Source organism: Pelodiscus sinensis, chromosome 5, assembly GCF_049634645.1.
Source record: "Pelodiscus sinensis isolate JC-2024 chromosome 5, ASM4963464v1, whole genome shotgun sequence".
In the NCBI taxonomy this organism is placed as follows: Eukaryota; Metazoa; Chordata; order Testudines; family Trionychidae; genus Pelodiscus; species Pelodiscus sinensis.
Genome location: NC_134715.1, coordinates 57,128,251 through 57,416,608, shown reverse-complemented (window position 1 = coordinate 57,416,608; position 288,358 = coordinate 57,128,251). Strand labels below are relative to the sequence as shown.

The 288,358-nt window shown below is 43.4% G+C and overlaps 1 protein-coding gene and 1 long non-coding RNA gene across 3 annotated transcripts; both read right to left on the bottom strand.

Annotated features, from left to right (window-relative positions):
- Positions 1-88,930: 88,930 nt before the first annotated feature.
- NPY2R (neuropeptide Y receptor Y2) lies at positions 88,931-97,751 on the bottom strand. The gene is made up of 2 exons (XM_075930102.1): positions 97,170-97,751; positions 88,931-91,872 (listed from the first exon to the last, which is right to left on the bottom strand). The coding sequence occupies exon 2, from the start codon at positions 91,849-91,851 to the stop codon at positions 90,706-90,708; it is 1,146 nt and encodes a 381-aa protein (XP_075786217.1). The 5' UTR covers positions 91,852-91,872; positions 97,170-97,751; the 3' UTR covers positions 88,931-90,705.
- A 23,546-nt stretch (positions 97,752-121,297) lies between these two features.
- Positions 121,298-236,770, bottom strand: LOC112545227 (uncharacterized). 2 transcript variants are annotated; one of them, XR_012904177.1, is made up of 5 exons: positions 235,582-236,770; positions 227,410-227,519; positions 180,504-180,647; positions 168,498-168,667; positions 121,298-122,269 (listed from the first exon to the last, which is right to left on the bottom strand). It is a non-coding gene; the product is annotated as an uncharacterized LOC112545227 (long non-coding RNA). The 2 variants fall into 2 exon arrangements; XR_012904176.1 differs by lacking the exon at positions 168,498-168,667.
- Between the last annotated feature and the right edge of the window lie 51,588 nt (positions 236,771-288,358).

Sequence of the window (288,358 nt, the reverse complement as noted above, 5' to 3'; positions counted from 1 at the left end):
CTTTTCCAATCTCCAAAGGTCATGTTTCCTAGATCTTTAATCATTTTTGTTGCTCTTCCCTGGACCTTCTCCAATTTGACCACATCTTTCCTGAAATGTGGCACCCAGAACTGGACACAGCACTCTAATTGAGGTCTAATCAGTGCAGGGGACTGGACTTGATAACCTCTTGAAGTCCTTCCAGTTCTAGTATTCTATGATTCTATTATTTGTTCTTGACAAATCCATGCTGGTGATGCATGGGGGTGTGCTGCTCTGGGGAATGCTCGGAAGAAGCAGGTAGGGATGGATGGAACAAAGGTAGAGTGGGGGCAGAGCAAGGGATGGGGAGATGTGGGCCCAGTACCCCCCCTTCCCCTGCCACGCATCACCTATGCTGACTGTTACCTCTGACCTTATTATTTTCTAGATGTTTGCAAACTGATTGCTTAATTTTTTTGCTCCATTATCTTTCCAGGTACAGAAGTTAATTTGACTGGTCTGTAATTCCCCAGATAGTCCTTATTTCTGATTTTATAGATTGACACTGTATTTACCCTTTTTCAGTCTTCTGGAATCTCTCCCATGACTCTTCAAAGTTAATCGCTCATGGTACAGATAGCTCCAAAGTCAGCTCCTTGAGTATTCTAGGATGCATTTCATCAGGCCCTGGTGACTTGAAGACAATGAACTTGTCGGACAGAACTGGAACCGGCTCCGGAAGGGGGAAGGCAGGATAAGGGGCACCCTGAAGGTAGGGAGACGGGGTGGGTTGCTATTTTAGACTTTGATCCTACCTCATTTTCACTGGCATTCACTATGTTGGGTGTCCAAATGCCACCAAATTTCTTGGAGAAAAAACCAAAACAAAGAAATCATTAAGCACCTCCACAGTTCCTGTTATTGCTCTCCCGCACCACTTATTGAGTTACAGCCCTACTCTGCCTTTTCCCTTTCTCTTGCTTCTAAAGAATTTTGTAGAATGTTTTCTTGTTGTTCTTTATCTCCAGCTAGTTTGATCTTGTTTTGAGTCTTAGCCTTTCTAATTTTGTCCCTACATACTTGTGTTATTTGTTTATAGCCATCCTTAATCATACCTCTCAGGTTTGCTGGTGAAAAATAGTTTTTGGTAAGTAGCTTCCCATTTCAGAGAAAACCAGTTCTGATTAACCAGGAGCTCAAGCTTAAATTCCATATTCTGTGTGTAAAGTTAGTCAATGACAAAACTCCATCTGCTTCAGTTAGGGACAGAATTTCACCCGAGGGATTTTGCTCCACATAACAGTGAGTAAAATACTCAGGATTTGGCCCCAGAAAAATCTTGAACTGTTTCACCAGGCTGCAAAGCTGATGAAAAAGTAAATTAGAAGTTTAGTGCTTTATAGAAAAGATTTTTTTGAATAGCTTTAGAAGTAGTAAATGTTCATCAAAGGACATGAGAGCCATTTCATGAAGTCCTATGAGATGGGTCAAAATAAGAAATGCCTTTAAACAGTGTGTTTAAAAACCTCCCCTTTGTGTGCCTGATTAAAAATATGAAAGAAAGCATGGTGAATGGTAATAATTAACGTGTTTTTAATTTCATCAAATAAACCAGAGAGGTCTAGTGAGCTGTCAGCTGAAAGTATGACCCTATTATAGCACAGCTTCATATTTTGATTTATTCATTCAGCATAAAAAATTCAACAATTCGCAGACTCTTAAAGTGCACTGAGAGAGCTAGTATGTGCAAGCTGCCAGCTAGTACCCAAGTGGTTCAACTGAACCAAGCAAAGATTCATGTAGCCTTTCAAAATGCAGAACAACCAATCATGCTACTCAGGTGAAGCTGCTTTATTAGACTTAATGGTTTCTGTTATGAGAAGCAGAGGTTTGAATCTGGATACATCAATAATACTTAGCAAAGGTCTGTCAGTATCTTAGTCCATTGGTCCAGACCTGTTAAAAATGTTGCCTTCTCTAATTCTGCAATCAGGAGCTCATCAATAATATCTTTGAACATTCTTCTAGGTCAGGGGCAGGCAAAATATAGTCCACTACCCAGATCCAACCTGCCACAATACTCTGGGCTGCCAGTGTTCAGCAGCCCACTGGTATCCTCAGGCAGGGTCCCTCCATGCCATGGCCCCACATACTGCTCAAAGCAGCCAGCTGCTAGGGTCATGTGCATCTCTGTGCAGTGTGTGCCCCTTGGGAGGTGGGGCTCTATGCACTACCCCCACCCTCAGCACAATTGTCACAGCTCCAATGGGAGCTACCTGGGCAATGCTTGTGGTGAAGGCAATACACAAAGCTCTCCATGCAGAGGGCATGCAGCACAAAGACACATATGGCCCCAGCAACCCAGGGAGCCTGCCTGAGGGTCCCCCGCTGAACTGCTGGTGAGGAGCCACCTACTACGGTTAGCACCTCCCAGTCAGAGCCTGCGCTTAGCACCTCACACCTTCCTTCCCTCCACAACTCACTGGCCCATGTCATAATCCTCTCCTGCCCCAGGTCTCAACCTAAACTCTCTGTACCCTCTCCTGCAACCCTGAGCCTGGTCACAACTCCTTCCCGGATCCTGCATGCCCTCCAACATCTTTCCCCCAGGTCAGAATCCTCTCCTGCAACCATACACCCTCCTTCACCCAAACTCTCGCCCAGAGCCTACATCCACTTCTGCTCCCCAGTGCCCTATCCTGAGTTCCCTTCTTCACCCAACCTCCATCCCAGACCCTGCATCTCCTCCATTAATATCATGGACGAATGCAGCCCTTGATCACTTATCAAATTCTTGGAGTGCTCCCCATCAAAAATTATTGCCCCTCCTGTTTTAGGTCTATATTTATATTTAAATTTTTTTTCTTGCTAGGCAAGTGATGTGCATCTGATGACAAATGACTGTTTCATAGCAAGGCTAATGCGAATACCAGGAAATGTTTGATATTCCACCTAGCCTCATGTAAATCTTAGCATGTTTAGCCAAATATACTTTGTTTTATGCCATTGCAACACCTTCATGCTTTGCTACAACCTCCCTCCATACAGTGCTCTGGGAACATGAAGCTCAGGATGCATTCTGATTCACCAATACATAGAATCCAAACTCTTCCAGATCTGCTCTAATCTGTGGCTACATCTACACTGCAGGCTTCTTGTGCAAAAGATCTTGTGCAAGAGCGCGTCCACACTATGTGCTTTTGCGCAAGAGCATCCATGGCAGTGTGGCTGCTCTCTTGCGCAAGAAAGCTCTGATGGCCATTTTAGTCATAGGGGTTTCTTGTGCAAGAAACCCTTGTTGCCCGTCCTCACTGCCTTCTTGCACAAGAGGGCTTATTCCACATGGGGAGAAGAATAACTCTTGCACAAGAAGCCCTCTGTTCCAACGCTTTACTGTAAAATTACTTCTGCAAGAATGCATGTGCAGTGTAGACACTCTGCAAGTTTTTGCGCAAGTTTTGCACAGCCATTCTTGTGCAAAAAGCCTGCAGTGTAGACGCAGCCAAAGTGTAGAACTTTCTGCCCTATAAGGTCCTAGCAGAATCTACCATAGTTCTATCAATATAGGACTGAGGGAAATAAAACTGGAGAACGGAATGTCAGAGCATGCATTAGCTATTTATCCATGAAGGTTCTTCAACCATAGAGGCTTATTTTGACTGCAAAATCTGTAGTCTTAGGGCAACTTTCAAGTGCATCCTTGAAGTGTCAATATGAAGAAACAATGAGCTTATGCATGCAACAGTGAATGTTCTCTCAAATTCTGTGCCCTAACACAGGCAAGAAAGGGTCACATTGCTGACAGCATATCGGCAGTTACCTTGGGACTCTTTCACCTTCCTATGACACAAAGATCTTATTTGGTTTCCTGGTAGCTGCAGTTATCTTCCCCAAGAACTCGCATTGTCACTTTGGAGTAATCCAAACCCAGTGCATTCTGAGACAGAATTATGTCTCCTGTAGTGGTCGCTATGCTCACTTAATGCAGATACAAAGCTTTCAGTTATGTGCCATGCAAGCAACTCATTAATCTGACTTTTGGGAGTTCCTGCTATTGTGGATGTGAGGCTTGGTGGACAGTCTTCAGCTTCTAGTTTTGGTACTGAGGAACATACCTTTAGATCTGTCCAATTCACTGTATGCAAGGGCTTAAATCTGTCTTTATTTCTGGGTTAGTATACATGAGTGTTTTTAGGAAAAAGTACTACTTTTAGTTCACAGCAGAACTTTCTCTAATGCCAATGAGAGCTGCACAAAGATCACAGGTAGAATCTGGCGCCTATCTAGCCAATAAATATCTATCACTTGTTTTGAACCATTCAGCACCCTGGTGTGTAAAAAGGAGCTTATTTAATAATCCAGCTACTTCTCTCCTTTATTTCTTTCCATCTTCCACACCATTGTTCCATCTGTTTTTTCTTTCTATATTTCCTTCTCTACAATAACTCCCCTTACCTGTGGGCTTCACTTCCATGCCTTTCAGCATTCCAACCACTAAAATGGTTGGGGAATTAAACAGCAAATGTGTATATTAATGCCCTCTATTGGGCTTTAAAATTACTGTTGTAACAAGGGTAATCAACCTCTTAAGTCCTTTTGGGTTGTCTGCATCTGCAGGAAAACAGAACTGCATTAGTTCCCTTTGGATCACTATCTGTGCAGGTAGAAGATCTAGGAACCTTTCATAGCTGTAGAATCCAAACTTTCATATAAATATTGTGCACGCTCTACGTATGTCAGGTGGGCCAATTTTTTTGCCATGTGGCCCTAAAATAAACAAGCTCTGTATAACCTCCATGCAGAAAACTACAGCTCTAATGATAGCAATCCATTAGCTTAATGAAGCCTTTCAGTAAAACTTTACCATGTTACACCATTTTGTAGCAAAATTATTTCTTGCAAATGGAATTAGTATAATTTTGCACAGGTGGAAAAAGCAGACTATGACCCTGTATGAGGAGGGAATCTAAAACTGTCATCATGATCAACATGTGTTTGTATCTTCAAAACGGAATGAGTTTTAGTTTTCAGACTATGGGGAAATGAGGGAGATATACATATTTTCATCAGGTTATAATACATGGCAAAAATACATGCTTTATACATGGTAAAATACATGGGGAAGATGCTGAATGTTGGGATAAAATAAACAGTATTTCCTACTCACTCACAACCCTACGATAATTATAAAATGATGAGCAACACTAGACTAAAAAGTACAATAATTAGAGTTCATTTATAAATGAATAGCTTTTTCAATCAAAGTTCTTGATGGGAAGAATGACACCTTGAAAGAGAAATGTCTCTCATATTAATTTTGAAACTGACAAAGAGCTTTGGAGCCACTGCTGAGCCTCAGATGAATGATCCCCCAACCTTTGAATGCCTCATCTTTTTTTATAAACCAGCACTGAAATAAGGTCTTGGTATCCATAAATGACCACCTGCTGCAAGCACATTCATGGGGAAATTAAATGATCACTGCAGAATGACTTGCAACTAAGCTCTGACATGTGTGGGAGTGTGAGTAGGTGGCTTAGGGCACTGATAATTGAACAGTGAGGAGGTTCTGCGTGAATTCTTAAATCACAGTCATGGTCTATAATTTAATGTTCAAAACTCATTGCTCAGTGGCCTTCTACGAATTTAGTTTGATAGTCTCAGGTTAGCTGCTGGTGGGCAGGTGTCCACACACAAATTATCACAGGGAACATCCCAATGAGTGCTCCTAGTGAAGGGGTAAAGTCTGATTTAGCGTACAAATTGAATTATCTTCCTCCAGATGATTTGATCAGTCATGTTAGCCAGGCAGAGACAGGATACTACTCCTCACCAATGCTGTTTCTCTTCTGTGCGTAAGTTCAACTTTCTCTACTTTAAAACTGGCAAACTTCACCAGTACTAAAATAAAGCTAGAACTGACCTGCCCATTGGGAGATTGTTGGTTAATTGGGTATATATCTTGGAGACAAATTTTGGGTATGGAGGAGGGGTTACGTTCAGCCCTTACTATTAAAAAAAAAAAAACATACACATTAAAACAATCCACTAGCTCATTGGGTGTCTGACTAGCCTTACAAATGTTTTCTACTCACGGGGGCATCCTACTGAAAATGTTCAATTATGCATAGACAGCAATATGCCTAATTGCTGCCTCTTATCAAGAAGGAAGAAGTGGGTGGGGGATAGGGTAGGCAGGAGAAATGTAGGGAAACAAGGAAAAAGGCAATGGGTGGGGAGATGAAGAAAAACAAGAGATGAGGAGGAACAATATATTTGAAGTAACAGGCACTTGAAGCCTTCACAGGTGTCAGCTATTGTATTTCTATGTCTCAATGAAAATACAATAATGCCAATACAAGATCAGACCTAAGTCCTATTTTGAAAATAGGATATTGGACTACAGTGTTCCAAAGACAATGCTGCAGAGGGCAGTGTAAGAACCTCACAAAAAGCACATGTGAGATAATCTGCTCCTCAAATTAGGCCTACTTCTGATCTTTAATAGACTCTCTGAGGGTATGACCAGGGGCGACCTGTGCATATAGGCCAACTCAGAGGTCACCTAGGGTGCCGCCTTTAACGGGGCACCTGGGCCACCTGATGATTACATCATGCCATTGATGGCCGTGCAGGCGGAGGTGCCGATCACGTGTTCCGCCTGGGGTGCCAGCTGCCTCAGCCGGCCTTGGACTACTCCTGGGTACATCTACACTCCATACTTATTTCAAAATAAGCTATTCTGGAATAAAAGCTTTCAGGAGATAGCCGAATTAGTCTGTACAGGATAAACTTAAAAAAGCCAACTCTGCCCACATATCTATACAAGTGAATTCATTACTGGAGCCAACCACATAAGCCACCAAATCAGAGGTTCATTTAACTGCACATCCAAGAATATAATCTATGTCAGCAATGCCCCACTGCAATATATATTAGACAAACTGGACAGTCCCTACAGAAAAGAATTAATGAACACAAATCAGATATCTGTAAAGGGAACATACAAAAACCTGTTGGGGAACACTTCAATCTACCTGGGCATTCATTAACAGATCTTCAAGTGGCTGTTTTGTTACAGACTGATTCCACAAGCCAAATACCCAGGGAAGAATTGGAACTACAATTCATTCACATGCTAATGGACTAAATAAAGATACTAGATGGCTGGAACATTATCAACCTACCAAACAATGAAGGTTCCAATGATTTTTTTTGTCTGTGTAATATCTGGTGTTAGTATTCTTCTTCTCTATTGCCTACTAATGGTTCTTATCTGCCTCTTTTGACTATTTGTTTTTCCTATTACATTTCAGCTCAGCTTTCCCCTTGATATTTTTATGCCCACTACTATGTTCTTTCCCCCCGCCTGTCCCCTTCCCCCCCGTCCTTCTCCCCTATTTATTTTAGTTCTGGACATCCAACATTTTGGTCATCTGAAGAAGTGGGCTGTGCCCACAAAAGCTCATGATACCATCTACATGGTTTGTTAATCTTTAAAGTGCTACCAGACTATTCGTTGTTTTTAAAGTTTATTCTGGAATAGTTATTCTGAAATAGCTTATTTCAAAATACATTGCAGGGAAGCCTCAAAATTAGTCCAAGGCAGGCTTCCCTAATGTAGATGTGCTATCTCCATTCAGAGCCCCAGGAGGCACTGGGGAGGAATAATTTAGAATGGCCCTGCTGATGGGCTATTTTGCAATAGCAGCAGTGTAGTGTCTACACATGCCTTATTTCAAAATAGCTATTTCAGAATAGGCATTATTCCTCATGGAATGAGGTTTACAGATTTCAAAATAAGCCATCCGTTACTTCAAAATTACAGAATGGTAGTGTAGATGCTCATGTTATTTCAAAATAATGCTAGTTATCTCAATAACAGTGCAGTGTAGACACACCCTGAGAGATCAAATTTAAATTTGTTTGGGGGCTCGGGGAAGTGTAACTCTATACAGAACTTGCATTATTGTGAAATCAGATGGGGGGAGGAGAGAGAGGAATTAAGTAAAGAGTAAAAGTTGGAAATGGTATTTAGAGCATCATATTTTTTTTCTAAACTGTTTGCAGAAGAAACAGCATTTCCCCCTCCCCCATTTGTTTTTTCCAGACAATGTTCTGTCTACAACACTGAACTTCTCTTACATTGTAATACATACGGTATTGGCAGTTGACTAAATGTTAATGTTCTGGTGAGATCACACAGCTGTGTGATCACAAGAGGGGTAGGTAAAAGTGAATGCTGTCCTTGGAAAAAATTTCTTGTGAAGCTTTTAAAGACTGAGAGGGCAGATAATGTGTTCATCTGACACTCTCTCTCTCTCTCTCTCTCTCTCTTTTAAAATTTGTGAAAATCTAAGTTGACTGCTATGGAATCAGCAACACAGTGGGATTATTGTATAGAACTCCATAATAATTGTCAGACACTTTCAGCAGCTTCAAAACATGATATAGCAATTCTCAATTAGAGCTGAATGTAGCAAAGTGATTTGAAATGGTAATTCATGACTCTTATCATGACATGTTAGTACAGAATCTTGTTGTTCATTTTTTTAATCAGTTTCTAACCATAATAAGTAACACCAAATAAGACTCTTCTTTTCCATAGAGCAATTAGTTAAAGGAAGTAGTGAGCCATGCAACAAACCACTGGCTGAGTTTACTTTTTCAAAATAAAAGTTAAGCAGCTGAACATGAGATAATGTCTATTAATAAATTACATGACATTTTTAAAGTTCTCAAAGCCAATGACAGTAAAGTAGAAAAGGGGCTAAAATTATAAAGCATTGGACAGGATTATGTTCAGAAAAGAAAACTCAGGTAGGAATAGAAGTACCGGGGATTCAAGCTTTAAATTTAAGTTCTTTCCTTGCAGAGGTAAGGAAGGCTGGCTAGAGTTATTGTATACACACACCTAATGGTTTCCCTCTTAGGCTGACACACCAGGGAACCCCAGAACTAAAAGCATGGGTTGAAACTGCCTGAGCTAAAAAGCCAAGTATTTTGTTACCTGGTAGCTATAAAAACATTCTCCGTGGATTGCTACAGCAGGGGACCAGTAACACATTCACCATTGCTTTATACAGATTCATGAAAGAAATGGCTAGTGGAAATCCTATTTAGTTTTTGTAATTTCACGTGTCTATAGCTTAAAGAGACTTAAGACCTTGACAAACTACATTAGTGACATAAGCAATTCAGACAATAGGACTAATATAGCTGCATAAGCTCACAGTACAACTATACCACTTCTTTAAATTTCTGTCTGAACAAATTGAACTATTTAGCCAAATTTAACAAAAGGCAAAATTTTCAAATAACAAAAATTAGAACTAAAGCAGACATCAATAACAAGTACAGTTGAGTCCCGCTTATCCAACATTCCGCTTTATCCAACATAGCTGGATAAATCCTGGGGTTCAGCAAGAAATCCCCAGCCAGCCTAGAGCAGCGCAAGTATGCGGCCACCAAGGCCAGCCACCCTACGCTGCCATGCCTCATGCAGCCTCCCTGGCTGAAGAGGCTCCAGCAGCAGCCCCTGAAAGCAAAACTAAAACCCCATGCTGCTGCTGGCTGCCTGTCATATGACTCGCCATGTGACTGGGCCCATTACTCCTGCCCCAGCCACTGACGTCCCTTGAATTGCAGCGCATGGCGGATGATTGAGAGTCCAGCCCACGGGTCGGAGCCTCCTGCTAGTGCCGCTTGGTCACGGTGCAGCTGGGGTCATCCCCATCCCCCTGTGCGCCCACCTCCCAAGGTCCCCATTCCTGCCTGGCCCCTTCCCTCCCTCAGCCCCCGGGCACGGGCCAGGAGAATGGCCCTGCTTGCTGCCTAGTTGCTCTGGATGCTGCTGCTCCTCCTGCTGCTGCTGCCCTTCTTGGCAGCCTCCAAGCAGAACATCCCCAAAGTGCTGCTGCCCTTCGCCTGGAGCACCCGAATCAACTACAAGTAATGTTCTGTACTCCGTATTATCAGACATTTTTGTTAATCTGACCACCTATTTAGGTCGGATAATGGGGACACTACTGTACATTAAATCGTTACACCAAGTTCTCCCCGGGATAATTCTCACAGGCTATGTCTACACCACAAGGATTTTGTGCAGAAACCGGCAGAGCATCCACACCTCAAGTGTGTTTTTGCACACACACAAAAATCGACAGAACAGAGGGCTTTTGCTGGTAGTTATTTTTTTCCCGACAAGGAATAACTCCATTTTGCGCTACAGCTCTTGTGCAAAAAGGCAGGTGTGGATGCTCCGGAGGGGATTTTATGCAAGAAATCCCTATCAGAAAAAGCACAGGTGCTCTGATGGCCATTCTGTGAACAGCCATCAGAGCTTTCTTGCACAAGAATGTCCATGCAGTGTGGACACGCTCTTGCACAAAAGCACATCACTTTTGCGATGTGCTTTGAGGGCTGGACACGCTTTTGCGCATGAAGTTTTTGTGCAAGAACTCTTCCGCAAAAGGCTTCTTGCACAAAAACCCAGCAGTGTGGAGTAAGCCACAATGAGCCATATCTGCAATGTTCCTTCCACTTCTATTGGTGTGTTCAATTAGGGTTTAGAGAAGGAGTTATTCTTCCATGATCCAACAATTATGATGTCATCGTTTTGCTCCATTAAGGTGTTTGCATAGGATCTCAGTTCTAGGCACTGAATGATAAATAATTAGATGAAAGCTTTTTTAATGAAAGCTGTTAATTTGTGCTGACAAGGGTAACCAGTATACTAGCATCACTAGTGTGTTGCAAAAACTGAGTCTGTATTGATTTGCATTACTGTAAATGTAAATCAATGTTACAAACTTATTGGAAATGCCTGCTTCAGGGCTTGGAGGATTCTGGCAGCTGTGCGTAAATCATCAAATAGTCAAACTTGTTTCTAAAAAATGAACATTACCATTATCAATAGTCCTTCTAAGGTGATCTGTGCTGCTCATATTTAGTCTTCTAATTCTCTAACCTACTTAGAGTCATTCTGCAAAACTAGAAGCTCTCAGTTTGAGGAACACCTACTCATCCAACACTTACTCATTAAATGTAAGATCACTACAACATACTACACAGTCGATGACCATGACAGACCAATAATTCACTCTTTTATTAATGAAGAGGCAATTGGTCAAGCAATGTAAAATGACAGGTTATTTTTTTGTTAACTGGTTATAGGGTAACACTTCTGAGATCATCCTCATTATCACTGCAGACACTTAAGGCTACCTTGGACAAAGCATGATTCTGTAACTGGAAAACTGGATTCATTTGTGAAGAGGACAGATATAGGACAATACCCGCTGGAAAGACTCCCTTCGTGTTTCTTCAGTTGGTTTGAGGCCTTCCTGCTTCAAAAGACTGTTATATAGCTGAGTTGTCACACCATCTAGAATAATTTCAGCCCTACAGTAACTGATCAGAGGATTGCAGTGCAACAGGTTGGCAGTTTCTTAAAGTAGAATATGAGCCTAATCCCTCTAAACCTTATTGAGCGGTTTCTCAAAGTGAGGACCTTTTCCCTGGAAAAATGACATTTTTTTCTGACTTTTGATTGTAACATTTATCTGACTTTAAAACTGAAGGTAATCTGATTTATTTTTAATATTCAATATATAACTTTTCTATTCAACCATGTTGACACTCTTCTAAATGCAGTCAGATTTTAAATTAGTAGTTATCTTATAGCATCAAGCATCTTACAGCATGTCTACACCACAGCGTTATTTTGAAATAACTTGAGTTATTTCAAAATAACAGCGTGCGCGTCTACACAGCAAGCCCATTATTTTGAAATAATTTTGAAATAATGGGCTTCTTACTCCAACTCGTGTAACCCTCATTTCACAAGGAGTAAGGGAAGTCAAAGGAAGCGCATTCTTCCTTTGACTTCCTGCAGTGTAGACCGCGCCAAAAGCCGAATTAAGCTACTTGGACTTCAGCTATGCAATTGATGTAGCTGAAGTTGTGTATCTTATTAGACTTTGTCACATAGTGTAGCCACACCCTTAGTTACAAACATATACAATAAATGTATACAAAATGCAATACAATGATTTTTGCTCTTGTAGGAAAATACTGACCAATCTTCCAACAATATAACATATTGTTGCTCATGAGGCATCCAAAATGCTACCTAACAACTCTAGGTTTGAATCTAGTTTGGGTTTAAATCTAAGAGGGCATGCACATTAAAGTATATGTAGGTCCACTAAATGCTGTGACTGCCATTCCTTTTTTGTATTCCTATATTTCACTTTTAATGGGAGTAATAGTCACTGATCTTCTCTGATTCAGCTGTTTGTTGTTGTTTTTTGTTGCATAAAAGCCTCCACCTGAGCTACTGCTTGATTTTATACATGGTTTTTTTGGAAATACCCTAAACTGTAAGGTCCTGCAGACACATGACTTAGAGACTGACAAAAACCTCCTGCTGTCTGCATTGCTGTGGGGTGGGGGGGGAGAGGAAGTCTTCTAAATCACTTCATTACTGATTATTTGTAAATGATTCTCTGAAGCTTTGTAATTGTTTCAGCTGCATTGCCTTTTAAACTCTGCAACTCTTAATCTTTGTTAAACCTTGCAACTTTGGTTTATAAGTTCAGAATCTTAGAGTAAACTTGGTGACTGTTGAGCCTTGCTTCTTTGTAATCTCTGAAACTCTGTCACTTTACTTGCTCTAAACTGCATTCCCCCCTAAAATATGAATGTGTGTGTGTGTGGAGACTATTGTGTGTTTGGGATTAGAAACTGCAAGGCTGAGAATGTGGAGCTAGGTGATGAGTTATCAGACCAATCAAGGAGATACTGCTGCTCTGCTGGATCAAGGGGAGTCTGGGTATGCTCCACGGTGACTAATGTGGATGAATCAGAGGAGTTGTACAGAGGCAATAAAAGGAGAAAACATGTAGCAGCAACCCCTTTTTCTGAGAAGCTCCTCTTTCCTGACCAGCTCCCCAACTGTGATCAGCAGACAGACTCTCCAGGTGCAACATGTCTTGAATCCTTCTGCAAAACATATTCCTGTGTAAGTGTTTGTGTGTGAGAGAGATAGCTGGTTCCCTTTTAGATTAAACCTTTAGTGGCAGCTCTAGCCTCTTTAGTTTAACCATGTTGTGGAGTGTTAATTCCTCAATCAATAAATCCATGCTAGTGTAACCCTGGGTGGTCTCCAGTGGGAATTTTTGGGTTAACAGTTTTGGCTCCTATATATTGTTTGTATTGCAGACAAATTCAAGGCAAGTACAAATCTTTTCCTCTTAAACATAATTATTAATTTTTATATTTATCTTGAAATAGTTTTTGATCTTCATAAATACACCAGAAACTGAAAGCAAATTAAATAGATTTCTCATGGTTTTGGTATCACAAGGAAAACCTGTATGTTTGGTTTTACTTTTACATTATTTTTCTTATTCTAGATAGAGGAATTGCCATTTAAAAACCTATAGCAGCAAAAACTTTGTAGTGGAGAACAAATATTATTGTATGGCACAGTGTAATTGATAAATAACATTTCCAATACAGGAAACCAGAGGACTAACCTGGAATTGCTCCGGTGCTTAATTCAAAGTTTTGTTTTTCTTCATTTAGATCATTGCTCTTGGATGGGACTGGGAATAAGGGGTTCAGGCTTCCCTTGCAAAAGAGGACAACTGTAGCCCTCTCTCACTGTAGCAGCTTAGGCCCAGGTGAAAAGCACCTGGCCATGGGAGTGGGAACAGCTGGGGGAGGGGTGCATGTCCCCCAGCTGCAGGACAGACACACAGACGAACTCAAACCCTCTCCCTTTCTCCACCTCTGTCTACTGCTACCCCAGTGGAGTTATAGCTGTTCCAGTGCCCACTTCTGAGCCCTTACTACCCTTGTGGTCATTACACAGTTTAACTGTCACTGCTTACAGACCCCTCCCTTTGTTTGTTTGTCATAACATGCAATTGCATTTCAGGCACATCCCATTTTCCTGAGACAACCAAGCCCTGAGTTTGCTTTAAGTTATGAAGAACCTGCATAGCAAATTTGGTGGTCCTAGCTTTTACTGTTTAGGAGGAGTTCTTGAACAGACACACAAACTCTCAAATATATAGGTTACATCTAGACTGGCATGATTTTCCGCAAATGCTTTCAATGGAAAAGTTTTCCGTTAAAAGCATTTGCGGCAAAGAGCATCTAGATTGGCACAGACGCTTTTCCGCAAAAGCACTTTTTGCGGAAAAGCGTTCGTGCCAATCTAGACGCACTTTTGTGCAAAAAAGCCCCGATGGCCATTTTCATGATCGGGGCTTTTTTTGCGCAAAACAAATCTGTCTACACTGGCCCTTCTGTGCAAAAGCTTTGCGCAAAAGGGACTTTTGCCCGAATGGGAGCAACATAGTATTTCGGCAAGAAGCACTGATTTCAGACAGTAGGAAGTCAGTGTTCTTGCGGAAATTCAAGCGGCCAGTGTAGACAGCTGGCAAGTTTTTCCGCAAAAGCAGCTGCTTTTGTGGAAAAACTTGCCAGTCTAGACACAGCCCTAGGCTGTGTCCAGACTCAGGGGTTTTTTCGGGAAAAGTAGCCTTTTTCCGAAAAAACTTCCCCTGCGTCCAGACTCAAGCCGCGTTCTTTCGAAATTAAATTGAAAGAACGCGGCTTTTCTTTCGATGGCGGTAAACCTCATTTCATGAGGAAGAACGCCTTCTTTCGAAAGTTCCTCTTTCGAAAGAAGGCGTTCTTCAATGTAAATAGGGCTTCTTCGAAAGAGAGCATCCAGACTCACTGGATGCTTTCTTTCAAAAAAGCAAGCCGCTTTTTCGAAAGTTCAACGTGCAGTCTAGACGCTCTCTTTCGAAAGAGGCTCTTTCGAAAGTATCTTTCGAAAGAGGCTTGCAGTCTAGACATAGCCCTAGTGTGAGCGGGTTAAGCTGAAGGACTACAACTAAGAGAGAAAGGTAGCAAGAGCCCTGGTCAATTAAAAGCAAAGGAGATAGAGCTGCTGTTAATTAATCAGGGCCAGCTGATTTCACCTGAGGCTGCCATGGAGCCTTTTAAAAAGAAGCCCTTCTTGCAAGGAGGGGAGACAGAGGAAATGAAGTGAGAGGAAACCTGAACAGACTAAGAAAGGTAATAGCTCCAAACAGGGCTTTTAGGCCCACCTTTTCCAGGCAGCCTGAAAGCCCAGATGAGACCTGGAAAGGACTGTTTTGCCGGCCCAGGCTGACCCCAAGGCACTGGCCCCAATGTCCTTTTTGGCTGAGGGACCAGAGCCTAGACCCTGCCAAGGGCTAGTAATGCAGTACAGAGACTGCCTGATGAAGGACTGAGCAGGGTACTGGGACCCAGGAGTGGGGTTACCCTGCCACAATAGGGGATTCTTACCTTGACTTATGCCATGTAGCCTTATGATACATCTGACCTGGAGAGCACAGTTTTCAAACTTGGGCACCTCAGGAAGTGCCACACTGGGCTTGTAATTTGTTTAGGCAATTAAATGTTTTCAGCATCTAAAGGTAATTCAAACATCTCTTGGTGGCAAAGTCTGAAAATCAGAGCATAGTTATTTTCCAAGAAATTTGATTGGGCTTCAAAGGCCAATTAGTGTCCTGGAATTAGGAATAGAGTGCATACTAATCAAAGTGTTGGCAATGCCCCCCAGCTTTGTGTTAGCTGCACATTTAGAGGACAGAACTACAGGATGAATATCCCAAAGCTGGGACTCTCTGGTCCAATAACATCCATGTTTGGCAGGGCCACAGATGTTGCTGGACCAAGGAGCTCAGGAGCTTGGAAGAATGCAGGGCTGGGGAGTCCTAGCCAGATTAAGGAATCCCCTGAGGTCAGTGGGTCTTGTGGTGGGGGGACCGTGCTCTGACCAGGGAACCCATGGTATCAGAAGAGCCATCTGACAAATGGGAGACCCCTCCCCAGCGAGGAAACCCCAAATGTCGGCCAGGCCAGGCAGCCTCCAGGTGGTCCTGGACTGGGGAACCCCCGGCAGTGGGGCCAGGCAACCAAGGAGCCTGGCAGGGAACCTGGAAAATCCCCAGTGCCAGTGGGGTTGGGGTGGCTGGACAGCCCCGGCAAAGTAACCTCCAGTGGAAGCAGGGCCAGGCAGCAGCAGAGGAGCCTTGTCTGGGAAGCCCAAGGGAACCTCCAAGGGCAGCAGAGCTGGTAGCATCTGAGTGGGGCTGGTAGCAGCTGGGTAGTCCCAGCAGGGGAACCCCTAGTGTCAGTGGGGCCAGCAATGGCCAGGTGGTTCCAGCCAGAAGCCCATGGAATACTGATTGCAGCAAGTGGGCAGCAGGCTGGGAGCACCAGAGAGAGGAGCCCAGGATTGGGGCAGGCAGCAGGGGAGCATTGACCTTCCCTGGTGCATCAAAATCCCTCATTCAGGGCCCTGAGAGTGCTGGACCAGGGAGGTCTGACCTGTAATTAATATTTGGAGAGATCTTGATAAATGCAGTGGGTTCTGATGTTGCCAAAGGTTTACTATGTGAGGGTAGTCTCAGGAATCCCTAGATAACACAACATCTCTGTCAATAAGTGATTGTCACAAGTCTGTGAATATTCCATCACCTTTTATTAATACAATCCCTATTCCAATACACTAAGGCTACATCTACACTGGCAGCTTCTTGTGCAAGAATAGCTGTTCTTGTGCAAAAGCTTGCCGGGTCTACACTGCATGCGCAAGTAAACTTACAGTCTAGCGTTGGAAAACAGGGCTTCTTTCGGAAGAGTTATTACTCTCCCCATGAGGAATAAGCCCTCCTGCGCAAGAGCTCTTCCACAAGAAGGCAGTGTAGACGGCAGCGTAGACAGGCAACATGAATTTCTTCTGCAAGAAACCCCTATGGCTAAAATGTCTATCGGAGGTTTCTTGCGCAAGAGAGCATCCACGCTGCCATGGACGCTCTTGCGCAAAAGCACATCTCTTGTGTAAAAGCACATGTCAGTGTAGATGCACTCTTGTGGCAGACTTTTTGTGCAAGAACTCTTCCGCAAAACTGTTCTTGTGCAAGAAGCTGCCAGGGTGGACATAGCCTCAGAGTACCCTGGATCATGGGTACATAGGATTAGAAGTGAATCTGAGTTAGCAACATCCCATTTCTGATGTCTTCAATATGCCACTGAGGGGAGACTCATGACAACTGCTCTAACCATTTTCTTGCACTCAGTCCCCAAGCCACTTGCTGCATTTCTCCTCTGTAAAATCGCTTAATCTCTCTTCTTGTTCCCTTTCACACCACACCAAGCCCACAGGCTTTCTCTCAAACTAAAAACAACAATCTCCTTCTCTTCCCCCAATTGACTCTTGTTCTACTCAGAACTTTGTCACCCTTTGGATGCCAACATCTTGTTTAACCCTTGTTTTTCTCTGAGTTATGGTATGCTGATACTATTTGCTACTTTTTCACAGTATTTCTGGTGCTACGCAATTGTCTAGTCTCAAACAATGGAGTGACATTTGCTTATTCAAAATGGAAGGAAGGTTTTCAAAATGGATTTTCTCTCATTGGTGCCATGACTTTTCCTAGACAGGGATGTTTGGATTGTGGAGTTGATGTAATTCCACTTTCTGTTGGATGGCTATCATCAGATTTTTTTTATAGTTATTTTGCATGATCTCCAGGTAGTGTGGGGTGGGTGGGTGTGTGTGTGTGTGTGGTGGTTTTTTTTTTTTTTTTTTAATTCCCAACCCCTACTCACCTTCTGGGCTGTGGAAGTATGTGGTGCTTCTTTGTCTGAGATGGTTCTTTTTATACCAGCTGAACACTTGGCCAGTCATATCTGGAATGAGAATGAGCAGATGGAAATAATAGTTAAAGTAGTGCAGTGTCTTTCCAGTGTGCTTAGAGAAATATGGTCCACTTGATAGTGAACATACTAATGTTTTAAACAAATTAGAAATATAACTCCAACTGCACCTGCCCCAGAGTAAAACTATCTGTGCTTTAGTTTTACAATCCTAATTACTTGTCTTTTCTCACTGAAACAGTACTGTTAAATATACAAAGTAAACAACTTAATTCTTCCTTTTTTTTTAGTTTTTTTTCTCCCAAATCTTTCAGTTATGGTAATCTAGATGTCACTTTTATAACAACATAGGTAAAACATATTCAGAAAGATATATTTAAAGTGTGGCTTAAAAGTTGTAAGACACACTTGTATAAAGTCCATCATTAAACTCAGTAAATGGTAGACTAGACCACAAATATTTTGAGGTGACTGTAAACTGCAAGAATGCTTTCAACTGATAAGATTTTGATTGGGGTTTTTAAATATTGGTAATGAAAGTCCTTCCTGTTTTATCCTAAAAACTGCACACTGAAGTTGCATCTTTGATTTACACTCCTTATTTAGACACGAGGAGAGGATATATTTTTGTTCCGGATCTTGAAAGAGATGATAACGAATGATTAGTATCTTGAAAGGTCAGACTCTTAGCTTTGAATCTTTTACAATACTTTAAAGTGTTAGGACTGAAAGCACATATTATAGTGATTTCAGGAAACTCTTCACATTTTATATCCCAAGTACATGCAGCTATACTGCTATGTACCAAGTACACATAGTGGAATAGTTCCCAGGCTAACATTAGTGCTTTACCAGTACAACCCGCTCCATGCTTAACAGCTTGTGTACTGATGACTGTCCAGCTAGCCTATAAGTATTCCATCACAGCTGGTACAATATCCTTAAAGGGGCAGTGGCTGGATCATTCAGATTATTGTAGGTCAAATTTAATATTTGCTGGCTAGGGATCCCATTTATTGAGTTTTAACTCTATAAAGCACTATTACATGTTAACGGAGGAGGAACTGGTGTAATGTTTGGGACATTTGCTCATCTACCTGAAAGGCTCTGAGGTTGTGTTAGATGGGGAGAGGAGGGGTGTCACATTGCAGGTAGTGACCAAGGCTCCTGGATGTGAGTGTGTGGTGGTTCACTGACAAGCTACAAGAATCAGCTTTTTGATGGCGTCTGTGGCTATATACGCTCAGGGTATGTCCTAATGTTGTTTGAAGAGTGCGGGTTGGGAGCTCAAGCAGCAAAGCATTGTGGTGCACCCCTGGTTTCAGGAGAGGTGGTAATGCTATCTAGTCCTGTCAATGGCTGTATCCTGAATGGCATACTGTGGATCTTGCTACAGAGATCCATTCTTTTTTCTACTGTATTACTGCAATGTTCACGACAAGTGGCTACCCTCAAACACCTTGAAGATTTCAGACTGTGGCTGTTCCATTGATTAAGGAGCAATGCTAGAGTGCTCATCACACCTGGCCTCTATAATCTAGGGCAGAAATCTCAAGCTCCCAGCCTGTGAGCCAGTCCTGGCTGGAGTGATTGTGCAATCAGGCCCGGGACTCCTGATGGACAGTGTATTACTGTCCCCAAACCCCACCCCTTCCAGCCATTGCTTCTCCCGTTCTCCCCCTCCCCCATCGCACCTGTCTCCTGAGCACACAGCTCATCAGGAGGACCTGGCGCCATGCAGCGGCAGCAATCATGCCTTCTCATGGTGGCAGGAGCCATAAGGGAAGCAGAGTGCATTGGGTGGGCTTCACTTCCCCACAGCTCCAGCTGCCATGGAGAGTGTGGGCGTGGGGGTGTGTGAGACCAAGGTCACTGCCACATAGCGCCAGGCCCCCCCAGTCATCCCTGTTTGCTGAGGGTCATGGGGTGCCATGGGTGGAGGGAACAGGAAGAGTAAGGGCTTGAGGGCTGGAAACAGACAGGCTCCCCCGCCCAGCCCAGAGGGAGTCCAGGGCCAGATTGCACAATCGCTCTGGCTAGAACTGGCCCAAGGGCTGGGAGTTGGAGACCCCTGATCTAGGGCTTTGTCTTCACGGACAAAGGTTGGGGGAAGAAGTTCACAGATGAGGCTGGGGACATGGGTTCAGTGCTGGGACGGGATTGGTGTGCAAAGGGGAGGATGCAGGATCTTGGGCAGGGGATGTGGGCTTTGGGATGGAACTGAGGATAAGGGCTTTGGGGTGCAGTATGGTGCTCTGGGCTGGTGGGGCATTTTGGTCTTACCTGGGTAGCACACTGCAAGGGACAGCAAGGAGGGGCCTGTTTCCCCTGGCTACACATGCTGGGACTGGTGGGGAGGTACTCCTCCCTGCTGGTCCAGGCAGCTTCAGAGCTGGTGGAAGGACCTCTCTCTCCACTGCCACCCTTAGCCCCCTGTGCAAGGCTTAGAGAAAGCTGTGTGGCTGCATAGTCAGGCACCTTAGTGAGAACATAGCTCAGGGCCATGCTAATCATCAGATTCAGGGTTGTGAAGACTCTTTCCCCAGGTCACACTGGTAATGACAGTTCTTCACATTCCTGTGCAGCATAGGGCTTGGTTTGCTAAATGAGATTATCTGGGCATATTTTATAATCAATCCCTTGGCTTTGCAGGAGCCTTAGAGATTGGAAGCACACGCCTCTTTCCATGCAGTGCGATATGTAAGTCAGTCTCCTGAAGACTGAAATGCTTATTACAGGGCTATCTGGGTAAAAATAAATGACCTGTGAAATACAGGAGGTCAGGGTACATGATCTAAGGCCAGAAGAGACCATTAAACTGTAGTTACCTCATAATAACCACCAGTTTCATAAAGTCAGCCATTTCTGTCATTGCCCAGTTTACATTAAGGTAAAACTACAGTTCCTTTTTTCTGCTATCCTTTTCTAAGAGGATAGCTCATACATGTTAGTTGTCTTGTGGTGGTAAATCAACTTCTTGTTAGTGAAGACATAGCTTTTGGGTGAAATTCAAGATATCTGATTTTTACTTGAGAAGGCCTAATGACTTACACAAATCCACATGCGATACTGCTGAAGTTGAGATCACCTGAGGTATTCAAACTAACTTCTCTAATCTAGATGAAAAGAAATGTATTGCAAAAGCTTTTGAAGAAAGGCCCCTCCACTCTTAAACTTAACTACTAGGCTGTTTTCCCAAGATTTTTAAGGAAATAGGGAAAATCTGAGCTGAGGGTAACAAGTGATATGGGTTGGAATGGAGAACTTTGGTTAATATCCGGCAACTCTGCATTTGGGGGATATTTTATTGTATTTTATATGCTTAGAGCATTGGATAGGAATGTATTAAAAATGTGAACTTTCTTAAATATAATTTGTCTCATTTCTTTGGATTTTGTAGGAACAATAATATATACATGTAAACCTGTTGTTACTAAACAAAAGTATACTAAAGTTGAACAGCCGTCTGATACCTTATGTTGCTTAGAAGAATTAAATGCCACTGTCATTTATAGCAAAGACACGAGTATATTGGTTTGGTTTTCAGCAAGTTTGGGGGATGAACACACACAAGCAATGCAACTGATAGAGAAAAGTTGGAACAATCGAAATAGAGAATTTAAACAACTCTAAAGTAAAAATTTCTTTTAAGAGAAGTTCTCTACAAATAGCAGCCTGAATGGACCACTGAAATAATTCATTCTAGAATGTTTGCAGGCCTGTGACTGGGCAGCTGTCCCACATTGGCCCTAGCAAGGGTTAAACCCAGCCTTGGGAAAGAGCTGGGGCTGTGGAGCAGGGAGCTATGGCATGTAGTAGTCAATTAGGGCCTATCTGGGGCTGTATGAATTAGCGCTCCTGAGGAGGAAAGAACACACTTGCAAAGCCGCGGAAGACGCGGGCAGCGGGACAGCCCAGACGCGCCGTGGCTGTCCTGCTGCCGGCGTCCTCTGAGGCTTTGCTCCCCGTCTCCCTGGTCTGCTGGGGGGAGCAATGGAATAGCTCAATTTTAACACCGTTCATACAGTACTGTATCTTTTGGAAGTGGCTGCTTCTTTACTTTTCATTTTCATGTTGGTGGTGATAAGAGAAGAACATACATGGTATTTCTGAAAGCCTTTTGTTTCCAGTTTTTGTTTGCTTCCCTCTAACTACCACTGGATATTGTGATAAATAGTTCGAGTTACTTCCCAATGCCACAGACTTCAAACTGAAGCCTGTCTGCTTTCTAAATAGATGCATCTGCATGCTATGCTCTTAACAATAAAAATATTAGGCCATCCTTAATTTCAGTACCTGCAGTTTATGGACACACATAATGGAAAGATCTTTGTATACAGAGCTAGTAGTGAATGCAACACAGGGCATTTAGATGCCCAAGCACTTGATTGTACCCAGAAATTAAATGCATTTTCTAGAATTTTTGGTGTTGCTTGTTTGCATACACAGAGGTATTCTAAGAAATATAGGTGAGGCAGGAATGTAGTCTGGTGGACAGAACACTAGGCTGGGCCTCAGGAGAGCTGGGTTCTATTTCTGACTCAACCATTAACCTAGAACAAGTTGCTTCCCTTCCATGTGTCTGTCTTGGCTTGTTGAAGGAACTACTGGCTGTGAGACTATCATCATGCTCTACAGTAGATTAATCATGATAGTGCCTTCAAAATTAGCTTGTTTCTAGTAGGAATGCAGAATGGTGTGTTATGTGCATGTTTCTGATGCAAAATGTTTTCCACCAGCTCTTGAGTCAGTCTTTGGACAATGTCAGAGCCTGCAACAATGGCCATCAGCTCCATGTGCTCATGGAACAGTTTTGCTACGGCCCCCATTAATGGACTAAGACTGCATTGTGCTAGGTGCTGTAGAAATGCAATAAATGAGCTCCACCATAAGAGCTTAATTTAATAAAATGGCTTCAGTGGGAAATATGTAAAGAATTCAGAATCCTTTTCTATTGAATGACATTTAACTTTGCATTGTGGCAGGCTATTGACTGTCAGTGATATTGTTTTGGGTTTATTTCAATGAATACACTAGCAGATGTTTCTGCTAGCAACCAGCCGTTAAACCTTGAAATTTTGAAGGAAGTTTAGAAGCATAGCTTTCTTTAAAACAAGAGCATGCTGTCATGGCTCCTTCCCCACTCTGGCATGATAAATGCAGAAGTGGGGGCCAGCAAGTGTACCCCAAAGCCTTATCTACCAGGCTTTGGTATAAAACTTCCCCCCAAGATCTTAAAAACCTAGATCTTGGGAATAAAACTTCCGCTGCCACCACCCAAATGTTGCTAAAGAAACCAGGGGAAAGATCATTTGGGAAATCTTCCCCCTAAAACAAAAATCAGGGCACACCATTAACCACTGCCAGGTTAATAAAAGAAAAGAAAGAACTTTTATTATTACAACAATATTCTGGTTGCAAGTATAATGACTGGAGAGGAAGGTAACAAAATATACTCATGGAGAAACTCCATGGGCCTAGAACTTAGTTACAAAGAAAAGCCAAAACATCTTTTAAGCAGTGCCAGATCTCAGATCCCATACCCAATCCATAACACAATAAAACCTAACGAAACTACCTAAACTTTACCCTACTTACAGAAAATGAAGAATGGTGTCTTGGAGAGAGAGAGAGAGACATGCTTGTCCCTCTCTGTAGCTGCAGAGAACTCTCCCAGAGAGACAAAAGGGAGAAAAGAAAAAAACCCAAATTCCTTTGTCCCAGTTTGAAAAGTCCCACCTACATTCCTATTGGTCACTCCACCTGGCTAGGTGTAGTTAACCCCTTAATCCCCAGGCTGCTGGCTAATCCTCATAATCATGACACATGCTTTTGTGGCAAATGTCATTTTGTGGTCAGTTCTTCAGCCAAGTAAGGTTTCCTGTTGTTGTCATAAAATTATGTGGAGTTGAAGCTACAAATGTCACTCTTTACAACAGGAGATTCCCAGTAATGGCTTAGATTCCTAGAGTGACATGTAGGAAACAGATATATGGCTGTTTGTCAATATTATAACTCTTACCACAAATTGTCACTTGTCTTATGTGTATGAAGACTACTAAAGACAGGAGGTGAGCCATTTGCACTTCAGCAGCTTTGTCAAACTCTGGTGCAGAAATCCTACTTTATCCAGATTATTCAGACTTCTGGCAGATGCATGAAATGTACATCACGAAGAAAAATCAAGTGAAGTCTTCAGTGTCTGTTACGCTCAACCTAATGAAACTGTCTCAGGTCTGCTTTGCTATTGGCAGGTGCAGTGACTATTCTAATTCTCCACTCTGGCATCCACTGATAAGGTTAGACTGAATGTAATTCATTGTACTCTTTCATTATTGAAAACCTTTACCTATCCCCTTTCAAAGACTGCCGGGCATCTTCATTTGAAGTTAATTTATTTTTCCCACAGAGAATTTTCTTAAAGATAGGGTAATATGACTGAGACACTGATAGGAAAAATAAGAGCTCTATAAACAGTGTTTCTTCTTCGGTGGTGTCCCCGTGGGTGCTCCACTTGAGGTGTCGAGCTTGTCCCGGCGCTGCAGGTCAGAGCGTCATCAGCCATGATCCTGCCAAACCGCACATTTGTGGGGTGCGTGCTGTTCACACTGATTGCTAGCTTGCGCACAGTCGGGCTTCTCACCAGTTCCTCCGAACCATTCAACAGTCACAGACGGAGCAACTCCCTTCTCTTCATCTGTTAAAGAAAGTATTGTGTAAATAGTTAGTCAGTCAGCCAATAGTTAGTCAGTCAGTTAGTGCTTGTTCAATAGTTTTTCCGTTTTAAAAAAAAAAAAAAAACCAAAACTTTTTTCCCTCAGTTCATAATGCTGGGTTCCTCCGGCTTCAAAAAGTGCTCTTAGTGCCATGACGCGATGCCAGAATCTGATGGACACTCCTTATGTGGAAAGTGTTGGAGTGAAGGGCATGTACCCCATAAATGCCCACACTGTTTAATATTGACCGGCTGAGAGAGACAAGACCACGAGATGCAGCTGAACCTGCTGCTATACAGCAAGGCACTTCAGCCGCAAGTTACTCAATTGCTGGGGCAGTCCGTTCAAAAGACTCCGGCAGCAGCGAAAACCCCGACTGCCTCATCAAAAGGCAGGGGTCAAAAACCGACCAGGCTACTACAGCAGGGTGAATGGCAGGGAAAGAGCTGCAGTATTTCCAAGCCCAGCCCCACCTCTAGCAGAAGGGGAGATGGGGCAATGGCTGTGCCACCCAGGCTCCGTATTCTGTGGAACTTCTCTGTAGGAAGATAGTCCTTGGCTGCTGTAGAATCTAACTGTGCCCCAATGAACACAAGGGATCTTTGTGGTATGAGTGAGGAGTTCGAGACATTCATTCAACGCAAGTCCCAGATCTGTGAATAAGTCTCTTGTGACCTGAGTAGCCAACAGTGCACTTTCGAATGAATGAGCCTTGATCAGGCAATCGTCTACATATGAGAAGATCGTGATGCCTTGATGATGAAGATGCGCTGCTGCCACCGCGAGAGTCTTTGAGAAAATTCTGGGTGCGGCGGAGAGGCTGAATGGAAGGACGTTGTACTGGAAGTGCTGTGTGTCTATGACGAACCTCAGAAAACATCTGCGTACTGGGTGTATCATAAGAACGGCTGTACTGGGTCAGACCAAAGGTCCATCTAGCCCAGTATCCTGTCTACTGACAGTGGCCAGCACCAGGTGCCCCAGAGAGGGTGGACCGAAGACAATGATCAAGCAATTTGTCTCCTGCCATCCTTCTCCAGCCTCTGACAGACAGAGGCCAAGGACACCATTTTATCCCCTGGCTAATAGCCTTTTATGGACCTAACCTCCATGAAATTATCTAGCTTCTCTTTAAACTCTATTATAGTCCTAGCCTTCACAGCCTCCTCTGGCAGGGAGTTCCACAGGTTGACTACACGCTGACTGAAAAGTCCCAGTCGCTTTAACCTCTCCCTTTCGGGGGAGCAAAATATTTGTCTGTTCTCTTGAGTGGGCTGAGAGGATGTCAGCGTTTGCCATATATCATTGGTAATTTTTAGGATTGTGTCAAAGGGTAATGCTATTTTGGATTTTTGAAGGTTCTTCAACAGCTTATGTTGCTTTTGTTGAACCTCCGCTACACGCAGGTCCTGTGATTCTGCCACTCTTTTAAAGAGCTCCTGAAATTGACGAATGTCATCTACTGGAAAAGAATCACCAAGGAACACCACATCATCCGGAGAGGAAGAAGCAACAGAGTGGTCCACTGGGGATTGCTCCAGTGGTTGTGCCTGTTCTGGTGTCACTAGTTGTACTGGTTCTGAGTGTGCTTGAGGGAGAGGCACATTTACAGATGGTGTAGAGGGTCGAGTGGAAGCGCATGGTGGCATGGGAACCCTGGAGCTGTTGCGAGAGCGATACCGGTAGTCACATGGAGACTGGGAGGAAGAGTGTCCAGAAGAGTATTGTCGCTCATTATGATAGTCACTATGGCAGCGATGATGATCACAATAATAACGAGACGATGAATATGCAGGTGAGTACCGTCGTCTGTAATCATGACGATATTGAGATGAAGATGAGTGCGTAAACCATGTAGGTGAGCAAGATCTGTGTCTGGTGTATGATGGTGATCAAGAACATCTGCGGTAACGACGAGGCGACAGTGAGTATCCTTGAGAGTGTCTTCACAAGATAGTGGTAGCATGAACTTCATGTCTGTGCGGCTCAGAGAAGGCAGAAGAAAGTGATCGGGGCTGTGAAGAGAAAGCTAATTGTTCGGCGCTTGGTGAAGAGAGAAACCTTGTGCCCATTGAATGTCAGAGAAAAGAAACTGCCCCCCCCCCCCCAGTAAAAAAGTTTGGCCAGGCGGCTCTTGTTCTGCAGTACTCCTTGAGAGAAACCGTCCGCACCCTTCCTGCATACCATTGCCTTTAGAAAAAGGAAAGGTGTGAAAAGGGGAAAATAGCCTCAGACTCTCCCACCCGTCACCTTGGCGTGAGAACTGCGGGGCTTACCTGGTCGCATGAAACCTGCACAGTTTCGACCCAACCCCTGGGAGACAGACCCCCCACTTGGTGACCATTGGGCCATATATGGTAATATGCAAGCGCGGGAAAGCGATGTGCAGATTTGGGGATAAATACCCATGGCACAGTTTGCTCTAGGAGGTCTTCGCAACACACGTACCACCGTGCGTGTGCCTTCCTGTATACTTCAAAGCGCTGCCGGCCTGATCAACGGACCAGCCACCTCCCCCGACTCTCGGGCGTAACCAAGGCCTTCGCAACCGAACCGATATCTGTGAAATGTTCCGTGTGCTGTGTAAGTTGGTATGTATGACTTGATTTTTTCCTGTTGTATAAGCTTAGTGTTGTAGTTGTTTTTGGGTAGTACATAAGAGTTTGTAGTTATCACTGTTATTTAATTACTGTAGCTGGATATTTTAAGATTAGAGACTATTCCCCTTGCCATTCCCATCCCTATATCTCTGACACGTTTTACTAGAAGCCATAGAATAAATATAATAAATACTGTAAATTCATTATTAACACGGTCTATTAAAAATCTTAGAATAAATACTATAAATTCACCTCTGTCATAAATAAATATTTTTTATTTGATAAAACTGTCCACCTGGCTCTGTCCTTCCCCCACTTGGGTATTCATTATCGGACCTGTGATTCTCGTGACAGAATGGTCAACTCCTGCACGGAGCATTGACTGGTTTGACCTTGGGGGGAAGCCCTGATTTTGCGGTGCCAGTGAGTGGTCTGGAAGCTGGCACAGTGCAACCCTGGAGGCTGGTTCACTAGCGCTTCCATTACCTAAATTAGCATACCAGATGTTTCACTAAACTTGGTAAGTGATCTTCACACTGACCAGTGCAAGTGCATATTGGTTTGTGGGTTTTTGCCACATTGCTGTACAGCAGCAAGGATGTATTCTCATCCTGGTACTATACTACTGAGCAGTCAATTGGATATTAGGACTTACTGTTTGCACACTGGAATTAAGGTTAGTCAGAAATGCTCACCAACCAAGACTGCCAGCAATGCTACCTTGTTTGTGGAGAAGGCAAAGAATGTTTCCAACATGGTAAGAACACGGTGGGGTTGAACGTTTCATATTAGACCAAGGTCCAGAAACCTGGAGCTGAGCCAGCAGAAACCCTGGTGTAGGTTGAGTTGCATACAGTGCACAGAATGTTGATGAAAGAGTTGAAATATTCCTGTCTGCAAACCAAATGTCTGAGGTTTCGCTGAGGTTTGTTTGTTTTACCAAGACCAGACTAACATGGCTACCTCTGTTACTTTTTAGCAGTCTGAGGTGCTCTAGTTCACACTTCATTGTAACACCCCTTAAGGGAGACCTTCGTTTTATTCAGGTTTCTTCTTAAAAGCCACTTTTTTCCATAATGACTAGTTAGCCAACAGTTCTCCTTCGAGTGGTGTCCCCGTGGGTGCTCCACTCTGGGTGTTGGTGCTTCCTCGCACTGGCGACCGGAGACTTTTCCACCATGCCGCGCATGTGCCGTGGTGCCCCCCTTGTGTCGTTGGTGTCCATTGGGCATGGGCACTGAGCGGTCCCTCAGTTCCTTCTCTACGGTCCTCAGCAGCAGATGGAGCCTCTCTCTCTCCACTGTCCTATTAAAATAAATAAATTAAATAAACTTGTTACCTCACTTTTCCAAGTTTTAGGCCCCTACGTTACCCCAGTATAAAAAAAAAAATTCTACAGAGCCCGCCACTTTTTGCCATGCCTCATGCCAGGGTCCCCTGGCTTCAAAAGATGCGAGTCGTGCCCGGATGCTATGTCCATTTCTGACAGGCACTCCAAATGTATAAAGTGCCTCAGGGTATGTCTACACTACAGAGTTAATTCGAACTAAGCTAATTCGAACTAATGCATCTAGAACTAAAAACTAGTTCGAATTAGCGTTTTGCTAATTCGAACTAGCATGTCCACATTAAGTGGACCCTGAACAGGGCTTAAGGATGGCCGGAAGCAGTGCCGGCAGGGCATCAGAGGAGGACTTAGAGCGTGGAGATGCTGTCTCAGGCTAGCCGAGGGCTGCGCTTAAAGGGACCCGACCCCCACCCCGGACAGACAGTTCTCAGGGGTGCCCCGCTTGAAAACCAGTCCTGGCTTGGAGTGCCCGGAGTGCCCACACTGGGCACATCACAGCACTCGGCCATCAGACCGGCTGCACTTGCCGCAGGCTGCCATGTGGGGTGAGGGGGCAATCGGGGGGCTGCAGGAGAGCTTCCACCCCCAGAAGTCCACAGAGCCAGCCCAGTCCTCCCCATGGGGGACTCGTACCCCATTCCTCCCTCACCTCCTTCCACTTACCCTTCCCTAGCCCCCCTTCTTATTGATGTACAAAATAAAGATAACGTTTCTTCCAACATTGACTCTGTCTTTATTGAACAAAACTGGGGGAGACTGGGAAAAGGAGGTGGGAGAGGGGAAGAGAGAGGCTGGGAGAGAGGAGGGCAACTAACATGATCAGGGGTTGGGAACAGGTCTCAGATGAAGAGAGGCTACAGAGACTGGGACTGTTCAGCTTAGAAAAGAGGAGATGGAGCGGGGACAGGATAGAGGTCTCTAAAAGCAGGGGTTGGGTGGAGAGGGTGCATTCATAAAAGTTCTTCATGAGATCCCATAAAAAAGGACTAGAGGACACCAAAGGAAAGGAATGGGTAGCAGGTTTCAAACTAGTAAGAGAAAGTTGTTCTTGACAAAGCAAATAGTTAACCTGTGGAACTCCTTGCTGCAGGAGGCTGTGAAGGCTACAACTAGAACAGAGTTGAAAGGGACGTGAGATCAAGTCATGGAGGTTGGGTCCATGGAGTAGTCTTAGCCAGGGGGTAGGAGTGGTGTCCCTGCCCAAAGTTTGTGGAAGGCTGGAGAGGGATGGCATGAGACAAATGGCTTGGTCACTGTCTTCGGTCCATCCCCTCCAGGGTCCCTAGGGTTGGCCGCTGTCGGCAGACAGGCTACTGGGCTAGATGGACCTTTGGTCTGACCCAGGACGGCCATTGTAAGCTCAGGGCTCAGGGTCGGGGGTCTCAGTGGACCCCCTTGATTTTCATGCACACCTGCTCCTGGGTGGCCAGGCTGGCAGCTCTCCTGCCCTAGACGGCCACTTTCCTGTGCCTAGTGTGGAGATCGTGGACGAGGTCCACGATGTCTGCACTAGCCCAGGAAGGTGCCCGCCTCTTGCGGTCCAGGGCAAGCTCCCGAGAGCCGCCAGCCTGGTCCCGGGAAGAGGGGGTGGGCTGGGGGACATCGGGTGGGTGGCTCTGTGCCGTGCCAGGTGCAGGGTCTGCTGGCTGGGTGCTGGCAGGCTTGCACCTGGCACGGGCACCGTAGCCAGCCCGTGCCCCTTTAAGGGGTTTGGGGCCGGGAGGGGGGCATAGAGTTTCCCTGGTGTTGGCCAGAGTGGCCACCAGGGAAACCTGGGGAGGGCTAGCCTCCCACTAGTTCGAATTAAGGGGCTACACACCCCTTAATTCGAACTAGTAAGTTCGAACTAGGCTTAATCCTTGTAAAATGAGGTTTTCCTAGTTCGAACTAAGCGCTCCGCTAGTTCGATTCAAATTCGAACTAGCAGAGCGCTAGTGTAGCGGCTATGAATGTTAGTTCGAACTAACGTCCGTTAGTTCGAACTAACATTGTAGTGTAGACATACCCTCAGGGAGTCGCACCAGACACAAGTGCCCCCGCTGCTCAAAGTTGACGGCCAGAGCATGCTGCATCCAAGCCAATACACTGAAGTCCTTATTGAGAAGTCTATCCAACCGTTTTCAGAGGACATTTTAGCGGGCCCCAAAAATCTACCCCAGCTGAAAGGTATGGACAAAATTCATCCCTCTACCTCTTCTGACGTGGGTTTCTCAAACAGGTCTGTCTCCAGACCAATCTCTACCCTTGGCACCAAAAGCTACAAGGGTCAGCACCACAGATAGGCCTGGCACATTGGACGTGGCACCATCCAAGATGCCAGCACTGCATAAAAGCACACTCGGAGCCCAAGCAAAGGCAAGCGGCACCGACCACATCACAAGAACACCATAGGAACTGGTCGGCGCTGAGGCAACATCTTCAATTGGCATCATTGCCCCCAGATCAGACTGCACCACAGACACCGTTGGCACCAAGCAAACCTTACACCGCAGCACCATCTCGAGCGCTCATGACACGAATCTCCAACCAGGAGTCATACACCAATGTCACTGATATCACCAGGATCCTCCATACAGTCGGTGTGCTCACGTAGATCATCTAACCGCTCACGTTCCCCAAGCAAAGTGGGCACCAATGCTCAGAGTAGGTTCTCCTCCTAACATTCCAGCCCTACCCACAGATCTCCTTCATGGCAGCCTGGGCAGATGGCATATTCATACCCCCACCCACCACCACGGTATGCACAATATTACAACTACCCACCACCGCCATATGCTAGACAATTGCAACCATAAGACTTGCGTCCCCCTAGGAAGAGCCACCATACTGCTCCTTCCATACTATCCACCACCTGCTTCTCCTCAACTTACAACTTAATCTACAGAAACTAATTCCCCTGCCCATTCTGACATAGAGGACTCTGTCAGAAGGCAAGGACAGGTCTCCTGTGAACAACTTGTCTTTGCAGTTATCACCGATACCCCACCATCAGGGGATGACTCTAAAAAGTTCCAAGATCTTTTAGAAAGAGTAGCTCTGGTATAGGAGCGCAACCTACAAGAGAAACAGTACTGCCTTCTGCAAACACTAAAGCCTCCTACTGCTTCCAGGATAGCACTCCCTATGGACAAAGCTATTATGGACCCAGCAGATACCATCTGGCAGACCCCGGCTTCTATTACTCCAACAAAAGAACCAACCGCAAATATTTTATTGCACCAAAAGGAATGGACTTCCTTTTTACTCACCCTCCCTGCACCAGATTCACTGGTAGTTGATTTGGTCAGACGCAAAGCCAGACAGCCTAACATGAGGTCGACACCACAAAGACCATAAGAAAATGGACATTATGGGTTGTAAAGTGTACTCCTCCACTACCTTGCTCCTCAGAGCAGCGAATTACATTGCTATGCTCACAGACTACGACCATTCCAACAACTCAAAACTGCAAGAGCTTACACAGCACCTACCAGAGCACAAAAGACTGGTACTTCTCAGTATCATGAAAGAGGGCCATACAGTTTCTTGTACCACTCTACAATTTGCAATGGACGTAGCGGATCACAACGTCAGCTATTGTGATGTGAAGAATATCATGGCTCCAGGCATCCGGGGATCTGGACAAATTAGAGAAATGTCTGAGATAAACAGGATGAAGTTTAATAAGAACAAATGCAAAGTGCTCCACTTAGGAAGGAACAATCAGTTTCATACATACGGAATGGGAAGCGACTGTCTAGGAAGGAGTATGGCAGAAAGGGATCTAGGGGTTATAGTGGACCACAAGCTAAATGAGCCAGCAGTGTGATGCTGTTGCAAAAAAAAAGCAAACATGATTCTGGGATGCATTAACAGGTGTGTTGTGAGCAAGACAGGAGAAGTCATTCTTCCGCTCTACTCTGCGCTGGTTAGGTCTCAGTTGGAGTATTGTGTCCAGTTCTGGGCACCGCATTTCGAGAAGGATGTGGAGAAATTGGAGAGGGTCCAGAGAAGAGCAACAAGAATGATTAAAGGTCTAGAAAACATGACCTATGAAGGAAGGCTGAAATAACTGGGTTTGTTTAGTTTAGAAAAGAGAAGACTGAGGCGGACATGATAGCCGTTTTCAGGTATCTAAAAAGGAGTCATAAGGAGGAGGGAGAAAACTTGTTCATCTTGGCCTCCGAGGACAGAACAAGAAGCAATGGGCTTAAACTGCAGCAAGGGAGGTTTAGGTTGGACATTAGGAAAAAGTTCCTAACTGTCAGGGTAGTCAAACACCAGAATAAGTTGCCCAGGGAGGGTGTGGAATCTCCATCTCTGGAGATATTTAAGAGTAGGTTAGATAAATGTCTCTCAGGAATGGTCTAGACAGTATTTGGTCCTGCCATGGGGGCAGGAGACTGGACTCGATGACCTCTCGAGGTCCCTTCCAGTCCTAGTATTCTATGATTCTAAGATTCTATGACCCCATTGGCAAAATATATGATAGACAAGCATGCACAGAAGCATCCAAATTCTCACCACCCAGGAGGGCCCCAAACCACAGCTATAGTCAGGACCAGAAATCTATTTGTGATGGTCTACCAACATCCTTTTTTAGTCTGAGGCTACATGTGTGAAGCCCAGCCACTGCTCAACTCCCCTGTAAAATATCCCCCAAACAGGCCACACCTCTAAAACTACTTTATCAAAATCCCATGAACCACTATTGGTATTTAGGGGCAGGTACAACAAAAATTTAACAGTGTCTGTGTATTCCTTAGCCACCCCATTGGCAGTAATACGGGGGGGGGGGGGGCGCTTTACGATGGCCCAATTTATGACCCCTGCACTTACAACTTTTTCCATAAGTGCGGAAGGGGTCAAAATCCCCCGACTATGTCCTCAGCCCTGCATTTACGATGGTGTATGATGTCTGTTGTAAATGCGGACTCGAGTTACAACACCCCCCACTTGTGACACTATCTCTGGAACTGATCGCACCACAAGTTGCGGGCAGCCTGTAGTTGTGGAACTGCATAGACTAGTGGAAAGGAAGCAAGAGGATGGAATGGTCCTGATTAAGGATAAGATAATTGTAAAACAATCATGTTCAAAGACCGAACATCCCATCCCACCTTTACAAACAGGTGCTGTGCCACAGGCTTAGTGGCTTAAGTATTGGACTGCTTAGATCTTAGAAGGGAGGGAACCCTTTGTGTGAGGAACATAATAAAAGCCTTTTCTCTCAGTGAATTTAGAAATGCTTTCAAAAAACTGATCTGTCCCTGCTGTCTGCCCTTTTCCCCCCCTCAATCATATTGAAAAAGCTGGAAGACACAGGGATGCAGGAGGATTCATTCTGGCAGTTGCACTATACCAACTGTCTCTCAAAGGGCAGCCAGCAGGGCAGATTGCATGCAAATAGAACCAACTCAAACAGGCACTAAATTACCTCAGACAATAACATGTGTATGTTAGTTTGGGGGTCTGACTCTTTTCTTATTGTCATTTTTAAAGTCTGCATGCATCACTTGCAATAAATATTACTGTGACATTTGTGTGTAAATCACTCCTCCTGTTAGTCTTTAAAGTGCTACATTGTCCTGCATTTTGCTTCATCCTCCCTTCCTGACTATGATGAATGGGATACTACCAGGTTCAGGATCGGTGGCAAAGCCTCACAGCATATGAAGGTGATATCTGTAACACTGCAAAGCATTCCAACTTCTTTCCCTAAATATGTGTCTCAAACAGTAAGCAAGATATGGAAAACAACTGAACTCAGAACAAACTGCTTCCTGCAGCAGAATTAAAAACACAAGTTTACATAGCCTGCTCTTTTTCTTCTTCTTCTTCGCTTTGGTAATACGTGAACTCACTGAACAGAGAAAGGAAGAAAAACATGAAATCTTGGTATGGGTCTTCATTGTTTCACTCTCTCAGCCTTGGCTGTAGTCATGCTAAATAGACAATGTGTTGTAGCTTGCAACCACTAGTGGCAGAGAACAGTGCACTTAAAAAAACCCCAAAAAACCTGAAACCATCAGTTAGCCCCTCAGGGTACATCTACACTTTGAAATTATTTTGAAGTAATAACTCCTGAAATAACTATTTCAAAATAGCATATTCACACTACAGGGTTGCCTCGAAATTAATCCGAGGCAGGCTCCCTTAATGTGGCCTTAAACTGCCTCGACTTAGAGCACCAGGAAGCACTGGGGCGTAATTACTTTGCATGAGTCTCAGGAGGAGGAAGAGTTATTTAAAAATAGCAGCAGTGAAACATCCTTGATACCACTATTTTGAAATAACTATTTCAAAATAAGTGGTGTTTCTTGTGGAAAGCAGGAGTTATTTTGAAATAACCAATCTCATGTACACCAGCGCTTACTGAGCTGGTTTCAGATGCTTGACACTGCATTTTAACACTCAGGAAAGCATTCCACATAGTTGATGATAAAGACCTTGCGCAATGATGGAAACGATACTGAGTCAAAACCATCCACAACACAAATCCATAACTAATGTTGTTAACCTCAAGAGGAGCTCACACAATTGCCTGTGGTCAATAGCTGTAAATGTTAGCTGCGGGAGATTAAAACTCAAAGGTATGTGGGCACACAACTAAGTGCCAATATCCTCTTGTATCTTTTCCTCAGCACAGTCCTAGACCGTACACCTTCTGAGTCTCTGCTGTTCAAGGATATGTGATCATATAGCATTCTCTTGCCTGCTGGGAACCCTGACCGGAGTGATCTGTACAAACTTTGCAAACCTGTGCTGTGCTTATTCTAAGCAGAAGTATTCCCCTTTACACACATTATGGAAGGCACAATACACTGCAATTATGCCTGCACTGTTGACATCCAAACTGGTGCACAGGCTTTGCCAATGAGCTTTTAGCTGGCCACTCACTCAACAATCATTCTGCAGCTATTCAGTCTGTAGCTGAATTTCATTTTAGCTGAGTCACTGATGATTGGGTGTAGCTTCATGAGCCAAATTACAAGTGATTATGTGAGTCCCTCTCCCCCCAATAACTAGACACAGCAATGCTATATAGAACTACATTTCTAGTTTGTAAGTCCCCTCTCTCCCTGCCCTCCATGTATGATCCTGAGCACCCTGATGTTACAACTCCTTTCCTGTGAACCCCTAATTTCTGGTATGTCAGTTATGACTACATCCATGGCTAGATGGAAGATATTTATTTACCTGGCAACCTTATACAGCCACCTCTGCAAAACTGAATTTCCTAATCCTGAACAGCCAGACCTTTCAAAGGGTAATAGCCACAAACTTCCGCACCAGTATTCACGTCTGAAAATAAGTATCTGGCATTGGAAAGTTGGTGCAAGTGCCTCTCAGATCTGGGACGTTCCGCTTCCTCATTTGGAATTCTGAAACCAGCGGGTATCATCCCAGGCTTCCAAAGCAATGTGATCCCTGCACACCAGGCTGGGTCTTCTGAACCAGGGACAGCAATTCACCCATGGGTTGATCATTGCAATATCAGTATGATGATCTTTTCCATGGGACCACAGTGGATTGTAATTTAGCAGCTTAAGTGGCTACCTTCAGCATATCAAAGATCTGGCCCAATCCTATTTAAATATCTAGTGGATTAAGTAGTGTACCGCATGAATGCTGTTGTTGTCTTTCCGCAACAAATAGCAGAAAAGAACTACATCCTCCAGAAACTGGTCCATGAGTTCTGGCAGGATGAAGAGGCGAGTGTTACGAAGAGGAGCTGTTATGGTCAAATGTATGAAGGCAGAGCCTGTTCCAGCAACATACCACAATACAGTTTGTAGAGTGTCTCCTGTGATAACTCAAGAGTTCTGTGTACTACCCCTAACAAGGCAGCACTAAACGTACATACTAACAATAGACTGTGTGGTTGCAGGTATGGGCATGTACCCATGCCCGTCACTGTATATGTGGATATTCTGCCAGAGATGTTGAAACAATTCATAGTGTGGATGGTAAGTCATTGAACTAAACTGTTAACTCTGTATACAATGGAACCCTCTTTAAGGCAGCAGGTGTGGCAGCACTCCTCATTCTAGCACCTATATACACTGGCTATCTGCTATTTGTACACCCTTGCAAGTCTAGATGTAGCCTTTAGTCATAGGTCCTCAGAAGCAAAGTAAATTCTGTACTGCAAAACCTGCAACTCAGTATTTTGTGACCTAAAATATGTATTTAAAATGCCCATATAAAAACAAATAGGTCAGTAGCATGAAATTCCTTTCTGTAATGGTTTCTCTTATAGCTCTGTCAGGATTTGTTGATAGAGAGGGCTCTGAAGGGCTGAATTATTGACCAGGGCCATCTGAGGTCTTCTAATGCAAACAGATAGGATGAGCCCTTTAAAATATAAAGTTTTACCATGAAGCCTTACTTTCCAGGGCTTTTTCAATTAATGAACAGCTAGCAATAATAGCAAAGGGTGAATGGGGCCTACTAATAGCAACCCTGAATGAACTATTCTACACCTGCTGTTAAACATGGATCTGTGTGTTCCAACACCTGCAGAGGAAAGACTTGATTTATTGACCTGTTCTAAGCCTTACTGAAGGGAATTTTAAGGCCTTGGCAATTACTAATACAAGAGCAGTTTACTTGGACCTTGAGTTTGAAAAGATAATTAAGCAAGTATTTAGCCTTTGAAAGGAACAAGGCCTACAGTTCAAGTTATTAATGGAGGTAGATGACTCATCATGTGAAGCTACAGTAACTGCTTGGATTTAGCAAGTGCTGTGAATATATCTAACTAGACTGTTTACTCAGTGTTGCTCAAGTCCTTCAGGACAGGGGGTTGAGGGTGTGGGAGGTGCAGGAGTCAAAGCAGGGGCTTGGAGGTGTGTGTGGGGGGAGGGGAGTAAGAGGCAGGGCAGGGGGTGGAGGCTCAGGGAAGGAGGTGGGGATGGCGGGTGGCTGCTCTCCAAGGATGGCCCAGCATGACAGGAGCCATGCTGCCCAGCTGTTGGTGTTGTGACTCTCTGGGGCTGTCAGGGGCATGTTTGCTTCCTGCCCTCCCACCCCCTGTAGTCAGTCTGGAATATAGCTGTCTTTGTTACCAGACTCGCATCAAACAGAAATAGCAAGCAATACATCCCATTGTCCTTGCATAACCAGACCCTGATCTTACTTTATTTTCTGATAAAAGAAAGCTGTGTACCAAATTTGGTGGTCCTAGCTCTTATCATTTTAGGGTGTGTCAACAATGCACTCATAGCTCAAAATAAACCATGCAATTTGAGCTACCCAAATTGTGTAGCTTATTTCAAAATAGTTTATTTGGTGCTGTGTACACAGCACTTATTTTGAAATATTTCACTATTCTGAAATGTCTCTTCCTCCTCGTGGAATGAGGTTTACAGGGACATCAGAATAGTGAGCCCATTATATTTTGAAATAATAGGCACACTTAAAGGATGCACAATAGCTATTTCAGGATACCTCTGGAATCCCAAAATTGCACTATAGTGTAGACCTAGAGTTCTTGAACAAACGGACAGACAGATGCACGTACACTCAAATATATAGCAGATATGAAACACAAGATTTAGATTTAGTTTTCTAAAAATCTAGAATGGGTGTATTGTTTGTCACCCACTGATGATAGGCTGCAAGAAAAACAAGCAAAATAATTCTGGAAGAGGTTAGAGATCACTTACTAATTATATTGATAGCAATTTTTCGGTTCTTTACCAGTCATTAAAAAAACTTTTAACCTGTCATGAAGAGAAAGCAAAATTTGCATTTCCCCTGCAATAGCTTAAGTCATTAGTAATGCCTAGACAGGCCTTATTGATGTTACCCATTTATTTTGGTTACGTCCATTGAAGGAATTTGTACTGCACCATCACCCTAGGATTTAATTATCTGAGTCATACGGATGAAAAATGTTTTGGTCAAGTGGTGGCTGTATGCAAAGCATGGCATGTGGACAAGCCTACTGTGAAATACCTCCTGCAACCTTTTGGCTCTGTGTTTTTTTGTTTGTTTGTTTAAATGCCACAAACCCAGATCTAGTCAGTCATTGCTACTGCCTCCCTAAATGTGTGCTCTGAAGTGCGTAAAGTAAACAAATCGGAGGGTGGTGGGAGTGGAAAAAATTATATTTTTCTCCATCGTGCTGTTACATTTTACAAGTAAGATTACAATAAGTGAATATTTAAGCTGATGGTGACACTTTAAACTGGCACAGACTATTTCCTCTCAGCAGTTGCTGCCCTGTGACACTACTGGCCAATGTTAAATTGTGAGGAAGAGGGGATGGTCTATTTTCTATGACTGCCTCTAACTGTGCTCTGCTAGCAATCTTGCTCAAAGCCCTCATTAAAATAGCATGCTTCAAGTTAATACCAAAGCTCATCAAATGGCAACTAACATTTGTTGCTGATGATCACTTCCCTGAATTTTCAAAAAGGCTTCTGTGTTCTGAAAACGTCTGCTCTTGTTTAAAATATTTCAGTCGTTTTTTGTATTGATTCCTCTGCTAAACCTCTGTCAGTATACAATGCAAAATGTTCCAGAACGTAACTGATGCCATGTGTCATTACCCCCATACTTAATGTTCCCTGTATTCTGTGCATGAACAGTAACTGTCTGTCAGAGCACAAGCCTAATACTTATTAATGTAGTCTCCTTCTTCTACTCTACCACACAGTAATCACATATTCCCTCTCACATTTCCATAATTGTTCCTGGTTTTGTTCACTTCTCTTCCCTTCCATGGGAAATATTTATACCAATCACTTAAATGGACAGTACCAGAGTCACAATCTCCACATGCTTCCTTACCATTTCCATGGATAACTGTGTGAGTCCCAATATTTCAGACATCATCAGTACTGTGTGCCTAAATACAAATTAGGATTTTTAAAGTGGAAACTCCTTCTCAATGGCTTCTGCTGACCGCTAAAGGTTCGGAAAGGGAGTCTTTCTCAGAGAGCCTTTGGCGCTCAGCGCCATATTACACTGCACGAGAAGAGATGGAATTTGAAACCTACTATATTGTAAATAGGATTGGAAATTCTCCTCATTTGCCAGCAATAAGTATATTTAAGCAAGAATGATTCTGGCAGAGTAAGGAAAAAACCTCTGATTTAAAATAATTCAGGGTAGGATTTTAAGACCCGTAAGGGATTTAGATAGCCAATTTCCATGTTAAAATAATTGGAATTAGCCATCCAAATCCCTTAGGCAGCTTCATAAATATCATCCTCTGCTTGTGCTAGCTACATAGGGAACTATTCAAGAGCCCACCCATGGAGGTTATTGTGTCCAACAAAAGTCACAATCCGGTCACATACCTTAATCCAGGTGTGGGGAACCTCATGTAGGAGTGGGATTTTATGTTTATATTTCAGATTTAATAATGTTGTCATGCATGACTTAATTTCATCCGGTCAGCCACCCTTTTTTTGTGACCCTCTGGAGCATTTGAAATGCATCTGACAGACTGCCAGTGTCTATATTGATGTTAAGGCAGGGAGAGACCATTAGGCCCTTTAGTTAAATACACATTTCTTTGTTTTAAGGTTTAGTAAGTAAGAGACAGGCTCTTGTATGGTCTGTTAATAAGATTAAAGGAACGTTGAAGGCCCGAGCCACAATGTGAACTGTTTTGATTACAAGATTTAGTAAGGTTTAATTTACAATGCTTTTTTATTGCTTGATATAAAACGCTGTTTGTATACCTTTTGAAGGTCTCTGTAAAAGACTGTGTGAATGAGGAATGCATGCATCAGAAAAAGATAAGGGCTACATCTACACTGGCCCCAAATTCCGGAAAAGTCATGCAAAGCAGGTAAGTCAGAAAAGGGAAATCCGCGGGGGATTTAAATATCCCCCGCGGATTTAAATAAACATGTCTGCCGCTTTTTTTCCGGCTTGAAAAGTAGGAATAAGAGATCCTCCGGAAAAGGGCTTTATTCTGGAGGATCGCGCCAGTCTAGACGCTTTTTTCCGGCTTTTCCCCAAGCCGGAAAAAAAGCGGCGGACATGTTTATTTAAATCCGCGGGGGATATTTAAATCCCCCGCGGATTTCCCTTTTCTGACTTACCTGCTTTGCATGACTTTTCCGGAATTTGGGGCCAGTATAGACGTAGCCAAGGTGTGAAGGTCATTGCTAAAACCAGATGGTCAAGAGAGGAGAAATTTAATAAGACTTATCGATGCCAGAGAACCATCAACGTGCATCCAGGATTAAGGAAGGGCAGATTGATGACCCTAAATAGAGGCCGGCACCCTTAAAGACAATTGATTAACTCAATCCAGGACAGGATAAACCTCTTGGAGGTGTTTTGGAATGTTAACATCAAAAGATAACACCAGTTCAGGAGTAACCAGTCACAAACTGACACAGCAAAATCCATAGGCTTCATCAGAAGAAAAGGACTATAAGAACAGGGTGCTTTGCAATGGGACTTTTGGTTCATCTTGCCACCAACTCCAGGAGCATTGGATCACAACCGACAAAGCCCAGCTCCCCTCTGCAATCAATTTGGCTGGACACTAGATTGATCCAGACTCTGGACTGGTAATTATAACATCGATGGGTGGGACTGTGTGCATGGTGTGTGTATATGTGTGGGTGACTGAAAAGTATTCTAAGTATATACTAACTGTTGTATTCTCAATAAATGTGGTGTGCTGCCTTCTCCCCTATAAAAGATCTCGTGTGCTTTGTGTGGGCATAACACTGAGGCATGGGAGCCGGATGTGGGTCCCAGCTTGCCTGGATCCAGCCCCCAATGCTCAGCATTGGGGAGCCCATATCGGTGCTCTAGCCCTGGTGCCACCAACCTGCAGGGCTGGAGCACACAAAATCTACTAGTCTGGGCCCCCATAGGCTCTGGTGTACAAGGGGAATATGGGGAGTGACTTTCTCCTTCTCCGCCAGTGTTTCTAACTTTGCTTCTCACTTGTGTGCACTCTCCCTCCCCCAACCCCCCGAATGATTTTTCTGTGGGTCAGTGACCCCAACCCCAAAAAGGTTTCCCACCCCTGCCTTAACACAACAATACCATGGAGAAAAAGTCAACAAATTAACCATAACAGTTTTTTTAAAAATGTGTTGAAACATTTGCTAATTCTCCTTAGACACCCCATCCTCCCACAGTCAGTAGGGCACTTGAGTGCATGCTTATGTTCTATGCAAGTGAATGAGACTAAAACACAGGCAAAAATGCTCTGAATTAGGGCCTAAAAAGAACGTTGACTAGCTTGTTAACTTGTGGGGTTTCCCCCATACATAAATTAAAACTTCCCTCCACTAATGAGAGGAGTTCTTCTGAGGCTGTGGGGAAAATCAAATAACTCCAATTGTGTCTAAGGGGGGACACTGGAGGAAATCAAAACTCTCTAAAAGAAAACTGCTGTAAGGGTTAAAAGTTTTCCAGACCCCTCTCCCTGTATCAGAGTGGAATCATCTAAACTCTAATCAAAGACCCTTACAAATGCCTATCTCAAATTCATGGATACTCCTAGTCTGTCACAAATTATCATGTAAACTCTTATCTTTGTCACAGTTTGCCTTGTAAGACTACTCACTCTACATTCTCATGTGCCTTTGTTTTGTAAAACTTACTTCTAGCACTCCTGGTGTGAACAGAAGTCTCAGAGTACTTCTGCTGAGACTTTGATATGTTAAGGAAAACAATCAACAACTGAACTGTCTAAGCATTCTGTATAAATGATCCAAAAACCTGTAACTCAGGGCTGACTGCTATTGTTCTCTGGTAGCTGACAGACTGCATGCATGCATAATAAAGTTTTTCCTTCTAGATTTCTCTCCTGCCTCACTGATTTGACTTCCAGCCTCGGACCCTTCTGGGGGCTCTGTACCCCAGGGGAACGAGATTTCCCCCTCAAGGCTGACCTGTGAACAAATATTAAACACAGTATCTATGAAATAAGTCATGGTGGATGAGGGAGTCCTGAATAAGGATTTGCCAAATGGCTTTAAATAAGCAAATTTGTTTCTGTGGTATGAAACTTTCAACCTCCACAATGGATGTGACAATCCTGTGTTATAGAATCATAGGACTTATCACTCAGCTACTGTTGCTTCATGTAATTCTGTTCTGCTGAGTCCTTAACTGAGTTAATACATAGCCTTGCCGTGTTACTGAAGTAAACTTTAAAAAGAAGGAAATGTCACAAAAGAGCATTGTCCATATGTACCTAGTGAAAATGTGGTGTCTTGGGACCGCCCCAGCGGTATTGCAGCTACATTATTTATTTGAATTTCAATGTGCGTTCTCTGTTCCAGTTTTTCTGCCTCCAGGAATTTTTTATTTGATTTGACAAATGTGTAAAACTGTGAACTCAGCTGGTTGAAATGAAACTTAATTTGCATTTCTCATCTAAGTAGGCAAGTGATGTGACTCTTGTTTCACCCAACAACTGATGGATTTGCCAGGACCCTCGCTGTTACAGCTATTGCTCATAACAGTGGGGAACTTGACCCAGCAAATAATTCTCACTTCAAGCTGGTTTTGTTTCCACATTGTGTGTTCACTCACACTCCTTCTCCAGTGTTCATCCAGAGAAATGGTATTTCTCCATGCCAAATGAAAGAGCAATGAGAAAGCTAGACAGAAATTCTTTATTTTGGCCATTTAGTGATGGGATCTCATCCTGGCATTCTGAGTCCCATATAAGCTATCGGAATGGGAAGAATTCTGCAAAGAAATAATGTTCAAACAAATCACTCTAACTATAGTAGAGTGGTATCAAAGGGTTAACTGGGTTACTCTGTATTATTGTTGGAGCAATGCTCCACCCCTCCTTCACTTCCTGTGGGTTCTCCCCCACACCTCCTGCATGTATGTGAACACGTAGCACGTTCCCAGATTGTGGCTGGTAAGACAAATGTATGTGTGTGTTGTACACAGAAAGGTCTCTACCAGAATAATGTAGCCCTGTCTAAGCACAAGTTGAAAGTATAGTCCTGTTGAGGGCTTGTGTCACAAAGTGCTTAAGCACATGTTTGAGTCGTTTGCTGAATCTGAACCTAAATCCTTGCTACTTGAGCCTCTCATTTAACAGGGAAACTTCTGTTCTTGGCAAAAGTTGTTTAATAGACTCCAAACCTGGGGACCTGTTTCTGACGTGTACTTAGCCCTGGCCTACATAAAGCAGGCCCAACAAAGGGAACAGTTGCCCTGGAGCCCTGGCGATTCAAAAGGGCAAGGTGCTCCTAGGCACTGCTGCTGCTACTGTGGCGGTGGCAACTGCATCCCTAGCCCCAGGCTCTTTTTAAATTGCTGCCAGAGCACCTCACTGCATGCTGCCAGGTAGCTCCTAGGGCTATGGGGGGGGGGGGGGGACACATGGCATGGGACGCTCTGGGAAGCATTAAGGCCTGGCTGACCCTATCTCCCCTTCCTCCCAAGGCCCCCATCCCTTCCTGGAGCACAGAGCCTTCCTCCACCTTGCCCGGGGCCCAGCATATGTATTAGGGGCCCCCCTGACACTAAGACTCTGTCTACGCTGCACACTCTTGCCAATGCCAGTTGTGTAGAACATTCGTGCACGGCGTAGAGGGCTCCTTATGTCAGGCTTTACATAATCAACAAGAGTGCTTGTGTCTCTGCACAGGGCAGTATCTCACTGTGCAATCTGTCACAATCCCGCGCACTCCCTTCTGGGAAGCATGGAAATTCATGTGGAGCAGAAATGAGTCAGGCAGGGGTGAATGGGAACAAGGAATCAACTTCCCAGCTCTCATCTACCTTGATCCCTTACTGTTATCTGTATCCCCTAATTTATGCTCCTTTTCAAAAAAAAATCCCACAAACAGTCAGTGCTTAATTTTTAATGAGAGGCCAGGCCCTCAAGCAATACCTGTGAACTTTCATAAGTGATGCAGCAAGCTCTAAGGTCACTGGCAAGCCTAGGCACAAATTAAGAGCTGCATGTTGCACTCTTCACTGCTCTCCATCTCTGACACAAGCATGGAACTTAGTCTGAACTAGTCTCATAAGCATCACGAGCACAACACAAATCCCACAGTGTCTTCAAACCTGAAAAGAACCAAATCGGTGGGAAACTTCAAGATTTCTCGGAGGACAGATTCCTGGGGGGGACATTGCAAGAGCCGGTTCAAGATTAATGGTGACGTTCACAGAGCATCTGCAAATGCTGGAGTACTGCTGCTGTGCCTGAGAAACAAGCACTGACTGGGGATCTTGTAATGCAGGCTTGGGCTTTTGAGCAAGGCCATAGATACTGGAACTAGGTACAACTATGCAGTCATGTGACTCAGCAATGTGCAGTTTGTGGTGGGATTTGCAGCAATGGGATTCCCCAACGCGGTGGTATGCCCTGAAGCTGCTTCTTAAAGCCTTTTTACACTGACAAAGCAGTAAAGTCCCCGTTCATTACATTTAACAGCCAGTTTACATTGCCAAAGCAGAATCAGTCCCAGAATGTTTCTCTTCTAAGTTCTTTTCTGTAAATGAGAAGTAGTTATTTGGTGTGAGATGTAATATTACCTCTCAGTCAGAGCAGGGAAAGTCTGACTAGCCTGAGGCTTGACAGAGTTAATTTTTTTCCCATTTATCATTCTCTCTGAAATTATTTTTTAAAAATTGAAGTGTTCACAGCTGTGGGAAGTTACAAGGGAAGGTTGGTCAGACAGTTCTCTAGTGGCAGGCACTGAGATTCAAAAGTTAGTACTATATAACCATTAAAATGCAAATTGTAAACATAAGGCAATATGCAAAAGTCTAAACACTGAGTTCTCATCCAGCATTTTTTGTTTACTTTATCTGTAAATATTTTTCATCAGATTATGGGTTAAATTTCTGTTGACACCAATAATCTAATCCTTCCAAGACTACCTATGCTGGATTTTTTTTAAAGTGGCCCTCAGTGGGTTAACTGAGCTATAGAATATTATGAGATGGCCCCTATTCCTCCCCCTCAATTACATCTATGTAATTATTGGCACTATGAGTATAGAGATGCAATTAAATAAAGCAGCAAGTGCCCGGCATGTAATCCGACTTATTTTTTGTTGAATTGAGCAATTGCTCTTCCAAACTGGCCACTACCAACTTCTTCAAAAAATCACCATCTGTTTGGCTAAGGCCATTATTTCTTCTCATAATGTTTGACCACTAGGAGGCATACACAGACAGAGGACTGTTCTCATGGGATGGGCTCCACTTGAGTAGGAAAGGGAATAAACTTCTGGAATGGAGGTTGGCACAACCTATTTAAGAGCTTTTATACTAGGAGTTCGGGCCAGATGGGTGGGAGCTGCTCATGTAATCTCTGTGACGGATCCTGATAGAGCAGAAGGAAAATCAAGTAAGAGGAGAATGAGTGATGATCATAATAGGAAAGATAGTGCCGGTGCCATTGATGTAACAGTCCAGTAGGCAATGCTAGCAGTGAAATCAATGTACTTAATCAGGCAAGGTTAAGTGTTGTAGAAACAACTAAGATGCCTGTATACTAATGCCAGGAGCTTGGGTAACAAAATGGAAGCACTAGAATGTATCTAAGGCTGAAAAGGTTCTAGAACATGGGTTCCCAAACTGTGGAGTGTTCCCTCCCCCCCCCCCCCCCCCCAAGTTGTGCTGCTATTTTGTTTTTTTGGCCCAGTCAGTTCCTTTTTTTTGCTCAACAAGTTTTGCTGCTATTGGGGGGGGGGGGGGGGGCTGGCATGAGTGTTTCTCAAAAATCAAAAGGGGGGAGTGATGCTGAAAAGTTTGGGAACCCCTGTTCTAGAATATTCCCTCAGTTCCTGTCCCCTCAATTAATGCAATGCCCTATAAATATTTTCATCATTGCATTGTGACTGTTTCCAGAGTCTTCATTAATGTAAAGTTTTCTAAATGAGAAACTTGTGTTTATTACCACTTTAGAGAAACCTGGGTTTACTAGCACATAGAGCACTTTAAAAATTGATCTGCCTTGCTCGTTACACACAGTTGAGCATTAGCAATAGCTTTTAACATCAGTTCATCTGTTTTTTTGGAGTTCCTGCCTGGGAAAGAAGGACAAATATAGTGAATTTTTAATTTGATTGCATTTCCACATTGTAAAATAAAAATGGAAGTAGAACATTATTGCAGGAGACTAAGGATAAACTGATATCACTGAGTCACATCTTTTGAGGCCCGCGCTGCAAACAATAGGCCTGCAAGGTTCTGAATATTTCCTGTGAGGCTCTTGGTGTCTATTTCCCATTCTTCATCCCACACAAATACTAAGGTTTTGGTACTGAACTGAACAGCATTTCTTTGATTGTCTGTTTCAACCTAAAAGAGCAACAAAATGTGTGACCCTCCAGTTAGGGTTAATATATAGTTTTCCCAAAGGCTTTCAAGTAAGTAACACATTTACTCTAAACTAGGACAATCTTAATCAACCTCCATACCTGATGGGCTTGTCTACACTGGCCCCTTTTCCGAAAGGGGCATGTTAATTTCACAGGTCGTAATAGGGAAATCCGCGGGGGATTTAAATATCCCCCGCGGCATTTAAATAAAAATGTCCGCCGCTTTTTTCCGGCTTTTAGAAAAGCCGGAAAAGAGCGTCTACACTGGCCCCGATCCTCCGTAAAAAAGCCCTTTTCCGGAGGATCTCTTATTTCTACTTCGAAGTAGGAATAAGAGATCCTCCGGAAAAGGGCTTTTTTCCGGAGGATCGGGGCCAGTGTAGACGCTCTTTTCCGGCTTTTCTAAAAGCCGGAAAAAAGCGGCGGACATTTTTATTTAAATGCCGCGGGGGATATTTAAATCCCCCACGGATTTCCCTATTACGACCTGTGAAATTAACATGCCCCTTTCGGAAAAGGGGCCAGTGTAGACGTAGCCGATGTGTTTATACAGTGTGTAGTTTGTCAGACCTTTAAGGGTATATGTATGGTACATTGTTTCAACTGATGATTAGTTAATGCCTTACACTTAGGGTTGCCAGGTGTCCAGTTTTGAACCAGACAGTCCAGTATTTGAGCTTTCTGTTCTGGAAACAAATTTGAGGAAAATATAAATGTCCTATATTTTCTAAATAAAATGTAATGTAGATGTCAAGTGTGTCCAGTATTTTTGTTGAAACCATCTGGCAATCCTAATTACCCTATTCTACTTCAAATAACTTTCCAGCAGCCGTGTCTTACATTGGTGGCACAAAAATAATCAGGTAACTAAATCTGTGTGTTCTGTAATGAAAACTTACCACAAAGTGCTGGGAGTTAATTGAATCATATCCGCTAATATCATGAATATACTGTATTGAGGGAAAAAACCACATCTTGTTACCAGTTGCTACATGTTAAAGTACAGTACATCAAAAAAAGTCTCTAAAAATAAGTCTGGTTTGAAATTACATTGGCCAGTTTTGTTATGATTTATAGGATGTGTGTATGTGTTTTGGTAGGTTGTACACCGTGTACCATCTGCTCACTTCTATTCTTATAGTCAGTAGGGAATTGAAGTTTTTAAGAATCCTACAATCCCTAGTGCTCCAGCATGGAACTCTCATAAGTTTCAATTCATTTTCTGGGTCAAATGAACAGCATCTGTAGACTGAGCCAAATGGTCAGCAAGGCAGTTATACATATGTGCAAACTGATACGATCAAGTATAGAATCTCTTACCAGTTTAATACCTGACAATTCTGGGAACTCTGGGTCTGATCCAGTACCCCAATGTCAATGGCAAGACATCTCTCATTCAATTGGGCCTTGTATTCTGGATTGGCAAATTAATTGTGTTGCATCACTGACATCTTTAAAAATGTGAAATAAATCCATTTCTCTGAATTTATTGATGGTGGTCCTTCAACTGAGAAATCTTGTCATGGGTAATGGATGTTTTGATTTTTCCTCGGAATAGAAGCAATAGTTTAAAAAATCACATTACAGAGATACAAAGCAGAATAGTATCTTTACATCAAGGTTTGTATACTGCAGGTACTGTGAGATCTCTCCAGATAAAAGGAAATTTGCATTGTATTTTCATATTGTTTAAAATCAACAGCTTATACACATTTGAAGAATAGTATTAATACAGAGGCTCTAGACAGGAAGTTAACTGAGTGGGATCTGAACTGAGTGCCTTAATTAACAGGCAGAACAAGTTATGGCTGTCGCTGTCAGGGCAGTGCAGCCACAGCTTTAGGATTCATACTGGCCAGGGCAGGAGTTCACATAAATCTGGGAGAGATGTGTATGATGCCTCAATTTGAGGATACTCTGAAGAGATGCAGAGTTCACCCATGGCTATTGTGTGTTACTGATTTCACAGGATATGCATTAGCTAAATAGTCAGGAAGGTAAGTCTCTTGAACACAATTACTGTCAGCTAACTGAAATTATTATATTTAAAACTGTAGCACTTAACCAATTAGCTAATAAGCTGTCACACCAGCAATAGGAGGCTTTGCTAAAATGCTGCAGGTTTTGGCTGTGTTTTAAATATTTTTACTGTATAACTCAAATCCATTTTAAAACAGAAATTAACTTTATATAAAACTTAAAATTGAAGGCTAGTTTCTCCCCACATTAGTATTTTACTTGGCTTGTGTGAAATATGTGGCCTACATGCTTTTAGGTGTGTAGTAATGTCTGGATGCTGCAACAAATTTTGCACTGGCAGAGCTTTTCCTACTGCAGATACAGCTTATATCAGCAAAATGTGCTCCCCTCCCCCCGGTATATCTTCTACTGGGTTTAGCAAGTGAAACAAGCTATACAGGCAAAAGAATGTTTATGCTGATATTATTATGTCTGCACTACAACTCCTGCTGGTATTGAAATATCATCAAACCCTGACATACTCTCCATTCCTCTCACCAGCATTGCTAAACCAGCAAAAATGTCTAATGTAGATCTGGCCTGAATATCCATAAAAGGAAAATACTCTGACCAAAAAATGTGCATTGCTATCTTTCCAGTGGCTGCTGTCAAGTCTTGGGGTACGTCTACACTGCAACACTATTTCGAAATAACTAGTGCTATTCCGAAATAACTTAGTCCGCGTCCACACAGCAGGGGCTGTTATTTTGAAATAGTGTCAAAATACTGTCAAGCTGGAGGACTTCTTACTCCGACTCCTGTAACCCTCACTGTATGAGGAATAAGGGAAGTCAGAGGAAGAGTGCTCTATTTTGAAATAAGTGCTGTGTAGCCACTCCCTATGAGTGAGTCTATACTGCAGGGCTTATCTTGAAATAATCTATGCACATTGAGCTATGTAATTGCATAGTTTCTTTCAAAATAGCTTATTTCAAAATTGGGAGCATTTAGACAATAATAATAATAATAATAATTTACACAAGCCATTAATTCTTAAGCTTTTGCAGTGGCCATGATGGTTTTATACGGTTTTCCTTTGAAATTCACACCAGTCAGAAGATTTTATGATGTTGTCATGTGACAAGTGTGAATTGAAGCCCAAATATACCCTAGAAAGTGTGTAGGAATGTAAGAACTACCATGTTTGATCAGAATGTCTGTTTTGGAATCTTGTTTGTACAAGAAACCTCATAGCGGGGAGTTATTTGTACTACAGCAAGCTATCCCAAAGTTGGTCCAAGATTCATTATGCTATTAAGAACTAAGTTTCATCAAAATTAGTTGTTTGAACTCCCAAATTGCATACAATATTTTTAAATGGGGACAATGGCAAAACAACTGTTATTTCATTCCGAACACCATGAATCCCTTGTGTGCAAACAGCCCCAAACCGACAATAGTTATGGATCAGATGCATAGACCTACACAGTTGGGAACAGTTCACTGTTAGTCTGTAACACCTTGTCCTTTTTTCTGTTTGTTTGCCATTATGGGTAGGTCAGCCCTCAGGAGCAGGAAATATCAGTATTCTTTTCAGTTTGTTCAACAGACTTCTTGATGTGTGCTGCTGTCTTCTGTGGTTTTAAAATAATTATTCAGCTCTATTTGAGATGATAGGTGTCTATATTGCCCTCATCGCTGCAGTGTCTGAGTGCCTGCCAGGAGTGCATTAAGTGATGTGACTAATATCCATCAACTGATTTGTTCTTTCCCTCGTTCTCTCTCCAAGGGGGGGTGAGGGGAAATTGAATGTGCAATGTAGGGTTTTGTACTGGTATGGTTCTGTTGTGATTTGGGGATGAGGCCGGCTGCCTTCAAGGTTTTTGTTTCCAAAAGTACAACCTGCTATGCATTTATTTTAGACAGGGCAGATCAAAGACATGTGCCTAGCCATTTAAGCAGAAGGTACTGAGGTTTGTGATGGGGCTTGATTACTTTAGGAGCTTGTTTCATTCTCAAACCAGCCCCCCCTCCCCCCCCAAAGTCTCCTGCTCAGCTGAGTGGGTTTTTTTTTTACTCTTATGGTAGATAGTTCCATTGTGCCAGAGTGAAGTTATCTACCACAATCTTCATATCAGTGTTTTTAGTCACATGCAGCTAGGTGTGGCCTAGGCCCCTGACAAAGTTGGGACTAAGACTTAGAACTGGACTCCTATTTCATCATACTACAGTAGACTTCCAATAATCCAGAACCTTTGGGACCTAGGTGGTGCCAGATTATTGGATATGCCAGACTATCAGGAGGTACTATAAGATTGTTTTATATATATATATATATATATACACACACACACGCACACTGTATATAAAGTGTTTTAACCCTTTTTATTGTAGCACAAGCACTGTCCAGCATCACACAATGCCAGTGGCAGACTGACTTGGTCCCATCCAGTTTCGCTCAGTTCAGCTGCTGCCATTGCTGCCTTGTGACTCGTTTTTTGTCGAAGCTCACTCACTAGGCTCTTGCTATTTTGATGCCAGACTGTTGGGAGTGCTGTACAATTGGATGCCGAACTATTGGAGTTTTACTGTACTCAGAATCTCTTCTCCCCCCTCCCCACTCCGCCCTGCTCCAGGGCCGGCCCACAACATTTTGGGCACCTGAGGTGAAGTGCTCAAATGACGTCTCCATGCCCCCTCGCTTGGGCCAAAACTTTGAAAGGTCTCAATTTTGCCTTCTTCCTGTTCTACTCTTCTCATGGCTCTCCACCATCTCTGTGCATCTAGAGCAGAGAGAACACATATGCACTAGCAGCAGACACAATTTTCTACACTCTGGGTCCTCGTGGCGCCCCTCCTCCACCCCCACAGTCTGGCACCTGAGGCAGCCGCCTCAGTTCACTTCATGGTAAGGCCAGCCCTGCCTTCGCTGTACCCCCCCCCCCCCCACAGTACAGGAGCTTTGTGATATCCTAGTGTATCCCATGACAATTTTTCCTCCCTCCTTCCTTCCCTCCACCTCCCCTGTGTATTCTATATTGTTCATGGAAGCTTAGGGCCAAAGGAAAATACTTTCATCAGAACCAATAACTGTTTCAGGGTGTTTTTCTGTAGGGTTTTTTTTTCACTGACTGCAGAGTTTCTTCAAAATTCTCTGGATGCCAGAACCACCACCGCACTGGCGGTCCCATCGGTTGACTGTCAAAGTCTCCAGAGTTTTCGCAATCAATTAGGAAAAATTGATTCTTTTTTTTCCCCATTTGGTTCTCTTTTGAAACCTGGGGATTCTGAGGAGTTCATTATAGGTGGAAGTTTTCTGGGTCATTTCACAAAATCTATTCTTCCAGTTGATTACCCCTTTAAACAGAGAGTCTTGACTACAGCAGATGAAACACCAGAAATTCAAAGCCAGTTCTTATTTGGAAGAGCAGCAAGAAGAGTTAGTAGCTGGCAATAACAAATGCTGCAATAGAATTTCAAACTCTTATCCATATCTCATAAAATCCTTATTTAACATCTAAGGAGACTCTACTTTTTATTCAGTCCATTTGGATTTCAGAGTCAATGGGCCAGAACTTCAAATACTATAAGCCAACTCAGCTTCCAGACTGTGAGCTAAAATTTCTGGTTTTGTCCTTTTCTAAACTTGCATCTGTATATTCTAATTAACCAGAAAAACTAGTTTCCTTGTATGAATCAGAATTTTACATATTTCAGCAGGAACTTTACAAAGATATTCCAGAGCTGATTTTTCTCAACTGCATTAGAAAATGAAATCCTAGAACCAGGCCCGCCAATGGGGTAGGGCAAAGCTGTCCCAGGGCTTCGTTATTTCAAAGGGGCACAGGGTTCCTAGCCACTGCTACCGTGGCAGCAGCAGCTGGAGGCCCAAGCCCTTTAAATTGCTGCCGGAGCACCACACTGCATGTTCCGGGCATCTTTGAGAGGGGAGGGTGCCTCACTCTGGCTGGTATGGAGGGCTGGCTAATCCCGGCCCTGTCCCTTCAGCCTGAGGCCCCACCCCTTCCAGGAGCACAGACCCTCTCCCTGCCCTGCCCAGGACCTGCAGAGGTTGTCAGCTCCCCTGCCTAGAAGCTGCAAAGCTGAGTAATGTGACTGGTGTGTCATCAAAATGCAACTGTCTTCTAAATAACTTAAAAACTTCTTTAATGATGTATACTTGGGTCTTTAAATTTCCAATGGTTGAAAATGAGAATGGTTGAATATGGACCACTTATGCCTTCCATACTTACACCAAAAGATTGTAAGTGGAGTAGCCAATTCCTGTTGGGAAAAGCTTATCCTGGAAAGCAAAAAGTCAAACCGAGACTAAAAAGAAGGAAGCCAACATGTGTTTGACTTATAATTATGTCAAACACGTATCTAAGCTTTTGGATGCTTACCCAAATTGATGAAGCTTTTGAGATTCATGCATTGTGACTTGATTTTAAAAGATGCAAAAAAGAACAAATTCCATAGTTCATACATCATATCCCAAATAAACGCAGATGTCAAAATATCATATCACAATAATAAAGGGAAAAGAAATAATCAGAAACAAAAAAAATTAAGGGCTAAAGATTCATGCATTTGAATGCTTGAGGCCAGAGAATATGTTTCTAGTTCATAGAAAATTTATGGCTTCAGACATGCACGATCTGACATACTAGTTAAAGCCAGAAACATAAAATCCAATAAGGAGGTGAGCAATTAGGAGAAGCAAGGTAAACAGTCTATTTCAACACTTCCTATTGATTAATGGTGCAGCCTATTAGACTGATGAAAGAAAGGAAAAGAAAAACACAGATGCAACATGTTGTTCTTTTAAATGGCACAGTACATCCACATGCATTACCAAGATAATAAGGAGCAATTTTTGCAAAATCAGCAGCTCCAATCGTTGTTTTAATTCCATGCATTGGTATCTTTGTATGAACAAAATTGCACTTGCTCCCAGTGTGGTTATTAAACATCTTTCCTTTTATCTTTGTGTATCTCACTTTTCAATTTGGTGCTCATAGCAAAGACAGTGTGCTTCTTTATTGCATGCAAGGGACTGGAATGCTTTGCCTGAAATATTAGTACTGCCACCCACTAGCTGAGTGATAGCAGATGTTCCCATTGGAGGAGAAATTAGTGAGACAGTCCCTATACTCTGAGGATAATTCATTTTATTTACACACATACACCACTCCTGAAATAAAAAGTGGTCATGAACAGCATGCAGGCAGGGATCTTAGTCCAAATGCCAATGCTCAATTCCTACGAAGCATCAAAAACTGATTCTAGCAGGCAGCTAACCTTTTTTGCTTGCAAAAGTTTCTCCACAAACAAGGTACTCAGAAAATCAACGCCATGATTTTTTCCAGACAAAAAGCTTGCTTGCATGCTAAGGGAGAATTTGCAAGACTATAGAAAATGTAATAGCCCTATTTTATGACTCCTAGCATAAAAAATTATTTACCAAAATAATCTGGGGGCCCACTCCTTTAACATGATCATACAGGAGTTAACATCTGTTTTTTCTCCATTCGATTAAGTGGCTTTTACCCTAATAAATCTATTTGTCTCTAAGATGCCACAAGACTCCTATTTTTGCAGATAACAGACTAACACAACTACCCCGCTGAGACGTAGTTTTATGTATATTTGGACTGCAGAAGTGAATTTTTTTAAATTAAGAGTAAGGCTACGTCTACACTACACTGTTCTTCCAGAAAAAGCTATGCAAATTGCGAACTGCAATTTGTGTAGCTTTTTCCACTTCTTTTTTCAGAAGAGGCTTTACCAACATTTGGCCTACCTACACTGGGCCAAATTTTGGGGAAAAAACATCTTTTTCAGAACATCCCTTCTTCCTTGTAAAACGAGGTTTACAGGGATGCCAAAAAAGTGCGTCTGCTCTTCCTAAAAAAACAGATGCGTTCCCTGGACACTGCAGAGCTTTTCCGGGATTCCTCCGGTATCCCAGAAAAACTCTGTAGTGTAGACATAGCCGAAGTGAGGCTGATATGTGTGTCTTAGTCAGAAGTTAGCTTGTGAGGAGACAGACTACCAAGAATCCCAACAGTTCGTCAGCCAGTCAATCAAGAAATATTGAAAGGTAAGGGCAAAGAATCATTTGACTTGCTATTCATTAAGGGCTATATAGTCACAAGCCTTACTAAATCACCATTTTCAAGGGGCCACTGACAGAGCCGGTCTTAGGGGCGGGCCACGATCACATTTCGGCCTGATCTCCCAAATCCTCTCCCCAGGTTTCCCTGATTACTCCCTTTTTTTTTCCAGTATTTTTTTTAAACCATCTGGCAACCCTACAGGAGAGCTGGGTAGTCACCCAGGGCTGCCAATTGATTAGAACCAGCCCTTGGATTGTGATGGAATAAGCATCCTACCCCTTAATCTTCTTGGACTTGTTCAAGTTGACTCTAAACATGCACAGCAGGGGCTGCTCACCCTGACCATCCCCATGGGGTGGGAGGGAAGAAGAAAGAAGCAAGGACTGGAAGGAGTTCTGTCTTAGTTCCTGCTGTTTGCTGGCCAGATTAAGTGGTAGAGACTGAATAAGATGCGTGATAGAAATGTAGCCGTGTTAGTCTGGGGTAGTTGAAGCAAAATGCAGGACAATGTAGCACTTTAAAGACTAACAAGATGGTTTATTAGATGATGAGCTTTCGTGGGCCAGACCCACTTCCTCAGATCAAATAGTGGAAGAAAGTAGTCACAACCATATATACCAAAGGATACAATTAAAAAAAATGAACAAATATGAAAAGGACAAATCACATTGCAGAACAGAAGAGGGATGCGGGGGGGTGGGAAGGGGGAGGAAGGAAGGTAAGTGTCTGTGAATTGCTGATATTAAAGGTAGGGAGAGTGGGATGTTTGTGAGTTAATGGTATTACAGGTGATAATTGGGGAAACTGTCTTGGTAATGGGTGAGAAAGTTCAAAGACTTGTTAAGTCCTTGTTGGCAAGTGTCGAATTTTAACATGAATGACAGTTCAGAGGATTCCCTTTCAAGTGCAGATGTAAAAGGTCTTTGTAGCAGAATGCAGGTGGCTAAGTCATTTAGAGAGTGTCCTTTCTGGTTAAAGTGGCAAGAAACTGTTTTCTCTTTGTGATCTTGTCTGATATCTGTTTTGTGGGCATTAATCCTTTGGCGAAGTGTCTGAGATGTTTGTCCAATGTACATAGCAGACGGACACTTTCGGCACATGATAGCATAGATTATATTTCTGGATGCGCAGGAATATGTGTTCTTGATCTTATAACTCACTTGGTTAGGTCCAATAATGGTATCAGCAGAATGAATATGTGGACAAAGCTGGCAACGGGGTTTGTTGCAAGGGAAGGTACCAGGGTTGGTATTAGTGTGGTATGTCCTGTGGTGGTTGGTAAGAATCATCTTGAGGTTAGGTGGTTGTCTATAGGAGACTATGGGTCTGTCTCCCAGAGCCTCTTTGAGTATGGTATCCTGTTCCAATATAGGCTGTAGTTTATTGATAATGTGTTGGACAGGTTTAAGTTGGGGGTTGTAGGTGATGACAAGTGGTGTTCTATTGTTGGTTTTCTTGGGTCTGTCTTGAAGTAGATGGTTTCTAGGTATTCGTCTGGCTCTTTCAATTTGCTTTTTTATTTCTCTGGGTGGGTAGTTGAGATTTATAAATGCTTGGTAGAGATCCTGAAGCTTCTGGTCTCTGTCAGTGGGGTTAGAGCAGATGCGGTTGTATCGAAGGGCTTGGCTATAGACGATGGATCGTGTGGTGTGTTCTGGATGGGAGCTGGATGCATGTAGGTAACTGTATGAGTCGGTGGGTTTTCTGTAGAGAGTGGTGTCTAATTTTCCATTGTTGATTTGTACGGTGGTGTCCAGGAAGTGGATCTCTCGTGTAGAATGGTCCAGGCTGAGGTTGATGGTGGGGTGTAGGTTGTTGAAATCTCTGTGGAATATCTCCAGTGTTTCTTGGCCATGTGTCCAGATCATAAAGATGTCATCGATGTACCGTAGGTAGAGGAGGGGTGAAAGGGGACGGGAGTTGAGGAAACGTTGTTCTAGGTCAGCCATAAAGATGTTAGCATACTGTGGGGCCATGCGTGTACCCATGGCTGTGCCGCTGATCTGGAGGTATAAGTTGTTCTCAAACTGGAAATAATTGTGGGTGAGAACAAAGTTACATAGGTCTGCTATCAGGTTGGCAGTAGTGTCCTCTGGGATAGTGTTTCTAATTGCTTGTAATCCGTCTTCATGTGGGATGTTGGTATATAGAGCTTCTACATCCATGGTGGCAAGGATGGTATTATTGGGGAGGTTATCGATGTTTTGTAGTTTCCTTAGGAAGTCAGTAGTGTCTCGGAGATAGCTGGGGGTATTGGTTACGAAGGGTTTGAGAAGAGTGTCTACATAGCTGGATAGACCAGTAGTGAGCGTGCCAATACCAGAGATGATGGGACGTCCGGGGTGCCCAGGTTTATGGATCTTGGGAAGTAGATAGAACAATCCTGGTCGGGGGTCAGAAGGTGATTCTGTGAGGATTTGTTCCCGAGTAGCTGTGGGGAGGCTTTTAAGGAGACAGTGTAGTTTCTTTTGGTAGTCCAAGGTGGGGTCAGAGGGGAGAGGTTTGTAAAATGTGGTGTTCAAGAGTTGTCTGGTTGCCTCCTGGTTATAGTCGGCCTTATTCATAATGACCACAGCACCCCCTTTGTCAGCTGGTTTGATTACAATGTCCAGGTTGTTTTTGAGACTCTGGATGGCATGGTGTTCAGCGTGGCTAAGATTGTGTGTCGCTTGTTGTCGTTTGCGAATAATGTCAGTCTGTGCGTTGTTGCGGAAGCTGTGTATATAGAAATCCAGATTGTAATTCCGACCGTCAGGGGGAGTCCATATAGAATTATTTTTCCTTTGGTGTTGTTAGGGGGGATCTGGTAGGTCAGATTGATGTTCAGTGGTGGTTTGGAAATATTCTCGGAGACGGAGGCGGCGAAAAAAAGCCTCAAGGTCACCACAAAATTGTATCCAGTTTGTGGGGGACGTGGGGCAGAAAGAGAGACCCCGGGACAAGACAGACTCTTCTGCTGGATTGAGTTTGTAGCTGGAGAGGTTAACAATATTATCCGGTTCCGGTGGGTTGAGGCAGTTGCTGTTGTAGCCAGTGGTATGGAGCAGGTTAGAAAATTTATTGTCTTTTCTTTGTTGTAGGGAATAGAAGTGTGTATAGTAGATTTCTTGTCTGGTGGAACAAAAGTCTTGCAAGGTGTCAGTCGGTGTGGATGTTTGTCTTGAGATGAGACGATCTAAGTTAGAAATGTCATTCTTGATGGTTTTCTGTTTCTTGTATAAAATACTTATCAGGTGGTTTCTTAATTTCTTGGATAGTGTGAGGCAGAGTCTTTCACTGTAGTCAGTGAAGTATGTTGATCTTAGTGGATTGTTCACTTTCAGTCCTTTGGGTACGATGTCCATTTTCTTGCACTTGGATAGAAAGATGATGTCTGTCTGTATCTGTGCGAGTTTCTTCATATGGTTGATGGATTTCCATTCCAAACGGCTAATAAGATGCTGCACTAAAAAGAGTGAAGTAATTTACTCCTCACACCAGGACAAAGGTGGGAGCAGAGAAGGAACTGTTACTCTGTCAACAATTTATCCTCTGGGGCACTGCCCCTACAGAGAACAAAAATTGTACAGTGCTGGTCTAGTGGCCTTTATGGGTTCTAGTTATTTTTGGTCCTGATGTTAAATTAATATTACAAACTAGTGCTTTCTGAGTACAGAATTATTGTCTTAGATATTTCTATTATGAAGAGTTAGTGTGAGCCTAGCAGCTAGCTATTATGTTTTATTTTTGTCTCCAGCTTCCTTACTACCTTTCTTCTCAGACCTCAGTAATACTGTTCACTCCAGAGTGTGTCAAAGTAGCAGAGAAAATTGGCACTTTTTTCTTCTGTATATTTTTTGGGGGTTGACATGGCTTGCAGCCTGCATTGATCATCCTGGAAGAATATAAGGGCTACAGCCTCACTTTTTCTCTGTTAGTGCCTCTCAATGTAGATCTTTGACAACAAGAGGCATTTGAACTTTTGAGCCTCTCAGTGCCAACTGGCAGAGGCTCCACTGTTATGTAAATCCCTATCAGGCCCGACACTGCACATTACATTGTTGTCATAGTAATGATCTGTATTTGTGTCAAATGAATGCTAATGGCACATGGGTAATTAATGTCACTGTACAGTGGATGGATGGTGTTTAAAGATTTATGTATGTGTGCTGGAAATATATTCCTGAAATATTGTTTGGAGCAGATGTGGGTAAATAAGTTTATCCTGGACAAAAGAAGATTGCTTGGAAATCTGTGAACCAACTATTGTAAGACCAACTAAAAGGATGCTTACATTGCATTTTAAGTTAACAAAAGAACAAGTAATCAAGAGGTTGAGAAAACAGCATGGTGCCAACTCACGGGAGGTCAAGCAGCAGGAGAGAATTTTATTGGGAGATACACTTCAGAAGAATGCATGTCAAGGGTTTCTAGATGAAGGAAAGAGAACATTTTTGTTCATCTCAGCGGGATTGAAGAAGTCAGCACTCTGCATCTGTGAACGGTGGATCCCCAACAATGTGGGATGGTGAAACTGAGTAACTATAAGTTAGAGAACTACTTTAGACAAAGCTTGGAGCCTGCTAAAGTTATATGCAGACTCATGGAAGCACATCATTCTTTTGTTTTTATTTGCAACCATTTTTTTGCTTCTTTTTGGTATCACTTAAGTTCCTTTTTTTTTAGTAGTCATTCTTGTGTTATACTAAAATGAGGTGTGTGCCCTTACCTGAGCCAACAGGCTGGTGTATGTTCTGTCTCTTTGGAGACAGCAGACTTGATATTTCTGTGGACATCTAATGAGAGTGACTAGATGTTACAGAAGTTATAGGGGAACTTGCAGGCTTTTTTTTTTCTAGACTGCAGAGTTTTTCCAGAATACCAGAAGTATGTCCAAAGAACACGTCCACTTTTCTGAAAAAAAGTTGGAAAATTGGACGCGCTTTTTCAGCACCCATGTAAACCTCATTTTACAAGGAAGAAGGAATGTTCTAAAAGAGGGATTTTTCCAAAATTTGGCCCCGGGTAGACCAGCCAAATTTCAGAAAAGCCTCTTTCAGAAGTAAATCGGAAAAAGATATGTTTCTTTTTCTGATTTATCTTTGTAGTGTAGACATAGCCTTAGATAGGTTAACTCTTATTCACTAAAAGGCAAAGATTAGATTGTCGGAATCCTGAGGAGAGGTTTATTTTAAACTGGCTGACAGACGAGGGTGACAGTGGTAGGCATTATGCAGCCCATTGGAGTTCTATGTGTGGCCCTCAAGACATTTTTGTTTACCATTGCCCATGTATAGCGTTGCCAGATTCCTCTGGTTCTCTTCATGTAGTTTTTTCCTACCGGTATTACAAAAGTGACATGCATGTAAATCAAGGGCATGTGAGGTGCATGCTGATTGCACACAGCATTGGCTGAGAGCCGAGCACTCCCTCTGCAGCCCATCACAATGTTCCTGTGATTCAATTGGTACATCGCACAAATTCTAGGTACGCAGGTGCAGTTTGCAAAACTACCCTGTCCTGGGAGACAGTCTAGATCATGACAATCTTGCAGACCACTGAAATGAAGGAAGGCTACTCATGAGGCCTGCTCACTAGCCTAGATTGCCCATCAGTGGTCTAGCACCAGCCACCCTCTTTTGTTCTCCTGTTGGTGATTTACAATTCTAGATGCCCTGTGAAAGTGTATCAGTGGCATCAGAGCAAGTTGCCCTAAATAAACCCATTTTAAATACATGAGCAAAAGAATTGAGCATAATGGCAACTGACAGCTTGCATTTACTGCCATCTGAACAGTTCCTCCATTGTGACAGCAACCTGATTCAATACAAACTGCCCAGCCAAGCACTGCTCCATACTGTAGAAGACAACTAGCAGAAAAAGAGAGAGAAGTAATGGCTTGTTTCCTCATTGTTAGATTTACTATACAGTGGCAAATGCTCCAACACCTTAAACCAGTTAAAATGTCTGAAAAACCATCTCTCTTTTGTACAGTGTTGTGATTACTTAGTCTGAAGCAAAACATGGTTTGGGATAATATTTTTCCTTTTGGAGGGAAGAAATATGACAAATCATTTTACCTGCATCAAAATGTGTTGGAATTTTTTCTAGATTTTGGCTACAAAACCAAGAAAATTAGTTTTTTGAAGGAAAATGAAGGAAACAGTCAGTGAGAGGATGCTATTAGTTGTACTCTAACCGCTGGCATTTATGCAGCCTGGGGAAAGGTGCGCTCACTTGAGAGGAATTACATTCTTTGGGGAGGGAGAAAGAAGGAGGCGAGCACCTGAGTTAACAAGGCAATTGGGGAGAATATAAGAAGAGGAGACACGCTGCCCAAGCAGCTGAGGAAGGAAGCTCAGTGGCTGAGCCTGGGCTGGAAGGAAGTGTGTTCTTGCTGTAAGCCAGTACTGCATGTGATGGGGGATGTAAGAAGGAAATAAATAGCCTGACATGTTTATGGCTGTGAAACCCTCTGAACTGCCTAGAGAGTGAGGTTCACTGGTAGCAACAAAGGCACCCTGTGATATAGCTTTTTTCTGGTTGGAAAACAAGTTCTGTTAGCTCTAGCAATAAATGCCAAACGCTCAAAGGTTTGACATGATGACCCATGCTGATGGTGGATATACTTAATAGTTCGGCTACTCTGAATGGGTATACTATTTCCAGCAATATTCTTTATCTCAAAATGGGAAATTCACTGTAGAAATGGTGGAATCTTTCAATTAGGGACTCTAGAGCTCTCTCCTTTGGCAGTGCAGTATTCATCATGAAATATAAAGACACAATGTTGCCCACAATATATTTTACAGAACTGGGTGAATAATGCACATTCTGTGAATATCCATATAAATTGAAAAATGAATTGGCTAGCTTCTTTTGTGTTTCATTTCCATAAATGTTGGAGTGATCATATTTTAATGGTACAAATATTCATGGAAAATGAATTTCAAGGTCAGGTGTACCAGGAGTTGCAGAAACTACATTTTACAGTATCACAGATATGAATATCTTTGTCAGCAATGTTTGTATGCTCAACTTGCCTGAGAGTAAAAATCATTTGTGGGACTTGTCTGACCAAACATAACTTAACCAACATTGCTCAGGTAACAAGAACTTGCAGGGAACACTTTTAGATCTTTGGAGTGATTGATAGCAAACAAAATTTGAACCACCTTTCCCAAACAGTACAAAAAAGTTAATGAATAAATTAGAGGAAAATCTTTTAGAATCTGAGGGGGAAGTTATTTGTGAAATAATTTATTCATGATGAATTATTTCCTTAATTCTAGTATTTTTAATGTTTTTTGTGGTGCTAATAATAAATGTCTGAAGTCTTCTCCTCAGACTCAAAGTAGACTTTGGAAATCAGAAAGCAAATAACCTGCTGCTAAGGTGGCAGTCTGAGACTGTGCCCTCCTTCTGTAAGAGTTCATGTCTTGGACAGTAACAAACAAAAGCTTTATAAGAATAACATTTCCATAGCCACAATATTCTGCCACTTATCCCTTCCCCACATGTAGAGAGCTACAGGAAGTCTGCCAGAGCCAGATTTTGCAACCAGGGGAGAGATGAGTCATGGATAGTATCTCCCTATTGAGTGGGTACTCACCTCCACCATTACCACCTCTGCTGCCTACTTTTCACACTGCGGGGAGGCCACTCACCACCCTCAGCAATGCCCTCTGAAACCCTAATCCCAGCCCCATGCAGAGGGTAGGTCCTGGAGTGTGGGTGACAGGATTCTTCAAAATCACCCTGCCCTCACCTTGGCAACAGCAATGCCAGGCTCCCCCACTCCAGGTTTTGTAACCTGCTGCATGGGGCCAATGCCATTCAGTTTTGATCTGCGCCCCCTCCCCCCCCCCCGCATCATGACTGAGTATCCATGCCCAATTTGAGTGCTTGACCATGGCACATGGGATCACGATGCCACGAGTCTATGTGCCTTCTTGTAGTACCAAGACTAGGGAGGACAGAAGCTGTTGAGTGTGGGCTGGGGTTAGCGCTGTGTAAAAATGCATGTTGTACATCTCCTTTTGTCAGTGCCATATGTGCTTGAAAAGGTGACACATACACCTACAAGTCACTGGGGACAGACAGTTGTCCCCTGTTATCTCCACCACTGTGTCCGTGTATGAATCAAAGACTCACAGTGTAGTCTCCACTCAGTCCTCTATCTTCTCTTATCCTTACTTGTAACATCAGTGTGAATTTGACCGAGTGACTGCTAGGTTGGGACCAAAATTCAGAAACAGGAAAGAGATGATGGCAATCTGTTTATCAGTAAATCCCAGGCAGCATTTATGGGAATGGCTTTTCCTTCTTATATTGTAAACAAGCAATATATAGGCACTATTTAATGAGAAATATTGTCCAATCCTCACAACAGTGTGTGTGTAAATGTGATTTCTCTGTGTTCTGTTCTCTATGTCTCTATTTGCCACTTTCTTTGGGGAATGGGGAACAGAATCCAAGTCCTGACCTGCAACAATTCTACCATTGCAGTCTGGAACCATCCCTCATACTTTGTGCCAGATAATTTGGAGATTTTTATGATCCTCAGAGAACTACATTTGGTCAGATCAGTTTTCACTTGTCATGTGAGATGGCATTTAAACTCAAGTGAATTTACTTTGAGACTAGAAACAGAATATTTAATATAAACTCTCTCAAACCAAACTGTTGAAAATCATACAATTGAGATATAGTTGATCATTCAGCCTTTTGCAGCCCATAGCTGGAAGGGAGTGGGAAGGTTGGGTTGGTGTGTATCAGTGAGAGGCAATTTAGGATAGTGAAGTGGCCCTTCTTCATGTCAGAGAACCGCAAGACTGTCATAACTAAGATGGTCTCCCAGGATAGGGTAGTTTTGCTAACTGTGCTAGCGTTCCTAGCATTTGTGGAGTGTGTCAGTTTGAATTGTAGCAGTACTTTGATGGGGTACAGAGGGAGCACACGGCTCTCACAGTCAATGTTGTTGTGTGCAATTAGCACACACCTCATTTCACATGCGCTGGCTTTAAATGCATGTCACTTTTGTAATACTGGGGCGGAAGGGGGGGAAAAACCATGTGACTGAAAACCAATAGAATCTGACAATTCTGTGTGCCAGAAGTTTAAATTTACAATGCTCCTTAAGTAACCTCTGACTGCATCAATAATTCATTGCTCTGTCACTATCCCATGAACCCCCTTTCCTTCCAGATATGCTACATTTTGAGATTTTGCCTACCTCATCTAACATTAGTAATCTTCACCTGATTGTCCATTGGATTCTGTTCAGGGGCAAGTCGCACCTTATCTAGTAATTATTTTTACTGAACTCCAAAGTGCACTGTATGCCTTACAAAACAACAGAGACATGGCCCATGCCCTGAAAAGCCTGCAATCTAATTTGATGTGACACAAGGAATTAGGGTAACAGAGTAGAAGTGAAAGGGTTATAGAAGTATAGATGATCATGTAGTTACGCAGGCTTGTGCAGCAGCTCAGTGAAAGGGTTTCATTATTAACTCGTTTCTTGCAAGCTTTGCAAGTGAATTGAGCCTGAAGGATTTGAAAATGGCAGTTGCTTGGCAGTCTATACGTGGAGGTTGGCCCCTAGCTGGGAAGTGGCACAGAAAAAGGCAGAGCGGGATGTGGGAGAGCGAATGAATGGCCATTCTGTTCCTCTCGACATCACTTTAGTCCAAGACTTCTCTTCTCCCTCTACACCTCTCCCATATGGGAAAGATGGTAGGTGGCATCAGAGACCTTGACTATGGCAGACGAGAGCAGATATGTGACAGTTGTGATGGATATCCTTTCCCCTTTTGGATGCTATTTCTCCCCTGCAGCTGACTGCTGAGCTCAGCTAGACTCTAGTGTTATGTATACACTACCAAGTTGTTTTGAAATAGTTATTTTGGGAGTTATTTCGAAATAGCATGTTTACGCTACAGGGCAGCCTCAAAATTAGTCCAAGGCAGGCTCCCTTAATGTGGATGCGCTACCTCAACTTAGAGCCGCAGGAAGTACTGGGGAGCAATTACTTAGAATGATTCTGAGGAGTAGTTATTTTAAAATAGCAGTAGCTGAGCATCCACGCTAACCCTATTTTGAAATAGGCATTATTCCTCATAAATTCAGGGGGGGTTATTTTGAAATAACAAGCCTGTTATTTTAAAATAATTTCAAAGTAAGGGGCTTGCTGTGTGGATGCTCACCTTGCTCTTTTGAAATAAGGGGAGTTACTTCAAATATCTAAGGCATGTCTGCACTACAGGAGTTCTGCAGAGGAGTTGTGGATCAGGCTAATGTTCTGAAACCCCCCCGAAGATATTTTTTTTTCATTTGTTACTCTTAGTACCAACCTTTGCATCCTAAAATAGTTTTTTCTTCAGGAAACTGACTTTTGATAAAAAATCAAACTGATTTTCAAGCTTTTGGTTTTTCAATTAAAGTGGATTTTTTCCCCCTATGGATAGAAAGCACTTTCTTCAGAAGTTTTACTTTAATCTGAACTCCAATTTTCCAATGAAAATTAGTATTGATGGAAAATGTTCATCGAGCCCTATGGTGTATGCAATGGGGGTGGGGCTCATTTCTTTTAACATAATTGATCTATCACTTCAAAACCTTCTGCAGTACCTCACTCTTCTTTACATTTATATGCTTTATAATCAATGTTTGTTATGTTAATCTTTTGAATAGTTCTTAATGCTGATAATACTATAATATTCATATTCTAAGCTTGTAATATCCATATTGATTGGTTTCATATTTTATCCTCCTTCAGTCTTTCTACATCATGAATCCCTTTTCCACACTTCTTTTCTTTTGGGATTTTCCTGTGCTAAATCATAGAGTTTGAGGACACCTTGACCTAGTTCTGTACATCTCTAACAGGTGCATTTTTTTCCATGGTTGGCTGCCCTGCTTGCTCCATGGCGTCACATCCTTTTCCTTTTTGTTATCTATATTATTTTCTAGCTCACTGCATTCATAAGCCCCACTTTAAAATGTTTTATTTACTAAGTGTTTATGCTTGCAGTTCAAGGAAATTGTTTCCTCTGATAAAGGCTATTCTGCACAGAACATCTAGGCAACAATTTAGCAGCCCATTTAACTAAGGGTACGAAACTTGTGATGTGCCAATTCATTGATATTTCAAACTGAACTGCAAGTAACATTTTGTTGTTTTCTGGCCAAATGGGAAAATGAAAAATGGGGAGAAGACTAAAAAAACTAACCCACCTATAATTTCAGACTTGAACAATAGATAATGAAGGTAGGAACTGTTGTGGAATTTAGGTGGATAAGGCTCACCAATCTGATCAGAGATTCTAAATTCACCCTCCTTTACCCAGGTTACAAGCTGCTGGAACAATAAGATATTACAAATATATCAGGAAAAGCATAGAATAGGAAAAATACATCTTAGCAGGTTACAAAGGTCTAGAAGCACAAAAGGAATTTAGGCTCAGCATTCCCACAACTGTTTACATGCCCTGATTCTTAGGCTGTGTCTAAACTACATGCCTCTGTCGGCAGAGGCATGTAGATTAGACAGATCAGCAAAGGCAAATGAAGCCGCGATTTAAATGATCGTGGCTTCATTTACATTTACATGGCTGCTGCGCTGAGCCGACAAACAGCTGATCAGCTGTTTGTCGGCTCGCCGCTAGTCTGTATGTTCCCCCTGTCGACATCAAAGCCCTTTGTCGGCAGCCCCGTTATTCCTCGTGGGATGAGGTTTACCGGGGCTGCTGACAAAGGGCTTTGATGTCGACAGGGGGAACGTCCAGACTAGTGGCGAGCCGACAAACAGCTGATCAGCTGTTTGTCGGCTCATCGCGGCAGCCATGTAAATGTAAATGAAGCTGCAATCATTTAAATCGTGGCTTCATTTACCTTTGCTGAACAAACAAATCTACATGCCTCTGCCGACAGAGGCATGTAGTTTAGACGTACCCTTAGTGTGCTCCATAGTGCTGCGTTGGGAGTCCAAGCTTCCTATACCATTCATGGGGAGAGTAAAGTACCTAACAGGGAGATTCACAAAGGCCGGGATGCTGATGTGGAACCTGCCTGATGACATTATATGGTGGCCAGCGTGACTTAAGATTGTCTCCGGAAATTCAGCACCTCCTTTACTCATGATTCACAGCTGGGAACTCTCCCCTGGAGTTAGGTATCTATACCAAGTCAGTTCTTTCCCACAAAATCTTTTACAGAATTGCCCCGCAGTTATCAGGGATTTAGAACACCCAGGTCAAATCTCTCCTGTGCCTAATTAGGGACTTGAACCAGTTGTTCTACATCCCAGATGAGTTCCGTAAGTAACCACTGGACAAGAAGACAGTCTGTATGGGCCTCTCTCAACTAGCTCCGGTTAGAGCTGTTCCTTTTGAAACACTTTTAACTGGGACTCTGCCAGACTATGGATGTTCCAGGACCAGAATTCCCAGTGGAGGGCTAGCGCCAGGGCAGCTGGGCTTCCTGTCAGGGCTGTGGGAGCCCCAAGCGCAGCAGCAGGAACCCAGTGCAGAGGCTATGGGGCTGCTAGGAGCAGCAGCAGGAGCCAGGCTCTGCAGTGGGAACCCGGCGCACAGAAATAGCAGGGCTGCACAGCACAGCACTGAGAGCCTAATGCACAAAGGCAGCAGAGCAAAAATGCGCTGCAGCAGGAGCCCGGTATGCTTAGGTGGTGGGGCCGCCCATAGAGCAGTGGGGACTGACAGGGCAGCGGTGCCAGCAACAGGGGCGGTGGGAAGAGGAAGATAGCTGGGAGGGCAGTAGTCAGGCCAAGGGTGCAGGGATTTGGTGGCAAGGGGGTCAGAAATGACCACCCGAGTCTGGCAAAATCCCTTATCAGGGACTGGTCCGGTCAAGGGTGCCGGATAAGGGAGGTCCAACCTGTATAACTAATTGATTAAAATTTATTGGAGTACAGGTCACCCTCCTTCCCAGGTGGTTCCCTAGCTGTAAGTCCATAAAGACAACCTGTCTGTTTCTCTGACCCTATTGATATTTAATTATTTATGTAAAATAGAATAGCCTGATCCCATATCTCCTAAGTCCAAGTTTGTTCTAAGCTCAGCATCTTGCAATTTGTCATCTAAATTCCAACTGTCTGAGCTGCTTAAATATTTGGGCACTTTTAATGACAATAATAAAATTAGAAAGCTATTTTAAATAGCCCTAATCTGATTCCCAAGTTGCATCACCTATAGTTTATTCTGACAGACATGTCTCCTAACTGTAGCATATTGTCATTTACTATCTTTTATTTGGAAACCGTACAAGTATATGACAAGAAACATTTACCTCTATAAATCTTTTTCACCATATACTCTATAAATGTCTCTCCCTTTTGCCAGCAGACCTCATTATATTTGTCTTCTGTCAAGCTGTGCAGAAAATTAGCTAATTTTTTGTTCCTGCTGCATTGTACTGAATGGCGTTATGTATACAATATGCTGTGCTGCATGCCATCGTTGAATAGCCTTGTGTATTGGGCTTATAATGTCATCTAAGGGATTTTGGACCACTTAGGAAGTGTGAACAAAACGTGTGTCTCAGCTGAAGTTGTCATAAGAGTTACTCTAATGAGTTACAGAATGAAGTTACTCTAATGAGTTACAGAATGAAGTCATTCTGCCGCTCTACTCTGCACTAGTTAGGCCTCAGCTGGAGTACTGTGTCCAGTTCTGGGCGCCACATTTCAAGAAAGATGTGGAGAAATTGGAAAGGGTACAGAGAAGAGCGACAAGAATGATTAAAGGTTTAGAGAACATGACCTATGAAGCCAGGCTTCATGAACTGGGCTTGTTTAGTTTGGAAAAAAGAAGATTAAGGGGGGACATGATAGCGGTTTTCAAATATCTAAAAGGGTGTCACAAGGAGGAAGGAGAAAATTTGTTCCTCTTGGTTTCTGAGGACAGGACAAGGAGTAATGGGCTTAAAGTGCAGCAGGGGAGGTTTAGATTGGACATTAGGAAAAAATTCCTAACTGTCAGGGTGGTCAAATATTGGAATAAATTGCCAAGGGAGGTGGTGGAATCTCCCTCTCTGGAGATATTTAAGAACAGGTTAGATAGACATCTGTCAGGGATGGTGTAGACGGAGCGTGGTCCTGCCTTGAGGGCGGGGGGCTGGACTCGATGACCTCTTGAGGTCCCTTTCAGTCCTATTATTCTATGATTCTATGATTCTATGATTCTAATTCTTTCTCCTCACCAACCTAGTCCTAAAGTGTAAACACATATTCCTCTTTTTTTATCTAAATTCAGCTATTTAATTGTTTACATCAAAAAAAGTTCACACTTCATTTTAAAACAGGAGTGAGTACAAATGAATTGGATACTGATGTGACAATGAGAATATTTGAGAACAGAGCAGTAGAGTCTTCATGAATAATTATGAAAAGTACTTTTTCTCTTTGCCTTTAGCAAATGTAGTTGGCTAAGAACTTCAAGCGATGGAAGACATATGCTGAGAGTAGAAGGCCTATGGGCAGCACATGTGTCTGTTGATTTCATTCCACAGGCACGCTCATTGATTTTTTTTTTCTTGTGTTTGGAAATGGAAACTGTGGATTTTGACTTGTTTATATTGTATATGATATATTTCTACCAATGTATGTTAAGAATAATAATAACAAGGGAAAAACCTAATATAATCCGTGGTTACTAAGCATAGCTCTTCATTCCTTTTTAGATGCTGGAACACAGAGGTTTTAAGTCTGCTACAGTCTTTGATCTCATAGGCTAGCAAAGGTTCATGGTTTCAGATCACAACTGTTGACAATCCATCCAGGAGCATCCCATTACGCTAGAATTAAGTCTGATTCTTCTCCTATTGAGTAGGTCATCACAGTCTTTCCTCAGACGCTTAGGGGAATAAGACACATCACCCACAAATGTTCAGATTTGTTTGTGAATGTCATGGGGAGACATGAGCTACTTTTCCCAGTGCTCCACACTCCCTGGATGGGGAGGAGACAAGGAGCGACATAAGCCATATCTCTAGCCCCATCATGCCAGCCAAACTTCAGTGGGATTACTCATGTGCTAAAAGTTGAGCAGGTGCATAAGCATTTATGGGATCAGGATCTAATTTATGATATAAGCATATTCACTGATAGCATTTTCGCCAAGGTAGAATTTTTATAGCTTAGAATATTCTCCCAGCACTGGGAACAAGTTTTGTAGTCTGTTAATTTACCATAAATTATAGATCATTTCACTTTAGCAGATGCATTCTAGTTATTTTCTGTATCTTTTCTAAACACAGTGGGTGCATCTACACAGCAGCATTATTTTGGAATAACAGAGTGTGTCTACACAGCAAGCCACTATTTCAAAATCATGGAGAGCTGGAGGACTTACTCCAACTCCTGTAACCCTCATTCCATGAGGAGTAAGGAAGTCGAAGAGTGTTCTTCCTGCTGAGTAGTCCACCTAAAGTCGAATTAAGCTATTTTGACTTAAGCTACGCAATTGACGTATCTGATGTTGCATAGCTTAATTCGACTTTAGCCCTGCTGTGTAGATGTACCCAGTGAGGGCATCTTATCATTGAGCTAAGCAAGCGACCAATTAGCTTTTTTCCACAGCATTCTGAAAACAGCTCTAGCTGATGTGCTGAACAAAACTAAATTCTGCCATTTCCATACCCGAGGTAGGCCTTTGCATGGTGGGGCACTGAAGCCAACGCTTACTGAAGTCCGTGGGAATGTTTGACTTCAGTTGTGCATTGAATCAGGCCCTTTTAGTGGTGCATCTGCTTTTGCACTGTGTAGTTTGATTTGGAATCAGTCATCTTATGTGCAATGAAGCTAAATGATTGAACTCTTAACATTTGCAACACCTGACTTTTTCATCAATAATGAGCTGTCTTGTGGCACTTGAGAGACTAACAGAATTCACTCGATGAAGTGGTTTTACCCACAAAAGCTCAGGATTCAATATATTTCAGTTGGTCTCTAAGGTGCCACAGGACTTCTCATTACTTTTAAAGTTTCAGAGGGGTAGGTGTGTTAGTTTGTGACTTTTTCATGTACAGATTTGCTTCCTTAACTTTGCATTACCAGAAGTTTTTACAAGTCAACAATATAGTATATGTACATTATATGCTACATAAAATTAATTTTGTGGTCTAGAGGAATTGAGCTAATCCATCATTTTAATACACCCAGCAATATTCCTTTCAGCATATTATTCTATCCATTTGGTTGGTATTGATAATTTCAACCACTTGTTTCCCTCATTTCCCCTACTCATATTTAGCCTCAGGATCCCACAAATCACTGGTAGTGGTTAGAAAATGTATTGGAGTATTACACTGGAATAATGTGACTAGTTTGTCATTTGGGGAGGAAGGTTTATATCTATATGCACTGAACATGCAGTTCACAGAAACTGCAGCAAATCACCCAGTCATATCCATGAAAAAATTATTGCTACTAAATATTTGTTATTATTCTTGGACTTGAGCTGTTTTTCTCTCTTTATATTATACAGAAATATGTTTAGCTTTTTCCAATTTTATTTTTAGTCCACAAATTTCTTCAACAATAAGCATCAACTTAAGTTAGCTATCTTGTGAAACATCTTGTTCTGAGACGTGAGAGTTTAACATCAAAATCTCTGTTTGCAAATCTGTCCATCTTTGTTTTTTATTATTGTTGGTGTGAGTTTGCTACTCATGAAAGGTGTTGGATTGGTAACAGTGGAGAAGTAGTCTTCTTCCATCCACAGAACACGTTGTACAGCATTGGTAATGGCAGTATAGGCTTTCCACCCAATACCACATTCCTTGCATACCGCAAACTGCTATTTGCTTCAATGAAAATTCTGGGTACAGAAAGAATGCAGATGAAAGACAAACCTGCTTCAGTCCTGAGCTATCATTAGCAGGACAGCAAGGTTGAAGCAAATGACCACTCCAATTTGGGGTGTACTAATAGCCTTAATAGCAGGTTTTAACATAGAGGCTTCTTACCAAAGCAGAATTTTGACCTCTGCTAAGGCTTATCAAAGCTACTAATTAGCACATGTAGTTATAGTCATTTTTGATATCTAGACATCTGTCCACTAGGACCTGGACTGATTCATCAGTTCATTTCACATGGCCTTTCAAAGAACTGTGGAAGAGTGACAGTTCTTGTTTATCATCATCCTGACCCAAACTGAAATAAGTACTGAAAGATTTTGTATCACATTACAAATTTCCTTTCTCTAAGAGAGCAGTATAATAAAATACATACATATCCTCCATCCAGGAAGCAAATTCTCAACCTGTTCACTTTACACAGAAGGTGTGCTAGTTTGACATAATAAATATAGTGCTTGACTTCTAAGACGGGTTCTCACAATCTTCCAAGAGAAGATTTATTACTCCATTTCCTATTCCCGTAATTCCGTTTTAACAAGAAAGCAACAGAATTTTTACCTAGCGCTTTTTAGAGATAAACTTTCATTATCTCTGTGCTTTCAAATATTTAATAATACATTTTTAACACAGCACCAAAACATGAAAGCAAAATCAAGTTTAAATCCAGATTTATGCAAATACTTTGAGTATATTTAACTTTTATGACATTAGTTTGTGCTTGGGGGGAAACAGAGCAAAACAAATATCAACAGATTTCTAACATTTTGCTACAGAGCCAGTCATGATATGTATTATAGTTTTAAGCATTGGCTACAGCAGTGGTCCCCAACGCGGTGCCCACGGGCACCATGGCGCCCGCCGGGGAATTTGTGCGCGCCCGCCGACAACCTGGGCCAGCCCCGCCCCGGGCGCGCGGCGCACTGGAGGCGCCGTCCCAGGCGCGCGACATGCACTGGTGCCTGGTGCGCGGCGCTCAGGCGGCCCCATCCCCGGGGCACATGCGGGCGCGCGGCGCCGGTGCTGGCCCCAGGCGTGCGGCTCGGGCGGCAGCGGCGGCCCCGGGCCCATGGCACAAGGCGCTCGGGCGGCCCCGGCCCTGGGGCATGTGCTGGTGCCGGGTGCAAGGTCATCCCCTCCCCTGGCGTGCCCCAGGACGCGTGGCCCCACCCCCGGGAGCCCGGCGCATGCGTGGCCCCACCTCCCGGGCGCCCGGCGCGTGAGTGGCTCCGCCCCCGGGCGCCCGGCGCATGAGTGGCCCTGCCCCATGGCACCCGGGAGCCTCTATAGGTTGGGGACCACTGGGCTACAGTATATGTGCATTTCTCTCTCTCTCTTTGTATATATACTTTATTAAAAATATTTAATAAAGGTATAAGCAACATTATAAACCCTAAAATTATTGTTTTATTAATATTACCTTTTTAATGTTGAGTGTTTTCCCCCTATGATTTTATTTACCCCGAAGGAAGAAAAACTTTTGATTAGTGAAAAAGACTACTTTGTTCACAGTTGAATTATTTATTGAAGAAGGAAATATAAGTGGTCTACATGATGCCTTCTTGAGTTATGCAAAAATTTGAATTCGCATTACAAAATACATTATAAAAATAGTATTGGCTCACTGTTGTTTGTATTTTATTATATGATGTAATAGTTACATTATTAATTCCAGAGGTCATTTTTCTTCCTCCATGTCTTGCCCAAGTAATCTACCCCCAGATCTAGTTATGTTTTCTCACAAAATATTCAAGCACTCCTTTATTATTATTTTAGACTGTTGTTATTGCTAGTTCTTGGTCTTTGGTGTTTCACCATTTTAGTCTTTGTTGTATCCAGGCATTTTGCCTAGAAAGTGCTCCACTTCAGTATATTGTTAAAGATGGCCCTAAGCCCAGAAAAGCAGTTTGCTTTTATTCATTTTTGTAAATGGGGTACTTAATGTTTTTCAGCGAAGTAGCACTTATTACAAACTCCTTCCCCTATAGGCTGACCTGCTGCAAGTCTATCCAGATGCCATAACCCTCAAAGTACTACCTCTGTGCAATTACTATCCTGAACCTAAACGGACACGTTTTAACCCCATGCCAAACTGATTCGAATCATGCTCAGCTAATAACTCCTGGCTGGCTCGCCTGTTGTTTGACTACACTTACAGTTCATCCTTAAAAATGTTCAGGAGACCAAATAATTTTATTTAGCCAAATGTATTTTCTGAAGACAAAGCAGTATAATATGAAAAGGAGTCATACATATCCTTCTCCTGGGAAGCAAATTCTCACCGTGTGTTCACCCTTATACAGGGTACTTCAAAGATACGCATTTCAGCTAGTGGTATCTACAGTGTGATTTTACAAACTACAAAATCCTGATAGAAATGTAGCCGTGTTAGTCTGGGGTAGTTGAAGCAAAATGCAGGACAATGTAGCACTTTAAAGACTAACAAGATGGTTTATTAGAAGACCATCTTGTTAGTCTTTAAAGTGCTACATTGTCCTACAAAATCCTGTACATCTCTAAAAAACATCTCACCAGTTTGTAACCATTCCTTAACTTCTAGGTTTGTCCTGTACTTTGCTTTCTTTTTTGTTTTGGATGCTACAGTCCAAATCAGCTGGGCATAAAGGTACATTCCAACCTGTGCTGGGACAGAGTATTTACGTACCTTGGGTTTCACAAACTTTCTATTTTCAAATGCCAAGACTGACTCCAGCTTTGCAAAGTGTGATAGAATATCTGATGTGGGTGAACATAATTGCAGAGAGAGCATAATACTTTCAGTTAACATTATTTCCAAACATGTATATGTAGTATATATTACATTAATACCATGTACCTAATTCCCATTAATATAGTGTATACTATGCCTGATATCGATGTTGACCGAGTGACCTTGGTGTTTTTCTTTCCCCTTCTTTTGTGGCATGGGGTGAAGATCACTTGCCAAAGTTATGAATATATCTTAATTATTCCCTGCCACCATGGGGAGCCTCAGACACTGGTGGACCTCAGTCTCCCCTGTTCACTGACGGTGGCACATGGTATTTAGTCTGTGTGCTGGAGTACTTTCATCCAATTTGGGTTGTTGTCTTTAGCATTCAGGTGCTAGGTGGTGGTGTTAGTCTGGGATAAACAGGAGGTCAGACTAGGTTATCTGGTGGTTTCTTTTGGCCTCAAACTATGACTCTGTCTAGGTACTGGCTAATATGACTGTTAACATGAACAGGCCTTTTGATTTGAATGGGAAAAGTAACGTGAGGGAGGGCTGCAGGACTGGCCCTACTCCAGCAACATTACTAAATTCTAAAGCAGAAAAATTATTTCTGAAGTCTAAAAAAAATTCCACTCTGGCTAATTTCCCTGGGCATTTTAGAAATGCAGCTCTCTTGTGTAAGGCTTATATAGGGCAGACAAGATTTTATCAGTAACTGGCATTTAATGAGAAAACTAACACAATGACTGCTTCTGTCATCAGGTTTTTTTTCCCTAAAGCTGATTCCTATTTTCTCATAAAGCTACTTTAAAAACAAAACAAAACAAAGGAATCCAAGATTTAGTGGGGGTGACTATCCACCAGCCTAGAGTGTATGTCTGTCATGAAACTAGTTCCTCCAGTACATCAGATTATCATCCTGTTCATTAATTCTTTGGGGGCTGGATGGGCACTTGACAACCCACGCTGTGTAGAGAGCAGTGTGTAACTGAGCTGCTTCAGGAGCACAGCAAGAAGCAGTTAGTGACTTTTAGCAAGGGAGTAGAAGGGATAAAGTGTTTGTAGCTCTAACAATCACAATTGTTCTATGGGAGTGCTTCTACACAGCACAGTTATTTCAAAATAACTGACATTATTTTGAAATACCTATATGAGCTTCCACACAGCAATCTGTTATTTTGAAATAATTTCAAAATAACGGATGACTTATTTTGAAATATGTAAACCTCATTCCACAAGGAATAACGCCTATTCCGAAATAGCTATTTCACAATAGCTGTAGTATGGATGCTCCACTGCTACTATTTTGAAATAGCTCCTCCCCAGTGCCTCCTGGGGCTCTAAATCGAGGTAGATCATCCACATTAGGGAAGCCTGCCTTGGACTAATTTCCAGGCTTCCCTGTAGTGTAGACGTGCTATTTCGAAATAAGCTAATTTGGAGTATTTGTTCTGGAATAGCTTATTTCAAAATAAGTGTGCAGTGTAGATGTTCCCTGGAAGAAAGTTGTACCAGCCCTTTTCCTGGTACATCTTCTCCTTGGCTCATGGGGCTCAGCTGATTGGTTGACGTGCTCTGGGGATGGTTGAGCAATGTTTTCATCTGCTTCCTGTCCATGAGCATGGGAGAAGTACTAGTACCACAAGGAAGGTTACTTAAGCCCTGCATTTGGTATAGGATGGTTCTGTCTTCATGTATAAGTAACTAATTAAAAGTACCAATAAGTGACACTTGTGAGCATGTAGCATTGTTTTAAGTTTTGTAAAATCAACAAACAAATAAACTTTTTGTTGATGCTAACTGTAGTGCACCTCTTTGTGTCAGTTTATATCAGCTATTAACAGTGGGAGACCTCTGACGTGAGTAGCCCATACTGTATCCCATGCCACCTTATTTCCTAGCTTACAATTGAGCTTTAAATCTTTGGGGGAAGTCTCAGGAGAAATTGAATAAGCTGGCATATAGGACACACAAAAAAGTAAACAATTTTTACAGAGGCTGGTATTCTGGATTCTTCTGTCTTCTACAGAACTATCACTATTCATTTTTAAGCCTTTAAATTTAAAACATGCAGATTGGAATTGTGCCTACCAAAGATTTTAAACAGACAGAATTCAAGGTCCCTTGGCTTCTCATTAAGATAGCACTCGCATTGATGAAGAGAAGTTTATTTTATGTGATAATGAAGAGAAGGGCTTACATTAGCAGTTATCTCTAAAATGAAATCCTAAAATGTTTATCATTAATAAAAATCTCTACTGAAATCTGCCCCATGGATATTCACAGCATTTGTAGTTGGAGGGATGAGAGAGTGTTTCTCAAGGCATCAGACATGGAGCTTTTTGCTTTTCCTCAGATCTTTTTATTAGTGCTACCAGTTGCAATCTCAATAGCTAACTCACCCACTGTGCTAGAAACTGCTGAGGACTGAAGACAACACAGTTTTCAGGTTCACAGTATCTCCCGAGATCAGGTTCTAAGTCATCATTAGAGCTGATCAAACATATTTTGTGCAAAAATTTTGTGTATAACTTGAGCTACTTTTCAACAAGCTCTAGTTATGTTGAATTGTCTGGTCATAGTCTGTGCAACTTCATAATATTTTACAGTTTTGTTGGTTGATCTTTTCCAGTTCCAATGAAAATTGATATCAGATCACTGAGAATGTATTAAGGCACTGGTTTAATATTTTTTAAGCTCCTTATCCTGTGTTAGGCTTGCTGACCTCTGTTTCCATGGGAACAGGAACTGAAGTAAGTGGCAGCTGTCAAAATTCCAACAAGCAAGTTGACTACTGATGGAGAGCTGCAAGTGCTATGACACAAAATACCTGCAGCATGAGGATTGATCTGGCTCTTAATTTCTGTAAAGCTTTCGCTTCTAGGGAAAAAGCATATTTAAAAATATATTTAAATATTCAGATCTCTACTATATAAAAATATTTTTTAAATAAAATGTTTCCAAATATTTGTATTGACTAAAATCAACAATATACGTAAACAGCTGCCTTAGAGGCAGTACCTCATTTCTCTAGTGACTGAAGGCTCTCTGCCTTCAAGAGCGCACTCTGTAACTTTCATGAGCTGCACATGTGATGCACCCCAGTGGTTTATCAAGAAAAGTGAAATTACATATGTCTACAACCAAGGCCATACCTATGTGAAAAATTCACCCTGATTTCAGCCAGCAGTTTGTACACTGTTGCAGCTTGCACTAGTTGTTGGCCATGGATGGATTAAATCTGGCCAAATTTCCAGTATAAACAAAGCCTTGGATGTAAGTATCTATCTCTTGTACATGTTGTAAACTGCCATGATGTAGTTCCCTGTGCACCTCAACAGAATTGCCTGGAGCTTGGCTATCACAATTTGCCACGGTAGTTGAAGGTAAGCTGAGATGTTTGGGCTAACAGTACTAAGATTTAAATTTGAGAGAGCTAGTAGCAGAGTGTTTCCTAGAGAGGATCCTTTCTATGGTACATGTCCTATCTCTTCTCTAAAGCATTTGCCTTTGACAAATGATATGGAGAAATTCCTTGGACCAAACATGCCAGTTGATGTAAAGTGCCATGGTGCTACTGAAGCCAATGGAACTATACTAATCAATATCAGATGAAAATCTGGCCCTCTGTTGTAATTATTTTTGTCTGCCTCTGAAAAAAGGTGCTGGTGTTAATTTAATAAGCACAGCTAATTAAAGTACTTGTACTCTGACTCCAGCGAGAAGGGGCTTTAGATGCATCAAATCAGTAAATAAATGAGAAACACTTCCCCTCTTTTCCATATAATGTTTCTCCATTCCATTTTCTTCTCCACTATCATTTATTTTGTAACACACACGAATGTAGTAGGCACCACATGGTACAAATTGATAGCCAGGTTTTTGCCTCAAACAATTTGCAATTGTTTTATTTGACATGACATGATGAGTGGGAGTGACAAACAAGGAGAGGAAATAAAGCTCGGTGTACAGTCTGTCATTTCAAAAGACTATTTTAGTGGTGCCAGTTGACAGGCATGCAGCTTTGGGGAAGCTCAGGAGAGCCCCTCAGGAAAGATGCACAAGCCAACCATAACCTGAAGAATTTGTGTGTTGTCAATCAGAATTAAATACCTGCCAAAGCACATTAGGACTGTAGTGCTCCTGAGTTGCTGGGTACCACAATGTTCAGAGCTGATTGAATCTTCCATGTACTGAGTATCCTCCTGCTCAAAAGCTATGTAAGTACAACAATGCCTTTATAGAATAGATACGGGTGGTCAAATACTGGCCCGTTGGCTGGATCCAGTCCACCAGGGTTAGCTCCTGGAGGGCCCCCATCCCTATATTCACCTGCCCAGCCTCAAGTATAGACTATGGCAACTCCCACTAGCCGCAGATCAGTGTCCAGCCAATGGGAGCTGTGGGAAGTGGTGTCCCAGTCCACACTGCTCCCTGCTGCTCCCATTGGCTTGGAACAGTGATCTGTGGCTAACGGGAGCTGTGATTGCCAGGATTTGCAGCCATGCAGATATATATAGTGGCAGTGGTGATCAGTAAGATAGGGGACAATGACACTGCCTCATCAAACTGGACAAGGTTTAAAAACTGTCACATGAAAGCTATCTCTGAGCTTCTCATGCTTTTTCAAGGAGTTTTGGGGACTGATTATGTTATCAAGCACTACAGATGAATTCATAATCTAAAATAAGTGTGGGGTACCAGAAAATACCTACTTTCACTGCTAATTCTGTTAAAAGACCCTCATCGCTGATTGCCTGAATGTTTTCAGAATTTTTAAATACTGTCAGGGTAGAGCACGTGATCCACCACGGCCATACTGAACCCTCATAACTCTTCTCAGGCAGTTATATCAGTGACAGAGCTCCCACGCTTTTGGGTCTCAAACCACCAATCATCTGCATCTGAGCCCTCCCTGCAATGGTTAGTACTGTGTGGTTTTGATTCCTACAAATGTGAGTGGCTGATGTAATTAGTGTTTCCCTCCAGCCAAGGCTAGATTAAAAACCATATCTGAAATGCAGCTGTGACTGCAGAAGGTTTCACCTGACTATATTGAAGCACTTGGATTACTTTTTTCTTTTCCCTATCTCTTTCTCTCTCTCTCCTTACCAGCCTTAGGCTGACAGGAATCAAAAGAGAAGCAACAGGCGCGAAGGGGAGAGCTGGGCTATGTCTGACCTTTTCTAGAGACTACAGGGCAATTCACTGTAAAGCATAACTCTGGTGAAAAAGAGATTCTGAGTCTTTAAATAAAATACCTTATTATATGAATCATATTTTATTGGGGAATTAGGCTGAGGATTTTGAGTAGATGGAATTATCTGGAGGTATTTTTATTTGGCTTCCTTGCTCGGAACAAAGAATCATTTGCATTGAGTGGTAAGAAATAAAATGTCTTCTACTGAAAGAGATAATGCACGTGACCCACTGAAAGTCAGAGATGGTCTTCTAAATCCCCCAGGTACTTCTGAAGATCTTCTCCAAACTAGTGATAGAAGCTGGTACTTATCTTGTATATGGCACCAATTACCAGCGTATTTAGATGTGGTAAATATTTATGGAGGCAAATATACACATTCAATGTAGGGATTATTTGAACAATGGCTATCAGAAGTCAATGTATCCCAACCCAATGACTCATCAAGCTAACACAGATAGGGCACATCAGTTTCATAGCCAATGGTACACAAGGCAGTACCATTGACTGCCTGGACCCAATGGATCAAGTGACTATGCTATGGCCTCATCCCCTCATTTTAACAATCTCTATAGGTCAGCTTTGGAATTCTTTGAAGGGGAAGTCCTGCTGTGTTAGTTATAGACCTATTTGCATGGTTGCTCTTAGATTTGAAAGGCTATAGTACGGTAACAACAGTACTACAGTGAATACCGCAATTTATATATCTTAGGAGAGCAACTGACTATTGTTAAATGATGGGAGGGGAAGGGAATAGGAATCCATGTTTTTTCAGGTCCACTGTTTAAAACTACTATAATCATGAACACACGATGCCTCTGTACCTGGCTTGCTGACAATGAGCACTGAACAGGAGACCCTACAGGGAGAAACAGCTTTGAACGTCGAAGAGCAAAAACTGAAATCTACCAACTTAGGCATTATTACTAAATAAATAGCTTTCTTTAGTTAAACTTCAACACCTGTCAATGAGGAGTAGGAAGAGATGTAGCTGGAGGCGGTCCTGAATTGTCCTCCTGGAATGCTAGCATATGTGCTCTTGTAGGAGTATTTTGTCATGTTGTTTACTTGTTATTCTTTTGCACAGAGTGTTGTATTACATAATAGTTAGGGGCCTGGAGCCTGCAATCAAAATACATAGTCTGTAGCTATGCTAACAAAGGGCTGTAATGTTCTACATAATATTTTGGTAACAGGCACTACACCCCAATACAGAAAATCTTATAGAAAATCACTGAGTTGCCACTTATATTTCTCAGGAGTAATGAGCTAAGCAAATAAATCTGAAGGATGGCATATTTTTTATAGATTGAGTGCTACGCACTAGCAGACCAGAATACATTGAAAGAGAGGCCTGGAAGGAACTTAAATTGTCACATTCACTCATCCCACAGACTGTGATCAGGTGCTGCAGGAATAAAAATGGTATTCTCTATGTAACAGGGTCAGGGCAGGTTACCTTACTTATTCTTAGTCCTACAATCCAAGCCAGAAGAAAAGAATTATAAAGTACTTTAGACAGCAGTTTATGGCAGAATATATTAGCCAGAGATAAAGTTTCCAGCTAATTTGAAAAAAAGCAGACCTCTTTTAACATGGGGAGGGCAATAGTTTCATCACCTTTAGGATATTCTCAATTTGAGTAAGAAGGGAAATAGTTAAGAATGGGCGGGATAAACCCACAGAGCATTTCTGTATTAGGTGTTATGATAGTGTGCCTTTTGAAGGGCTCAAGTGTTTGTTTGTTTTGACCTTTTCCTTTCATATTGTATTATTTTGGTCATTTATAAGCAATGTTTGGATACTACTTCTAATGACATAAAAGGAATACTAAGAAAGCAGTAGAATTAGATTGTTGAATTTAATGAGTCCCTAGCCTCTTTTTTTCCCCCTCACACTTTGATTTACAAATAGATGCAGTTTCATAATTTACATAGCTATGAAACAATCAAACTATAGGCAAGAAGCTCACCGCTAGTATATTCTGACCTGTTTCCTCATCTATATTACTAAGCATTGTTGCTGCAATTATTTATTTGGCTTAAGAGGAGACACTCAAGATTGCAATATAGACCAAAAATATATGCTATCCAAAGCTACCCCAGTCAGCTAAGGAAATAGTCTTTAATTAGATCACTGGTGTGTTGTGACTATGGCTTATCATTTTACACAGTATGGGCACGCCTACACTGCAGGGCAAAAGTCGAATTAAACTACGCAACTTCAGCTATGCCAATTGCATAGTCAAAGTCGAAATAGCTTAATTCAGCTTTTGACACTGCCTACACAGCAGGAAGTCAAAGGAAGAACACTCTTCCATCAACTTCCCTTACTCCTTGTGAAATGAGAATTACAGGAGTTGGAGTAAGAAGTCCTCCAGCTCAACATTATTTTAAAGTAATGGCTTGCTGGGTAGACACACTTTTTTTTATTTCAAAATTACGTCAGTTATTCTGAAACAACACTGCTGTATAGACGTACCCTATGATCTCATTACTTCCTGGTGCCTCTAGTCCAGTGGGCACCAACCAGTAGATCAGGTTCTACTAGTAGATCTTGGAACCTCTGACAGGTGATCCTGACTGGCTTGGCCAAGAAGCTATCAAGTGCTGACACTTCAGCTGTCCCACCCCCTACTACTGCTCATCTCCTGCCCTTTGCCTTGGAGCTGCCCCTCCCTCTGGGGAGCTGCCTCCTTTCTGTGCAGGGCAGAGGAGGGAGAGGAGGGGTACTGATGTCAAGGTGCCTTCTCTCCCACTTTGTATCCTTACACCACAGAGCAGAGAGGGAGCACAATAGGACTTGTGATGGAGTTTGCTGGCTGCTTTAGGGAGCGGGCCAGAGCAGCGGTGAACCTGCCTTGGTCCCACTTCACCACCATCCAGGAGCCATGAGCAGTGCCCAGCAGCAGCCCACATCCTAAACTCCTACCCTAGTCATGAACCCCCTCCTGCACCCTAAGTCCCTGCTCCAGCCCCAAGCTCCCCTGCATCCAAACACTGTTCCAGAGCCTGCACCTAGAACCCCTCCTACATCCGAACTGCCTGGCCCAAGAGCAGCTGAGAGCCCCTCTCATACTCCAGATCCCTTAATCCAAGACTAGAGCCTGCACCCCAACCCTCTGCCCCAGTCTGATGAAAGTGAGTGAGGATGGGTACGAGAGGGAGGATGGAGTGAGCAAGGGAGGGGCCTTGGACAAGGGGTGGGAAGGAGGCGGGGCAAGGGTATTTATATTTGAGGTAGATCTTGAATTGCACTTAAATTCAAAAAGTGATCTCGTGCTTAAAAGGGTTGGAGACCCCTGCTCTAGTCTGTCCTTCAGCTTATCATGAACTTGTAAGACCTTGGGGTTCTTTGGTACATCCTTATGGTTCCCTGTACCATAATACAAATGAATAATAATAAACAGGCTGATTATATAGGCAGCAGAACCCAAGGATTTGGGGTTTCCAAAGTCCTGCTTGCTATTCCTGTGGTCTAGGGGTTGGAGCCAGGAAGACACAGGACTGGGAGTCACAAGATGTGGGCTCATTAATTCCAGGGTAGAACAGTGCCTTGTGATCATCTAGTCTGACCCTCTGTAAAACCAGCAGGACTGACAGCCTTGCTGGGCAAGGTGGGTGGGAGGGAGAGTGCTCCATGCCACAGAAGTAGGGGAGCCTTGGTCAAAAGGAGCAGGGCTAGGCAGTCCTCCGTGCTGCCCAGAGCATGCAGAGTGGTGCTCTGGCAGCAATTTAAAGGGCCCAAGACTCTGACTGCCACTGGTGCCATAGTGGTGGCCCTTTTGTGCTGCTAGGCCCTGAGGCAGATGCCCCTTCTCTCCCCTCCCTCCCTCCCTCCCCTCCCCCCACTTCCTCAGCAGGCTGTGTAAAATTCAGGCTATATAATTTCCTCAGAGTAATTTCCAGAGCTTGTTAGAAAAAAAAATCCACTTGTGCCTTAATTGCCAGTGATGGAGAAACCACCATAATACTTCCTGAATTAATCTGATGGTTAATTAACCATATTAATATGTACGCCTTAGTTCCAGTCTGAATTTTCTACCTTCACATTTCAGCCATTGGATCATGTCATACCTTTCTCTGATGGATGGAAGAACTCTTTCTCAAATATTTGTTTCCCTTGTAGGGGTACCCAGAGAACACCCCTTCACCTTCTCTCAGACTCAAAGAGCTTATCACTAGAAACTGTCATACTTTCTAATCTGTGCCTCATTTCAGTGGTTCTTCTCTGAATCCTCTCCACTTTATCAGCATCTTTCCTGAATTATAGACACCAAACTGGAGAGCATAATCTAGCAGTGGTTGCACATGTGCCAAATACAAAGGTAAAATACCCTCTCTGCTTCTATTCAAGACCAGTTCAACCACTGATTTCACTGGTAATGTTACTGTCTGTGCTTCAGTTTTCCCATCTGTAAAATGGAGCTGATAATGCTTATCCATCTTTGTAAAGATACTTGAGCTTTTCATCCAAAAAGCATTATTTAAGTGCAAAGCATTATTACTCCTGCTTCTCAGAATTGAAGAGGAGCACTAGACTGAAGGCTAGTATCCCAAAGAACAGTGGCCTAATTGGCTACAGGTTAGGTTTTCAGTTATATGTTACTGTCAAAATGTGATAAATATTACTTAACTCTGGGGTTCTCAAACTTATTATACTGCAACCCCCAGGGGGGAGAGGGTGGCCGGGACCCACAGTTTGAGAAACACTGCCTTAACTGCATCTATAGCAAGTACAAAGTGATGCTTAATTAGGTTTAAGCATAATCGTGTGAAATACAGCATAAACAATGACCAATATTGAATGCCTGGACCAAATCTGTCTAGCATTTAGCTACTTTTTTTTCCAGCAGGATCCTGATTATTTTCCACAACATTATTCTACAGTTTTAAAATGAAGTTTCTCAAATGATCTGTGTCTCCCTGAAAGTTCTGATTAATATTATATTTAATATGGCATTCATTTAGGAAGAGGTGACTAATTTTAATCCTTAATCCTGTGAGGTTGTGCTTGTGCTGTGCCTTATCAGAAAGCCTCCCAAATAAATGGAAAACAGATAAAATCTATTCATGTTATATTTCTTTAAAAAGCTTCAGAGTGATTGAAAAATAAATCTGCTTTCATTAAACCGCATTCCTCTAATCTTAGGTATGAAATCTGTTATTTCAGAGCCTCCCCCTAGCTGATGATATAATAGTCACAAAATGTGGTATCCAATTCATGCTGAAATTTATTTTTATAACCCAGTTATATGGACCAATTTCCAAATATGCAGCCAGCAGTTATGTTATCCTAACTTTTTTACTAAAATGTGTGAACACAAGAAGTGCTTTTATAGTATGGCACTAGCAGTAGCAGATCCTTGCATTCAATAAATGCTCCCTCACCAGTTCATGAACCTCCACAATTTGAAATGAACTCTCATTCAGTGCTGGGAAATAATTATCTCCTCTGCTTGACATGGCAGAACAAGATTGCAAACAGTGGGAAAAGTCTTAATTTGTCTGGCCAACAAAAGGATATTACTGGGATTTTAAAAATAAGCCCTCAGAGTTGAGCTTTTCGGGCATCATGGGGGTGGGGAGCCTAAGAGAGTGATGCAGGAATCGATTGTCCTTTTGTGGTCTAAATTTTTCAAATGATTCACTTCTCAAAACTAAAGTGAAACCTGGCTGAAGCAATAGATAGAAGGTGCACTCCCTTTCTTTCCTGCAAAAGAGCACTAATATCAGGTAGAAGCAAGGAAGATGAGATTTCTTTTCTTTCAAGAGTGACTCAGCCACCCCTTTTCCCATATGAGACTGAAATCATGAGTAACCAGGAAAGCTCCAATCTCTCTGGATATATCTCATCAACACGGTTTGACAAGATACAGCTGGGGGACACATGCATACTGAAACTAGTTCTCTTGGCTCACTGGCGCTCTCCTCTCTCCTGGGCTATGTCTACACTGGCGCGATCTTGCGCCAGAGCTATGCAAATGAGGCTAAGCATGGAATATCGCTGAGCCTCATTTGCATATCTAATGAGCCACCATTTTTGCGGAAGAGGCTCTTGCGCCAGAAGGAGCTGTCTACACTGCCCCTTCTTGCACAAGAAAAACCCTCTTGCGCAATGCCGTTATTCCTGAAAATAATCAGCGTAGCAGCATTGCGCAAGAGGGTTTTTCTTGTGCAAGGGGCAGTGTAGACAGCTCCTTCTTCCGCAAAATGGCGGCTCATTAGAGATGCAAATGAGGCTCAGTGATATTCCACACAGCCTCATTTGCATAGCTCTGGCGCAAGATCGCGCCAGTGTAGCCATAGCCCTGGAGTAGTAGCTGTGCCACTGCTGCTGATGGGGGAAGAGGAGTCCTAATGCCTCCCTGTTGCCCCAGCTGCTGCTGGCAGCCACTTTGGCACTGCTTGCTATGTAACTGCTCTGGTGCTGCTGTAACAGCTGCTGCTCCAGAGGGGATGCCACAGAGCGGGCTCCTGCTTCCTCTGCCCATTCCCACGGCCTCTTATCTGCCGTAGCCCCTCTCCTTTTCTTCCCCGTCTTATCCCACTCTCTCTGACCACACCATTATCCCTCCCTCCCCATCCCATTGCCATTGCCATGCCCCCTTCTCTGGGTACTCACCATCACACGGGAAACTGGCAGACACTGGGAACAAAGAGGCCATGTCCAGCTGCTGAAGCAGCAGCAGGGAGCAGAAGAGAACACCCGCCCTCTCCATTCCCTGTGAACAAAAGGGCTGTGTCTACGTTGGTGAGATCTTGCGCAAAAACAATCACTTTTACGCAAAAACTTGCTGCCTGTCTACACTGGCCGCGAGTTCTTGCGCAAGTACACTGACGTTCTGATGTATGAAAACAGGGCTTCTTGTGCGCAAGAGGCCAGTGTAGACAGGCAACATTAATCTCTTGCGCAAGAAAGCCCTATGGTTAAAATGACCATCAGAGCTTTCTTGCGCAAGAGAGTGCCTACACTGCCATGGATGCTCTTGCGCAAATGCACATGGCAGTGTAGACGCTCTCTTCTAGAAAAGCAGCGAGGAGTCCTGTGGCACCTTATAGACTAACTGAAGTGTTGGAGCATAAGCTTTCGTGGGCAAAGACCCACTTCGTCAGATGCATGATGAAGTGGGTCTTTGCTCACGAAAGCTTATGCATCTGACGAAATGGGTTTTTGCCCATGAAAGCTTATGCTCCAACACTTCAGTTAGTCTATAAGGTGCCACAGGACTCCTCGCCGCTTTTGCAGATTCAGACTAACCTGGCTACCCCTCTGATACTCTCTTCTGGAAGAGTTTTTGCACAAGAACTCTTCCAAAAAAGAGTTCTTGCGCAAGATCATGCCAGTGTAGACGTAGCCAAGGTGTGTCTTCTGGTGGAGAGGACATGCAGTAGGGGAAGGACAAAGCCCTCCTCCTTCTGGTAGGCCCTAGCAGAGCAAACCCTGCAAGGCAGCTTGGCCCCTGGGTCAACCTCATTTGTGTGTAGTCAGAAGGGGGGTTAGACTTGAATGCGAATCTGAGCCCAGGCTTATACTGAGTGACAATATACTTACCGTTCCTATATTCTTATCCACAGCTACTGTATGTATTTTTGGGCAGCTCTATAGCATAGCAGAAAATGAAACATCTGAAAAAGTAAAAACAGCTTCTTGTACATCGATGGACCCCCTCTTTTAACTGCATATGTCATAATATTTTTTTAAAAAATAATAAATTTTCTGTTCATTCATATTTTGACAACTATATGGAGACTGCAGTTCTAGATAAAAACTGCTTAATCTTCATTAATTTACATTTCTGGTACAGAATTGTCCAGTAGTGAGAGCACAATCCTTGTACTTAAGCAACCCAGGTTTAAGTACCTGCTCTACTAGACTTCCTGTAACTCACTCAGGGAATGTCTACACATGCAGTGGAATGGCTGCACCAATGCAGTTGCAACAGTTTGGTGAAAACACACTGTGCTAATGGGAGAGAGCTCTCCCGTGAGTGTAATAAAACCCAGCTCTGCAAATGCTCTGTTGGCAAGAGAAGCTCTTCCTCCAACATAGCAGTGTGCACATAAGTGCTTCTGTCCATGTAACTTATGTTGCTTGGGGGATGGAGTATGATAAGGAATGTCAACATAGGCTGTAATGTAGAAATGGCCAGAGTCATGGAGCCACTGAAATCAATGGGAGTTAGTTGAATCCTTTGATGATCTGGGTTTTAACTTCTCTCCCCCTCAGTTTCCCACCTATAAAATGGGAACAGCACCATTTCACTATTTTACAGAGGTACTGCAAAAATGTGTGCAATGAAAGATTTGATACTCATTACAGAAAAATACATCAGTAACTAAAAGATTATTATGTCCTTTTTTAATTTGGCATGAATGGGGCCTACTTAAGTGTCAAGGTAAAAAATTATCATATTGGAGATGAAGTGGGATCTGAGGAAATACCTGCCAGAATAAATGCTAATAGATAAGGGATTAAACTGAAATCCTCATGCTAATCAGTGGGAGCTTAGATGTTAAAGGAAAATGGAATTGAGCTGATAAAACCATGGAATGGCTTTCTTACAAGACCAGAGCATTGTGGGACAGATTCTTATTGACATTGCAAATGCTTTACACTTCTCTGGTAACATAAAGGGGCTTTGAAATTTGTCAATTTATTTACACCCCATTTGAGGCCCATTCATGCTGTCAGGTGATGTAAAGCAGCCATAATGTAACTGAAAACCAGCCCTTCAATTGTAGTTTTAGCATAACAGTCATAGTTGCTTTAACTGTCTATATATTACTCTATAACAAGCTCAAGAGATTTCAAACAAATCAAATCCAAAGAGTTCTGAGGTTGAAGGTTTTTTTTTGTTGTTTTGGTTTTTTTTAGGAGAAGCATTTTAATGTATTTCACACATTGTAAAATATTTATAGTGAATTACATAATATCTGTACATCAGATTTGAAACATCAGTAATCTCTCTCAGCAATTCCTTGCCTATAAATTTTTTAACAGCATGGGTAACTACAAACATTCTGGGTATTTGTGGACATGAAGGTCCATGCAGCGGGATTAATTTAGCTTTGTAAAAGTAACTGATACTTTTCCTTTCTGAGTAAACATCAGTTTATTCCCTCTTGCTCCCTTCTGATTATAAAGATATACATCTGAATGATTTCATAATGGCATAAGGAATAAGGGCAGGACACTGTATATATAAAAATGAGCTTTCCCACATGATAAAATCAGCAGTGTAATCACATCTCACATTAAAATACTAAATATATTGTGTAATACAAGAAAGTTTCACCAGTTTAGAGGACAATGAAAATAGCTACATTTTAACTCACTCCTTAATTTTTCTGTGGAGAATCTCGCTAAGTGGTGAAAAGTGTCACAGCTTGTTGGATTCCCTCCTCCCCCAAAGATAAACAGCAAATTAGTTTAGAAAAAAGTGGTTGAAATTAGCTCGAACTCTAACTTTAATGAGTTCAATGAGGCTAGACAAAGACACAAGTTGCTCATTGCCACATACAATACAGTTAACAGATTCAACTTTTTACCTGAGCAAAAAGAATTTCACTATTTACTAGAACATGCAGCATTAACCAGTTAATATATATATAAATTGAGCATACTGTTCCTCGGTTACACTGCATTCAGATATTTTTAATCTGGTGGCTGATGGGAAAAGATCCAATGTATGATGTGTGTGACATAAAACCACAAACACTGAAATGCACATTAATATTCAGCAGCGTTTCTAAAGGATCAAATTTTGTCCTACTCTATTATGTAGGAATAAAGCAGGAATAATTCAAAACCCATAGGCTACGTCTATACTACAGGCTTCTTGTGCAATCACTGTTTTGCGCAAGAGTTCTTATGCAAAAGTTCTTGTGCAAGAGTGCGTCCACACTGCCATGTGCTTTTGCGCAAGAGCGCCCATGGCAATGTGGACGCTCTCTTGCGCAAGAAAGCTCTGATGGCTATTTTAGCTATGGGGCTTTCTTGCGCAAGAAACCCCTGTTGCCTGTCCACACTGCCTTCTTGCAGAAGAGCTCTTTCACAAGAGGGCTTATTCCTCATGGGGAGAGGAATAACTCTTGTGCAAGAAGTCCTGTTTTCCGACACATTACTGTAAGTTTACTTGCGCAAGAACATGCGTGCAGTGTAGACGCTCTGCAAGTTTTTGCGCAAGAACAGCTATTCTTACGCAAGAAGCCTGCAATGTAGACGTAGCCATAGAGTTAATGGTACTTTAAATACAGAGCAGTGCCTAGAAATTCAAGCACTAGCATTTCCCTCCATTTAAGAAGTGCTTACAAAAGACCTGAGTCCGCATTCCTTATCTGCCCCAAATTCTCTTTTAAATGTGTTGGCCTATTTAGCTCGCTTGACTGCAGAATGAAAGGTCTAATATGTTGTGAATATAGAATCAAGCCCCAAATGTGTATTTTTCTCCCAAGCATAACTGTGGCTATGCCATAAGGAATTATGTATTACTCCATTTGTTTTAGCAGAAACCAAATTACAAATTAGGTAGAAACTTTAACTGTCCTGATCTAAATGCTCTATTATAGTAGTAGTATTTTGATTTTATGAATTATTCTGTGGCAACCCTATTCATATTAAATGAAGCTTCAGGGAGTAGCTGAGTTAGTTTGTACAGAATAAACAAAAAACAACAAATGGTCTGGTCTATAAAGTGCTACCAGAACATTTGTTGTTGTTTAAGTTTATCATATTAAATTAGGCAAAAAATAGTGAGGTATAGTCTCCTTAAGGAAACCCTTATTTAGTACTGCAGTTGCAGAAGGGAAGAGAAGTATGAGCTTCTATGCCGATCTCCAGCCTCACTCTTAGCATGCTTTGAGTGCTGAAGGACTCTCTATTTGCAGCATATAGTGTCCACACTGTCAACTCCCAGTTGGCTCTTGAAAAAGTATTCATCCCTTTTAGGGCAAGAACAGCAAACTCTTTTCTTGCCTTTGTCATTACTGCTGCCTTAGCAAAAGGTTGGGGTGCAGACTTCTTTCCAAACACAATACAGACAGTAATTATATATGGGCTATGGTAATCAACTCCCTATGGAATCATAGGGCCGATATTTTAACATGCTGGTTTTCTTTCATCTTTTACGATTAAAAACCTAGATATTAAAAGTACATCTGTCAAAATGGATCTTTCTCTGGCCAGAGTGTGTTCCTTCCTTCCTGTATAGCCGACTGACTTAGACGCTGGTAGGGGCTCCAGTGCAATGATTCTTTTTTGCTTCCAAGTTCTTCTTGGCTTTAAATGCTCCCGAAAGCTCAGGGTGAATGGAATCGAGCCGCTGCTCACATTGGAAGGCTGCGAGGAAAGCTGTCCTGTAGTTGCTGTTCATCCAGCCATAGAGAAGGGGGTTAGCAAAGGTTGAGCACATGGCAATGACATGAAACACTGTGTAGATTAGCTTGTACTCCTTCAGATCTAACACCTTACTGTCAATGTCACTGACAAGCTGGAAAGTGTGAAAAGGAAGCCAGCTTACAGCAAACACCACAACTACACATACCAGCATCTTGGTGGTCTTCCGCCGCCGCTGATGGTAATTGTCATTCCCAGCCCCGGGGCTGATATGGTTCTTTAGTTTGGTCCAGATACGGGTGTAGGCATACGAGATGATAGCTAGAGGGAAAACATATTGGATCAGGAGCATAGAGACACTGTAGATGGTGCCATAGTTGAGTTGCCCCTCGCCAGGCCACTTCTCAGAACAGACCACAATCTTGAAATCAGGAATGATCTCAATCAGAGAGTACTCCCGAAAGATGGCCAAGGGACTAGCCAGTAGTGCACTGATAGCCCAGGCCACTCCAATGATCAGGAAGCTTATTCGCTTGGAGATTTTGCTCTCCAAGTGGTAGACAATGCAGCGATGACGGTCCAAGGCGATCACAGTCAGGGTGACAGTGGACACATGCACTGCAAGGCCTTGGGCATAAGGCACCAGGTGGCACAGCACCGGGCCCAGTTTCCATTCTCCCAACAGTGTGTAAACTAAAGTGAAGGGTAGGCACAGCGCGTTCACTAATAGATCAGCTACAGCCAGGTTGGCAATGAAAAAGTTAGTCACGGTGCGCATGCTCTTAAACTTGACGACCACGTGGATCACAAGGGAGTTGCCCACCACACCCAACAGGATGATGAAACAGTAGGCAATGATGAGAATGATCTGCACCTCCACCAGGTTGGTACTGTCTTTCAGTTCTGGTTTGGGGTCAGATGCTAGTTCACTGAGTGGTGTGGTGAGGCCTGGCAAGTATAGCCTAGTGTACAGCTCCATTTTTACTTCACTTGTGTGGTTCTCTTCACTCAATACTCCCATTGGACCCATGTTGTCTCTTACGTGGACTGTCTGAAACACAACAAAAATACAGAAAATTGGAGTAAACCAAATACTGTGTATGCAGGCTTCACCCAAAACATACCAAAAAAAAGTTTAATTACAACAAACAGAATTAGCAATAGAATTTTGTTTTTATTAATAAAGTCTGGTTTCAAAAGGAAGTTAGACTTTCAGATGAATGACTCTATAATCTGAAGTTACAATAGCTACATTAAGACCACAAGAGAGATTTGGTTAGGCTCTGGGGCATAAATGCCACCAGATATGTTCAGCAAGAAATTTGCCTAAAGTTACAGTACTGCCTTCCTCTGAAGCTGGGGGCATTGGCCATAATCAGAAGTGAGATATTGGACTACTGAAGACGAGCCACTGGTCTGATCAAAGATAGCATGTGGTACATCCACACTTTCTCATTCATTCAAAGCCCATTCCTGCAAGCTTTACACAGGCATAATTCTTGTTAAAAAACTGAGATACAATTCAAATGCATTTGAAGACAGCAGAGTATACGTACTTGGACAAAGAAAGGATTTGAATCCTGATGAGCAATATGTTCTTTGTTAAGAATGAATAGGCCAAACCACTAATGACTTTTGCACAAAACTACTGTCGATACCAGTGGGAATTCTACAAATAGAGCATTGATTCCTTACAGCCCAATGTCAGCCTAACGATATTCCAAACTTTCACCAAGGGAAGAGTGACAAGTAGTTCCTCAAAGAATTGCCAATATTCAACATTTCATTCATCTATACTTAGCTAATAAATACAAACATACTGCTTTGCACTGTTAGGATAAATTCCTGGAATTTTCCTTCAAGAAAGTCAGCATCACAAGTGCAATAAAAAATCAGAATAGCTGAAAAACATTAGTAACATTCTAGGTTGTATACATAACCCATTAGAAGATTTATCTGGTATTCCTTGGATCCTTAACTCAAGGAAATTTTATTTTCCTTCCTTTACATCATTGTACTAGGGCGGGGCTAGGGATGAGGGTTTCAGTATGCAGGCTGCCTCTGGGTGAGAGCCCAGCCCTCTCTCAGTGCAGCAGATTGGGACCAGGTGAGAAGTACCTGTCCATAGCCGCTGCAGGTCCAGAGGTCACAGCCAGGAAAGGGGTGCATGTCCCACACCTGGGGGACAAACAGATACACAGACAAACTCTCTGAAATATATCGTAGACAGCTATCCCTTTCTCCACCCCTGCCCCCTGCTTGCCCAATGTGGTGATAGCTGTTCTGGTCCACATCTCTGGCCTCTTGCTGCCCTCTGTGGTCATTCTGCAGTATAACTGTCCCTCCTGTCACACCCCTCTCTTTCCATTTTATGAGATACAATCAAATTACAGGCATATCCCATTGTCCTGGCACAACCAAACCATGACCTTGCTTTAGGTTATAAGAAGAAGCTGCATACCAAATTTAGCGATCCTAGCTCTTATCATTTAGGAGGAGTTCTTGAACAAACTGATGCACATTTCTGAAATACATAGTAAAACTAAGTTTGAATTAAACAAAGAAATAAAAACTAGGTAATATTTCTTTTATAGTGGAAGGCTTGCAAAAACAATTTTCTCATCTGAAGTTGCCAACCAAGCTTTTTACTACAGTGAAAGCAAACAGTGGTCACATCCTCCTCCCTTGAGATTAATGGGATTTTTGGAACAGATAACAAAATCACATTGTTGCCTTTGCACATATTGAGCTAAATTCTGCTCAGCTACATGCATGCAACCTCAGATTTCAATAAGATTGCATGGATATAACTGAGCAAAATCTGTTTTAAGTATTTAAAGTATGGCAGGGTTAATTTGTAACTTGCACTATAATTAGGACACTACAAGATTCATGGTCATAGGATTTTAAAATCTGAAATTTGATTTCAGCTATTTAAATCTGAAATTTCAGTGTTGTGATTTTAGAGGTCTGTATTGCCAAGAGGCAATGGTTCTTCCCTTATTTGGAGGCAATAAGCACACAAATTGGGTGAAGGCTTAAAGATTTTACTAAGCAAATCTTAGAATAAAATACAATACTTATTAAGCCTAAGCAAACCTCAAAATAAAATACGCTTACTAAAGCAATACAATTCTTATTAAGCCCAAGCAAACCTTACAGTAAAATGCAATGCTTAATAAGTACAATACTTATCAAACCTAAGCAGATATCAGAATAAAATGTAATGCCTACATCCCTTCTGCTGCCGGGAACCCCCTGAAGAAGGACAGTGGATAGACCCCAGTGGTCAGTGCGTAGCACCTTCTGCGGCTTTGGTCTATGTCGAAGTTCCAATGTTAGGAATATCCCCCTTACTTATGTACTGTTGGATCTATAGTAATCATCCCTGTTGTTTTGAGAACCTAACAAGATCATTGATACATTGCATATTTTTCCACATCCAATAATTAGCTTGTTGATACATTGCATATTTTCCCGGGCCAAATAATTAGCATTATCAGGTGGGAAACATTCAGCAAAGATACCTATATGATCTTCCCAAGCCCTCCTGTACTCCCATACAAGGTGCATGGCTTTGGGACCTGTCCCAGAACTTGTTGAAAGTCAACAGTGCATTCTACACTGTACCATCTTGAGCAAACAGCTAACTCTTTGAGAATAACAAAAGAATAATAAAAAGCAAATAGCACAAATGGCTGCCTAGAGCATCCAGGCCTGTAAGCAAATAAGGAACGACTGTGGTACACCACCTAATTTCCATGACCTCACAATCATTTTCTGCATTTCCACTATAAGGTCCTGACCCAATAAGAAGTTTTGAGGAGAGGTCGCAATCAAGAGTATTGGGAGTGGCAAATGGAAAACTCTGGTTGTTGGCCAGGAGCCCAGCTTTGAAGGCAGAATCATCAGCAGTACAGAAACAATCATGGTACTGTCACCTTGACTTCTGGGCTGCTGCCTGAACAGTTGGGCCCTCTATCAGCAACCACCTTCCTGGCCACCCAGCTCTAAAGGCAACAGTGCAGAAGTAAGGGTGGTAATACAATGCCCCCAATAACCTTCTGACACTCCCCCCCCCCCCCCCCCCCCCCCGACAACATCCTTTTGGATCAGGGTTTCCCCCCATTGAAGTAGTACTGGTCTCACATGTGAAATCTGTAGAGTATACTGTAAAAGCACACAAAAGATATCATGGTCTGTGACATGTTTTTCATGCCTGTGAATTTGGTAGGGCCCTCACTATAATTCTGTGCAAAGTGAGTAAAGAAAAGTAAATAGCTAGTTCTAGGTGAGCTGCCCAGATGGATTAAAGAGAAAGAAGGCACTGTGCACCTACTTACTCCTCCTCCTGGAGTAGGTAGGTAGCCTTAGATGGAAAATAAGCAGATCCTTGGCTCTACTTTGTAATGCACTGGACAGGACAATTAAACCAGTGTGGGGATGTCAGAATTTGCTGCTGGTAGAGGCCAGTTGCGATTTATTATTTTTTCCTCCTCCTTATTCCCCGCCCCCCTCTGACCCTTCCAGAGTCAGAGGAAACAGGGAAGAAACTGCGCTTCAGAGACAGGAGTCTCTGAGAAACAATGACTCCTAGGGTTACTCTTTTACTCTGGTGTGGTGCAAATTATGCCCTATCCTTCAGTCGGGTCTCTGCCTGTAGACAAAATGTTGCTATTAATGTCTGCAATTCAGTATTGCTTTTCTTTACAGCAGGTCCATGGTAGATTTCTTTTTAATTTCCAGGGAAAACATGCTTTAACATAAATGTATTTCTTGGGTGGGATTTCCTGTGCTAGTTGGATTTTTTACATCTTGCTGCTGTTTCTGGTTATGGGGTCTGGACACCATCAGGCTTCTGCACCTAATGTGGTCCCCCAAGAGGTGACTAGATCTTCTGTGCTCTGAGTGCATCCCACACAGCATCACAGGCAAAATTTGAATGAAGGGTCTTGTAGGTTAAAAGCAACAGTTTGATTACATGAGCTGAAAAATAACTTCCCTCAAGCTAAGCCAGTAAGAATTGCGCCATCCTCTATGCACCTAGGAACAAAAGGTGAAGCACTGCCATTAGATGGGGTACCAGAGTTTTGACTCCTTTCATAAGGAGACATTGGCTAGATCTTGGAGGAAAACACACTATCATACCAATTTTCTTTCCCTTCCTTTTCTCAAAATATTTCTTCCTACTTTTTTTCTGTATTCCCCTGCCTTCTCCTGCCTCCTTTAAAGGGAAAAAAAGCAATTAGCTTCAATCCTGCCACTTTTTTTCTTTGTTCCAATACTGTATGGAGTTTGCTCCTTTTGAAGGTAGTATTTCTTGTTAACACAGCACAGTTGGGAAAGGTTTGAAACTCCAGCAGAGAAGAAATAATGTTCTGTTAACAAATTAGATAAACAGGATAAGTTCTACAATATTAACGTGCACAGTTGGTGAGGAATCAAGTTCTCCCACAGTACTATAGAAACCACACGTCTCTCTGATCTATACTATCTGCTGTGTCCTATCTGCACTGAACCTGTCTATTCTTTCCCAACAGAAGCTCTTCAATTGTCTCTCTTGCACAGCAGCAGATGTTGTCACAACTAACGTTTCGAATATCTAATCACTGCAGTTACTTTCCACAGCTCTAAATAAATTGTTCATAACTTTGTGGGAATGATGGAATGTAGAGCATTTACAGAGAAGTAATGAGAAAAGGAGAATCAAAAGGGAATAATGCAGCCCACTGATAAGGGATTAGCTTCTTTAATATGCTGCATTTGTAAAGCATCTGGGATTTGGCTAAGGTGAACTTGGATGTAAAAATGTTTAATAGGATGCCCCCCCACATTCTCCGAGCTTCATTAAAAAGCCTCTATGCACTTTTCCAAGGCCACTGCCCCCCCCCGACTACGGCGTGACCCCCTTGCTGCGCCTGATGACCAAGATCTACACAGCTGCACTGAAGCCAGAACCGTGCGCTCCGGATCGAAGATTGCGCGCGTCGAATATTAAACCCTGGGGTCCCCAGTGTGTGTCTGCATCGGGGGCGGTGCCCTTAACCCCCTCGCGCTGGCAGGGCGCCGCTGAGGCGAGCAGGGAAGGGGGGTTACGGTCCCTGCGCCTGGTTCCAGGAGCTGGGGAGTGGCCCAGCCCCGGCACAGAAAGAGCCTCTAGCGCTGGCTTGGGCAGCTGGGCCGGCTGACGGGTCCCTTGTTCCCCTCAGGGGCCGCCAGCCCCGCGCCCCACCGGGGGAGCCAGGGGACGCCGCCGCCCTTGCCGGTGCCCGAAAGCCGCTGCCCGGAGGCGGCGCGGGCAGGAGTCTCCGACCCCCAGTCGCCCCAGCCCGGCCCGGCCCCACTTACCGCGCCAGCTGCGAGCGGCGCCTCTCTCCGCGCCGGGGAGGCGAGCCCCGCGCCAGGCTCGCTCAAAGTTTGGCGCCGCCGCCGCCTCGCGCCGGGCTTGGCTGCTCCCGCAGCTCCCGGCTCCGCCCGCTTCGCCGCCGGCGGGCAGCGCTGCTCACCTGCCCCGCCCGGCTCCGGCAGCCTCCGCCGGCCGCGCGTGGGAAAGGGGGCGGCTCCGCCCAGCTCGCTCTGGGTCACGGGTTTGGGGGCTGCAGGCGCGGCAGCTGCCGGGGAGGGGGCTGGGGGACGCCTGGAGTCCGCGGGCTTCGCGCCGACGGGAGCCAGCGCTGGCAGCCTGCGCACCCCCCGTGCCGAAAAACCCCGGCCCCCGCCCGCCAGTGGGGGGGTCTCCTCGCCGGGCCCCGCTGGGGGGGGGGGGGGCTGCACGTAGAAACTAGGGTCGGGTGTGGACCCGGTGCTGCCAAACCCCCGCGAGAGCAGAGCGTGTCACTGCCCCGGGGCGCAGCCGGCTATTGGCCCCAACTCGAATGAAGCCCCCCGCCCCGGCAGCGCGGCCGCTCAGATAAACGTGGCTTCTGCTCGCCTGCCAGCAAAAGCCGCTCCCGGCTCCACCCGCGCGCTGTGGTGGCCCTTGGAGCAAGCCCTGGCGCACCGACGCACACACGCGATGAAGCAGCTACCTGCCTTGAAGGCGCGGAGCCCAAGTGCTGGCTGCAGGGTTTGCCCCGGGATTCATTGGCATCTGGACTAGGAAGCGCTGGGATGTTGGCAACTGGAGCCAAAAATCGAGGGGCGGAGGGGGTCCTACAAGGATCTAGGCAACCCAAGTATCCCCTGAGGGTCCATCTTTGGGGGTTAGACAGAAGAGGAGGGAGATTGAGCCTGAAGGGAGACAGGTAGCTGGTGTGACAGCCGCTCCTTGCAATAGCACTTTGTTCACTCAGGATTCAGGAAACAGTTATTTCAGGGAGGTTTTCTTAGCTAGGAATAAAAGATTCACTATAAGAACTTGTTAGCTATTGTGCTTACCAACCTATTCTGCCAGTCTAGTGTAGACAACACAGAGTATGCTGGCATGCACCACCTAACAACTTCAACTAACAGACCTTTAAATCCCAGTCAAAACGGACCCTTTAGGGTAAGGCGACCTTGGGCTCTGCCGCTGGGAATTGCACCCCCAGAGTCATTCTTAGGCTATGGGGATCTAATGACCACAGGAGCAAGCAACATGCTGCTACAACCATAGGAGAGCAATACTCCAACATAGAGAGTAATTTGTGAAAGTCCGGGACCTGGTCAGAAGATTCATGAGTTACCAGAAGTTGTGGAGGGATTGTGTAGTGACACTAACAAAGGATCATGTAAATCAAGAAAATAAAGAATTAGAGAAGAACAAATTCATACCCTGTCTGTGAAATGATAGAAAATTCATAAACAGAAGAGAAAGAGTTTAAAGGGAAAGGGGTGCCTTTCCACATAAATAAATCACTAATCCAACCCCCTCCTTTGCCCTGCCCCACCCCCACCTGCAGCCCAATGTAATGCTGAAGCTACTACTCAATGGAAATATTAAATTTATATGTTTGGCTTCATTTTGAGTGAATAACTTATCTGATGATGTGCTAATATTGTGGGCAGGAGAAATATTAGACTCCAGATTTAAATAACTTTTTTAAGCTAATCAAATATAAGAAACAGTTATGAAACACAGGCCATGTAACTTAAATTAGCTTTAATTCTAAAACAATCAGTAGCAAAAAAAGTAATATCTTTCTGTGTATAATAGGTATATAATCGGTATGCTGTTAACTGTTGCTCCCACTTTCGTTTGATGATTTTCCCATCAACCCACACAGATTTTCTCTTACACTGTGCTGCTTTGAGTAGGAAATGCATATGCTTTAAGGCACAACTAAAACATAGGGGCTATGTCTACACTGGCATGATTTTCCGGAAATACTTTTAACGGAAAAGGTTTTCCGTTAAAAGTATTTCTGGAAAAGCGTGTCTAGATTCGTCCTGGAGGGGGCATTGCAGGGGCGGCAGGAGGAAGGGGCATTGCAGGGGCGGCAGGAGCAGTGGGCATTGCAGAGGCAGGAGGGGGCATGGCCAGTGCTAGGGGATGGATGGCGGGGGCATGGGGTAAGGCCATGCCATAGTGGACAGCATGTGCTATGTGCACTGAGAGGGTGGCCATGGAGTCGGCCATGCGCGTGCACTGGGCCTGGCCCAGGCCTCCTGGTGCAATTGCAGGTCCCCCTGCACGCGCTCGCGAATGGAGCCCTCTATTCTCTCGACCACCTGCACGTGCCGGCGAAGGAGCTGGTCACGGTGGCGGAGCCTGTGCATGTGTGCTTGGGCATGGGGGTGCCGCTGCTGCCGGAATTGAGGGTCCCCAGCTTGTGCTCGGTCCCGCTGCAGGGAAGAGAAGAAAGGATGGGTCAGTTAGGCAGGCCGGCCACTGTCCCCACACCTCATGCCCTCCACCCCTGAGCCCAGGTGACCCCACAGTAGTGTGGCTTGGGCCCACTCGGTTTCCCCCCCTGCCCCCTGTGTTGTATGTTTGCAAGGAGGACTGCCCCTGGAGTAGGGTCCTCCTCCATGTATTGTAACCACCGGTCTGTGTCCTGGCCCCGTTGAGGGCGGGAGGGCTCTTGTGTTGCGTTCACCTGTGGAACTCCCTGCCGGTGGAGACTGTGAAGGCTTTGGGCTAATCACTGGTGTTTGACAGGGAGCGAGATGCATCCCCACACAGTGCCTGGGAGCACATCTGGCAGAGGTGGTCTGGGCTCTCAGATCCCATCGTGTGGCATATCTCCTGGACGGAACCAAAGAGTGACTGGGGGGGAGGTGTCCCATCCTTGCAGCAAAACTCAGGTGGCCCTAAGGGTGGCCCGAGCGCTTTCCTCCCTTCTTCCTCCCACTATCCCTCACACACGGTAGCTCAGGGACATGTGTGGCCACAGTGGGGACTTCCCTCAGGGAGCCAGCCAAGGCACCAGGAGCAGGTGAGGGGCTCGGTGGGGGCCACGGTCACAGGGCTGTGATGCTGCAGTTTACCCAAGAGCAGCTGGCTGTGCCTCACAGCCAGGCAAGGGACAGTGTTGCCATTCTCCGTACTGCACCCTTGGAGGAGGTGCGGGCTCTGGGCTGAGTCCCTGGGGCCCTGGCCGGTTCCAGCCAGCATCCACCCTTCCCCCTGGTCCCACCGAAATGTGTGTGAGCAGCACGGTCCCAGGAGTGCCCTGCAGCTGCCAGGTGCCGCTCGGTCACCAGGCTGCACGTGGTTGCACGTGCTGCTTGCTGCCTAATGCTACACAGCGTGCAGCTCATGTGGCCTGAGTGACATGCTCTGTCCCTCCCCCCTCTGGGCGCTTGGCTCCCCCCACCGCCCTCCGCCCTTGTGAGTGCAAAGTGCAAGACTCACCGGTGGATCCTTCCCTGGCCTTGGAGGGGCTGCTGGAGGGGGCCTGCTGGGTCATGATGCTGGCCTCCTCCTCCAAAGTGCTGCTTTCTCCTTCCCCCGCCTCGGTTTTCCGGGTGTCGGGGGGGCGTTCGCAGGTATCCACAGGTACGTCCGGGGCTTGCGGGGCTGGCTGGCCAAGGATGGCATGCAGCTGGTCGTAGTGGGGGCAGGTATCTGGTCCTGCCCTCGCTAGCCCTCACGTAGCCCAGGCGCAGCTCCTTGACCTTCGCCCGGACCTGGTCGATGTTGGCATTGCAGCGCTGGGACCTCGTGTCGTGGAGGCCCTCCTCCTCCTGCCAGAGTCCAGGAGGGTCTCCAGCTCCCTGGAGGACCACTAGGGTGCCCGTCTTTTCCAGCCCCGGGGGCCTCCTGCGCTAAGGGTACAGGTGGTTCAGCTCCCAGAGCTGCCATGGCTGGGTCAGATGGCTGCTGGGCAGGACAGGGGCGCTGTGGCAGACCTCAGGCCAAAGAGCTCTATGGCAAGGTCCTGCCATGAGCGCTCAGCAGCCTGCGTGTTCTTTAAGAGCTCGGGTTACCAGGAAGTCCGGGGCTCCTACGGGGTCTCCCGGCGTCCAAACTGCTTTTTTCCGTTTAGCCTGCTTTTGCGCAAAAGCGTTATCTAGCTGTCTACACTGGCCCTTTTGTGCAACAGTTTTTCGCAAAAAGGACTTTTGCCCAAATGGGAGCGGCAAAGCTTTTCCGGAAAAGCGGCTGATTTCGCACAGTAGATTGTCAGTGCTTTTGCGGAAAATCAAGCAGCCAGTGTAGACAGCTGGCAAGTTTTTCCGGAAAAGCGGCTGCTTTTCCGGAAAAAGTGGCCAGTCTACACTCAGCCATGTGGAAAAGTGTTCCTGTAAATAACAAGGAAATAGCATGGCCTGCTAGAGAGGTGTAGTAGTGCAGCAACCCTCAAAACCCATGCACTGATTAGTCAGTAGACCTGCACCTGTTGCAGAACATACACAGGCTGCTAAATCACTGCCTACAAAACAGTACTGAACACTTTGCTAGTGCCTGATTTTCAGCCTATAAAACACTAATGGGCCAGTCTCATGCTATAGGTGAGACAATGGTACATAGGTTCTCATATGTAAAGCAAATGAGTTACCCGAGAGACTCATATTTAAGACAAAGAATGAGATATGGCTATGTTGTCACATTGTGCTAATGCAAATTTACAAGGTTTGTTACTGAAGAAAAGAAAGCTACCATAGACACAGTCCAGCAAGCTTGTTACAGTGCAAACCATATTTACAGAAAAAGTGTTGATAGATGTAGTTTAGTATTTCTCAAATATCATTTGTAATAGATTGGAGACCTTGAGGACATGGAAACGTCAAAGACTCTTTTATCTATAAAATGATGTGTGTAGCGTTTGTGAATTTAGGATTATTCTGGTTCCTTTGGGGGAGGGTTACAATGTTTTCTGCAGGCACTAAAATTACTGAGGTGTGGGGAAAGAGGTCTCCCAAGATGACTTCCTCCTTTAAGGTGAAATGGGGCCAGCCTCACCTGTGGCATAATTAAATCCCAGCCTGAGGGGAGAGGTGTAAAGGGGCCAAGTTTAAGAGGATCTGCAAACAAAGTCCCCACACTACATAAAGGTTCAGCCTGATCTTACTTAAAGGCTGGATCCAACATTTGCCAGAAACTTTTAACAAAGAGGGTAAACTCTGCTGGAAGGGTCAGAAGAACTCTGAAACCGACCATTGTCTCTATGTAGAAGATGGTTGGCATCTGGTAAGCTTAGTGTGTATGTGCAAATTGTTTATTAGTTTATGCAATGTTTTCTCTGTAATGCTCCTATTCCAAGTAAATGTACTGTGCCTTGTGAAAGCTGGCTTTTTGTTGGTAAACCCTGTTATTGTCCATGAGAAATAAAAGGTCAGTGAAGTCTGGAGAAACCTCAGACTTGCTATTGTGATCACAATGAAGAATGGGAGGCAATGCAGCTTAAATTCCTGGTCTGGAGGGGCAGTGATATGAAATCCTACCCTAAAAAAAGTAATAGCGAGAGTCTGAGATGTATAATCTGAGATCTCAGTGCGGTGTCCTCATGGAGAAAAGGAATAGTTCAGAGATACAGTTGCCTCAGAACTATATGTGACAAAATATCTATGTATTCATACCATAACCTTATTATAATAAGGTTTGTACAAAATATGCCTTGTAATGGATCATTTGAAAACTCATAATTTGCTAGTCAGTATTGGTCTGATAAAATTTATGGCATAGCATTTGAAGAAATAATATTTTCCTTTATGATATTAAGAAAGCATGTTCAGAACTGGCCAATATGATCAAACAGGCCTGTCTTGAGCAAAGACTCCTCTTATGCTTTAATTTGCATTTAAGTAATACACAGAGTTAGCAAGAAAGAATCTTGGTGGAAGCATATGGTGAGAAATTTTGCTTGAATCTAATATAGTTTGTTAGGCACTAGTAAGTACTGTATCTTTGTCTTGAATTATGAGTCAGAAATTATTATATTACTTGGACTTGCTAAGTCACTCTATATTTAATACATTTCTTTTATTATTTTACTAGAAGATTTACTGTATGTTTCTTAGGTCCTTAACCCAATTAATTTTTATTTTTTGAAAAATAAATGGTGAGGCTGGGCTGAGGGTTTCAGCTGGGGTATCTCCAGGTTCATCTGCTCCCTGCGCTCCCGAGCCAGATTGAGTGAAGTAAACTGTGCTTTTTCCCCAAGGGGAACAGCCAGCAATGTACCCATATGAACTGGGGGGGGAGCATCCGTCAGCCCCCCTTCCCTCCCTAAAGGATGCCTGGTGGTGGGAGGCTCTAAGAAGTCCTGGATGGAAGGCACCCCCAGCCAGCCCCTTTCAGCTATCTGGTGACTTTGTAATCTGTATGGTTTTATGAGAAGCAATCCCATTCCAGCCACATCTCATTTTTCCGGCACAACGAAACTCTTGTCTTGCGTTATCATAAGAGGAAGCTGTATACTACATTTGGTGGTCCTAGCTCTTACTGTTTAGGAGGAGTTATTTATCACACACACACATATAATAGATTTAATTCAGTGTATTTCAACTGACATGTCTGGGTAACTCTATTTAAGGCAGTGGTTCTCAGTGTGGTCCCAGCCCACACTCTTCCCCCACCCTCGTGAGGGGGTGAGGGTTTGGGGCTTGCTTCCCCCTAGCCTGCAGCAGGAAGCTGGTGCTCCAGCCCACGCTCTTCCCCCACCCTCGTGAGGGCTGTGGGTTTGGGGCTTGCTTCCCCCTAGCCTGCAGCAGGAAGTTGGTGCTCCAGCCCACACTCTTCCCCCACCCTCGTGAGGTTGGGGTGCCAGTGACAGCTTCCCACTTCAGGAAGGGGAGGAGGCTTCCTGCTGCAGAGAGGAACTTTGCAGGCAGGATCTGGCTTGCAGGGGAAGGAAGCAGCTCTGCACATTGCAGCTCCCTCTCCCCTCAGCTGGGCGAATGGCTGTGCAGGAAACTGCTTACCTGGAGGCTTTCTCCCATACTTCCATTGGCCAGAATCATGGCCAATGGGACCAGTGCCTGGAAGCAGTGGGCAGTATGGAGCTATGTAAGTGCCCCCATCTCCCTCCCTCCCAGACCACATCCCACCCCACCCTGCACTCTCCATCCCTCATCCTGCTCTTGCACCCTCCCAGCCAGACCCCCACCCACCCTCAGCCTGCTTCTGTACCATCTCCCAGCCAAGCCCTGCACTCCCACCCCTTCCTGCACCCATTTTGTCATCATGGGTGGTTGACTAGTGGTCTGTGGAAAGATCTGTGTGGAGCAGGGTGGGCCACAGGCCAAAAAGTTTGAGAACCACTGACTGAAAAAGAACCCCGTCTAAACTGTGGGAGGAGGGTTTAAAAAACAATTGTTTTTCGAAAAAGCGCTCACATGATTATGCAAATGAAGCACAAGATTTGCAAATTTGCACTTCATTTGAATTTTTGATCTGCTTCATTTGCATTCCTCTTTTGAGAGAGGAATGCAGTCTAGACATAGCCTATCAGTTATGCCTGCTACATACCAGCTCGGTTTTCCCTTTGATATTTATACACCCACTGCTTCCTTTTCCTCCACACTTCCCATTTCCCCCCCCCCCCTATTTATTTTGGCTCTGGACATACAACGCTCTGGTCATCTGAAGAAGTGGGCTGTGCCCATGAAAGCTCATGATACCATCTACATGTTTTGTTAGTCTTTAAAGTGCTACCAGACCACTTGCTGTTTTTTAAGTTTATCCTGTCAAAGACTAACTCGGCTACCCTTCTGAAGCTTTTAATAGATCTGAACTGGCCAGGAGAGGCCTAGGCCATGCAGGTCAATTTCTGGGCAAAAATTTGGGATTGGGAGTATATTGGCATCAAGGCTGCCGATAGAATTGCAGGGATCATGGGCAAGCATGGTTGACACCTACCCCCCAGTTTGGACTGTGTCCCAGTATGCCACACTGTGCCATACCTGTTTAACAAGGCTTCGTTTTTTTTAAAAAAGCTTTTCCAAGAAACTCCATCCCGCCTCAGTTTTGCCTGAGAGAAGACCAGATGTTTCTATAAATATCTCAGAAGTTCACTATCCTACTGAAGCAAAGGAAAATCCCTTATGTGCTGACAGTATTATCCAGATTACAGTTGTGGCACAGCAATCACATTTTAAGGGATCATTTTATTATAAAGTCATAGTTTACAATATGGTATTTTTGCACCAAGTAAATGCTGACTCTGCTACAGAACCAAATTCTGGCCTCTTGTTCTTGTTCGGTATGTCTTAATATCTCTGACTTCAGTGGGACTAACCCTGACAACCCAAAAGCAATTGAAAGGGTACACAAGAGCTGATGTTTAAATAAAGTACAGGCAGTCCCTGACTTACATGGATCCGCACTTACGAACGGGGCTTTTCTCGCCCCGGAGCTCACGGGCGGCAGGTTGCTGCCCGTGTCCTCCAGGGCGAGAAAAGCTTCTCCTGGTCTCCCTGGTCTGCTGCGGGGGTCCAGCAAAGCCACTGGACCCCCCCCCCAGCAGACCAGGGGGACAGGAGCAAAGCCGCCCATGCGGCAGGGGTCCCACTGCCTGGGCGGCTTTCCTCCCGGGCAAACGAGCAAAGCCGCCCAGGCGGCAGCTTTGCTCGGGTGTCCCTGGTCTGCTGGGGGGGTCCAGCAGCTTTGCTGGACCCCCCCAGCAGACCAGGGAGACAGGAGCAAAGCCACACAGGCAGCATCCCACCACCTGTGCGGCTTTGCTCGGGGGCAAAGGAGCAAAGCCACACGGGCGGCGGGGTCCCTCCACCTGTGTGGCTTTGCTCGGGTCTCCCTGGTCTGCTGGGGGGGGAGGGAGGCTCAGCTAGTGCACCCCCCCAACCCCAGCAGACCAGGCTTTTGTTGCGGGACGCTTCGGGTAGAGCAGCTGGGGTGCTGCCGGGTTGGTCCTGTGGGAACCTACCGGGCAGCGCCCCAGCTGTTCTATCCCAGGCTCCAGATTCAGCAGCTGTTGAAACTGATCAGGCTGATTCCAGGAAGCTGGGGGCAGAGCAACTCTGCCTCCGGCTTCCTGTAGTCAGTCCCTGCTCAGTTTCAGTGGCAGCAGCTGAATCTGGAGCCAGTTCCGACTTACATACAAATTCAACTTAAGAACAAACCTATAGTCCCTATCTTGTACGTAACCCGGGGACTGCCTGTATGTAATCATTCTCGGTCAGATCACAACACCCTTTCTCGCACTGGCCAGTAGTTATTCACACAAATTGTCCCTCAGATACCATGGACAGCAACATTCACTCACATAGGAATAACTGCTGACCAGTGTGAGGAAAGGTGTCCTGATCTGGCCTCAGTTTGGGGTGACATATGAGAGTCTATATTTAGGACATGAGCCATTGTTTTTGACTACTGTGCCCCTTGTACATAGATTATGTTTGTAAATGGGGTGCAAGTGCTTCTCATATGTTTACCCATAATGCTTAAAATGGTTTCTCAAATTATAAAATTAGTTCATGGCACTTTATTTAAATATCACACACTTGCACCCTGCTCACCAGATAATGGGTCCCCTCCAGTCTTCAGGCAAAACTCACAAATGAAGTTAGTGGAAATCTTGCCCTATGGCTAAAATGGCCATCAGAGCTTTCTTGCCTGACTTAAAAAAAATGAGCAGATCAGGGCTACAAAATATTGTAAAATTTCCTCAAGCATTTGATTGTATGTTATCCCACTGGAAAGCAAAGCTAAGTCATGTGGAAACAGAAAATAGTTCTTAATAAATTTCCATTGCACTTTATTATTAAGGCATTTTATAATTACTTGGATTTAAAAGTTTTTTAGCTAAAAATCACTTCAACTACTGTATATTTGTGGGAGACAGGCTGTACTGGTTTTTGTTAGATTAATTAAGGAGTGTAACATTTTTATAACCATTCTATCTTTCAGTGTTAATCTGCAGGAGAACATAAAAGAAAGCAATCTAAGAGTACTTTAAATCGAAATGATTTATAAAGTTTACACTAACAGAGAGAGGGTTTTTTAATGAGGAATCCAGAATGCAATGCAGTGGAAATTTTCAACAGATGATTTGAAATATGTTGCTTCAGAAATCAAAGAAGTGCATTCTGTTAATTTAAATGATTTCATGCATTAAATATTTACTAGTGAAAGGAAATATAATGTAGATGAGATTGTAAGCTTTTTGTGGCATGGACCATTTTTCCTTCTGTTTATAAATAATAATTTGTTCTGTGTTTGGAAACTAGACTTGTGGAATGTCTTATATGAAATCAGTCCAGTTTCTGGTGCTTCATTTATTTATAATACTAATGTCAAACTCTAATAGGCTCCAAAACAAAGTATCTGCTAAAGACCTTTAAACATTTGGTCATATTGTGGAAAATGTCACTAATAAAGGAGGAGGGCAGGATCGGGGCAACAACAATATGATTGTTCATTTATATGGTCAGATACATACTCCTTGATAGTTCAGATCAAGCTGATGAAGGGGGTAGTGGTGTGTTTTTTCACATGCTTTCCTGTAGGGTACAGGAGTCTACCACACAAACCACCAGGGTTGGCACAGTACGTTTAGTAAAGAGGCTAAACTCTGAATCAGCCAGGGTGATCCTATTATCTCTGGATTGAGGCAATGTTGGAAAGTTTAAGCATTTACAGTACTGCCCATTGTGTTTAGTGAATGGATAAATAGAGGACTTCACTTTCCAATACCGATGGTCTTTGAAAGTCAGTAAGAGTTTCCCTGCTTCCAGCTCAATGTTCACTTGTAAACTTCTGAAAGCACCATAACATTTTGTTCAGCGTTGTGAACATTTCAGCTACAAACAACCTCCATTCCCAAGCTGTTAACTCAGAAGCTCTACTGAATTGCTAGCAGTAGAAGACTGCTACTGTCTAGGCAAATCTGCCACTAGAGGGGGATAGAGTCATATGCTGTCAGTAGGTCTCAATGCTGAGACTCAGGAATAAGGGGTTCAACCATCCATTTTATAGGGGACTGTGATCTATTGTTAGACTTTCTGCTTCTATCTCCCACCCCTAGCTCCTGCCCTGCCCCACCCCCATAGTCTCCCTCAATTCTGTGTCCTGTCCCTACCTCCTGATCATGCCCACCCAACATCCCTCATTTCATGGTTCCTGCCCTTCTTCCCGCACCTGGCCCTGGCAATTGCTTTCCTTCCTAGCTCTACTTGTTTCTGCTCCCTCTCATCCCTATTCAGCTTTGTCTTCTGCAGGTACCTGCCCTTCCCTTCTGCCTCATGCCTCTGCTATACAACCTCCAGGTTCTTATCCCTCTAAGCACCTGTTCTCCTTAATCTTTGTTCAGCATTACAATGGAAGAAAATGACTTTTCCTGTGATTCCTTACTATTATCCTAACAAAATAAATAAGGGCAGAATTTGGACCTCTGCCTTTTTACTTAGCTATTCAGAGCTGACAAAATCACCATGCAGTTTCACATGGCTGTAATTTACTGGTAATATTCTATTCAGTGTAAATGTATTCTGTTCTGTTTAATGACAGATGAATATCTATAATAGGGCTTTCTAATGACTCTTGTAATTTTGTTGGTTTACTATCTCATCTCAGGTCTTTATAATGAAATTGTACATTATGCAGAAATCAATTGCCTAATTGAATTTACTTCTCAAAGGAAATAAAACGGGAAAATCAAACAGACCAGCTTGCAATGTTTAGTCCTTCTCCCACAAAAATCCAGCAGACTAGCTGAAGATTTACTGATGTTGGTCAGGTCCTTAACTCAACTAAGTTTTGTTTTTCTTTTAAATACTTGTTCTGGTATAGGGAGAGTCGGGGTTCAGTATACAAGCTGCTCCAGGGAGAAAGGACAACCCCAGCCCTCTTTCACCTTGCTCTGAGCCGCTGCAGCGAGAAAGCACCTGTCAATGGCCATTGAAGTAGGCACAGCCAGGGGAGGGGTGCTGCCCCTCCCCCAGACAGACAAACTCTTTGAAATATATAGTAGATAGCTGTCCCTTTCTCCACCCCTGCTCCCTGCTGGCGCAATGGAGTTATACCTTTCCCAGTCCCCATCTCTGTCCCTTTGTTGTCCTCCCCACCTATTGTGGTCATTCTACAGTATGACTGTCATTCCTACTAGATCCTTGCCTCCCTTCTCATTGTATAAGAAACAATCTAATTCCAGACACATCCCATTGTCCCTGCACAACCAAATCCCATACTTGCTTTAAGTTATGATAATCCTAGGGCTGGAAGAGACCACAGGAGGTCATTGAGTCCAGCCCCCCCTGCCCAAAGCAAGACCCATCCCAGCCAGGGTTTTGTCAAGCCGAGACTTAAAAACCTCTAGAGATGGAGATTCCACCACCTCCCTAGATAACCCATTACAGTGCTTCACCACCCTCCTAGTGAAATAGTTTTTCCTAATATCCAACCTAGACCTCCCCCACTGTAACTTGAGACCATTGCTCCTTGTTCTGCCATCCGTCACTACTGAGAACTGCATCTCTCCACCCTCTTTGGAACCTCCCTTCAGGAAATTGAAGGCAGCTATCAAATCCCCCCTCACTCTTCTCTTCTGCAGACTAAATAAATCCAAATCCCTCAGCTTTTCCTCGTAGGTCATGTGTGCCAGCCCCTTAAATATTTTGATTGACCTCTGCTAGACCCTCTCCAATGAATCCACATCTATCTGGGAGGCCCAGAACTGGATGCAGTACTCCAGATGTGGCCTCACCAGTACAGAATAAAGGGGAATAATCACTTCTTTAGATCTGCTAGCAATGCTTCTCCTAATGCACCCTAATATACCATTAGCCTTCTTAACTACCAGGGCACACTGTTGACTCATATCCAGCTTCTCATCCACTGTAATTCCCAGGTCCTTTTCTGCAGAACTGCTACTTAGCCATTCAGTCCCCAGCCTGTAACAATGCTTGGGAGTCTTCCATCCCAAGTGCAGGACTCTACACTTGTCCTTGTTGAACCTCATCAGATTTCTTTTGGCCCAATCCTCCAACCTTTCTAGGTCACTTTGGACCCTATCCCTGCCCTTCTACATATATACCTCTCCCCCTAGCTTAGTGTCATCTGCAAATTTGCTGAGGGTGCAATCCATCCCTTCATCCAGGTCATTCGGGGTATGTCTACACTACAGAGTTTTGTCAGAAAAACAGCCATCTTTCCAATAAAACTTGAGGAACGTCTACACTGCATTTGGGTTCTTCCACAAGAAAACTGCCCTAATTTCCAGCTTTGGTAATCCTCATTCGACAAAGAAGAAGCCTTTTTGTGAAAGAACTCTTTCGCAAAAAGGCATGTGTGGATGGAAAAGAGGGAGTATTCATTCAGTCTGGACACTTTCTTTCAAAAAGCAGATCGCTTTTTCGATGCACTTTTGCAGTGTGAACACTCCCTTTCAGAAGAAGTTTTTTTGGAAGATCTCTTCTGAAAAAGCTTCTTCCGAAAGAAGCCTGCAGTCTAGACATAGCCCAAGAGAAAGCTACATATCAAATTTGGTGGTCCTAGCTCTAATTGTTTAGGAGGCGTTCTTGAACAAATGGACTCATGGACAAGCAGACATACAGATGCACATTTCTAAAATATACAGTAAAATTGTACAGCTAGGTGGTGTCTGTTTATGATCTTTAACCCCCACATTTGCATGGTGTGATTTTCACCCCCCTCAAGGAACCTAAGAAAACTAGTTGCCCATCCTGTATTAAAACTAACATGAATTGGATGCATAATATGTTTAACTTCCTTTAAAAAGCCCACCCACACAGTTGCAAATCCTGTATGATGTATCTAAGCCATACACACGTAAGTATTATTCCTGGCTATTCAGCAAGTAGCATCTATGTCAAGGAATGAGTCAGAAAAACCAGAAAGTGCTATATCTCAATGGTTTGATTCATCACAGAAAATACTCCCTTTCGTTACTTGCATCATTTCCCTCAGATCTTATAAATACATCACAAATTGACGTGTATTTGGAACACCTAGCATGAAAATAACCCATGTCTGGAATGCAGTTTGGTTAAAAATAATAAGCACTATTCTGTCCAGCCCAGGAATAGGAGGTAGGGGAGTGGAGTGCAGTGAAGGTCTGATACCACCTTTGTGCTCTATTTCTAGGCAAGGGTGTCCTTGCTATTTGAGAGTCTGTTTCTTCAAGAACTTCTCCTAAATGGTAAGAGCTAGGGCCACCAAATTCATTATACAGCTACTTTTTATCATAGCTTAAATCAAGGTAAGAGTTTGATTGTGCCAGGAAAATGGGATGTGGCTGGAATGGGATTGCTTCTCATAAAACCATACAGAAAAAAGACAGAATCACCAGGTAGGTGTAAGGGGCTAGCTGGGGCCACATTTCCCTCTGGTACAGGACTGTCCCAACCCCAAGCCTCACACCCCTCTGGTGCCCTATAAGGAAGGCAAAGAGAGAGGAAGCCCTCTCCCAAAAATTCATGTGGGAGCATTGCTGACTGTTTCTCTTCATCAGGGAGTGAGGGGAAAGTGCACAGTTTGCTGCATTCCTTGCTCTGGCTGGGGAGTACAGGAGGAAAACTAATATGGACCTGCCCTAGCCAGGGAACATGCACGCCTCTCCAGGCCGTGCCCGCTAGAGCTGCAGTGGTCATGGTGCTTCCCTTCTGGTCCTAAGCTGCTGCAGTGACAGAGGGCTGGGGCTATCCTCTCTCCCCAGAGCAGCCTGCAGACTGAACCCCTCATCCCTAGCCCCACCCCAGATCAATGATTTAAATGAAGAAAAACATTTTTTGAGTTAAGGACCTAAGCAATGCAGGGTAAATCTCCTAGTATTCAATAAAGCAAAGAAAGGTCTGTTTATTAGCCAACACTCACTTGCCCTTTGATGATCAACTGCAGTTCTGAAGTATGGGAACTGTACAGCTCCCTAGGTTCCTTGTAGTGCCAGTTACTCCCTGGGGGCTAATGAGCAGCTCTCCCACTGCACTGCACCTTACTCCCACAGAAGTTAAGGGGTAAATCTTGTATCTACTTCAGTGGGAGAGGGAGCAGGCTACTTGTTTGTAACTAAGTTCTCTTTGTCCCAGAACTTTGCTGGGGAGTTATTTGCTTTTCTTTGTACTTCTCTGTAAAGCGCTTAGCATGCGGGTGTCACTGCAGAACCATCGTTGGGTCTGATCTACTGCAGCTACACCAAGAATATATTGTTGCTTCTTTGCTGAGCAGTAAGGCTACGTCTCCACTATGAGTTTTCTCGGCAAAAAATATGCTAATGAGGGGCTTATTTGCATGAGTCGCTATCTCGTTTGCATATTTTCTGCCAATCCATTTTTGTGCTAGGGTTTTTGCACAGAAACAAGCAGTGTGTTTATTTTCTTTTTGTGCAAAAAAATCTTTTTTTTCTGCAAAATCCTTATGCCTCAAAAAAGGAAGTTTACTAATCTTATGGAATCAGGGGGTTTTGCACAAAAAGAAAATGTCCGCACTGCTTCTTTTTGTTCAAAACCCCAGCGCAAAAATGGATTGGCGGAAAATACGCAAGTGAGATTGTGACTCATGCAAACGAGTCCCTCATTTGCATATTTTTTGCCGCAAAAACTCTTCGTGGCCTAAGTGCTGTTAAGGCCTTGGAGGAAACTTGCTAGTCGACCATTTGAGGAAAAATTGACATGGATTTGGAGTATTTTCTCAAAGCAACTGGTTTATATATAAAATGTACATCGGTCTTGATTCCTCAAATGGATGTGATCGCAAAATGCACACATGCAGCTCTCAGTCCTTAGTCTCTCACAATTTAAACACACGGTTATATATTCCTTCCTCAATCCCTGTGCTTTTTACCTGGGAATACCCCCAGCCCAAAAGTAGGTCGCTAGGACCATGTGGCCTCAAAATGTGAGCATGCTTTGCACAGGCGCCTCAGAAAAGCTTTGACCATCCGGACAAAGGATGCTTTGCTTCGCATAATCTCCTTATCTGTCTAAGAGCAATGCATCTCCACTGTTTATACAACAGTGATGTATAACTTTCATGATGTCACCTGTTCCATTAGAAATATACATTAGAGGCAATAAAAATTGAATTCGGTGCTGTGATTTAAGCATGAGCATGTTTAATTCCTTTAGTGACCTTTACAGATTTGTCAACAGTTTTAGTATTCAAGCCAGGGAAGCGTAAGCTCCTTTTTTTCATCCTGGCACTTTATGATGATGGGAAAAAAACAGTGCCTGGATCACCATTTATACATGAGGGAAAAAATGCTCATATAGTAGAATGGACACACTTAGAAGTGTTGCACTCACACCTTTCCCCGACTAAATGCAGTAGAAATGGTGCATTAATGCCATGTTACTCATGGCCAAGTGTAGGAATGTAAGATGATGAAACAAACCGTGTTCAACCCTCTCCCTTGTTGAAGACTGCTTTTCTAAGGAAGGAGAGCATTTGTACTGGAGAGTGGGTCCATCTTTTTAAAAAATCTTCAAATGAATTTAATACAAACTTTTAAATTCAGCTCAATTCAGAAGACCACTGCAAACCTTTAGCAATCAGGGAAGTGGCAGCCTCATCTATGCCATACCCCTGTTCATCTGTCTTTGCTCACAGCAGGGCTAATCACGCCAACCTAAAGGACAAAGCAGGGGCTGTAAAAACAATCTTTAGTAAGCCTGCCATTCTTTGAACTTTTATCCATGCAGAAGGTGCCTGCAAGCTTTGCCAAAACGTGAACAAAACAACCTCATGCTATCACTTTTTAAAGAGGTCTTACCAATGCAGGCCAAGTTAAAAACAGAAGTCCATAGTCTTTGCTACCTTTCCTCACCTTGTGTAGCATTTCACTCCAAGACTAGTCCCATTGCTTTGAGTAGAACACCATTCATGTCTGATGTCGCACAATTATGCAGCTCATTCCACTTCGCACAACATGGCCCTATCCTCCTCTGAGACCTATTCCATAAGTATCCTTTTACTGAGTTTTCTCCAAATCAGCCCACAATGGTGCCCCACAAGCCCTGTGGAACAGATAAGGTAGGGTCCGAGCACCCTAGAAGCTGTGGTTCTGGTATATAGAGAAGGCGAAGTCTATGTACGGCCTCTTTACTGCCCTGGAAAATACTGAACCTCATTCCCTCATTTGTGGTTTAGATAGGAAATATGCTGCCAAGGTTTCCCACACTATAGGTATCCCTGGAGATCATAATTAAGATTTCCAGAGTACAGGGTGTGATCCACTGAAAAGATAATTTGACCTTTAGTTGTATTAGTCTTACTAACAGGGATTCCTTATAGGGCTGGTGATGCCTGTTCTATATTGTGCCCTGAACCTTTCACTACCCCAAACCCATACCTCCCAAACACAGTGCAGGAGAATATGGTACCATGGACATAGCTAAAACACATTGCTACATGGTAAGGGCCAGATCCATGCAGAAAGGGATGAGCCTTCTCATATTACTGACCTAAACTGCTTCATAGTACAGGCAGTCACCGGGTTACATGGATCCGACTTACATCGGATCCCTACTTACAAACGGGGTGAGGCAACCCCGCACTAGCTGCTTCCCCCCCAGCAGACCAGGGAGACACGGAGCAGCTTTTCTCAGCAGACACCTCTGCTTGAGAATAAAGGACTGAGGGAAGTGAGGTGTGGGAGAATAAAACTGAGCTCTGGAGAAATGTTTGGCTAGAGTTTCCCCTACAATATGTACCAGTTCCGACTTACATACAAATTCAACTTAAGAACAAACCTTCAGTCCCTATCTTGTACGTAACCCGGGGACTGCCTGTATTGCCAACCTCAGAATAGCACTACGCCAGCTGAACAGATTTTCTATACTTTTTTTTAAAATATACATAGACACACACAACTGGATTGGGCAGTGTTTGCCAGTGGACTGACAAAGTAAGAAAAACTTACTACCGGCCAATAACACACCCTTGCCTTCTTCATGCAGACATGGTGACCTACGCTCTCTGACCTAGGCCATTGCTTTGTATAGTCTAATCTAGTCTGGAAAGCAGCACTCTCCTTGGCTAAAGCTTAAAGCAGCTATTTCAGGATAATTTCCACTTGCTTCTTTTTGATTGTATCACAGCAGGCAGTTAATGGTGAAGGGTATTTCTTAACTAGAAGATCTCTGCTGTAATTACCAAGAGCAGGTTTGAGTTCTGTTTGTTTTGATGGTGTCATGTTTTTCCAACAGAGACAGGGAAAATATGAATTTCTGCCCCCTCCCAACGCCCCCCCCCCAAAAAAGCTTTAAATAGATTTCAATCTTCCTTTTAAATACATAGAATAGTGTTGTGATGATGTGGGAGCAAAATAAACAAACATGTTGATAAGAAGGAACTGGATCAACAATGCCAGCACATACCCACAAGTATAGCCTTCTCTGAGCCAGGTTCTGGTACCTTCACTCAGAGGGGACCAGCTTGTGGCCTGGATTGTGCATCCTCATAAGGGAATAACAGTACATAGTTGGGTAGCTACACAGGGGAGGACAGCAACCTTTAAATTGCATAGCTTTTCACCCCAAGACTGGCCCCTTTCCTTGGAATAGGATACCATTCTTGTCTCCAAAGCTACTGGGTGTCCGTCAGCTTATCATCCTGCACCTAAGGGTAGGAATGGACACCAAAGGGAAGGAAATGGTTGACACGTTCGTTGTACTACACTGAGATGCCAGCCAGTACTGACTGATATACTAGAACAGGTGTGCTGTGCCAGGCATGGCTGTAGCCTCAGTGGTTCCAGCCATAGAATGGTCAGGACTGTTGAGAGACTGGATTCACTTTCTAGGAGGTCTTGGAACAGATCTTGTTAGGAAGAAAACAATCTAAAAATAAAGCAATTAGTTGGGATTATTTTCCATCTGGGAGATTTTATCAGAAGAAAGTGGTGTAAGGTTTATCATTTCTCTCAGGCTATTCTTTCATACTGCTTAGTTTTATTTCACTGTCTACCATCTAGTTCTGAATACTCAGTAGATCAAAATGCTCTTTTCATACCCCTCCCCATTCTCTTTCTACTCTCTGAGAAGAGATTGCAAAAGTTGCTGATTTCACTATACCTTACCAGTAGATGTTTTTCAAGATTGGAAAAAATAACATCACTATACTTACCATTAATAATAATTAATTTTTTAAAAAGATGCTTCTGGCCACTTGTTCATACTCATCAGGCATTATGCCATACTCACAGAATTCTCAGGCTTTATTTTTAATGTCCATTTGCTGTGTCACAATGCAGAGAAGAGGCATGTCAAATCATGTTGTCTGGCGATGTTAGTGCAACCTTTTGCTGAAATGTATTTTTTTCTCCTTGCTGGAGATTAGGAAAGCAAATAGCTAATCAAAGGGAAGAAAAGATCTGACAGACTGGTTATCTGGGATACACTGACATTTGAATTAATTTGTGACTATGTACTGTGCAAATAAGTTAACATTCATATATCCCTATGCATGAGTGGTATAAAAAAATAAAGCAATCATTTTCTTAATGCTGTTAGATTTGGTTTGCTTTTGCTTGATTCAGTCATGACTTTTCCTGGGTCTATTTACTAATAAAGGACTAATTGGTGGTTTTGCCATGAGCACTGAACCAAAGGCACCATGTTGTTGTGCTGCTCCAAAGCAGACCTGGAGGAAGATTGTGACTCTGAGTTTCACCTTTGCTCCAACATGGAGGGGGAAGTTTACTGTATCTTGGCATAGCCAGAGACTGTGCCAAGAGTGCACCTATTTGCACACCCCTTGCCATTTATTCCTCCCTAAAAGTTTGGAAGGAGTATAGCAGTCCTATAGTGGCTGTATTGGGGATGAGGAGGGGCTCAGGACAGAAGGTAGGGAGTGTAGAAGTCAGAGCAGAGTTTGGGGTGCATGAGTCAGGGCAGGGGGTTGAAAGGTGTGGGTTAGGGTTGTGGGGCAGATTGAAGGAGTCAGGAAAAGGGTTTAAGAGGTGGGGGGGCCTCAGGGCAGGAGGTGGGAGATGGCAGAAGACAGTTGAGGGTGCCTCATCAGGAATGTGGGGTGCAGGGCATGAGGATGGGTTTGTGGGGATCAGGGCTGGCCAGGGTAGCAGAAGCTGCACTGCCTAGGCAGCTGGTAGCTTCCCAGGGGCTGCACTGGCCAGGTGGTGGCCACACTGCCTGAGCAGTGGCTCACCAACATGGGAACTTTACCCCAATGTGGTGGTCGGCAACATCCAGAGCCTCACCCCCAGCTGGCCTCTCTCTTATCAGTGCGCCTTTCCCCCCATGGCCATTCCTCAGTAGAATTGTGCCCACTAGCAGACCCTTCCCTTTCTGTTTTATGAGAAACAATCCTATTCTAAACAATTCCTATTTATGAGAAACATCCCATTGTTCTGGCACAACCAAAGCCTGACCTTGCTTTCAGTTCTGAAAAGAGGAAGCTACACACTAGCTCTTATTTAGGAGGAGTTCTTGAACAGACTCATGGATGGCCACACACACAGAGTCTCTCTCTCAAATAGATAGTAAATTGTGAGCAGGCATAGTCCAACCACAAGTTGTTTGTTTTGAAACACTAAACTCAGTTATGCTGTCTACCCAGCAACATTATTTTGGAATGATGTCATTTATTCCAAAATAACGTAGTGCATGTCTACCCAGCAAGCCCGTTATTTCAAAATAAATTTGAAATAACGGGCTTCTTACTCTGACTTCTGTAACCCTCATTGTATGAAGAGTAAGGGAAGTTGGGGGAAGAGTGCTCTATTTCAAAATAACTTCTGTGTAGACAGTGCCAAAAGTCAAAATAAACTATTTTGAGTTAAGCTACACAATTAGCGTAGCTCAAGTTGTGTAGCTTATTTCGAGTTTAATCCTGGTGTGGAGATGTGCCCTTACATGCACAGAACTCACTCCATTTCTGAGATGTTTTCTGCCAAGTTTATACTTAGAACGGATTTTTACAGTTGAATTAGAACAGCCTAAAATGGAGTTTATAATGGAAATAGTGAACCAACCTCAATATTAGTACTGTCAGTACAATATAGCGATTGATCTGCTTTTTAATAACCTTTTATTGATCTGTAATACCTGTGTGATTGATTTATTTGTTTCAGAAGAAAAGTAATGTATTACTAACAACACATTTAATAGTTGTGGAACCATTATAACTGTGGGCAAAAGGAAGGAGGAAATTGATCTAGAATATGTCAGCACAAATTTCAATTGTGCAAGCTGTGTGCAAACTGTTCATTGATTGAAAAGCGCATGAGATAAAATCATCAGCCTGAATTATTGCAAAGTGCAGCTTTCATATTAAAACAGTGATTACATCTTAGATCATATAAAAAGAGTGCACCACAATGCATGCCAGAACAAACTGTAAGAGCAAGTTGTCAGAGGGGCCCAGTGAATCTTTGCCAGGCTAGGATAATCAGAAATCCCCATAATCACACAGCTCTTTTTATATAGAAATATCCCCCATGTAATAGTTAGGAAAGAGATGCCAATCAAATACTACAGCACTGAGCCTCCCTTACATAGCTTTTCTCCTGTGGGCAGGATGGGATGACATTAAACATTTGGCTGAGCTGCTTCCCAGGATTTTTTTCTCTTTTTCAGAGTGCCGGAGCTATTTATGAAATAAAACAGTCTCTAAGCTGCCACTTAACTTTAGTCTTTTTTTGAACGATAGTACCAGGAAGCCTACCCAGCATGTTATTCTTGCAGGTATTTTAGTAGTCTTTATTCTGCTCTTTAAACTTGTTGTTTCATTTAAAACACACAGATGCCTAATCCTGCACACCATGCCTAGCCCAGCTATTCTTGCAATTCATCCAGTTATTCAAACATGGTTTCCTTTTCATAAACCCTCACATTTGATAATCATGATTAACACATAATGATCCCATTAAGAGTTGTAGCTACATTTCAAGCAGGAGCTGTACCTTTCATCAGAGGGGACATAGCTGTGCTAGATTGAGCTTGTACACTAAGGCTGTGTCTAGACTGGCCAGTTTTTCTGGAAAATCAGCCGCTTTTCCGGAAAAAGTTGCCAGCTGTCTACACTGGCCGCTTGAATTTCCGCAAAAGCACTGACTTCCTACTGTAAGAAATCAGTGCTTTTTGCGGAAATACTATGCTGCTCCCATTTGGGCAAACGTCTTTTTCCGAAAGACTTTTGCGCAAAAGGGCCAGTGTAGACAGCAGAGATTTCTTTTCCGCAAAAAAGCCCCGATCGCAAAAATGGCAATTGGGGCTTTTTTGCGGAAAAGCGCGTCTAGATTGGCCATGGACACTTTTCCGCAAAAAGTGCTTTTGCGGAAAAGTGTCCTGCCAATCTAGACGCTCTTTTCCGAAAATGCTTTTAACGGAAAACTTTTCCGTTAAAAGCATTTCTGGAAAATCATGCCAGTCTAGACGTAGCCATAATGTATATGTGAATGAGGATACGTCTCTAGACTATAGAGCTTTTCCGGGATACCAGAGGAACGAGTCCACTTTTACAAAAAAAGTTGGAAAAGCAGACATGTTTTGTCAGCGTCCCTATAAACCTTGTTTCACAAGAAAGAAGGAATGTTCCAAAAGAGGGTTTTTTTCCATCATCTGGCCCCGTGTAGACAGGCCAAATGTCAGAAAAGCCTCTTTCAGAAGAAAAGCAGAAAAAGATACATGCAAATTGTGAACTACAATTTGCTTATATCTTTTTCGGACTTCTCTTTGTAGTGTAGACACAGCCCAAGCATTTGCAGGCAAAAACCTCTCTGTAGGTAGTTAACTTCAATGCTTGTCATACATACAAATGGAAATATCTTATATACTGGACCAAAATTCTGAAAGTGAAACTACTTCAAACTTATATAAGTGAAACTAACGTCTGCCTCGTGTGTGTGTGTGTGTGTGTGTGTGTGCGCGCGCGCGCTCACACACACACACACTAATGTACCTGTCTCTCTTCAAAATGTCTTGATGAACATTTTTAAACATGCTCAGACTCCCTCTCCTCAGTCACAATGGTTGGATGCAAGATGCTCGGGATTATTTCTTTTTTATATTTCCTCTTGTTCTTCCAGCTGTTTCTTAGTATTAGATCTACTTTTTTTGCAGAAGAGCAGACGCGCTCTTTTGGAGGCCCTGTCTTCTTCTTCCCAGGAGGAAGAAGGGATCTTCCGAAAGAGGAGGATTTTCCAAAATTTGGCCCAGTGTAGATGGGATTTGCGTACCTTTTTCTGATAGATCAGTGTAACCTAGACATAGCCTGGGACATCTTCCCTCCACAAGCCACCACTAAGAGGATGCTGGGTCATGGACGGACGGACGGGGACACACACACACACACACACACACACACACACACACACACACACACACCCCCTCAGCAGTCACGGGGCAGCATCCTTTCCTGGGAACAGCGTGGCTGAGGCACAAGAGCATCTGCCACTCACACACACCTCTCCCCCCAACATCCTGTCCCTCCCTCCCCCAGCAGGCAGGGATACAAGTACTCTCCCTGCAGGATGCTGCCACTGCTGGACCCAGCGGGCACATGGCATGGAGGGAAGCCCAGTCCCCGCCCCCCGCCCGCAGGATCCCTGCCTGACTGGCACCTTCACATGCCTGCTTGTCCCCAGGACGGGGGAGGAGGTAGTGAGGCTCCTCCCCCCCACCCCCACTCCGGGGACAACTGGGTCCCTGCAGGCAGGGGCTCACTGGCTAGAGCACACATGGCCTTGCTCCAAGTACATTGCCTTCGTCTGAGCCGAGAACTCTTGCTCTCAGCTCAGAGATGAGGGCTAGGCTTCCAGCACAGTGTTGCCTGGGACAACTGACCATCTCTCTTTATTCTCCACAGCCAGACCAACTGTGAGATGACACCACCTGGGGCAGCCTCCCGAATCCGAGGGACCTGCAGATGCCGAAGACCCATGGATGAATTCCAGAGGGAGCACATTGCGGTGAGACTCCTGGCGGGAGATACTGGATCAGGATTGCACCACGTGTGCGGCTGTGCAATTCCTGGTCTCCAGCATGCTGCCTTCTCCTGTCTCCACTCCTACTCCTGCCACTTCACCCCCAACCCCTCCTCCCATGGCCACTAAGGCCCCCCACAGCCATGGCAGTTGGATCCCCAGAGCCAGGTGCCAGTCCGAGCCCTAACCCTGAGCCTTTCCTCACCCTTCCTCCCCCCTCCCTCTTCCCCACTCCAGGATTCTCATCCCCCCCCTTCTCTCTTTCCTCCCTCTCCTCTCCTAGGTTCTTTCCTCAGTCCCTTCCCAGTTACTTTCACCCCAAATAAAAACAACACAGAGTTTATTTTTTTCAAACAAAAGCCTGTTTCATTGTGTCTGCAGGGGAGGGGGAAAAGGAAGGGGTGTTGGAGAAAAGGCAAAGAGGGGTGATGCACCAGCCCCTAGTGAGGAGGCCCAGGAGAGAGTGTCACTGGGATCCTTCTAAGAAACTCTCCTTCAGGGCCTCCTGGATGCGCACAGCCCCTTGAGGGGCTTGCTGGATGGCAGCCATGTGCAACTGCTCAAAGGCCCTGCTGATAGTCAGCCTCTGCCCCCCCACCCTGGCAGGAACGCCTCCCTTTCCACTCCTAAATATTGTGGAGCACACAACACACAGCCACCACTTATGGGATGTTCTGCTCCCTGACGTCCAGCTGGGTGAGGAGGCATCACGTCTTCAGATGCCCAAAGGCGCCCTCAATTACCAGGTCCTTCTGATCCTGGTGGTGTACTGTTCCCTGGAGTGGTCAAGGTGGCCAGTGCGAGGCTTCATGAGCCAGGGCAAAAGAGGGTAGGCCGCATCTCCCACCACGCACGTGAGCATGGCCACATCCCTGACCCTGATGATGCAGTCAGGGAAAAAAGTTCCAACATGCAGCTTCTGGAACAAGCTTGAGTTGCAGAAGAAATGGGTGTTGTGCACCTTCCCCAATCACCCAACATAGATGTCTGTAAACTGGCTCTGGTGGTCAATGACTGCCCGCAGGACCATCAAGAAGTATTCCTTCCAGTTGATGTAGACAGAAGCTCAGTGATCCGGGGCCTGGATGGAGATGTGGGTGCTGTCAATAGCCCCCGCTCTCCTCCATAGTTGGGGAAACCTATATCGGCAAAGCCAGTGGAGATGGTGTCCACATCGCCGAGGTTGATGACCCTGTTCAGCAAGATGGTGTTGATAGCCTGCACCACCTGTAGAAGGAGACAAACAAACAGAGAATCACAGGTTGGCCAGAGCCATTTTTATGAAAATTAGGCATGGGATATTTAAATCCCTGCCTCATTTGCAATGTCGACCTGCCTAATCTGCATCCCTCTGCTGACAGAGGGATGCAGTCTAGACATACCCTTAGTCCTCAGTCCTGCAGGTTGTTGAGTGCAGGAAGGAGTACAGAAAGACATGTTCTAGTATCAAGGGACAGATTTTTAAAGGTATTTAGATGCCTTTTGAAAATCCCAGTAGATGCCTGTCTGCATCTTTAAATACTAAAACAGCTTTGGAAAGTAGGCTCTTCAGAGCTTAATCCGAAGCCCGCTTCAGTGGGAGACTTTCCATTGAGCTTTGGATCAGGCCCTTAGCACTTACTCATGCAAAGAGGTTTTCTGAATAAAGACACATATACACAGTATTCAGCAATATGATCAATCCCCTTTGCACAGAGTTGAACACCAGCATGTAGTGGGAATGGGGTAGGGGTGTAGCCAGGGCATAGCTAGTTAAGTTCTGTCATTCAATACAATCATCATCCATACTGGACATATTTAGGGTTTTCAGTAACTTCTACCGCTGCCACCCAGGGGCCTGAGTCTCATATGACAGGAATAAAAGCCATAGACGTCAATGACCATTAAATAACCACTAAGGGGCATTGTGCAACAGAGACTCACAATGGCAAGCACTTTCTCACAGGAGACATCCCACAGAAGTCAGCGAGACCACTCACATGCTCACCAGTGTTGACTGAGAGTCTCAGTCAGGCTTATATATAGTACACTGACATTTCTACTTTGTGTGCTCCTTCTACTTGCACTCCGTGTCCCATACAACTGTCACCAAAGTCAAAGTTGCCTTGACCCTCTCCCTGCACACCATATCAGGGGAGACTCACTCACACACCCAGCAGCCTGGTCCCAGCTCGGCAGACAGCCCCTCCTCCAGCCTTTGTCCTCCTTTCTAGGCAAAGGTGTCACCTGGTCACACACCCCTGTCCGCTCAGCTCACAAAAAGCAACAGCTATTTTGTACCTGAGAGAAGCTGTTACACCGAAATTCTCATCACAATCTGGGTATTTATGCAGTGCCCAGGAAACTGAGGCACACACACAAGGTTACTACAGGACAGTAGAACTCACATGCAACAGAACAAGAGGAGTAAAATCCCCATGGAGGGTCTCAGTCAGGCTTATATGCTGTGCATGGGCATTTCTACTTTGTCTTATCCTTCTAGTAGCACTCAGTGTCCTGCACAACTAAGCCATACATGAAGCTGTGACTCTGTAAAGATGGATTTTACAGCATTTTCAGCCTTGTTCTTCTACTGCTACCATTGTTTGTCTTTGTACTGACAGAGGAAACTACTGTTTAACAATGATATCCTCTAGAATTCATACAGGGCAATTCCGATATTTGCCTCCTGCTCTCTACCTGACCTTTGTGACTGTGTCTTCTGTTGACTGCAGACAAAGCTCTGATGATGAAAAGCAGTGTCTTTATCAAAAATCTATAATAATTTAGCTTTTAATTACTCCTTCAAAATGTATAAGCATTCTTCACAATTAACCTTTTCCCCTCTAGATTAACATTCAGATTAACCACATGTCCTGTACAGTTTAGATAAGAATGAGCATTCTTAAAAGTTTACATGTATCTCACCCTGGTAATTGCTTTCTCTCCATCAAATGATTTCAGGGCTGTCATGTACAGAAACATTTTTTTCACGTACATCTAACATTTTTTTCCCTGACCCCAACCTCTCTCTCTGATTGTGCTGCTTTTGAGGCAGTGAAATAGGTTGCTGATTAGAAGGCATTTTTTTCAAGCTGTTCAAGATGCAACATGATTTTTCTTATGTACAGTGTGTGTTAATGACATGCCATAAATACAAGAAAATAAGTCAGTGAAAACTGAGGTTAATAAAGGAGAAAATAGAAGGAAAATAGCAAATAAAGATGCATAGCAGAAAATAGTTTTGTTGCTAGGGTCTCTTGCGTGATGGCCTCACTAGATTGTCAATTTTTGAGCTGCTGATTCCACTTCTCATAATGAGAAATAACTACCTATATTGAATTGTAACATTTACGTCTGTACTCTAATGAAGTGCAAGTAGCCATTACTTCTGAAAAAGCTTCAGTTAGTGAAATGACACCTTTACTAGGGATAATGAAATAAGTTCAGAGTAGATATGTCATGAGTGCTTCAAAACAGTCTTAATTATAAAGTGGTTGTTATATGTCCTAGTGTTATTGGTTTCCTGGCTTTTCTTACTGAGGTTTTGAACTGTGTCTGCTTTTTATTCTGTTTTCTCTTTTTGCTTCTCCTGAGTCTCAGAGAAATGGACCAGGAAATCATCAGAAATCTTTTCTTTGTGACAGAGAAGTAAATTAAAAGCAACGGAGAAAACCCTAAGAAACCCTAGAGAGGGAGAACAGAAGAGGCTAAAAGATTATTTCTTACATTTGTCTGGTATTGCTGAAAATATCTGAGAAGAAACGTATCCATCCTCTGACTTTGATCTTTATCTACTCAGGTTTAACACCCTTTCTCCTGATACTTTATGCATAGAGATAGGGGGGTGGGCGACAGAACATCTTTCTCCTCCCGCCCCCCCCCCCCTCCCTTCTATTTATTTCGAGTTTCCTCCGGTCATCTGAAGAAGTGGGCTGTGCCCACGAAAGCTCATGATACCATCTACACATTTTGTTAGTCTATAAAGTGCTACCAGACCATTTGCTTACTGTTTTGTTTTGTAACAGACTAACTCGGCTACCCCCTGAAGCTCCTGTTTTCTAATGTCATCAATAAGCCATGACTGTATGTCTCTAAATATAATGGGATGTGTGGCCATCCACTTCTGGGTTACAGATTCAAATCTGGATTTGGTTGGTAGTTGACTAAACTTGTTAGCACAACAGCAGTGCAGTCAATGTGCAATAAATTGGTGGTCTCAGTCCATTTCCTAGCTAATTGTTCCTCCTCTCCCCCCTCCCCCTAAAAAAAAAAACCCCTATAGGCACAATTTGCAATCTCTAGACAAAAGTCTAGAAATGTCAATCCACCATCTTTCAAAAAACATTGACAATATCCTTATGCATCTACTCCAATGTGTCTGTATATGCAGTCACATGTATGAATGTGCACGCACGCACACCCCTGAAAATATATTCTTCCTGCTGATATTATAAAACTGGTCAAGTTTGCCAAGAGAAAACCAATGACATGAATACCAGTTGTACTGGAAAAATAATTCAGAAAGTACTAAAAATAAACAACAGTAATGAACAGTGTAAGATAAAAGCCATTAATTAAGAGGTAGAAAATTAAAGGCCTAATAACCAGGAAAGAATTTTACACACAGAAAGTAGTAATAAATTACTGTTACATAAGGGTTTAATTCTCTAAAAATGGCCTATATGACAGGAGCATCATTGAAACTAGATTGTCCTCCTAACATTGTGTGGGAAACACAGCACCTAAGGAAACTAATAAAAGATTATTTTGGGAGCTGCATTAAAAAAAAAGATGATAATGGTATTAAGTACCTTGGCCCAGGGCTTTTCCGGAAGAATTAACTACCAAATGAAGACTATCTACTCTTGCAGCCAGTTACTTATCCTAGGAAAATGTCAAAATAAAGAATGCAAGGTGATATAGAAGTACAAAACAGTACTGAGTAGCAGGGAAGATGTAGAAGTAGAATCGAAAGAAAAGTCAAATATTTCCTATCACCCATTTTTTAAAAAAGCATTGTTTTAAATAAGGTGTAGCAAGTATATTTCTAAGACATTAGATTCATTAATTGTTATTTAAAACCTGTTGTGTGAAAGCTGATGAGTATTAGAGCAAAATAAAGTACTTTTATTAGAAATATTCTGTTTTTCACAAAGACCATTTTCTGCCTAAACTTAATTTTTTCATAATGTTTCAGTTTTTCCAAATAAAATCCCCAAAACTTTTTGTGTTTCTTTTTAAACTACTCCCTTTAGTGGCAAAACACTCAAAAGAAAAAAAAAGGCAGGTAAAAGGAGAAATAAGGAGCAGTTAACTCAGTCATAGCTAGACACCAGGCAGATTAGCATATAACAATTATCTTTAGACTGGCTAAGAGGATTTCAATGAACCAATAATCCTTACAGTAATAAAGCTGAATATTTATTTATCAGTAATTTCTACAAGCTTTATATTATTGCTACCATTCACTGTAACTTCAATCTCAGACTCTCTCTCTCTTTCTTATAACCTCAGTCTTTAATATTGGCAACATATCCCTAAGTATCTTTGAAGTCGGAGATCAAATTCATATACATGGGCTGCAGGCAAAAATAAGGCATCCCTTTTTCCAGCTATATCAAGTTTAGTTTTATTACCAGCTTTGAAGCTGGTTCCTGTCTAAAGCATTTCACCCTGTGATGCCAATACATACAAAGAAATGTCAAAAATTTCTTTAATAGTCTGGGTTTGTTTTGGTCAAACATGAAGAAGCTGGATGTTGAGAAGATCTGACTTTCCCATAATTTGAGAACACTGGAGAGTGGGGGAGAAAACTAATCTGTAACACTATTAAAAAATAACATTAAATAATTTTATATGCTGTACACATCACCTAACTACTGTACACATCACCTAATTTCAAACAGATAAGAAAGAAGGAGCAAAACCTGTCCTATTTTGTATTCCAATATTTGTAAACATGTAAATTATGCATAATATAATCTAGGCCACTTTCTTATTCATGTAATTAATATCATAGCCCTATTATTTCAGAAGTACTCACCACAGATTCAGAAGCATGCTAGTTTAAGCCATCAAAAAGATAAAAATGTTATTTGCATAGCATGAGAACACAAGGCATATGCAATAAATGAAATTAATAGCTCTTGCAGCTCAATTCAATTGAAAACATAGTGGTTAAGCATGCAGAAAAGGCAAAATGAGCTTCGCTAAATGTAAATTCTTTCATTAGTCTAGTGTCCAGATAATACAAGCTGAATCTTAATTAATTTTAATATCAGGATAAAATGTTGTAATCAAAATATATTAAGACCCAACCTCTCATTTGATTTTTCACAAGCAATTCACTGCTAGCAAGTGTTTAAACAGTATTCACAATTCAAGTTCTTTAAAATAACATTTTATCCCTTAGCTACCTTTTGCATAATCAATTTGTTGTTTTGACTTCATTCTGATCTCATGATAATTAACACCACTGAAAGCTCATGTGATAAACAACAACATCTGCTTAAAATAATAAGTTGCCAAATATGAACATTTCATTAGCTTGATTATAACAATTGGTGTAAAATACAATCAGCCCATACTTCACCCCCTTCTGCCCAAGGCCTCAGCCCACTCATCCCAGGCCCTGCCCCCACCCACAGTTTCCCGCCTCTTTTCCCTGCCTCTTTCTGCTCACTCCCTTCCAGTCAAAGCCCTGAAACCAAATGACATTTGATAAAAAAAAAACAACTCTTCTACAATTTCTTTCTAGAGAAAATGGAGCAATTTTTTCACTCCATGTCTGATTGTGAAGACTGGATATGCAGAAGGTACCTAATTAAAAGCACTACAGTTGATATGCCCTGTCCTTTGTCAGAGATTTATTTGCAAATACTTGATAGTAAGGGGAAGTCCATTGTCCTGCTGACTACAACTTTAAATATTATGGAAAACATGATGCAGCTCGTCTCTGTTTTACATTTGCTTAAAATCAGCTTAGAAACACTGATTGTATTTTAAATATATTCTTAAACCTTCATAAAGCAAACATTCCAGATTACTACATGTTTTATGCACTGAAACAAAGACATTTTAAGTTATCAGTCAGAAAGGTTTAGTGCACTCAGAACAATGTTCATTGCTTTTAGAAAACAGGAACATTAATTTATTGTGTGTGATCTCCATAACAATTGACATGTTCATAAAATTTCACCATATGGTTTTGTTAAAAATATGTTTCCAACTATATTAGGCATAAGAAAGCATTTTATATTTTACTGAGGTATTGATTTTTGTAAAAGGTCATCTTAAAACTAGTTCACCAAATAGTCAGGAGTAAAGAAAGCTGGACAAATTAGTTTCTTTAGCTGAAGAAAAGAGATGTTGTCCTTTTAAGTCAGGGATAGGCATGATGGGGGTACAGCATGGGCAGACACTGCCCCTATTTATTTATTCACATGTTTTCTTCCTCCCTTCTTGGGATAGATAAACATGCAGTTGCACCAAAAATGTAACTTCTAATGAATGCCACTGTGTATAACTCCATGTTATCTTCCCTTTTCCCCATCCTTTCCCACTCATTCTGAAATATAATCCTGGTTAGAGACCGCCTCCCCATCCCTGTAAGCTGCTGACTCAAGGAATTTGTTATGTGAGAATTGCTCCCCATAGGCACTGGCTCCCACCTCCCCTTGCTGACTCTGATACAGACTTTACACTAACATCTCTACCTTACATTTCATGTTATAATGAATCCACACTATCAAACCACAACAGATGAAAGTTTGAAACTGTCTGGAAATGGGGGGGTTTACTTGGTTCTCATGCAAAGCCTTAAAACAACTCATGCTTTGCTTGAAAGCACTTGCTTGAAAGTGCTGTGAATCTGTCAGTGTACCTGAGGGCTCTTTCTTAACAACATGCTCGGCAGTGTGGGTCCATAGTGCTGAATGTCCATAGCCACATTGCATGACTTGATTCCAGGCATTTAAAAGCTCCACAAAGTTGTTGCTGATCTAGTACAGCCAAATTAATCCTGGAGGACCACAGGGCTGCCACCTGTCCATGACCTTAAGTCCAATCTTCAGGGCTCAATGTGAAGGGACTTTATCTCTGAGGCAGGTTATAAGACCAAAGAGTTCCAGCTGGTAGTGACCAATGAGCACATCAATCCTCTTGAGGCCAGTTCTCAATAGTATATCCATATTATTGATAAAAATGCCCATCAGTCACTGTTTGCAGCGCATGTGAAATGCCTCCAGTCTCTGGCTGTCTTGTTTAAGCGATCAGACTGGAGAGTGAGGGTAGCTGTGAACCTGTCCCAAAACACATTTAACTCAAGCAGAGCAGCTTTAACAGACAAGACAGTAGCAAGCCCAAGCCTGTTAAAGGGCAGAGGCAAGTACTAGGACAGACCAAACCCCAAGCCAAACCTCTGGGCTACAGAGGAAGTCAGAAACAACACCTGGCCTGACCCACATTAATTAAACAGCTTCCACAGGTAAGAGGGAAGCAAGCCCCACATTGCCCAGGGCATATGCAGCACAACTGTGTATGAAACCCTTCTGAAGCCCTTCTTAAGGCAGGCAGAGGGAATTCAAACCCACAGCATCACTAAGCAAGGTAGGCAGTCTAACTGCTGGAGTACCAAGTGCAGAGTTAGTGGTGCTGCCCAAATCATATTTAACTAAAGTGTAACAGCTTCAACAGGCAAGAGGTCCTCACTCTCCATCACCATCGCTAGCTGTAGAACTCAGGCACACACATGGGCTGCAGCACATCCCTCTACCCACGTGCCCTTTTCAGGGAGCAGAAAGTGGATTTGACCCAGCAGCTCCCCTAACACACCAGATAAGCCCCATCACTGGCCTAGAAAGGGCCACTCATGGCCCACCTCACTCGAATACTAGTTAATGAAAGTGAAACAGCTTCAACAGGTAACACTGTGGGATCCTCATCATGGTAGCCATGACCCAATGATTAGGACATTCACCTGGGCAGCAGATGAGCCCTCTTCAAGTCCCTTCTCATGAGGCAAGGGGGAAATTAACACAGTATGAATAGCCAGGCAGCGTCAGACCAATGATCCTGCTAGCCCAGTCGCCCATCATCTAGCAGTGGCCAATGCAAGATGCTTCAAAGGCAATGGACAGAAGACAGCAATTATCAGGTGAGCTGTCCTATGTCAGCTACGCCCAGCAGTTGGCAGTCTGAGGTTTAGGGTTTTGAAAATTTGGCTGCTGTGCTAAGAGGTGGTCTCTGGAGGCTGGATCTGGTAGCTTGGGGTTCAAATCCCCATTTATGCTTACTGAGATGGGATTCAAACCTTAATCTCTTACCTCACAAGAGAATGGCCTAAGTGCTGGACTAGACACTATTCTGACCTGGAGCCTCCCTTGCTCTTTTTTTTGCTGAAGCTGCTCCACTTTCAGTACCTATTTATTGGGCCAAAGCACCAACAAACAGCCCTGTGTAGCTTACTGGTTGGGTGTCTGCCCAGCAGGTGGGAAGTTGGGATTCAGTTCCCCTTCTTGTTTGTTGGTCTCTTACTTCTCAAGTGAAGAGCTGGGCTAGGAGGTATTCCAATGTGTTGACCTCCTCAGGCTACGTCTACATTGCAGGCTTTTTGCGCAAGAGCAGCAGTTCTTGTGCAAAAACTTGCAGAGTGTCTACACTGCACACATGTTCTTGCACAAGTAAATTTACAGTTAAGCGTCAGAAAACAGGGCTTCTCGCACATGAGAGGCATATGCCAGTGTGGACGCACTCTTGCGCAAGACCTTTTGCACAATAACTCTTGCACAAAACAGTTCTTGCACAAGAAGCCTGCAATGTAGACATAGCCTCAGTGTTTACTTTTGAGGATGGCCCACTGTCATTAAATAATTAAATAGTCATTAGCCACAATTGCCTTGTGTGTTTTCCTGTAGTCCAGGGTCTGTGTGCTTGCCTGTAGAGCAGTGCCAATGCTGGTTCAAATCCTGTTTATGCTCCCTAAGAAGGGATTTGAATGTTGATCTCTTGCTTCTCCAAAGCATGGTGTAAGTGCTGGCCTAGCAGGTAGGAGATGGGTGCTCCTTCAGGTTCTTCTGTTGATGGCTGGCCACGTTCAGTAAATATGAAATGAAAATTAGGCCACTGAGTCCTTGTGACTCCCTCTGTAGTTCTCTGCTTTGGGTAAAAAGGCAAGGAGGTGCTGGGTCAAATCCCTTTTCTCCTTTTAAGAAATGAGTGGCAGTGTGACCTAGTACTGTGAAGTGTTCTACTTTAATGATATATTAACCAGGGCACGGGAAGAGAAAGAAGGAACATGAACAGTTTTCAAGTACATAAAAGGTTGTTACAAGGGGGAAAGTGAAGAATTGCTCTTGTTAATCTATGAGGACAGGACCAAGAAGCAATGGGCTTCAATTGCAGCAAAGGTGATTTAGGTTGGAAATTAGGAAAAGCTTCCTAACTGTCAGAATAGTTAAATACCAGAAATAATTGCCTGGGGAGGATGTGGTAACTCCTGTGCTTAAAAACCTGTCAGGAATGATCTAATTTAGTTGTCCTCAAATGTATTAGATTGGGGTCCCCCTTTCTTTGTATCTGTAGTCATTTGTCATATCCCCCAATTTCCTATACTGCCACCCAGCTCTGACAGCAGAGCTGCCTAGGCGGAGAGTGGAATGAGGGACCTAGAGGGCCAAGGCACCATCCCTTTTAAAAAGTGGGACAGCTATGCCCTTCCAATTTTTCATCAGTCAAAGGGCAAACACTAGGGGGAAGAAGCAGAGCAAGTGGAAGACAAGGCCTCAGAAGGGAAGGGACAATATGCAGGCTATGATCATGGTTCAAGTTCCAGTAGCCCTCCCTTGTAGGGAGCTTCTGTCACTCCTATTGCTGTCATGCCATGGCTGATGGTAGACACCCCACCACTTCCAGGTAAGGGATTTTGTGAAGAGGGGGAAGAGCTTGAGCCTGGGTGACAGGGCCCTTCTGCAGGAGCCCCAGTCACCTGGGGCTGACAGCCAGAACTCTGTAAAAAAAAAAACCAGAAGTACACAGCTTGTGACCCTCTTGACACATTTCCATGCCCACCCTATAGTTTGAGAACAGCTGATCTGGTTAGTACCTAGTCCTGCCTTGAATGCAAAGGACTGGACTAGATGACCTATTAAGGTCCCTTCCAAGTCCTACACTTCTATGAAGAGTCACCTTTTTTAGGAGGAGTAAAGCAATTTCTGGAGAGGAGCAGCCCTGCACACTAATGTCCCACTCCTGTGTGGCCATTCACGCAGTCACAGAGGCTCACAATACAGCTGCTCATGGCAAGAGGGAACACAAATATTGGCTTGTCAGGCTCATCAAGTTGCTGACAACTTGGTTTGTCAGCATCATAGGGAGAAGCAAATTCAGGGCTCAGTCTTGCAAGGCACAGGCCAATCCTGCAAAATCCTGACCACCACAGAAACGAGGATATTCAAAACCTTGTAGGATTGTGCCAGGATATTCAAAACCTTGTAGGATTGTGCCACGGCTGCCAACAAGGAGGGCAAAGGAGGCAGCTGCCCCAAGTCTGTAGTTGGAGTGTCCAGAGCCTTGGTCCTTTTAAATTGCCACTGGAGTCCATGTGTAACCACCCCCAGGTGGATTTGAACCTGAAACCTCTGAAATGACGTATAGGAGCCTCTACCCTCTGAGCTAAAAGCCAGCTGGCTTCCAGCCCATGCTGTAGAGGTCTCTTGGATTTAACTGTTGCTATGGTAACCACACTACTTGTGTGGATTACACATGCAGCGCTGAAAGGCTGGCTGGGGGAGATTAGCCCCACCCCTTCCACCTGAAGCCCCACCCCTTCCAGAGACCAGAAGCTCCCACTTACCCAGGACCCAGTGAAGTCTGTTGACAGCCCTGAACTGAGCTATAGGAACATGATCTAATTCCCATCAAAATCTACAGGAGTCTTTCTATTGGCTTCCAGATGAGATGTATCAGGACTTATCTCAGCATGTGATGCTGGTATTTTTATAACATTGATGCTAGTTTGTGCATGCTCTTATGAGCTTGCATGCTGATGTTTTTAAAAAAACTCTCATTTAAATAACAGGCTGTGTCTAGATTCCCTTAAACTCTAAAATTATACACATAAGATGGCTCAAATTTCACCAAGGTTTTGTGAAAGGTATGGCAAAAATACTGGAAGTTTTGCAAAACTCTAAACCAGTATACTCATTGGGTTCTTCCACCAATCAGTATACTGGCTTGACAAATATGTGAAAGAAGATAAAGAGACACCAGAAAGCAGACAGATATGAATAGGAAAAAAATAGAATTATTTTTCAAGTTTGTAAAGCAATAACATCACAAAAAACAATATCAGGATACAGTCCATCGACAGGGAATACGGCACCCAGCTCCCATTGAAATGAAAGGTATAAACTGGATCAAAAATTTGTAAGATACTGGGAAGAGAGAAGCAATAGGCAAAATTGAAAAAGTAAAGATTGGTTGCAGCAAAATAGCAAAACACCTTTTCAAGGCTCTGGTTGTGCTGTGCTTTCTTGAAGTACTGTGGGCTAAAATCGAATTAAGCTGTGCATCTTCAGCTACGTTAATTGCGTAGCTGAATTCAAAGTAGCTTAACTCAGCTATTGGTGCTGTCTACACAGCCGGAAGTCAAAGGCAGAGGACTCTTCCTTCAACTTCTCTTACACTTCCTGAAATGAGGGTTACAGAAGTCAGAGTAAGAAGCCCATTATTTTGAAATTATTTCAAAATAACGGGCTTGCTATGTAGACATGCACTATGCTATTTCAAAATAAGATGAGTAATTTTGAAACAAGTGTCCAGTGTAGACATAGCCTTCTAGACTGGTTCAATTCAGAAGTTCTATGTTTGGCTGATTGCAGGATAACTGCATGTCTTACCTAAACATGACTCTCTATTGCATTTAATAATGTTTCAGAATGCCAGCTTGCATTCTACTAAAAGAGAAGTCAAAGTAGTATCCTAATATTCTTCTTCCTTAAACACAAAGGGTGAGATTCTGTAGTGAGCCGCAAAGAGGCACAGCACAGAACTAGTAGTCCAGATGGTGGTGAAGTGATAAGGTGGCCTTGAGAATCCCTTTGGTTCTATTTGCTGTCTCCACCCTTTCCTGTCCCACAATGGGCCCCTCCAGCCCCAGCCTTTCTCTGGCATATCCCTTGTACTAGGGATTGTGGAGGGAAAATTCACCCTGGGTTAGATCCCAGTTTTTAAGCCCCTTTATGCCACCTCAGTTCCTCTTCTGGCTGTATAGGGAGCCAGAATGGGAGTGAGAATTTCATCCAAAGAGACAAATTTCCTGATTAGTTGTACTCTGTTCATGCAACTCCACTGAATACCAGGGAGTTGCATGAGCATAACAGAATAGATGTTAACCCAAGATGTTTGGAACTACATTAGTTTTCAGTAATCAATCATAGTCTGCTTTAAAACAATACATCCATGATGCTCTTGCCACCGAAGGATCTTAGACTAAATTATGTTGACAAAGTTAAGCATTTAAATTCATTTTGAAAATGCTTGATTTCTTCAGAGGGGCTGAGTACCCACGGTTCTCATTACAGGTAGATTTTGGAACTTTACTTTACATATTTTGGTTTTACTGATTTATAATTTACACAAAATATAAGCTGGAAGACTATCTACTAAAACTAAATATCTAAAATTAATGGAACACATTACTACAAAATCCTGCTCAGAAAAATGAGGTCAAGTCACAGACAAGTGTGGACAGGAAAAAAAAGTGTGTGTACTGTATTTTATCAACCATTTAAAAAATTGCACAAATTGTGGTTCTTCCAGAATTGGTGCTACTTACATTTTGCAGTTTTGGAGTACTGGGATGTAGGAACTGTATATAAAAACTCTTACTAGCATGAAATAAAGTATGTGACAAGAAAATAATATCTCCTAAGTAAAGTTGTCAAAAATATTTATGGACTAAAACTCTCAATACTGCATAGCAAATCATACCGTGTTCCAAGTGCTAATGTTTGCACTGGGAACTTTACATTAGTAAATGGATGGATATTATTATATCCTCCATATGTTTAGTGGCTCTGCACCCTAGGTGAAATAACTTCTCAGCAATTGGTTTTCAGCTCTGTTGTTACCGTGTCTGTAGAATGCAAAGGTTGGATCAAAATTGGCCCTGGGAAGAGATTTGTTTGACCTTATGTGTAATTACTACATTAATATACATGATCATTTCATTTGCATCTGACAGCAATGCACAGATATCATTTCCAGATTGTAGCCATCATAAAATTTCAGTTGCTTAGCTAAAATCATCAAGTGGTTTGAAGGTCAATTTTTACCGTATTTTTGTAGTTCTTCCCTTTCAGATATAGATGAGCATTTTCCCTACATCCCTGTCTTATACACTTATACTATAAACCATATCACTTAATTTTTTCATACAATTAATCCACTTGAACCAAATATTTTTTAACACTTTTAACGCTTTTTTAACAGCTCTTTCCTTTGTCTCGGCAATCTTAATGCTTCAGTTTCTGGAAAGGTTCACTACTTCAATATTCATTAAGACATACAAATAGGCATGTTGTAACAATTTTTGTTGCTCAAGCAGTGAACATTGCCAGTTTTTGACATGACAAATAAAATCAAAAGCCAGCTATAGATAAAACAAGAAAGGAAACTGGTGGCTGTCACATAAATTACTGTAATTTAGAGGCTAATCAAACAAGTGATACATAATACTGATGATAAATTAACTTTATCAGCAGAGAGTTACCCTCTGAAATTAGCCAAAAATATCACACACTGATATTATTGATTTTTAGCTCGAGTCAAGAAAAGATGCTCACTTCTTCATTCCTGTATAATATTGCCTTTTACTAGCAAATTGTCTTCTCTGGGTGGGCTTCTTTATAATGTAGTTGTTATATCATGAGGGCATAATTACAGAGCATCAAAGAAAATCTATGCAGTAAGCACAAGTACTAATTCCAGTATATTGATATGAATTATAACAGATCAAATTCTCACTTACTCACACTAATGACTGAATGACTCATTGCAAGTCACTTAATTTTGCAAATTAGTGAATACGCAAAGAAGCCACTTAAAAAGCAAGCTTAGCGCATCACATAATGTTCTTTGTTCACTCATTTTGTAAATTATTTTGAAATGATAATGAAGTCTTAGTGATACAAGATTTCATGAGAGATTCTGGCCATTAACTCTTTGCAGAAAGGTGATGGAATACTATTAATTTTATAATCTGCATAACACATTAGCAAGGTGCTAGATATAGGTGTTTTACTGAATATACTTATCCTTCTGTTTCATGATAGTACCTAGAAATCCAAGTGAGACTGGGGACTCATCATGTCCAGGGCTATAGTGAACTTATACATTCACATAGTAAGAGACAGTCTGTGTCCACAAAGAGCTTGCAAACTAAATAAACAAGACAGAAGCTCTGAGAAGAGAAGTGACTCAGCCAGGTCACACACAGCAGATCAGCAGCCAAACTTGGAATAGAACAGAGGTCTCCTGATTTCCAAACAAGCTGGTCCACATTGTCTCCAGATGCTTGGACCAAAGTGCCTAATTAAAAAACAAATCTCATTTTTGTAGGATAGGATAGGATAGGAAAAATGAACAGATAGGGCATCTAACCTTTCTTTGACAAATATTTTTCCTGCACCAAAAAAAGCATCTAGCTCTTGCCTACATAGCAATTTGTCTCAATTTTAGCAACCAGCATAGCAACACCAGCGTAGACAAGGAAAGTCTTTATTTCTACAGGTAGAGTTTTCCCCGTTCCAAGTAGCATTGAACTTCTCTCATGCAATTAATGGCTTTCCTTGTCCAGAGTTGGTGTTTTCATTAGTACAGCTGCATTAATAGCTGGCCATCAATAGCTAGCATCAGAGCAAATTACTAACTATAGATAAAACTAGGGTAAGAGTCTCACCCCCATGTTGACCACTGTGCGCTAGGTATCAGGCTCAGAGCAGCATGAAATGGACTCTAAAAGCCCCAGATCCAGTTTGAGAGAATTTTTCCCGGCACAGGCAATGAGAAATACACACCTTTCCAAATTCTGGTATAATGAGTAGGCTGAAGGAATGATAAACATAGGTCTGGCATGATGAAAGAAGCCACAGTACACACTGTTATAGAAATTCTGGGTGTCACTTAATAATAATAATGGAGATTGCCTATCTCCTAGAACTGGAAGGGACCTTGAAAGGTCATTGAGTCCAGTCCCCTGCCTTCCCAGCAGGACCAAGTACCATCCCTGATAAATTTTTGCCCCAAATGGCCTCCACAAGGATTGAACTCACAACCCTGGGTTTAGCAGGCCAATGCTCAAACCACTGAGCTATCCCTCCCCCCACTTCTTTCTAAATCCCAGAGAACCCCATAATCTGAAGATTTCAATCTTCTTTAGTCCCCACACCTGGGCTAAGAGTTCTGGGTGGATCCTTTTAGAAGTATAGAATAGTATCTCACATATAGAGCTTTGATCCAAAAGCCACACAAGTTTTTGGTAGTATTTGCAATTGCTTTAGAGCATGGGTTCTAAAACTGGGGGGCATGAAGAAATTCCAAGGGGGGGTGCGAGGCAACCCAGCCCCTCCCCCCATCATTCCTCTCCCCCACATCAAGAAAGAGCCCACGCTGGCGCTACCTCCTGTGAAAATAGAGGTAGCGCCGGCTTCCTGTGGCATCGGGGGGGGGGAGGAGTCCCGCAGCTGCATGCCAGAGCCGGTATCTCAGGAAACATGTGCGCTGCTTCCCCTCCCCCAAACAGCCGGCGCATTTCCTGAAATGCTGGATTTGGCATGCCACCGAGGACTTCCTTCCCCCTGCTTCCTGCCTGTGCGGTAGGGTGGCAGAGGGAGTAGGAGTCTCGGGACCGTGCCAGCTCCAGCTGCTCAGGCAGCGCAAGGCTGCCATGGGTAGCGGAGGAGCAGGGCATGCGCTTCCTGAACAGTTGGAGCTGGCGCAGTCCCGGGATTCCTACTCCCCCCCACCCCTCCTGTGCAGGGAGGCAGCAGGGGAAGGAAGTCCCCAGCAGCATGACAGACCCAGATGCTTAGGAAATGTGCCAGCTGTTTGGGGAGGGGGAAAGCAGCGCACGCACTTCCTGAGACCTGGACCTGGGGCGCAGCTGTGGGACCCCAAGTAGCAGCCGAGCTGTCCCTGTCCCCTCTCCCCACCCAGACCCCACACGAGTATCCTGCCCCCCCTGCCAAGACTCCCATGAGTACCCCGCCCCCCGCCCAGACCCTCCACGAGTACTCTGCCCAGACCCCCGCCACAACCTGCACCAGGCCCCACCAGCACCTTGCTCCCTGGCCAGATTCCCACTTGCATCCTGCCAGGCCCCCACTAGCACTCTGCCTCCTGCCTTTGCCCCCACCAGCACCCTGCTCCCTGCCCAGGGCCCTACCTGCCCCCTGATCCTGCCCCCTGGACAGACTCCATCCAGCACCCTGTCCAGACACCACCAGCACCCTGCCCTGGGGCCAGACACCCACCAGCACTATGCCCCTGCCTTCTAGCTAGATACCCACCAGCACCCTGCTCCTGCCCCCTCACTCTTGGCTAGATACCTACCCGCAGCTTGCTCCTGTACCCTATTTTCCACCCAGATTCTGCATCCCATCCCTATCCCACTCACTGGATCACCTGTCCCACACACTGGATCCCTCATTGTTGGCCCCACCTCAGAGTATAGAGGGGCCCACAAATTCCACTAACCCTGGAACTCCAGAAGAGCTAATCTGGCCTGAGGCCTTGAATCTCAGTTCTACTTACCCTCCCTTCTCCCCCTCATGGGGCTGGAGTGCCAGGGGAGGGAGGTGTCTCAGTTGGGGCCATATCAGTGAGGCTTGGGGGGCTTGGAGGGGTTGTTTTTTTTGCATCTCACTTGTGTGGTCCTTGACTGATTTTTCTGTGGGTCAGTGACCCCTGAGCCAAAACAGGTTCCCTGCCCCTCCCATAAATAAAGACAATGCTGAAATGTTTGTGCTGGACATATTTTATTTAAAAATGAAGCCTGGCCAACAAGCCCCCAGTTGGGGCCAAACCCCCATCTGGCCGCAGAATCGTAACACTCCTGCATCTCCACACACACCCGAACCTTGAGCCCATCATACACCAGGACCCCTTGTCCTGAGCCTCTCACATCCCCAGTCTTCTGCCACAATACTACTGCACCATCCACACACTGCAAATCTGTGCCCTGAGCCCATCATACTCCCACCCCACTGCCCTGAGCCCATCATACACCCCAACCTGAACTCCTGCACCCTCACGTCCACAAGCCTGTGTTCGGCACCCCAACCCTCCACCTGACCCCAACACTCTCCAGCCTGGAGCCTCCTGCCTGAGCCAGCATCCCTCCCAGAACTTGCACCTAAGCTTTTCAAGTTTAGTCACATTAAAAACAAAACAAAGAAATTGACTGGATGTCGAACCAATTTGCGTTATGCACTTTTATCTTTCAAACCTAGGATTTCCCAGCTTGTGAAGAAAATGTAGCATCATCCTTCACATTAAATTCATTTTGTTTCTGCTATTTCTTATGTTAAATTACATTTTTATTACATTTTTGTGCCAAGAAAAACTATTTGTGCTCATTTTTAATTTTAAATTTTTTTATACCAAGATTTTGTGTTTATTGGATAACCGTAAAGAAGAGGTGGGGAGACGTGAGGGTTTCTCAAAAATCAAAAAGGGGGTGTGATGCTGAAAAGTTTGGGAAACACTACTTTAGTGGATCTTACATCAGGCCATATTTGGTACTCCTTGCTGAATTACAGAAACATTTTTACAATCTTTCTCTACAATTTTGCAATCCTTAATGCTTATGAAAACTGTTCTGCTATATTTATTATCTAATTTCATTGCATTGTTATTTTCATGAAAGGATTTGCTTTAGCACACGGCCAAATGAATGACAATAAACCGTATTGCATTTGGAAATTACTTACACTTGCTTTGGGAAAGCCCAGACATACAGTCTCTCTACATTCTATAAAATGCAGTTCACTTACAGAATTTTGAAAGTTGCAGCAGAAACAATTACAACAATTTTTACAATGCAAATAAAATGTTCTGCACCTGGCTGTCTCATCTGAACAATCTGTTATTTTCAAAATTAAATAATGGTTAAAATTGTTTTGTTTCTGTAAATACAGGACTTTACTTGCAAACAGGACACTACATTTAAGTTGCTGAAGTAAATAAACTAAATAAAGGTTAGGACTGATTAGGATTTATAAATGATTCTTACCAGTATAGCTTAAATCCCTCTACTGACTTCTTATTTTAATATTTGTTAGTCTGGTAACCAAGACATCATGTAAGAATGAAACACTAGAACTTTTACTCTCAAGTGAGCAGAGAATGTGCATTGGAACACATTGTACAGCATACATTGTGGCACCACAGAGCAAACTGGGCATCCATCTTTGAGAAAATCTCTTAAAGTGAACTGATTTCCTTTCTCTAATGGTCTTGTCATAAAACTAAAGATGATGGTTACTAATCATTGATGATGTGGCTAACAAACAATTCTATATTTCTATCAGATCATCCGGATTAGTTTCTTGGAGACAAAACAAAATCATTCCAATCAAATGGGCAAAGACTTTTGAGAGGATTGATTTGATTCTGAAGGAATGAGTCAGGAAGTAAAGGAAGAAGTAAAAACAAAATTGTGAATGCATCATAATGAATAACTAGTGACAGATGATGTGGATAAGGCTGAAGTATGCTTTTTTTGACTTGGTCTTCACAGACTAGGTCAGCTCCCAGACTACTACGCTGGCCAGCACTGGAAAGCAGTGGACATGACAGACCATGACTTTAGCAAAGCTTTTGATACAGTCCCCCACAGTATTCTTGCCAGCATGTTAAAGAAGTATGGCTTGTATGAATGGATTATAAGGTGGATAGAAAATTGACTAAATCATTGGGTCAATGTAGGGATGTACAGGTATGTCTTCACTAGCTTGTTACTTTGAGCTAGGTAGGGTAATTAGGGCAACCGGAGTTGCAAATGAAGCCCGGGATTTAAATATCCCGGGCTTCATTTGCACGTTCCCGGGCACCGTCATTTTTAAATCCCCCTTAGTCCGAACTCCGTGCCCGCAGCTACATGCGGCACGGAGTAGGTAGTCCGAATTAGAGATCCTAATTCGAACTACCGTTATTCCTCATGGGGGAATGAGGAATAACAGTAGTTCGAATTAGGATCTCTAATTCGGACTACCTACTCCGTGCCGCGTGTAGCTGCGGGCACGGAGTTCGGACTAAGGGGGATTTAAAAATGACGGTGCCCGGGAACATGCAAATGAAGCCCGGGATATTTAAATCCCGGGCTTCATTTGCAACTCTGGTTGCCCTAATTACCCTACCTAGCTCGAACTAACGAGATAGTGTAGACATACCCTAAGAGACTAGTCGACTATCTGATATGCAGAAGCTTATCAGATAGTCCAATAGTGATGTGACTAATCGCTTCCTCTCTCCCCTGGCTGCCTCTATCAGAGAAAGGCAGCAAGGGGGGGAAGCAGGAGCTCCCATCTCCGTGGGAGGCAGGGGAGGTGAAGGCACACCAGAAATGGTGCAAGCAGGGACTGAAATAGTCTCTGCTTGCACCGCTTCTGCTGCGATTTTGCTTCTGAAATGTACAAGAACCCCAGCAGGGCTCTTGTATATGTCAAAAGCAGAAGCCCTGCAGGGAGCGTGGGGCTAGTGGGGGATTCTCCAGTGGCTCCATGCTTCTTGCGGGGCTTCCTCTTGAAATGTACAAGAGCCCCGCCAGGTCTCTTGTACATTTCAAAGGCTCAGGTGCCACAGGGAGCATGGGACCAGCGAGGGAGTTTGTCAGGGCTCTTGCTACAATTCAAAGGTGGATGTGCCCTTATAGATTAATCAAATAGTCAATAGTTGGTATCAAGTGGCATGCCCCAGGGGTCTGGTTCTCAGTCCTGTTTTGTTCAACATCTTCATTAATAATGTGTCTAAGAGGATAGATTGCACCCTCAGCAAGTTCATGGATGATACTAAGATGTGGGGAGAGGTAGATATGTTGTAAGGCAGGGATAGGGTCCAGAGTGACCTAGATAGATTAGAGGGTTGGGTTAAAAGAAATCTGATGAGATTCTACAAGGAAAAGTGCAGAGGAAAAGTGAAGAATTCCATGCACTGCTACAGGCTGGGAACTGATTGGCTAAGTGGCAGTTCTGCAAAAAAAGACCTGAGGATTACAATGGATGAGAAACTGGATATGATTCAACGGTGTGCCCTTATTGCCAAGAAGGCTAATGGCATAGTGGGCTGCATTAGTAGGAACATGGAGGGAAGTGATTATTCCCTTCTATTTGATACTGATGACGCCACATTTGAAGTCCTGTGTCCAGTTTTGGAAGCTGCATAAAGCTGGAGGAACTGGGCTTATTTAGTCTGCAGAAGAGATGAGTGATGGGGGATTTGATAGCAGCCTTCAACTACCTTGGATAGACTACCTTCAACTACCTTGGATAGGTTGGATAGACATCTGTCAGGGATGGTGTAGACGGAGCTTGGTCCTGCCTTGAGGGCGGGGGGCTGGACTCGATGACCTCTTGAGGTCCCTTCCAGTCCTATTATTCTATGATTCTATGATTCTATGACCTGCTAGAGAGTTTCAAAAAGGATGGAGCTAGGCTATTCTCAGTGGTGACAGACATAAGCACTGGCTTCTTCCAGGCCCAGGGATGTTCAACCTCCCACCTGTCTGCTTCCTCAAGCTCCCATCTCACCTCTTCCCAAGCCCACTCTCCCCCCTTCTTTCCACAGTCTCCTGCATGCTACAAAACTACTGATTATGGCAGATGGAACACGCTGAGAGGGAAAGGAGGAATTAATCAATGGAAAGCACTGAGCAGAACTGGCTGCCCATGGGTGCTAAGCACATGCTATTATTTTTTGAGCACCCATGAAGTTGACACCTATGGTGGCAGGTGACAGAACAAGGAGCAATAGTCTCAAGTTGCAGTGGGGGAGGTCTAGGTTTGATGTTAGGAAAAACTCTTTCACTATGTATGTGGTGAAGCACTGGAATGGGTTACCTAGGGAGGTGGTGGAATCTCCATCCTTCATGGTTTTTAAGGCCAGGCTTCACAAAGCCCTGGCTGAGATGATTTATTTGAGATTGGTCCTGGTTTGAGCCACAGGTTGGACTAGATGACCTCCTGAGGTTTCTGCCAACCCTAATCATCTTGCCAGAGCCACCCAAGTATTCTGTATCAGAGGGGTAGCCGTGTTAGTCTAGATCTGCAAAAGCGACAAGGAATCCTGTGCCACCTTATAGACTAACAGATATATTGGAGCATAAGCTTTCGTGGGCTAAGACCCACTTCGTCAGATGCATGTAGTGGAAATATCCAGTACATGCATCTGATGAAGTGGGTCTTTGCCCACGAAAGCTTATGCTCCAATACATCTGTTAGTCTATAAGGTGCCACAAGATTCCTTGTCACTTTTCCAAGTATTCTGCTGTATTTAGTAAATGTAAGAAAGAATCATGCTACAACACCTCTATGAGCTCAATAACCCTGCCTGAGTGACTCCTCTCTTTCTGCTAGGCTACGTCTACACTGGCCCCTCTTCCGGAAGGGGCATGTAAATTTCACGAGTCGTCGTAGGGAAATCCGCGGGGGATTTAAATATCCCCCGCGGCATTTAAATAAAAATGTCCGCCGCTTTTTTCCGGCTTTTAAAAAAGCCGGAAAAGAGCGTCTAGACTGGCCCCGATCCTCCGGAAAAAGTGCCCTTTTCCGGAGGCTCTTATTCTTACTTTGAAAGTAAGAATAAGAGCCTCCGGAAAAGGGCACTTTTTCCGGAGGATCGGGGCCAGTCTAGACGCTCTTTTCCGGCTTTTTTAAAAGCCGGAAAAAAGCGGCGGACATTTTTATTTAAATGCCGCGGGGGATATTTAAATCCCCCGCGGATTTCCCTACGACGACTCGTGAAATTTACATGCCCCTTCCGGAAGAGGGGCCAGTGTAGACGTAGCCATACTGTTATTGGTTTTTCCTTCTGATGCTGCAGTGGTAGTACTTTCAGATATGCATGAAATCAACCTTGATGCAGACAGTTAACTGTACAACACTTGAAAGATACATGGTTAATTGAGCAGTCTGGATGCTGCCATGATAACCAAAAGATACACAAATCTGTATTTTAACCATTGTTACATTCTGGACTTAATTTTAAAGACCCTCAATCTACAATAGAGAAAATGAGGATGTAAAACCATTAAACTCCTTTCACATAACACCTTATTAAAATATGTATATGTCAGGGAAGACAGACATGAAGCAATCGATTGCCCTTACAATTCACACATAAAAATCCCCAAATAACCCTTAGTTAGTATATATGTTTCTTTTTCTCCACTGCATAATGCACTAGCTGATTACAAGCTATTGACATGCTAGAGGCAGAATTTGAAAGTCTTGCTTTGCCTCCCTTTTCAATAAATGAGGTTTCACTAGCTTTTAAAAAAAGTTTTTCATCTCTTTTTTCCCCCTCTCACCTTTCCCTTTTTCTTACTTAAGTATGCCTAGTGAAAAGTCTTGGTGAATTTAGTAAGGATGAAAGAGGAAGAGATATAACAACAGTGAGTGGATTGGTGCTAGAAGGAGACGTATGGGGACAGATTTTCCTCTGAATTAAACTAGTTTAAATCTTGAAGTCAAGTCAATAGAGTTATTCAGGATTGACAACTTCATAACTGAGATCCAATTTTCTCCGAAGGAAGCACAATGACTGGAAAAACATGAGACATGCATGGAAGCCATGCTAATATACGAGCCTTGGAGAAGGATTCTTGTTAACTATATTACTCAGCACTCCCAAATGTAACCTGCAGTAGGTCAATTGTTTACAGCTATTCTTAAAAACCTCCAGTGATAGAGATTCCACACTGTCCCTTGGAAGCCTACTCCTCTTCTTAGTTATTCTGATAGTTTAAATCAGGAGTGGGGAACATTTTTGGGGCTGGGGGCCACACAAAAAAATCAGTTGAGAGAGAAACCAAAGTGAGAAACCAAAACAAAAAAAACCCCACCCAACAAAAAAAGAAAATCCTCACTAACGTGGCTCCTGACGAAGAAGGAGAAAGACACTCCCCACATTCCCCTCACACACCAGAGTCTAGTGGTGCCTAGCTAGTAGATTTTGTGTGCTCCAGCCCTGTGGGGAGGTGGCTGAGGGACTTCAGCACCAGCGCAGGTGCCCCAGTTTTGGGGTGGGGAGCCCTGAGCGTCGGAGGCCATATCTGGCCCCCATGCCTTAGGTTCCCCACCCATAGTTTAAATATTTTCTCCAAAATCTAATTTATTGAAGACTAAGCCAATTACTACTTCTCCTACCGTTAGTGCATCTGAAGAGTGAATGATCACCATCCCCTTTATAACAACCCTTTTAGGCGACAGACTTCTCCTTCCAAATCTACAAGTCCATCTCATGTGATACCACCATTATAAGCTGCAGGCATGACTCAAAAATGCATCCTCTAAAGTGGGAAACTCGTGGAATAACGAGGAAAGCAACAAATTTAAATTAATAGAATGAGAAGTACATTCATTGCTTTTCAGAGCCAAAGGGGTATGTGCGCAAATACATGTGTGTATGTAAAAATGAAAGTCCTTTTGTGTTATCTCTTAATGACATGTTGTGTTGAACATAGCTTGCTCCTAAGTAGTACATTTCTAAAAAATCTTTACAGCATCGCTGTCCTGCTAAAATGCTCTGAAGCTTAGTCTTAGACTTCTTCAGTAATCCTAAACACTTGTCAATTCAGGTGTGCAGTATGTGAGATATATTAGATCCGTTCCCCTCCTCCCAAGCTCAAATATATATTGGGCTCTGCAGTGAAAATTGAACCTCTTCAAGTCTAGACATAGCACAAGACATCTCACGAAGCGCTGCATTTTAATGAGATTGCCAGGTTTTATTTGGGTCAGAAATGCCTCAAGAATAGCTTTCCTCAACCTAGGTCAGCAATATTTGTTTCCCACCATGGCAGAAATCAAGCAGTGTGGAAGATTACAACCCAGAAACAAAAATTAGCAGTAAATCTACATTCAATAACAGATTATGTTTTGTGATGAAGGTTGGAGTCAATTACAGGCAGTCCCCGACTTATGCGGATCCGACTTATGTCGGATCCGCACTTATGAACGGGGCTTTCTCGCCCCGGAGGTCGAGGTAGCGGATTGCTACCTGCCAGCTCCGGGGCGAGAAAGCCCCGTTCGTAAGCTGCTCCGGTGCCCCTGGTCTGCTGGAGACCATCTCCAGCAGACCAGGGGCACCGGGCGGGTTCCCGCACTTCTGAGGCTTTACCAGAGCAAAGCCTCAGAAGCGCGGGAACCGCTGCTGCTGCCGCTTGAGACCCAGTGCCTGTGGTCTGCTGGGGACCGTCCCCAGCAGACCACAGGCACTGGGACCCAAGCGGCAGCAGCGGGCGGGTTCCCGCGCTTCTGAGGCTTTGCCAGAGCAAAGCCTCAGAGGCGCGGCACCCCGCTGCCGCTGCTGCTCTGCTCCCCGTGTCCCTGGTCTGCTGGGGGGGGGGGGCGCGGATAGTGTGCCCCCCCCCCCAGCAGACCAGGCTTTTGTTTTGGACCCTGGAACAGAGCAGCTGGGGCACTGCGGATTGGTCCTGCAGCACCCGCTCTGGGCACTACTGGACCAACCCGGCAGCATCCCAGCTGCTCTGCCCCAGGTCCTGATTCAGCCGCTGCTGGTCAGTTTCAGCAGTGGCTGAATCAGGACCCCTGGGGCAGAGCGGCTGGGGTGCTGCTGGGTTGGTCCAGTAGCGCCGAGGGGTGCTACTGGAGCAACCCAGCAGCACCCCAGTTGCTCTGCCCCAGGCGTCCCCAAGTCAGCCGCTGCTGAAACTGACCAGCGCTGACTACAGGAAGCCCGAGGCAGAGTTGCTCTGCCCCAGGCTTCCTGGAATCAGCGCTCATCAGTTTCAGCAGCAGCTGACTTGGGGAAGCTTGGGGTTCTTAAGTTGAATCTGTGTGTAAGTCAGAACTGGCGGTCAGTTTCAGCAGCGGCTGAATCTGGACGCCAGTTCTGACTTACATACAGATTCAACTTAAGAACAAACCTACAGTCCCTATCTTGTACGTAACCCGGGGACTGCCTGTATCCAGTAACTGGTTCATCTATTCCTAATACATGCTAGAGATCATTAAAGATATAGGGATGATATATTGTTCCCTGTAAAAGGTGACTTGCAAATTGTACTAAATCAGTTCTAGTAAATGCATTTTTATGTGCTAAATGCTACCACTAGCAAAGGTCCCCTAGGGGTCTTCCAAGTGTCATTCCCTCTATTGTATCATCTCAGCTACCTTGGAGTTTTACTGAAGCAATGGGATGGCCTGCAGGGCATTAGAGAAACTGGGGGGGAGTCGTTATTAATGTTTCCAAAATGTTTTTAAAAATTAATTTTCTTCACTTGCCATGATTTATGCAGACTCCCTGCATTTAAGGGTTCTTTGACAGATGGGATCATAAATGAAATAAAGCTGTGATGCCTCTTGCAGCCTTTATAAGGGCAGGATTAGAGCTGTTTAAAACTAAGATTTCTTCTCATGGGAGCATATGAAAATAATTCTTTGGTTTTAATCCATTTATATTCACATTTCTCTCAGATCCAAACAAACAAATTCTCAAAACAAAAAACCCACCAGCTTCACCTTCTTTCATTATCAAAAGCAGGGAAATAAAATGCAAGAAAATCACCATTACAATGTGCAATCAAAAATCACCAAGCTGATTAGTTTCACTTGAAAGTGAGGCACAGTTTTGCCAGCCGTTTCAGACATGGTCTGCATTTCAACTGTGGAATGAAACCCAACACTGGTGAATTTTACCTGGTTTCAGCTTGTTTAAATTCACATTGTTCTGTTCAACATCTAAAATCATATTTGATTTGTGTAAATAGTGTTTCCAAACTTCCTTTTTTTTTTTTAATTCAGAACCTATACTGAATGAAGAGCTAGCAATGGTAGGCCCAAGCTGCAAAGCAAAGATCTGAATCCCAGACCAAACTTCCCTAAAGTTAAGAAGTATTTGGATCCAGAGCTTGGTTTGGGCCTATTCAGAATTTCATTTATATGGTAAAGTCAATCAGACGGTCAAACTTTTCTAACTTAAATCTTACACATTTAAAGAATTTTAAAATCAGAAAAAATAATTAAGCAACACACTACATAGTGTACAAAACAATTCCTGCAATTCCCCAGTTCAAACAGAAAAAGCCAAGAAGACTACGATGGTTCAATATGTATTCAAATAACATTTGTGTTTCTATACTTACTAGCCAGCAATGTGAACCTATCACATCTGTCATTTCACAGCAAGGCTACAGCTTGTAGCTCAGAAGAATTGACAGACACAGAAGGTACAAAGAAATCACATGGTAAGTTTTCTGCAGTCCCAGGCTGAAGAATATCTGGGATTCAGTGGCATATTTGAAAACCATTTTTATCAATCTGAGCCACACGCTCAAGAAGTCAATTCTGCACCCTGTACTTCTGCCAGTGGCCCCACTGATTTCAAACAGAACTATTCACCTGAGCACAAGTTGCACAATGGAGTCCCTTCGCATCTTTCATCCTCCTACCCAACAGTGGTTTTAAAGGAATTATTCAACAGCATAGCCAGAAGAATGCTTAATGACTCACCTCAACCCCAGCTATATCTGGGTGCGATTTCTCCCAACCGAATAAATAAGTCTTTTCTAATGTAACATCATTGTGGCTTGCATGTGCCAAACATAGTGAGAATGGCAATTTACCAAGGATTCTCTCTCCACACTAGTCACCATAGTAATGATAAAAAAATATTATAGACACTGAATGTTATATAACAGTTCACTCTTCTTCCAGATGGTGTAACCAAATGGCTTACAAACTTTCCAACATTGCCTTGGGAGTGGGAAAGCAAATATTATTTATACTAATTGGAATTTAAGTTCTTGTTTGCCATAAATTGAGTACAGAGTACATTCATTCTTTCCCTTTTTGCTCCCTCCAAAATACATAGTTTATAATAGTCATACATGATGGTGTGAGAAACTGTGAGGAATTGAACTCTAGGAAGAATTTAGATTTTTTCCTGCTATTCAGGCACTTCAAGGATCATTTCTGGTGTGGCTGAGCAGATAAAAGCACTTCTGAACGTAATGAAGTAAAACAGGTCAGTCTGCCCTAAAAGGAACCGTCTCTAGAGGATAATGACACAGCATAGTTTCATTCTGGAAAATGCAGGGTGCATAATAAATGCCTGATTCAGTCACCAAGCAGGGATTTCTTTTATAGCTTATTTTTATAGGCTTTTTAATTGATATAAATGCATCTTGAGCTCAGAAAACACCAGGCAAGCGAGGCGATTGCCTTGGGCCCTGCGCATTCAGGGCCCTGAAGCTCTGTGCATTCAGGGCCCCACACTGCCCAGCTCCAGGCCCCACCCACCCGGCCGCTCACTCACTGCTCTGACTGGGAGCCATACAGTGGTGCAGCTCAGCCATCCTGCCTTGAGCCCCGCAAACTTTGGCTGGGCCTGAGTACTATTCTGTCATCTCTCTGTAGCATTTGAAGGTTTAAGAGTGCTGTTGCTGGATGGACTAGCCTGACACTCAAAAAGCGAGACCATAATACCTCTTCATCCTTTGTCTCTTCACCATTCTGTCAGTCATCCAAGTCAAAATAAGTATAAATTCATAACCATCTATTACATGTAAATTAAAGACTACCCAAATACCGGCTAAAAACCTTATAAGAGGTGCAGGCTAAGCAAGCCAACATGAAGAGGAAGAAACATCCCTTTTCTGTAAGTCCTTTCGCCATCAGATGTTTTTCTTTTCTTTTCAACCATCTCCAAGTCACAACTGATTAATGAGCTGGTCCATGCTAGCTTTCCAGCTAGCCATCACTCCAGAATAGCTATCATTTATGTCTCAGTAGCTGAAGTAGTACATATTATTTATTTTAATACATTAGCATTCATACACAATATAAAAATGCTGAAGAGGGAGTAATGACCAGTGTCATCCTTGGCTTTTAATAGGTGGTATGTAGTGAATTGCTCTTTGAAAACTGATTGCAAACTCTGCAGAACAGAAGTAATGCTTATTTTGGCTTTGTATAGCCCCAAGCACACGGTCAGCACTTAAATACAAAACAGGTCTGTCCAATGTGAATCTGTGCCTTTTGGCAGGCTGTATTGTTATTTTTTTCTTTTTTGCTAGATCACTGATTCATATTTACTATTGAACAGAGGCTCAGCTTTTGCTCTTTTCAAATTTTTAAAAAAGCAATCTGGGAAGAAAGAAGCTCTTTGTTTTACTCAGGCTTACAAGGACTTTCTCTAGAAAACATTAGCACCAGAACTGTACAAAACATGGCATCTAAAACATTTACTAAATCAATTCATGGGTTTTCTGGGTGACCCTGTAGACTGACAAACGCTTTAGCTGCCACTACAGTTTGGTCTAGCTCTGGATGGAATCCTTAGCATTTACATTTGAAAAAATACCTGACCTGACTCCCAACCCCCTAAGCGCTCACTGTCATCCAGCCAAAAAAAACCCAAAGAACTCATCAACATTCACATCATCTTGCTTCGGTAACATCATACAGTAAAGTGATTTAAACATTAGAAATAGAAAATAACCTCTCCAGCCTTAGAGCAATAGTCATCAGAGATTTCCTTTGCTTCCACTTTCATGTTTCTGATACTTGAGTCTTTATAAAGTGGTAAAAAGACTAGAAGGTCGTGTTATGGAACGAAAGCAAGGAACACTCTTTGCAAGCTTCTTTTTACAGAGAGAAGCTGCTCAGGGAATTAACATGGTGCCTTTCCAGCTCTGGGGATTTGGATCCAAAAGTGGGATGAGGACTACTAAGTTTACCCACCACAGCTTTTGACGCAGTTTTGTATGGCAATCCCACTGGGATTCAATTGAAAGACTGCCCAGCAACTAATGTGCACTATAGTAGGCACAGGCCATGTTCTTTCAATGCCATGAGCATGAAATTTACTCTGTATTTTCAAAACACTTTAATGAAAGCTTTGCTGCATTGAAGTGGGCATGGCTCCACACCATATCACTTTAATCAGAAAGCTACTCAGCTAGAGCTCTTGAAACTAGGAAGGTAAAAAGAGAAAATAAAAAAAAATCAGGCTCCATAGAGACCTTAGAGTGGTGACACTGAAAAGACATGGTCAGACTGAAGAACCCTCTAGATCAGACTACTGCAAAAACAATATTGATTTTCCTTTAAAGCCTAGAGCTTATATTGTTCTTGTGGGCAACTTATTAGTGGGAATCTGAGATCCCTGTTGTAAACAAAAATCGAATCCACTTTTTTAAAAACTATCTTTCATCAAACCCTACCTATAATAAACACTATTTGATATACGGTAAAAGAACCCAGGTCCTGCCCCAGGGGTTTTCAAACTCTGGGTCGTGGCTTGTAAAGGAAAGCCACTAGCTGGCCTGGAAATGCTTTGTTTGCCTGTGTGTATATATATAATTGCTCAACTTAACTAATGAACATCAAAAGAATACCAAATTCAATTTCTATGTGGGGTAACTCTCTTGACTACACCAAGGATTGATTTCGCTCTTAACATTTGACTTTGAACTGTAGATCTTTACAAGAATTGATGTTCCTGAATTTCAGAATTCCTACATCTTTCCATACTATCGTACAGAACATTTGTAACTATAGGTAGCAAAATCTATTTTGCTCAAAACACCATCAGCTATTTCTGGAAACTATGTTTGCCTTTTTCATGTAGTATTTTGTTGTCACATTATTTAAAAAACACATTTTATTAAAAATCCTCTTATATTATGGTATCAGATATGGGGAATTCTGGAATGAAGCACAATAATGCAAAGCTGGGTGAAAGAAAGGGTGGTAAGGCAAAACTTACACAGGAAGAAGGAGTCTATAGAGCATCAGATGCAACATGGGGAAGGTACATGCTCCAGAGTGGAAGAAAGCTGCAAGGGAGAAAAAAAAGACAGGACTGTGAGGTACAGAGGGTAGCACAGGAACTGTAGTTTGCAATCTCCGTGGATACCAGGAGTATGGTTGCTGATCTCACACTACCTGAAAGAGAGACGCTCATAGGTGAAACACGGCTGGCTGATGCTCAGTTAAGCAAAGATAAAGCTCATAGAAAGATGGAATTGCTACAGCCAGTGATCCAAGACATGGACCTCATCCTCCATTGAAGATGTCTGACGTAAAACAATGTAAAGCTGTGGAGTAATTTCAAACTTGTTCCTCTTCCATGAGAGATCAGGTACTAATCATATCAGGGAATGTATTCTTCTGTTTCTAGTTAGTCCAGAGACTCTGGCTTTTTCTCTGTGACATGGGCCCAACAACTAGTCTCCTCAAATTCAGCAAGTTAAAATCTTAAGGGCTACTTCTTTATTCGTGACCTCTGAAAGGTCTCTTGGAGCCTTCTGTGCTCAGTGATGCAGGCTATTCTTGCCCAGTTTGAATCTGTCAGGCAAGGCTTTCAGTATTAGGCTTTACATTATTGACTATCCTGTTGGAAATCAATACATGCTCTAGTCTGAGTAGCTTCCCAAGTTTGAAAACCCATCTCTTCATAAAATCAGAAGCTAATTAAAAACAACATGATGAGGGAGAAGAAAGAAGCATTAAGGTGAAAGAAATAGGCAGGAAAAAGGGATATGATGGGAAAAGAAAAGCCATACGCTTCAGGAAAATTCACCATTTTTTTTTTAAATTTCATGATTATATTCACCACTGTTGCACTGCTAATTGGGCATAAGATTAACATAAAGGCTGATTTAGTTGTGAACAATGTGAAAATGCATCAAGAAACGTGTATATGGGGCGGGAGGAGAGGAACAGCAAAAGCCTTATATTTTATTTCTGATTGAGTGATGCCTCTTGAAGATGGAACATAAAACCTAAGATCATCTGGGGTAAGGAAGAAATAAAGTGAGTTTATTATACTGTCTAACTGATATACAAGTTGACAAAGTGAAACAGGCACTTATAACTTAGAAGAAGCAAATGAAGACTGAGTGGAAGCCAACTTTGAGAAAGCTAATCAGATATATATAAAAAAACAAAAAAATAACAAAAATTGACATTATGTAACAATGACCTTGTAATACGCTGACAACTAAAATAAACAGTAATCGCTGTAATAAGAAGAAAACAATCATAATAAATCAGCACTGAGCCGAGTGAGGCTGGAAAAGGTGCCATGTTTTAAAAAAAGGAATAGGCAACAATTGATTAGAAAGCTAAATGAGGTATTTCCAAGGTCAGCGTGTAGCCCAGCGAGAAAACGGTGTAGGTTGTGGAAGTGTAAAGCCTAATTCTTGATATTTTTGTGCTCCATGTCAGAGATGTCAGCCACAGTTTACTAACCAAATTTCAGTTTGGATAAGTATACTTTGTTTGCCTAAATTTCTCCTGCACATCCTATCCAGAGACTGAGACAGATTGTGCAGGGAAAAGGTTATTGCCCCTCCTCCCATCCACTGGGCACCACTGTTGAATCAACCACTATCTATCTCTGAGACATCACTATTGTAATCAATATTCATTTTGTATTAATACACATTATACTCATTTTTAAATTATTACTAGACTCTGCAACTGGAAAGCATTTAAGAGCTATACAAATACTCATGATCTAAGACCCAGGATGTCTTTCTTATAGACTGCAATGCTATCAAGATTTTATAGCATCACTGGGAAGCCAGCTCTTCCAAAAACAACTTGATACGGAGCCACTACAGAGAAGGGAGCTTGACATTTACTCTGTGTACTTTGTCCACATCTGGGACTAGTTGTTAATGATACAGAAATAAGCTGATCAGTACTGATGACAGATAGTGCTTTTACTATGGCAAAATTCAGTGTGCTGGCAGAAGTTAATTTGCCGTGTACTACATCAAAAGCCACCAGTGTAATTGTGGTGACCTTTCTAAGACCACAGAATACTTCAATTATGCATGAAAATATGAACAATCTGCTGACAAATTTCACCCCAGAGTTGTTACAGTCTTATCGGGAAAAAATAGCTAAAGTCTTCATTCCCACTTCTGATGATTCTTTATTAGACTGGAGACTAGAAATGACACATGTACACACAAAATTAAAAATATTTAGCTGACTGCTTGATCCCATGGCTTGCAGTGACATATCAAGCTCTTCCTATCATGTTAACAATTTAGTTCAGAATGTTATAAGTGCTTCCAAAAGCCCTGTGCTGCCACAGGGAACTTTGAAGTATGTGAAGTGTTCAGCTAGAAACCAGAACTTACCTAACAGGGTGTTGGATTCAGACTCTATCTAAACTCACAGTTTGTACTAGTTCACCAAGGTTCAGAAACCAGGGTAGATATTGATCACCTTTCCCATCAGGTGAAATAACCCTCCCTCAGATACTCCTCCCAATGGCCTCTTCCAGACACGACCTAGGAGCTCCCTCAATATTACCTTTGTCTCAGAGGGGTGTTAGTATGTAACTTTAAAAACAATGAGTAGTCTTGTGGCAGCTTAGGGTATGTCTAGACTACATGCCTCTGCCGACAGAGGCATGTAAAACTGGCTACCTGACATAGTCAATGAAGCGGGGATTTAAATATCCTTGGTTTCATTACAATTAAAATGGCCGCCACGCTGTGCCGGATCAGCTGATTGTCCGCACAGCGCAGCAGTCAAGACGCGGATCGGTCGACAAGGGAAGCCTCGTGAAACAAGGTTTACAGGAGCAGTCGACAAAGGCTTTCCCTGTCAACTGATCCGTGTCTTGACTGCCACACTGTTTCGACAATCAGCTGATCCGGCACAGCGCGGTGGCCATTTTTATTTTAATGAAGCCAGGGATATTTAAATCCCCGCTTCATTGACTATGTCAGGTAGCCTATTTTACATGCCTCTGTCAGCAGAGGCATGTAGTCTAGAAATACCCTTAGAGACTAACAAAAATAGATATATAGTATCATGAGCTTTCATGGGCAAAGCCCATTTCTTCAGATGAGCTGGAGTGGAAAGGTGTCATCTTTCTATCCCCTGAACCAGGACAGCATTGCCAGGATTAGATCCCAGTTTCTCACACTGTGGAGGAGTAAATTCATGAGGTGACAGGCATGTCTGATGACAATGCTTGTGACAAGTTTTAACTCTCCACTGCATCTGATAAGTGGGAATTAAAACCTTGTCACACACAACCAGACACCATCACAGATGCTGCCAGCATTACAGAGAAAGACAGGGACATGCCTGTACTCTTTCACAGTAGTTTCGGGGACATTTCATGGACCGCCAAAGGACAGTAAGTGTCCAATTATTCAGAGATGGATAAGCAGCAGCAAAAGAGAAGGCCTATGTCTGAAGATTGCAGAGGTCTCTTTAAAACTTGGTACATTAGGCTTTGAGCTGTTGGTAGCCTTTTTCTTTTCCAGGTGAACTTTGATCTACAAAAAGTCAAATCCTTTCATTTTGGGATTCCGGACAGTTTTGGATTCAGATTCCTTCCCTGAAAAAGTCACCATAAAATGCCATATCCTGTGAAGTGCTGAGCACTTTCTCTGAAAGCTTACCTCCACACCTCTGAAAGACATACTTATGACAACCTCATCCCAAGAGCATACAGTACAAGGTTGGAAGAAGAATTCTTCCATTGACATAGCTTCCACCCCTCAGGGAGGTGGATTAACGACAGAAACTAGAGAGATTCTCCAGTCACTCTAATGCTGATATGGCCCCACCAGCTTTCAGAATCAAGCCCCACAAAAAAATTGTACCTCTGTTGCATGTGACTGGGTACCCACCATGCAAGTTCATGTATTGCCTCCACAGCTGCAACACACTATCTTTCAGGGCATGTCTACACTACAGAGTTATTTTGAAATAACTCCTGTTATTTCAAAATAACAACATGAGCATCCACACAGCAAGCCTGATATTTTGAAATAAAATAAAATAATCATAATAATAATTCCCTCATTCCACAAGGAATAATGCCTTTTTCAGATAGGGCAAGTGTGGACACTCAGCTGCTGTTATTTCAAAATAATTACTACCCAGAATTATTCAAAGTAATTATTCCCTAGTTCTTCCTGGGGCTCTAAGTCAAGATAATGCATCCACATTAAAGAAGCCTGCCACGGACTAATTTCGAGGCTTCCCAGTAGTGTGGACATGCTATTTTGAAATAGTTATTTCCGGAGTTATTATTTTGAAATAGCTTATTTCAAAATAACTTGGTAGTATCAGAGAGTCATTTTTTATTAACGTAGGCACTCCAGTTAGGTTAAACAAGCTAAAGAATGAAGCGTGCAGGAGACGAGACACAATCATTTATTTGGTGCCATATAATTCTACCTTTCCATATTGGGTTCAATTCTGCAGTCTTCATTCATTGAAGTAGTGAATGGGACTGTTCGATGGAGTAAGTGCTCCACAGTGTAGGCCAAGCCAAGCTACGTAAGAGCTGTAGAATCAGGATCACACATATAGGCTAATAGGATAAAAATGTCAGCCCTCATTCTAACAGTTTGACAAGTTTAACACTCTCTGGTCAGAGAAAATAATTATGAGAAATCACAATCCCAGTGAAGTCAATGGGAGATTAGTCATGGATTTCAGTGAAGCCAGGTTTTCATCCATATTAATATTACATTTGTACTCTTCACTTTTCATGTTCGTGTTGATAAGTATGCTTTGCCACTGGATATATTCTGTGGAATGCTACAACAGCATTCCTATTATGATTTGTGTATGTATGGGCACTGGAGGCAATCGTGCCAAATAAACTGCTACCAAACATCTTTCTCATATTGATTCATTATTTATGCATGGGGTGTGATGCTTGTAAATGAGACACCAAGTAGAAAATGCCAGGGAAGCTCTCTCTAGGATCGTTTCTAATGGTGTTTAGTAACATATACACAAGCCTGAATGTTAAAATATATTTCTTTTGGAGTTTACATGAAACCACTTTAGGGTAAGATGAGGAGAAAAAATAAAAAACATAATAATTAACAGTGATCTAGGAGATTTATCAAGTGTGATTTTGTTTTAGAGGTCTATTTCTTTCTTTTATATTGGACTTTCATTTTTTATGCTGGCCACATTTTTAGTGCAAATACTTTCTGCTTCCAGAGTTTTCTTTCCAGTCATCTAACAAAACAGAATTACACATGGAGAGTGGGTTGGTTGAAGAGAGTTAGCTGTTTTAAATTTGCTATTCAGCAGACTTGTAAGTGCAGATGCAAAATCAAGGCACAGACTTGTCTTTTGACATTCGGGAAATGCTGCCAGTTCCAATACTGAAAGTTTCTTGTAAAGCATCAAGTACACGGCTCAAAATGCAAACTTGCAATTCCAGAAAACACTCCACTGAACATACAAGTTAAGCATCTGAATCTTGTCAACATAAAGAAGAAACAAACCTGTTAAAATATGACATTTCTGAGATGAGCTAATAATTACCCATACATTTTAGTAGTCTTCAGTTTAATTATAATACAATCTGAACCTCTAAACAGCAATAAGAGCTGGCTATATTCATTCTTCAAGATGCAGGGAGAGAGAAGAGCACAAATTTAAAACACAGGCTGAAGTTCTCTCATATGGGACTCTTTGGTCTGGCAAGACCACAGTTGCTGCCAAACCAGAGAGCTCCAGCGGTTAGGAGCGGAAAAGTCCAGCCAGGAGTGGCAAGGGCTGAATCTGGAGCCAGGACAGTGGCAGAGGAACTGGTGGCCAGGAGTAGAGCCAGGCTGGTGGCCAGGAACCCAGCTGGGGTAGGGAGCAGAGCTGGTGGCCAAGAGCCTGGATAGGGCCAGGAGCTGAGCTGGGCTGGTGGCTGGAAACCCGGCAGCAGGGCAGTTGGCAAGAAAGCAGAGGCAACAGCCAGGATGGGAGCTCAGTAGCTGGGAGGCTGACAGCCTCCCAGGACAGTCTGAAGGCCAGCAGCAGAGGAGCCAGCATTGCCCTCCCCTGGTCTGGCAAATTTCCTGGTTCAGGACCAATCAGATCCTGAGAGTGCCGGACTTCGGAGGTCCAACTTGTAGATACTTTTTATGTAGATACTGTTATGTTACTATTGTTATGGTTTGTCCACATTTTATACAGTTTAATCATCTAATATTGTTGTTTCATCAGTTGGCCATGCAATGAGCGTTTCACTGTCACTGTTTATAAGTGACTAGAAAGGTATACCAATGCCAGTACACTACAGGCGCAGAGGTAAAAGACCATACCAAACTCCCATGTCTGTGAGAACGGACAGATGAAAGTTTCTGGTGGAGAGTTCCAAGTTCACATGAGTTAAAACCTCCTAAAAACGGTTTCCAAATCTCTATGGACTTAAGATGATAGGGTTTCACTCAGTTATCTAGCTAGGACATTCTTGTAGGGGAAAGTGTTAAATGTGTTTCAATAGAAGAGTTTCTGTTTCCCAGGTGACTGCATGTACTAGAAATGACAATAAGAATGTTGGTTCTAAATTTAGGACAAAGATTTTAGGCAAATGCATAGTGCAGTGGAGCAATATGTGAAGGATCAGCAATGTTAGACATTTAGAATTTTAAAAACACAATTGCCATGAAATGTTGACTAGTCCTCTAAGGCAAAACAATGGAAAAATCACATCTAAAAGCTGACAAATCACAGCTTGAAACATTTCGATACAGATAGTATTGCTTTGTTATTGACCACAATAATTTAATCAATTTCCTAGGTAGAGACAGTACTAATAATGCTCCACATTCTGCTGTCTGCTTCCCCTATGTTTTCCATTTCTTCTGTTCTCCCTTAGCTGAAAGGCCAACCTTATTTACAGCTACTACAACTGTTTGTGATTCCAAGCAGCCAGAATCATCCTAATGCAAGTTAATTGTCTTATACCTCAGATTAATTTAGCTTAGCTAAATACCCTGTGAACTAGACTGTCACGACAAAGTACTATTTGGTGTCTCTCCAATGTTACTAGAGATTAGCACATTAAATGATCCTAAAGTGGGGTGGTTTTTTTGAACACCCACTCATGTTTATCAAAAGAAAAGTTAAGAGACTCCTTTATCCCGATAGGAATTAAAATCCGGGAACTCACTTCACCTCTGCCATTCCCTTGTCAAAGTTTGACAAGTTTCTCTTGTCAAAATCGTACTAGTTTTAACATATGATCAGCATTGGATAAGCTTTATTCTCCCTGTGAGACTATGGGCAGCAGTAATTCATCAGCAAAAGTCCTGTTATGTACAGAAATATTACAGCATATAAAACACAATTTATTGATAGACATTCCAATCAGTGGTTGAGCATATGAATAAAGCTTCTCCTTTTAGGCAAAACCTTATTTTTGTAGCCTGAAAGCACGGCTCAACATGGATGCTCACTCCTGTTGGCTTTCAAAGCTGATGTAAATGGTGTCTGAACCACTGCTTCCAATGCAGCCAGCTGAAAGGGGAAAGGATTCCTGGGTGTGGTGTTTCTCTCTCTCTCCCCCCAAAAGGAGGGTGTGACAGAAACATTTTGAATGATATTCCCCCAAAACAGAAAGAATCACCCCCATCAAAGCTATGGATGGTTGTGGGAAAAAAGAGTTCCACTGAGCTGCCAACCTAACCCAGCAAAATCCTGACCGCAGTTAAACACCTTGGGCATGTCTACACTACAGAGACTCTCCGAAGGTTGATCTCCTAGCATTCGATTTAGTGGAACTAGTATAGATTCCCCCCCTCCCCCAAATTGAACACTGAGGGCAGTCCCTGCCTGCGTCCGGTACTCCTCGATCTGCAAGGAGTAAGGGAAGCCAATGGCAGTGTAGACACCACAGCAGCTTGACTTAAGGTAAGCTGAATCCAGCTACTCAATTTTGCAAGCTGGATGGCATACCTTAAGTAGACCTGCCTGGTCTAGTGTAGACCAGGGCCTTGTCTGAATCAGAAAACAAGACAGCTAGTCACAGAAGCAGTATGGAGGAGGAAAGAATCCAGGACATAGGATTTTAGGCATGTTTCTTCTGTTAATTTTCTCTAAAGGAAAAATACGCTAAAATGGCTAAAATTAACTAACTGAAGCCTGTAAATGGAGGGGAAGGATAAACAGATGAGGGGAAAGTAAAATCCTGCATTCTATCTGAATTTATTACCTCTTTTCCTTCTTGGAAAAAAAGCTTTAAAGCAACATTCCCCTAAATACTGCCTGTAGCAATGTGACATGTATTGAACACTTTAAAGGAAACAATACATCACATCTGACACTAAATGTTTTTGCAAGAAAATGCCATGAATATGAAGTGAGATATTGAGATACTGTCTGTATCAGAGAGATTGATGCCTTTACCATTTTGCCTAAAATCAGTTTTATACCTTTAAACTAATTGAATAGCTTTCATATTATGCCTTTTTCCCCCACTATATGGCTGCTTCCAATATCAAAATAACAAAAGCTGTTGAAACTATTTAAGAATGTTCCTTTCAAAAACTAAGGTAAAATAATGAGACATGAAAAATTACAGTCATTATATCCTGTCATAATATTCCTCTGCTGATTAGAAATGGCTCCAAGAAAGTAATGCTTGGACTATAGAACTAATTATTCGTCATTTGTAGGAGACAGAAACATCATCTCTTTTAAAAAGAGGTCAAATGGAATTAAGAGTTTTGTAAAAACAATTCACCATTGCAGATGGCAAAACTGTAAGAACCTGGAGGTTTTTTTCCCCAGTCTTGTATAAAATAAACACAAGTCACATTTTTGCCTCAGAGCACTATAGCAAATTTTCCCCTAACTTTTTGAAATACGCTGTTCCCTGTAGGTCTGTCTTATTTTGCAGATTTGAACATGTGTGAAAAGACACAGTTGAGGTCACATCCTGCCCCGGACCCTCAGCTTGTGTAAATCAGTCTAGCTCCTTTAAAGCTCTATGAATGGAGCCACACTAATTTACACCTGTCAAAAATCTGGCCCATAGTTCCCTTCATTAATTGGAAGCGGATCATGCCTTTAAGCAGGTATTGCACCTCAGATTGCTTTCTGGGGCACCGAGAACTGTATTATCCTTTAGTATATACAAAATGGCGAGGTATTTAGCCTCCCTTCTTTGAACTAGAACAAAATAATCCTTCAAAATAACCACTGCATGGGATAGCTTTAACTATTTTGCTTTGTTCAGAGATAACATCTCCTGCTATATAGACTACTATGTCAGGGGAGTTCTAGCAGCTCTAACATCAAAGTGAAGGCTTGGAGGGATGAAGTGGCAGACTCATCCTCAGAGAGAGAGACCAGTTGGTAGTGACAGATGTACTTCCCAGTTTTCTCTTGTTTGTTACTATAAAACCTGGTGGTGGTGGCCACAGAACTTTGGGCAGTCAGTAATCCAGGATTTGAGTTAGTTTTCTAAATATAGCAATATTGGTATTTATGTTATCAAGTGCAAACAAGGGTAAATTTCTGACCTGTGCAATGTAAACTGATTTTAAAAATTGGAATCTTCATTTGTGAACATTTATCCCTTTCTTGACAAATAAATTTGAGGCAAATCATGCATTAGTGACTCACTAGTTGAGGTACACAATGCAACTCATGTACATGTCATTTTACAAGTTCAAATAGGGTTATTCATGTGCTATGTATTGAAACTATGGGATGGATTTTCTGCAAGGAAATCTCCAAAAGGGGTTCCTTGTGGAGACTGTGCCCATATCATCCTATCAAGGGATATGAGAGTTGTTTTTGGAGGTACTGGACCTGCCCTTCCTGGTGCTTCCTCTTTGCCTCCCCATTAGTGTTTACTTACTAGGAACTCCCTAGAGACCCTCAGATATTCAGGTGACAAAGGGGTAGAGGCAGGAATTCAGAGATACATTAATTTCAAACTTTGGCTGTTATTTCTTGGTAATTTGTGTAAGGCAGGAGGGAATATGCATCTCCTCAAGCCCCAGCTCAGCCAGTCCTTCCTCAGCAATCCCCAGTAGGGCTTGTCAGGATCCGGGGTAGGAGGGTGAGGAAAGGATCCATGCAGGCACCTCTGCCACCCTTCCCCGCAGGGAGCGGAAAATCCAGGCATGGAGGATCCTATGCACCAATACGTAGGGCCAGAGGAATATGAGCCTGCCCATTATATGAAATACAAACAAAATTAGTCATTTCTAAACACAAGATTTAAAATGTTAAGTGATTAAAGTGAGCAAGTTCAGAAAGTTCTGGTTTATATCATAAAGTTCTATGATGTTAGCTTTGAGGAGGTAAATCTAATTTTATTTTGAAAGATGCCTCCTGCAACTCATTATTTGTGTGTTTCCTGTACTCTTAAGTTGAAAGGGATGTTTTGTTGAAACAGGAAGATGTGCATAATAAATGAGGTTCCCAGAGCAATTAAATTATTATTGGATAATTTCATTAAGGGCACAAACAGGAACATTAACTCTGGCAATGAATAAGAATTGGCTATTTCCAATTCACTATCACAAACACAGACAAGGAAATTATATCAACAGTTAAATTGAATATAATCCACAGATAAACTTAAAATTAAGAGGCAAAGTTAATCATTCAGGGCCAGATTCTCAGATGGTATAAATCATCAGCATGGGCTGTACTGAAGTCAGTAGGATTTCACCAATTTATACCAGCTGGCCTCAGGATCTAAAAATATACAACTGTGTCAGTCACTTTTTGAAAATGGATTCCTCTATAATAGTAGAGTGAGGAGTCAAGCATTCCCTAACAACACTGTGCTAGGTGGTATGATCTAGCATCTGGAGGACTGAAGTGAGTCAAGCTCCCTGTTCTATGCCTCTCTCTGACACTGACTAGCTGTCTGACCGTGGGTGCCTTAGTGTTACCACCTGTGAAATGGGGATAATAAAACAAGCCTCTCTTTGTAAGTGGTTTGAGAGTACAACATGGGAAGTAGCAGAGATGTTATTGTTAGAGTAGTGGGTCGGTCACAGAGTGCAGTGCAGTAACAGAGCCTGAATATCTTTAACAGGTTTTCTCATTTCAGTAACTTTAGGAAGTGGAGGAACAAATCTCTGGTGTTAGGTTTTGTTTTAAATCTGTCCCTTTCCTCCTTCTTCTAGCATTTCCTCTTCTCCATTCTGGCAGCAAGTTTCTATTCTGTTTGTACCCACGCAGGCTATGTACAAGAGTGCTTTAGAGGAGACAGCCAGTATGCATGCATACAAAGCCCACTGGGATAGATGAGAGGAAAGAAGGCAGCCAGTTGGAGTCACATCTGGAAAAGTTAGATGTAGGAAGTCTAGCGTTTACAGGTAGCAGGGTTATAATCGTTATTATTCCTTGAAGTCCCTATGAATCACCCATATTTTAAGAAAAAAAATCACAACAATGTTTCAGCCCTCAGTGCTTTAGTCATTTAAGGACCCACTGCTACAAGATGCGAAGTGCCTACTGAATGTATCTAAGCACAATCAGGGCTTGACCTGATGTTCACTGTATTCAGTAGAAAGATTCCCACTGGTCTTGAATAGGCTTTAGATCAGGCTCACAAGTAGTAGATCTGTAGCATCTTAGAGACTAACAAAATATATATATATATATATATAGTATCATGAGCTTTCGTGGGCAAAACCTAGTTCCTCAGATGAGAATAAATGGGTTTTGCACACAAAAGCTCATGATACAATATATACAGGGCTTGCCAAGCAGCGGTGAGCCCTGCTCGCCAGCCGCGCGAAATCGCATGCTGAGCATGCACTGACTGTGCTACGCGACCACGCCAGGCTAAAATCTACTCGCCACAGGCAAGTAGATTGCCCTAATTGTCAAGCCCTGTGTGTATATATATATATATATATAGTTGGTTTCCAAGATGCTACAGGACTACACATTTTTAAAAGTTGTTTTTAAACCCCACAAATGTGACTCTAGCAAGTTCAGCACTACTCAGTAAGCTCTGAGGCCCAAATTCCTAATGCCTATTTGGTGCCGCAGTAAATACTTCTCAGGACCTGGGCTTCTGCACAATTCAGGCTCAAGTCCTTATGAGAGATGAGCTAGTTAGTACACGCTGCTGCTGTGCATCAGATTTCTTTGCATTGGAACTACAGTGCCCTAGTTAGGTAAAGATATATGTTCCTTAGGCATCTTTCAATCACAATAAATGACAACTACATAAAGTAAAGATTTATTACAAGCTAATAAAATAGCCAGAAAAGCACTCCTAACTCATTCTATTTTGAGCAAAATTATAATGAAAGTATTGATCATGGTCTGGCACTTTGGTAATCAAGGATCAAAGCACATCATCCAAACTACAGCCCCCATTTGTGCTATAGAGCATACTCCTTGCTTTTATTGAGGAGTTAGAATTGGATTGTAAGAAGAAAAATTATTAAAGGATTTCTTTCATTTTCTTTCAGGAGTGCAACTTGAGCTACAGAGTGCCACTGGTGTGCAGGTAAAGACTCTTACCATTTCCAGGACTGCTAATTAGAGATAATTATAATTTGATCAGTCTGCAGAGGCACCTTATCAGAACTTATTCCCTCTGTAAAACATGGAGATTTTACTTGTCTGAATTTTCATTTGGCATGGACTTCAAATGGTGTCCAATCAGATAAAATATCCAAGAGCAGAAAGAAGTTGCTGGAATTAATCCTTAAAACTGAACTCCAACTTTGATTTGAAATACAGGAGTTTCAAAGGTATACCGGAAGGGACAATTTCTGCCCTCATTTACAGAGATGTAAGCCTATTAATTCAAGTTTTCTTCTGACATCCATGAGTGAAATGCCACTGAGTTCAGAAGAGCCAAGCCCATTTATCCTAGTAGAAAATTTGGTTCTTAGATTTTAAAGGGTTTCTATGGTGTCCTGTAAGGGACAGTTGAGCTGGGCTCAAAAGAGTGAAAACAGAGATTTCTGTGCTGTAATTGCTCAACATACTTCAGTCACCAACAATAAGAAAACTAAAGGTTCATCTTTTTACCTTTCTGTGTATAAGGAGATTCAAGTGGGGTTTGTAAGCACTGGAAAGTATGCTAGCTGATAAGAGATAAAGCTGAACCCTTCAATATGGCTGTCTGGGGAAAGCATTTAACACATTGCTTTTTATTAAGTACAGGCAGTCCCTGACTTACGCAGATCCGCTGCTGGCTTCCCCCGAGGCTTTGCAAAGCCGTGGAGGGGCTGGGGCTGCGGGGCAGCCCAGGCGCCCTGGGCTGTCCCGCTGCCGGCTTCCCCCCAGGCTTTGCAAAGCCGCGGAGGGGCTGGGGCTGCAGGGCTTTGCTCCTCGTCTTCCTGGAGACCCCCCAGCAGACCAGGGAGACACGGAGCAAAGCTGGGGAGGATGCGGGCGGGACCACGGCGCATCTCCGCGGTCCTGCCGTCCGGATTTCCCTGGTCTGCTGGGGGGCGCAGCTAGTGCGCCCCCCAGCAGACCAGGCTTTTCTCGCCTGGGGTAGAGCAGCTGGGGCTGCTGGGTTGGTCCTGCAGCGCCGCTCCTCGGCGCTACTGGACCAACCGGGCAGCACCCCAGCTGCTCTTCCCCAGGTGTCCCCAAGTCAGCCGCTGCTTAAACTGATCAGCGGCTGACGACGGACACAAGGCATCTGGCCAGAGGGGGTCACCGGGGAACTGCGCGGTGAGTGGAGAACCTCCGCTGCTTTGTAAGGAGGCAGACGAAGCCCCGCACAGCTGCCGGTGACCGGCGAGCTGGGGAAACCCAGCCACCTGCTGCAAGCGGGGGGACGGAGGAGAGGGAGCGAAGCATCCGGCCAGAGGGGGCCGCCAGGGAACAGCACGGCACGTGGAGAACCGCTGCCACTTTGCAGGGAGGCAGGAGAAGCCTTGCACTGCTGCCAGCCACTGGCCGGCCCTAGGGGAAATGGTGTTATTGCGGGGATGGGTCGTGTTGTTCGAAAAATGTTCCCCAAAAAAATCGTGCTATTGCGAAAACGTGTTAAGCGGGCACGTTAAGCGAGGAATTACTGTATTACCTACTTTATGTTCCATAGTGGATTCTCTCTCAATCAGTACCCATATGGAAATAAGCAATACATCTTTACTGCACCTTTTTCTTCACTCCATTAACAGAAGACAATCTGTGATCAGGGATGGCAAAATATTCACTCTTTCAGTCTGAAGCAATACTCCTGCCCAATCCACAGAAGCCATCCTTACAAGGTAACGATAATAGTGATCCAGGAAGCACTCCTGATTTGGGGTTCTGTACAGTGAAACACTTGGTGGGTGGACGCTTGGTAGCCAATGGGAAAGTGACTGCAGAGGAAGTTGTATTGCAAAGATGGGGAGTAGTCCAGGGTCCTGGAGACAAGTGTGGAAGGCCTGAACTTTTTCAGTCACCCCTATGAACTAGTGAGTTTGTTTTGATTATCAAGCAAGTTTGTTTTCAGGATCTGAGAGTTGTTTTGACCTAACCATGTGTTTGAGATGGGGGGAGGTGCAGGGGAGAGGTGCAGAGATTTTGGTAGAAGTGGGGGGAAGCTTTACCATGATTCTATTCCAGAAGCTACTTAGACACCTGAAAACTCCTGAGCTACGTCTAGACTGGCATGATTTTCCGGAAATGCTTATAACGGAAAAGTTTTCCGTTAAAAGCATTTTCAGAAAAGCGCGTCTAGATTGGCAGGACGCTTTTCCGCAAAAGCACTTTTTGCGGAAAAGCGTCCCTGGCCAATCTAGATGCGCTTTACCGCAAAAAAAGCCCCGATCGCCATTTTCGCGATTGGGGCTTTTTTGCGGAAAACAAATCTGAGCTGTCTACACTGGCCCTTTTGTGTAAAAGTTTTTCAGAAAAAGACTTTTGCCCGAATGGGAGCAGCATAGTATTTCCGCAAAAGCACTGACAATCTTACATGAGATCGCCAGTGCTTTTGCAGAAATTCAAGCGGCCAGTGTAGACAGCTGGCAAGTTTTTCCGCAAAAGCAGATGATTTTGCGGAAAAACTTGCCAGTCTAGACACAGCCCTGGGTTTTTTGCAGGTGATATATTAGAAATTAACTGACAGGAACAGTGTATCTAATTCTTATATAAAGAAAAAACATATCAAAGCCATACTTCAAGTTTATTTATAAATTTAGAACAATCAACAGCAAGATATTTCCAATCCCAAATCTTAAAGCTCCAATATTGACTCGACAATACAAGTTTGATAACTTGTACACTATATTTAGTAAAGATAAATAAAATCTGCTTAGCTTTACAATTGTTATTTTTTAAATCTCTTATGGTCCAAATTGTGAAGAGGAGAATGAGAGTTATCTTCTAGGAATGTTTAAAAGTAAATTACTGAAAAATGAACAACACTACAGATGAGTTAAAGCAATGGATAACACCGTGGTCTCAGCTGGGTTAGGAAAAAATCAGCAAAAATACAATTGCCAGATTTCTACTGAATCAACAGTCCACAGTCATTTAAACAAAATCATAGCCCAAAAGTAGCCCAAATCTATTTATTTAAACAATTTCTTTATTCCCACATTGGTCTATACCTTTAAAAAGAACCACTATCAAGAGCATAATTAAATAATGGAAGTTAGCAGCATAGATCTATAGCAAACAAATTTTGTAAGTAAAACCTTGGGTTGCATTTATTTATGTGCATTGAATGGTTTATGCAAATAGAAAAGTCCTAGATTAAAAAGTACAATTGCCACCCTACTGAGGAGCTACATTTGTGTGTGTAGCAGGCTATATGGACCCTACCTGGTAACCTGACCCAAAGCCCATTGTAGTCAAAGGAAGAACTTTCACAGGCAAGTGGGACTAAATGGAAGAATAGGTAGCCACCCTGGGGTGTTGCCATTCCCCCAAAGATTGGAGATCTGGAAAAAATGGGAAAGTTGTAAGTGTAATTTAAGCAATGGTTGTGGTGTGATGCCTCATGTTTGTTTCTTGACTGCAGGGAAAGATCCCAGGTGATCATTTTTTTAGCTCTGCCGCTTTTGTAGTGAAGCACTGAAACATTCTAAGTTGGGCTAACCATGTGCATGGGGCAGCAGCTCCCCCCACCCCTTTCCTGAGCAGCCCTGTGTCTACTAGGGTCAGGAACGGCTTGGTTCCTTCCAGCCTTTGTAACACAGCAACCTATAAGGCTGAGGCCAGATCATGATGAAATCTGCAATAATCATCCTCTGAGCTTCCTTTCCCACCCACCACCCCCTGAGCCTGCTTGTCCCAATGATTTTGACAAAAAGTGCTGCAGAAGCTCCCAGTCCTGCTATTGGATCTGCCAGATACACTTCTGCATTCCTGTTGGTAGAGCAAAGAGTGAATTGCCTTTTCAATCAGTGTGACTGAGCCACCCAGGGGGATAGCCTGGACAGGAACAGCAGCATAGATAGGCTTTTTGGCTGGCTGGTAAAGGGAGAAGAGTAAGCCAAGGGAGTGCTCACCTTTTGTGTTTTGCATTTGCTGCTGCAGTTCTGTTCTTGCCAAGTTGGAACTAGTATCTCAGGAGCTCTGATTCTAACCCAGCTGCTCCTGATTTCAGCCAGGAGCCAAGCAGCAGTTTGCATTGATTGGGTCTGTTGTTGTGCTTGATGAGCCTGCATTCCTTTCACTCCTGTGAGCATGAAGGAGAGGGGGAGAGGAGTAAACAAAGGAAGCAGCCTGCATTGTTCTCTCTGCTGGCTAGAAGGGAGTCAAGAGATAGTGTCCTAATATAGTAAGAAACTTAGGGGGGATTGCAGCCCCTGTCCTTGCTAAATGGTGCCCTAAGAGGTGAGGCACAAAGCTCATCTCTCCTTCCTCCTGGAATGACTAAGAAGAAACTTTAGTTGTTGGAATTCTGTTTTTTCTGCTTCCTAAATAGGTTTTCCTGGCATACAGGAGGATCAGTCTCAGTGGAATGAATATAGTCTTTTGTGTGCTTAATCCTGTACCATTTACTCCAGCATAACATCCCATTGAGTTCTAGACTGAGCCCCATATAAATATCCCTACTTTTTTTTAATTTAGGACTTCCAGCTATTGATGACTACAGTACCTGAGTATATATTTATTTTTCCAGCCACTGACTATGCATCCCTAAAATGGAAAGTATTTTTCCAGCCAACAGTTAGACACCAAATAAAAACAGCAAAGAAATCCATTCCCCTCCCTCCCTCAGTTACTGTAGCATGAAATGTCAACCTCTACATTTTCAGGGACATGCCTTAGGATTGTCCACACAGCCACCACAAACTTTGGCTGGAGTCATGTAGCCAAACTTCACCCAGTGCTCTGAAAATGTATAGGGAAAAATATATTTTTATGTTAATTTGACAGCTGTGCAACAGTAAAAACATGAAAGGTTTAACTTATGAAGCTGCTTTGTTTTCAATTCTTTTGCTGTCAAGACTAGAGAGGGCTCAGATATGTTAAAATCAGGGATGTAATTAGATGGCAGTTAGTGTTTGTTAATTACAGGTAGATGAATATTCCTCATTAAATAGTGACAGTCCCATAATATAATTTATCCTTTGAAAAGTAACACCAGAAAGTAATGAGATAATGTGTGAACTCACTCTCTATAATTGGGTATATCCCTAAAGGTTTTATGGCTGCATCTGAGTTAAAGGGTTTCTCATGAGAAGTTTAAATATTCTATCCTAGTAGCTGTGTTCCAGAATGAAACCAGACCTGACCCATTCACTTACAAATTGCTTTATAACACCCCTAGAAGTAACTTGGTTTAAAATGCAGGCTTTGCTAAAGTTGCAATCTTCTCTTTGATTACATTTCCTCGAATACAATTCCAACAGAGTAGTCTCTTATTACTAGGATTGTTCTATCAACTATTTATGAGCCAATGCCTTTGAAAGTCAATGGCAGCATTTTATCAGTGATTTCAGTATATGCTGGACCACCGGATGCTTAGCATTTAAAAAAAAATACAAGCTCATTTATCAAGATGGATCCTTCTCTCAGATCAGTTTAGAAGAGGGTCAAGAAAAACAGGGTGATGCAGAAGCAGGAGTTACAATTTGGCTTTTTCCCATTACCCTTTCATCTTAATCTAATAGTTTCCATATTTTGTTTTTGTAGACCACCTAAAAAGAGTCAAGTCTTCTGGAGAGACACAAGAGACAAGGTGCAGTTGTAACTGGGAACACTCTGCTTATGAGTAAAAGTTAGAAATGTCCAGAAATTTCTTTTGATGAACATCTCTAATTGTTTAGGGAAATAGAGACATGTCTCATAGTAAGCACAATGACTGGGGAGGTTAAGTGCTTTGGAACAAACAGATACATAAAAGCAAAATGGGGCATTTTCCTGGTTTTCTTTCTCTCCAAAAAATGTTTACCAAGGCTGAACAGTTCATTGGCATACCAAATGATGAAATATAATGAGGAAAAACTTCTTTGATGATCCCTCACACATCTACTAGCTTTCCAAGTTGTTTCTCCATATTAAGCCATGAAGGGACCAGCCAAATTCTGAAGTGGTGTATTCACAGAATGTTTCAAATGGAAAGAAAATTAAGTTCTTTCATTTTTGTATTGAATTTTGATAAACAGAATGAAACTCTTTCTGCAGCACTTTCATTTATTCTTGCAAATCAACAGCCCACTGGAATTTAAAGCAAAGCATGAAGACAGGCAAAATTATTATGCATCTTTCACTGAAACAGCTGCTGCCAAAACAGGTTGCAGTTCTATGAATCATTTTATGTATAGCGCTAATAGCATTAACAGATACACATGTCATTGTTCATTATCTATATTCCAGGGTGGTTTTTTTCAGTGTCATTAAACATACGTAGGGGTATGTCAACACTGCACAGTTATTTCAAAATAAACTATTCCGGAATAGTTATTCCAAAATAGCTTATTTTGAAATAGCACATCCCACGCTGCAGGGAAGTCTCAAAATTAGTCCAAGGCAGGCTTCCCTAATGTGGACGTGCTATCTCGATTTAGAGCCCCAGGAGGCACTGAGGAGGAATAACTCAGAATGGCCCTGGTGAGGGGCTTTTTTCAAAATAGCAATAATGGAGCGTGTACACACTCCTTATTTCAAAATAGCTATTTCAGAATAGGCATTATTCCTCGCAGAATGAGGTTTATAGATTTCAGAATAAGCCTTCCATTGTTTCAAAACTATTTTGAAACAATGGAATGGCTTTAGACACTCACATTGTTATTTTGAAATAACAGTGCAGTGTAGACATACCCTAAAATGGAAATATTTTTTCAGACACAAGGATAGACACTGAAGTGATTAAGTAGCCTGAACCAACCAATATGTATCCATGTTTATAAGATCTGTGAGTCAAGTATCTAGTCACAGTTCAAAATATGTACATTACTCTGGTGGTAACTGAAATCAGACTCTGTCCCAATACATTAATATATAGTAGCTCATTATTTTCAGCATAAATAATGCTTATATCTTTCATGTAGCTTTACAAGTTTTAAATAAATGAGAGTATTTTCTGTAAGTCTTGATATTTTTGAAGGTAGTATCAATTAAAGCATTATCTGGATTCCTCACTGCAATCACATATACAACGTGCTATATAGCAGGGGAATGATAAGGAAAAGTGACAGCTGATGAATAGTTCACAAGTAATAAAATATTCTTGTCTGTGTGTAACTAGAAGGTCTTCAAACAGTTCCATGCCTGCTTTTATTTCTTTAGGTATTTAAAAGGACTTTATTGTAACTAATATGAGATGGGTGACATGAAGAGAAATTATGTTTCCTAGAAGTTTTAAAAGATGGAGCCTAGCTATTTAAAAAGATGAGCACCTGAACCGAATGGAATGAAGAGGACCAAAGAGAGATCAAAGAGCTGGTGCTCTTTCATCTCATTGGTACATGCATTTTAGATTTCTTCAATGATCAGTGCTTTGCCCTCTGACTCATAGTCATAAACAAGCAAATGCAAAGTTAAGATACAAAAAGCACTTTATCATTAGCAAATAAAATATTGAACAAGTCCCAAAGGTGAAAGTAAGCTACTCAGGTGACAAAGAGCCAGCCAGTTAGGGCATTCTGCTGCAGGAGGACCCAAGCAGCAAGTAGGATAGTTAAAGGACCACGCTGGGAGTTCACTCCTCCACCAATCCAGGACTGCCCCAACCATGAGGCAGCCCCCAGGGTACCATTTGGGGAGAGGAGAGGTGCTCAAGCACCCCTCCCCCTGAGATTCATATGGGGATACTGTTTGCAAAACACACAGCATGGGTGCATCTAGACTGGCAAGATTTTGTGCAAAAGCGGCTGATTTTGCACAAAAACTTGCCAGCTGTCTACACTGGCCGCTTGAATTTGCACAAGAGCATTGACTTTGTAATGTACAAAATCAGGGCTTCTTGCGCAAATACTTTCATGCTCCCGCTCAGGAATAAGCCCTCTTGCGCAAGAATACTTGCGCAAGAGGGCCAGTGTAGACAGGCACCTTGATTTTTTGCGCAAGAAGGCCCGGTGGCTAAAATGGCCATCGGAGCTTTCTTGCGCAAAAACGCGTCTAGATTGGCACGGATGCTTTTGCACAAAAGCACTTTTTGCGCAAAAGCATCCTTGCCAATCTAGATGCTCTTTTGCAGAAATACTTGTAACGGAAAAACTTTTCCGTTAAAAGTATTTCCGCAAAATCATGCCAGTCTTGACGCAGCCCAGATGTATGTTTCTCTCTCTGCTGGCTGGGGAGGGGGCAGAGCTGTGAGTGTCCCATGCTGTGAGCTTCCCTCTCACTCCCTGAGAGTGAGGAAAGGGAACAGAAAGCAGCATCCTAGCGAGAATATTGGGGGAAGGCTTGAGCCCCCCACACTCTCCCTAAATAGCTCCCTTGCCTCCACATTCCCAGCTCCTACCCTGACTCTTGCACCCTCCCCCCACATCCTCACCCTAATCCCACCCACCACAACTCCCTGCCCTGAATACCTCCCACAATGTGTGTGTATGTATGTGAGAGAGAGAAGAGTACCCGTAAGAAATTTAAGTTACTTTCACTTTTGACAAGTTCTGTAAATTTCAAAGCTCCATTGAGTTTAATGTGAAGGGAACAAATCAAAGATCTGAGGTGAGGCTGGTGTTTCTTCTGTGTATAAAGTATTTCTTTTTTAGGATGAGCTGCTTTCTTTTTCTGTTGATTTCACCAAACAAATGTTGGACATTGTTGCATGAAGCCTCTTCTTGTTTTGTCTTCCAAAAGTGAGTTACAACTCACACCTTAAAATTCTAGGCTTGCCCTGGTTGTTTTTGAACAGTAATTATACAAAAATAAGAAAATGTCAAGGAGGATTCAGGGACTATTACCTGTTAAATAATGAATGTGCTGTAATGAAATCCAGTAACAATTGCCAAGTAACAATGAAATTTAATAGCAAATGCACATCTCTCCCCCTCCTCCTCCCAGCCCTTATTTTGAATGCACAGCCAAGATGCAGTATTACAAGGAACAGGCCTGAAATGAAAGAATAAGAATTTACATCAAATTAAGTGTGTTGCAATTTTATTGCCACTGAGGCAGAAAACATTGTACTCAGCATTTGTTCACTTATGTGGTAGGACACAGAATATCAAGTCTGTGGGGACTGGCAGACGGAACTGTGGTGAAGAAATACGAGGTGAAATTCAGGCTCCATTAAAGTCATTGGAAATTTTACCACTGACAATGTAGCCAGGATTTCACCCCAGAGCAGAGATGGGGGCTTGTCCCCCAAAAGAAAAGGTTTGCCAATAATGATCATCTAGGAGAGAGAGGGAAACCCTGGAGACGAAGGTCCAACAAACACTCAAATATGTGCCAACTTTAAAGACTTAGTATAGCCCTCAGAATTTGAAAAATATTGTATTGAGAACTTTCCAATAGGAAAAAGTCTATATTTTTCATGAAGTCCATCTTTGAGTTTCTCTGTGAATACCTTATTTTGAATTAAATTATAGTTCACAGCACTGTAGAACGAGATACAGGAAATATAGTTTCTTTGCACAAATTCAAATAGCTTTATTTGCTAGAGTATGCCCTTTAGCATCCTGTTCTAAAAAATAAGAATGTTAATTTGCAAAAATAGACACATGCATACAAATTCTAGTGTAGATCACTTCTCTCCTACTCAGTACTTAGCTGCAACACAACCTATACAATACAGCCTCATTCAGCAATAACATCTGTAATGGTATAAATGTCATTAGTTTCTAGCTACTGTCATGGTTCTGACATTGCATATCTATTAGCTTGTGCTTGTTTTCTGTATCTTAAGATAAATTGTGTGCAAAATAGAAAAAAAACCCTCTGTTCTGCACATATATTCTTCTTTTCTTCCCAGAGCACAGGCACAGGGAGCAGTACAGCATCACCATTTATTCCTGTTCAGGGTTTGTTCCTCCATTAAGCTAAGCCTGGTCACAGCTGTGTGTGCATTATACTGTTTAGTCAGTGGTAGCCTTCTGCACCATTGTGATTATTTTCATTTGGAGCCAGTCCTGCCCTGGACTCACATCCTATTCTCCCTCTAACTTCATTTGTCTTAGAAATTATTCCATTATACAACACTAGCCATCTTTTCAAGAACTCTTCTCAATGGCCTCCAGCCATCTGCTGTCTCATTCAGTGCACCTGCTTCAAGACCATAAAGTAATATCATTGGGATGCTGGTCTTATAAATTATCACCTTGGTATCAACCAATGTTTTTGAGTCCATATTGCCATGAGCTGCTGTGCAGCTACGGTAGCTAAGGAACATCTTTTAATCTCATCCTGGAAATAACCCACAGCACTGATCAAGTTTCCTAGGTATACACAAGATTCTGTTTGTTGTACAAGTTCATGAGTTCTGTATTTAAAACCATTACTGTCCTCTCTTATCTATTAATTTATTAAACCACTTCATCTTGGCATTTACTGAAAGTCCAAGTAGACTACACCAACTTTCCAAAGTAGTGAAAAGTATAATAATTGATTCAAATGGGTCTGCCAGTTAGATGAAGCTGATCTGCATAAACTAAGGAAGTCAACTCTAGATCATCTAATGCCATGCCCTCCAACTCTATGTTAAATATCCAACTTAAGAACATAATGAAAAGAAAGTGATTTTATGGCTCCTTTGACTAATGGCAATTTTATCTATTTCCATATGATTGTGCTACTTTCCATAGTGCTTCCCTCCAAATTGAATGTCTCTGTGAAATTGATGAAAGCAGCAAAGGTCTCTAATCCCAGTTCTCATTCCCCCATCATAATCGACGGAGAGACCATGACTATTTGGTCAATACAACTTCAGCTATGTCTGAAGTCACACTGTTCCTTGACTACTACTTTCTCTGCAACTCGTCCTCACTTGTCGACAATTACTTTCTTCATGATTTTTCCTGGCACTTACTATAATTTATACCTTTTTAAATTTATTCAAATGTACGGAATCTTCTTCCTTGAAGACTCACTTAAGATCACAGTTGCACCAATAATCTGTTACTTTCTCTTGCTCCCATACCGTCTTGTACATTTTCTCTAATGCTTTGATAGACCTTAAACTGCTGATAACTCAGCTTTTATATGGGCTGTTCCTGCAGTTTTCCTCTCTTTTTTTAGCTGCTTTACTGTGTCTATTCTTTCAACAATGGTTCAGTGCTGATATCCATTGTGCCAGATAAGCTATCATGTTCATCATGCTTGTCTAAAGTGCTTTAATCTAGATCAGGCCGGGGCAAAATATTGCCCATGGGCTGGATTTGGCCCACCAAGCCACTGGATCCAGCCCGCAAACTATGGGGAGCCCTAAGCAGGCACGCCCCCCACATGTCTTGCCCCACATGCACACTGCTCAGAAACACGGCTGTGACATAGTTTCACTTTAAAAACTGAGCCCACAGGGGAGGGGGAAGTTTTAGGAGCCGCTCCTGCCCCACAGCACAATCCCATTGGCCAGCTTCTGGCCAGAAACTGGCCAGTGGGGGCTGCCTGTTTCAATAACAGGCAGACACGAAGCACAAGGGGCTCATACTTATTCACAGAGCACATGGCTGCAGCCTGTGTGGGGTTGGGGATCAGGGCAGGCAGGGAGACTGATTCAGGGATGAGCTGCTGGCTGGTAAGTCTCCTGGCCAAAGGCTGCCTCTGGCACCCAATTCATCCCTTCCCCAAGCCTCTGCCCCCCACTCCTGCTGCTCTACTCTACATACCCAAATCGTCTGCACCCTTACTCCTCTCAGATCCAGCACCCCAATCCCCTCCCCCAGATCACAGTCCCCTCCTACCATAGCTCACAACCCAAACTCCTGCACCACCTCCTGTATCCCAATTCCCTGCCCTAGGTCACAGTCCAAGCCCCTGCGCTCCAGTCTAGTACCCCAGGTCACAACTGCCTCCTTCACTCAAACTCCTTCCCTTACCCCAAACTCCCTTCTGCACCTAATCTCCATCCCAGACCCTGCACCTCCTCCATTCATATTTTGGAAAAGTGCAGCCTCAACCACTTTTCAAATTCTTGGAGTGGCCCCACATCAAAAATTATTGCTCACCACAATCTAGATAAACTGCAAGATTCAGCTCTTTGTCAAAACTCTCTTCAGAATTTGTCATCAGTTCACTGGTAGCCTTTTTAAAAACCATTATCCCTGGCCTGATTATGTTTCAATTAGCCTTTTTGTATATTGGTTATATATTGTTATTGTCACACCTCCTCTAATTGCTGAGCCTTTTTACATAAGGCTTGTCCAGTCTTTATAATTTCTTCATTGACTTACATAATGGCTGTGTCTAGACTGCATCCCTTTTTCGTAAAAGGGATGCAAATTAGAGATATCGCAATTGCAAATGAAGCGGGGATTTAAATCCCCCCCCCCCCCGCTTCATTAGCATAAAAATGGCTGCCGCTTTTTTCCGTCTCGGAGCTTTGCCGGAAAAAAGCACCAGTCTAGACGCGGATCTTTCGGAAAATAAAGCTTTTTCCGAAAGATCCCTTATCCCTTAAAATGGATAAGGGATTTTCAATTGCGATGTGTCTAATTTGCATCCATTTTACGAAAAAGGGATGCAGTCTAGACACAGCCAATGATTTTACTACTTCTACTTTCCCAGCAGTCTTGGTTTATTTATACCTCTTCTGTAGGAACCTTGTTTCAATGCTCGTTCAGCTTTTCTTTTTTTTTTAATTTACCCCCTCCAAAAAGTTCCTCCACTGTGTTTTGTATTCCTTCCATAAATATTTTCTAGCTGATCTGTAATATGGTGTCACAAATCAATGGACTGAAATGTTCTCCAGGGATCACTTTGTATTCCTACCTTTAATTTATCATGATCAAATTTGTCTCCAGTTGCACTTTAATCTTAATCTTTTGCATTTGTAGATCATAATCACTATCATGTGGCCCCTCTATAGACTAACATTTAATAGTGACCATCTTCTATGCTTTTTACTGATACTGAGTCTGCTTTTTTGGTTTGGCCATCTGGTGATTTCCATGTAATCTTGTGCATGGCTTTGTGAGGAAGCCAAGTATCACTAGTAATCAAATTGTGCCTTTCACTGCAATTTCTTAACCTTAATAGATGTATGTATATTTATGGGATTGATTTTATAAAAAGCAGCCCATATTTGTGGGTGTAATTTTGCTCCCACAATAAATTGCTTCTGCAGTTAATTTTGCTTGCATGCACAGATTGTTCATACCTCTCACCTGATTGTGCCTATAGATCGGTTAGCAAGATGTTTGTGATGGAATTGACACTTGCAAAAATTGTTGAGGGAAAAATTAGATTAGATTCTGTTATTTGAAAGTGGAAAAATAGCAGCTGAAAAACAGAGGCAAAGCTGAGACCATTTTTATAATTAGCTCCCATGAAAGTCTAGGAAAACTATTTTGCTCAGTTCAGAATTCTAAAATGTCACATGGTGTGATATTTTCCCACTCCACTGTTACATAGTTGAAATATTTCAATGTCTTTTTAACTTCATTTAGCACTAATTAATCTATTCCTCAGGACAAACAAACCAGCACAAAAATGACACTATTTGTGACTAGCGGTAGGGAAATCTGGTGACCTATGAACAGTTTGTTTTCTTGAAGATTCTTCAGGGAGTAAAGGGGCAAAAAACACAAGGATGATGTGATGGTAGGGCTCTATTACAGATCACCTAACAAGGGAAAAAGTAAATGAAGCTTCTTTTTCTTCTCAGCTAACAAAATCACCCAAAAGCACAAGACACGGTGGTGATGGAGGACATCAACTATCCATACATCTGTGGGGGGAAAATAACCACAGCAGGGCACAGATTGTCCAACAAGTTCTTGGAATGTATTGGAGACAATTTTGTATTTCAGAAGATGGAGAAAGCTACTGGGGAGGGGCTATTCTAGATTTGATTTTGACAGAGGAAGGCACAGGTTGAGACTCTGAAAGCAGAAGACAGCTTAGTTGAAAGGGATTGTGAAGTGGTAGTGTTCATGATTTCAAAGAATGGTAGGATGAAAAACAGCACAATAAAAATAAAGGATTTCAAGAAAGCAGTCTTTAGCAAATTCAGGAAATTTGTAAGAAAGTTCCAAAGGGAAGCAAGTGTAAGAGGCAAAATCAGTTCAAGATTTGGGTTGTTTTTCCAGAGATTGCTCTTGTGTCCTTAATGCTATCGCACTGCATTGGAAAGATAGAAATGGTAAGGAATCGTCATCTGTGAGCTTTTAGATTTATGGATTTAACTACCCTAAGGGTCCATCTAGACTCCATTCCTCTTTTGAAAGTGGAATGTAAATGAAGGAAATAAAAAATGCAAATGAAGCGCAGATTTACAAATCTCACACTTCATTTGCATAATCATGTCCGATTGCTTTTTTGAAAAAGGATTTTAAAAAAAAAGCAGTCTAGACACGATTCTTTCAGAAAAAAAAACCTTTTTCTAAAGAACGCTTATTCCTGAGAAAATGAGGCTTACAGGGTTCTTTCGAAAAAGGGTTTTTTCTGCTTTTTTTTTCGAAAAACCTTTTATGAAAAAGTGATCAGACACAATTATGCAAATGAAGTGTGAGATCTGTAAATCTGAACTTCATGTGCATTTTCTATTTCCTTCATTTACATTCCTTTTGAAAGAGGAATGTAGTCTAGACACACCCTAATAGACCAGTGAAGCTCATTTCACATGGGGCAGAAGGAATATGAAGTGGAGTAATTAAACAAGATGCATGATCTTTCCCAGACCTGAAGAAAAGCTGTGTGTAAACTTGACCAAACAGAAGTTGGTCAAAATAAAGATACCAACTCTTCTACCTTGTCCCTCTAATAGCCTCAAACCAACATGTAATACCACTATATCAAGCAAGATGCATAAAGCTAATTGAGCAACTTGACCACATTGAGGTATTTCATAGCACTCCTGAAGCAGGGAAGAGTGACCACAACAACCAAAAGCAGTCAGCCACATTCCAAAAAAAGCTGCAAAACTAAATCACTATCCTTCTCTCCTTGTGAGATATAAGATCTCTCTACAGTAACCAAGAGAGAAGTAGGTTTTTTCCAACACTTAACACGACTGGACATCATGGCTGCGTCTACACTGGCATGATTTAGCGCAAATACTTTTAATGGAAAAGTTTTTCCGTTAAAGGATTTGCACAAGAGAGCATCTATACTGGCATGTGCCTTTGCGCAAAAGATTTGCTTTTGCACAAAAACATCCGTGCCAGTGTGGACGCTCTCTTGCACAAGAAAGCTCCGATGGCCATTTTAGCCATCGGGCTTTCTTACGCAAGAAATTAACGTTGCTGTCTACACTGGCCCTCTTGTGCAAGAATACTTGCGCAAGAGGGCTTATCCCTGAGCGGGAGCATCAGAGTATTTGCGTAAGAACCACTGATTGTGTACATTACAAAGTCAGCGTTCTTGCGCAAATACTCGCGGCCAGTGTAGACAGGCGGCAAGATTTTGCGCAAAAGTGGCTGCTTTTGTGCAAAATCTTGCCAATGTAGACACAGCCCATGTGCTCTGGAGTCTATTCTAGGCTCACAGCAGCTTTATGAGGATTATCTGGTGCTTGAAAGGATTTGGGAAATCTTTAAATTAAAGGTGCCATAGAAGATCAGCAAACACCATAGCTTCTAGATGCATGAGTTTATGAGTAATTTTAATGTGCTCAAGCAACTATATTTGGGCTACTTGGGGAGATGCAGCAAAATAATTAAAAAGAAAAGTATAACGGGTCCACCAGCTGGTGAGCACCCCACTGTGGCCAACTGGCGCTGTGCAGGGTCCTTGCCTGGTTGTCCAGTCACCCTCAAAGTCCTGAAACCAGGGCCTGACTAGCCCTGTCCACAGTGCTAGTAAGTCTCTGCTTGTGGCTGGTCTTTGGCCAATGGGTCTGGGCTAAGCTCACACTGGGAGCTAGGCATAGTGCTGATCTCCCAGTCAGGGTATAAACCTGGCTGGGTCAAGCTCCTAAAGGAAACTGCCAAGCCCCAGCCCTGAAGCTTGTTTTATACCTCTCTGCTGGGTCCTGATTGGCTGCCACAGAGACAGCCACTCTATAGCATCTGGAAGACCTCTTCTCCGCTCCTCCTGCTGGGATGGGGTGCAGCAAGGCCGCTAGCCTCCTGTAGGGGGTGCTGGGGCCTACACCAGCCCACCTTAAAAAGATGGAGGGAAAAGTTAACAATGTAAGTACAGTCTCTCTCACAATGATATTATTCATGTGTATTACAGTTGCATTTACGATTCAGGCTTATTTTGGTAGGCACTGTACAACTATAACAAAAATACGGCCCCTGCACCCAACAGATTTTAAAAGTGAAGAGTCAGCTGTTGCAAAAAGGGAAGAGGAAATGTACAAACATTGCAAGGAAAGTAAATTTAATAAATTTTGTTCTCCCACTTCTAGGAATCCTGTTCTCAAGGTCTCTTTATTTAAGCAAATAACCAACTGGCATTGAAGATATACGTATAAATACACATATGGAGTTTATAGCAAATTCCTGCAAAGCACAGTAAGGAAGGAACTCTTTGCAACTCTGGGTACATCTACACAGCAGTGTTATTTCAGAATAACTGATGTTAATCTGAAATAACATAGTTCATGTCTACAAGCCTTCATTTCAAAATAATGTTGAGCTAGAGGACTTCTTACTCTGACTCATGGTAACCTTCACTCTTCCTTCAACTTCCCTTATTCCTAATGAAATGTTCTTCAACTTCCTGCTGTATAGCCAGCACCAAAAGCCAATTTAAGCTATTTCAACTTAAGTTATACAATTGATGTAGCTGAAGTTGTGCATCTTAATTCAGCTTTAGCCCGGTTGTGTAGACGTACCCTCCGAGAAGTGCCACATGACTAGTTCTAAACAATAGATCATGATCTTTGCCTCTCAGACTTTCAGGGAAATCAATAGTTGCTAACAAGACTGCCATGTCTACTTTCAGAGATCAGTTTCTAGATTTGTGAAGTATTACATTTGTTGCCCATAGCTACCACATTATCAACAGCAAAGGTGCAACATAATAAGTCAAGAGCAGGCAAAACATGACCCATAGGCTGCATCCAGCTCGCCACACCACTGGATCCTGCCTGCTGCCACCATCCTGTGGCCCAGTAAGAGCCTCAGGCAGGCTCTCTGCTTTCCATGTCCCCACACATGACTCAAAGGGGCTGACTATGGGGACCATGTGTTCTCTGTGCACGATGAGCCACTGCTCCCAGCACAGTCTTGCAGCTCCTGTTGGCTGGTTTCTGACCAATGGGAGCTGGCTGGACCATGCTTGCAATGCCCGCCTCCCCAGGGGCTCATGACACTCAGAGAACACAAGGCCCCCACAGCCAGCCACTTTGAGGGCATACAGTGGTGTGAAAGGCAGGGAGCCTACATCAAGATGCTGCTGGCCTGGAGCCACACAGGGAAGTGCCTCCTAGCCAGAGCCTGCACTGGTACCTCATTCATTCCTTCCCCTCAGCCTTTGGCTATCCCTCCTGTACCCCTGCCCCAGGTCACAATCCAAACCCCCGCACCCTTACTCCAGGTCACAAATCTCTCCCAGACTTTGCACCGCCTCCTACACCCTCCTCCAGCTCAGAATCTTCTCCTGTACCCATACCTCCTCCCAGACCCCACACCCTCTCCTGCATCCAACCTCCATACCAGACTCTGCACCTCCTCCATTAATATCATGGAAGAGTACAGCCCTTGACCACTTACCAAGTTCTAGGTTTGCCCCCACCCCATCAAAAATTATTGCCCACCCTTGTGTTAAACAAATGCTCTAATTCATACTGAATTTTCCTCTTTCCAGATGCTATATAGAGTAATATTTATTTAAGCATATCTGATTTGTTGTAATTGTAAAATGTTCTCTCCCCTTTAGGTTACTGAATTGTCAAATAAACCCATTCTCTCTATACAAAGAATTAGCATAATTCGTGGAAATTTATGCCATAATATTTTTCATAGTATAATACTTTAGAATTAACATACTATTAAAGACTTGTCAAAAATAGAGTCTGGGATAATAATCATATAGCAAAACTGCATGATTCATTTGCAAACCCAACTTTAGAATAAATAATACAGTAAAACTCCAATAGTCCGGCATCCAATAGTCCAGCACTCCTGATAGTCCGGCATCAAAATGGAAAGAGCCTAGTGAGTGAGCTTCGGCAAAAAATGAGTCACAAGGTAACAGCAGCAGCAGCTGAACTGAGCAAAAAGGGTAAAAAAGGCTTAAAGAAACTAAAACATTACAGTATACTGTATACAGTATGTACAATAAAAAAGGGTTAAGAACACTTTATATACAGTATATAATGTATACAGTATATATATATAATCATCTTATAGTACCTCCTGATAGTCCGGCATATCTGATAACCCGGCACCACCTAGGTCCCATAGGTTCCGGATTATCGGAAGTCTACTGTACTAACGTCTCATTTACCAAGTCACAATTGTAGTCACTCGGGGTATGTCTACACTACTCCGCTAGTTCGAACTAGAGGGGTAATGTAGGCATACCGCACTTGCAAATGAAGCCCGGGATTTGAATTTCCCGGGCTTCATTTGCATAAGCGGGGCGCCGCCATTTTTAAAACCCCGCTCGTTCGAACCCCGTGCAGCGCGGCTACACGGGGCACGAACTAGGTAGTTCGAACTAGGCTTCCTAGTTCGAACTACCATTACTCCTCGTGGAATGAGGAGTAACGGTAGTTCGAACTAGGAAGCCTAGTTTGAACTACCTAGTTCGTGCCCCGTGTAGCCGTGCTGCACGGGGTTCGAACGAGCGGGGTTTTAAAAATGGCGGCGCCCCGCTTATGCAAATGAAGCCCGGGAAATTCAAATCCCGGGCTTCATTTGCAAGTGCGGTATGCCTACATTACCCTCCTAGTTCGAACTAGGAGGGTAGTGTAGACATACCCTCAGTGAAATGGGTAACATGGGATCAATCAAAAATATATTCAGAGATCAGTGCAAATATTAAGTGGCCAGAACAACAAAAAAGACCATTCAACATTTTTGAAAAAAGGATATTCTAAAGCCTTTTAAAGCTATTTGAGTAATATATCATATCTAGAGCTAAGGGAAAGTATGGCTGAGTAGTGCTGTTATACACCCTTCCACTTACTTTCCTTCATGGGAGGATGGAGAAGTAGCCTTTTTAAGACAGATATATTTGCAGTTGGACATTTACTGGAAACATTTTAACGACATAATGAATTTAGTAGAGTGGGGCAATGCACTCTAGCTGCCTAGCAAGATTACTTGCTGTAAGTGCTACGGAGAAATGCTTGACTCCATTTGCCTCTCCAACCATTGCTCCTTTCCCTTCCATCCCTAAGCTCATTGAATACACTGTTTACCATCTCAGGCAGCCCACTCCTACAATTCCATCCTCAAACATCTCGGCTACGTCTACATTGGCATCCCTTTCCGGAAAAGGAATGCTAATGTGACGAGTCGGAATTGCAAATCCGTGGGGGATTTAAATATCCCCCGCGGCATTTGCATTTACATGGCTGCTGCTTTTTTCCAGCTTGGGGATAAACCGGAGAAAAGTGCCAGTCTAGATGCGATTCTCCGGAAAATAAGCCCTTTTCCGGAGGATTTCTTATTCCTACTTGAAAGCAGGATTCTTCCTAAAACAACTTAGCCTAGATTAATATGGGCTATCTGCTGAATGATTGTTGGTAGGCCCAGATTGCACACTTATTTACAGAGCAGGACCAGCAAAAACCCTCAACATTTAAACTAACAACTTACAATTTCAGTAGAGCTTTCAATACACCAAATTACATGTTTAGCTATGTCTAGATCTAGCTTTATATAAATCTCTTTAAGATAAGGCTTTTTCTGTCTATCAACATGGCTAAGACTCTCTGCAGGCTCTCATCATCTTGCATCTCTATTCCTACAACACCCTTGTAGGGTTCCTTGTTCTGGTCTTGACAAATCACCTCATATCCATTCAGAATGTGCTGCAAAGATCCTTCATTAGACTATCGTCTCTTTCTCTTCACATGCCTTCACTGGGTCCCTGCTCTCTGTTGCATTAAACAAAAGCTGCTTGTCTCTTTCACAACCTATCATCTCTCATTCACCATCAAGAGGTATTATCCACCCTTGATGCCATCGTCCACATTTTCAAACATGCACCTTTGTGCTGTCTTGCATGTTGCCCGTCAGGTTGGGAAGGAACTCCCAGTCAATATCCTCAGCACTCTCCCATTGTCTTGCTGGACTTCTAGTCCATGACTTGGGATCCTGGGAATGATAGTAGTAAAGATTAATGTAGGTTTTGTTAAAAATGAAGCAATGTGTGTGCATTCTTTTCTAAATAAACAGATTATGCTAAAAATCTTAACATTGAAATTTGAAGTCCTGTTCTTAACTCGTCATGGTTGTTTCTCCTTATCACTAATTAATTTAGGGTATCTATAAATATGAATGTAAGAAGAAAAATATTCTAGACTCTTCAATAACTGTAATCTCATAAAATTGGTGGCTTCTGCTACCAATTTTTATCTTTCTATATTTACTGCCCGTCTCAGTAAAATGGGCAGTCTGAATATACAGGTAGTTTAGATCCAGTTCCCGCCCCACCCCACTCTCTCCCTCTGCATTTTGAGCAGCGTCTCTGAGAATATGTATTTCTCTGTTTCCTTATTTGCGGGCTGTGGCCATTGGCAATGTGATTATTTTAAGTTGGTGAAGTAAATCCTAGGAGAGAGGCACCAGAAAGTTACAACAGATGTTAAAAACAGTATCAGTATATGTGGCCTTAATTGTTAATGCCCAAATATTTCCGGCAATGGATGAAGGAAGCAGGACATGTAGTTGCATAGCTAGAAATAGCTCAGAAGGCACATCACAGGGTACAGTGCAAATATTTTAGCTGTGTTTTCTGGACATAGCTATAACAAATGAGTCATTTACTGAATTTCTATCTATATTAATTAATCAAAGGTACATAGTAAGGAAGACATTCTAATTCATCACTGTGCAGTGGTCTGAGGACACAGGGCTGGATTCTGAGTTGGTGTAAATCAATGCATCTTCACTGACGTCAGAGAAGCTGTGCCGATATATGCCAAATGGGGTTCTGGCTCCGCAGGATGTAGCTTAACAGACTGTTAAATGTGTCTGAGTGTACACAAGTCCCAAGGACATAGGGCCTATTTTAGAGGTTTATGGGCCAGGAAAGTGCAAATGCGAAGCAAGACAGACAAGCGGATTTTTATTCTCGTTTTCCACATTATTATGAGTGGTGCATAGGATGTAAGGTGATTATATGAACAATACTCTCAGGTTTATGATAAATTCTCTGTCTATCATAGGTGTCAAGTCATGCTCTTGTTTTTTCCACAGATTAAAATGTTGCCTCCTGATCAGTGTGATTATCATTCAGCTGTGCCTGGGGGTTTTCATGCCTGGGATGGATCTCTCAGTTGTCACCAGAAGATTGTGGTTGCTTATATACAGCCGCAGGGAAAACTATGAAATAGAATTGACTGCAAAATGAGGTTCCCATTATGATATGCATACAGCACTCCAGAACTCTTTCCTGCTTCTGCCAGCAAGACTGTAACTGTGGGGAGCACTGAATGCCACGCCACTGGCTCTTTAAGAGCTAACGTACATGCAAACATATACCTGTCTGGTCTCTATGGGTATATCTACACTACCCTCCTAGTTCGAACTAGGAGGGTAATGTAGGCATACCGCACTTGCAAATGAAGCCCGGGATTTGAATTTCCCGGGCTTCATTTGCATAAGCGGGGAGCCGCCATTTTTAAATCCCCGCTGCTTCGAACCCCGTGCAGCGCGGCTACACGGGGCTCGAACTAGGTAGTTCGGACTAGGTTCCTATTCCGAACTACCGTTACTCCTCGTGAAATGAGGTGTACCGGTAGTTCGGAATAGGCACCCTAGTCCGAACTACCTAGTTCGAGCCCCGTGTAGCCGCGCTGCACGGGGTTCGAAGCAGCGGGGATTTAAAAATGGCGGCTCCCCGCTTATGCAAATGAAGCCCGGGAAATTCAAATCCCGGGCTTCATTTGCAAGTGCGGTATGCCTACATTACCCCGCTAGTTCGAACTAGCGGGGTAGTGTAGACATACCCTATGAGAGGAAAGTCAGAGATAAAAAGCAATAAGCCAGATGGGAGGAGAAGCAGCTCCATGGACTCCCTACTTTCCAGCCACAACCTATCAATGGAAAGAGCAACCTTTATTTAGAGGGTAATCTGAGGGGACCAGAATCTTAACTGTGCCATGGCCCACTAGACATAGTTGGGGCTTGGGCACACAGAAGCCATTTGTGGTTCAATTGAGAGAGTCTGGTTTTATGCTAGCCCCGTCCAGAGCAGAGACTAGAGCAACTTCAGGGCTGCTTTCACCACTAGCTGCCAAACAGCCTCCAAAAAGGACAGTACCAGCGTCCAGGTTTGCTTTGCACAAGGATCACACACATCCATTACCCCATGCTGTCGGGGAGGTCCTCTATTAGCATACCACATCCATATAAGTGGGTGAAATTCTAGCCCTGCTGAAGTCCAGGGGAGTTTTGCTTTATATTTCAATGGAGTCAGGATTTTAAAATGATAGGCTCAAGCAGCTTTTCATAAGGGAAATGGCACAAAAGAGGACTTACCGGCCATGAATCGAACGTATAATACTAACTGATATATTGTTATTTTAAAAGGCACTAGAAGGGTGTCTTTAGCCAGGATACTAAAAAGTACCTGAAATTACTGACACTTTCTTAAGTGAAGGTATACTTTTCTCCTGCTCTTCCCTCTCCTCTCCAGTGAGAGTTTCAGCAAGCTGTTGCAAGCTGGAACACAAGCAAACTAAGTGTTATGCTGTGGAGAACTGTGTTAAATTGTCCTGCTTTGACTTCTGGAGATTTCAAATTCCCATGGGGCTGCCATGCCAGCTGGGGTTTTGCAGGGCACATTGGCACTCTTGCCATCTTCCCCAAGCATGCGTCCTCCACCCAAGTCCTACGCCTGATTAGGGAGAGAAATGGGTGGAACACATGGCTGGCTCTCCCCAGCCAGTTTCCTCCATAGAGGATGAATCTTCAGTTGCTCAACTAAGACAGCTTAATAGCCCCTTTGTCTTTAGAGTAATGCCAGAGATGGTCCCCTGCCACAAAACCTTCAGTTAATAGTTGTTTGTTAAAAATCTAGGGAGATTAAGCTGCTCCCATCCTGGCATTGCTAAGAGCAAATATATGCTCTAAGAGGAAAATTCCAGACTGATATTCTGGATCGCCCTGAAAAGACACTACCACATATTGTTCAAGAGTCCATAAATAAAGTAAAAAGGATGAACCATCATCAAACGTAAAGAAGCCTTGTTTATTCTTGGCATACATACAAAACCATGTTTTGAATCATCAGAGAAGATAGTAGGGCAGGATGGTGATATAAGATTTAGAATGGCAGCAATATAAACCCCCTAGAATTATACAGTAGGATGCTTCCAAGAGGGGAGCCATGTGATCAATAAAATTCCATACAGTTTAGAGTGCAGAGGGTCCTTCAGGTATAGCCTCAGCTTTGTGTGTGGATGCTAAAGACCCTGCGGCACTTTTTGTAAGGAAAACTTTCCCCTATTCCCACTCTGTTGCTACGTTTCAGAAGAGAAGCAATTACTGTAAGAAAACGTATAAAGCATATGATATTAAATAAATGACATCTACATTGCTATTAATATAGCAAAAACATTTTCTTTAGACATTACAAGCCCTCAAGTTTCACCTACTGTTTCTAAATCGACAGTTCCTATTGAATCTAATATTATCTAAATCTACTCTCCTATTTTATCTAATCTAGCCTGTCCAATTTATCCTATCATACCTGGTCCTGCCATGAGGGCAGGGGACTAGACTCGATGACCTCTCGAGGTCCCTTCCAGTCCTAGTATTCTATGATTCTATTATTTAATTTAAGACTCCATCCTGTGTAATTCATGATATTTATATGACACCTCTCATGCTGGTATCTAAGCAGCATGTGTCTGTTGATATTAATTTACAAACCCTGTCTTTCATTCTTAAAGTGAGATAGCAACTGAAATGTATAAATTTGTGTTCTCACTTCCTCTCTTTGGAGTCTGCTGGTAATAGCAACTATCCAGCTTGCTGAAATTGGATCAGAGGGGGAAAAATTAAAGTCTGGGTATGTCTACACTACAACGTTAATTCGAACTAACTTAGTTCGAATTAGTTAATTCGAACTAAGCTAATTCGAACTAACGCGTCTAGAACTAAAAACTAGTTCGAATTAGCGTTTTGCTAATTCAAACTAGCAAGTCCACATTGAGTGGACCCTGAACAGGGCTTAAGGATGGCCGGAAGCAGTGCCGGCAGGGCATCAGAGGAGGACTTAAAGCGTGGAGATGCTGTCTCAGGCTAGCCGAGGGCTGAGCTTAAAGGGCCCCGACCCCCACCCCGGACAGACAGTTCTAAGGGGTGCCCCGCTTGCAAAGCAGTCCTGGCTTGGATTGCCCGGAGTACCCACACTGGGCACATCACAGCACTCAGCCATCAGCCCGGCTGCACTTGCCGCAGGCTGCCATCTGGGGAGAGGGGGCAATCGGGGGGCTGCAGGAGAGCTTCCACCCCCAGAAGCCCGCAGAGCCAGCCCAGTCCTCCCCATCGGGGGCTCGTACCCCATTCCTCCCTCACCTCCTTCCATTTACCCTTCCCTAGCCCCCCTTCTTATTGATGTACAAAATAAAGATAACGTTTCTTCCAACATTGACTCTGTCTTTATTGAACAAAACTGGGGGAGACTGGTAAAAGGAGGTGGGAGAGGGGAAGAGAAAGGCTGGGAGAGGGGAGGGCAACTAACATGATCAGGGGCTGGGAACAGGTCCCAGATGAAGAGAGGCTACAGAGACTGGGACTGTTCAGCTTAGAAAAGAGGAGATGGAGCGGGGACAGGATAGAGGTCTCTAAAAGCAGGGGTTGGGTGGAGAGGGTGCATACAGAAAAGTTCTTCATGAGTTCCCATAAAGAAGGACTAGAGGACACCAAAGGAAAGGAATGGGTAGCAGGCTTCAAACTAGTAAGAGAAAGTTGTTCTTGACAAAGCAAATAGTTAACCTGTGGAACTCCTTGCTGCAGGAGGCTGTGAAGGCTACAACTAGAACAGAGTTTAAAGGGAAGTGAGATCAAGTCATGGAGGTTGGGTCCATGGAGTAGTCTTAGCCAGGGGGTAGGAGTGGTGTCCCTACCCAAAGTTTGTGGAAGGCTGGAGAGGGATGGCACGAGACAAATGGCTTGGTCACTGTCTTCGGTCCATCCCCTCCAGGGTCCCTAGGGTTGGCCGCTGTCAGCAGACAGGCTACTGGGCTAGATGGACCTTTGGTCTGACCCAGGATGGCCATTGTAAGCTCAGGGCTGAGGGTCGGGGGTCTCAGTGGACCCCCTTGATTTTCATGCACACCTGCTCCTGGGTGGCCAGGCTGGCAGCTCTCCTGCCCTAGCCGGCCACTTTCCTGTGCCTAGTGCGGAGATCGTGGACGAGGTCCACGATGTCCGCACTAGCACAGGAAGGTGCCCGCCTCTTGCGGTCCCGGGCAAGCTCCTGGGAGCCGCCAGCCTGGTCCCGGGAAGAGGGGGTGGGCTGGGGGACATCGGGTGGGTGGCTCTGTGCCGTGCCAGGTGCAGGGTCTGCTGGCTGGGTGCTGGCAGGCTTGCACCTGGCACGGGCACCGTAGCCAGCCCGTGCCCCTTTAAGGGGGCCGGGGCCGGGAGGGGGGCATAGAGTTTCCCTGGTGTTGGCCAGAGTGGCCACCAGGGAAACCTGGGGAGGGCTAGCCTCCCACTAGTTTGAATTAAGGGGCTACACACCCCTTAATTCGAACTAGTAAGTTCGAACTAGGCTTAATCCTCGTAAAATGAGGTTTTCCTAGTTCGAACTAAGCGCTCCGCTAGTTCGATTCAAATTTGAACTAGCGGAGCGCTAGTGTAGCGGCTATGAATGTTAGTTCGAACTAACGTCTGTTAGTTCGAACTAACGTCCGTTAGTTCGAACTAACATTGTAGTGTAGACATATCCTCTGGTATTAAAAAAGAAGAGTTTAATGTATCTACTACAGGTTGAAACTCTAAAATCTGGTGCTCTCTGGTCTGGCAGGACTACAGGTATTGCTAGAACAGAGAGCCCAGCTGGGAGTAAGAAACAACCAGGGTCAGAAGCACAGCGTTGGCTGGCAGCAGCAGGGCCAGAGGCCAGGAGCGCAGCTCCAGCCAGGGCCTGGAGTGGAGCCCTATGGCTGGGTGCCTGAGAGCAGGGCTGAGGGCTGGGAGGGTAGCCTTGACTTCCCCTGGTCTGGAAAATTCCCTAGTTCAGAACTACTCAGGTTCTGAGGGTTCCAGACCAAGGAGGTCCAACCTGTTTAACTATTCCCACAGAAACAGAATTGGCCACACAGAAAAGTCAATTTCCAAAAAAAAGTTTCCAGTTATATTTTTCTTCCATCTCTGTGAAACAATGGGATCAATGAAATTAAAGTGGTTGACTTTTATAAATATTTCCCCATCTTGTTTTCACTCCTACGAAGAGACTCAGAATTGGAAAGCTGCCAGAAGCAGGAGATGGCAATCGCCAGGAGTGAGCGCCAAGTTTCACCCAGTAGATCTCAGCTATTAGCTGCCTGCTGCAATTTTTTAATGTGCAGCTTCTGAAGTCTACGGTATTTCAAACTAGGAAGGAGAGCTGGAAGAAGGGGGATGTTTAAGGAGACAAAACTGGCTCCACAGTGGCTAGTACTAACAGTATAACCAGAGTATTCTAGGTGTCCTGCTTATTGTAAGCATTACCAATCAATCTTATACATAATATCTAAAATAAACATTCTTTTACTGCATTTATTAAAAGAGGCAGCTATTTTGTATAGGATGGAAGATATTTAGTGGAAAGACAAATTCTGAAAGGTAAACACAGTTGGAACTTACCTGAGTAAGGACTGAGAATTTGAGCCAATGTGAGTTGAAGATGCTCAGCACCTCTCAGGATTGGAGAAAATATTATTATTCACAGTTATAGTACTTGACATGGATAGTGCTTGTTCTTTATAATGTAAAAGATGTCAGATATTAATAAGGTTTGTAATGTGCATGTTCCGAGTAGTAGCACTCTAACAGGAAGAATATGCTTTTCATTAATCTACTCTATTGAAAACTTCTTGTCCTAGAGCTAACTTCCCTGACTCAGAAATGTTAATGAATTTTCTGTTAAAGAAAATTAAAGAGAACTGGCTGAATAAATCCAATAAATAAATTTTATTAGTTGCCAGGAGTGCATGTTCCTTTTATACCAACTTCATTATGAGTAAGGTGTAATATAATATACTAATACAGAATCCATCTGCTAAAGTTTAAATGAATCCTTAGATGCTGACAGATCCAGGGCTGGTGCTGTTGGCAGATACATATTCTGTATTAGCTTTTCACAGCTGGGAATCTCAACTCAGATGTGCAATGAATCATAATTACTTCTATTTTCCCCACTGGCGGTCTCTTTAGAATCAGGGGGAAGAAAACCTGCTCTAGTGTCATAGTGCAGCAAAGGAATGTGATTGGTCCAAGGACACACATCTTTGCATAAGAAAATATCTAAGGCTGTGTCTAGACTACATGCCTCTGTCGTCAGAGGCATGTAGATTAGACACATAGGGAAAGTCAAATGAAGCCGTGATTTAAATGATCGCGGCTTCATTTAAATTTACATGGCTGCCACGCTGAGCCGACAAACAGCTGATCAGCTGTTTGTCCGCTCAGCACGCTAGTTTGGACGCTCCCCTGTCGACATCAAAGCCCTTTGTCGGCAGCCCCATTATTCCTCGTGGGATGAGGTTTACCGGGGCTGCCGACAAAGGGCTTTGATGTCGACAGGGGAGCGTCCAGACTAGTGCGCTGAGCGGACAAACAGCTGATCAGCTGTTTGTAGGCTCAGCGCGGCAGCCATGTAAATTTAAATGAAGCCGTGATCATTTAAATCGCGGCTTCATTTGACTTTGCCAAAACAACAAATCTACATGGCTCCGTCGATGGAGCCATGTAGTTTAGACGTACCCTAAATGTTAGCATTACTATTTAGGACCAGATTAGGATTCCTTCCAGGCAGCACAGGGATGCAAGAGGATGTTAGACTCATAGCCAATAAATATTCATGGAGCTCTAAACCTGATCTTGAGTCTGCTATTTCGAAATAGTTTTTGTGTATAAATGCATTATTTTGAATTAGCTTAATTCGAATTAACTATTTCGAATTAAGTTAATTCGAAATAGCACTGTAGTGTAGACAGACCCTTATTCTCATTAAAACACAGAGGCTGTGTCTACATTGGCATCCCTTTCCGGAAAAGGGATGCTAATGAGACACATCGCAATTGCAAATCCGCGGGGGATTTAAATATCCCCTGCGGCATTTGCATTTACATGGCTGCCGCTTTTTTCCGGCTTGGGGATAAGCCGGAGAAAAGCGCCAGTCTAGACGTGATTCTCCGGAAAATAAGCCCTTTCAAGTAGGAATAAGAAATCCTCCAGAAAAGGGCTTATTTTCTGGAGAAGCACGTCTAGACTGGCGCTTTTCTCCGGCTTATCCCCAAGCCGGAAAAAAGCGGCAGCCATGTAAATGCAAATGCCGCGGGGGATATTTAAATCCCCCGCGGATTTGCAATTCCAACTGGTCTAATCTGCATCCCTTTTCCAGAAAAGGGGTGCAGTGTAGACACAGCCAGAGGATAGAACTGGGAAGGGGACAAGCGAAGAGGATTAAATGGGGATGGGAGGAAGAAAATGAAACATAGGATGTAGGATAAATTAAGGAAATATATATATGTTGCAAAAAAAGTCCCTAACAAGTAGAAAGAAGGCTTTGAAAATAATAAGTGATAAGGCCAGAATAAATAAATAAATAGGCATGATATCTGACAAAGAATAACTAAAGACATAAGGCATGCATCTGACAAAGTGGGTCTTTGCCCACAAAAGCTTATGCTCCTATATATCTGTTAGCCTATAAGGTGCCACAGGACTTATCGTTGTTCTTAAAGACATAAGGGGAATTTTGGAAAAGGAGGCCTGTGACCAGTAGTAGTGACAGTGTTATTTAAAACCATCTGCAAAGAGAATCTGTCTTAAAAATGAGCCAATACGACCCTTCCCCATGCCAATGATAAATCCTACATGAACACAGGTGCAGTGGAGATAGAGTTGGAAATAAAGAAGGAAGAGAGAAAAGGCCTTGGGAAGAAAAACAGTTATAAATCTTTGTCTGGATTAAGACTGGAAATGAGGGGGTAATGTCTCAAATTGGTTCTTAGATGAAGTCAGTACCTGGCAATGACATCACCTGTTTGTTACAGGGTATAAAAGTAAAGCTCTAAAGAGCTAATTGCCACCATGTGCTTGACCATGCTGGAGCTGACCTGTATGGGTCAAAACACCCGTGTTTAGCCCATTTGCAAATATCCTGATCAAATGCTTGTTAGCATTGGAATGTAGTACATGTCTTAACAGTTAGACTTTTTAAGGTATGTTTAAAGCAACTGTATACATACCATTTGGTCTTTGGATTTAATACAGGAGTTTATGGTTAAATTATTGTTTAGTGGTTTCCTATATTCAGTAGTAATCCCAACAGCAAGTTGGCATGTTTCTGGGATTAGTTATGCATGGATAAATGTTTTCAAATAAGTTTAGCCACAAAATTAGCCCTTTAGCTTAAGCCCCATGACCCTAAGGAGCTAAGTGTGTTGTAGATGATTGGAATCCAGCTGGAAACCACGCACATTTATTTACCTTCCAGGATCCTACAGTCTGGGCTCCAGCTCCAGACCAAGCCTAAGCCAGCTGGCACAGGCCAGCTGTGGGTGTCTAACCGCAGTGTAGACATACCCTGATGTTTTACAACTGACTGGTTTGGACCACCTCCTAAGAAAGTGCTAGGCACTTAGAATGTCTGCTGTCATCACTAGAGGTTACAGGCAGGGCCGGATTAAGGCATGGGCTAGCCAGGCAGCTGCCCAGGGCGCCAACCTATGTGGGGCGCCCGGCTCCCGGATCGCGGGCTGCAGCAGGTCCCAGCGGCCACCATGCAGCGGCCACCCGGGGTGAGGGCCACGTTAACCCCACAGCCACGGGGCCCTGCACAGCCAGGCTCGGCCCGCCCCGGGCTGCACACCAGCAGCGGTATCCGGGCTGGGCCGGGCCAGGCACGTGCGTCCTGCTGCCACCAGCTCCGTGCACCCTCCCCCACATGCCGGGTGGGGGCGGGGCCACGCATGCGCCCTCTCCCAACCCGGGGCACAATTAAACTGTCTGCCCGGGGTGCCGGAATAGCTCGGTCCGGCCCTGGTGACAGGTGGTCAATATATCCCAGAATGCACATAGGACTTTGCAGGATCAGACTCCTAAGTCATAGCTTTAGCATACAGAACTGACACTGTGGTAATTATAACCTATATTAACATCAATATGGTGTTGAGTGGTCATGTGGCTAATTAGTGTGTGTGGGTTCTGACTAATTTGATTTGAGATTTACTACAGGAACAAAACAAGCGGTGCCTTTTTGTTCAGATAAGTCTATTACAATGAAACATCCGAATAGCAATACAGTCCCTCAAGTTTATGTTACCACCGCATATCACAGGAGATTTGAAATTGGGTATTCAAGTGCCCCCCAGGCACTTAAGCCTGCTTAATATCAATAACAATAATAGTGTTTCTGTAGCAAAATGCCTTCTCCTGTGAGATGCTGCAGAGGTCTGCTGTCACTGAGCTGTAAGAGAGTCTAGTGTTGCTGCTGCAAACACTGAGTGGGAAAAATTGCATTTATATAATTTTACTGTTCTAGAAAGTGTGACAGGAAAGAGAAATAATTCCAATGCAAGTCATTTGGTAGAAAAATAGACAAATATAATCAAAATTATACTAAAGACTGAACAAAATTACACTGATTTCAAACCTTTATCTTACTGCTAAGAAAAGAAACATTTCACTGATATATGCTTGTTCCCAGAAATTTGAGAGACACCATTTTATGGACAAGTTGTAGCAATAGAAATGTGTATACATAATACTTGGTTCATTGCACACACAAGTCATACAGCATCAATAAAATATGCGTAGGTAAAATAGATATAGTGCATGCGGGCACCAATTCAAGAAAAGATTTTTATTCACTAAGGCTATGCTTACACTGCAGCACAGTGGTATCCCAAAATAGCTATTCCACATCTTTTGAGCACACCCGTTATTTTGAAATATAAGGAGCTTGCTAGTCTGACATCCCTGTAAACCTCATTCCACGAGGAGTAAGAGATGTTTCAGAATAGCAATTTATTTCTACATTAGTGCTGTGTAGACAATGCCAAATTTCGAAATAAGCTATTTTGAAATAACTTTGAAATAAGATAATCTATTTTGAAATAACATCATAGTTTATTTTGACCTATGGTGCAGTGTAGATGCACCCTAAAGCACTTAAACATGTGTAATGGTGTTCTAACCCTTTAAGAGTAAATGGGACAAGTAAGAGTCTGATTCTGTCACCCTTATCCCTGTTGTAAGGTAATAGACTTAGTAAAGGACTACTCAAAGTATGTGTGATAAAGTCTGGCTTGAAATTTTTGCCACTTAAACTAGCTAGAAGTAAGATTTCATAGCTTTTAAAATGTAATTCCAGCTTGCAGAAGCACTGCACCAAGCAATTTATTCTGCAAATATTTAACCTACTGCGTTTGAATGTTTATAAGGAAGGCAGAATACCAGCCAGACATACCAGGTTCTGAAATGGAATTTGTGGCTCTTTGCTGAGCTGTGAAATCTATACCTTCATGTTCTACCCTGTGCTCAGAACTTTCTCATCTGCTAAAGAGATTCAGTGAAAAGGCTCACCAACGTACAAAGTGATACTTATTCACATCAGGTAGCTTCCTCTCAATTTTTCATCTCAGCCTGGATTCTAAAAGGAAACCAAATTAAGCAGGTATGTAATCATTAAAAATTGCAAGTCCAGCTGGATACCACCTAAAAAGCGGGAAAAAGCTACAAATATCAGTGCTATAGGCAAGGGGTGTCAACAGGATTGCTGGGCCCCAGGGCAGTATGGGAGGGGGGCAGGTCTGGGGCAGCCAGACCCCAGCACTGCCCAGACCGTAGCATGCCAACCCTCCTCCCACTGGCACTCTGAGCTGCTCAGAGTACATGGTTCTGGAGCACACGGTGCGGCTCTCCTGCAACAAATTAAAGGGCCCCGATGTCCAGGCGCCGCTGCTCTTGCAATAGTGGTGGTGGCAGCTGGGAGCTCTGGGCTCTTTAGAATTGTCAGGCCCCAGGGAATTGCTCCCTTTGCTTCTCCCCACCCCCGTCAGCACACCTGGCTATAGGCTCCTATGAATTCCAATCAGTAGAAGGTGCTTAGTAGCTATGAAAGTCAGCCATGATTTCCAAAGTGCCTGGCTACGTCTAGACTGGCATGATTTTCCGCAAATGCTTTTCCATTAAAAGCATTTGCGGAAAAGAGCGTCTAGATTGGCACGGACGCTTTTGCGCAAAAGCACTTTTTGCGGATAAGCGTCCGTACCAATCTAGACGCGGTTTTGCGCAAGAAAGCCCCGATCGCCATTTTCGTCATCGGGGCTTTTTTTGCTCAAAACAGTCCTGAGCTGTCTACACTGGCCCTCTTGTGCAAATACATTTGCACAAGAGGGCTTTTTCCTGAACAGGAGCATCATAGTATTTGCGGAAGAACACTGACAATCTTACATGAGATCGTCAGTGTTCTTGCACAAATTCAAGTGGCCAGTGGACAGCTGGCAAGTTTTTCCGCAAAAGCGGCCGCTTCTGCGGAAAAACTTGCCAGTCTAGACGCAGCCCCTTTGTTTAGTTCATACATCCCAGTTTGCACTTCCTTCAATAAACAGTCTGTAGTTTCCCATAACAGTGGTCTGCACATAGAAGCCATTTTAGTGTGTATAGTAGAACCTCAGAATTAGGAGCACCTTAGGAATGGAGGTTGTTCATCACAAAAACGTTCATAACTCTAAACAAAATGTAAACTTTAAGAGACTATCCATAACAAATGAATATTGACTTAACACAGCTTTGAAAGTTTACTATGAAGGAAAAAATATGCTGCTTTTAAGTAGCATAGAAAGGTTCCTTACCTTGTCCCATAATTTTAAAAAACTGGGTTTTTTTTTTAGTAATTTACATAGTACTTTGCTTTACTTGCTACGTTGGGGGAGCGGAGTTCTCTGCTGCTTGATTGTATACCTGTGGTTCCAAGCAAGATATATAGTCGACCAGTCACTTTATTATTCTGGTATTAATTAAAATAATGATTTCCTGTTATGTAAATATGTTAATATTTTTTACAGGAACAAAATGGACGCTGAAAACTTGGCATCTCAGACAGAATATTCAAACATACCCAGCTTACTGATAGCAAGTATTTCTGACAAGAAGTGCTGTACTTAAAACAACAGAACCCTTAAAAGACTGTGGTACCATCTATGTTACAAGCCTGACAAAAACTATTTGGGACAGTGACCACTGCTGATGTCTTCTCCTGAACAAAGTATGTTTGTAGCAACTGAAAATCCAAGCATCAATAAGATCCATGACAAAGTTTGGGTCATCTTTTATTAAAGTATAATTTGTTTAGTGTATTTTCAGTTTAACAACTAAAGAGCCACAAAAATAAAGGTTTCCAAAAAAAGATGCCCATGTAGAGAGCTCTGCAAATAACCTTTTATGAAGTGGCTGCTTATCTTCCTGAAGTCAATAAGACTTGCAAATAAATGGCTCAGAGATTTTAAATTCCAAGCAACAAACATAACTTAGATAAAAATGTGATCTGCTCAGCCAAGTTATGAGTTCATGGTCAAGTTAGGGAATCAGCACACTCATTGTAGCAGAGGAAAAATAGGAGGCTATAAGTGATATATAACTTCTGGTCCTGTGCATCATAAATTATCAAAGTTCTGACAACATATAATAAATCTAAAATCCTGATTCACCACTGAGTTAATAATTTTCTAAAGTCCTTCCAGATAAAGAATATTTTTATTTCTGTTGTACTATAAGCAGCCTAATAGTATTTCCTTTTTATATCATTATGCAGTAATGGTGCAGTACAAGTAATTTACATTGAAATATTTAGAGTCAAGTCATTTGTTTTTGAACAGGATACAGGTTTGTACTCCTGAAAATGTGTGTGTGTGTTTTGGCCTCAGTCATTTAGACTTTGTTTTTCATTACATTTGGTAATATTCCCTCCACCTGGCAGGGATGAAGAAATTATATCCCATCAGGAGGTGGGGGGGAGGAGGGGGGGGGCTTACATTGACAACAGGAGGCCCACTCAGCAATGCATGCTAAGTGGAAAAAAACAACAGATATTTACTTATGGATAAAAACCTAATAATGGGTGTCATAAAAGTTGACAAGTAAATACTCTTAAGGAACTCATCTTTGTTTACTTGGCAATTAATTAATTGACATGGATCAGGATCACCAAAGGCTAATACTAACCTATGGCATGTGGCACCAACTTGAGTATTGTAAGGAAGATTGGGAGTAGCAGCGGTAAATAGAATAATCATGAAATGAAAAGCATTGCTCTTATGCAAAGGTAGGCAAGATGAGGAATGACATGATAAGTAGTGATTAATATTGCTGGCAGGATTACTGAGCAGAATAGAATTAACTCTCCTGGGAACCCAAGACTTAGATTTTGTGGGGCTCCCCAGGCTCTGGGTGGAACCAAAAATGAATGGTTCAGAGTGCGGGAAGGAACTGAGGGTGGCAGCTGGAGGGTGGGACAAGAGGTGGGCAGGGCTCTGATTGGGAGAAGGGTTCCGGGCTGGGCTAGGGATAAGACATTTGGAGTGCAGGAGGGGGCATAGGACAGGAGGTTGGGGTTGGAGTGTGGGGGCCGAGGAGGAAGTTAAGGTGTGGGACAGGGCTCAGGACTGAAGTAGAGGGGTTGAGGTGCAGGGCACTTGCCTTGGGCAACTCTCCTTTGGTGTGGAGGGGGGTAGAAGAAGCAAGGGGCTCAGTGCTGGCCATGCGGCCCTGCAGGCACTGTGATTGCCATGTTCCATAGCTCCTTAGTCAGGATTCCCATCCAATGAGAGCTTCAGGGGCAGCATGGGGAATGGAGCTTCCCCTGGAGCTCGTGGAGATGTGGCTCCAGACCAGAAATAGGGTTGGAGCATGCAAAGCCACCTTCCTGCTCCCAGGACAGGCAGGGCCATATAATACACTGAGACTTTTGGGCCTGTATCCCAGGGCCCTGGGCTAAGAGGGCCTTGCAAAAAAAAATCTGCACTTTTGGCTGCCCAAAGATCTTTTAGTGGTGTCTGAAGTGGCAGCCTCCAAAGCCCCTTTCTTAATCCAGCCTTGGTGCAGATGCTAATAAATGCACAGAGCGGTCTGGAAAAAGATGGCTATTATAAATTCAATATAGAATGTGCTTGTCCAGCCAGACACATTTCTGAGGAGTAGGTGCATCATACCGAAGTATTAATGGCTGGAGGCATTTTGCAGATATTAGGAGGAGGCGGCACATGTTCCGACTGCTACACCAGCTCTGCAAAGGTAGCGGCTACAGCAGACAGACTATAAGACAGCCATAAGCTGCTCAGTGATGAAGGTGTTTGGCCAGGTTTATTATTAAAGTACAGTTCCAGTATCTATGGAGCCACTAACACATGAACGCATGTTACTATGGACCAGCTCAGGCAGTAGCAGGACTTTCTGCTCCTCTTTACACCAGATTTCTCCTTCCACATGACTCCTCTTTTATACAGTGATACAAGCAAGTTACGTGTTGCCCCTGTGATGTGAGTCATTACCTCCCTTTACCTTGTGCCTATTGGTTTGATCAGAACATTTCTATACAACACTCTCTTATCCTGAGCTTAGGTTTAGGAGAGGTCCCTGTGTCATTTTCAGAGAGGGTGTGTCTACACCTTAACTATGTATCAGGATGTTCTGGTCCTACCCTTCTAGAATATGGTTATGTGAACGTTTAATGCCTTTGAGTGCCTGTGTTTTTGCAATGCCAATCCTGTTCAACAAATGATTATTGCAAGGACAGAAAACCTTCAAGCAGACAGCTACATTGTAACAACTTTTGCTCATGAAACGAGTGGAGGTGGGGCAGGAACATTCAGGATAGGATTAGAAAGCTGGCAACCTGCACATACTGTATTTCTTCGAACAATCAAAGAGAGCAGTAAATCTCCATCAAAATATTGATATTTGAACTAGGAAATGTGTTTGAATCAAACATTCAGTGACTCATGGCTATTTAATTCACAAAGTGAAATTCTGGCCTCACTGAAGTCAGTGGCAACATTCCCATTGACTTCAATGGAGCCAGAATTTCAATCTTGGGACTTTAAAATCTGCCTGGGAAAAAAGTTAGCTGCCTTGTGCTGAGACTGATAATCAGATAAATAAGGATCTCCTTGTTCTTCTAACAGAAGTCAAATGCTTATGGCCTATAGTGTTGGCACTAGCTGAGAACATCTGTGTCCACTTACTGGTTGATGGGATGCAGCGTTTCTGTAGGTTTGGCTCTTAAATGTCAGAACTCTTGGGCTCTAATTACTGGATCTGATACTGACTTGCTCAAAACGGTATATTTGCCAACTTCTTGTGAGCATTGTAAGATTTAATTTATGTTTATAAATAACTTGATCTGGAAGTTTCAAAGATGCCACAAATATACATATATCACAGTTATTACAACTCAAGATCAATTATAGAATAAAAAATCTAAAAAAAAAACTTTGCAGAAAAACCCTCTTTCCTCTGACTATAGTCTACCATGTTTTACCAACAACTACAACATGCAGAGAGGAATAGACTAAAACTAAACTTTTCCCTGAATGAAATAGAAATAAGTTGGTTTCTACTCCATCTGTTTTTTTCCAGGACAGCTTTAGGAACATATTAGAAATCTCAGAGCAGACTATAATCTCATCCCATCTATGCAAGATATCACCACACCAAAACACATTTTCCAGTTAAGATTGATTATTTTTATTTAATACTATTCTTCTATATGCCAATCATTTTCTACATTTTGTTTTATGTTCCTTAATACTAAGGGAATGCTTATTAAAATGGTTTCAGCTCTTCCATAGGTCTACATAACCAAGTTGGCACTTGATTGACAAAAATGGCAGTTCCACCTTATTTATCCCCTCCTATCAATCAAATCAAAATGTAAAAGTGGCTGAACATTTCAGAAGGACAACTTGCTATAGCATGATCACTTTTCTTTTAGTGAATAGAGATAACCCATCTCTCCTGAACAGTCTGTCATCAAATCATCACTTTTGGCATAATCTCCTCTCTTGTGCCAAACCGGATGCATATATACAGCTGTCAATTGCTTTTTTGTACCTATTAAACCTTTGATGAAGTCATTGTGAGCCAAAACACAGCAAGACAAAAAAAATCAATTTTCGTTGAAACATTCATGAAAGGTTTCTCAGCCATTCAAAAATGAAATAAAGCATGTAAGTATGAAAGAAAAAATTAACAGGCATCCTGTCAGGCCCAAAAGCGGACTGCTTCCTATTTTTAGCTTTAGTTTCTGCTAAATCAATAGCCTCCATTTTTTATTAATATATGTATCGATGAAACTATGCTTCGTGCAGTTTAATATCTACCCCACACTAAGTTTTGGATACATGAGCGCTGCAGTTCTCAGAATACCTCAGCTCATCTAGCTATTTGCCTGGTTTTGCAACAGACTACATAAAAAGCACTAGTCAGAACAATGACTTTTGTTTAAACTGCTCTATACAGAGAAATGTAAGTAAAATATTTATATTCCAATCAATTTATTTTATAAGGTTAAATAAGACTGTGAGCAATATTGCTGTGACACTTTCGTATTTTTAAGTTTGATTTAGTAAGCCAGTAGTTAAGTGAGGTGAAACTTGGGATATGGAAGACAGACTTGTGAAAAGAGTGCAATAGTATGGAAATGTTGAGAATCATTGGACTAGAAGACTTAGAGCAGGGGAGGGCAAAAAGATGGAGGCAGTTCACCAGGATTAACTCCTGGCAGACTGCTATCACTGTATTTACTTAAGCCACCACAGATACAGGTGCTTGCAGCTCCCATTGGCCGCAGATCATCATTCCTGGCCAATGGGAGCTGCAGGAAGTGGTGCAGACCAGGACACCACTTCCTGGACAACAGGAGCTTTGTGAACAGCAATCCATGGCCAATGGGAGCTATACGTGAGGCACAGGTAAATAAAGCAGCAACAGCCCACCAAGGGCTAACTCTGGTGAACCACATCCATCCCATGGCCCAGTTATTGCCCACCACTGCCCTAAAATGCCCTGATCATCTAATTTTAAAACTGGTCTGACCACAGTCATACAAGTGTTCCCTTTGATAAGCTGGACATAAGCAGGACAATGAAATGCTATACCATCCTTCTTAATTCCATTTTAATTTGTTTTCTAAATATTATATGCAGCTCTAATAGTACAGTTATCAAGTCTATGCTATTTTGTATATGATGAGACATTTATCCAATTGTGCCTCAAGGAGACTCTGTAGCCCTAAAGATTAAAAATGAGCATGCCTCCCTCAAACTGTAGTATGGCTTTAAAATAATATTTCAGAGATGCTAGAACAATTTATATGATGGAAGTGCTGAAAGCAGAAGTCATGTGTTTGAGCTATTACTAGTCATTACTGTTCCCAGCGCCTATGTGAGTTTTTAAGCAATAGATGTTGGCTTCTTTAGTTGCCGTCTGGTTTGAGTCTTTAGAGTGCACGTGCTCCATATTTTCAAGCATTTCTCTTCAGTCATGAGGGCTAGAAACACAACATTTTTTAATAAAAGCTAAAATGCTCATGCAATATTGTGGTTGTAACAGCTGTCCCTTAAATGGGGGAAACTAAATCACAAGACTCAATGACATTGTAAGAGTTTACACCACCAAATAGTCAATTCTTCCTAGAGCAACCTATCTAGCAGAGGGGGGGGGGACCTACTGCTTATGCTTCTCTCCAGCTAACCAGTCGTGTGCCTGAGAGAGGTGGCATGGCCCCATCTTCCCTTCTACTGGATTATATAAGAGGGACAGAGCTGTTAGTATACCAGAGAGTCCTACTATGAAATGGTAACTATTTGCTGTATGCTCCACGAACTGCAAATATGACTGGTCCCACATGGGCAGGAGTGGCTCAAAGTGAGCTGCCGACAGCTGGCACTCTAGGAGGAATGCACGATCGGCACCCCCACCTTCATAGCCCTCAATGGCGTGAAGTCATTCAACGTGGCGCCCTAGGCAACTGCCGAGGTTGCCTGCATCCACGGGCCACCCCTGCACATGGGTGCTCACTCAAAGAGGGATCATAAATTCCAAGGCTGGAAAGGACCATTGTAATCAACTGTGCTAACCTCCTGTTTAACACTAACCATGGAATTGCCCCCAAAACAATTCTTAGAGCTTGTTTTTTAGAAAATTAATCCGTGGTGAAGATTCTACCACAACCGATGGCAAGTTGTTCCGATGATTTCTTGCTGTTTAAAAATATGCTGTCATTCTAGGCTCTGATTGTCTAGCTTTCAACTTCCAGGCACTGGATCATGTTTTGCATCTTTCTTTGATACACTGAAGAGCCCATTATTAAAATATTTTTCCCCAAATAGTACTTCTAAGCTCTATAGAACTCACATTTAGCTTTCACTATTAAGCTAAATAAATAAATATATTCAAGGAGCTCAATCACAATAAGGCTTGTTTTCTAATTCTTTTTGTTCTCTTAGCTCTTCTCTGAACCTTCTCCACTCTATCATCATCATCATCATCAACCTTCTTGAATCCTTTACTCCCCTCCTGGGCTCAGTATTCTACCAATAGTCACACACATGCAAGTTGAGGTTATTTTACCTCTAACTTTAAAAAATAAATCTTAAGCAGGCCTTTATATAAAGGATTGCTTTAGTCCTTTTGGCCACAGCATTGCCATTTTAGCCAAGGTGAGTAGGAATGATGTCCCTAGTTTCTGTTTGTCAGAGGCTGAGAATGGGTGACAGGGAAGGGTTCACTTGATAATTACCTGTTCTGCTCATTCCCTTTAGGACACCAAGCACTGGCCACTGTAGGAAGACAGAATACTGGGCTAGATGGACCTTTGGTCAGACCCAGTATGATATTAAATTCAATTAATATCAAGCTCAGGATATTAAATTCAAATCCCTCCTTATATCGGATTTGAACTCATATCTCCCACCCCTCAGGGGAATGCCCAAGTCACTGGGGTTGTATGATACTCTGGGAGCGTCAATCTCACTCTTCTTTGAGGGGCAGGGCATAAGCCATACTTCATCTTGGCATTTTCTATTGACTAGCTTAGGTTGTACCCCCTCACCTTGCTGGCTTTTTCAGATCCCATTTCCCTTCCCAAGCCTTGTACAGGTGCCTAACTTATGCTCAGCTTTATAGTATAATGGAATCAATAGCCCCAAGTCCTCCAGGTGGATACAGCCCTTAGTCTGTTTGTGCCTCAGTTTCCCATGCACAGGAAACATTGACTCAATTTTGCCCCTTACATGCTGTCTTCTCTATTTACATTTAAATCTCATCAAGGCAGGGATTCTGTTACTGTGAGTTTGTACAGCACCCAGCACAATGGGGCTTTGATCTTGACTGGGGCCTCTAAGCACTACCATCATGCACAAATCATGAGACGGGAAATGATAAAGATGGGTTGCATGTCTGAAAGACTGCAATCAGGATCATTTTGGTTTGTTTCATGCAAATTTGAGCTTGAGGCAAGCATTTATCCTCAAAAGGGAGCTACAAACAGGCCTGTTTTTCAGGACATTTGCAATAGAGAACAAAGAACTAAAGGTCACTTCTTCACACTGGTATATTAACTGAGGTGTCTTCATGCATGTAATCACTTTGCTGCAAAGTGTCCTGCTAAAATAAAATGCAATGTCAAAATTGACAAGTCCAGGGCAGACAAAAAGGGAAATGTTGCCTTCTAGCTAAAGGAGACAGATCACAAGAAATGCACCTTGGACATGAGTGAAAGTAGATTTTTTTTTCCTGGTAAGTCACTAACATACATGACAGCCACAACCAAACCAAGACACTGATTCCACACACAACTGAAATGTTTGTAATCAGATTCTATCAAAATTCTCCAAGCAAGTGCAGTGTTCAACAGATAGATATAAAATATTGAGTAAGAGAGGCAGCTCTACTGCATTAAGTAGGTTAAATTTTTTCCCTGAACAGCCCTGATTTCAGATAACCACATTTAAATATTTGGGCCAGATTTATCAAATGCAAGCACCAGTTGCAACCTAAAACCATGCAGGTGAGGATCAGAGGTGCTGAGCATTGCTACTCATTTGGCTTCCTGATACCATACTTCCTATCTTTCCTGTGCAAGGAATAGCTTGCTCTTGTATCTATAAGGTGTCTCTGAAAAAAACCAACAAATGGTCTGGTAGCACTTTATAGACTAACGAAACATATAGATGGTATCATGAGCTTTCGTGGGCACAGCCCACTTCAGATGACTGGAGTAATGAGTTGGAGATATGAAAACTATAAATAAATAGTAGAGGGGAAGAGGAGAGGGGAGAGAAAGAAAAAGGGAGGGGTGGGAGACAGAGCATCATTGGCTACGTCTAGATTGCATCCCTTTTTCGTAAAAGGGATGCAAATTAGACGTATCGCAATTGCTAATGAAGCGGGGATTTAAATCTCCCCCGCTTCATTAGCATAAAAATGGCTGCCGCTTTTTTTCGGCACTGAGCTTTGCCGGAAAAAAGTGCCAGTCTAGATGCGGATCTTTCGGAAAATAAAGCCTTTTCTAAAAGATCCCTTATCCCTCTTAAAATAAGGGATAAGGGATCTTTCGGAAAAAGCTTTATTTTCCGAAAGATCCATGTCTAGACTGGTGCTTTTTTCCGGCAAAGCTCCGTGCCGAAAAAAAGCGGCAGCCATTTTTATGCTAATGAAGCGGGGGAGATTTAAATCCCCGCTTCATTAGCAATTGCGATACATCTAATTTGCATTCCTTTTACGAAAAAGGGATGTAATCTAGACATAGCCATTAAGTATCTGGAGAATGGGTTCTTAAACCTAAGCAGATAAAAATCAAAGTCAATAGATAGATTCCTAAACCAGGAAGGATACCACTCAGGGAGCTGTTAGTGGTTATTAAGTAGGTAGAGTCTCTACCAGCCCAAATCAAGATTGAGTCCATTAGCATGTGAATTGAATTTGTGGATGAACTGGGATTCAAGGGCTTCTCTGTGTATTTGTCTTGTAGAGTTGGTTTGTGACAAGACAGCTACTTGCAGGTCTGTCAGACTGTGGTTAGGCAAGCTGAAATGCTCACCAACAGGCTTCTGTATATTCCCTTTATGTATATCCGATTTGTGTCCATTGATTCTTTCCCGCAGAGACCGTCCAGTTTGTCCAATATATATAGCAGAGGGGCACTGCTGGCATTTGATGGCATAGATCAAATTACTGGATGTACAGTCAAATGACCCTTTGATTTTGTGGCTTATGTTGTTTGTTCCAGTGATGAATTCACCAGTGTAGATATGTGGGAAGAGTTGACATCTTTTTTGGTTGCAGGGCTGGGTTCCTGGAGGTTTATGATATGGTTGTGTGGCATGGTTATCAGAAAGAATACGTTTCAGGTTAGGGGGTTGTCTGTTAGCAAGAATAGCTTTTTCTCCTAAGGCCTCTGAGAGTGAGGGATCATTTTCCAAGATGGGTTGAAGATTGTGTATAATGCGTTAGAGGGGTCTGAGTTGTGGACTGTAGGTAACAACAAGAGGAGTTCTTGCTTCCAGAACTCTTTTGGGTCAGTCTTGAAGTAGTTCATGTCTGGGTATTTTTTGGGTTCTTCCAATTTGTTTTTTCACTTCCCCAGATAGGTATTTCAGTTTTAGGAATGCTCTGTAAAGATTCTATAGGTGACTGTCTCTGTCTGTGGGGTCGGAGCAATTCCGGTTCTATCGTAGGGCTTGGCTGTATACAATTGACTGAAAAATGTGTCTGGGATGGAAGCTGGAAGCATGAAGGTAAGTGTAGTGGTTGGTAGGTTTCCGATATAGGGTGGTGGAAATTTATACATTATTTAACTGTACTGTAGTGTCCAGGAAGTGGATTTCCCTTGTGGACTGGCCCAGGCTGAGATTGATAGTAGGGAAGTTGTTGAAATCCTTGTGGAATTCTTCAAGTCTCTTTACTGTGGGACCATATGATGATGTCATCGATGTAGCGTAAGTAAAGTAGGTGTTTTAGGGGACGAGAACTGAAGAAAAGTAGTTCAAGGTCAGCCATAAAGATGTTGGCATATTGTGGTGCCATGCGAGTGCCCATGGCTGTGCCGCTGATTTGGAGATAGAAATTGTTTCTGAATTGGAAGTAGTTGTGGGTGAGGACGAAGTCGCAGAGCTCTGTAATCAGGTGTGCAGTGTTATTATTAGGGATAGTGTTCCTGATGGCCTGTAATCCATCTTTGTGTGGAATGTTGGTGTAAAGTGCGTCTATATTCATGGTAGCTAGGATGGTATTTTCAGGAAGATTATTAATGTTTTGGAGTTTCCTCAGGAAGTCAGTGGTGTCGCGGAAGTAGCTAGGAGTGCTGGTGACATAGGGTCTGAGGAGGGAGTCGATATAGCCAGATAATCCTGTGGTAGGTGTGCCAATGCTGGAGATGATGGGCCATCCGAGATTACCAGGTTTGTATATTTTGGGTAGTAGATAGAAAGTTCCAGGTCGGGCACTAAGGAGGGTGTTAGCATAAATTTGTTCCTGAGTAGCATCAGAGAGTTTCATGAGCAGTTTTTTTCATGTTTTTTGGTATTGCTTAGTGTGGTCACAGGAGAGAGGCCTGTAGAATCTGGTATTGGTGAGTTGTCTGTTCGCCTCCTGTTCATAATCTGTCCTGTTCATGATGACTACAGCGCCTCCTTTGTCAGCTTCTTGGATTATGATGTTAGGATTGGTTTTGAGGCTGTGAATAGCATGGCATTCTGCATGACTGAGGTTGTAAGTTATATGTTGTTGTTTGCTGATAATGTCAGCTCGAGCGCATTTGCAGAAGCAGTCGATGTAGAAATCCAGACTTTCGTTATGTCCGTTGGTGGGGGTCAACACAATCTTCTTGTGGTATTGGCGGTGGGAAGCAGTGAGGTCAGTTTGCTGTATATCGGTGTGTTAGAAATATTCCTTCAGGTAGAGGCGGCAAAAATAGGATTCCAGATCTCCACAGAACTGAATTATATTTGTGGGAGTGATGGGGCAGAAAGAGAGTCCACGGGATAGGACAGATTCTTCTGCTGGGCAGAGCGAGTGATTAGATAGGTTGATGATGTTGTTGGGTGAGTTGAAAGTATCTGTTATGAGAGATCCTGAGGCATGTAGCAGTTTGGACAGTTTATTGTCCTTTTTCCTCTGAAGGGAGATGAAATGATCCTTGTAAGTGGTCTGTTGAATAGTAGTAAATTCTTGAAGAGGTGAAATGTGTGTGGAGGCTTGATTTTTTATGATAGTTCCTAATGTAGAGAGTTCCTCCTTGATTTTCTTCTGTTTGTTGTAAAGAATGATGATAAAGTGATTCCTTAGTTTTTTTTGTGACGGTGTGGTATAATCTCTGGCTGTAATCTGTGGGGTATGTAGATTGTAGTGGGTTTTTCACCTTTAAGCCATTATGTATAATATCCCCAACTCATAACTCGGGTCATCTGAAGAAGTGGGCAGTGCCCGGGAACATGCAAATGAAGCCCAGGATATTTAAATCCCAGGCTTCATTTGCAACTCCGGTTGCCCTCATTTGCCTACCTAGCTCGAACTAATGAACTAATGTAGACATACCCTAATAGACTAACTCGGCTACCCTCTGAAGCTCCGTGTCTCTGAGGGTATGTCTACACTACCCCGCTAGTTCGAACTAGCGGGGTAATGGGCATACCACAATTGCAAATGAAGCCCGGGATATGAATTTCCCGGGCTTCATTTGCATAAGTGGGGCATCGCCATTTTTGAATCCCCGCTCGTTCGAACCCCGTGCCGCGCGGCTACACGCGGCACAAACTAGGTAGTTCGAACTAGGCTTCCTAGTTCGAACTACCGTTACTCCTCATTCCACAAGGAGTAACGGTAGTTCGAATTAGGAAGCCTAGTTTGAACTACTTAGTTCGTGCCGCGTGTAGCCGCGCGGCACGGGGTTCGAACGAGCGGGGATTTAAAAATGGCGGAGCCCCGCTTATGCAAATGAAGCCCGGGAAATTCATATCCCGGGCTTCATTTGCAAGTGCGGTATGCCTACATTACCCTCCTAGTTCGAACTAGGAGGGTAGTGTAGACATACCCTGAAACACTGCCAACTCTCTCAATTTTTCCCCTTAGACTTGCTTCCCAGGGAAATTTACCTGCCAACTCCTCAGTTTGGTGAAGTCTACCATGTTGATATCCATTATCTTATTGTGCCATTTTCTCTCTGACCATTCCTTAGAATCACAAACTACCATTTCGTGATCATGGTCACCTATTTTGTAAGTAGAAGGCAGCTTATCAACCAGTTTCTCCCTATTTGTCAAAAATCAAATCAATCAAATCTAGAACAGCCTCTCCTCTAGAAGATTTCTCCACCCTCTGAAATAAAAAATTGTCTCCAATATAATCCAAGAACTTGATAACGTGTGCTCTACCATATTCCCCCACTCCCCACCAACAGATGTCTCAGTATTTGATGTCTCCCATCACCACCAAGTCCTGTGCTTTGGATTTTTTTTAAGTTAAAAAAAGCACCTCATCCATCTCTTCATGTTAGATGGTCTGTAGCAGACCCTATTGTGACATCTCCTTTGGGTTTTTACCTTTTTATCCTTACCCAGAGACTTCAATAAGTGTCTCTTATTTCCATCTCATCCTCAATCTAAGTGTATATATAATTTTATATATATAAAAAAGACAACACTTCCTCCCTTTTCCCCTCACCTGACCTTTCTGAGCAAGCTGTACCCTTCTTTAACAATATTCCAGCCATTTGTATTATCCCACCAAGTCTCTGATGCAAACTATGTCAGAATTGTGTTTATTCTCTAGCATGTCTAGTTCTGCCTTATTCCTCCTACTTCTCACATTAATAGACAGACATCTAAGATACTGATCTGATTTCCCTCCCTCCCCCACAATGTTCTCTTGTCTCTCTCTTATCCCTGCCAGAATGGCCCATGCACCCTCAAATGTAGAGCCTTTTCTCAGGTCTCCATGGTTTTGGCTTACTTGTGAGTTTCTATCACCTGACCCTTTTCAACCTCATTTAAAGCCATTCTCAATAGGTTAGCCACTTGTATCCAAATGTGCTCTTCCCCTTCCTTGATAATGTGAGATTTCACGCTATTGCTTCTGCTACATGTTGTGGATAGGGAACTTCAGTCCACCAAGCTGTCAGTTAGCTGTTATCTGAAAGATTCTGTGGTTTTTAGACACAATGCCACCATATTTTTATCACAAGTAATGACTGCTCATTTGTATCCAGTATTTTACATTGCTACCACCTTTTCACAAATAGGAACTTTAAAGGAGAAATCAGTTCCAGTATTTAATATTGTATTTACATTTCAAAAGGGGAGCAAAATAAAGTATCTGCAACAATGGGCTGATTTGATGCACAGCTGTGCATTCAGTTTAAACTAGAAAGGAGAAAAGGGTTGCAGAATCACAGTCCTGTAAGACTCCTTCCACAGCACCTCAATGCAAAAGGTACATCAATGTCATTGAAAAAGGACAGGACTCAGAGACCATTTACCTAAACCATGGCTTTGACTGGACAGCCCACTTTCGTCCCACTACCCAAATCCCTCTCCAAGCATCTTATGCTTATGGTTACTGAAAGTGAAGAACCTTATGATGTAGCACCATCCTACTTGCCATCTTTCATTCACTGCTGAAATGACAACACCCATCTCTAATCAGCCTCTATTGCTCACTCATTACATTTTCAAACAAGCACTTTTGTGCTGTGTCCTGTACTACACCACACCCGAGATATCAATATGGATGTTTCAGGTAAGCACCTTGCCTTATCCTCCTTCAACAATTTACTGCAATGCCCACAAAAAAAGAGTAGAAAATAGTTCAGCCACTGATGTACTCAGATCAGAGCCTATCTTGCTGACCAACATTTCCTCTGGAGGTGGGTGACAGAGGAGGGATCACATGAGGATTACCTGTTGTGTTCCCTCCCTCTAGGGCATCTGGTATTGGCCACTGTCGGCAAGACAAGATACTAGGCTGGATGTACCATTGGCCTGACTCAGTATGGCCATTCTTATGTATTTGTATTTCCCTATCCACCTTTATTGGCTATTTGGGGCAGCAAACCTGTTTCTGTTGTGTCTGTACTATTAATTGCAAGGTGGGAGCCAGATTTAGGACTGTCGGTGCTGTAGTAATGAAGTTACATAATAAAATGCCTGATACTGAAAGAAAGCATGCTTGTACAGCCTACTCCAAGTTGTGTACTTCAGGCATGTCATTTATTTTAAAACATTAGCTGTCATGCATTGTTAAGAAAACAGAAATGTTCCTGTTCTTGTTATTTTTTTTGCTTCATCTTAAATTGATGTATATTTTGGCAGATTCATTAGACTCTTTTTCCCAAACTAAGCTTGTATTTCAGGAGTTTTGTGAAGGAAGATGAAAGGGAGGCAAGAACTCAAATATTTAATGAGCTGGTAAGGGAGACATATCACAGTGATGAATATTTGTACATTGTGGGAATTCAATTAAGTTTGTCTGTTTCAAAGAAGAACTAAACTAGGTGCAACGCTAACAAAATTGATAATGTGCCAGATATTGGTCTATGTTTATGAATAATTGTATTTGAGGAAATTTGAAGTTATTTATTAAGATCAATCCACAAGTCAATTACAAACATGCATTGAGACTCAGCTGAATTCTGTGATAAGGTCTGTTGCAGATTAAAAAAAATGAATAAAATTTCCATTTTATTATAATAGTGTCACATCAACTGCAGTATAGTTAAGCATTTTGCTAGCATTTTAATTATTAACCCCATTTTCCAGCTGGGTTACTCAGCCATAAAAGTAAAATCCTTCAGTATGAAAAAGAATCTGAAAGCAAGTGAAAATGAATTGCTTCAGCTATTCTATTCATGTGTGTAGAAGGAAGAGATTCTCCCTGATTTGGGGATTTCTGATGCTTTAAACAAACATTTAACAATGATTAGTTCATAATTTTGTCCACACAGGTTTTTTTTTTTAAATGGCCAACCTGAATTTCTTCTGGTAAATCAGAATTTGCTGAAGTTGCTTATGAAAACTGGAGTCATAGTTATCACCTGCAGCAACTAAAGTTTATTTTCTAATGTCCTTAAAGTTAGACTTGTATGTGTGTCTGATTGCCTACTGAATAAATTTCCTATGCTGAACCAAAGTAGACACACTTGAGCCACACAAATACTCCTGATCTGAAATGGATCTGTTTATTTCTAATTTGAAATATCAAAGTCATTACATAGCTATGTATGCCATATGTTGAATTCCCGAGGCTTGTGAAGCTGCCCCCATGCCCCCAAAAATGTCCCTCTCCTCCTGGCTACCAGTGCTGACTTGGGCAGGGGAGCCATCCGACGCAGCCATGAAAGCTGCAAGAAATAAAGATGGCGGCAGGCAGTGGGAGCCTGCTGTGTCTAAAAAGCCTCAAAACGCGTTTAACTGCGGTTTCTTCAAGGGGCAGAGCCTCTTTTTTTTTTTTTTTTTTAGAGCTTTTTGTTGTTGTTGTTCAAGCAAACACAACCGGGGCTCTTTTTAAAGGGGCAGTCCTCTTCTTCTTCTTTTTTTTTTTTTTTTGCTCAATAACTGCCCCAGCTCTTCGCGCTGGATGCACTGCTATATTGGCTCTTTGCCCAGAGTGGGTTGGCCACCCCTGTTATAGACTAACAGATTTATTGGAGCATAAGCTCCAATTTATCTGACAAAGTGGGTCTTTGCCCATGAAAGCTTATGCTCCAATAAATCTGTTAGTCTATAAAGTGCCACATAAATCTGTTTATGCAGATTTCAGACTAACACACCTACCCCTCTGATAGTGTTCATTCATAGTTTTCTGTATTTGGTAGAATTGGAACTGGAAGGAACCTAAAAAGATTATCAAGTCCAGTCCCCTGTGTTAATGGCAGGACCACGCACCATTTAGTCCACCCTTACAGAGGTTTCTCTAACCTGCTCTTAAAAGTCTCCAGTGATAGAGATTCCACACCCTCCCTAGACTATTTATTCCAGTGTTTAACCATTCTGGCAGTTTGGAAGTTTTCCCCACTGTCCAACCTGTATCTACCTTGCTGCATTTTAAGCCCATTGCTTCTTGTCCTATCATCAGATATTAAATAATCCTCCCATCCCTTGTAACAACCTTTTAGATATTTGAAAGCTGTTATGTCCCCTCTCAGTCTTCTTTTTTCTTCAGACTAAACAAAACCACTCCTTTCAATCTTCCCTCATGGGTCATGTTTCCTAGATCTTTTATTGTTTTTCTCTGGACTTTTTCCAATTTGTCCACATCTTTCATAAAATACGGTGCCCAGAACTGGACACAATAATCCAGGTGAGGCTCAATGCAGAATAGAGTGGACGAATTATAGTTTGTGTCTTGTTTACAACATTCCTGTTTATACATTCCAGAATTCTTTTTGTAATAGTACAGGTCCGCTGATGGGGAGAGGGGTGCAAAGAGAGCAAGTGCCCCATAGCCTTGTGATTCAAAGAGGCCTGGAGCTCAGAGCCCTTTAAATCACCACTAGAGAACTGTGCAGAGCACTCTAGGTGGCTCTTAGGGGTGCCCAAAGGTGCAGGAGCACCACACAGCATGCTCCAGGCTGTGCTGGAGGAGGGGGAGAGCTGTAAGTCAGACAGCACCAAAGGCTGGTGCCCTCAGACTCACCCCTTCCTCCTAAGGCCTCACCTGTTCTGGGAGCATGGAACTGGGCTTCCCACCACCGTGCCTGGGGCATGGCGTGGTTGTCTGCTCCCCTGCAATAGTGTCACACTGTTGACTCTTGTGTAGCTTGTGGTCCACCATGACCCCCCTGGATCCGTTACTGCAGTACTCTTTCCTAGACAGTCATTTTCCAATTTTCATGTATGCAACTGATTGTTCCCTCCTAAGTGAATACTTTGTATTTGTCCTTATTTCATCCTATTTACCTCAGACCATTTCTCTAGTTTTTCTAGATCATTTTTGAATTATGATCCTATCCCCAAAGGCACTTGAACCCCTCACAACTTGATGTCAATCAACTTTTTTTAAAGCGTACTCTCTCTGCCATTATCTAAATCACTGAACGATGTATAAACAAGGGGATTCAATTTCAGACCATTTTCATTTAAAAAGATGAGGGTTATTGCTTTGTTTAATCCTGCTGATTTGAGAGACCATGGAACAAATTAGGTGGATTTTACATTGTTGCATGCGCTGTGCAAATAAAAGCCCATTATATTGTTAAAGCTTACTAGAAAAATTAAATTTAGGGGACCCAAAAATAGAAATTGAATTAAGACATGTTGGATTAGCTTCTCCAAGACAGTTCAGTGTGCTCAGCCCAGAACTGGAAGATAAACCAGGAAGCTAAATGAAAGGTGAGTTTTTACTACCTTTATGCCCTTTTCTTTCTGCCTCTAATCCAAGAAAGGGTGATTTGGGCCCTCAGCAAAGTCTAGGGCAGCCTCCAGCATTGGCCCCCAAGAGAGGAGGTATCACTTCATGTATATCTGCAACTAGCAATAGCAAAATGCAACTGAAAATTTAGAGTTCCTTTTCTTAAGGTTTTTAATTTTCAAAGGGAAATTCATGTTCATTTATTTTGAAGTTTGTTAAAGGTAGGTCATATTTTAATCCCAACTCTTTCATTTATCCCTGATGGTTATGCAGTTACCTGGTTTGTTACCATTAGTTCAGAGGGGTCTTCATTCCACTCTGAATGAGATTCAGAATATCAGACAATTATAAAAACTGTATAATTATGCATTATTTAAGGAAGTAAAGATGGAGTATTTTCACAAAGAAGATTTTGTGAAACATTCTAGGTAGGTACTTTCATATTTAGATTTTTCTGGCTTTTGTAAGTTATTTAAACATTCAAAGTGACAGTTGAAACATTCTGTACTAAACTGTTGGGGATTATTTCCCCTTTCCAAAGGGGTCAAGATTAATATTGTCCTTAACTTTCACTTTCCAATCTTCAATTAGTCTGTCATGTGCCAGAGTTACATTTCTATAAACATGCATGAGGGCAAACCTAGTCCACAAACATCTATGCAACTTTGTTGTCTGGATTTTCTTCATCTTTGGGATTGTAAAGATGTGGGTAGTTCCTACATGCACCCTTGTGGCTCAGCATGGCAATAGAGGAGACTCCCACCTCAACATCCATGGGGAAACAATAGGTTCACATCAACAGCCCATGGCTAGGAGAAGCCAACACACTAACAAATATCTAGGGTTGCCAGATGGTTGAAACAAAAACACCGAACACCGCCCCCCCCCCCCTCCCCCCAAAAAAAATAACACCAGGGAAAAAATTCTGTTGAAGGGAAAAAAAAGTGTAGGGGGGAGGGGAGACCAACGTTGTTGAGCAAAACAAACAAACAAAAAGACTCCAAGGACTTAAGCCCCCTCCCCCCCCAAAATTTAAAAAAATCAGCATGTCCCCTTTAAGTGCAGGGATAGGAACCATTTTGTGCCAGCAGCCTTGGGGAACCAAGTAAGCATGGGGGCTGGAGTCGAGGGGCTGGGGGTGTTAAGGGGTTGGGGGGGGGGAGGGTGCTGAGTGATTGTAGGGTTGCCAGGTGCCCAGAATTTTTGCCTCCTGGCCAGGGAAAAATTCAGAAAATACTGGATATTTTAGGTGATTCTCTGAATTTTTTTACCAGACAGGAGCCGAAAATACCGGACTGTCCGGGTGAATCCCGGACACCTGGCAACCCTACAAATATCATGTTCCCTTTTAATAGAGTTTCAAGTACAAGAGCAATTAGAATATAGTGTCTCACCTCAGGGCCTTTGTTAAGTTCCCAAGCTTTTTCACATGGTCTCTAGTTAGGATAGTGTCCAAAAGTAGGAGGAAAGAGCCCGCTTCAGCTTGCTGGGCTTCTACTCCCTCTTTTGCTCAGATTCTTTCTGTATCTCTAGCCCAGCGCTAGAAAGAAATGGGAGTTTTCATAATTACACCCCAGGCTGTCACAGATGTAGACTTCAGGCTGTCTATTAAGGAGTGGTACAGTCCTTCACAGGGGTCTAGACTTTCAAATTAGTCTTGGGATAGGGAGCAGAGTTTCTAATATATGGCTATTGGCATGCCATATGCAATACAAGCACCAAATCCTGTCCTCATGCACACCCATACAGCTCCATTTTAGCCATTGCCCTCATCTGCACCATAAAATGGTACTATATTTGAACAGTTGCTAATCATATCCATTGGCAATGCTGCACATGAATCAGGGACAAATATGGATTCCCCCTTATTTAAGGGGACTAGTATCTTACAGAACAAATAGTCCTATGGAAATCTATGGGGCTTCTTGTGGAGTAAGTGGCTACCCCTATGAGTAAGGGTATTAGATTGTGGACTTTAGAGGTCAGCATAAACCAGGAGAAAATACGTTTAGCCATGTATGAGCCAAGATTAAACTCTTAGCTTTGCTGGCAGCTAGGTGACATAGTAACAGTCTAGTCGTTGGCTGTAATGAGGTTGCATGGATATAACTGAGGGCAGAATGGAGTGTAATGTTCAACATGAACCACAGTGTTCTAGGAAGTCTATTTTACTAATTAGTCTGAAGCCTATTTTGGAAATGTCCTGAAAATCCTTCCCTGGAGATGTCATTTGATATGAAAAATTAAAACCATGATTGGAAAGAGGAATAACTGAAAGGAATTGCCTGTCTCTTGCCCAGTGAATTAACCAGACTGTTTATACAAAACAGGACACATGTATGTTGCTTTTGAATAAAGCAGAGCTGTATTAATCTGCATTTATTTTCTGTACCCTTGATAATCCTCAGAAGTGCCAGCAGCTTTATCCAGCCGAGATTTCCATGAATTCATTATTTTTGCAAATATTAACACACACTTGCCTCTATATGGTTCTAAGTAATTAAAACTAAACTCAGATTGCCATCCGGTAAACTGCATAGCATGACTATTGTCCATTCCGTCTCTTCATATAGTATAAATGTAGGCCCAGATTGTTAGCAGCATTACTTGCAGAATTGGGGCCTACAGCTCCAGCCCTGTAATAGATTTACAGATTGGATCTTTCTGCCTGTATTGGAAGCAATTGATTCAAGTGGGTCTTTGTGTAAGAATAAATGCCCAGTAGATGGCGTTCTGCATGTGACTCCACTCAAGAATCAAGGAGCCACTGAAGGATTCCGATTTAATTCACAGAATTCAGGCATCTACAATAGGTCTCCCAGTCAGTGAGGTTCTATTGTATTTCAGAAGAACTGCATGTTAGCAGTTCTTATACCAAGGAGTTTTCATCGCAGTCAAAAAAGAGGTAGAATTCAAGTGCAACTCTTGCATAGTTCTGCACCTCCCTTGTACATAAAGCAGAGTTGATAGACTCCATCTAGCCCTTAAGATTTGCATGAATGCTTTTATGATAAATCCGGCACCCTGCCATATTCCGCACCACTTTAAAAGTTTTTTCAAATCTGAGTAGCCAAAAGAAGTGCAAATGTTTGAGTTACTATGAAATATTTATGCAATCAATACTATTAAAAACAGAACTAATGATATATGTTGCATTACCATATACAGTATGTAGATTTGCTTAGTTTGGGTTTGCAGGAATTCTTCAGTTAGTAATGTCCAAGTATCAAACCTATCCCAATTCTATTTTCTGCATAACTGAGGCTACATCTAGACTGCAAACCTCTTTCGAAAAAGCTTCTTTTGAAAAAGAGTGTCTAGACTACAACCAGTACTTTCGAAAAAGCAAGCTGCTTTTTTGAAAAACAACACCCAGGCAGTCTGGATGCTCTCTTTCGAAAAAGCACAGGTTGCATTACATAGTGCCTTTTTTCGAAAGAGCGCTTTCGAAAAAAGGCGTTCTTCCTTGTAAAACAAGGTTTTCCATGGTCGAAAAAACTGCCGCGTTCTTTCAATTTGCTTTCGAAAGAAGGTGGCAGCAGTCTAGATGCAGGGGAATTTTTTTGAAAAAAGGTCACTTTAAAAAAAAAAAAACCTGTAGTCTAGACACACTCTGAGTGGGGGAAAGAACAGAATGGGAGATATGGAAACATAATTAAAGAGAAAAATCTCAGAGAATACACTAGGCATTTGAAGGACAGCTACACATTCTGCCTTTTCATAGATAGAGTGCCAAAAACTGAGCAGAAATTAAAACATATATAAAGTAACGGATGGAATAAAATATGGTAAGCACAAAGCAAAAACCCACTGCCTAGAGACTCAAACAAGAAGTCCCAGACATCAGTTTATTAAAAGAACTAAAGCCAGTAACTGAATGGCAGGAAACTCAAATATCCTTCAGAGAGAGGTTTAAAACCTAGAACAGATGTTTTACTGAAATTACTACATGCCTCCAAGCTTAAAGATTAAATTTTCTTCATGTAGGTGCCCATCATCCTATTGATGTATGCTAATCAACAAAAAGAAAAGCACTGTAAACATGGGATCCAGACCAAATGGCTGGCATTCTGAATCTGGAATTTCCAGTCATAGCTTAATGTAATGATGAGCCCCCTAACTCATGTTTTTCTCTCTGCTCATGCTTTCTAACATTCCAGCTCATACTGATTCCATCTTAAATAATAGCTACAAGACATATGGTTGTTTATAAAAAGGAAATTGCTTTACAACTACGTTTCAGTATAAGCCAACATCTTCCATTATGAGCTCTTTTGCTTTCCATACTTAGTATCACTGATGCAGGGCATTCCTTTGGCTGCTCCAATGCAGGGAGTTCTCAACCGTTTTCTTTGAGACCTCACCCAGTAGGCTATAAAAACTCCACAGCCCATCTGTGTGACAACAGCTGTTTTCTACATATAACAAAATCCATGGCCGATATTAGGAGGAGCAAGCTGGGCAATAGCCCAGAGCCCCATGCCACAGGGGTCCCTGCAAAGCTATATTGATCAGGCTTCAGCTCCAGGTGGGAAGGGCTCAGGCCCATGGGCTTCAGTCATGTGCAGTGGGGCTTCAGCTTTATGCCCTGGATCCTAGCAAGTCTAATCCTGGCCTTGCTTAGAAGCTCTCCTGAAACCTGCCACATACCCGCCTTCCCATGAAGCCCCTGGTTGAGAACCAGTACTCTAACTTACACTTCACGGAAGGGACTTTATGGAATTTTGCCAGTGTGGCTCTGCTCCATCTTGTGACCTCCATGGCTTATCTTTGCTCTGGAAATCCGTCAGATTTCCAAGATCCTGGTTTTGGATTAAAAGTGTCACTTCAGATAAAATCAGTAGCTTTGCCTCTTGCTAAAAACCAAGAGGCATAGAGGGTGCGTTCAGAACACTTTTAGAAGCATAGCTGGCCTTTTTGACCTTTCAAAATGGATTTTAGTTAAACAGCCTCACCTACAAAATTACATGTCTTGCTTGTTGCTCATCATTTAAATGCTGTCTCTGGCTTCCCCAGAGCAGATTAAGCAATGTGCACATGGTACACTTTCACAGAACACTTCAGCCCTCCCCCCCCCACACACACACACACAGCTGCTCTCACAACTGCTGGTGTAGCATGATGACAGACCATACCTACTCAGCGTTCCAACCCATCATGCCAGGTTGCAACATCACTCACTCAAATTTGGGCTGTTACCATTCCATCAGCCAAGTCAAATTTGAGTGAGTGGTGCTGTGATCTTCATTTTGTTGTCTTAATTAGTTTCCAACTTTAGGGGTGAAATTCTGGCCCCACCCTTTGTCCTTGCTTTCAAAGCTATGAAGAATTTTCCTCCAGCCTTCCTGACTGTTCTTATCCCTTTTCAATTCCATTCCGGTTTAACTGCGGGGAGTCCCAAGAAAGCAACTAATTGACCACTTGTGACAACCTGCTCAAATGTGAACCTCTCTGCCTGGAAACCTGAGCTTGTCTTCCCTTTCACCCTTTCTTCACATTTCTTCACAAAAGCTAAACTAACCCCAGCAGCAGTTCCTCCTCTTCCTCCACTTCAGTGAAATCTTAACACAGAAGATCAGGACTGAGATTCATGCTGCTCATCACTACCTTGTCGCATTCCATCTTTCATCCTTTGTCTGCTTACACAGTAAGCTTCTTGGGGCAAGGCTGTTTTCTCTGTTTGTCTAATAGCCTTCGCACACTTGGAACTCCAAATTAGGGGGAAAGGGATAAAGATAATGAAAGATCTAATAAAAAAGATGTTAGTGTCCAGCCTAGAGTGGAGGGCAAGTGACATTTGGCCTCTGCAAAGTAAAGCTTCCTAGATTCAATATAGTGGCTAGCTGTGGCGCTATTTCTAGTCTATAAATTAAGCCTCTGAAAGGACGCTTTTCAAAATCCCTTCTAGAATCTTCAAATACAAGTATGATAATATGAATTAACAGGCAGATGGCTGTTACACAGGGGAACTTTACCCATAGTTACCTAATTAAAAATAGAAGCAGCATTTTTAAGAAGGTATAATGTTTACATTGGGATATGACTGAGGAGAGGTTAATACAGTAATTCCTACTGTCCATATTTAGTAAGTAGTTTAGATTTGCTATTTAAGAGGTCTCTTAGGGTACATCTAGACTACACTCTCCGCTGCAACTCCATGAGACCTTCATAGTGTTCATGCCAGGTCTGGATTCTAAACCCAGCCTTCAGACACTCGTTCAGGCTGCAGCAACACTGTTCTTGCCACTGAACTTCTTCCATGAGAGGTGATATTGGAGGCTGGAGACAAATTCAGACTGGTGGGACCAGCTCATCATGGAGCGGTGGGATGACCAGGCTTGGCTCCAAAACTTCAGGATGCGTAAGGCCACCTTCCAGGAGCTGTGCAGCTGACTCACCCCTGCCCTGCAACAACAGGACACCCACCTGCACCCTGCCATCCCCCTGGAGAAGAGGGTGGCTATTGCCCTCTAGAAGCTGGCCACCCCTGACAGCTACCAATCGGTGGGACACCAGTTTGGTGTGGGGCAATCTACTGTTGGCGCCATGTCGATGGAGGTAAGTCCCTCTGGGGTGACAGTTCATGTGGGGTAGGAGGAGTGTAACAGGAAAGGGAAAGGGGGAGGCAATGCAGTGGAAGTGGGAAGGGCTCCTGGCCTCACCCTGCCCTACTGCTGGGAGCAGCCGCCGGGGGGGGGGGCTCCTGGAGCCTGGGGGGGGAGAGGAGAGGGAGCACCTCCCAAGGACTCGGGCAACCCCTCTAACTTCGTAGGGTGTGTCTACACTACAAAGTTAATTCAAACTAACAGCCGTTAGTTCGAATTAACTTTGATAGGTGCTACACATGCAAACCGCTAGTTCGAATTTAAATCGAACTAGCGGAGCACTTAGTTCGAACTAGGTAAACCTCATTCCAAGAGGACTAACCCCTAGTTCAAATTAAGTAGTTTGAATTAAGGGCTGTGTAGCCACTTAATTTGAACTAGTGGGAGGCTAGCCCTTCCCAGCTTTCCCCGGTGGCCACTCTGGGCACCACCAGGGAAACTCATCTGCCCCCCTCCCAGCCCCAGAGCCCTTAAAGGGCCATGGTCTGGCTACAGTGCTTGTGCCAGTTGCAAGCCTGCAGCACCCAGCCAGCAGGCCCTGCACCTGGCACAGCATGAACCAGTCACCCGCTGCCACCCAGCCCTCCGCCTCTTCCCAGGACCAGGCTGGCGGCTCACAGGAGCCTGCCCGGGGCCGCAAGAGGTGGGCTCCCGCCTGGTCTAGTGCAGAGATCATGGACCTCATCGAGGTTTGGGGGGAGGCCTCCAACATCCACAATCTCCGCACTAGGCACAGGAAAGCAGCCATCTAGGGCAGGATAGCTGCCAGCCTGGCCACCAAAGGCCACATGTGAACCCAGGAGCAGGTTTGCATGAAAATCAAGGTGGTCCAGTGAGACCCCCGACCCTGAGCTTAGAACATAAGAACATAAGAATGGCCGTACTGGGTCAGACCAAAGGTCCATCTAGCCCAGTAGCCTGTCTGCTGACAGCAGCAAGCACCAGGTACCCCAGAGGGGATGGACCGAAGACAATGACCAAGCAATTTGTCTCGTGCAATCCATCTCCAACCTTCCACAAATGGAGGCCAGGGACACCATTCCTACCCCCTGGCTAATAGCACTCCATGGACCCAACCTCCATGAATTTATCTAACTTCTCGTTAAACTCTGTTATAGTTCTAGCCTTCACAGCCTCCTGTGGCAAGGAGTTCCACAGGTTGACTATGCTGTAGAGGCAGGAAAAGGGAATAAGGGAATTTGTGTGCAGCCATCTTGGTCTTGTTAACAAGAGAGCAAGAGTCAGGCTAAGTATGTGGCCTAACAATGCGAGATCTGTAATTAGACGCTGCCTTCACCTCTCGCCTCCATACGGAGATAAGGATAGAATGCTGACTCTGGCCGTGACCTTGAGATAAGGAGCATCTGGGTGGAACTAAAATAACTGTTAGCCATTGGTGTTTGTAATGGGAAGGAGACTAATTGTTATTGTTATTATATCTAATGGACAGTATATAAACTGCTTCATAATTACTTGTATTTGAAGATCTGCCTCGGAGGGAGGGAGGGCTTCCCCCCCATCCAAACCAGTTTTTCCCTTGCTGCAGCTCATAATAAAACTGCCTCTGGCTACTTGTTGCTTACAAATGCAGAGTGAGGATAATGTTTTCTTCCACAATGCGCTGTGTGAAGAAGAACTTTCTTTTATTAGTTTTAAGCCTGCTACCCATTCTTTTTATTTGGTGTCCTCTAGTCTTTCTATTATGGGAACTAATGAAGAACTTTTCTTTATTCACCCTCTCCACACCACTCATGATTTTATAGCCCTCTATTATATCCCCCCTCAGTCTCCTCTTTTCTAAGCTGAAAAGTCCCAGTCTCTTTAGCCTCTCTTCATATGGGACCTGTTCCAAACCCCTAATCATTTTAGTTGCCCTTTTCTGAACCCTTTCCAAGGTGAGGAGACCACGTCTGTACGCTGTACTGAAGATATGGCGTATCATAGTTTTATACTTCCCCTCCTCCTTCCCCTGGCTTCCCCCTTCCAGCTCCCTCCTCCCAGGTTTCACCCTCCCCTTTCTCACCCTCTCTCTTCCCCGCTCCCACCTCCTTTTCCCAGTCTCCCCAGAGGTTAATCCCCCCCACACACAGTTTTGTTAAATAAAGAGAGTTTCTATTTTTGAACACACGTGTCCTTTATTTTTTACATCAGGAAAGGGGATTAGGGAGGGTAAGTGGAAGAAGGTGAGGGAGGAATGGTGCACGAGCCCCCAATGGGGAGGACTGGGGTGGCTCTGTGGGCTCTTCAGGGTGGAAGCTCTCCTGCAGGGCCTCCTGAATTCTGACAGCCCCCTGATAAACCCCCCCAGATGGCAGCCCGTGGCAAGTGCAGCCGGGCTGATGGCCGAGTGCTGTGATGTGCCGAGTGTGGGCACTCAGGGCACTCCAAGACAGGACTGCTTTGCTGTCCCTCACCAAGTTAGACAAGCAAGCAGGGAACCCTGAGAACTGTCTGTCCGGGGTGGGGGTTGGGTCCCTTTAAGCACAGCCCTCGGCTAGCCTGAGACAGCAGCTCCACACTCTAAGTCCTAACCTGATACACTGCTGGCACTGGTTCCGGCCACCCTAACTTCGGTTCAGGGTCCACTCAATGCGGACATGCTATTTCGAATTAGCAAAACGCTAATTTGAATTAGCTTAGTTCGAATTAACTAATTCAAATTAAGTTAGTTCGAATTACTGCTGTAGTGTAGACATACCCCTATTCTGTGTGTTTGTATGTGTCTATTTCTGCAGTTGGTGAGGGCCATCAACTCAGAGCTGCTGAACAGGATTGTTCTCCTTGGAGACTTGGACACCATCATGGCCAGCTTTGCTGGGCTGGGATCCCCAAACTGTGGAGGAGTGCTCGATGGAACTCACCGCCCCATCGATCAGCCCAGTATATCTACAGAAAAGGCTACTTCTCCATGTTGCTGCAGGCCCTGCTTCACCACCGTGGACAATTCACTGACATTTGTGTGGGGTGGTCAGGCCAGGCACATGATGCTTGGCTCTTCAGAACATTCTTCCCATAGCGAAACTGGCTCATGAAGCCATACCCTGGCCATCTGAATGTGAGCATGCCCAGTGTATGGCTTCATGAGCCAGAGCATGAGGGCGTACGCTGCATCAGCCACAATGCACATTGGCATCTCCATGTCCCCAACAGCAAAGTTTCGCTGCGGGAAAAATGTTCCTGCCTGCAGCCTGCGGTAAAGGTAGGAATTTCTCCTGGAAATACGCACAGTGGTGAAGCACTTCCCACAAGGTGGAGCTGCGCTCGCAGACCCTGGCATAGCCCTGCCTCAATTCCTTTACCTTGGCCCACACCTGGTCCAAGGTTCTGGGGTGGTGTCCTTTTTTGGCCAGCCCCTCAGTCGTGTGGGCGTAAGTGTCTGCATTCCAGCATCAGTAATGCAGAGCCTGCAGCGATTCCTCCTCTCCCCAAAGTTCTAAAAGTGTCAGGGCCTCTGGCCCTGACCAGGCTGGTGCTCGCCTCTTGGTGCCCCTAGAAGCCTCGTGGGATGGCTCCCTGGAAGGTCCTTGGGGGCCACAGGTGTCTTGGGCTTGTGCCATGCTTCTTTGGCAGACAGGCAGGGAGAGCTGTGTGGTCAAAGGCTTCCTCTGGCTGCCTTCCTGACACAATGGTGTCTGTGCCTTTAAGACATGGCTACAGACAGGAATAATAGAGGTTTTTCCTGCAGATGGAGTGTTCACTAGGGCTTTTTCCTGGAGGTCTGTTTTTTCAAAAAACAAACAAACAAACAAACAAAAAAACCCACCCCGCATCCACAAACGCCTTTTTTTGACAGCTCTCTGTCGAAAAAGGCATTATTTCTTGTAAAACGAGGCTTACCGCTGTCAACAAAACTGCTGCGTTCTTTTAATTTACTGTTGAAAGAACGCAGCTGTAGTCTAGATGCGGGTGAAGTTTTTTTGAAAAAACAGCGTAATCTAGACAAACCCTTAGAGATTGTCCTCAATTGTCAAAAACAAATTGGATTTAATGACAAGCAGCATAGCGAGTCCGTGTGACAAGCCCAGAAAGAGCCATAGACAAGTCCTCCAAGAGGATAGAGAGGCTTTAGAGAAACTGGCCAATCAGGAGGCCTACAAAAGGAGCTGCAAAGCTCAGCAGGAGTCAGGGTACGTCTATACAGCACCATTATTTTGAAATAACTAGCGTTATTTCGAAATTACTTAGTCCGCGTCTACACAGCAAGCAGTTATTTCAAAATACTGTCAAGTTGGAGGACTTCTTACTCTGACTCCTGTAACCCTCATTGTAGGAGGAGTAAGGGAAGTTGGAGGAAGAGTGTTCTATTTAAAAATAAGTGCTGTGTAGACGCTCCGAATGTCAAAATCAGCTATTTCGAAATAAGCTATGCAATTGACTTACCTTGAAATAAGCTACGCAAATTGAGCTAAGCCCTGCTGTGTAGACACACCCTCAGGCTGTTTCTAGACTGGTCAGTTTTTCCAGAAAATCAGCCGCTTTTCCGGAAAAATTTGCCAGCCGTCTACACTGGCCGCTTGAATTTCCGCAAAAGCACTGACAATCTCATGTAAGATTGTCAGTGTTTTTGCGGAAATACTATGCTGCTCCCGTTTGGGCAAAAGTCCTTTTGCGCAAAAGGGCCAGTGTAGACAGCTCAGATTTGTTTTCCGCAAAAAAGCCCCAATCACAAAAATCGCGATCGGGGCTTTTTTGCAGAAAAGCGCGTGTAGATTGGCACGGACGCTTTTCTTTTTGCGGAAAAGCATCCGTGCCAATCTAGATGCTCTTTTCCGAAAATGCTTTTAATGGAAAACTTTTCTGTTAAAAGCATTTCCAGAAAATCATGCCAGTCTAGACGTAGCCTCAGTGTGGGAGCAGAGCTTGAGGTGAGCAGACTACCTGGCTGACTGAGGATGTTGCCTTCAGGAGGGGAAGCCCTGGAAATGCCACTCTCTCTGAGCGGGGAAAGAGGCTGAGGGGGACACCAGCAGAGGGTACTGAGATGGGCCCCTGTTAGGTGTGCACTCTGGAAGGGTTTTGAGTATCTCACAGGAGTGTGACTCAGCCAGAGGACTGAGTAGCCAAAAGGGTTTTAAAGAGGCAGTACAGCAAACACACTTGGCCAGATGACGGGTACTCTGATTGCCAGCCTGCTACAGCCACATACAAATAAAAACGGAAAATAGTTAGTCCAGATGACATTTGTCTGATTCCCGTTTTTGGCAGGTATCCAACCCACAATCCCTCACAGTCAAAGAAAAGAGACACGCTATTTAAAAATATGTTTCTGAAAGGTACACAAATTCAAAGAAACTCCATTTAAATACATTTCAGCTAATGCCTCTGCTGTGAGTTCCCCTTATCAACTTTACAGCAATCAAGGGACTATCTTTCTAAAAGTGAGAACTCAAAATGGTAGTTATAGAAATAACACTTAATATTTCCCTCCTCCCCCACCTCGTGCAAACTGTTTTAAAGTCAAATGTTGGCCAGGCAAAGTGCTGCATGCACAGTGTAGCATTCAAACACTGCATGATTATCAATACAGAATCCCATTAGACTAAGGGAATGAAAAAAATGTCACTGACCCCTTGTTATAGAACAGTGATTTTCAGTTGGTGATCCATGGATCCCAGAGGTCTGCAGACTATGTCCAACAATGCCTATGGGTTTGAACCTCCATTTCAAATATAAGGGTCTGTAAATGAAAACCAAAAAAATTGTAAGCCATTAGATATAGTTAAAGTATATTCTTTTATAACAGAGAAGTTCAAGACTTAAAAGTGGTGTTAATTATAATAATGGCATGCCCAAACAGAAAAATGCCTCCTTTGATGAGTTCATTTGGTTACTCACCCACTATATAAAATTATATGAGATATTACCATCTTTTTCTGCTCATAAGTTGCGTCTAGGTACTGTATTTACTAGGAGCTAATCAAAAAGTGGTAAAGATATTTTGTTAAATTTTAGAAGTATTGAAAACTTCATGCTGTATATTTCAAAAAGGAAGGGTATTCATTACAAGTTTGTATGGAATGCTTTCTAGATTTTTTTCCTTATTCCCCACCCCATCTTTTGAGTGCTAACTCAGATTTACAGAAAGGGAAACATGCTGGCTAAACTGCAGGGCCAGCCCAAGCCATTCGTGCGCGCCAGGTGCTCCCTCCCCCCGCCCCAGATGCCTGGTGCATGCGTGCCCCCCCCCAGGGTACCGGCACATGCGCAGCCCTGCCCTCACCCGGTCCAGCAGTCCCGCGCGGCACCCCCTACAATGGGGCACCCTGGGCAGAAGCCCGGTCAGCCCGTAGTTTGGGCCGGCTCTGCTAAACTGTGGCAGGGGTGTGACTGAGTGTAGCTTGGAAAGTGATAGTGCATAGCAACTATGTAGGTGAACACTGTTTGTCCATTGATCCTATATCCAACCAGAGGAATAATCATTGAACACCACCCACCATTTTTCTCCATGCTCAATAGCAGCAGTCAGAGCTCCTCCAAGGCCACTAATGCAGTTTGGAGAAGAGGATTCCATTCCCTCAGTCCTGGGATTTTTGAGTCAAGAGCTCTTTGATGTAGGACTTGTTCCATGTTCAGGATTTCACCCTATAAGCTGGTTCCATTCCAGCTTATAGAACTGCAAGTTTTGAAGTTCCCTTAAACTAATATACTTCCATAACTTCAGATCTTAGTCCTTTTCTAATTTGGGGCTTCTCTATTTAGACATCAGGCTAGATTGCCAACTAGACTGCATCTTAGATTTCCAATTTAAGAAATGCTGAAAATAACTACATGGCAATTAAAGCTGCCAAGATTATTGAAAAGACACTTCCTCAGACACTTTGCTCTCTTCATGTGACATGGAAGTAACATAGGAAAATAGCAAGCTCAGATCAATCTATGCCTTGGGTGGAGTCAATGCTGTCGAATCCTACTTGCAAATTTGTAACAAAAACATGGACTAAATTACACCAAAAATACTGAACACGGAAAAATCAGTAACTTGATAATAATGTTGTTATTTATTCATGAGAAACTCCAGCAAAGGGAATAGCAGAAATTAAAAACAAAAATATCCACCACATGTTTTCAGCGAAGTCCCCTAGATTTTATTTATTAATGAGACTCAAGGATAAAAGGTTGTTTATTAAAACATAGTATCTAATTGTGAAGAAGGGCAGTTTTACTTTACAGAAGTCTGAACTACATCATTGGCTATGACCCCTCTCCTTCATATTTCTATACATCAAGTCAATGAATACCTGAATCGACCATTTCTCTATGCACTATGGAGATGCCAGAGATTCAGGCTAATCCAGGGAATGAGCTATATCATAAAGCTCCACTTACGAGTCTTTCCATTGATTTTACTTGGAGTTGGATCAAGCCACAACCTAGACTACCTATGAATCTAGGCAGATCTTGGCTATATCTTTGCTTCATTTACAGAATAAACCTGTACCTCAATGAACTTGTTGCTAAAATGAACCAAATATTTTGTGTCTCACTGGAGTGAGGTTGGCATGAAGATATTTTCTGTTTAGTTGGAGATTTTTACAAGTTGTGTTAGTGATTGCACAGTGTAGCGCACCCTTGGGAATCTATTGATTTGATCTTCCAGTGCATGATGCATAAGTTCACTCAGTCCAAGTCAGTGTGCTGAAGCTTTTGAAATCAAGATTTTTTTTCTTGTTGAAACATCTTGCTTGCTAGCTTAACTACATTCTAACACATACAAGCTACCTGCTAATGTAACAAACCAGCAGCAATACATAGAATATTGGGAGCAGGAAAGCAAAAAAAGGCAGCTGACCTAGCACGTCTGTAGTAAAACATTAGGCATTGTTGTTATAAGTGAAATACAGATGCTACAGTTCTCAACAGTGCATGCTGAAATAAAAAAAAGTTCTCTAGTTAAACTTGAGAAGCTAACTTTCATGTTTCAGTCCATCTCAGGAAAATTTAACTAGAAGACCAGCTATAGGGCCAGCCCAATGAATTGGGAGGATTGTTTAAACTTAGTCTTTTACTCTTTGGTTTGACAGGGGATAGAAGTGCCACAAAGACAGCATATTTAGTTCCAGAATGCAGGGAAAACCTTGCCCTGGGATCTTGAACCACCCTCCTGACCCAGGAGATGCACCATTAACAATTTTTAAGAGGCATGTTAAGCCCTTTTTAGCTGGAGTGATGAGTTGGGGGCCTTTAAAGAGAAACCCTGGAGACTCACATCTCACAAAATTGTGTGTGCAATGGGTTCTATTTTTGGTATATATCTACATGTCAAAATCTAAAAGATGAATGGAGAAAATGTATGTTTTATATTTCATTTTCATGTGTCTAGACAAGTAACACAAACTGTTAATATAGCCTATTTCAAAAGGCCTAATCTCCCCTTGCTCTAGACATGCAGGAATGAGGCTCTAGAAGAACTTGGATTTAGAACTTTTAAAATTTAGATTAGTACTTTGTATTTGACAAGTTTATTCTGTTCTGATTTTATATCTACTTGTTGCTCGTGGGAAGAGGTCAAATAGAATTTTATGCTAGCATTAAATATTAGTGCATTATGGAAATGGAAACATAGCAAGAGCCACACCAAATCAAAGCAGAGGTTCATCTATTCCAGTATCCCATCTCTGACAGCAGCCAGTATTAGGTACTTCAGAAGATACAATAAGCCTCCTGGATTATTGCATTACTACAATTGTCATATAACCTGCTGCCAGAGGGCAATTTTTTTCGATGGTCCAGTTGGCTAATTGACTTTCTCTAGAAGAATGATTTAATGTTGCTGTTCTCATTATTAGTAAGTGTCTAATCCCTTTTTTAATCTTACTAAGCTATTTGCATCAATATTACCTACTGGTAGTGAGTGCAGCATGTTAAGTATGTGCTATGTAAGAATATAATCGATATACTATTAAATTTGATGTGACCTTCAGTCAATCTAGAAGGTCGCTTGTTTTTGATCACAAGGATACTCAAGTTGCTCATTTTGTATTCCTCTATCGTCTTCCCTTCATCTTTTCCATGAGATAGTCATTTCAAATTCTTCAGACTGAAGTATTTCCATATCTAATATTTCTTGCTTCTCTCAATCCCTTCTATTTCTGCTGTGTCTCATTGACTCTCTCTTGCATTAGATGCAATGATGGAAGATAAACATAAGCCGACATTCTCCAGCAGAGCAGAATCAGTGCTTTAAAATAAAATGTCCCTGCTCACAAGCAAGGTAATTAGCATGGAACCGAAAGGCCACCACTCAACCTTCAATCCCTCATCTATGTAGGAACACTCATCCCTTAAATGCCATCTCCCTGAAGACATGAAATTACTATAGGCACTCCAAAGAAAGAAGAAATTTTCTGAAGATTTCCTAACCACCTCTACAGAGCCATTAAAAATGTGCAGAGCATTGTCAAAAGGGCTTAAATCACTTTACTCTTGCAAAAGAATAATTGTGCTTCAAAGCTAATACAGTGGATTCTATGAAGCAATATTTCTCGAATAACAGATACTGACCAGATTGAAGAGTGCCATGTTCAAAGGAACATCACTCATTTGACAAGCACACTACCTTCCTCCTTGATTAATCTTTACTGCTTAAATGCAAATTAAGTAGAGCATACATTCCTTTGTTTGCCAGTTTCATTGGGTGGGACTGTGGGGTTGGGAACACACGGTAATGTGTAGCAACATTGTATTTTAAGTTATCATCAGGACAATACTACTCAGCAAATGATTTGGTACAAAATATGCCTTGTAAGGTCCTTGAAAACATGATTACAATAGTATAGGGTGTGCATAGAGAGATGTATTCTGTCAGTGTGTAGTCAAACAACTGGTTACTTCTTTCAGTCAATATATCAAAGTGTCTGAGGCAGTCAAAATGGAGAGTAAGATCCTTCTATGGAGACAAGCAATTACAGGGGGCTGTAGTGAGCTGAGGTGGCCGCTCACTGACCCAGAAGGGTAAGAACCTCTCTCTGCACTCTGGTGGGCTGAGCCTGGCCCTACCCCTTTAACTCCCTGGAAGCCAAGGGCTCAGGGCAAGCTGTATAAAAACCCAGGCCAGGAGCTAAGGGGAGCTCCAGCTGCCTGAAGCAGAGGCCTACCCTGAGGCCCCGAATTGGGAGGCTGCTGCGGGCTCCACAGAGACTGAGACCTGGCCCACTGGGCCCCCAGACTGACGAGGAAACCCTGATGGCTGTGCTTGAGGGTCCAGACCCCAATGAACCGGAGAACCTGCTGTGACACCAGGTATACTCTAAGGCGGAGTTTGGAAGTGGCCTAGAGGAAGCCAATGACTGTCAGGCTGATTTCACTATAGTCAAGTGAGTCAGCAGGCTGGATCCCTGCTGACCCCAGTGGCAGACAGTCCTGCCACTGCCAGGGCCCTGGGCTGGGACACAGTGGAGTAAGGAGGGCCTGCGTCCCCCCTGGTACCCCATACCCTGGCTGGCAGTCTCCCCCTCTCCTGCAAGTTAACTTCTGTTTATTTACCTGCCCCACCCTGCACCAAGGCCTGGGCCTACCTACACTGTTGAATGGCGCTTGTTTGCTTTCCCTGCCCTGTACGCAGGGTCAGGCTATCGGAGGTTTATTGATTGGCCCGAACACAGGACTAAGCCATCTGGCTTACATGGGCTTGGACAAAATGGCAAAAGAAAGAAAACTGCTGTATATACTCATTCATAAGCAGAAGTTTTTTGGTTTAAAAAAAAGAAGTAATGCATCAAAGACCAAGATTTGGCTTTTCAATGGGTCTACATTGTCATTATAGACTAAGTGTTGGCAAACTTCAGTTTTCAGCCAGTCATAGTAAGCCGCTGGCGTGCCAAGACATCTAGTGTACATGGATCATCTGCAGGCACAGAGTTCCTCTCCCACATCTCTCAGTGGCTGCAGTTCACTATTCGTGGTCAATGGGAAGTGACAGCCAGCACATCTCTCGGCCTGTACAGCTTCCCACAGCTCCCTCTGGCTGGGAATGGTGAACCGCAGCCACTGGGAGCAGAGGGGCTCTGTGCCTGTGGATGGTCCAAGTACATTATGTCCTGACACGCCAGTGGCTTATCCTATTGGGGTGGGAACTGAAGCTTGCTGACCCTGCTGTTGTTTAAAAGTTGGAATCACAAGAAAAAAAGCAAAAGTTTTACTAACTTTATTGTAATGTAATCCAACAAAAACCTGTAATACTGAATATATATTCACATACCTTCAAAATTACAGTGCATGTTTTAAAGTCTCATCATTTTAATGCATTTATTTTAAAAGTCTTAAAATACTTCAAAGTCCAAATCAGTCTCCAATTCACCAAACAGTTCATTAAACTCAGCTTCAGTCATAGCTGCATCTGCATCATCGCAAAAGTCAGTGTTGTCCTTAGACACTTTACCAGTCTCCATCATGTCATCAGCAAATATGGTGACATCTTCTAAATACAGAATTTCCAGAATGATTCTTTCATCATTTCCAAGGGAATGGACTCCCATGCGTCTTTGACCATTTGATTGTGGGATTTCAAATCTTTTGTCAACTTCACCATGTCTAAGAACATCCAGACGGACCACATTTTGTGTAGCCTGTCATTAATGGGTTTGTTCAGGCAGACATCAAGCAGTTGCAGACAGAAGTTAGGCCTCCGGGTATTACAGGCAAATTACTTTTCACTTTCTCCACATGCTTCACCTCGTCTGTCTTGTGTGCCTGAATATGTTCCAAACAAGCATACAAGATTTCTTAAGAAGCTCCTGGTCTCTTCTGCCACACTTTTTCCAGCCATTCAATAGTCCCACTTTCTGCCATCTTTTTTCATATGTGCATACAATGACACCCAATGGAAACTGGGGTTTTAGGCAAGGTTTTTCCTTTAAAAAAGTAACAGGAGAGAGCTTTGATCCATTGGCTAAATGTGATAAAAATCACTGTAAAATGGATTCTCTCATGGTCAGCAGTTTTAATTAAGATTGTCTTTTCACCAACACTAGTTACTGTTCTGTTGCTTAGGAAATCAAATGTCATCAGTTGCTCATCCATATTTCCTATTTGTGACAGCTCAAATGCATATTCCTTTTGATGTTTTATAATAAACCTTTGGAAAGATTCAATTTTTTCTTCAAAGTCTTTCAGCAGCTTTAGGGAAATCTTTGCTCGCTGACGAAGACCAAGACTATGATGTTTCATCAAGCAAGTACACCAACCCACAGTTGTGACAAATATTGATGACTTCACTGGCTTGTATTTGTTGTCTTTCAACATTTCCAGAGCACACAGACAAATTCCAGTTCTAGTGAGTAGGTATTCATTTTGTCAACTTTCAACAACCCAATCTTTGCTATCTTTCTCCAGCCCAGGAAATGAAGCACATTATATCTTGCTTCCTGGCCTTTTTTTGCCTTTCTCTTACCTGTTTCTCATAGCCACAGAAATCACTAGCAGTAGCACAATTATTATTTGCTTCTGCATATTCAACAACTGTAAGATTGAAAACTGTATCATAAGCAGAAAGTTCTCTTTTGATTTCATTGTTTGTTTTAAATACTAGTATGAAAATAATGTATAGATTTTGTAGGATTTTATAGACCAGTGGTTCTCAAACTTTTTGACCTGTGGCCCATCCTACTCAACATAAACCTTTCTGTGGACCACCAGACAACCATCCATGACAGTAATATGCCTTTGCTTATCTCTAAATAAATACTAAATTATTAATAGTAGGTTACTGATGCTACAACATAAGGGGGAAATAGAATCAGTAAGAAAGGAAATATTAATTAAAATCAAAGTAAACAAATTTAGTGCTTTAACTTTATCATGTTAGCTTTATCATGTTTTAAATAAAGTAAAATATTAATGCATGTCATAAAAAAAGGTTTCAATATTGTCTTAATTTATGCTATGGGTGGGGAACCTTTATTTGGTCAGGGACCACTGAACACAAAAGTGAAAGGCACCTCCCCCCCCAAAAAAAACCTGCAGTCCCTGTTGATGCAATTCCCAACTGAGACATCTCACTCCCCTGGTGTTCCTGCCCCCATGGGAGAAGGGGAGCAGGGAGGGCCAAGGTTCAGAGGCCAGATTAACTATTCTGGGATCCCAGGGTTGATAGATTGTGAGGCCCCCCTAGGCTTTGGGGTAAAGCCAATAATAAGGGGTTCGTTGTGTGGGAGAGAGCTGCCAAGGAATGAGATAGGAATGGGTGTACATGGGGGTACAGGCTGGGGGGTGGGATGTCTGGCCAGAGGGAGGATGCAGGAGCAGGCTGGGAGTGCAAGCTCTCGGTGGAGGGGGTGTGTGACCGCATCGAGGGGTACGATCACCCCCTTCCACCCGGAAGGGGGGTTCAACGGACCCAGTCGTTGGATTCTGGCCTGTTGGTCCCAAAGTCTAATCCGGATTAGCGTCTTTGGGTGCGATCACCCCGTTCAGTCGAGTCTGGGGGATCTGCGAACCCAGGGGTCGCCTGTCCCTTTGCGCGGGGCTTTCCCCCACGGTCTTAGCTGGAGGTTCCCGCTCACCGGCGCTGGAGCAACTCAACTCCCTGTGGTGGCGGGAGGGGAGGGAGACCCGGGCCCACCCTCTCCATCGGGTCCCAGCCCGGGGCCCTAAGCACAGGGTTCTGCTTGCTCCCTGTGCAGTAGACGTGGGATGCACTCCCGAAACACGTCCACCCACGGTCGCCAGAAGGGCCCCGCCCCGGGCTGCTTCCTCCCCCTCACGTATCCCGCTACCCTTCCCGTGAGGTCGCCGTAGCCTACCATGCCTCGGTCCCTCGGTGTAGGAGGAGTCCGCCCTCCGTAGCAGGATCCGGGACCGTCGGTAGCCCGCGGCTGTGGGGGTCTTCGGCCTCCCATCTCCGGGGGCCTGTGTCAGGGCTCCGGGCTTCCTGGGGGTGGCGTTGCCCCACACCCGGCCCCAGACCCTTCGGGAGCCGGCCTCAGAAACAGCCCCCTCCCGCGCTGCTGGCGGGCCCTTTTCAAATGGCCTGCCAGAGATGACGTGCTTCCGGCGCGCCTCCCCTCCTGCATCGGCGCGCGCGCTCCTGCCTCATCCAACTCGGCAACCCTAGTGCCCGCCCTTGGCGGACATGCGCCGGGAGATGGGCTGGCCACGGCTCAGCTTCTAAGCCGTGGGGGGAGCTCCTACAGCCAATGTCTGCCGCGCGCCGGCTGCCAATAGCCGAGCGCCGCAGTCAGGGGCGCTGCCTCTCCCAGCCCCCCTTCGTGCTCCTCCATGCGGCCCACCTTCGGCCTGTCACAGGGTGCTTACCAAGATTTGTACTCCCTCCATTTCCCCCCACTGCTTCCATGCACTTTCTCCTGCTGCTCGCATTGGCTATGTTTCTGAACAATGGAAGCAGCAGGGAAAACCTCCAGGCAGCTCGTCCATGCACTGCCATTCCTCCAGCCGGCCGGAGAGGTAGCAGCAGCTCACAGAGCCACTTGTTCCCCTACTGCGAGCCAGATCCAGCAGCTGGGGCTTCTTCTCTCCACCCCCCAAGCAGGAAGCTGGCGCTGGTGCTGGTTTGCAAGGGGGAGGGACATGGGGCTGGAGTGCCAGCACAGGGCTCCCTGCTGGGGGTGCGAGGAGCTGAGCCTTGAGCTGCAGCCCATTAGTGGTCTGCAGACCAGTTTGAGAACCACTGTGAGAGGAATGCCACCTGCTTTATCACTGTCAAATTATACTCGTTCTTTGTTTTTTCAAAGCAGCCTTGTAGGTTGACACGTCTATAGTAACAACAGGCTATTTAATTTTAATACCAATTTAGTTGATTCGGCATTTTATATTTTCAGATTGGCTAGCGACCTACAAGGTCCAGCGGTCAACATGCATGAAGAGATCATATTACACAATAGCAGATTGACACCAGGACTATAGTACTATCATTCACTGTGTTTTTCTGACTGACTTGTAGAGTCTAGCATTTTGTTAAATGGAAGGGTCACATTTCATGCAGATACAATTTCAACAATAACATTTTAACACATTTTTTAAAAGTAGTGAGACCAGAATTGATGTTCCATCATCGATGATCTACAAAAAGGTTAAAGAAAACTTCTGTTCCCAGCCCGTCGGGTTAAGCTGCTGGCACACCAAGAGTTTTAGCTTATCTAGAGCATCTGCAGGCATGGATTACCTCAGTTTCCAGTGGCTGTGATTCATCATTTCCAGCCAGTGGGAGCAGTAGGAAGTAATGCAGGCCAAGGGATGTGCTGGCTGCCACTCCTGTTGGCCAGGAATAGAGAATCACAGACACTGGGAGCTGAGGCACGCCTTGCCTACAGATGGTCCAGAAAAAACAAAACCTCTGGCGTGCCAGCAGCTCACCCTGACAGTCTGGGAATTGAAGTTTACAAACCGCTGAACTGTAGGGTCAGCTTATAAAAGGGTCATAGCATTTTGCCATGAACAAGTATACTGTATATGGTAGCTAACCATAGGAAGTCTCTCTTTCTGACCCACAAGCATCCAAGAGTTCAGAACCCACAGTAGTTCAAAGCAAATACTCAAGGTCTGGCCCACCTTTTACTCAGGAGGTGCAACTGGGCCAAAGTCAGGCAAATAGTCTATGTTCCCAGAGAGAAAAGAAGGCGGAGGACATGTCTGTTCTCCTCCTAGTACCACTCCACACTGAGCCAGCCTTTCCCTCCATAAAGCTCTGCCTCCAGGCCTGCACATGCCTTGTAGGTGCAGAAGGGCAGGGCTGCTTGAGCCCCCAGCGGCTCTTCAGTAGCTTCCTGGTCAGTGTAGTGTTTGTATGTACAGTCACAGGCTGCTTACCTAGATGGGACTCAAGCCTGTTGATTTAAAAGAGGGAACTAATTCTTTGACTTACGTTACTATTAGTAACGGTCTCTATCTGAATTTGTTCCTTTAAGTTATTATTTATGTTTTAAAAATATATATTATCCTCCCCATTCCTACCCACAGTGGTTTCCAGAGAAAGATTCAAACTGCACAGTTACCAGTCAGGACATTTTACATCAAAAGGACAGAAAAATGTATGTACTTAGAAAAAATACAGCAAAGGACAAGTCAAACAAAAAAAAGCAGTCCGTCTGGAATTGAAGCACAGACTGGTAACATTAAGGCTACGTCTATACTATCGCCTTTTTATGCAAAAGCATGTGCAAATGAGGCAAAGCGAGGCATATCACCCCACCTCATTAGCATAATAAATGAGTGCTCGTTTTTGCGCAAGAGGCTTTTGGGCAAAAAGGAGCTGTCTACATGGCTCCTTTTTGCACAAACCCCCTCTTTTGCGCAAGAGCCATTCTTCAGGAAAAAAAATACAGAAGAACAGCTCTTACGCAAGAGGATGTTTTTGCACAAAAGCCTCTTGTGTAAAAACTCATTAATCATGCAAATGAGGTGCAACGATATTCCATGCTTCGTCTCATTTGTGTATGTTTTTGCGCAAAAAGGCTACAGTATAGACACAGCCTAATTGTCCTTCATGTATGAAGGCTTGAACAGATTTATCAACTCAGGGGAAAAAAAAAAAGCAGCCATTTCAGATAGCAATGATTTCTCAGCAAGGTCTGTGTCTTAGGACCTTTATCTTTAATCAGAGTAGTTGCAGATCTACTAGTTCTTTCCCTTCTGCACCTCCAAAACTATACATAAGGTGTGTCTAAACTACATTCCTTTTTTGAAAGAGGAATGCAAATGAGGGAAGTCAAAAATGCAAATGAAGCACAAATTTACAAGTCTCATGTTTCATTTGCATAACCACGTACGATCGCTTTTTTGAAAAAAGTGTTTTTTAAAAGCAGGCTAGACTTGGTCTCTTTCGAAAGAGAAATGTAGTCTAGATGCACCCTTGGGAAGGACTCACACCGGTTGCACTGCCTAACGTGCTCATAGTAGGGCTTGTAGAACAGATTATAGATTTAAATTTAAAAATTGCTGATACATTTATGCTCAGATCAAAAGGTATTTAGGCTTCTAACAGGTTGGTTGCAGTGGAAGTCAGGACCCTAAATACCTTTGAAGATCTGTGCGTGTGTGTGAAGTGGACCAAAGAAGATGGAGAATTAACTGTTTAATGGGTTAAGTACTGCAGTATATGACACTGACTAGAAACTTGCTGATTCAAACCTCTTCTAAGGTCCATATTCTCAATTAGTATTCAAAGTCCTCATTTCCACTGAAATCAAAGTTAAAAATATCTAGGTATCTGACAATCAGGGCTTTAGTGCTTCGAGAAGAGGTTTCATTTAAGCCACTTCTGCTCAAGGTCATACATGATGGATTCTATAAGAACTGCTCTTTGAATGGGTTATTTTCCCTGGCCCATTTCACACGAATAAGTTTTCTATCATGAGGACTGACAGGATTTTTATATTAATCTTTATTAAGTTTCCTGTTAAAAATAGAGGCATAGAACAAGATTCCTAGCATCCATCTTTCTATTCATTGACAAATTCTATAGTGACAGGCAGTTCTATAAGTTTACTGACTGCTGACAACACAGCTACATCTTGATCAAAGAATCCAATGGTGGAGAAGGATAACTTCAGAGGCTGACAAGGTAATCAAGAGGCTTAGAAACCGGAATGTAATTTCAAACAAGGATTGGGAGTGTGATCAAAGGTATTTTAACCAAAATCCTTTAGATGGCATAAGCATAGCTTCTCCAGGTTAACATATTTTATAGTAATGATCAGTGAGAGATTATTGACTTCAATACACTATGGACAGGAGCCACATCATACCTGGGGTTTATCACAAGGGGACAGAAGGGAAGATGGACCCTTCCTTAACATTGCATGGGCCTTGTAAGGGCCAGACCAAATAGCCTCCCTCAAAACTGGCTCCACAATTGTGTTCAGTCCCTCAGGAGAGGTCATAGTGCAGGAAGTCTCAGTAATGATTCCATCAGAGAGTTATTCTCCGGTCACTGTCCTGTTGCACTTTGGTGAAAGACCACAGAACTCAATCCAAAATAATATTCTGCCATCTCCATGTCAGTAGGGCAACTCATGAGAAACCCATGTGCTACTAAACTAACTCTGGCCCTTGATAGTCCTCCCACCCCAGCTCTCTGGCAGTAGTATCTCATTGGAATCACATAATATTAAAAATTCCCTGTCCCAATGAACCTGAAATGCAGAAGGGGGAGGTAAAAAAAAGGGGTCTTCAGAAAAAATAATGTAACCCTGAGAAGTCCAAAGTATCTCTCCAAGAAAGCCATTCCAACATTTTTTTAAAAGCTATTATTGCCATTAGAAATTTGCCATTCAATAATTGGTTAGGGAGGATATATTAGAGACACTCTCCGGGTTCTCTCTCATTTGCTCTAAAATTTAGCTGTAAAGATTTTATCTTGGAGCTGCTATTCTTCTATTTATGAATTGCTCTGTCTCCCAATCATTGACAGATGCACGTATGCCTCTCAAAAGGAAATCTAACTAAGTTCCATTACCTGTGTCTTGCGTCTTCTAAGGATTTGCTCACCTCTGGGAGCACCCACTTGTGGCTGCATTTGAGAATCAGCTCTCATCCAGTCTAGCACCTCCTTCCAGCACTCGCAGCCCTTCTTGCTCTCCAAGACTCCAGGTTTCTCTCTCCATGCCTTAGCCACCCAGACAAATCATGACATAGTTCTAGTCTTCTAGGGTAACATAGTCCCTCTGGACCAGCTGTCCAAACACTGCCCCAGGTCATCTTCTGCAATTTCCAATCTGTGCCACTTGCTCTGTGGCTAAAGGAATCTAGATCTGTCTACTACTCAGGGCTCCAATCTGGAAATCTTGTCACTAACCAAGATCTACACACAGTCTCAGCCCTCACTCGAATTGTGGAGTGAGGAGGACTCCCTGCAGGACCCCAGGGCACTACCCTTGCCTGCCTGGCCGTGTGTGTGTGGGGAGGCGGGACGGGCAGTATGGACCTCTGGCCACCTTGGAGCCCCTGTGACACAGGGTGTGCTGTGCATGCCACACATGGCCTTGCACCTGCCACTCATAAAGGAGGGCACAGCCTCAGGGAATGTGTGTGCAGGGTGGACTGACCACTTCTCTTTCTTGTGTCTTCTCCACAGCTGGAGCAACCGGGATGGGGGGCCTAGCCACACCACCACTGCAGCCACCACCCAGAGTCTGGACAAGCCGCAGATGAGCCAGGCCTGGGGAGGAGCTGATGTGCCAGCACATCGGGGTGATGCGCAACATACATGCCACCCTGTCGCACCACCTGGGCTGTCGGCAGCAGGCATGGAGTGACCGGGTGGCTCGCTGTGACACCCTGCTGGACATCTTGTCCTACCCAGCGGAAACAGGTGACTGCTACCACTGCTCCTGCCTTCCACCCTCCTGCCCCCCTTCCTATCTCCATGGCCCACCATGCCATGCCCTCCCTCCATTCCCCATGGCTCCTCCCCCAGTCATGCCTATGGCCCCTCCTATGGCTCCTCCTCCTCCTGACCCCCCCCCCACTGACCCTGGCCTCATTCTAGCCACTCCCCTGCCCAGCACATTGGAGCCCCCAGAGCCACCCAACCCCGACAACATGCCTCCACACGAGGGGGCTCAGCTATCCACCCCAGTACTCCTCCCAGTCCTCATGCCCCCTCCCAATGATAATCCCCCCTCCCATTTCACACAGCCCCCCTCCCCCTGACCACCCTCATGTTTATTAAACAAATAAAAGACCAAACAGGTGTGTTTATTGGGAGGTCGGGGTAGGGTCAAGGGTTGAGGGTGAGAGAGGGAAGGGAGAGAGGAGGAAGGGTTGAGGCCCTGGGGAGATTTACAGTGGTTCCTCCGAGAACCTTCCTTCAGGGCCTCCGGGATGCGCACCCCAGCCTCATGGGCCTGGCGGGTCACAGTTGTGAGGGACTGCTCAAAGCCTCGGCCCTCATGGGTGGCCTCTGCCACCCACACTGGGAGGAAGGCCTCCCCCTTGCCCTCCACCAAGTTGTGGAGCACACAGCAGGCTGCCACCATCTCAGGGATATTCTACTCCCCAACATCCAGGCGGGTGAGGAGGCAGCGGAACCGTCCTTTCAAACGTTCAAAGGTGCACGCTACCTGGAAACAGGCTGTGTTCAGATGGGCATTGAAAATGTCCTTTGTGCGTTCCAGGTGGCTGGCATAGGGACACATTAGCCAGGGCATAAGTGGGTATGCCATGTCCCCCACTACGTACACTGGTATAGTCTGGTCGCCCACAGGGAACTCCTGTCAGGGGAAAAAGGTGCCCGCCTCCAGCTTGGCACACAGGCTGGAATTGCGGAAAACTCGGGCATCATGAGCCCTGTTCGACTACTCCACATAAATGTTTGTGAAGTGACCCTGGTGGTCCACCAGTACCTACAGAACAACGGAGAAGTAGATTTTTCGGTTGACAAACTGAGCCGCTCGATGTTCCAGGGCCTGGATAGAGATGTGCGCGCCATCAATTGCTCCCTCGTAGTTGAGGAATCCCATCCATGGTGGCGTCCAGGACCTGGAGCAAGATGACTTTGCACAACAGCAGGGAGTTGATGGCCCGGATGACCTGCAGAAGGAGAGATGGGAACCCATACAACAGAGATTGAGAGAGGACCTGTGTGCCTGCCCCCCCATTGGCCTCCACCCCACAGGAGCCCCCCCATTTGCCCGTGCCCCCACCCCCCACCCCGACCAGGCCAGTGTGAGGGTGAGAAGGCACCAGCTTGCAGGGTCAAGGCTTTCCACCCACCCCGTCCTGAGGGTCCCCCTTATACAACACCCCTCTCTTCCATGCGGAGGCTGCATCCAGTGATGTCCTTACCTGCAAAAGGACAGCCCTGATGGTGGACCTCCCCACCCCAAACTGGTGTGCACCAAGCGGTAGCTGTCAGGGGTGGCCAGGTTCCAGGTGGTGATGGCAACCTGCTTTTGGAGTGGGATGACGGGCTGCAGGCGGGTGTCACGTCGTGGAAAGGCGGGTGCCAGCCAGGTACAGAACTCCTGAAAGGTGGCCTTCCACATGGGGAAGTTCTGCACCCATTTGCTGGTTGTCCCACTGCTCCATGACCAGCTGGTCCCACCACTCCGAGCTGGTGTCCAGCCTCCAAATTCTTTTGGGTATGGTAGGCTGGGGCACCCATAGTGGAGCACCCTCAGCCAGACTGAGGTTAAGGAGGAAGATCTCAGGGTCTACCTCCATGAGGAAGAGAGTCCCTGCTTGAAGCAGGCACTGCAGGGAGTGCAGCCTGGCCCTGGGGGTCTGTGGCATGCCCAGAGGCAGCTCCAGCTCCATAGCACAGGGCAGAGTAGTGGAAAGCTGTGTGGTTCCCAAAGAGCAAAGGACAAACACAGCAGGCACTGCTGGAGGCAGCAGAGACAGAGACACGGCTGTCCGGGGGGGGTCCCTTTAAGCGTGCATCTCTGGAGGACTCCGGCAACAGTACTCAAGAGCAACTGGTGACCTCTAGTCTGGCTAGAAGTAGTTCTGGGTGGCTTTTATATGCGGGAGAGCATTCAATAGTGTGGACACTCTCTTGTGCAAAAACGCCTCGCAAAAGTGAGGTGTTTTGATATGTGGACATGCTTTTTCACAAGAAGCTTTTGCACAAATAATCTATCACAAAAGGCTTCTTGCACAAGAAGCCTGTAGTATAGACATAGCCTAATAGTCCAGAAAACTCAGTCTTAAAGATGACTTAAAGTGTCTTCCAGCAGCTAACGACATAAATATGAAATAATTTTGAAATTCTAGTAATTACATTTACATTATTTACAACAGGCTAGCTAGAAAGTTCTGAACACGCAGATTTGTTCTGACTAGCAGCATGAAAACTGAAGAACAGTACCCATAGTAATATCAAATGTACTTAGTTGTCAGTCCCATTATAGGAAGCATTCAATACTTTGTTAGGATAGAAGAAAAAAAGAACAGTCATGCTGGGTCAGAACAATGGTCTGTCTAGCCAGTATCTTGTCTTCCAAAATAGATTCAGCAAACAGTAGGATTCAGAGCCCTGAAATAAGAATGTCTAGTATTCTTCCTTTATACATTAGAGATAAAGAGCTCTCTCTCTCATATGTTACAAACATAGAGAGAGAACTATGTACAGGTATTTGGTGGTTATAGCTACAGGATAAATTACAGAACCATGTGATAATAGCTACAATGAATGTAACAGCCAAGGGAAAAAAATGCAATTTATCACTCAGCTTTGAACTCCACACCTACACTCAGTCCATCTCTCACTGGGACACTCTAGAATTCCAAATCACATGGCATTTTCAAGGGGCTGCCACTTCTAAAAATAAAAAGCAGTCCTGCCAAGGACGTGTTCCTACCTCTCTCCTGGATACTACACACCATAGTTCCCCTCTGAAAAGATACACTGGGCTCAGGGGACTAAAGATTGCCTTTTCTGCACGGGTTTAAATACAACCTCAACATCTAGTCCTGATTGGATTACTTAACCTGTCGGAGGAATTGGACATACCATTGTTCCATTGGTGCAAATCAGTGCTGCTTCGGGGGAGTTTTAATTGCCCCTCACCTCCTTTTTAAGATCTCTAATGCTGCAGGGAGAAGGGTGGGTCAGTTTGGATCTGCGGAAGAAATCCATTTGGAGAACATAATACATTTCTGTAACACCATCTAGTTCACACATAGCACATTTCAGTAGTAAAGTCAAGTGCTTTACAAAGGAGGTCAATGTTACACCTTGGTTCAGTGATGTGGTGGGAGCCTCAAGTGTTAAAGCCGACTACCCAGAGAAAACTACTGGATGATGGTGAAACAAATGTTTTTTTATTAAATGGAATTATTCTTTTATCAAAACCAAATAACTTTCAAAATAATTTTTAAAAACAAGCAATTACCTAATGCTTATACAGGGTGGAAACTTAGCTAATTACAAACTTCTTTGATTACAATTCAACTATACCAAATTACTGTTTCTAATTCTCTTAAGGCAGCGCAGCATGAAAGCAAAAAATACAGAAACAAAGACAATATAATGATAATAAAAACTTCGTCCACAGCCAGCCCCTCTATGGTTATTTTAGGCAGCTGGTGGAGTTAGTTATTAATCTACCTCTACAACTTAACAACTCCTGGGTTATTATTTCTAACACTTTTACTTAGCCTAAATACAACACCACTACACAACACAAGATTATACAATTTACACAGTGTGGTTAATAGAACTCAGTTACACTTTACAGAATTACACAGTGAAATTAACACGATTCAACTGTTAACTAAACCAATAACTAATATATTTAAGCAATACTTACAAATCCAGCAACAATAATAGCGTAAAGACACACTAGAACTAGGAGCATGCTCAGGACTCGCGCACCCCTATCTTTGACTTGACGGGTGGGGAGGCATCCTCAGGGTGATCAATCCTTCAGCTGGGCAAAAAAAGACACGTGCCCTCAACACTTGGAACCTTGCTGAACAAAGGGGTCGAGGGTCTTTTATAACATAACCTGATATCCGGTACCTTATTAGGATTTGTTCCCTGGCCGGGCCTTATAGGCTGGTAAAGAGGTAATGTGCAATATTGCCCTATAGGATTTTTCATGATGCCCACCTGATGGCCCCATGGACAGTGCCGGGTGCGGGCATGGTCAATGTGCATGGCAGTTGCGTCTTATCTTCCTATGCCTACCTCCCTACCTTAAAGGACCGGTCAAGAGAGTCTTAACTATTTCTTGCAGCTGTGTTTTCTCTTTTCATGCTCACCTCCCTATTTTTCTGAGCCTGTAAGTCCCAGGATGCCTGTAAGGTTAAATTCCGTTTACAGAAAGCTGCATTGTGCTTCCCATGCTCCTCTGAGTATCTCGCGGTCTGGGTTTTCTGTGAGGAGCCCAGGATGGGCTATACGCGAAGGCCATGGTCAGAAAAAGCCTGCTTTGCAACAGTCAGTAGTACCATTCCTATGTTACAAATGTGAAAATAGGTAAAGTGACTTTACCTTAGTCACCCTATAGCAGGGTCAAGAATGAATCTGAATGCAGTGCTGCTACTAGACCATAACTTTTCCTCATTCACAGTATTAATTTTACAGTTCCCTCTTATGAGAGGTCAGCTGAAGAGTACTACCAAGAGGACTGAAGAGTACAAGTGACAATTATTTTCCTGACTAGAAGTCATAGTCAGATATTCTCAATACACGCTAAAATGAGTGGTCAACAGTGTCCCTTTTAACATAAGTGGATAATCAGAGACAGCAGTACATTATTCTACTGCTTTCACAGATTAAGGCACTGCCAAACCCTTGTTACTAAATTGTCAAAAAAAATTTGTAACTTGATTGTACAAATACAGCTTTCATAACTTTCCCACATAGATCAAGACAGCTGCTGACCAAAAAAATCTAAAGGTCTTTAAAAAATTAGGCAGAGAGGATTAGATGTCAGTAAAGATATACATGTTCTAGCACAAAAAGCCCTAGTACAGTAAGACAACTGTATTTAAAAGTGTTCTACTGAAACTTTTTAAATGCTCAGATTCCAGGGAGTACCAAAATGAGACCAGTAATGTGACACATCCCAGCCACATTTAAGATTTCCTCTCTCTGTGAAACACTAATGTAATTGCACTTCCCCGAGATCATTCAGATTGTAAAGACTCAGAGGACACACTTGAGAGCTGTCAAAAACTAATTCTCAGATGAAGGGTATAGGGAGAGCAGATTAAAGTGAAGTCTTACTGTAATGTGGACAGACACTGTTCATCTGCAGGCAGAACCAAACCTGGGACCTCCCCCTCTATTCCATGAGCTAAAAGCCAGCTGTCTGGAAGCTAAGGCTGTAGAGCAGACTCGTCATTCTGTCCATAAGTGGTCTCAGGGTCACTGGATGGGACAGTACACCACACCCAGAAGGTGTGTGGGTTATATCACCATATTTAGGGCCCCCTAAAAGGCCTTCTTCTAAAAGACCTTCTTCGGATTTTGAGGGGAAAGAGTTAGCAAATTCCCACTTACAAAAAGTGTCTCCCACTCTCCCCAAAAGAGAATCCATCCTAATCACAGTTTCCTGTAACTGAAGAGAGCCAATGAATTCCATTGTGGGCCTTGCTATGACAATTTTGCAGAAGGTACTCAGATACTATGGCGATAGGCAGCCATGAAACTTTAAGATAAATAGATGTGTTGTGAAGCCACTAAAAGCAATTTAGAACTAATGAAACTGGTATAGACCCATGCCTTTGTCCGTAATTCATACCTGGAGTCTGGAGTTCTATTTAGTCACAAAAGAGGTATAGCACAGCCAACAATAGGTCATGCTTCTCTTTATTATCCCACTAAATTACTGCATTGTGGCACAGTAATTTAGTCTCTATACACATTCAAACCTTGGCCTCTATTAAGATAGGATGTCAGTTAGTTTGTGATGGTGTTCCCTATCCACTAGGAAATAGACTAGATCCAAAGTTTCACTTCCTATAGACCACCAAACAGGCATGAGGCACTTGCTACTGTCAAGTCAGTAGCAATATGGTCTAGCTCAGGTCAACACTATAGACATGAAAAAGACTACATATCCCTTTACAAGTCTGTTTAGTCACCCCATCATGCCACATCTTTTTTTGTTTAAAATCAACAACCATTTTAGGATAATTAGAACAAAGAATTTAACATTTGTTTCTTCAGAATGAAATTAAATTAGATAAAGAAGTCAGCATATATAAGACAAAGTTCAAATAGTCATGTTACCATACCACTAATGTGTTCTTACTTCTGGTGCACCTCCTGGCAGCCCAACCCAGAATCGCAATTACATCTCTGCCTCAGTTTCCTCAGGTGGCTTTCAATAAAGCATATATATATTGAACAGTGCCCCTTCAAGGCATTAGTTTATTTAACTCAAAGGCAGTACCTTATACACATAGGCCTCCACCCCAGCATCTCTAGGAGGAAGGACAGGGTGCTACATTAATCTTAGTCTATCAAACCCACTTATATCCAGGTCACTTGCTAACAAGGCTTTCTTGATCTGTAACCTTCTGCTGAAGCCACAGCCTCTTATCACATGGGAAAGGATCTCCCTTCCCTCTTGGATCAACCACAACAAGCCTTCTATAGAACAACATACAATTCTCTAATCAAGGGCTTCTGCTCTTACCTGGTGAAGGCCTTTCACAGTGGCCAGGTTTCGCTGAAACTTAACATTCGTAGAGCCTTCTTTGAGAGCCTCCCTTACCTAACAGCACTCTTCCTTAGCTTCCTTTCTAGGTCCTCTGTCACCTCAGTGCAAGCTTTCCCCTTTGGAGATTTTCCTTACTGTGTTCTGGAGTCTGTTCCACTCATCCAAGAGAAACTGTTCTCTAGCCTCACCTTAGTCAAAGTATCTTCCTTTTATCATGTCTAAGAGCTTCTCTGACTACTGCCTCCCAGTTACTCACTGAGTTAATTAGTCCCAGGTGAACCTGAGATGTCTTGTTTCCCCTTGTGAGTTCTGTCAGAGATAAGCTGAATCCCTGACCCCAGCAGAGAGCTTGCTATCCTCTGAATCCTGTTAAAAATGAAAGCACAATGTGGATAAGCAATATATATATATATATATATATATATCCTTCATCTCTCTGGGGGAGGGGCCTTGAGAAGTGGGTGGGCTTGTGCCCACCCACCTGCCAGGATTTTCCACTAAGATCTGCAAAGTGGAAATATTGATTCCTTCCCTTGTAAAGTGCTTAGGGTCAGTGGATAAAAAGCACCTTTGAACAGTATTACTAATATTTAAAGTCAAAGGAATGTAGTAATAATGCTTCCACATTTGAAAAACTAGGCATCGTATACCTACAATCTCAGATACAAATTTCTAAACAGTTTATAGGCAAGTAATTCAATGTTTTTGCTTTATGTGTGCAAAATAAATAGGATCTTTTAAAAAGTTCCCACAGGACCCACTTTATGAAGGCCCATTGAACGTGTTTAGGATGAGTAGTTATCCTATACATTATGGAAGAATTGAAGAGAAGAATTTACCAGTGGCAAGCAAAGCAATCTGGGACAAAACTTTTGCTCTTCAAATGCCTGATCCAAAGCCCATGAAAGTGAACAAGAATCTGACTTCTGTGATCTTTGGATTGGATTCAAAATGCTTGAAATAAATACCTCTTTATAAAGATCAGTACCATTTCTTGATTGAAACTTTGATAATTAATTTGTTTTAATGATAAATTTAATCAGTTCTTGTCTAATTTTTATAAAGTTAGAAATAGCAGAGTGAAAAAGCTATATGTGTTTCTTGGCAACAGCATATTTGACTTGTCTGTGTAACATATATGTTTCATGACTGAGTTTACCAGGGAAGGCAGTGCACAACAAATTCACTTTATTTGTGTGCATGAGGGGTACAGTGGCTGCAGGGTGACAAATCACAACACTGCAATACTTTTAAAAGTAAGAGCACTTGAACATCTTCAACAGTAGAATCCAAAGAATTTCTACTCTCCACCAAGATATAATCCAGAGTTGCAACAAGCTATTCTGCTGAGATTTACACATGAATGGAACCAGCCTTTCCCAGGTTGTAAAATAGCTTTCATCCATAAAATTCTGTGTAATTTTAGGAACAAGTAAGTGTTATCTGTATTTGCTTGCTTCTTTGAATGAAGCTCTTGGTATTCAAAATGCTGGAAGCATCAGAGTCCACGTCACTGTTATAAGTGATGTTTATAGTATAAGGTAATACTGTAAACATGAAAATTCCATCATGACTAGGGTTTTGGGTTAAAACTTATCAACCCCAATCAAACAAAAATATAATAAGCCTTTGAAAACAGTCTTCAAAATGTACACTCCATATAACTAGTTTTCAGGTAATTTTTGTATAGGAAATTGTTGACTTTCTGGCAAGGTCTAATGATCTCCTGATCTCAGTAGTAGCTCAGTAGAAGCACAGGGCTTTGGAGGAAGCTAATTCTTCAGGTATACCGGAGGCATAAGCAGCACATGCTTTCCCAGGTTGCCCCATTAAGGTACTTTATAATACTTCCTAGGTTTACTTTAGTCACATCTCTTCCCTACAAAATTTATATACAGTTCCAGAATGATACAGAGGCAATTTGTGCTAAGTGGAATGGTGACTTCAGTGATATGGCCCAGTTGGAACTGCACTATGACCACCAGGTCATTTGACTTGTGAGATCAGTCCTCCGTTCACTACCCAATATGAGAAAGTCCTATGAAATGAAGTAGGAGTGAATCCAAATAGTTTATGAAAAAAATAATGTCTCACATTTCATGGCATCTGCACCTGCATTTTCCCCTCTGTGTTTCAGCAAGGGCACCCTCATTAAGGGATTCACCTCCCTTGAACAGACACCCTCACCTCTCTGCCTCCTGTCTAGGTTTTTTTCCAGGCTCCACACTTCCCCGCCTACACTGTGAGTTCCCCAACAGGTTAGATTGCCTAAATAGTCCAGTGTCTGTACTTTACTTTCTCCTCAAAGGTTATGAACATTTGTTATTCTGCTCAATTATAAGATAAAACTTAGTTCCTTCTGAGAAAGCACATTTCTTTTTAAGGTGAAAGCATTCTAGAAAAATATATTTAAAACAATAAAATACACATGCTAATCATTTAACCAAAGATTACTCTTGTTCCAGCAAGGACTCCGGTAAGTGGCCAATCCTTCAAATTATGTATGAGTTTTTCTGTGACTACAAATGCTTAGCCACTTGACCTCAAAACAAGAACAACCATGAACAATTCATTCTTTCTGTTACACAACTTCAGCTTTTGATCTTGTCCTCATGTAACTGGTAATATGCAAAAAAAATCTTTTCTCATGGCATAACTACCAAAGGCTGGGGTTTTGCAAAGCCAAAGGGGAACAAAACTGCATTACCTCGCCCTCCAGATTTCCTGGGAAACCCACTTTATCTCAAAAGTTCATTTTTCTATGTCACAATGTTTCAAATAGCTCTTTGAAACTTATAATACTTCCTAGATTTACTTAGGTCACATCTCTTCCCTGAAAAATGAATATACAGCTCCAGAATTATACATAAGTCTTGCATTTTAATACATTGAACACCAAATCTACTTTAACTTAATTCCAAAAGTTTTTTCAAGGATACTACAGAAAATTTCCATAACTGGCACATACAGTTCTATAGAAATTACTTCAAAATCTTTAAAATTTAACAAAAAGCAATCTCTTTTTATAGAGTTTTGAACTGTGTTATGGAATTCTATAGCAGGGACATAAAATTCTATTGAATTCTGAAGATGGTACCAACAAAACAATAGTAAAGTTATTACTGTCTTTAAAATTCTATGGGACTAATCCACAAGCCATCAGCTAGTAATAAGCAGCCTGGTTTGTTTTAGTAAGCAATGTGATTAGCTATATGTCCTATTACAGCTCAATTTTTGTTCCTTTTCAGGAAACTAACAACAGAAATAAAGATGAAAGAAAGTATTTAGTGAGTTTAATTAACTTTCCAAATGCTCATAAATTTGCAAATTAATATTTTTAACAAAAAACATGAGCATTCTTGCTAAGTTCATTTTCTGAACTCTCAAAACTGTTATTTTTAATGTATCCGTTCCTAAGAGTAAGAGTTTAGAAAGCGTGTTGCATAGATAGATATACAGATATAGATGTAGCTCAAATTTGTTATTCCCATATTATAAATATCATCTGTGGAAATTCACCTGACTTCCAATTAACATAAAAAGCTAATAGATTGTTTAGAGCAAAATGTTCCATTGGCACGGTACATGTTAAAATGCGTGGCTTCATATTAAAACTACTATGTAGTATATTTATTTCATAAGGCACAGTATGCCAGATACTGATTTGTGATATGACTTGATGGTTGTCTTGAAATTGTAGACATAAATATCATGGAGCTCTCACACTACATGATTTCTACCTAGCTTTTAAAAACACCTCCAAGGGACTAGAGCTGTAACTGCTACCATTGTATTCCAGCCAGAGACGGTTTTTGTTTTACTCTTAGATCAATTTTAGATTCCTGCTAAAAATAAAGTACACCAACTAACTGAATGACTCAGAAAATCTACAAGGTATAAAACTGCATCCTAAACACGCTACAAAATACCACTAGTCTAACTGTAGCACTCAAGCTAAATGTGTGTAATTATTAATCTAAAAGCATAAAACTGAAACCAATGAAAATTTCTCTGACATCAGAAAGTTAAGGGTTAGACCCTCAGCTAGGGAAACTTTGCCTCAGTTAATTTACTCCAGTGGAGGAAATGGCCTTTGGCAGATAAAATGATCCCAGGGGTTTTACAGCAGATATTATGTTCTGTTTATTTGCTCCAAAGACAATTTTCAATCTTAAACTTATCTACAAATTGTGCAAAAGATACTTCATCCACTACTGAAATGTAGGTAATGTAAAGGTGGACAATAGTAATCATTTTACCAGAGCACAGAGACAGAATACCTGTTATCAGAACCTCTGTATTACCCCTGGTTCTTTCCCTGTCCCCTGTGTATCATGCTGGGGCCCAAAACTGGATGCAATACTCCAGATACCACTTCACTAGTGCTGAATAGAGGGGAATAATCACTTCCCTCGATCTGCTGGAATGCTCCTCTCAATGTAGCCCAATATTCCCTTACCCTTCTTTAGTTACAAGCGCACACTGTTGACTCATACCCTGCTTTTCATCTACTGTAATCCTCAGAACCTTTTTACAGAATTGCTGTTTAGCCAGTCAGTCCCCAGCCTGGGATTCTTCTATCCTAAGTGCAGGACTTGCTGAACCTCACAATGTTCAAACCTCCAATTTGTGCAGGTCACTCTGGACCCTATCCCTACCCTGCAGTGCATTAGCTCTAGTCATAGTGGACGTTGACAAAGATCAGAGGGAACAACTTTATTCTTATTAAAAGTCCTGTAGGACTTTTAATGATCACAAATTATCAGGACTTTGGTTTGAAATCTAATTCAAAATACCACAATCAGTATGTTCAAAGTGATTAATAATTCTGGATGCCCAATTTAAGGTACAGTTAAAGGAGCCTGCTATTCAGTAAGTGCTGAGCACTTGTCCTCTGAAAACTATGCCTCATTAAAATATGTCAAGTTGGACATCCAAATTTGAGGAAATGGCAAATCACTGGCCATTACCTCACAAATCACTTCCTGTTTCAGGGAGGGCTCTCAGACAGTAAAAAGGAAGGCAGACCCTGCTTAGTTTGTGGTATGTGAGGGGATAGGCATAGGAAAACAAACCATAGAGACATCTGGAGAACTAGCCTCGATCATTTTTAATCAGCTATTCTGCTGCCATCTTGAAATTCAGTACTTTCAAACTGATTTATCATCTTTTCTTTTCATCCACCTCGTCTGCCTTTTTACCCATGACAACTCCATTGTCCTTCCCAGTTTCCCTCTGCCCTAGTTTAATTTCTTGAAAAAATACTCGAAGTTTTAGTCTTTCTCTATGATTCCCACAGTCCTTTCCATCACTTTGCCCTGCTGTTTGAATACCTCAATCAGACTCTCATCTCCATAAGAATAATACTCCACACCCTCACTTACAGAGATTATGACTGAATATCCACTGTTTACTACAACCACCATATTGCATTTATCTCCTAATGTAAGTACAGGAAAACACAGTGGTATCTCATTATCACTATGGGTATGTCTACACTTGCACCCTAGTTCGAACTAGGGATGCAAATGTAGGCATTCGAAATAGTCAATGAAGTGGGGATTTAAATATCCCACACTTCATTAGCACAATCTCGCCAGCGTGTTACTCCGATCAACAGCTGTTTCAAAAGTGAAAGTGCACATCAGAATACGTTAGTTCAAACCAAGGAGTTTGGTTCAAACTAATGCATCCCGGCGCACACAGGACATTTCCTATGAACTTCTATGTCAATAATAAAATATTTACAAAACTGAACTGCATGTTTAACACAAAAAATACACTTATCTATCTATAATAAAAGATGTCACATTACAGGCTGACTCCCGCTAACTGCAACTTCACAGCAGGATAGGCGTGAGCTAGCCAGCAATGATTTCAAAGGACATAAGATAGCCAGAGAAACCATTCCATTTAAAATAATTTTTGTGCTAATGCCCCTTTTATCTTTATTACTTGAGACATTCTGCATTTGATTGCATGGTCATCACATTTTTAAAAGCATATTCATGGCACCTTTAAGTATTCTGGGTTGGCAAAACTAGCGTGAGAAAATTTGAGTGAGGCCTTCTAAATAAATATCTGTCTTGCAAAATGATGCATGTGCAGTAAAATTTTAGAGAGGAAAGATAAAATTAACATTTTAACACAGAACATACAATTAAATTTCCACCTCACTATATTTTCTAATAGATGGATTGGTCTGAGATAATAATGTAATTTTCTTAAAAGCTGCTACACACACTGGATGTATTCTGTGGAGATTTATTTGCCCATATTTGAAACTAATTTTTCATGTAAATCTAGTCACTATAGGATTAGTGATTAAAACATTCACTGGATGCTACAGGTAGGGATTAAGGGAAAAGATCAAAGCAATACATGTTGTTTATCTAAGGGATTTTGACATATGCTACTATGAAAATGCTTCCCATCATATAAGAATATTATGCCTTAACACTGTTTCTAATGCCAGTTAACAGGGTATTGATAGGGCTTTGCTGTTCTGAACTATTAATGGATTATTTATTATTAGTTGTGAAATCATGGTACTATATCATCTAAATGATATTCTGCAAGTATTAACCAGCATGAAGGGGTATCCAATCCCTCAATGCTAAGTAATAAAACTCTTCATTAAATGTTCTTTCCTGAAATCAGGAGTTACTTTAAAATTGTCCCCAACTTTTTCCTTCTAAGGGAAAGCATAAACTCTGGATTAAGTGGGGCTTTGATGTTTCACTTTAAAAAATAGATAACAACACTAGGTGCAAGATACTGGCCTCAGTGGAGTCACTGGAATTTTTCCTATTGACTTTAATAGAGCCAAGTTTTCATCCTGCTGTTTTCTGTCAAATAGTCAATATTGAATCCAGATAGCCTGTAAGATGATGATATTGTGTTATATATGAAAAACAAGTAATAATTTGGTTCCTCATTGAAAGTGAAATTCACCCCTGAGACAATGGCCAGCACAAGTTTTATATATGAACTAAATCCCATTTAAACCCTATTTTCATAATTCAAGCGGATTTAAATTATGGATAGGCCCTTGTGCAGGCCCCCTGAATGGATGCAATTGTCATGCACAGTGTATGAGATCTGCTTCCAGTCAGTAAGGATGACAATGTGAAGGGAAGATATTGATCTGCCTGGAAGGATCTTTTTTGATTTCCTTACAGATGGTTTAGTGCTTGATTTTTAGCATGGATTCCACCAAAGGAGGTAAAATGTAATCTTCCTGTCTCTTCTTTTCAAGTTATTAAATGTATATGATAAGCTGTTCCTCAGTATAATAATGGATTTTTTTCTGCCACGTGTTCCAGGGATACCAGTCCTGTGAGGAATAGGTTGAGAAACAGATTTAGAAGAGTGATAGCACCACTTCGATTTGTCTAGCAATCCTACTGGAGATGAAAAATGTTAAGGAGGCACAGCAAAAAGAACTGATTAAATGAAAGTGTTAGTCTGTAACTTTAAAAACAGTGACTAGTCCTGTGGCACCTTAGGGTATGTCTACACAGCAGTATTATTTCATAACTAGCCAATAGCCCATCATAAGATGGGATTTTCGGGTCTCTCCTCCATGTCCGTCTCTCTCTCTCTCTCTCTCTCTCTCCTCCTCCTACTGCCTCCCCCTCTCTCTCTCAGCTCTCCTCTGCCTCCTGCCTCTCTATCCATCTCTCTTTCTCTTCTCCTCCCCCTCCTGCCTCTCATCCGGGGCACCACGGAGCCCAAATGGCGGTTTGGGCTCCGCACTCCCCATGCGGGAACAAGCAGCGCAAGTGGCCGTTTGGGCTCTGTGCTCCCTGTGCAGAAGCAAACGGCGCAACTGGCTGTTTGGGCACCACACTCCCTGTGCTGCATAAGAAGCGCAGAGCCCAAACGGCCACTTGCATCTCTTCCTCCCACGTGGTGGCCCGATTGAGTGGAGCAGAAGTCAGCCGAGCACCACGACGGAAGGCGAAGGGGAGCGAGGCAGTGACGTTCACAGCCAGGGGGTGGGTCCTGGAGCCACTGTCACACTGCATGTCCCCGCCCTGCCCCCATTTGCCTCTCACCGGGGCGCTCGGCTAACTTCCGCACCGCTCAGCCGGGCCGCTGCGGGGCCCAAATGGCCGCTTGCGCTGCTTGCTCCCCCGCAGCAGCCAAGCTGAGCGGTGCAGAAGTCAGCTGAGTGCCATGGCGGGAGGCAATAGTGCCGCCCAGAGGGAACAGCCAGCATTTCAGCATTAGAGAGTCACAGACATCGGGCCAATATATATATGATAACATAGTGCATGTCTACACAGCAAGCCTGTTATTTTGAAATAAATTTGTAATTACTCCAACTCCTATAAACCTCACTGTATGAGACGTAAGGGAAGTCAGGGGAAGAGTGCTAGATTTCACATGACCACACTGCAGGGATTAACTAGAAATGAGCTATGCAAATTGAGCTACATCAATTGCATAGCTTATTTCAAGTTTTGATGCTGTCCACACAGCACTTACTTCGAAATAGAGCACTCTTCCTCCAACTTCCCTCACTCCTCATAAAATGAGGGTTATTGAAGACAGAGTAAGAAGTCCTCCAGCTTATGTCAACATTATGTCAAAATAACTGCCAGCTATGTAGACACAGACTAAGTTATTTCAAAATAACATTGCTGTGTAGACTTACTCTAAGTCTCCCCTTTTACCTCCAGAGAGAGCAATGCTTTGGGGACAATGCACATCATCTAACAGATATTACATTCCACATAACTATCTTCTGTAAAATTACAGCTAAAAATCCAACTGCCTTGTTTGTTTTAACAGGCTCTTTTTCCTTTATTAGTTTCATCATATGGAATTTCAGTGCACCAGAATTTAAAACAAAAATAAAAGCCTTTCTTCTTTTGAAATCACATGCTAAGACCCTGGATCGAGATAACTACATTTCAAGGTAAGGTGCCAGATTGTTGTGGTGAATTTGAAAAATGAATTGTAGGCTGATACTTTAATTTGTAAAGGGTATCCTGATTTTGCTTGCAGACTAGTATGTCTACACTGCAGGTTTTTTTCTATTTGTTTTTTTCAGAAGAGGCTTTTCTGACATTTGGCCCAGCTACAAATGTCCGTAAAACCTCCTCTTTTGGAGGATCCCTTATTCCTCATAAAATGAGGAATACAGAGATGCTGAAAGAATGTGCCCACTTTTTCAGAAACTGTTCTGAAAAAGCGGATGCGTTCACTGGACGCGGCAGAGATAAGAGATAAGAGTCAGTCTGGAGATAGCCAGCTTAGAGTAAGGTGGGATATGTTGTGCTTATCTGTTTTAGGGATCAGTCTCTTTGTCTCTTTTTCTCTCCTTGGGGGGTCTTTGTGTGTTATTTTTCTGAATTTTAATAAATAAAGTAGTGTGATATTGCAACCTTCCAGTAAGAGATTAATTCTTTTAGCTAAAAAAACTTGAAAAATAACAAATAGTCTTGAAGAACTTTAGAGACTAACAAAAATGTAGATGGTATCATGAGCTTTTGTGGGCACAAACCACTTCTTCAGATGAATGGAGTTAAGAGATCCAGTTTCCAAATAAATAGCAGAGAAAGAGAAGGGATGGGGGGGAGGAAGAAGAAGGAAAAAAAGGGGGGGAATATTGTCAATTAGAGTGTTCATGCTAGATGAAGCTGGCGGAGTTGGTACGAAGTGATCTTAAGAACCCAGTGTTTGGTTTTTTATGTCATTAGGATGTGGAATATAGCGGGTAATTCAATTAAGGTCTTTGTTTAAACCTCTGTTGTAGGTATCAAACTTGTAAATGAAATTAAGCTCTGCAGCTTCCCTTTCAAGCTGTTTTTTAAAATTGGCTTGTGATAATATTGAAACTTTGAGATCCATTAATGAGTGCCCAGGTAAGTTATTCTTTTATCTAACTTCTTTGTGTGAATGTAACGATTGTGCTTTCATTTGAGAGGAGTTAGTGGAGTTGATTTAAATGTACACTTGTATTAATTGAGAGCATGCAGGATTTGCCTGTCTTGAAACACCTTTTTTTAAAAGCCAATTTGAATCAAATATACGCCAACATAAATTAGATTTATGAAACTAAAAAATAAAGGGACTAAACTCTCAGAAATGTCTCTGTTCATGACATTAGCATTATTGCATAGATAAAAGGGGAGGGTTTATCTGTATAATGCTCCTTCCTTGATCATCCCATTGATTTCCATTAAAACTACATTAACAGCATAGAGTCACCTCTTCAGCTGGTGCTAAGCAGTGTCCTCACTGGGAGGAGGGGATTTGGTCCAGGCAGCAGAAGCCCACAATAAGACTGTGCTATGGGAGCAGGGTGGAATATATGAGGAAACTGAGTTCTCAGACTAAAAAGCTAGGCTTGTTGACTGGGTACTCAGTCTTTGTCTTATGCATATGTATTGCCATCACATATGCATACGATTTTCAACATCATATATTATTTTACCATATTTGTGATGATGAATAGCTCAGTATTTATTAAAGTTCAACTGTGGAACTCATATTGATTGTATAATCCAGTTTATTCAATAGATCACAGACCAAGTAAACAATGGCAACCTCGAGATTCATATTTACAGACTGAGCTAACATCATAGTGGAAAGGAAAGCTGATGACTCAGTGGCAGTACTGAGATTTTGTTCACTAAAAATTCATTCTGGAGTCTACTGCTGTCATATTGAGCTCCTTTGATTATCCTACTATAACTGTGTTTGAACAAACATTTGAATAAAAAAGAAATAAAGCACTAAATAAGAAAATTTCTACAAGTCTGGTGCTTGAAAGGATGATACATTTGCCACATCTGTTGCAATTATTTAATTGTAAGAAGTAGCCAGCTATAAACAGCAAGAACGTCTTCAATTTTAGAAGGCTGTAAACCATGGCAACAATCTCAGACTCTTCCCCATCTGTCTAGGTAGATTATGGTAATTGTAGGGTGTATTGAATACTGTAAAAATATGACATGCTGCCACTATAATGCCTCATCCTTTACAGACTAAGAGGCTCTATGCAAGGGGCCTAGCAGAGTCAGTTTGCAGTGTACAGAAGGTGATGTTAGTTGTGCTTCTGTTTAGAGAGCAGCCTGCTTTGTTTCTGTATGTTTGGGGGGTTTGTGTGTGCTGAATTCGAAGAAATAAAGTAATGTTACAGTAAAACTCCAATAGTCTGGCATCCAACTGTTCGGCACTCCCGATACTCCGGCATCAAAATGCCAAGCGCTCCTGACCAGCTGATTAAAAAACCTGCTGCTCAGCACACAGGCTGGCTGTAAATCAGATAGAGCATAAGGTTGGGGGGAGAGAGAGGGGGATTGTGTTACAGTATGGAGAAGAGCATTTTGCTTAAGGGAAGGGGAAAGGGGAGGGGAGAGGGAGGAGAATCAGGTTTCAGCATGGAGGAGACCAAAGAGAAAAGGGAAGGGGAAAGGGAGGGAGATTGTATACTGGCCAGCTGCTAAGCCGTGCAGCTGTACTGGACCTCCTGATCCTCTGGCAAATCTGATAATCCGGCACCACCTAGGTCCAAAAGGTGCCGGATAATCGGAAGACTACTGTACCATGTTTTAAAACATGGCACCTTTTCCAGCCTCACTCAGCTCAGTGCTGATTTATTATGATTGTTTTCTCCCCCATAGTACAAAAGAATTTGCTTCTTATTACAGTGATTACTGTTTATTTTAGTTGTCAGCATATTACAAGGTCATTGTTACATAATGTCCATTTTTGTTATTTTATTTTATTTTTTTTATACAGTAAAACTCCAGTGGTCTGGCATGCAATGGTCCAGCACTCCTGATGGTCCGGCACCATCTGGAACCCAGAAGTGCTCCAGGCAGCTGGACAATTGGAGCTGCTCTGCCCCCGGCTTCCCCGATTCAGCCACTGCTGAAACTGACCAGCGGCTGACTCAGGGAAGCCGGGGGCAGAGCTGCTGGGGCACTGCCGGGTTGGTCCCATAGTGCCGCCCCTCGGCGCTGCGGGACCAACCTTGCAGCACCCCAGCTGTTCTGCCCCAGGCTTCCCGAAGTCAGCCGCTGGTCAGTTTCAGCATCAGCTGACTTGGGGAAGTCTGGGGCAGAGCAGCTGGGGTGCTGCTGGGTTGGTCCTGTAGCGCCGTGGGGCGCATCCCCCCCCACTCCACCCCAGATCCCTCATAGCCCCCCCCCCTTCCGATAGACCAGCATATCTGATAATCCGGCACTCCCGGATTATTGGAAGTTTACTGTACTTTGCAAACTTCCAGCAAAAGTATTTATGCTTTTATCCACATTTCATTAGTATAAACATCAATTCTTATTTGTCTGTCCTATGTACTTATATGGCCCTCATTAATGTAATATCTGAGTGACACACAATCTTTAATCTTTATCCTCACAATGTAAGGACACGGCTTTTTTCTGTAACCATACTGGAAGGCTTAAAGCCTACGGCCTTCATCTGCAGCCAGACTGAAAGAGCAGCAACCATCAGCTGTAAAGCAGGGAATCACATACATTCTATCTAAATTGCATCAAAATATCATAATACTTTTTGTTTAGAAGCTCCTGTCCTAATGGTAACCACTATCACCAGATAAAGAAACAGAACTCAAGATAGGTAGAGAAATCTTAGTGTAATACCATTTTGTCTGGCAAGAAACTCCTTATCATAGAACTGGAAGAGACCTCAGAAGGTCATCAAGTCTAGCCCTCTGCCCAAAGCAGGACCAATCCCAACTAAATCAACCCAGCCAGGGCTTTGTCAAGCCAAGACTTAAAAACCTCTAGGGATGGAGATTCCACCACATTCCTAGGTAACCCATTCCAGTACTTCAACACCCTCCTAGTGAAATAGTTTTTGCTCCTTGTTCTGCCATCCATCACTACTGCGAACAGCCTTTCTCCATCCTCTTTGGAACCTCCCTTCCGGAAGTTAAAGGCTGCTATCAAATCCCCCCTGACTCTTCTCTTCTGCAGACTAAACAAACCCAAATCCCTCAGCCTCTCCTCATGGGTCATGTGCTCCAGCCCCCTAATCATTTTGGTCACCCTCTGCTAGACTCTCTCCAATGCGTCCACATCCTTTCTATAGTGGGGGGCCCAGAACTAGACACAATACTCCAGATGTGGCCTCATCAGAGCCAAATAAAGGGGAATAATCACTTCTCTGGATCTGCTGGCAATGCTCCTCCTAATGCACCCTAATATTCCATTAGCTTTCTTGGCTGCAAGGGCACACTGTAGACTCATATCCAGCTTCTCATCCACTATAATCCCCAGGTCCTTTTCTGCAGAACTGCTACTTAGCCATTTGGTCCCCAGCCTGTTACAATGCTTGGGATTCTTCCGTCCCAAGTGCAGGACTCTACACTTGTCCTTGTTGAACCTCATCAGATTTCTTTTGGCCCAACCCTCTAATCTGTCTAGGTCACTCTGGACCCTATCTCTTCCATCCAGCATATCTACCTCTCTCCCTAGTTTAGTGTCATCTGCAAACTTGCTGAGGGTGCAATCCATCCCCTCATCCAGGTCATTAATAAAGATGTTGAACAAAACCGGCCCTAGAACTGATCCTTGGGGCACTACTCTAGAAACCGACCACCAGCCTGACAACTATTATCAATAGTTGGTGTTGTGGAAAGTTCATTCTTTGATTATGATCCTCACTTTCCTATTGTTTGTATGATCTCTGTCTGGTTTTTAATTGTTTAAGTCTGCTGTACAATTAATTTTGCTATGTGTAAATCGGCTAAGGTAGTGGGGTATGATTGGTTAGGTAATTCTGTTACAGTATGTTAGGATTAGTTAGTAACATTTTAGTAAAATAATTGGTTAAGGTGTAACTAAGCAGGACTCACGTTTCACTATATAAATTGTGGTCCAAAAGGAAGTTCTTTGGGAACCAACTCTAAGACACAGATCCAAAATCGGAGCTGCCAGACCTGGACCCTTTGCCAATGATACTGTGTAGGAACTGGAGTCCACCAAATAGACCTGATCCTAACTGACCATCAAGACAAGTTCGTCTGTTTTAGGGCACGTCTAGACTACATTTTAATTTCAAAAGAGGATATGCAAATTCCTAAGGAATTTGCATGTCTTCTTCCAATCGCATTTTCAAAAGAGGATCTTTCGAAAGTGAAAGTAGTCTGGACATGGCTTTTTCAGAAAAAATCCTCTTTTTCGAAAAAACTGCTCTTCCTAAAAAAAGGTGGTTTATGTCATTTTTTGAAAAAGGGGTTCTTTTTCTGAAAAAACTGCAGCCAGACTACTTTCACTTTCAAAAGATCCTCTTTCGAAAATGTGATTGAAATTAAAAGGTAGTCTATTAGGAGTGATGAGCATTGTATGCATAGTGTATGCATTCTGTTTTGATGCTTGTTAATAATTAGAGATTAAATATGATATTAATGTGTAAGGCTCTTTCATGGTAAAAGACCATGCAACTGCACAGTTTAAGGGTGAAGGTGGGTGCTTATATTGACAGGGTTATGCTGGAGCCCTAGGAATGGGTAAAGGTGGGTGTCAGAGTGTGTGAAAGAGAGAATTTTGTGCGGCAACGCAACACTTCTATGAAGTAGAGAAGTACTATTACCCACCCTGATATTATAGATGGGAAATGGAGGCACAGAGAGGGTAGGATTCACAAAAGTAGTTAGGCTCCAAAATCAGGGCCAGCCCACAACATTTTGGCACCTGAGGCGGGGAGCTCAAATGACACCCCCATGCCACCTTTTCTCCTGCCTGCCTGTTATATCTCTTGTGCTCTCCTTCCTCCAGCACAGCACTCCACCATCTCTGTGCATCTAGAGCAGAGAGAATACATATGCACCAGCAGCAGACAGTTTTCTATATTCTGGGTTACAGACCCATTAAATGGCTATGGCTGGCCATCAACCTTCCAGAAAACCATTGCGGTTTCACAATTTGTTTCCATGTGACACAGAACAAAACCAAAGTCTTTTGAATGTGAAAAAAAGACAGCAAGAAATGGAAAGTCCAGGTACCCAAGGCACTTGTCTACAATGTGACAGCGGCAGGGTCAAGTCCCTATTTTCTATGCCCTAGTCTACACTATTTATGCCCTAGTCTACACTACCCTTTATTTTGAAACAACAAGTAGAGTATCCATGCTACCATGCCTGTTATTTTGAAATAACAGACTGGTTATTTCAAAATAATAACAACTTTCCACGAGGAATAATGCTAAATAGTTATTTCGAAATAGTGGTAATGTGGATGCTCTGGCACCACTATTTCAAAATAACTACTCTCAGAGTAATTCAAACTAATTAATTCCCAGTGCTTCCTGGGGCTCTAAGTCAAGGTAGCATGTCCACATTAATGGACCCTGCCTCGGACTAATTTCATAGTGATTACCTGTTGTATTTCTCCCTCTTGGGAACCTGGTACTGGCCATTGTCTGCAGACAGGATACTGGGCTAGATGGACCTTTGGTCTGACCCAGTATGGCTGTCCTTATGTTCTTATGTTTCCCCGTAATGTGGATATGCTATTTCAAAATTATTATTTCTGGAATAATTATTTCAAAATGAGTTATTTTGAAATAATTTCCTGTTGTAGACATGCCCTATAGGGCAAAGCAGGCATTTGAACTTAGGTTTTCCACCAGATAAGTGCCTATTCTGGAGTGGGGATCTCTTTTTCTCTGGCCAGGAACTCCATCCTGGACCACAAAACCTTCTTTGATAAAAGATTAGCTAAAACAGACAGACTTATATGAAAAAGGTTCCATTTCAATAAATAGGCATTATTTAACACAAAGAGTGAAAGAGAGAGAGAGAGACTTGTACAAGAGCCCAAACCATCTCTAGTTTTGAGTGCACATGAGGCCCTGCTGTAAGTCTTAGTGAGTACAAAATATCTTCCATAATTCATATAAAGTTTTGCTTTCATGCAGCTCTTGATGAAAATCAGATTTGCTGTGCTTTAGCTACAAGTGTACTCACACTCAGAGCTTTTAGTGATGCTTGCACATACCTACTCTTATTGTTCTTACAAGATGTTCATACAAGATGTTCTTGTAGCATTTTACACCACAGACCTGTGAATGAGCCAGTACAGAAATAGACAATCTCAGGAAAAGCTCTGTGGAGGCTGTCTCTCAGGACAATGCGATCCTACCTGGTACTGCTCTTTGTGCATAGGTCTGTTCCAAACATTAGAATGAAGTACATTACTCTCTCTGGTAGAGCTGACATCTTCAATAAACAGGAATGATAAAGAGATGGTTGGGGCAAAATGTCATCTCCTCGTTGCCCCTTTCCAGCCTCCTCTTTTCCTGGAAGTAGCAAAAAGGAGATCTTTCATTCTGGAGCCTAATGTGAGTAGTCCTAGTGTACCCCTTCAAAGGCAATCTCCTGGGCACACTGGGTGAAGACTAAAGCTTTGTTTTATTTTCAAAATAAACTCCTACTGTTATAAGCTATAGGGAAATTGATCAGTATGGTCAAACAATAACCAGTTTACAGCTATGGATTTAGACTAGAGACACATCAGTGGGGAGGGAAATGCTTCCTCAACTCTGCAGGACATAGTTGAGTTACACAAGAAACTAATTTGGCCCATATTGATTTTAATGGAACATTGACTTCACTAGAAGATTTTCCTAAGTAGGTACTGTTGGACTGACTCCTAGGTCACGTGGAAGAAGCATAATTATTAAAATGAAATGCTGTTGTGTGACAATAACTCACATTTCCATTCGTGCATATAGCAAGTGTATACAACATTACAATGTCTTTTTAGAAAGAGGCTATAAAACCATTCCTTTGATGTAAAGCTTTACATGAGCAAGATTCCCTATTAAAAGTGATGTGAATGGGTAGTTTCAGCACAGCTGTAATCTGCTAGAAATAGAAACTATCCTTTGTCAATATTGTCAAACTATTTTTCTGAGAAAAGTGACAGAAAAAAATTAAAATTATTCAGTGGCTTTATCAAATAAAATGCAAAATCACAGAATGTAACTAACATTAGCAAAAATTAAACTACCATCCAAGTGGGAGTTTATAGCAGAAGCTAACATAAAAATACAAGACACTTGTAAGCATTTGTTTTTAATACAGCAAATTTATGCACAGAAGATCATTTTAAATAAGATGTAAAAGCAAATTACACTTCAAAACATTTAGTGAAAATGCAATGCAAGTTTTAAAAAGTTATTGTGAAGAACTGGTTATTGTTTGACCTTATTGATTAATTTTCCCATAGATTATAGCAATAGGAGCTTATTTTAACTTGATGTTCTTTTACTCTATATTTTAGCTGTATAATTATCCCAATTTTACAATAATAATGCTTGTTATAAAGATTATTTGTTACATTATTTGTAATAATATTTAGCTCCTCCATGGTGCTCTTCATCATAAAACTACTTTAAAAAAATAAACAGATTAACTTCCAGGACAGCCTGTGAGACAGATAAACATTCCTGTTTTATAGAGGTAGAAATAGAATTAAGAGGCAGTTCTAGGGCTTAAAAAAAGTGAGAGTTCCTGTAGATCAGTGTTTCTTAAACTTTTTAAGACCAAGGAACACCAAACAATTTTTTTTTTTCTGAGGAACATCAAGGATTTTTTTGTTAAGCAAAAAAAAAAAAAAAGTCGCTTGCCCCTTGAAGGGCAGCCATTTTGAACTCTGTTGTTCTCCGCAGCACACCTCTGACTGCCTCATGGCACACCAGTGTGCCGCGGAACAGTTTAAGAAACACTGCTGTAGACCCTATGCTAAGATGTACAAAGCTAAAGGTGAAGCCACAAATGTCACTGGGATTTATGATGGTGTAGTGGTCATTTGTGGAAGAACTTTGTACGTGATAGTTTAGGGGTAGTGAGGCCTGCATTCCTTCCCCCTTTTCCCTTTCCCCTATATCTGATGAGCCAGAAGCAAGTCTTTGGGAACGTACGCCATTTAAGATAAGCATTGTTGCCAGCATAGCAAGAACAAGTATAAGATAAGGTTAAAGAACAAGAACACATAAACAACTCTGTTTATCCTAAACTACTGATCACGAAAACAGGGCCAAAGGACAAGAAGAACCAGATCAGAACCAGATTGATAACTAACAGCTAAGCTCTACATCAGCACTAATGAGTAAGCCCTGGAAATTTCCAAACTGCCAAACAAGGCAGGAAAACTGTATTTAAGGCTGCCTCAGAGCCTACCAAATTGGACTTCACCAATGGGCTTTGGGTACCAGCGCCTCGGAAGCTGAGACAACTTCCCACTTCATCCGCAGCCTACCCGGGGTCCCAGGCTTGCAGGAAGGGACATAAGATATGCCGCTTCTTTGTTATGGTGTTCTTCCATTTATGGGGCTCAGCTGTTAGCTGTCAAGAAATAAACTGTTTGTGTTTGACAGATACCTGTGTGGCGTCCTTTGGACTTTGGGAACCCAGTGTCAGACCTGAGACTTACTCTTGCCAACTATACATGGGCTCTTTGCAGATGGCTATGAGCAGAAATATAGGTTTCTCAAGAACTTTACCAGTGGAAACTTAAGCTTTTAGGGCCTTGGTCACTGACCCATAGATCGCGATCAACTGGTTGATTGCAGTAGCATGACCACTCAATCGTGAGGTGTTCCAGCCCCCTCCTTGTTCCCCCTCACTGCCTAGAAAGAGCCCGTGCTGCAACTACAACTTCCCGGGGAAAATGGAGGTCATGGTAGCTTCCTGTGACATGGGGGGGCAGTCCCGCAGCTGTGCACCAGATCCAGTGTCTCAGGAAGTATGTGTGCTGCTCCTCCCCTCCTCACAACAGCTGTCATGCTTCCTGAGACTTTGGATCAGGTGCACGGTCGGGAACTTCCTTCCCCGTGGTGCCTGCCTGCCTTCCTATGCCAGCGGGGAGTGCAGGGAAGAGAAATCCTGGGGCTGCACACCAGCTCCGACTTCTTAGGAAGCATGCCCACTGTTGAAGGGAGGGTGTCAGCCAACGGTCAGGGCAGTGTGTGTGTGTATGTTACACCTGAGTCTTCAACTGCTGGGACACAAGGTCCCGTCGCAGTGGGCAGTCTAGGAGAGATTGACGGGCGCCCCGAGGAGTTAAAGTCTGTGTCTTAGTCCGCTAGGATCGGGATCCCTTCGCGGAGGGCAGCCAACAGGCTGACAGACACCCCAGAGTTTATAGGAAGAGCTTAATACATCTCAGATTTTAACTGCTAGGATACAGGATCCCTTCGCAGCGGGCAGCCTAGGGAAGACTGAGAGATGCCCCTACGGATCTGTCCTCTGGAAGCGACACGATCCAAATGCCCAGCTCTGCCTGTATCTGTCCCTTATGACGGGCTGGAGTTCTTTTAAATTGTGCTTGGTTCTGTTACAGCAACTGAAGGAGTCAGGTTACAGCTTAAACAGTTACAGGCTTATTAAAGAAGCTTATAAATCATATGGTTACAATGGCTATTGCTCTATTTCTTAACTGCTAGCAAATATAGATCTTAAAAATGGTTACAAAGAAAATAAAGATAGAAAATAGAAATAATGGTACCAAATGACAGCTTAATCTTTAAAGAGCTCTAAGTCTATGTGTACACTTAAGACAAAGGACCACATCCAGGTACAATTTTTACCCCCTTCTGTGCCTCTTGACTCCAGCGTATCAGGCCAGGGCAGGTCCCTCAGGGTATGTCTACACTACCCCACTAGTTCGAACTAGCGGGGTAATGTAGGCATACCACACTTGCAAATGAAGCCCGGGATTTGAATTTCCCGGGCTTCATTTGCATAAGCCGGGCGCCGCCATTTTTAAATCCTGGCTGGTTCGAACCCCGTGCCGCGCGGCTACACGCGGCACGAACTAGGTAGTTCGGACTAGGCTTCCTAGTTCGAACTACCGTTACTCCTCATTCCACGAGGAGTTGGTCTGCCAGTTCTTTGTGTTGGTCTGCCAGTTCTTACAAGTAAGTTTCAACGTAATTTACACTTGCAAGAGAGATAACTAAATTGTGAGTACTGGACATTTTTTTACTGGGCGGGAGATTCCTCCCTCCAGACAGTGTGTGTTCGTATCAATATAGGTTTCAGTCAAGGGCACTCCTCGGCAACCTCTAGGTCAACAATTGGCGTATCTCTGTTTACAGCCATCCAGGGTCACAGCAGCCCGCATATTCGGGCCTTCTGTTCAAGGCTTTTACTGCTCTGTGTGCCCTGTATGCTTCAGGCAAGCAAAAATGGATGTTACAGGGGGGGTTCCTGTCTGGCTACAGAGGGGAGGAGCGGTGCACGTACTTCCTGAGAAGTCGGATCTGGTGAGCAGTTGTGGGACTCCCCCCGGCCTGATGGAGGAAGGCAGGCAGGCAACATGGGGAAGGAAGTCCCCGACTACGCTCCCAATCTGACTTCTCAGGAAGTGAGCCAGCTGTTTTGGGGAGCGGAGGAGCAGTGTGCGTACTTCTTGAGACGCTGGATCTGGCATGCAGCTGCGGGACCCTCAGATACCAGCCAAGCTGTCTCTGTCCCCTCCCCTTGGCCAGACCCCTAACAGCATCCTGCTCCCTCCCCTTGCACAGACTCCCACCAGCATCCTACCCCTGCCCCTTAGCCAGACTCCCACCAGCACCCTGCTCCTGCCTCCTGGCCAGACTGCCGTCTTGCACCTTGTCCAGACACCATCCAGCACCCTTCCCCTACCTCCTGGCCAGACACCCACCAGCATCCTGCTCCTGCCCCATCCCTCCTGGACAGACACCTCCCCCCAACTTGCTCCTATTCCCTATTTTCCACCCAGATTCTGCACCCCCATCTCTATCCCACTCACTGGCAGCTGTCCCACACACTAGATCCCTCATTTTTGGCCCCACCTCAGAGTGTAGTGGGGCCCACAAATTCCACTAATCCTGTAACCCCAGAAGAGTTAATCTGGCCTGAGGCCTTGAACCTCAACTCTACCTACCCTTCCCCCATGGAGCTGAGTGCCAGGGGAGGGAGGTGTCTCAGCTGGGGCCACATCAGTGAGGCTTGCGGTAGGGGAGGTTGGAGGGTTTGGTGTTTTGCATCTCACTTTTGTGTGGTCCCTGACTGATTTTTCTGTGGGTCAGTGACCACTGACCCAAAACAGGTTCCCTGCCCATCCCATAAATAAAGACAATGCTGCAACATTTTGGCTACCGTTAAAAAGCATTTTCCGTTAAAAGCATTTTCGGAAAAGAGCGTCTAGATTGGCACGGACACTTTTCTGCAAAAGCACTTTTTGCGGAAAAGCATCCATGGCCAATCTAGACGTGCTTTTGTGCAAAAAAGCCCCAATCGCCATTTTCGCGATCGGAGCTTTTTTGCGCAAAACAAATCTCAGCTGTCTACACTGGCCCTTTTGCACAAAAGAATTGTGCAAAAGGACTTTTGCCCGAACGAGAGCAGCATAGTATTTCCTCAAGAACACTGACAATCTTACATGAGATCGTCAGTGCTTTTGTGGAAATTCAAGCGGACAGTGTAGACAGTTGGCAAGTTTTTCCGGAAAAGTGGCTGATTTTCTGGAAAAACTTGCCAGTTTAGACACAGCCTTTGTGTTTGACATAATACTTTATTTAAAAATGAAGCCTGGCCAACAAGTCCCCAATTGGGGCCGAGTCCCTATCTGGCCGCAGCATCGTAACACTCCTGCACCCCCCACAGATCCCAACCCTGAGCCTATTGTACAATGGAACCCCCTGTTCTGAGCCCCTCACATCCCCAAACTCCTGCATCTCCACATCCTCAGTCTTCTGCTACAATACTCCTGCACCATCCATACACTGCAAATGTGTCCTGAGCCCATCATACTCCCAACGTCCCTGCCCTGTGCCCCTCACATACCCCATCCCAAACTCCTGCACTCCCCACCTCCAAAAACCTGTGGCTTGCTCAGCACCCCAGCCCTCCACCTGACCCCAACACTCTCCAGCCTGCAGCCCCTTCCTTGAGCCAGCATTTCCTTCCCCACCTCCTCCTGCACCCAGATTTCCTCCCAGAACTTACACCTCTCACCCCTTCCACATCCAAATCCTTCATTCCCACCCCAGATCCAGCACCTCCTGTCTCAACCCAGTGAGAATGAGTAAGGGTTGGGGACAGCAAATGATAGAGAGGAGAAGAATGGAGAGGGCAGGGCCTCAAGGAAGGGGTGGGGTCTCAGGGAAGGGATGGGGTAGATTTTGGCTTGCTCTGACATTTTAAAAGTGATCTTGGGCGTAGAAAGATTGGAGACCATTGTTTTAGGGACTTTAGGTGAATAAAGGGTTAGGTGGTACTAGTGCAGGGCTTCTGAGGATCCACATTTTTAATTTACATGCTTGTCTCCCTTGTGAAGAGTTTATGGGTAGGATTAATCATCTAGGAAATGAAAAATAGACATGAGGGGATCATGCTAATAAATCAAGGTGTCATGGTTCCAGTGACTTCACAGCAGCTAACCTGATTTATACTAGCTATGGCTCAGGCCACTTATGGAATTATCCTGGATCCTGGACTATCTTGTGAGGGTTATGATATAATTTCAGGTAGGTAAACTACAAGTTATGATTTAAAGTGTTCACAATACTGAAGGCGCTAGAAAACAAAATTAAACAAAATTATTTTTTTCATATTAACTAAGATGATCTACATTGTTTGAAGCAGAAACACTGAGTAGTGAGTGAGATGCTAAGGAAGAAATGGATGGCTGCTTTGTGAGGCTTTACACATGCATTAATCACAATGGGAGAGGCACTAAAATAGATGGCTATTTGCAGAAATATAGGCTACATACTGACACTACCAAGCAGCTCAGCGCCTTGCTCACACCAGAGCCACACTGGGATTTGCAAACTGGATAATCCCCTCATGTGTCACCTGAGGGCCCTAATTTGAGAAAGCATCTTCCCCCAGTACAATATTCAGCCAGAAGAAGTAGACTACCCCATTATCTAATAGCCCAGTGCTTAGAGCATTCATCCAGAATGTAGGAGACCGAGGTTCAAATCTCTGTGCTGCTTGATGTACAGCAAAGATTTGAACCAGGGTTCCTAGCTGATTTCCCTAACATATAGGCTATGTTTCTCTTAATCTCTCCTCGTGAAGGGATTTCACTTTGTATAAAATAGTTAAATAGCTATTGTAGCAGGGCCTTCTATTCAGGTCTCCAGGTGAAGGTCCAAATTACTCTCTGACAGTGAAAATCACCTTCTTTTTAATATCTCTTGTATAGACATGGCAGTGCCCTTTGATCATTGTTCTTTACACAAAAAGTAATGACTATCTAACAATTTAATTTTATTTGAGGGTTTTCAGTGACACTCCTAACAGTTTCTATTTCAATCTAAAGACATCTGAGAAGGAAATGAAGGGGCCAGGGAGTGCTTATGCTACACAAAGCACCAGTGGTGTCACAAGACTGCTACTGCACATGCGCATCCCAACCAGGCACTGCAATTGAAAATATTTGATTGACCAGAACACACTGACACTTGAAGTGGAGCACTAACAGGGACAGCACTTGAACTTCCTAGAGGCCAGAAAGTCTCATTATGTGTATGATAGACATATTAACATCGCCTTCTATAAATAACATTGCATTCATACATAAAGGCTGCATCTAGACTGGCAAGTTTTTCCGCAAAAGCAGCCGCTTTTGGGGAAAATCTTGCCAGCTGTCTACACTGGCTGCTTTGAATTTGCTCAAGAACACTGACGATCTAATGTAAGATTGTCAGTGTTCTTCCGCAAATACAATGACTCTCCTGTTCGGGAAAAAGCCCTCTTGCGCAAATGCTTTTGTGCAAGAGGGCCAGTGTAAACAGCTGAGAACCGTTTTGCGCAAAAAGCCCCGATGGCGAAAATGGTGATCGGGGCTTTCTTGCGCAAAACCGCATCTAGATTGAGGAAAAGCATCCATGCCAAAAAGTGCTTTTGCGCAAAAGCGTCCGTGCCAATCTAGATGCTCTTTTCCACAAATGCTTTTAACCAAAAACTTTTCCGTTAAAAGCATTTGCGGAAAATCATGCCAGTCTAGACGTAGCCAAAGTGTGACATTTCTTTCCTTTTCATGAGTTCAATGAAACCCTTGCCCATCTACAAATATTTGGACTGCACAAGTGAAAAGATGGGGATTTTTTCTATTTTATAGGATTTCATTTATATGGTTAGAATGAAGCAATGGCAACCATGATAATTTTGAAGTTTTACCAGTCTTATCACTTATTACTGATTCTAAAATATTTATGAATAAATTAGAAGAACATTTGGACACAGAGCAATTTAATCAAGGACAGTCAGCATTGATTTACAAAGAGGCACTCGTGCCTAACTAATCTGATTAATTTCTTTACAAATGAGACAATAAGATTTGGCAAGGAAGCAATAGACATAATCCACATGAATGTCACTATAGCTTTTTCATGGAAGCAAATTGAAGACTATTGTCTATGGTTAACAAGTGACATATTGAGATAACATATTAAATTATATATAGTGTTAATTTAGAGAGCAAAATCAGAGAACGGTGCTATATGGATAAAAAGAACATAGTCTAGGAACCCTGCTATTCTGTGCCAGTGAAGAAATTTATATCACAATATAATGATTTGCAGGGGACTCTACACGGAAAAGCTTATAATGAAATGGGATCTAAAGAGCCCTACAGAGAGGATAGGGAAGAGAATTTAATGTTTTCTTTTAAAAAAAAGTTGAGATTCGGAAAGCCTGGGGAACCAATAATCTAGTCACAATATCAAATAATACTCCATCTTTCCTAGGATACTGAGGCCCAGATATTTGAAGGTACAAAGGTGCTTAACTGCTTCTTTAGGTGCCTAAAGTCCAACTTTTAGGCATCAATGACATTCTAAAAAAAAAACCTGCTAAGCTGTTGCTATTGCCTTTTAGGGTGTCTAAAATCCCCAGAATGCCTACAGTTCTATCCAAAAGGCATTGTCAAAACTATTTAAGTCCTGAAACCACTCCACAATTAATAAGCTGCTTGCAGTACAAGCACAAGCCAAACCTTCAGTGGGATTTTCAAACCAAGTGTTTCCTGTCTCTCTCACCTCTGGGGCTCAATCTGGTAGGCTGTCAGGACTGCAGGATTATATCGGAAAAAGATATGCAAATTGTGAACCATAGTTTGCATATCTTTTTCCACGGTTTTTTTTTTTTTGGAAGACGCTTTTCCAAAATTTGGTTCGTCCACACAGGGCCAAATTTTAGAAAAAAACTCTTATTTCGGAACACCCCTTATTCCTCATACAGTGAGGAATACAGGGATGCCGAAAGAACGTATCTGCTTTTTCACAAACTGTTCCGAAAAAGTGGACACGTTCCTTGGACGAAGCAGAGCTTTTCCAGGATACATCCTGGAAAAGCTCTGCAGTGTAGACATAGCCGTAGGTGTGCACTCAGCACACCTAACATGAGCAAAATATAACCAGAAGGATTTTTCGGGGCTGCTTGGGTGTGTGGCACAGTGGTTTAGGGACTCTCCTAGGATATGGAAGAGCCACATTCAAATCATTGCTCTGCTTGATTTGTGTACTTAACACAAGTCTCTCACATCTCAGGTGAATGTTTTACACTATTTGCACAAGGAGAGATTTTAAAAGCCCTCACCCTAGTAGCCCTCACCCTCACTCACCTGGGATAGAGCAGATCTGGGTCCAAGTCTTCCTCCAAATCAGGTACAGTAAGGTTTTGAAAACATGTCTCCCACATCACTATTAAAAACCCTAAACAACTACCTATTGACTAAAAATGAGCAGGCTGCATGGTGTTTCACAAAAAAGGCCTGACATGACTTGGATCCTAGCTCCACAAAAGGGTTCATATCTGAGAATCACAAGCAGATCATAAGCACCTCCCTCTGGCCAATCAAACAGCAAAGTACCTTTGTGAATCGTGGCCCTAAGACACCGCATTTAACTCCTGGCTTGCTGACATGGCTCCCCACTAAGCTTTCTTTCTTCTGATAATCCCTTTTATCAATGCCTAACTCTCCCTGTGCATCGTATGGGAGCCCATGGGCCTACCATAAGGCTAAGAATTCCACCAGGTAGCTAGAAGTTAGGCACTGTAATGCCTGAAATCTCTTTGTCCATCTAGCCCAGGTTGAGCAATATCTTTTAATGGAGGACCTGCAGAGCTTAAAATGTTTCCCAGCCAGCCTGCCTGCTTGCGTGGCCATGTGCTTCATGATAACTGAGCCCAGGAGAGGGGGCATTATTCTTCTTAGTTGCCAAGCAGTTCGCATTGGCTGGTTTCTGCTGGGAATGTGCTGGGGTGGGATAACTCCTAAAACTTTCCTCTTCCCCTCCAGTTTCAAAACAGAAGTGGAGCCCTGCAGCCGTTTTTCTGCACAGCACGCAGGGGACCCTGCTTGGAGCTCCCTGCTGCCTCCACAGGCCAGATCCAGGGGCATGGCAGGCCGGATTCGGCCCGCGGACCAGATTTTGCCTAAGCCTGGTGTAGGAGGAGGTTCAGGGCTGGGACAGAGGTTCAGAAAGCAGGCTTTGGCTGGGCACCATTTAACTCAGGGCTACTCAACTTTGGAAGCATCGGGGCACACAATGATACTCTCGGCACATGCCAAGGGCTACAACTTAAGTGTGGTTGCATTTACATGCCAATATATATGCATATAGCTTCTTTCACACGGACGGCCATGAATACGAAGATTAAGGCAAGACTACACAACACATAGGCCCCATTTAAGTCAGTTCCTCCAATATTAATAAAATGCAATATTAACCCAATTTCCACCTATATGACAGCACTTTTAATGAGCAATGAGCACATATCAACAGGAGGCCATTATATTGACTACTTTTTTTGTTTTAGCTCCCACGCACAGGTCGCAAACAAACTGGTCATGGGCCACATGTTGAGTAGCCCTGATTTAACTGACATGGCTTCCAGGTGGTGGAGCAGTGGGGTTAAGGTGGCTTACTCCTGCCCTGACCCTGCACCACTTCTGAAAGCAGCTGGCATGTACAGCATTGACTCCATGGCACCATGTGCTGACCCTCATCTACAGGCACTGAGCCCACAGCTTCTACTGGTTACAGTTCCATATTACTGATCAATGGGAGCTGCAGAAGTGGTGTCTGCAGGCAAGAACGGCATGTGGAGACCCCCTGCTCTGCCTCTCACAGGGGCTGCAGGGACATACCTGTCACTTCCAGGAACAGCAATTACCATAGAGATAATGACTCCAGCCACGACAGATTAGGCATTTGAGAACTCATTACTCAATTACATTTAAGCATAGGAGAGAAAAGAACGGTTACTTACCTCATGTCCATTCGAAGTAGGTGTGTGCGCCACGTGCACCACATCTTCCGGAGCGTTTTCCCTAGCGGTACCCGTAGCGCCAGCGGGGCGCCCCCTGGAGTGGCGCCGCCATGGCGGGGCATAAGTACCCCTGCCGGCGCTGCCCTACCTCAGTTCCTTCTTGCCGGATACTCTGACGAAGGGGAGGTAGGGTGGGAGTCAAATGGACATGAGCAACACATCTCGAAGAACAACAGTTACAGGTAAGTAACCGTTCTTTTCTTCTTCGAGTGGTTGCTCATGTCCATTCAAAGTAGGTGACTACCAAGCTAACCCCATGGAGGAGGGGTCGGAACAGTCATAGCACCAGTCATAAAGGAAGGTGAACAATAAACCGATTTATTTGAACAATTAAACAGTGACAAGTCACCAACCCAGAACAAAGACAACCAGATCTATATATTTTCATATTTACATCACCGATTCGAGGACTGCAGAGCCCACCCTTGCATCCTCCCTGGCCTGTTGAGGTAGCGCATAGTGTGTTGCAAACGTGTGAAGGGAAGACCAGGTGGCTGCCCTGCAAATTTCTGTGATTGGTACCTGGGCACCAAAGGCTACCGAGGATGCCTGCGCCCTGGTAGTGTGTGCCATCACCCTGGGTGGGGTTTTACCAGCCAGTTGATAACACTCTGCTATACATTGCACCACCCATCTTGATAACCTTTGCGTAGAAATAGGTGAACCTTTTCCCCCATCCCCAAACACAACGAACAATTGTTGGGATTTACGGAAGGGCTTGGTTCGGTCAATATAGAATGCCAGCGCTCGCTTGGCATCCAGGGAGTGTAGAACGCGCTCCTTAGGGGAGGCGTGTGGTTTAGGGAAGAACACTGGTAGATAAATCTCCTGAGACAGGTGAAAAGGAGAAACCACCTTCGGGAGGAAGGCCGGATGAGGCCGTAACCTTACGTTATCATGCGAAAAAACAAGGTAGGGCGGTTCTATAGTCAGCACCCTTATCTCTGATACCCTTCTAGCAGACGTAATGGCTACTATAAAAGCAACCTTCAATGAAAGGTGCTTCAATAAACACATAGCCAATGGCTCGAAAGGAGTGGACATAAGCCTGTGAAGGACCAGGTTGAGGTTCCAGGCAGGGTATGGAGCCGTCACCAAGGGGTACAATTTCTCCAAACCAGTAAGAAACCTTTTAACCATCTGGTTAGAAAAAAGAGAGGCTCCTGCCATACCAACATGGAAGGCGGAGAGAAATGCCACATGGACTTTAATAGAAGAAAAGGACAGGCCACTAGAACTGAGTTGAAAGAGATAGTCGAGAATAGTTGGAATAGGGGCCGAAGACGGGTGTACTCCTCTCTGGGACGCCCAAGACGAGAAGCGCCGCCACTTGGCAGCGTACAACCGTCTAGTAGAGGGCTTCCTGCTGCTAAGGAGCACCATCTGTACTTGTTGGGAACATTCCCTTTCTGGTTGGTTCAACCACGGATAAACCAGGCCATTAGGTGAAGAGACGGGAGAGACGGGTGAACCATTATCCCCCCGTCCCAAGGTTGGGTTAGCAGATCCCGAACTGGAGGGAGTGCTATAGGGTCTTGGGTCAGCATGTCCACCAGGATGGGGAACCAGAACTGTCTGGGCCACCTGGGGGCTATGAGGATGATCGAGGACCTGAAGTTCTCGCTCTGGTCAATACCCTGGAAATTAGTGGAAATGAGGGAAAAGCATAGAGAACGCCCTTTGGCCACGTGGTCGTTAAGGCGTCTCCCTTGGAGAATTTCCCCAGCCCCAGCAGGGAACAGTAGTTCCTGCACTTGGCATTGCGAGCCGAGGCAAACAGATCTAGGTGGGGATAGCCCCACCTGCGTAAAACCTGACTGAGAACAGAGTCCTTGAGCGACCACTCGTGGGCTCCAAAGGATCTGCTCAGTGTTTCTGCAAGTAGGTTTTTGCACCTGGGGAGGTACTCCGCCTGAGGCGTGACACACAGGTGCCAGAGACGCAGGGCCTCCTTGCATAGGGGTGGCGAGCGCGCCCCACCCTGCTTGTTGAGGTAGAAAACCGCTGCAGTGTTGTCCATACGCACCAGGATGGAACGGTGGGAGAGCCTCGGCAGGAATGCCTCACAGGCCCTCCTCACCACCCGCAGTTCCCGGACGTTGATGTGCAGGGAACGTTCGGAAAGGGACCAGAGGCCCTGAGTTCTGTGGCACCCAAGGTGTGCACCCCATTCCAGGTCGGACACATCGGTGACCAGCGTCAGCGAGGGGGGAGGGGCATTGAAGGGAACCCCGCTGCGCACCACGGATTCATGGGTCCACCAGAGTAGGGAGTCCAGAATGTCCGGGGGCAATGTGACTATGGAGTCCCATAGACCGTTGGACTGGCAGAAGACCTTCACCAACCACGCCTGCAGAGGTCTCATCCTCATCCTGGCATGTCGCACCGTGTAAGTGCATGCCGCCATATGGCCCAGGAGCCTGGAGCAGACCCGAGGTGTTGTGATGGGGGACCGAAATAGCCCTGAGATCAGCTCCACTATGGAGAGGAACCTGCTGTGGGGCAGGAACGCTCTTGCCACCCTCGCATCGAGGAGGGCTCCCACAAACTCTATGCTCTGGGAGGGGGTCAGAGATGACTTCTCGACATTTATCATGAGCCCTAACCTTAGGAAGAGCGTTCTTATGAGTGATACGTGAGCTTCTACCTGCTCATACGAGCGACCTCAGATTAGCCAATCGTCGAGGTACGGGAACACGTGTACCCCTCGATTGCGCAGAAAGGCGGCAACCACAGCTATACATTTTGTAAATACCCTTGGTGCAGTACAGAACCCAAAGGGGAGTACCGTAAACTGAAAATGGTAACGGCCCACCATAAACCGGAGGAACCTCCTGTGACTGGGCCTGATAGCCACATGGAAGTAGGCGTCCTTTAGATCGAGAGTCACGTACCAGTTGCTCAGTTGTAGCACTGGGATGACCGAGGCCAACGTCACCATTCTGAACTTGTGTTTTACAACCGCCTTGTTTAAGTATCGAAGGTCCAGGATAGGACGAACTCCCCCTTTTGGTTTTGGAACAACAAAATAATGGGAGTAAAACCCCCTGCCCCGCAGATGCGGGGGGACCCTTTCTATTGCTCCTTTTTCGAGGAGTGCCACCACTTCCTGAAACAGGATGTGTTCATGAGGGGTGTCCCTTACTAGGGACAGGGTAGGGAGTTTTGAAGGCAGTGGGCCCAAGAACGGGATAGAATAGCCCATATGTACAATGTTCAGGACCCAGGCATCTGATGTTATCAGGGCCCATGCCTGGGCAAAACGGGATAGCTGGGCCTCAAACGGGGGGCCAGGTTGGCAGACTGGTACGGGACTCTCGAATACCATGTCAAAACTGGGGCTTACCCTGATTGGAAGGGGCCGGGGAGACCTGTCCGCTGGGGATCTGACCTGGGGCAACGACGTCGACCCCTAGGCCCCTGAGGGTGCACAGCCACCCCGGAACCACCACTGGAGGCCCGGGAGCGGCGCCTCCAGAAATCCCCACGGGGGACCTGGGGCTGCGCTCTACCCTGCTGCCTATACGGCAGTTGTGGTCGCTACGTGGCCGGCGTACGTATGCCTAAGGACTTCAAAGTTGACCTAGTGTCCTTTAGGGTATGGAGCCTGGAATTGGTGTGCTCCGAGAACAAGGCCTTCCCTTCAAAGGGCTAGTCCTGGATGGTGTGTTGCATGTCCGAGGGAATCCCCGCGGTGCATAATGACACCAGTCGCCATGGTGCGGGCTGCCGAGTCCACAGTGTCCAATGCCGCTTGGAGGGCAGTTCGTGTAATGACTTTACCCTCGGAAGCCATAGTCGCAAACTCCTGGCGGTCCTCCATCGGGAGTTGGTCTCTAAATTTTTCGACCGCCTGCCAGGTGTTAAAAGCATACCTGCTCAGCATCGCCTGCTGGTTAGCGATACGGAGCTGCAGAGCACCTGTAGCGTAGACCTTACGGCCCAACAAGTCCAGCTTCTTAGGCTCCCTTGACTTTGGAGAAGGCCCGGGCTGGGGAAGCCTTTCTTTTTGGGCCGCGGCCTGTACGACCAATGATCCCGGGATGGGCTGGGAGTAAAGGAATTCGTGACCCGACTGCGGGACGAAATAACGCCTCTCTACCCCTTTTAGGGTAGGGGTCAGAGTTGCTGGAGTTTGCCACAGGGCATTAGTAATCTTTGAAACAGTTTTATTGAGCAGTAGGGTGAAACGCGTAGGAGTGTCCTCAGTGAGGATGTCTACCATTGGATTGGTATCCTCAATTATGGGCTCAACCGGAACAGCCAGGTTGGAAGCCATGCGCCGCAGGAGATCCTGATGTCCTCTGGCATCCATTGATGGTAGCCCAGGCGCTGGGTCCGCCAGTGCCTCATCGGGGGAGGATGACGACAACTCCTGAATCAACGCGGGAGCGGTCGTGACCAACTGTGGGGCTGGTTGGACGGTCTGAGCCTCCGGAGGGCCTGTCTCCGGTACCGGTAGTTGCGGTGCCGCAGGATCTTGTTGCGGCACTCGAAGGGAGGAGGAAGGTGCCCTAGACAGGGACGCAGACAGGCAGGAACGGTGCCCTGAAGCCTCCGACCCCATAGATGGTGGCGGCTGGCCCTGCCACTGATGATAGGTCCAGGGAGTCCAAAAAGGCCACTGCGGATGAGGGGGCCACATCTGCTGGTTGTGGTCCCTCCGGTGTCTGGATCTGGACCTGTGGGTCGAGGATGCTCCCGAGGACCCCGACCGAACCGACACCACGTCCGAGTCCGAAGAGTAATCAGACTCCGGCCAAGGCGGAGCCGATGAGGAGTGTGGTGCAAACTTGGCCATCGACTCAGGTTTGCCCGCATCAGCACGGCGAGGACGTGCCGTCTGTGGCACCAGGGGACCCATGCCCGGCGTGGTAAGGGCCGCTGGTAACTGCGGCACCGGGGGACCCAGACCCGGTGCGGCGAATTCTGCCGAGTGCGAAACAGTCAGCTGTGGCACCGGGGTGCCCAGGCCCGGTGCCGGTTGCGTCGTCATTAGCTGTGGCACCGGGGTACCCAAGCCTGGTGCCGTTTGCGACGCCACCATCTGCGGCACCGAGGTGCTCAGGCTCGGTGCCGGCTGCAACATTTGTGGCACCAGGGTGCCTAGGCCCGGTGCCGAGTGCATCGCCAGTAACTGCGGTACCGAGGTGCTCAGGCTCGGTGTCGGTTGCAATGCCTGGAGTTGTGGCACTGGGGTGCCTAGGCTCGGTGCCGAGTGTGACGTGAGACGCTGTGGTACCGGGGTGCCTATGCCCGGTGCCGATTGCGTCGACTGGAGCTGCGGTACTGGGGTGCTCAGGCCCGGTGCCAATAGTGTGGCCAGCAGCTGCGGCACCGAGGTGCTCAGGCTCGATGCCGACTGAGTTGTGCCCGATTGAAACGGTACCGAGGTGCCCAGGCCCGGTGCCGGGATGGACCACTGGGTTGATGCTGGTGTCGATGATGGCACGGAGATGGACGCCGACTCTTGGGAGGCCACATGGCCATGGGGGTACAGCACTGGTACAGCCAAGCGAGGCACTGGCAAAGTGGAGAGCAACCATCTGCAATGGCTCGAAGCTCCCTGAGACTGACGGCTCGGTGTCGTGAAGGGTGCCGTAGTAGTAGCGGGAGCCAACCCCACCGGGGGTGGTCCTGACGCATAAGCCACCATAGCATGCCAACCCAGGCCATGCATGGGCGACGGCGGTGCCCTCCGAGCCTCCAACGGGGGCGACCTCGACCCGTCCGAGTCGACAGACGACGGCGGGGAGGTCCGTAAGACTGATTAGGTCCTGCACTGCTTCAAAGGTGTCCGGCATAGACGGACGATGAGAGGGCAGGTGACCAGGGCTCACCATGCCCCCTCAGTGCCGACGGTACACCGGAGAGGAAACACGCACTGGTGAACTGCCGCTGCGGTGTCCAGCCTACGTTGGCTTTTTAGACGGAGACCTGCCCCGGGACTTCTTCACCCTCTTAGATGGTGGAGAGTGAGACCGGTGCCGGGATCTCGACGTCGATGCCTGGTGCCGGTGTGCAGCCTCACGTGTGGAGGCCGGTGTGCTGTGCACCGCAGGCTGGTCTGGCGGTACCGGTTGAAGCACCGTCTCCATAAGGACAAGCTTCAAGCGGGAAACTCCTCATACGGGGCTTGAAAGACTTGCAGATTTTGCAGGCAATTGCCAGATGAGCCTCACCCAGACACTTAAGGCAACTGTCATGTGGGTCGCCCCGGGCATAAACTTCCCGCAGTCAGCACACGCCCTGAAGCCTTGCGGCCCTGGCATTCCTTACCCCCAAGGGGGGGAAGGAGCAAAAAACAAAAAACCTAACTAACTACACAAACTATTTACAATGTGAGAAACGGGAACCATTAACTATCTAAGCCTAAACAGAGAGAGAGAGACATGGCGGTAAGAAGGAACTGAGGTGGGGCAGCGCCAGCAGGGGTACTTATGCCCCACCATGGCGGCACCACTCCAGGGGGTGCCCCGCCAGCGCTACAGGTACCACTAGGGAAAACGCTCTGGAAGACGTGGTGCACACGGCGCGCACACCTACTTCAAATGGACATGAGCAACCACTCGAAGAACTGAAAATTATAAAATGCATAGACCAGTGAAAAATATAAAATAACCCATTTTGCAAGCAGTAAAAGAACTAACAACAATCCCCGGAATATGTGTTGGGTCCGGAGCTGAGAGTGAAGGATGTTGTGTTTGTGAGAATGACAGACACACAGTGTATGAGAGTGACAGAGATTTGCATTGCCAAGCTTCCTCCATCCCCTTCTCTCTGCATGGAGATAGGGGTACAGGAGCCGACGGGAGGAGGGACACTGACATCAGAGCTCTCTTATCTTGTCCCTCCCGCACCCTGCACAGCAACCAGCAGACTCCCAGGGGGCAGCTCCAAGGAGAGGGCAGAAGCAGCATGACAGTGAGTGGAGGCACAACTGAAGTGCCAATGATTGATAGCTTCCTGGCCAAAGCAGTCAGGATCACCTGTCAGAAGCTCCAAGTTCTACTGGTAGATCCCGATCTACTGGTTGGTGACCACTGACCTAAGGGTTCCGAACTCATACACCCTGATCACGCTTAATAAAAGTTTCCTTTGTTTGTCTTTTATTCTTCTGAATTTAAGAATGGAAGCATGACCTTAACATACAGCTCAAGATATTTTATTCCAGTTGTCTTCACTTACTTCTTTTCATTGAGATAGCTTACCTCTTTTTTATGCTGGTCGTGCGGCATATCTTAAAATTTTGCATTATTTTCACTTATGTCTTCCTTAGCTTTAATTATCACCTTAACCCCTTCTCAAACACAACTTCTTCATTTGGTACATCCTAACTTCTCAATGAGCAGGATCTTATCAGTAGTTTCCACACAACCACAAAGGCCCAAATAAGAGTCCATGATGTCAATATAGATGTTCACATTTATTTTAATGAACTTTGACACAGCCTCTAAGTATAAGTGATAGAATGAATAATTAACTATTTTGTTTCTTCCTTTAATTCATCTGGAAGCTCATTTGATAGGAAGGCAATCATAGAAAAATAGGACTGGAAAGGATTCAAAAGATCATTTAAAGCAGGGGGTTCGACTGAGGAAGGGCTAACTATTCTTAGACCATTACTGATACATTTAACTCGTTCTTAAAAACCTTCAACGATGCTGATAGCACAACTTCCCTTGGTAACCAATCCCAGTAATCTAACTACTTTTATAGTTAATTTTTTTCTAATATCTAACCTAAATCTCCCTTCCTGTAGATTAAGTAGTTCTTGTCCTACCTTCAATTGGCATGGAAAACATTCTCTTTATAACAACTGTTATCATATTTGGCTGTTAGTAGGTCCCCTCTTAGTCTTTTTACTATTAAACATTTTAAAAAAAAAATCTTTCCTCACAGGTCATGTTCTGTAAACCTTTTATCTTTGTGTTGCTCTCCTGTGGACTCTCTCCCCCAATTTGTTCAGATCTTTTTTTTAAATTCGGCATCTAAAGCTGGATATAGTTCTCAAGCTGAGGCCTCACCATGTATAGTCAAACAATTGAATTCCATGCAACTAGAACAAGATTTTTTTATATAAAATTTCCTATTTCAGCTGTTTGAGCTCTCTCAGGCAGTGAGAGCATAGGTCATTGTTTCTTGTACTGTAAAAGTCTCTGTCTTAGAAAATGTATTGAACTGAAGATATTGATTGTGACTTGAAGGTAATTAAATATCTATATAACTTTAAATTATTTATACAGTTGACAATCTACTGGGTTGTGCTGTCCTCACCATCTGTCTTCTTCCACTTTCCAGTTCAGCAATACTTTAAAACACCAGGGCTGCATCTAGACTGGCATGATTTTCCGCAAATGCTTTTAAAGGAAAAGTTTCTCCATTAAAAGCATTTGCGGAAAAGAACGTTTAGATTGGCACGGATGCTTTTGCGCAAAAGCACTTTTTGCGGAAAAGTGTCCGTGCCAATCTAGACGGGTTTTGCGCAAGAAAACTCCGATAGCCATTTTCACCATCAGAGCTTTTTTGTGCAAAACAGTTTTTACCTGTCTACACTGGCCCTCTTGCGCAAAAGCATTTGCGCAAATGGGCTTTTTCCCGAGTGGGAGCATCATAGTATTTGCGCAAGAACATTGACAATCTTATATTAGATCATCAGTGTTCTTGTGCAAATTCAAGTGGCCAGTGTAGAAAGCTGGCAAGTTTTTCCGCAAAAGCAATTGCTTTTGCGGAAAAAAACTTGCCAGTCTAGACGCAGCCTAGTAGTGTTTAGAGATTCTATAGCAGATGTGTTGTCATATCCCAATTCATATGCTACTACTAAAGGAGGGTATGTCTACACTACAAAGTTAATTCGAACTAACGGACATTAGTTCGAATTAACTTTGATAGGCCCTACACAAGCGCTCCGCTAGTTGGAACTTAATTCGAACTAGCGGAGCGCTTAGTTCGAACTAGGTAAACCTCATTCTACGAGGACTGAGCCTAGTTCGAACTTACTAGTTCGAATTAAGGGGTGTGTAGCCCCTTAATTCGAACTAGTGGGAGGCTAGCCCTCCCCAGCTTTCCCTGGTGGCCACTCTGGCCAACACCAGGGAAACTCTATTGCCCCCCTCCCGGCCCCCTTAAAGGGGCACGGGCTGGCTACGATGCCCGTGCCAGGTGCAAGCCTGCCAGCACCCAGCCAGCAGACCCTGCACCTGGCACGGCTCGAGCCAGCCACCCGATGCCCCCCAGCCCTCCCCCTCTTCCCGGGACCAGGCTGGTGGCTCCAGGGAGCTTGCCCGGGACCGCAAGAGGCGGGCACCCGCCTGGGCTAGTGCGGACATCGTGGACTTTGTCCACGACCTCCGCACTAGGCACAGGAAAGTGGCCATCTAGGGCAGGAGAGCTGCCAGCCTGGCCACCCAGGAGCAGGTGTGCATGAAAATCAAGGTGGTCTACTGAGACCCCCGACCCTGAGCTTACAATGGCCGTCCTGGGTCAGACCATAGGTCCATCTAGCCCAGTAGCCTGTCTGCAGACAGCGGCCAACCCTAGCGACCCTGGAGGGGATGGACCGAAGACAGTGACCAAGCCATTTGTCTCGTGACATCCCTCTCCAGCCTTCCACAAACTTTGGGCAGGGACACCACTCGTACCCCCTGGCTACTACCACTCCATGGACCCAACCTCCATCACTTTATCTCACTTCTCTTTAAACTCTGTTCTAGTTCTAGCCTTCACAGCCTCCTGCAGCAAGGAGTTCCACAGGTTGACTCTTTGCTTTGTGAAGAACAACTTTCTGTTACTAGTTTGAAGCCTGCTACCCATTCCTTTCCTTTGGTGTCCTCTAGTCCTTCTATTATGGGAACTAATGAAGAACTTTTCTGTATGCACCCTCTTCACCCCACTCATACTTTCATAGACCTCTATCATATCCCCCCTCCATCTCCTCTTTTCTAAGCTGAAAAGTCCCATTCTCTTTAGCCTCTCTTCATATGGGACTGTTCCAAACCCCTCATCATTGTAGTTGCCCTCCCCTCTCCCACCCTCTCTCTTCCCCTCTCCCACCTCCTTTTCCCAGTCTCCCCCAGTTTTGTTCAATAAAGAGAGATTCTATTTTTGAACACAATTTCCTTTATTTTGTACATCAGGAAGGGGGGCTAAGGAGGGGTAAGTGGAAGGAGGTGAGGGAGGAATGGGGTACGAGCCCCCGATGGGGAGGACTGGGCTGGCTCTGCGAGCTTCTGGGGGTGGAAGCTCTCCTGCAGTCCCCCAATTGCCCCCAGATGGCAGCCTGCGGCACGTGCATCCGGTCTGATGGCTGAGTGGAGTGATGTGCCCAGTGTGGGTAGTCCAGGCACTCTAAGCCAGGACTGCTTTGCAAGCGGGGCACCCCTGAGAACTGTCTGTCCGGGGTGGGGGTCGGGTCCCTTTAAGCGCAGCCCTGGGCTAGCCTGAGACAGCATCTCCACGCTCTAAGTCCTCCTCTGATGCCCTGCCGGCACTGCTTCCGGCCATCCTTAACCCCGGTTCAGGGTCCACTCTGTGTGGACATGCTAGTTCGAATTGGCAAAATGCTAATTCGAACTAGTTTTTTTTAGTCTGGATGCATTAGTTCGAATTAGCTTAATTCTAATTAACTAATTCGAACTAAGTTAGTTCGAATTAGCGCTGTAGTGTAGACATACCCGGAGATATGTTTGGGTTCACTATGAAGTTATTTATTGTCCATAATGAACAATATCTTGCATATTATAAGAAATATTATTTCTGAAATACATGTACAAAACAAATGCATTTTAACTTATTTAGTTGTAAAATATCTTTTATTACTTTATCTACACTAAGCTTATTTGGAGAGAACATTCCCATTACAAAAGGATGTCTTCTTGAGTTGGCATAATTATTAATCACCACATTGATTTCTTAATAGCTTGCCTAATTTTCTGAAACAGATATCTGCTTAAATGCAATTCGAATTTGTCCATCATCAATTTTGTTTATATTTAACATGTTACCAAAAAAATCAAAGAAACATGCTAATTGTCAAGTGCACAAATTGCCTATTTAGTGCTTTAATTAACTGCCACAGTTACTGATAAAGCAGCTATTTTATCTTTAAAGTAAAATTTAAAAAAATAAAAAAAATTATTCTATAAATGTTATTCTTAATTGGAATTGTCTCAGATAATCCAAATATAGGGAATTGTTTTTATCCTGTTTATTTAAGTTTTTTACCTGTTTTGCAATTCTCTGCATCTGGGATTTGGGAAATGGCCCTGTTTGGTAATTATTGTATGGTTCTCTCTCAATAATGTTATAATATACATTCAGACTGGCTGATAACCATTGTGAGGGATTTAAATAACAACAAAACAGCTAATTTATCAATTACATTTTAAATATGCAAATCTGCCTACTATGATTGGCTCATGTACTCAGAATTTTCTAGAAACATGCAAACAAGAAAACCCAACCTCAGTTTTTCATTTCCTTCCTCCTGAAACAGAAACACTTGCATATGAACAAAGGAAAAAATATTCCCCACTTTCTGTCACGTTTACTTCTCCCCCTCTCTTTGCCAGTGGGACAAAGTGAAAATGTGAGAGAAAGTATTCCTCCGTAAGCTTTTTCTCATTTTTATTTTTCCCCTTCTTGTACTAGATAGGTGGGGTGAGGGGAAGAATAAAAAACATAAAAAAGGCACTCTCACTTGTATACCTTCCACTTTTTCAAGTGGAAAATAAAATTAAAAAGTGGGAATAGGGATATTTCCATCTAAACTTTTAATTTTTAAACCAATAAAACATTTCCTTTTGTTTTTGCCAAAAAATCAAAATGTTCCAAATACCTGAATTTCTTCTTTTTTCATTTTTGTGAACATTTACTTTAAAAAAAATCTAGAAAATAGGTAGCATTTCCTGCAATCACAGCCATTATACAGACTGCACAAAGTGGAGGCTGATTACTCCTTCCCACAGTCATGTGACAATGAGCACTCTATACACTAGACCTATGGGAAGAATTGAAAATAAAGAAAACAGAATCTATTTTTAATTATCATGTTGGATTTATATGGTAGAAAATTCTCTCTCTGTGTGGTGTAAGGAATAAGGGTACATCATGAGACTGAAATTTATCAGTTAAGCATAAATCAAGTATGAAATAGAAATACTACCTATTACCACAAATCATTATAGACTATAGTAAGAGGTTTGCCCATACTTTGCCTCAGCAGCATTCATGTGCCACCTCTTTCTCTAAACCAAAAACAAGTTGTGGTTATTTTGGGCAGCAATGTAAAATAATTTTAAAAAAATGAATGTTGTATTTCTAATCTAGAGTATCAAATGGGCAGAAAGACTCCACACTGCACTGAAATATTAGCTTGCTTTATATAGAAAGAGCTAATAAAACATTTACTTTGTGAACTGCTATGGACGTCTCTGCTTCACCATTAGTGATTCTTTAGTGTATGGATAGAGGCAGCATGAAAATTGTTTTGCAAAGATTAAAGAAGTACTAGAAGATATTTATACATTATTTTCTCTTGCTATAATGTTTAGGAATTTATATTTTTTTAAATGTTCCAGAAAAATTGGTGTAAAAACAGACTCCAGATGTATTCAAATATTATGAAAATGTTCATGAAGATTCTTTCCTTTTGTAAACTTTGGAAATATTTATGCAGCTCATTTGCCATGCCCGTCAAGTGTTTTGATTACACCAAATACATAAATTTCAAAAGTAAAGAAAAGTTGTTTTACTGTTCTAGTTAGTGCAGTGACCTGATAGGCCAAGAACTTCCAGACATGTGACTTACTTGCCAAGCAAAATGTACAAAAAATCTATTCTGATTTTATTGAGAAAAACTTTACACACAGTCTTATAGTGATTACTTTCTTTCCCTCAGTTTATCATACAAGGACAAATCCGCACCTGGTGCAAACTGGAAAAAAAAAGCTTATAACAACTTGTATCATCTGAGAATCTGCCTCTATCCCTACCCCATCCTAGTGCCAATATTTATCTTAAATAGGTTGATTGGTCCATTAGCCCTCACTGAGAAAGTGCCAATCACAACACATCCATTTTAACATCCTTGAGAACGTCTTGTATTTATGCAGATGTATAGATTACAGATTTTAAAAAGCT

Excerpts from the sequence above, each read along its gene's own strand:
- NPY2R (XM_075930102.1), bottom strand. The coding sequence starts at position 91,851 with ATGGGTCCAATGGGAGTATTGAGTGAAGAGAACCACACAAGTGAAGTA.